The 266,850-nt window shown below is 40.8% G+C and overlaps 15 protein-coding genes across 20 annotated transcripts; all 15 read left to right on the forward strand.

Annotated features, from left to right (window-relative positions):
- The first annotated feature begins 78,524 nt into the window (after positions 1 to 78,524).
- LOC131939186 (sestrin-1) lies at positions 78,525 to 90,837 on the forward strand. Of its 5 annotated transcripts, none has more exons than XM_059297374.1 (10): positions 78,525 to 78,617; positions 84,994 to 85,023; positions 87,717 to 87,887; positions 88,166 to 88,348; positions 88,468 to 88,695; positions 88,807 to 88,948; positions 89,072 to 89,312; positions 89,463 to 89,568; positions 89,806 to 89,925; positions 90,208 to 90,837. In XM_059297374.1, exons 1-10 carry the CDS (start codon positions 78,540 to 78,542, stop codon positions 90,292 to 90,294), a joined length of 1,386 nt encoding a protein of 461 aa, XP_059153357.1. In that variant the 5' UTR covers positions 78,525 to 78,539; the 3' UTR covers positions 90,295 to 90,837. The 5 variants fall into 5 exon arrangements, with proteins under 5 accessions (XP_059153357.1, XP_059153355.1, XP_059153356.1 ...); XM_059297372.1 differs by lacking the exon at positions 78,525 to 78,617 and adding an exon at positions 82,248 to 82,833; XM_059297373.1 differs by lacking the exon at positions 78,525 to 78,617 and adding an exon at positions 82,248 to 82,833 and having other exon boundaries at positions 88,810 to 88,948.
- Positions 90,838 to 110,851: 20,014 nt separating this feature from the next.
- Positions 110,852 to 135,492, forward strand: LOC131939205 (tyrosine 3-monooxygenase-like). The gene is made up of 11 exons (XM_059297398.1): positions 110,852 to 111,182; positions 112,745 to 112,981; positions 128,666 to 128,849; positions 129,447 to 129,535; positions 130,095 to 130,162; positions 130,789 to 130,839; positions 131,159 to 131,304; positions 132,423 to 132,558; positions 133,275 to 133,401; positions 134,023 to 134,252; positions 135,073 to 135,492. The coding sequence occupies exons 1-11, from the start codon at positions 111,111 to 111,113 to the stop codon at positions 135,239 to 135,241; spliced, it is 1,509 nt and encodes a 502-aa protein (XP_059153381.1). The 5' UTR covers positions 110,852 to 111,110; the 3' UTR covers positions 135,242 to 135,492.
- Positions 135,493 to 142,447: 6,955 nt separating this feature from the next.
- Positions 142,448 to 144,348, forward strand: LOC131939200 (temptin). Its single transcript, XM_059297390.1, has 3 exons — positions 142,448 to 142,626; positions 143,586 to 143,739; positions 144,245 to 144,348. Exons 1-3 carry the CDS (start codon positions 142,453 to 142,455, stop codon positions 144,310 to 144,312), a joined length of 396 nt encoding a protein of 131 aa, XP_059153373.1. The 5' UTR covers positions 142,448 to 142,452; the 3' UTR covers positions 144,313 to 144,348.
- A 2,405-nt stretch (positions 144,349 to 146,753) lies between these two features.
- Positions 146,754 to 150,411, forward strand: LOC131939204 (temptin-like). Its single transcript, XM_059297397.1, has 4 exons — positions 146,754 to 146,831; positions 146,921 to 147,099; positions 149,696 to 149,849; positions 150,268 to 150,411. The coding sequence occupies exons 2-4, from the start codon at positions 146,926 to 146,928 to the stop codon at positions 150,324 to 150,326; spliced, it is 387 nt and encodes a 128-aa protein (XP_059153380.1). The 5' UTR covers positions 146,754 to 146,831; positions 146,921 to 146,925; the 3' UTR covers positions 150,327 to 150,411.
- A 4,447-nt stretch (positions 150,412 to 154,858) lies between these two features.
- On the forward strand, positions 154,859 to 161,883 carry LOC131939198 (temptin-like). Its single transcript, XM_059297386.1, has 4 exons — positions 154,859 to 154,996; positions 155,159 to 155,339; positions 155,880 to 156,033; positions 161,779 to 161,883. Exons 2-4 carry the CDS (start codon positions 155,166 to 155,168, stop codon positions 161,844 to 161,846), a joined length of 396 nt encoding a protein of 131 aa, XP_059153369.1. The 5' UTR covers positions 154,859 to 154,996; positions 155,159 to 155,165; the 3' UTR covers positions 161,847 to 161,883.
- A 1,514-nt stretch (positions 161,884 to 163,397) lies between these two features.
- LOC131939201 (temptin-like) lies at positions 163,398 to 164,618 on the forward strand. Its single transcript, XM_059297391.1, has 4 exons — positions 163,398 to 163,412; positions 163,504 to 163,682; positions 163,945 to 164,098; positions 164,353 to 164,618. Exons 2-4 carry the CDS (start codon positions 163,509 to 163,511, stop codon positions 164,418 to 164,420), a joined length of 396 nt encoding a protein of 131 aa, XP_059153374.1. The 5' UTR covers positions 163,398 to 163,412; positions 163,504 to 163,508; the 3' UTR covers positions 164,421 to 164,618.
- Positions 164,619 to 166,248: 1,630 nt separating this feature from the next.
- On the forward strand, positions 166,249 to 174,460 carry LOC131939196 (temptin-like). Its single transcript, XM_059297384.1, has 4 exons — positions 166,249 to 166,409; positions 169,497 to 169,674; positions 171,297 to 171,450; positions 174,354 to 174,460. The coding sequence occupies exons 2-4, from the start codon at positions 169,501 to 169,503 to the stop codon at positions 174,407 to 174,409; spliced, it is 384 nt and encodes a 127-aa protein (XP_059153367.1). The 5' UTR covers positions 166,249 to 166,409; positions 169,497 to 169,500; the 3' UTR covers positions 174,410 to 174,460.
- Positions 174,461 to 176,538: 2,078 nt separating this feature from the next.
- Positions 176,539 to 177,291, forward strand: LOC131939188 (temptin-like). The gene is made up of 2 exons (XM_059297377.1): positions 176,539 to 176,712; positions 177,130 to 177,291. The coding sequence occupies exons 1-2, from the start codon at positions 176,539 to 176,541 to the stop codon at positions 177,289 to 177,291; spliced, it is 336 nt and encodes a 111-aa protein (XP_059153360.1).
- A 2,958-nt stretch (positions 177,292 to 180,249) lies between these two features.
- On the forward strand, positions 180,250 to 181,994 carry LOC131939202 (temptin-like). Its single transcript, XM_059297392.1, has 3 exons — positions 180,250 to 180,478; positions 180,977 to 181,130; positions 181,859 to 181,994. Exons 1-3 carry the CDS (start codon positions 180,305 to 180,307, stop codon positions 181,915 to 181,917), a joined length of 387 nt encoding a protein of 128 aa, XP_059153375.1. The 5' UTR covers positions 180,250 to 180,304; the 3' UTR covers positions 181,918 to 181,994.
- A 9,645-nt stretch (positions 181,995 to 191,639) lies between these two features.
- LOC131939197 (temptin) lies at positions 191,640 to 194,478 on the forward strand. The gene is made up of 4 exons (XM_059297385.1): positions 191,640 to 191,727; positions 192,157 to 192,344; positions 192,790 to 192,943; positions 194,374 to 194,478. Exons 2-4 carry the CDS (start codon positions 192,168 to 192,170, stop codon positions 194,427 to 194,429), a joined length of 387 nt encoding a protein of 128 aa, XP_059153368.1. The 5' UTR covers positions 191,640 to 191,727; positions 192,157 to 192,167; the 3' UTR covers positions 194,430 to 194,478.
- Positions 194,479 to 207,054: 12,576 nt separating this feature from the next.
- Positions 207,055 to 212,834, forward strand: LOC131939194 (uncharacterized). The gene is made up of 2 exons (XM_059297383.1): positions 207,055 to 207,238; positions 211,037 to 212,834. Exon 2 carries the CDS (start codon positions 211,109 to 211,111, stop codon positions 212,609 to 212,611), a length of 1,503 nt encoding a protein of 500 aa, XP_059153366.1. The 5' UTR covers positions 207,055 to 207,238; positions 211,037 to 211,108; the 3' UTR covers positions 212,612 to 212,834.
- Positions 212,835 to 215,820: 2,986 nt separating this feature from the next.
- LOC131939199 (putative insulin-like peptide 7) lies at positions 215,821 to 229,020 on the forward strand. Of its 2 annotated transcripts, none has more exons than XM_059297388.1 (5): positions 215,821 to 215,920; positions 219,570 to 219,699; positions 224,809 to 224,925; positions 228,358 to 228,494; positions 228,655 to 229,020. In XM_059297388.1, exons 1-5 carry the CDS (start codon positions 215,908 to 215,910, stop codon positions 228,858 to 228,860), a joined length of 603 nt encoding a protein of 200 aa, XP_059153371.1. In that variant the 5' UTR covers positions 215,821 to 215,907; the 3' UTR covers positions 228,861 to 229,020. The 2 variants fall into 2 exon arrangements, with proteins under 2 accessions (XP_059153371.1, XP_059153372.1); XM_059297389.1 differs by lacking the exon at positions 215,821 to 215,920 and adding an exon at positions 215,926 to 216,078.
- A 1,921-nt stretch (positions 229,021 to 230,941) lies between these two features.
- On the forward strand, positions 230,942 to 232,060 carry LOC131939189 (FMRFamide receptor-like). The gene has a single exon (XM_059297378.1). The coding sequence runs from the start codon at positions 230,942 to 230,944 to the stop codon at positions 232,058 to 232,060; it is 1,119 nt and encodes a 372-aa protein (XP_059153361.1).
- A 10,331-nt stretch (positions 232,061 to 242,391) lies between these two features.
- Positions 242,392 to 243,453, forward strand: LOC131939190 (FMRFamide peptide receptor frpr-18-like). Its single transcript, XM_059297379.1, has one exon. It carries the CDS (start codon positions 242,392 to 242,394, stop codon positions 243,451 to 243,453), a length of 1,062 nt encoding a protein of 353 aa, XP_059153362.1.
- A 9,712-nt stretch (positions 243,454 to 253,165) lies between these two features.
- Positions 253,166 to 254,254, forward strand: LOC131939191 (FMRFamide receptor-like). The gene has a single exon (XM_059297380.1). The coding sequence runs from the start codon at positions 253,166 to 253,168 to the stop codon at positions 254,252 to 254,254; it is 1,089 nt and encodes a 362-aa protein (XP_059153363.1).
- Positions 254,255 to 266,850: the final 12,596 nt, after the last annotated feature.

Genomic DNA, 266,850 nt, shown 5'->3' on the forward strand with positions numbered 1-266,850 from the left:
TAGTTTTTTTAGGCATATCTTCGGAAATAGAATATATTTAGAAAATATATAATTTAACCTGTGTTCGCCCCCCCCCCCCCTCCTCCGAAAGGGCTTTGCCGGACACATTTTACTTCGTACTCAGAAGGCTGTTAGTTTTCGGAGGCTGCAGGTAATATTATCATCTAGATTTGGCTAACATCAACAGTAGCCTCTACATTCAGCTAACATCATCCGTTTAACATCAACAGTAGCCTCTAGATTTGTTTAACATCAACAGTAGCCTACACTCGGCTAACATCATCAGTAGCCTCTAGATTTGTTTAACATCAACAGTAGCCTCTAGATTTGTTTAACATCAACAGTAGCCTACACTCGGCTAACATCATCAGTAGCCTCTAGATTTGTTTAACATCAACAGTAGCCTCTAGATTTGTTTAACATCAACAGTAGCCTACACTCGGCTAACATCATCAGTAGCCTCTAGATTTGTCTAACATCCCCAGTCAGACCCCCCCCCCCCCCACCCCCATACATACATTCTATCCGCGCGTGTCCCATTTCCTTTGATTTAGAAAATAAACACCAAAATTCCATCTGTTGAGGTGAGACAGATAAGCCGCCATATTCCCACCTCCCATATATAGTGAGCAGAGCTGATGGTGGGGTCAAGTCAGGTTTGTGTTGGTAGGTCGGCGTCTAGTTAGGTTGTGTTGGTAGGTCGGCGTCTAGTTGTGTTGGTAGGTCGGCGTCTAGTTAGGTTGTGTTGGTAGGTCGGCGTCTAGTCAGGTTGTGTTGGTAGGTCGGCGTCTAGTTAGGTTGTGTTGGTAATTGGCGTCTAGTCAGGTTGTGTTGGTAGGTCGGCGTCTAGTTGTGTTGGTAGGTCGGCGTCTAGTTAGGTTGTGTTGGTAATTGGCGTCTAGTTAGGTTGTGTTGGTAGGTCGGCGTCTAGTTAGGTTGTGTTGGTAGGTCGGCGTCTAGTTAGGTTGTGTTGGTAATTGGCGTCTAGTTAGGTTGTGTTGGTAGGTCGGCGTCTAGTTAGGTTGTGTTGGTAATTGGCGTCTAGTTAGGTTGTGTTGGTAGGTCGGCGTCTAGTTAGGTTGTGTTGGTAGGTCGGCGTGTAGTTAGGTTGTGTTGGTAGGTCGGCGTCTAGTTAGGTTGTGTTGGTAGGTCGGCGTCTAGTTAGGTTGTGTTGGTAGGTCGGCGTGTAGTTAGGTTGTGTTGGTAGGTCGGCGTCTAGTTAGGTTGTGTTGGTAGGTCGGCGTCTAGTTAGGTTGTGTTGGTAGGTCGGCGTCTAGTTGTGTTGGTAGGTCGGCGTCTAGTTAGGTTGTGTTGGTAGGTCAGCGTCTAGTTAGGTTGTGTTGGTAGGTCGGCGTCTAGTTGTGTTGGTAGGTCGGCGTCTAGTTAGGTTGTGTTGGTAGGTCGGCGTCTAGTTAGGTTGTGTTGGTAGGTCGGCGTCTAGTTAGGTTGTGTTGGTAGGTCGGCGTCTAGTTGTGTTGGTAGGTCGGCGTCTAGTTAGGTTGTGTTGGTAGGTCGGCGTCTAGTTGTGTTGGTAGGTCGGCGTCTAGTTAGGTTGTGTTGGTAGGTCGGCGTCTAGTTAGGTTGTGTTGGTAGGTCGGCGTCTAGTTAGGTTGTGTTGGTAATTGGCGTCTAGTTAGGTTGTGTTGGTAGGTCGGCGTCTAGTTAGGTTGTGTTGGTAATTGGCGTCTAGTTAGGTTGTGTTGGTAGGTCGGCGTCTAGTTAGGTTGTGTTGGTAGGTCGGCGTGTAGTTAGGTTGTGTTGGTAGGTCGGCGTCTAGTTAGGTTGTGTTGGTAGGTCGGCGTCTAGTTAGGTTGTGTTGGTAGGTCGGCGTGTAGTTAGGTTGTGTTGGTAGGTCGGCGTCTAGTTAGGTTGTGTTGGTAGGTCGGCGTCTAGTTAGGTTGTGTTGGTAGGTCGGCGTCTAGTTGTGTTGGTAGGTCGGCGTCTAGTTAGGTTGTGTTGGTAGGTCAGCGTCTAGTTAGGTTGTGTTGGTAGGTCGGCGTCTAGTTGTGTTGGTAGGTCGGCGTCTAGTTAGGTTGTGTTGGTAGGTCGGCGTCTAGTTAGGTTGTGTTGGTAGGTCGGCGTCTAGTTAGGTTGTGTTGGTAGGTCGGCGTCTAGTTGTGTTGGTAGGTCGGCGTCTAGTTAGGTTGTGTTGGTAGGTCGGCGTCTAGTTGTGTTGGTAGGTCGGCGTCTAGTTAGGTTGTGTTGGTAGGTCGGCGTCTAGTTAGGTTGTGTTGGTAGGTCGGCGTCTAGTTAGGTTGTGTTGGTAGGTCGGCGTCTAGTTGTGTTGGTAGGTCGGCACCTTAACAAATATTGTCGCCAACTTCTGTTGGTTTCAGCAGATGAGGGTCACTCTGACCCCTGGCACGCCCCCTTCCCCATGTAATTTATCAAATTGATAAAATATGCACATAATAATCCGCCCTAGTCTACCGAGATCGATTACTAATTACTTTAAGTTTTTTGCTTCATCCAATTTTCAGGAGCTGATACTGTTAACGTGCACTCAGGTCCGTACATTGAAGTGAAAGAATTTCAAATGACGTTCTCATACTATTTCCTCCATCCATCTGTCTGTAACATTTAACCTTTCCGTGTCAGTCTGCGAGTGGAAAAAAAAACAATTTGACATTTTTGCTTATACTGTTCATGCCTAGTTCATATTCTTATGCAAGTACTCCATAATCTATTTGACCCAGTACACCATAATGTGTACACCCGTCTGGTCCAGTACACCATAATGTGTACATCTGTCTGGTCCAGTACACCATAATGTGTACATCTGTCTGGTCCAGTACACCATAACGTGTACACCCCCTGACCCAGTACACCATAATGTGTACATCTGTCTGGTCCAGTACACCATAACGTGTACACCCCCTGACCCAGTACACCATAATGTGTACATCTGCCTACCTGGTCCAGTACACCATAATGTGTACATCTGTCTGGTCCAGTACACCATTATGATAACGTGTACACATGTCTGGTCCAGTACTCAGTGAATAACCCTGACAGTTAAAAGAGAAAATAAACTGGAAACACGATGAGTCGATAAGATAAAAGGTCGGCACATTTGTTTACTTATAGACCAGGGGTCTCCAAACTACGGCCCGCGGGCCGGATGCGGCCCGCGAGGTCATTTCATCCGGCCCGCGACGATCTTTTTGTCCACTGAATAAATGTTTGTTGGAGGTGGCTGAGGAGCTTTGCACAGAAAATTCAAAACAATTTGAAAATGTAGCTTAGTGTGCAAATACAATTGCCGCCGTGTTGCAGACATTGGTGAAAATATCGTAACTCAAATAGCGAAAAATGCAAGCAAGCTTCGCCATTTTTCATTTGCAATGGATGAGTCGCGGGGCTGCTATTCCACCTCTCAACTTCTTGTGTTCATTAGAGGTGTGGATGAAGACCTGAACATAACACAAGAGCAGGCTTCACTACATATAATGTATGGCACTGTTACCGGAGAGAATATCTTACCATATATAGTTCAGAGACAAACACAAAATCGCAAGATTGATCATATTTCACATCAGTAAGATGGCTCATTTTGCGAGAACGTTCTGAGCAGAATATTTAAATTAAGAAAAAAATAGGTGACTTCCTGGAAGTAAAGGCAAGCCACAGCCGCTATTGTCTGATGAAGATTGAACAACTTGACACACTATCAGCAGTGCAAGGTCTTTACGGCTGAAGCAACCACTGAGTTCGCCACGTCATTTACATACGAGATCATCATAGACCCCAGCTGCTGTTTCAGTAGCGGTTCTCTTACTTGGATTCAAAGGCAGAAGAAGTGAGATTGTTTCAAAACCCATTTGAAACAAATGTGGCCAGTTGCAAAGATGAACTGCAGCGGGAGGTCATTGAATAGCAAGAAAATGACTTCCTTAGAGACACGTTCAAAGAAGAGCGGATGGGTTTTCATAAGTTTTTGCACAAGGAAGACTTTCCTAATATTAAAACTTCTGCATCAAAGTACCTTTTAAATTTTGGAACAACATACCTGTGAGAACAAACATTTTCAAGAATGAAATACGTTAAGAATAATTTGAGAGCAGAGATAACTTGGACCTCCAGTGTGTTGTCGACCCCCGAAAGTGTTTCTTCCAGACTTTTTACTACGGTGGGGGGGGGGGGGGGGGGGAGAGATGGGAGTGTACACTTAAAAATATATATATTTCTATATAAATTATATTTTGTTGGGGGGGGGGGGCGCCACCACCCCGAAGAGATGCCTTAAAGAAACTCTGGCCCCCGAACTGATATTTGATAGTTAATGCGGCCCTCGGGCTGAAAAGTTTGGAGACCCCTGTTATAGACAAAGGGAAGTAAACAGAGCTGCCTACTTCCTTTAAATCCACTGTACGTATAATGGCCATCGCACTGTTTGAATAACTTCTTGCACAAGTTTCCCACATCAGCAAGCCCAGTGTACATCATAAACTTGTACATTTTTTTTGAACCGTTAATAGAAGCTACAATTGTGTTGCAGTTTTGTTAAATAAATTATGAAAGAACGTGAGATTGTTTAAATTATAGGGTGAGACATGTCGGACTGTTAAACTTTAGTCGTACGGACATGTAGCCCTGTATAGACATGTAGCCCTGTATAGACATGTAGCCCTGTATAGCCGTGTAGCCCTGTATAGACATGTAGCCCTGTATAGACATGTAGCCCTGTATAGACATGTAGCCCTGTATAGACATGTAGCCCCGTATAGACATGTAGCCCTGTATAGACATGTAGCCCTGTATAGACATGTAGCCATGTATAGACATGTAGCCCTGTATAGCCGTGTAGCCCTGTATAGACATGTAGCCCTGTATAGCCATGTAGCCTTGTATACTCATGTAGCCCTGTATAGACATGTAGCCATGTATAGCCGTGTAGCCCTGTATAGACATGTAGCCCTGTATAGACATGTAGCCCTGTATAGCCATGTAGCCTTGTATACTCATGTAGCCCTGTATAGACATGTAGCCCTGTATAGACATGTAGCCCTGTATAGCCGTGTAGCCCTGTATAGACATGTAGCCCTGTATAGCCATGTAGCCTTGTATAGCCGTGTAGCCCTGTATAGACATGTAGCCCTGTATAGCCGTGTAGCCCTGTATAGACATGTAGCCCTGTATAGACATGTAGCCCTGTATAGCCATGTAGCCTTGTATACTCATGTAGCCCTGTATAGACATGTAGCCCTGTATAGCCGTGTAGCCCTGTATAGACATGTAGCCCTGTATAGACATGTAGCCCTGTATAGCCATGTAGCCTTGTATAGACATGTAGCCCCGTATAGACATGTAGCCCTGTATAGACATGTAGCCCTGTATAGCCGTGTAGCCCTGTATAGACATGTAGCCCTGTATAGACATGTAGCCATGTATAGACATGTAGCCCTGTATAGACATGTAGCCCTGTATAGACATGTAGCCTTGTATACTCATGTAGCCCTGTATAGACATGTAGCCTTGTATACTCATGTAGCCCTGTATAGACATGTAGCCTTGTATACTCATGTAGCCATGTATAGACATGTAGCCCTGTATAGCCATGTAGCCTTGTATACTCATGTAGCCCTGTATAGACATGTAGCCCTGTATAGACATGTAGCCTTGTATACTCATGTAGCCCTGTATAGACATGTAGCCTTGTATAGACATGTAGCCCTGTATAGACATGTAGCCCTGTATAGACATGTAGCCCTGTATAGACATGTAGCCCTGTATAGACATGTAGCCTTGTATAGCCATGTAGCTCTACAGATATGCAGCCAGTTCCCAGAAATATGAACAGCATAGATTCCTCTTTTTGACCACCGCTTCGATAAAAAAATAAGCTGTTACCATATTGTCACCCAATGCTGCACCACACGCTATGTTTGTGATGGGCAGTAGACCCCTCACACAAGCCTCCAATGTTTGTGATGGGCAGTAGACCCCTCACACAAGCCTCCAATGTTTGTGATGGGCAGTAGACCCCTCACACAAGCCTCCAATGTTTGTGATGGGCAGTAGACCCCTCACACAAGCCTCCAATGTTTGTGATGGGCAGTAGACCCCTCACACAAGCCTCTGTTTGTGATGGGCAGTAGACCCCTCACACAAGCCTCTGTTTGTGATGGGCAGTAGACCCCTCACACAAGCCTCTGTTTGTGATGGGCAGTAGACCCCTCACACAAGCCTCCAATGTTTGTGATGGGCAGTAGACCCCTCACACAAGCCTCCAATGTTTGTGATGGGCAGTAGACCCCTCACACAAGCCTCTGTTTGTGATGGGCAGTAGACCCCTCACACAAGCCTCCAATGTTTGTGATGGGCAGTAGACCCCTCACACAAGCCTCCAATGTTTGTGATGGGCAGTAGACCCCTCACACGAGCCTCCAATGTTTGTGATGGGCAGTAGACCCCTCACACAAGTCTCCAATGTTTGTGATGGGCAGTAGACCCCTCACACAAGCCTCCATAGTCTATGGAGGCTCTCAAAAGGTCACATAAAAAGCAACACATTTTGTAAGCTGGGGCGGGGTGGGGGTTCACATGTGTGGGATGGGGATGGCGTCATGTGACATAGAGGATTGCTACAAGATTGTATTGTACCCAGGTCTACTTAAAGGGTTGCCACAAGTTGTTGATGAAATAGTCGGAAATTTCCAGCACATGACGAGAACTGGCTGTTTACTGTTGATGGTGGATGTGTTGACAGTTGATGAGTACTGTTGATGGTGGATGTGTTGACAGTTGATGACTACTGTTGATGGTGGATGTGTTGACAGTTGATGAGTACTGTTGATGGTGGATGTGTTGACAGTTGTTGAGTACTGTTGATGGTGGATGTGTTGACAGTTGATGAGTACTGTTGATGGTGGATGTGTTGACAATTGTTGAGTACTGTTGATGGTGGATGTGTTGACAGTTGATAAATACTGTTGATGGTGGATGTGTTGACAGTTGATAAATACTGTTGATGGTGGATATGTTGACAGTTGATGAGTACTGTTGATGGTGGATTTGTTGACAGTTGATGAGTACTGTTGATGGTGGATTTGTTGACAGTTGATAAATACTGTTGATGGTGGATTTGTTGACAGTTGATAAATACTGTTGATGGTGGATTTGTTGACAGTTGATGAGTACTGTTGATGGTGGATTTGTTGACAGTTGATAAATACTGTTGATGGTGGATTTGTTGACAGTTGATAAATACTGTTGATGGTGGATTTGTTGACAGTTGATGAGTACTGTTGATGGTGGATTTGTTGACAGTTGATAAATACTGTTGATGGTGGATTTGTTGACAGTTGATGAGTACTGTTGATGGTGGATTTGTTGACAGTTGATGAGTACTGTTGATGGTGGATGTGTTGACAGTTGTTGAGTAGGTGGATCTCCATCATTTAGACCGCCATCTTATAGCCGGTGTTTAAACTAGGTCGCCGTGACCGTGTAGCCGGTGGTTAAACTAGGTCGCCGTGACCGTGTTGCCGGCAAGATGTTTATCCTGTTCACAACACATACAGCATCACGTGAAGCACATCTTGACATCGTTTGCATTTATCTCATGAGGTACATGTGTGAACATGCTGTGTACGTGCTGTACTGAACACACTTGTATTCGACCCTTACATGTGTGTACATGCTGTGTGTCAGTACGTGCTGTACTGAACACACTTGTATTCGACCCTTACATGTGTGTACTCGGCCCTTCAACAACAGTGAAAACAATTTTACAGTCGTTTATTGGAGAAAAAATGGTTCAAGGCTGAGCGTGTTTTTGTGTGGGCCGTGACACGTGACGTAAACAAAGTTGGAAGGTTGCATTTATTAATAGAGGGACAAAACACCGGCCATTATCTGGTCACCGGGGTGGGGGGGGGGGGGGTTAAAACAGTCACCACATCAGTCACCACATTGGTGATCAACAGTCACCACATCAGTCACCACATTGGTGACCCAACAGTTATTCATTGGTGACCATATTGGTGACCCAACAGTTACCACAGGGTCGTTCTTTTGATCAAGTAATAAGGAAAAACATGTATATATCAGTGTTTATCTCTTGGGAATTAATTGTAACTGATAAACTGAGACTGATAGCTTTATGTGGAGCCACGAAGCGTGTCATTATATCAAATCAGCCGGTTGTATCGTTCGTGTGGGCTAACAATAACATTCTTTACAGTCATTTCGATCAATCAATGCGATGCAGGCCGTGATTAGTTCCGGTCAGCCAACAAACAAGAACGACAACTCCGTCAGTTCAGCAAATGTCAATTTTAGTTGGTTACTTCCCTTGGTATTAAGTTATTTAATACTTTTCTCAGGGTATGAAGTCGTTCTTTCAATTCAATTCAATTTTTCTTCTACGTCTTAAATTTTCTCATGGTTTATTAGAAATGAGTTTTAAAAATGTATACATGAAATAAAATTGCATAAGCAATGAGTTCTGTCTTATGTAGTGTGTTACGTGTCGCCAATATTTTATTTACATTCAAGTTAATTATCCCAACACCTGCACGTTTTTTAAAAAAATTCACCGTATTAAAGAAAAAGAAAAACCTGAGTAAAGAAAAAAGTGAATAAACTGCTGGTGTTAGCTGCGTTTCCCCTCCAAGCCGACAGTTTTAAACGGGAGGGAGCGAGGCGTGCACATTTCGCTGGACTTCACGAAAAAAATGCCAGTTGGTTGAGACGTTGCAGCGAGCTAAAAATAGCCGGCCTTGAACCCGGTGATTGCATTCTGAGCGCTTTTTCTCGTGGTTGACCCCGCCACTATGCACATGTCGGCCTTGAGAGCTGCAAATGACCAGCCTTCTTAGTGGATGTAACTGACCCCTACACGGTTAGAATGTCAAGATTATTCCAACCTTAGTTACAATCTGTAAATACTACCCCCCTCCCCCTCAAACACAGAATTTTCTGTCCAATGTAGGTGTATAGGCCTAACTCAAGTTTTCATTTGCCTACCATCCACTGTGGTGTAAGGGCTAGGCCTACCACCCACTGTGATATAAAGGCTAGGCCTACCGTCCACAATGATATAAGGCTAAGGCTACCATCCACTGTAGTGTAAGAAGTCTAGAGCTACCATCCACTGTGGTGTATGCGCTAAGGCTACCATTCACTGAGGTGAAAGAGCTAGGGCTACCATCCACTGTGCTGTAAGAAGGCTAGGCCTACCATCCACTGTGGTGTAAGGTGAGGTGTAAGGGCTAGAGCTACCATCCACTGTGGTGTAAGAAGGCTATGGCTACCATCAACTGTGGTGTAAGGGCTAGGGCTACCATCCACTGTGGTGTAGGGGCTAGGGCTACCATCCACTGGGGTGTAAGGGCTAGGGCTACCATCCACTGTGGTGTAAGGGCTAGGGCTACCATCCACTGTGGTGTAGGGGCTAGGGCTACCATACACTGTGTTATAAAGGCTAAAGCTACCATCCACTGTGGTGTAAGGGCTAGGCCTACCATCAAATGTGATATAAAGGCTAAGGCTACCATCCACTGAAGTGTAAGAAGGCTAGAGCTACCATCTCCACTGTGGTGTATGCGCTAAGGCTACCATCCACTGAGGTGAAAGGGCTAAGGCTACCATCCACTGTGCTGTAAGAAGGCTAAGGCTACCATCCACTGTGCTGTAAGAAGGCTAGGCCTACCATCCAAAGCGGTGTATGCGCTAAGGCTACCATCCACTGTGGTGTAAGGTGAGGTGTAAGGGTTAGAGCTACCATCCACTGTGGTGTAAGGGCTAGGCATACCATCCATTGTGGTGTAAAAAGGCTAGAGCTACCATCCATTGTGGTGTAAGGGCTAAGGCTACCATCCACTGTGGTGTAAGGGCTAAGGCTACCATCCACTGTGTTGTAAGGGCTAAGGCTACCATCCACTGTGGTGTAAGGGCTAGGGCTACCATCCACTGTGGTGTAAGGGCTAAGGCTACCATCCACTGTGGTGTAAGGGCTAAGGCTACCATCCACTGTGGTGTAAGCGCTAAGGCTACCATCCACCAAGAAAACTCCCCGTACAAACAAGTTGAAGCAAGTCTTAGCCGACGTCAGCCATTTATTTTCACGTTTCAAGGACCGTGTGCCCGCCCCACCGCCCGGGACATTTGCCGCCCCTCCCTACGCTATTAATGGCTTCCATTGTGTTCGCCCGACCCGACGTCCTTGACCGGAGCTAGCCAGGAACTTACCTACAACGGCTATATTTAGACATGAGGTAATGCTCCCTGCATAGAGGCTGGTCTCTGTGTCTGGTCTTGAATGGTAGTTGGATGGGACAGTTAACATTACAAACTTAACATTACAAACTTAACATTACAAACTTAACATTACAAACTTAACATTACAAACTTAACATTACACACTTAACATTACACACTTTACATTACAAACTTAACATTACAAACTTAACATTAAACACTTAACATTACACACTTAACATTACAAACTTATTACATTACAAACTCATTACATTACAAACTTATTACATTACAAACTTATTACATTACAAACTTATTACATTACAAACTTATTACATTACAAACTTACCATTGCCAATTATTGAAAATGTTTGCAAACTTATTTGATTAAAAGTTACCAAGTTAATGGGACGGTCCATTTTTGGAATACCGTTAGCTAATAAATGCCCGTAAACCATTTGATTACGCGTATGCCTAACGTAGAATCTGTTTGCGAATGTTTTGGCCGAGTTCACTCCCTTGCCCCTAAAGAAAAACTTAATGTACATTTTTTTTTGGCAGACGTATTGCACGTGCCTTTACCTGAGAGTTATCACAACTTGGCCTGATGCACGCGCTAGGCTAAAATTAGACACGTGCGTACATCAGGTTTACAATGGTTGGCTTCAAGTGCCTCACGTGGATTATTTCCCTTAGTCCCCTGATGAACACACTTGTTACAGAGGATTTTGTTATCGCCTTTAAAACTTTAAGCACCAAACATTTTACCCTCATTTATTTACTGCTTTGTTGAAATAAATTCTTTAAGGTTTTAGAAGATACGCAGACGGGAGGGTGGGTGGTGGTCGAGTGGTCAGCTGCATAACCAGCAAACCTCCACTACAGCAGTGCCAGATACCTAAAGATGCGCCTAGTCTATCCCACGTGTTTCCTTACTATCTGTTTGACCAACTAGACCGTCAGCTGATTTTAAACATCCGGTAAGATGGTGAATCTAATCGTGCGGCGTCAATTCGGCCAATGACGAAACGGCCCCGTCAAAACGACCCCGACAAAACGGCCCCGTCAAAACGACCCCGTCAAATCGGCCCCGTCAAAAGGGCCAGCGACATATGGACCCCGTCATATAGGCTCCCGACAAATAGGCTCCCGTCATTTAGGCTACCGACAAATAGGCTCCCGTTATATAGGCTCCCGACAAAAGGGCTCCAGTCAATAAGGCTCCTGACAAATAGGCTCCCGTCATTTTGGCTCCCGACATATAGTCTCCCGTCATTTAGTTTTTTCCACAAAACGGCCCCCGTCATTACGACTCCCGACAAATAGGCTCCCGCCATTTAGTTTCTCCACAAAACGGCCCCCGTCATTACGACTCCCGACAAATAGGCTAGCGTCATTTTGGCTCCCGACAAAAAGGCTCCTGTCAATTTGGCTCCAGACAAAAGGACCACTGACACAGTGGCGTAGCTACCGTAAAGCTAGCGTAAGCAAGGCATGGGGGCCCAAGGCACATAGGGGCCCTTTTCCCTCATAAAAAATTAAAACTTTTACAATGGAATTTTAATATTTGTTACATATAAATAATTTTAAAAAAGAAATAGGTTAAAAGTTCCAAAAAGCCCCCCCCCCCACCGTTTCGGCAGTGGGATTCAGTGTTTGTGGGTCAAACAGAGCCCAATCGTTATAATAACACTACAGGCTATATCACTTTGTCGTGCAAGACATTGAGAGAATCAGCCTATAAATAAACTTTTTAGCAGTAGTAGGCAAGCATAATAATACAGTATAAATACAAAATCAGGACATATAAAATACAAAATGTTGCCTTCAGAATATTTATATATTAAAAAATATCCATCGTAAGTAGAAGTTGATCTCTTCGTTTAACTCCTCTGTAGCCTAACGCAGAGGCGTAGCGAAGGCGAGGCGGGGGGTGCGGACAGCACCGGGTGACACCATTTAGGGGGGGGGGGGTGACACCAAGGCAAAAAATAGCAAAATATATAGAGAAAAAGTTGAGGGGGTGGGGGTGCAAATCGAAAGTTTGGGGGGGGGGGGGGTGCAAATCGAAAACTTGAAAGTTTGTCCCCGGGGGTGACACCCGACCTCGCTACGCCACTGTGCTTGTAGGTTATCAAAACAAAATGCTGTTATCATGTTAACATCATGTATATCATACATTTACACTTCTGTGCTCGCTTTTAAGCAACAGATCTTTTCTGTTGTAAATTAAACATTATCAAAACTTTAGAATTGGTGGAATTTAGCTGTTAAGGGCTCGATTTGTTTGTGAATTAATGTTGGTTCATGAATAAATAATTTCATTCGGGCATTAAAAAGAGGTTATGGTGGTATTGGAGGTAGGACACAATGGTTACTTTTATGCCAATAGTGGTCATATCATTCATTTTTCTGGAGCCAATATGTCGGGAGTCATTTTGTCAAAAGCCAATATGTCGGGAGCCCAATTGCCGGGAGCCAATATGTCGGGAGCCCATTTGTCGGTAGCCAAAATGTCGTGAGCCCATTTGCCGGGAGCCCATTTGTCTTGAGCCCTTATGTCGGGAGCCAATCTGTCGGGAGCCGCTTTGTCGGGAGCCAATATGTCCTGAGCCTATTTGTCAGGGGTTAATAAGTCGGGAGTCCATTTGTCGGGAGCCTAAATATCGGGAGCCCATTTGTCGGGAGCCTATATGTCGCAAGTCAATATGACGGGAGCCCATTTGACGGGAGCCAATAAGTCGGGGCCCTTTTGACGGGGCTATTTTGACGGGGTCGGTTTGTCGGGAGTCGATTTGACGGGGTCGTATTGACGGGGCCGTTTTGACGGGGCCGATTTGTCCCGGGCCGTTTTGACAGGGCACCGAATCTAATACTTGATTCTTTTTTGTGAACATTCATAAGAGAGGTAGAGAGAGAGGGGTGGGGGTGGGGGGAATAAAGAACTTATTTTCTCGCAGATTAATGTTGGTTCTCGTTCAGCTCTAGGAGACACCTTAAGAGTCTCTCATGAGACACCCACACATATGACTGGCCTCACACCCCACACATATGACTGCCCCCCCCCCCCCCACTCATACAACTACCCCCTGTCCGTGCTATACTTAAAACATGTATTTAGTGTCGAGTTACCTCCCATACCAGGTTTGTGTTTGTCACTCTACCAACATAAGCCACCCAGCAGACGACAACATTACGTCACCATCTCCAAACGAGGCTAATTTGTGTAGGCCGTGTGTTGACGTGGCAACGATGTAGACAAGCGACGCCTTATATGGCTGACTTGTGTTCAAACATCCAATCTGAGCAATCTGTCTGACCCCTGACCTCTGAGAGTTGAGATTTGTTCATCGCTGACCTTTGGGAGGACGGCGTGTGACGTCACCAGGTCACGCGACCCGGCGATTTGGGTTATCCACCCAGTGGTGGGTTCGTGTCCTGGCTGATAATATTGTTGGGTCATCTTGTCGTCTGCCCCCCCCCCCCCCCCACCTGTACCACCGACGTGTCCTGGCTCGTATTGTTGGGTCATCTTGTCGTCTGGCCCATGCCCCCCCCCCCCCCCCCACTACCTGTACCACCGATGTGACGGAGAGCGTGACACTCACCAGGTGTTGTAGGTTGAAACACAATTATCCCATGACTTATCTACCTGTCCACATACTTCCTACATGGGACATTTAAAAAGCCATGTCTAATGAAATATGCACCGGAGCTAAATGATTTCACCTGCACCGGAGCTTAGTACGTGATTAGAGCTCAATGATTTCACGCTCCACCAGCTTCTGTGTATTCCAGCGTGGAGCTGTGCTTAAGTTGTCACGCTAGAGTTGCTTTTTGGTTTTAAAAATGTCGAACATTGGAAACGTGATTGCTTGCATGACAATGTATGATAAACAGTAGTTAATAGGGGGGGGGGGGGGGAATGTTACTGGTCAACCAATTCTAGAGACATTGCTGTAGCTTTTAGTAGCCAGCTCTACGGACATCACTGGTAGCACTTTGGTACCTCTGGCTAGCGACATCACTGGTAGCACTTTGGTACATCTGGCTAGCGACATCACTGGTAGCACTTTGGTACATCTGGCTAGCGACATCACTGGTAGCACTTTGGTACATCTGGCTAGCGACATCACTGGTAGCACTTTGGTACATCTGGCTAGCGACATCACTGGTAGCACTTTGGTACATCTGGCTAGCGACATCACTGGTAGCACTTTGGTACATCTGGCTAGCGACATCACTGGTAGCACTTTGGTACATCTGGCTAGCGACATCACTGGTAGCACTTTGGTACATCTGGCTAGCGACATCACTGGTAGCACTTTGGTACCCTTGGCTAGCGACATCACTGGTAGCACTTTGGTACCCCTGGCTAGCGACATCACTGGTAGCACTTTGGTACCCTTGGCTAGCGACATCACGTATATACTACTCAGCCACAAGAAATGAAAGCAAGAATATTCCCATCTCGCAATGTTCCTCCATCGATTCTCTAATTCGCCAAATACCTCATGGGTAATACAAACAAGTCTCAGGCAAAATAAAGGGGCTCTACTCCATTTATCGATGACGTCAGCACACCGAGGCCAGGCGAGAACTGTACAGATTGATTTGTTTAGAGTTCTCTCTCCTGATTTATTTAGATCAAACGCCCCTTTGATAGAATTTACTAACACTCCCCCCCCCCCCCCCCCCCCCACCAACCCATGGCCCTGAGCCCATTTGTTTTGTGTAAAACAAAAGTGCTAAAAACAAAATTCTCTATTGCCTGCAGTGGCTGCATTCATTCATTACATTTAAATTTCGTTGATTAAATAGCTGCAATTATCTAATACGTAGATTCTATATGCCAAAAATTTCAGAAATTTAGGCCAGCTTTAATTTTGTGACTTTCTGTTTCAACACAACAAGCTACAAGTTCTCTCCCCTGATACTTTTTACAGATAAGGTTCTCTCCCCTGATACTTTTTACAGATAAGGTTCTCTCCCCTGATTATTTTTTACAGATAAGGTTCTCCTGATACTTTCTACAGATAAGGTTCTCTCCCCTGATACTTTCTACATATAAGGTTCTCTCCCCTGATACTTTCTACATATAAGGCTCTCTCCCCTGATACTTTCTACAGATAAGGCTCTCCTGATACTTTCTACAGATAAGGTTCTCTCCCCTGATACTTTTTACAGATAAGGCTCTCTCCCCTGATACTTTTTACAGATAAGGTTCTCTCCCCTGATACTTTCTACAGTTAATGTTCTCTCCCCTGATACTTTCTCCAGATAAGGTTCTCTCCCCTGATACTTTCTACAGATAAGGCTCTCTCCCCTGATACTTTCTACAGATAAGGCTCTCCTGATACTTTCTCCAGATAAGGTTCTCTCCCCTGATACTTTCTACATATAAGGCTCTCTCCCCTGATACTTTCTACAGATAAGGCTCTCCTGATACTTTCTACAGATAAGGTTCTCTCCCCTGATACTTTCTACAGTTAATGTTCTCTCCCCTGATACTTTCTCCAGATACGGTTCTCTCCCCTGATACTTTCTCCAGATACGGTTCTCTCCCCTGATACTTTCTACAGTTAAGGTTCTCTCCCCTGATACTTTCTACAGTTAAGGTTCTCTCCCCTGATACTTTTTACAGATAAGGCTCTCTCCCCTGATACTTTCTACAGATAAGGCTCTCCTGATACTTTCTACAGATAAGGTTCTCTCCCCTGATACTTTCTACAGTTAATGTTCTCTCCCCTGATACTTTCTCCAGATACGGTTCTCTCCCCTGATACTTTCTACAGTTAAGGTTCTCTCCCCTGATACTTTCTACAGTTAATGTTCTCTCCCCTGATACTTTCTCCAGATACGGTTCTCTCCCCTGATACTTTCTACAGTTAAGGTTCTCTCCCCTGATACTTTCTACAGTTAAGGTTCTCTCCCCTGATACTTTTTACAGATAAGGCTCTCTCCCCTGATACTTTTTACAGATAAGGCTCTCTCCTGTATTTTAGACCACCCCCTCCCCGTGCTACACATACCAGTTTTGTCTCCTGTTTTTGTTTAGTTGAATATCTCGGGCAATAGAGACCAGAGTTCTCTCTCTTGATTTGTACTTTATCAAAACGTGAGGTGTTTGATTGCGTCAGTGACTTCCCGTCCTGTCACTTTGAGACTCGCACTTTAGATCTGGCTCACTTGATGGACGATTGGTATTGCCAGATGGTTTATCCATTATAGGCACAATTCTTTTTGCATGAGCCGAGGTATATAAAACTTGACTTTACAGTCATATGGCATCACCCATGTCAACGTTTTGGCTTCTTGTTGACTTCACTACATAAAAACACCCGTCTGTTGTATGAGGTTTGAGCTTTGTATTTAACGTGTATTTGGCATCGTGTAGCGAGTTGAAAGAAATCTGGCCAACTCTTTCTGGAGATTAGAGCATGATTGCAAGGCCAAGAGTTTTTTCACCTTTTTTTTTTACCTGTGGAATTTTACCCATTTTCCCACGAAACATGACAGGTATAGGTAAAAATAATTCTAAAGGTGGAATAAAAAAAATAGAGGTAGGCTTGTGTGAGTGTGTGTATGAGTGATAAGGGGAGAGAACGTGAAATACACACGTCAGGTAAACTGATTGGCTGAGGCGAGCCTGTCCAGAATTCTCGCAATAAAATAACTGCTCATCCTCTTTGTCTGAGGATTCCACTCTTCTCTTGTAAGAAACTTTCTAGTTCGTCCCAAAAAGTGCCATTTCAAGCTTTATAATTTGTCCTGTCAGGTCCTCTAGTTTGTCATATTAAGTCCTATCTTATAGCTGTATGGCTGGAGATACATTAGACAAGATGGTCAACTTATGGCTGTATGGCTAGAGCTATCGAACACCCGGACAAGTTTAATGACGTCATTAGCACGACCTTGTTCAGGATTCGACTCCTGAGATTTTGTTTTTAAACATAGTTGTCCTGTTTCTCTCACAACTAAGTTGTTGTTTTTAAACATAGTTGTCCTGTTTCTCTCACAACTAAGTTGTTGTTTTTAAACATAGTTGTCCTGTTTCTCTCACAACTAAGTTGTTGTTTTTAAACATAGTTGTCCTGTTTCTCTCACAACTAAGTTGTTGTTTTTATTTGTAAAATCGTGACAGCAACCTTCTAATCTAAATCGTTGATTCCTAAAGTGCGAGGTATTTGGCGCCAGACTTGTCAGCATCGAGTCTCTGTCACAACTTCTGTCTTGGCAGTGTCTGACTGTCATAGCAGCATGATTGGCACATGCAACACTGTGTCAGTCTGTCAGCTTAACATTACACATTGTGTTTAGTAGACGAATGGGATTGACAAAGTTAACATTACACACTTGGTGAAACTTGAGAAAAATTTCCCATACTTCATAAGGCAAGACTAGCTTAACACTTTCATTTCGGGTCATTATACATGTCAGATTGAGAAGTTTTTGTTAGGATTAGGGCCAGTGTTAACAATATAATGTTAAATCTGTTACCAATAACTGCATACCTTTTTGAAATAAGGAATCTATTATAAAGCATCGCCATAGAAACTTCTAGTAACAAGAAATTTGTCCGCATATTTGGACTCAATTTGAATACACGTCATTTTAAAACTGTGTCGATGTATCCCTAGTTCCCGCATGATGCAAGGACACAGAGTAGCTCACTGTGTAGTGGTTCAAGTCTTCTTGTTGTAAAGGAGGGGGTGGGGAGAGTTGAGTAGTGACATTGATTTTATAGTTGTAAACAGCTGCATGTGCTAAACTAAGGCCACAGTCAAGTTACATCAATGGAGATGTAGTGTGTGGGGAAAATTATGTGTGTACTAGCGTTTGTGTGTAAAGTGTGTGTGCACTAGTGTTTGTGTGTAAAGTGTGTGTGCACCAGTGTATGTGTGTGAAGTGTGTGTGCGCTAGTGTTTGTGTGTAAAGTGTGTGTGCACCAGTGTTTGTGTGTAAAGTGTGTGTGCACCAGTGTTTGTGTGTAAAGTGTGTGTGCACCAGTGTTTGTGTGTAAAGTGTGTGTGCACCAGTGTTTGTGTGTAAAGTGTGTGTGCACCCGTGTTTGTGTGTAAAGTGTGTGTGCACCAGTGTTTGTGTGTAAAGTGTGTGTGCACCAGTGTTTGTGTGTAAAGTGTGTGTGCACACCAGTGTTTGTGTGTAAAGTGTGTGTGCACCAGTGTTTGTGTGTAAAGTGTGTGTGCACCAGTGTTTGTGTGTAAAGTGTGTGTGCACTAGTGTTTGTGTGTAAAGTGTGTGTGCACTAGTGTTTGTGTGTAAAGTGTGTGTGCACCAGTGTTTGTGTGTAAAGTGTGTGTGCACCAGTGTTTGTGTGTAAAGTGTGTGTGCACCAGTGTTTGTGTGTAAAGTGTGTGTGCACCAGTGTTTGTGTGTAAAGTGTGTGTGCACCAGTGTTTGTGTGTAAAGTGTGTGTGCACCAGTGTTTGTGTGTAAAGTGTGTGTGCACCAGTGTTTGTGTGTAAAGTGTGTGTGCACCAGTGTTTGTGTGTAAAGTGTGTGTGCACCAGTGTTTGTGTGTAAAGTGTGTGTGCACCCGTGTTTGTGTGTAAAGTGTGTGTGCACCAGTGTTTGTGTGTAAAGTGTGTGTGCACCAGTGTTTGTGTGTAAAAGAACGTCTTAGAACTTGTGCATGTTGTACAACGTAGATTGTTGGACCTCACATAAACATCTGCTGAATCCGATCCTCACGGCATTTCCTACAATGTGAAACTTTTTGTGTGGGCTCAATCCTCCCTCTGTTATCTATAAAACTTAATGACACATACAAACTCTTGACAATTCCCCCCCCCCAATCTCAAGTGACAAGCATTGTTGTTGTCTTCAAAGATTGTGCACTTGAATATGACGCAATTCACTCCACGTATTCAACAACATAAATAAGTGTTCGATTTTTAGGTGTCCGATTTTTAGGTGTTCGATTTTTAATTATTTTTTTGGGGTCAAGATTGATAAGTTGGTCAAGTGGCGTTAAGCATGTGAAAAATTGTGTGTCGCCCTGACACAGGCGAATGTGTTATTTTAAGCTGGACTTGTCCGGCGTGTGTCGCCCTCAGAGTTTCTTCCAGGCATCCCTTAGAATGAAATGGAATTTATATAGAAAATATATACTTTGACCTGTCCGCCCCCCCCCCCCCCCCCTGGAATATTTACTCCGCTCCCCCTCGAAAATATCAAATGCGTGCCCCTCCCCCAGAGAAAAAAGTCTGAAAGAAACACTGGTCGCCCCACATAGATACCGGTGTGGTACTGTGTGGTGCCACGCCGCATATAGTGTACAGTGTGTGTCATCTCTGTTTGAGTGTCGGGCGTGTTGATATATGTCACCCTCTCAACTGTTGCCTGTGTTTGAACATAACCCTAACACAAACTTTACCCCTCCACTCCCACCCCAACCTGCGTGTCCCAGGACACCGAGACCTAGGGACCTGATGAATGTCTGTCTGGCATCTGCACCCCAGTCTTACCCGCCCCTAACCCTGTCTGGCTGCCAGCTTTGTTTGTTTGTTTCTTTGTTTATTTGTGTGCAACTAATGAGACAATCACAGGATTATTCCATCTCTACCTTGTCTCATTTACCTATTGTTTATTTCACAAACCTCCGCTCACGTTTTACATACACCAACATCCCAAACAAACGAAAAATAACAACTTCCTATGACGTACGCGCCCGGCTCTGATTTTTGTTTGCTGTATGTCAACCCCTCGCCTACCTGTGCATTGTGTAACACTCACGACCCCCCCCCCTCCCTCCGACAACTACATACATGTACCTTTACACTCACGATCCCCCACTCCCCCCCCCCCTAGACAACTACATACACATACCTTTAAACTCCTGATGTTCCTCTACAACCCCCATCGATTACAATAATGTACCGTGTCAAGTTGGTCATCACTGGTCAGTATTAGGGTCATGTTGATGGTCAGAGGTCACTAGTCATGGTCAGGGTCATGTTGTTGGTCAGTTTTCACTTTTCCTTGATTACGTGTCCTCTGTCTACAAGATAATATAAGATTATAACCCATGTGCAAGTTTTTATGCACCGTGTCTGTTAATCGGTTTAAATTTTGTTTAGTATGAACTTTGCCCTAGAATCTATAAATAGCCCGTGAGGTATTTTTGTTGTTGTTTTGTTGATCGTATTTTGTGTGGAAAAGTTAACCGAGTTTGCTTGAGTTTACACGGAGTTGCCTTTCCCTGACTGCTGTTCCTGATAGGCGAGACCTATCTTTGTTCGCTCAAATAAAGGTCACGGGGAGTTTAAAATAAAGGTCATGGTCATTTCATATAATGCGCATGTCACTTTTGTCACCCCCCCTCCAGTATACATACTTACCTTACAAATCTCTGTGCACGAAAATTCTAGTGACGCCAGTGGTCTGACTCCGCTGGCCGCATTCTTGACTCCACTACAACAGCCGGTGGAGGGGACTCGTCCACCGGCCCAGCGTCAACAGTGGATATCTGTATCCAGCGTCAACAGTGGATATCTGTATCCAGGCGGCCGGCCACATTTTTAACCGACATAAAAACAACTGGGTGAGGTATGGTGAGCGGTTTGGGGCGGCTGTCAGTCTAATTTACATGGGAAGTGGGTTTTTGAATAGGATGGTAATTGTGCGTTGGTGTAGATTCGTGGTGTTGTTGATGTGCTGCATTTAGTGCTGGTGTAGTCACAGGTCTGTATGAACTCACGTTCTGTTGTCATTGGTCAGTCTGGCAGCGGTCCTCCAGGTCCTATCTACCAGCGGTCCTCCATGTCCTACCTACCAGCGGTCCTCCATGTCCTACCTACCAGCGGTCCTCTAGGTACTATCTACCAGCGGTCCTCCATGTCCTATCTACCAGCGGTCCTCCATGTCCTATCTACCAGCGGTCCTCTAGGTCCTATCTGCCAGCGGTCCTCTAGGTCCTATCTACCAGCGGTCCTCCATGTCCTATCTACCAGCGGTCCTCCATGTCCTATCTTCCAGCGGTCCTCTAGGTCCTATCTACCAGCGGTCCTCCATGTCCTATCTACCAGCGGTCCTCCATGTCCTATCTTCCAGCGGTCCTCTAGGTCCTATCTACCAGCGGTCCTCCATGTCCTATCTACCAGCGGTCCTCCATGTCCTATCTACCAGCGGTCCTCTAGGTTCTACCATCGGTCCTCCATGTCTTACCAGCGGTCCTCCATGTCCTATCTACCAGCGGTCCTCCATGTCCTATCTACCAGCGGTCCTCCATGTCTTACCAGCGGTCCTCCATGTCCTATCTACCAGCGGTCCTCCATGTCCTATCTACCAGCGGTCCTCCATGTCCTATCTACCAGCGGTCCTCCATGTCCTATCTACCAGCGGTCGTCCATGTCCTATCTACCAGCGGTCCTCTAGGTCCTATCTACCAGCGGTCCTCCATGTCCTATCAACCAGCGGTCCTCTAGGTCCTATCTACCAGCGGTCCTCCAACGTCCTTCAAGTTTTATCCTGCCTGTACAATTCTCTCTTCCTGTAGCCTGAACGGCCTTGACATACACGTGCGATTTCCCAGCGAAATGAAGACGAGTTATCGAACGTTATTTTCATTAGCAAATTCTATTTGCCGTCCCTAGGCGGGGTTAGCCCAGTTCTACACCGCGAGCAGAGGCGGAGTTGTGGGGGTGGCTTCAAATCAAAGTGGATGGGGCGGGTCAAGCGCTGGTCCTAGATAGTCACATGATGTGTCAGCTAATTAACTGATAACAATTAATCCTTTCCTCAAAATGTACTTTATACAATATTTCAAGCCATATTCCATCTTAAAAGTTCCCCAAAATAACCAATCCAGCAGTTTTCCCCGACTCTCAAATCCGCATTAGTTTTGTCCTACAAACTTAACAGAAAATCCGGGACAAATTATTGCTGCGGTAGTGCTTCAGATCCCAGTGGCACTCAGCGAGTCGCAAGACGAGATTTTGCTTTTTATCTGATGGACCATTGTCTGCAGTAAATCGGTCAGCCCCTCCCTCACACCCCCATCCCCATACCATGGTGCTGGAGCTGGTAGCTCCAGCCCCCCCCCCCACTCTCCACCCCATTCCCCATTAGTACCCACCCGTTTCCTTGCCATGGTAATTTATTTCCTATCTTCAATAGAGCGCTTTATTTGGTTAATTTCCGGTACACTATTGATTTCCTTACTGACATTGATTGATTCTCTCTTTTTGCTGACGTTTCTAACCCCTGCTGTTGGTATGAAGAAATGTTTGAGAGTTTCTTCCCCTTCGCAGTGCTGTGCTTCAGACACTGAAAGTGGAATGAAACTGGTAAATATAAACCTGATCTATTTGATCTGTAGAGCTAAGTTTTATGTAAGACCACATTATCTACCTCCTGGAACTATAGGACACAGCGACAACTAAGAGAATTTATCTCGTCTATATCATTAGCGATTCTCTAGTGTAGTGACAAAACAGAATTTTAACTTGTTTGGTACGGTTTACTTGATTCTGTTCATCAGTTTTTTTTACAGTGACCAGCATTTCCCTGAAGGGGTTCAAACGTTTTTTCCCCCGTAATCATCATTTATCTGAAGTTATTTTAAAGACACGATGTGGTTTGTCTTTGGTTTAGCACCTTTTTAATTTTCTGGAGAGTTCCAGCCACCGTTGACCTTTGATCCCGACAGTTATGTGCTAAAACTTAACCACATCTGTCGTAATTTGGTTATAAAGGTCTTTAGGATTTAGTGCTCTAACCCCAGTCATGGCTAGCTGAAAGTCAACTCAGGCTATACAATTATGTTCTATCTAGGCTAATAGATGTCGGTTAACACACGCGTCTACATGAACGTGATTAGGTCCTTGTGATGTATCTACATGAACCTGATTAGGTCCTTGTGATGTATCTACATGAACCTGATTAGGTCCTTGTGATGTATCTACATGAACCTGATTAGGTCCTTGTGATGTATCTACATGAACCTGATTAGGTCCTTGTGATGTATCTACATGAACCTGATTAGGTCCTTGTGATGTATCTACATGAACCTGATTAGGTCCTTGTGATGTATCTACATGAACCTGATTAGGTCCTTGAGCAGATTTTATCTGTACACGCGTGTGTTAACCTTGCCTTGACCTTGCTGGATGTGCAACTACATTATTAGGCTAGTGCACAGTGCACCGAGGCTAGTGTGTGTATAGTGCATCTAGGCTAGTGTATAGTGCACCTAGTGTACTTGTATAGTGCACCTAGAGTACGTGTATAGTGCATTTAGGCTAGTGTATAGTGCATCTAGGCTAGTGCAGGTGTATAGCGCACCTAGGCTAGTGCAGGTGTATAGCGCACCTAGGCTAGTGCAGGTGTATAGCGCACCTAGGCTAGTGCAGGTGTATAGCGCACCTAGGCTAGTGCAGGTGTATAGCGCACCTAGGCTAGTGCAGGTGTATAGCTCACCTAGGCTAGTGCAGGTGTATAGCGCACCTAGGCTAGTGCAGGTGTATAGCGCACCTAGGCTAGTGCAGGTGTATAGCACACCTAGACAGTCTGGCAACTGTCGCTGTCTGAAAACATTCCCAGAGTTCCCTGCTCACATTTCCCAACCTGACATTGACCCAGCTAGGTCACCGTGACACCTGGCATGTCTAGTGTTGTACCAGGTCCTGTAGGACACGGACACCCGCTGGACGTGAAGGTATGTCCCCAGCTTTAGGACTTTATTTATAGTTGACGACACGCGGCGGTGTAAACATTGTCTGTTGGGGGGGGGGGGGCGAGTCACGTGACTTGATGTTGTGGTTACGGCTGGTCTGGCAGAAAAATTTATGCCGGCATTTTGTTTTATTGCACTGGCATGTATCAAGTGACCGGCACAGACGTGTATAGAACCGGCACTTGTTTGGGGGGGGGGGGGGGGGCGTAGTTATCGGTGCTGGATCTTATCTGCGGTTCTTCGATGTATAGATTCGACGTCTCCCTGGCCCAAACTGTTCTAGCACATGGCCTTGACCCTAACGGTTCCAAATGTGACCTTGATCCTGCTGTAGAGCACATAAGGTAACCCTATTTGAGCATGTCCAGTTAGTTACCATAAGTTGGCCGCATAAAGTAACCTTCTCACCTTAGAATGTCCAGTTAGTTCACCATAAGTTGGCCGCATAAAGTAACCCTCTCACCTGAGCATGTCCAGTTAGTGCACCGTGAGTTGGGCACGTAAAGTAACCTTCTCACCTGAGCATGTCCAGTTTGACCATGAGTTGGCCACTTAAAGTAACCTTCTCACCTGAGCATGTCCAGTTAGTTCACCGTGAGTTGGGCACGTAAAGTAACCTTCTCACCTGAGCATGTCCAGTTTGACCATGAGTTGGCCACTTAAAGTAACCTTCTCACCTGAGCATGTCCAGTTAGTTCACCATGAGTTGGCCACGTAAAGTAACCTTCTCACCTGAGCATGTCCAGTTTGACCATGAGTTGGCCACTTAAAGTAACCTTCTCACCTGAGCATGTCCAGTTAGTTCACCATAAGTTGGCCACGTAACCTTCTCACCTGAGCATGTCCAGTTAGTGCACCATGAGTTGGCCACGTAAAGTAACCTTCTCACCTGAGCATGTCCAGTTTGACCATGAGTTGGCCACTTAAAGTAACCTTCTCACCTGAGCATGTCCAGTTTGACCATAAGTTGGCCACGAAACCTTCTCACCTGAGCATGTCCAGTTTGACCATATGTTGGCCACGTAAAGTAACCTTCTCACCTGAGCATGTCCAGTTAGTTCACCATAAGTTGGGCACGTAAAGAGACCTTCTCACCTGAGCATGTCCAGTTTGACCATAAGTTGGCCACGAAACCTTCTCACCTGAACATGTCCAGTTTGACCATGAGTTGTGAATCAAATTGTGTGCTACAGTGCGGACGTGCGAGGATCTTAGCCCAGAAAAGACGCAACAGAAAGAGCTACCTGTGAACTCCCAGAATTACCTGTTGGACAAACCAAAGTACGGCCCGTTATCTTTGTTTATGGCTGACATTTCAGATTGTAAGCACTTTCTTTTTGGACGGCAACCTCGTCTTTTGGACCGCAAGGCTCTGTTTTTTGGACGGCATTCCTCTTTTTTTTGGACGGCCACGTTCTTCATTTTGGACGGCCAGGCTCTTCATATTGGACAGTTTGGTAAACGTTGTTGGACGGCCATGTTTTATTTGTTGAACGTCTATGTTGGGTTTATTGGACGGCCTGGTTTTGATAATTGGACGGCCTGGTTCTGTCATGTGTTAGACGGTCATGTTCTGTCATGTTAGACGGCCAGGTTCTGTCATGTTAGACGGTCATGTTCTGTCATGTTAGACGGCCAGGTTCTGTCATGTTAGACGGCCAGGTTCTGTCATGTTAGACGGCCAGGTTCTGTCATGTGATAGACGGCCAGGTTCTGTCATGTTAGACGGCCAGGTTCTGTCATGTTAGACGGCCAGGTTCTGTCATGTTAGACGGCCAGGTTCTGTCATGTGGTAGACGGCCAGGTTCTGTCATGTTAGACGGCCAGGTTCTGTCATGTGATAGACGGCCAGGCTCTGTCAGGTTAGACGGCCAGGTTCTGTCATGTTAGACGGCCAGGTTCTGTCATGTTAGACGGCCAGGTTCTGTCATGTTAGACGGTCATGTTCTGTCATGTTAGACGGCCAGGTTCTGTTAGACGGCCAGGTTCTGTCATGTTAGACGGCCAGGTTCTGTCATGTGGTAGACGGCCAGGTTCTGTCATGTGATAGACGGCCAGGTTCTGTCATGTTAGACGGCCAGGTTCTGTCATGTTAGACGGCCAGGTTCTGTCATGTTAGACGGCCAGGCTCTGTCAGGTTAGACGGCCAGGTTCTGTCATGTTAGACGGCCAGGTTCTGTCATGTTAGACGGCCAGGCTCTGTCAGGTTAGACGGCCAGGTTCTGTCATGTTAGACGGCCGACGTCTGGATGTCGGACGTCTCTTACCGCTGGCCTAGTTCCTAAACAGCTCACACAACAGCACATATAACAGCACATATAACAGCACATATAACAGCACATATAACAGCACATATAACAGCACATACAACATTACGTACAACTGCGCATACAACAAAAGATACAATAGCTCGGACGACAGCACATAAATACTTTGTGAAGCTGCTGTCTAAAGGAAATCGAAGTAAAATATTGTATGGGAACATTAAAATAATATCCTGAGTGAAAGAGAACCCACTTAAAAACGTGTATACATATGTATTTATCCATCTGCCTGTATTTACACAACTCACTCACAGCCCAAGTTCCACAACTCACTCACATCCCAAGTTCCACAACTCACTCACAGCCCAAGTTCCACAACTCACTCACAGCCCAAGTTCCACAACTCACTCACAGCCCAAGTTCCACAACTCACTCACAGCCCAAGTTCCACAACTCACTCACAGCCCAAGTTACACAACTCACTCACAGCCCAAGTTCCACAACTCACTCACAGCCCAAGTTCCACAACTCACTCACAGCCCAAGTTCCACAACTCACTCACTGCCCAAGTACCACAACTCACTCACAGCCCAAGTTCCACAACTCACTCACAGCCCAAGTTCCACAACTCACTCACTGCCCAAGTACCACAACTCACTCACAGCCCAAGTTCCACAACTCACTCACAGCCCAAGTTCCACAACTCACTCACTGCCCAAGTTCCACAACTCACTCACAGCCCAAGTTCCACAACTCACTCACAGCAAAGTTCCACAACTCACTCACAGTCAAAGTACCACAACTCACTCACAGCCCAAGTTCCACAACTCACTCACAGCCCAAGTTCCACAACTCACTCACAGCCCAAGTTCCACAACTCACTCACAGCCCAAGTTCCACAACTCACTCACAGTCAAAGTACCACAACTCACATCCAATTTCTACAACTCACATCCAATTTCCACAACTCACTGACAACTTACTCACAGTCCAAGTTCCACAACTCACATTTAGTTTTCTGTTGAGTTCGCATTACAAGACCATAAATCCTCAGTTTTTTTAGATCAGACCTTAAAAATCAATTAAGCGATTAAAAACGTGCATTAAGGTCGGCCATGAAACAATGGACGATGATTGATGATTTGGATCATATTCAAACTTAAAAAACATTTTATCGAATTTCCTATGATGAAAGGCTTTTCTAGAGCTGAAAAAAGATGTACTACGATTGAGTTACTAAATTTGAGTTAACTCCAATTTGAATCTCTCCAATTGGTTTTGTTTAATTGTTGTTTTGCTGGACTAAAGATTAGATGGTGAGTTGTACAGCTCGTAACAAACGAGAACACATCCGCTGATGCATTTTGCCGGCTATTAGCCAACTTTGCCGGCTATTAGCCAAGTTTTCCGGCTAATACCCAAGTTTTCCGGCTAATACCCAAGTTTTCCGGCTAATACCCAAGTTTTCCGGCTAATACCCAAGTTTTCCGGCTAATACCCAAGTTTTCCGGCTAATAGTAAAGCTTGCCGGCTAGCCGAATCACTGAAATGTACCGCGTCAACACAGAATGTTGGCCTGGTAATTTAATTGCTGGACGTAACAAGTTTTCTCATTTAGCTGCTCACTCTTGCATGGATTGGTGATTAGCGGGGGCGGTGGTGGAAGAACATTCCCCCCCCCCCCCCCCGACAAACTGCCGTGGCCGCTCCTGCTCATGGCCGGCCATTACTTTGCTCCCCCTAGTGTACAACAATTGAGTGGCCCCTACCTACCCGACAACCCGCTCTCTGTTGAATGTGTTGCTTGATGGAAAACTGATGTCAGACATGGCCCCTACCATACCCGTCAACCCGCTCTCTGTTGAATGTGTTGCTTGATGGAAAACTGATGTCAGACATGGCCCCTACCATACCCGACAACCCGCTCTCTGTTGAATGTGTTGCTTGATGGAAAACTGATGTCAGACATGGCCCCTACCATACCCGACAACCCGCTCTCTGTTGAATGTGTTGCTTGATGGAAAACTGATGTCAGACATGGCCCCTACCACACCGTCAACCCGCTCTCTGTTGAATGTGTTGCTTGATGGAAAACTGATGTCAGACATGGCCCCTACCATACCCGACAACCCGCTCTCTGTTGAATGTGTTGCTTGATGGAAAACTGATGTCAGACATGGTCCCTACCATACCGTCAACCCGCTCTCTGTTGAATGTGTTGCTTGATGGAAAACTGATGTCAGACATGGCCCCTACCATACCCGACAACCCGCTCTCTGTTGAATGTGTTGCTTGATGGAAAACTGATGTCAGACATGGCCCCTACCATACCCGTCAACCCGCTCTCTGTTGAATGTGTTGCTTGATGGAAAACTGATGTCAGACATGGCCCCTACCACACCGTCAACCCGCTCTCTGTTGAATGTGTTGCTTGATGGAAAACTGATGTCAGACATGGCCCCTACCATACCCGTCAACCCGCTCTCTGTTGAATGTGTTGCTTGATGGAAAACTGGTGTCAGACATGGCCCCTACCATACCCGTCAACCCGCTCTCTGTTGAATGTGTTGCTTGATGGAAAACTGATGTCAGACACCTAGCCGTGTGTCCCCTGGCGGCACATGACGTCACGGGTTGTCGATGGGGTTGGCCGTGCCAATAGAACTCGGGTGCTTTCTGACGTCACTGCAGTGTCGTCAAGCTTCACCAACACCGGGAGGGAACGACTGAACGTCTACTAGAAGGAGTAAGTGAGAGAGATGGGGGGGGGGGGGGGGGGGGGGATCTGATGTCGGGATGTGGGTCACGTGACTTTATTTAACTGAATTTTCCCCCGCTCGACCCAACTGACAAGTGACGTCACGAGACACACATCACCAGACCTGGCACATATGTGTGTGATTTCAGTGCGCTCGTCCCCCTTCACGGCATTTCTCCTGCCACAAAAACTAAAAATAGTCCAAGTACTGACCGAGATTTTTGTGCTGTCCATGCTAAAAAGCAACCAAAATAAAAACCACCACCTCCCCCCCTAAAAACAACACATTTCTCAAATTTTGGATAACATTTAAAATAATAAAAAAAAAAAAACAAACCATAATTTATTGCTAACGCCATGCAAAACTTCACTCTATCACTTACTTTTTAAAAAATTTACCTCACTACCTCGTATTAAAAAAAATACAATGTCGTCATTGCCTGAGTTCTTTGAAATCTCACGTCATTACCGCACTTATCATGCGATACATGAGCTTGGTTCAACAGAAATTACCTCAGCCATTTGTCTGAGAAAAATCTCGCACACCGTGTGGATGGCGTGTCGGGTCGTTAGACGCCTACATCGTTTCTACAGTGACTACTTGTGATGAATTGTTTGCACACTCCACTGGTTCTAAATCTGGCAAGGTGGCCCCTGTCTTGTGGGTCGTGGTGATATTCAGTAGACCGGTTCCTTGGTGGTGTAACATCTTCAGATCAACTGGGTTACCTACAGGTACAGGGGGTGTAGTAGGGTTGGGCAGGGGGCGGGGGATGAAAAACGTTCGGGTAATATCTTTTTAAAATATGGCATTGCACCAATGGTTGGTTTTCAGTATGTAGTCTCGTTATATCGGTTAAAACTGTAAAAAAAAAAACAAAACAAACAAACAAAAAAAACCGTTTGCTGCTCTGCTATGATCTCGCTAAACTTGGATCTAGTTCTCACCTTACCTTAGAACAACAGACAGACGACCGTGAGCAGATCTCTCCCACGATCAGGTAGAGTGACATGTATAACTAATCACATGCTCTACTCCACCTACACACATCAAGTCAGCTGCACCCGTGGCGTCATTCAATTGTTTTTTCCCCTCCAACCCGTGGCGTCATTCAATTGTTTTTTCCCCTCCAACCCGTGGCGTCATTCAATTGTTTTTTCCCCTCCAACCCGTGGCGTCATTCAATTGTTTTTTCCCCTCCAACCCGTGGCGTCATTCAATTGTTTTTTCCCCTCCAGCCCATGGCGTCATTCAATTGTTTTTCCCCTCCAACCCGTGGCGTCATTCAATTGTTTTTTCCCCTCCAACCCGTGGCGTCATTCAATTGTTTTTTCCCCTCCAACCCGTGGCGTCATTCAATTGTTCCCTCCCCCCCCTTCCAACTAGTGGCGTCATTAAATGTTCCCCCCCCCTCCACCGCTGGTGATTTGTACGGCACATTTTGGCATGGTTCACAGTCTCTAACAGCTTAACGTTGTGTTGCGACATTGCTGCCTGTCAGAGTGCCTTGCATGTTGGCGTTAACTGGGGTTTTGATGCTCCGTCATCTCTTCATACCTCGGGGCTACAAGAGTTGCATTGTGTTTCATTAGGGGGAGGGATTGTGTGTGTAAAGGGGGGGGGGGGTGGTTAACACAAAAAAATTGCCAAATTTGCAAAGGAAGAAAAATGCTATTGAAAATTAAAGGCTGATGTTTTTGTTGGCCGTAGTTTGCTTTAGATCATTGGGCTAGTTTTGGCGACAGGCCAGAAAAATGTCTGGCAAATTTGGCCAACGTGGCATGTCACAGTTGTGGTCGCTGGGTCAAGATTATGGTAGCAGCTCGACGTCATGACAAACGCATATTGTTTGTGTCTGTGACCGGAAACATGGGCGGTAACTGGGGACCGGGCGGCTCACTAAAGGAGGTAACTGGGGACCGGGCGGCTCACTAAAGGAGGTAACTCGGGACCGGGCGGCTCACTAAAGGAGGTAACTGGGGACCGGGCGGCTCACTAAAGGAGGTAACTGGGGACCGGGCGGCTCACTAAAGGAGGTAACTGGGGACCGGGCGGCTCACTAAAGGAGGTAACTCATCCCCCTGCCTACACCATTTTTAACTACCAGAAAATAAACTATATAAAAAACTTTTTTAAAAACCACGTTTTTCATGTGTAGCAACGGACTAAAAAGGAGAAAATAAAATACTTAAAAAAAACTTTTTAAAAAACCACGTTTTTCTTGTGGACTAAAAAGTAGAAAATAACTATTTACATACATTTGATGACAGAAAACGTGGGTACGTTCACCATCAAATTTCCCGACCCATCTGCCCGACCCACGTTTTTTGTCATCAAATGTATGTAAATAGTTATTTTCTACTTTTTAGTCCACAAGAAAAACGTGGTTTTTTAAAAAGTTTTTTTTAAGTATTTTATTTTCTCCTTTTTAGTCCGTTGCTACACATGAAAAACGTGGTTTTTAAAAAAGTTTTTTATATAGTTTATTTTCTACTTTATCTTATGACTTGATTAAGTATGACTTGACTAAGTGTTTATAAATACACGGACTAAAAATCTTGAGCGACCAGGATTCGAACCTGGGTTGTCGCGGCCACAACGCGAAGTACTAACCACTATACGATCACGGCCAGCGCGCTCACATCGATTGGGGCCGAAGTAACTGTGTCAATAGGCCTCCAGTCTTGTCGGTATCTTTAGAAATCATGTCCTCAATTTTATGGTCCTTGGGGCGTAATTAAATTAAGCTAATTACGGTCTCTAATTGCTAGTTTTTATGATTGCATCTGAAATTGTTAGGCGAAAGTAGCCTGCATGCCAAATTTCAGATCTATAGAGCAATCAGAAGTGGGCTAATTTTCGATGTCAATTTTAACAACAAACACACGCGAAGCTGAGTTAATAAAAACGTGTTAAAAAGAGAAGGTAACGTGGAGTCCCGTGGTGTTTCCCTGCCTAGTCTGGTGAACAGAAGCCTCGCCAGCTTGTTGACATTTCGCCCAGTCTTCCCGCGGCTTGGGAACAATCAACAAAAATAAGTCGCCCCCCCCCCGACCTCCGCCCCTGCCTGAGCGAGTTCTCAATGAAGTGGCGTACGTGAAGAGGGAGCGGCTCCCGAGGGTCGAAAAATAGGCTGTGACGTCAGCACCGACCTTGATAGGTGGCTCCAGGATCCCTGGTGTAGCTACAGGTGTCTTGTGGGTTTAATGTCAGGGGGTGGGGCAGGTAGGTGCTCCAATGTCTTGCAGCGTATCGGTACCGTCAGATGGTTGAATGGGTCGGTATCGTCATGTGGACGAATAGATCGGTATCGTCACGTGGACGAATAGATCGGTATCGTCACGTGGACGAATAGATCGGTATCGTCACGTGGACGAATAGATCGGTATCGTCAGGTGGTCGAATATATCGGTATCGTCAGGTGGTCGAATATATCGGTATCGTCAGGTGGTCGAATAGATCGGTTTCGTCAGGTGGTCGTATAGATCGGTATCGTCATGTGGACGAATAGATCGGTATCGTCAGGTGGTCGAATATATCGGTATCGTCAGGTGGTCGTATAGATCGGTATCGTCAGGTGCTCGAATATATCGGTATCGTCAGGTGGTCGAATATATCGGTATCGTCAGGTGGTCGAATATATCGGTATCGTCAGGTGGTCGAATAGATCGGTATCGTCAGGTGGACGAATAGATCGGTATCGTCAGGTGGTCGAATAGATCGGTATCGTCAGGTGGTCGAATAGATCGGTATCGTCAGGTGGTCGAATAGATCGGTATCGTCAGGTGGTCGAATAGATCGGTATCGTTAGGTGGTCGAATAGATCGGTATCGTCAGATGGTCGAATATATCGGTATCGAATGATGGAGCTAGTCTCCGTCACCACGCAACCAAGTATCGCCATGTGGTATACAGGCTGAGTATCAATCGATACGAGACCGTCTCACCAGATGGTCCAACTAATCGGTATCACCAATGATTGTCCAAAGACTTAGTATCGCCATACTCGTCAAAGAATCGGTCTCGCCACTTTCCCAAGAAACGCATCGCTTTCTATCTAGCGGTATCACCAGATGGTACCCCCACATAGCTGGTTCGGCGTGACCTTTGTGTCCATGACCTTTGCACGCGCGAGCAAACAATTGCGTAAGATATGTACTGATGTAAGACGTCTGAACTGCCTGTCCTGGCCTGGGTCACCATTATCGTCGTACCGAACATCGCACTGGGAAAGTTGGGAGACCTGCGACTACAATGTCCACATTCTCTGTAGAGGCTTTAGTCGTAGTTTTCAGTCGAGTGAGTTGTACCCGAGCTTGACAAATTTCGGCTAAACCGACCGTGAATAGTGCTGGCCAGACGCCCGTTCTCCCTCTAGCAGATTCCACTACAGCCACCCCATTTTCTTACCTGCCTTTTACCTCCCCGGACTTAAAGCCGTTTGTATGCCAGAAAAAAACTCGTCACATTTTTATGTTAAAAAAGTTGCACACATCTACTTGTGGTGCCTTGCCAGACGTGTTATTTATACTTGAAGATTTTTTGTTTGCTTGTCTTTAGCTACTCACTTTCACGAAGATGCCGTTTTATTCCATGCCCCATATCCCAGACTTCCTACTGGATGGAAGATTTATCCCCTGCATGCGCTGCCATTTATTATTATTATTTTTTTGACGCTGCAAAGTTTTGCAGGGTTGGCCAAACTTCGGAGTTATTTTGTTGTGTTGTGCCATCACTTTCTGGCTGGTTTTTTTTTTGTTGGGAGTTTCTTGTTGCAAGTTTTCTTGGGAAGGTCTTAACATGTCCTACAATGTCCTGTACACTGACTACACTGACCATTCGCATACAGGACAGCGCTAAAAGCAGGCACAAATGTAGAGGTCAAAGTTGAGAGTTGTTTGCTACTGATGTTGACCATGCCGATTGTGTTGACCTTTGACTGGAAAAATCCAGTGGAAATTTCACGAGGCGACGGCTTGTGTGACTCCGCCCACTTAGGCACCTATGTACGTACCTGGGACTTTGTCATGTCACAACAACATTGGTTAAACAACACTGGCTCAAGATTTTAATGACATTTTTACTGGCATTGATCCACACACAGCCATATAGCTGACTACCATTGATCCACACACAGCCATATAGCTGGCTGCCATTGATCCACACACAGCCATATAGCTGACTACCATTGATCCACACACAGCCATATAGCTGGCTGCCATTGATCCACACACAGCCATATAGCTGACTACCATTGATCCACACACAGCCATACAACTGGCTGCCATTGATCCACACACAGCCATATAGCTGACTACCATTGATCCACACACAGCCATACAGCTGGCTGCCATTGATCACCACACAGCCATACAACTGGCTACCATTGATCACCACACATCCCACACACCCCATATTACCACACAGGTTTCCATTGAACCGATCTATCTGATCCAACTGTCCCTGGCCATCTAGCGATGATTTAACACGATGTTTTCCCTTTTCAAGTATCCGCCCAGCCTAGCCTACCCTACACTAGCCTAGCCTAGCATACCCTAGCCTAGCATACCCTAGCCTAGCATACCTAGCCTAGTCTAGTCGTCTAGCCTAGCCTAGCCTAGCCTAGCCTAGCCTAGCCTATCCTAACCCTCACTCAGTGCCGCCCACAGAACCATTTCTTGTCAGATCTGTATCCTCCTGAACAGAAACAATCCGAAATTATTTCTAGCACAGCGCCCGTGGTCGGCCCTAATAAAGGCGGATTAATTAGCTCACCCGCGCGAGATTAGCGTGACAAAGGTGTCATGACACTTGTCACCGCCGGACGGCGCGTGCTTCCGCTGGACGCTCACGTGACATGACGTCACGGCGTTCGTGAGCTCAAAAAACTGCTGACATCAGCGGAAGATGGTTGGTACATGGGTGGTGGGGGGAATGTGTGATTGGGGGGGGGGGGTGGTTAATAGATGGGTGGGGGTGGGGCGGCGTGGGTGGATGGGGGGAGTGTGGGCGTGTGTTGGTGGGCCGCCGTGTGTTGGTGGGCCGCCGTGTGTAGATGTATAGGAACATTCGGCCATGTGTAAAAAAAACCCACATGTCTGACGTCACTAATTAGACAGTCTCTAAAGCCAGAGTTTAAAATCAACATTTTTGTTTCATCGACTGTGTTTACGCAATGAGTAATTGGTTTTATTTAATTAGGTATGTTAGGGTTTAGGTGTTAATTAAAGTGGCAGGTTTGACAGAAAAATCTATTTTAGTAGGACATAATTAGGTAAACTGGCTTAGAAGAGATAAATAGTGTAGCTGTGAGAAAACTGCTGAGTTTTTAGTTTCGATTTAGCCTTGAGACGTCTTGTCTTTGATAAATCCCAGTTGAATGTCGTCTGGCGAGAAGTTAACTATCTGGTACTAGGTGGGTACTGTCATACAGCCTGCTGATACATGGCTTGTGGGTCTATCTGTCTGGTGGGTCTGGTGGGTCTGGTGGGTCTAGCTGTCTGGTGGGTCTAGCTGTCTGGTGGGTCTATCTGTCTGGTGGGTCTGGTGGGTCTGGTGGGTCTAGCTGTCTGGTGGGTCTAGCTGTCTGGTGGGTCTATCTGTCTGGTGGGTCTGGTGGGTCTGGTGGGTCTAGCTGTCTGGTGGGTCTGGTGGGTCTGGTGGGTCTAGCTGTCTGGTGGGTCTGGTGGGTCTAGCTGTCTGGTGGGTCTGGTGGGTCTAGCTGTCTGGTGGGTCTAGCTGTCTGGTGGGTCTAGCTGTCTGGTGGGTCTAGCTGTCTGGTGGGTCTAGCTGTCTGGTGGGTCTAGCTGTCTGGTGCTTTTATCGTGCCTTACTCTCGTGACCTACGGGATTAACATTTAATACGTGCTGGAATTGAATCAGCTGATAAGGTGTACTGGTTGAACGGATTAGTGCCAGTCTGGTCACGTGATCTAGGCTATACAAGGAGGGAGTAGAGTTATTCAGCTGTAGATGCAGCTCTGTAAGTGTACACGCTAAATGTGTACAGATCGTATATAAACGTGTAAAGATCTTGTTTATAAATAGAACTAAGCATATTGTGTATAATAATATACACGTTTATTTCAATAGAATTCGCTGAGACATTTAGAAACTGAGTTTTTAAAAATGTCTTCCCATTTAATAAAGTGGTTTTATCTGCTAAATAGCAGCAGCAGGCTGTAAGCTTACAGAAGTATAGCAGCAACCTGTAAGCTTACAGAAGTATAAAGCAGCAGGCTGTAAGCTTACAGAAGTATAGCAGTAACAGGCTGTAACCTTACAGAAGTATAGCAGCAGGCTGTAAGTTTACAGAAGTATAAAGCAGCAGGCTGTAAGCTTACAGAAGTATAAAGCAGCAGGCTGTAAGCTTACAGAAGTATAAAGCAGCAGGCTGTAAGCTTACAGAAGTATAAAGCAGCAGGCTGTAAGCTTACAGAAGTATAGCAGTAACAGGCTGTAAGCTTACAGAAGTATAGCAGCAGCAGGCTGTAAGCTTACAGAAGTATAAAGCAGCATGCTGTAAGCTTACAGAAGTATAAAGCAGCAGGCTGTAAGCTTACAGAAGTATAGCAGTAACAGGCTGTAAGCTTACAGAAGTATAAAGCAGCAGGCTGTAAGTTTACAGAAGTATAACGTAGCAGGCTGTAATCTTACAGAAGTATAGCAGCAGGCTGTAAGTTAACAGAAGTATAAAGCAGCAGGCTGTAAGCTTACAGAAGTATAAAGCAGCAGTCTGTAAGCTTACAGAAGTATAAAGCAGCAGGCTGTAAGCTTACAGAAGTATAGCAGCAGGCTGTAAGCTTACAGAAGTATAGCAGCAGCAGGCTGTAAGCTTACAGAAGTATAAAGCAGTAGGCTGTAAGTTTACAGAAGTATCATGTTCTTTAATCCTTACCGCAGCAGGTTTCTGAGCGTTGTCTGATCCTTGCATTTTTAATACATTTTCTTTTAAGCACACGAGTTGTAGCCCTTGTTTGATATAGTATCAGACAAATTAAAGTTAAAAACCGTTTGTAAAGGAGAGGGGGGGGGGGTTGTAGCCGTGCTGAGGGGAATCACATAGAAAGGTATCTAAGTGAGAGTTGTCTATTCGCTTAGATTACCTCCCCTGGCAGTTTTCTCCCTTCGCCAGCCTAGCGCTTAGTCAGCGGTATAAACCTGGTGCTGTCGTCATGCGATCGATCGGGGCGTCTATTTTTAGACATGACATCACAACCCCGGCGCAGCGCCCCCGAGCTGGGGTTTCAGCCGCCGAGGAAGCTGAGTTTAGATGCTGACCGCACACCAGTCGGCTGGTAATGACGTTGTGTTGATCACCAGCCGTTCATTTCCGTTAGCTGAGCACCTCTCGCGGTTATCTCGGTATGAAATATTGCCGGCTTGTGTGACGTCACGCCCGGCGGGTCGGGTACCGGAAGGTTGACTCCACAACTCTTATCTGCCCTTTGATTCCTGCATGACTTACTGGCACCACGTTATGCCACACAACTCTTATATGCCCCACAACTCTTATATGCCCCACAACTCTTATATGCCCCACAACTCTTATATGCCCCACAAGTCTTATATGCCCCACAACTCTTATATGCCCCACAACTCTTATATGCCCCACAACTCTTATATGCCCCACAACTCTTATATGCCCCACAACTCTTATATGCCCCACAACTCTTATATGCCCCACAACTCTTATATGCCCCACAACTCTTATATGCCCCACAACTCTTATATGCCCCACAACTCTTATATGCCCCACAACTCTTATATGCCCCCAACTCTTATCTGCCCTTTAATTCCTGCATTACTTACTGCCACCACGATGTGCTCCATACATTGATAGTGATATTTATGCTGTCTTGTAAATAGCTTTTTTTTTTACATTGAAACGCTGTCTCAGCTGAAATGATGTTCCTACGATGTATGCGTATTGATTTCTACGCAAGAGTGCAAGCTTTTAAGAATAAATCTAAATGATCTTATCAATGTGGTACGGCCGCAGGAACATGTGTATTGTATAACTTGACGATTCTTTGGGGCATTAGAGCATAGACCTAAGACTTTACCTTGTGTTCTTTGTGATATTTTGTGTTGATTTTGGGTAGCCCACCCAACCCCGCTTACTATATACGCCTGTGAAATTTGTAGTAATTAGACAAAACACGGAATTCACTGACCGTTACCTCACCTAATTAACTGACCGTTATTTAACCTAATTAACTGACCGTTACCTCATCGAATTCACTGACCGTTTCTTCACGGAATTGAGTGACCGCTACCTCACCTCCGCAACTGACCGTTCCCACTCCTCTTTGTTGAGCTCCTGAGGACGCCCCGCCCCTCTTTACAACATCAGCAGAACTCGCTGACCTGGGCGGTTCAGTGTGACATCCCTCCCCCTCACCCAGACCCTCCCTCTCGGGACGTGTCTGATCAAGATAATTTGGCTTGAGCGGCTCAGCAAATTTCAGTTTAGGTTCAGACCTGGTGTAGGTTCTGGAGTAGGTTCAGACCTGGTGTAGGTTCAGACCTGGTGTAGGTTCTGGAGTAGGTTCAGATCTGGTGTAGGTTCTGGAGTAGGCTCAGATCTGGTGTAGGTTCTGGTGTAGGTTCAACCTGGAGTAGATTTAGACGACCCTGTGTCATTCAGACATGATGTGTCAGACATCACGTGTCAGCTGTCCTGTGTCAGCCACACATGGACGTGCGACTGAACCCAAATGTTTTGATATTTCAAGACATTGTTTACAGGACATGGCAGTGTGTACCCGTCACAGTGTCGTCAACTCATTGGAAAACATATAATTTTATTACCAGACTTTATCAATTGACGACTCGTTGCACATTTAGCACAATATGCAGATGTTTTTAGACCACACAGGCAACGCACTTCATGTGCAGATGTCTTTAGGTCAGACAAGTTATGCACTTAGTGTGCATATATCTTTAGGTCAGACAAGTTATGCAGATATCTTTAGGTCATACAAGTCATGCACTTAGTGTGCATATATCTTTAGGTCAGACAAGTTATGCACTTAGTGTGCATATATCTTTAGGTCAGACAAGTCATGCACTTAGTGTGCAGATATCTTAGGTCAGACAAGTTATGCAGATATCTTTAGGTCAGACAAGTTATGCACTTAGTGTGCATATATCTTTAGGTCAGACAAGTTATGCAGATATCTTTAGGTCATACAAGTCATGCACTTAGTGTGCAGATGTCGCAGTGTGTGCAGGTTAGACCTACTGTACTTAGCCAGCCCGCGCCATCTTGCCCCAATTCTTTCTGAACCAGTTAGTTGACCCGTGTGTTACCTCGCCTGAGTTGAATGACAAAATTTCTTTGTTACCGACACTAAGTTGTATTGATTGTGTTTTAGTGTGTTGTTTAACCACCAACTGCCTGCCTGGATGCCTGGGTACCGTGGCCAGAAACATCTAGCATCACATTCCAACAGCACGCATGTGCAGCAGGTCTTGGCTGTGATGCAGGATCGTATAGCTTATATCGTGTTCATGTATCTTCGCATGCTCTCTCTAATAAATAACACAACTAAATGATCTTGTTCATGTATCTTCGCATGCTCTCTCTAATAAATAACACAACTAAATGATCTTGTTCATGTATCTTCGCATGCTCTCTCTAATAAATAACACAACTAAATGATCTTGTTCATGTATCTTCGCATGCTCTCTCTAATAAACACAACTAAATGATCTTGTTCATGTATCTTCGCATGCTCTCTCTAATAAATAACACAACTAAATGATCTTGTTCATTTATCTTCGCATTTGTTCATTTATCTTCGCACGCTCTCTCTAATAAATAACACAACTAAATGATCTTGTTCATGTATCTTCGCATGCTCTCTCTAATAAATAACACAACTAAATGATCTTGTTCATGTATCTTCGCATGCTCTCTCTAATAAATAACACAACTAAATGATCTTGTTCATGTATCTTCGCATGCTCTCTCTAATAAATAACACAACTAAATGATCTTGTTCATTTATCTTCGCATTTGTTCATTTATCTTCGCACGCTCTCTCTAATAAATAACACAACTAAATGATCTTGTTCATGTATCTTCGCATGCTCTCTCTAATAAATAACACAACTAAATGATCTTGTTCATTTATCTTCGCATGCTCTTGTCACGTGATGTTTGGGGCATAACGAACTTGTCACGTGATGTTTGGGGCATAACGAACTTGTCACGTGATGTTTGGGGCATAACGGACTTGTCACGTGATGTTTGGGGCATAACGAACTTGTCACGTGATGTTTGGGGCATAACGGACTTGTCACGTGATGTTTGGGGCATAACGAACTTGTCACGTGATGTTTGGACATAACGAACTTGTCACGTGATGTTTGGGCATAACAAAGTTAAACGAACTGACCACTTGATGTGTGGGGCACAACAAACTGACCACAGTATTCAGTATACTGTAATATATCGGCCTATCGTGTTTGGGTGTTATCTTTGACACAGATGTTCCTATCATTAATTACGCCGGGCACATGTGGGTATGTGGTGTGTTCACATATATGTGTATTTTCTATTGTTAATTCTCTGTGTGTTCCCATATATGTGGTTGTGTTGTTCATTCTCTGTGTGTTGTGTTCGTACTACTTATTGCGTCTGCTCACATGTCGAGATTCAGTTTAAAAAGTTGTAAGTCTCTAATAACGTGTGCGACTTTTGATAATGTGTCTCCGTTGAATGTGTCTCCCTAGAATGTGTCGCCTTGAATGTGTGTCGCCCCAAAGTTTAGCCTAAGGTCAGCTAAAGCAGTGATTGTTTTTGACGTTAGGTAAATATCACGACCAGCTCTTGAAAACTTTAAGAAACAATGCGATCTCGGAGAAGATCTGACTGACTTATTTTAATTGTTGCATAGGTGGACAGTCTAGTCTAGATTGGGCAGTCTAGTTCAGATTGGACCTGCTTTGTTGCTGAGTTCAGCAGTCTAGTCTAGATTGGGTAGTCTAGTCTAGATTGGGCAGTCTAGTTCAGCTTGGGCAGTCTAGTCTATATTGGGCAGTCTAGTCCACATTGGGCAGTCTAGTCCACATTGGGCAGTCTAGTCTAGATTGGGTAGTCTAGTCTATATTGGGCAATCCAGTCTAGATTAGGCAGTCTAGTCCAGATTGGGTAGTCTAGTCCAGATTGGGCAATCCAGTCTAGATTGGGCAGTCTAGTTCAGCTTGGGCAGGCTAGTCTAGATTGGGCAGTCTAGTCCAGATTGGGCAGTCTAGTCTAGATAGGGCAGTCTAGTCCACATTGGGCAGTCTAGTCCACATTGGGCAGTCTAGTCTAGATTGGGTAGTCTAGTCCAGATTGGGCAGTCTAGTCCACATTGGGCAGTCTAGTCCACATTGGGCAGTCTAGTCCACATTGGGCAGTCTAGTCCACATTGGGCAGTCTAGTCCACATTGGGCAGTCTAGTCCACATTGGGCAGTCTAGTCTAGATTGGGCAGTCTAGTCCAGATTGGGCAGTCTAGTCTAGATTGGGCAGTCTAGTCCACATTGGGCAGTCTAGTCCACATTGGGCAGTCTAGTCTAGATTGGGTAGTCTAGTCCAGATTGGGCAGTCTAGTCTAGATTGGGTAGTCTAGTCCAGATTGGGTAGTCTAGTCCAGATTGGGTAGTCTAGTCCAGATTGAGTAGTCTAGTCCAGATTGGACCTGCGTTGACCCCCCCCCCCCCCATCTTTGTAGATTTTTAGTTAATGAAATTCTCCGCTGCTGCCCGACAAAGGATCTGAATGGAGATGGGGTGTGTGTGTGTGTGGGGGAGGGGTGTGGCTGATAGGCCATCTTGATAGGGTGTCGATCAGTGTGTGTGTGGGGGGGGGGGGCGATCATCTATCTTTGATTCTCTCGGCGTCTCCCTGTTAGATGGCACTGTGCCCGAACTCATGACGTCGCTAACCTTTCCTGTTTTTCGGCCTTGAAACTGAATAGTCTTTCACAAGTATCTCTGGGGTGGGGACATGGGGTGGGTCGGCTTGCCCTCGCAGATAACATGTACAGCTGGTCGGGATATGCCGAGCCAGCACGTTTTTTCTTTGTCTTTTTTATCAGCCATGGTTTGGTACGGTGTTTGTCATTGGTTGGGTGTTGGTTTGTGGGTCTCAGTCAGTTTGTGACAGGACTGACATGCCTCTGTATGTTGATGTTTGTGACAGGCTCCTGTATGTTGATGTTTGTGACATGCCTCTGTATGTTGATGTTTGTGACAGGCTCCTGTATGTTGATGTTTGTGACATGCCTCTGTATATTGATGTTTGTGACATGCCTCTGTATGTTGATGTTTGTGACATGCCTCTGTATGTTGATGTTTGTGATATGCCTCTGTATGTTGATGTTTGTGACGTGCCTCTGTATGTTGATGTTTGTGACATGCCTCTGTATGTTGATGCTTGTGACAGGCTCCTGTATGTTGATCTTTGTGACATGCCTCTGTATGTTGATGTTTGTGACATGCCTCTGTATGTTGATGCTTGTGACAGGCTCCTGTATGTTGATCTTTGTGACATGCCTCTGTATGTTGATCTTTTTGACATGCCTCTGTATGTTGTGTGTGACAGGCTCCTGTATGTTGATGCTTGTGACAAGCCCCTGCATGTTGATATTTATGATTAGCCAGTGTATGTTGATACCTTAGTATTGTCTGTAACAATGCTGCACCTCTCATAATTTCTAATTTAAAAACATGCATTAGACACAACGGATCAGTTCCACGCATAAAATATGGTTTCATTTGGTCTACAGCTGCCTAATACATTCTGGTTTCATATGGTTGTACATCTGCCTAATACATTCTGCCGTCTGGTTTCATATGGTCTACATCTGCCTAATACATTCTGCCGTCTGGTTTCATATGGTCTACATCTGCCTAATACATTCTGCCGTCTGGTTTCATATGGTCTACATCTGCCTAATACATTCTGCCGTCTGGTTTCATATGGTCTACATCTGCCTAATACATTCTGCCGTCTGGTTTCATATGGTCTACATCTGCCTAATACATTCTGCCGTCTGGTTTCATATGGTCTACATCTGCCTAATACATTCTGCCGTCTGGTTTCATATGGTCTACATCTGCCTAATACATTCTGCCGTCTGGTTTCATATGGTCTACATCTGCCTAATACATTCTGCCGTCTGGTTTCATATGGTCTACATCTGCCTAATACATTCTGCCGTCTGGTTTCATATGGTCTACATCTGCCTAATACATTCTGCCGTCTGGTTTCATATGGTCTACATCTGCCTAATACATTCTGCCGTCTGGTTTCATATGGTCTACATCTGCCTAATACATTCTGCCGTCTGGTTTCATATGGTCTACATCTGCCTAATACATTCTGCCGTCTGGTTTCATATGGTCTACATCTGCCTAATACATTCTGCCGTCTGGTTACCATGGGCTGATCTGGCAGGTCAAAAATTGTCCTGGCCATGCAGACCAAATATCCAAATGTGGTGACACTCATGCTGGTACAAGAATTATAGCTCTCTGTTGTTAGAATAATTTTAAATGCTGTAGGATTACTGACACATGTCATCTGGCACATGTCACTCGAGAAATGTCAACTGACCCATGTCCCTGACAAACAACATACACCAGACGTATCAAATGCCATTTAAAACAGCTAGAAAAAAAATTCGGCTGCCACATCATTAGACCTAAATAGCACAACATGCTCAGATGATATTTCTTTTAGAAAGATGAGTGAAATGACATTCCATTAAAAGAAAAGCTTCACTCGGCATCTTATTTAGAAAGATGAGTTGTGAAATGACATCCCATTTAAAAAGAAAAGCCCCAAATGACATCCCGTTTAAAAAGAAAAGCCTCAAATGACATCCCATTTAAAAAGAAAACCCCCAAATGACATCTCATTTAAGAAGAAAAGCCCCAAAATGATGTCCCATTGAAAAAGAAAAGCCCCAAATGACATCTCATTTAAAAAGAAAAGCCCCAAAATGATGTCCCATTGAAAAAGAAAAGCCCCAAATGACTTCTCATTTAGAAAGATGAGCTGCGGCCTCCCTAGAGAAGCTCTCGCCTTTAGGAGATGATTTTATTTTATCAATAGAATTAAAAGTAATTGGTTGCCATGGTAACACCTATTTATAGCCGGTGATCGATGCGGTTATTTGTGTGTGATTATGTCTTGAAATGCTGGCCATCTTGGTCTAACAGATGTCGCTAACGACTTGGTTAAGGGGGGGGGGGCAAGATTTTAGGTTTGTTAAGTGAAGACTAGAGCTCTGTATTCAAGATGGCAGCCAGTTCTTGAACTTCCGTTTGGCCAACTCGTTAGCAGCTCCTATTCGGTGATTCGCAGCTGGCGTTGGTTCGAATCCAAATAATCCTCCCGTTTCTCGGTCGCCTTAAATTGTTTTCTTCACCAGTGCAATAGAAGTTGAACTCTAGATCTGCTAACGTAACCTTTGGCACCAAGTGCTTGTATTGTCTCCACCGGCTTAAGATAGAAGAAGATTTATTTAGTGCAGGTCGAGTCCCCGCCTGTTGGCAGGTTTTCAGGTGCGATAGACAGGTCCCCACAAACTGATTGAGAAAATCAATTTCCCGTAATGATAAAACGATGTTGATTCTCTTGGAAAGCAGCGAGTGTGCGAGTAGTTTACACGCCCTAAGATTAGCTGAGATTTTAAAACGTGAGCCGTTCGGTCAATACATATGTTGGAGGGGGTGCAATAGTCAGCTGTTAACGTAAGGTTTAGCCATTCAATCCCGAGCTTCTGGTCAAGGGGCGAAACACTGTATATTTCAAGGTGAGGGGTTGACTCTACCCCCCCCCCCCCTGTCCCAGGGTCGCCTATGACGTCAGGCGATTCTGACCCCAATCTAAGAGAACTAGGCCAGGTAAATGAGCCAGAAACTCCAGGCAAATTTATTCCATCGATCGTCTGCTCTGATTGGTCAGCCGCTGGTCACGTGTAGCTGAGGTATGTCCTCAGAGACGGGCCACTTTTGTTTGAGAAAGGAGCGTCAAAGAGATCGATAATTGTAAGCTATTGATCTGTCAACTTTTCCCCCACTGGCGACGTCAAATGCTGGATCAACCAGTCAGCTAAAGCTGTGATTGGCCACGGCCGGGCATGTGACCTGTTCGTTGTATGACGTCACTTCCAGTTTCAGGACAAAGACAATGTTGTGGTGGTGCGTTCAGGCGCGACGCAAAGCCATGAAGGTGATTTAAGCTTTTCTGTTACCCTCACGCTAATCCAGATCGCAACCCTTGTCGCCCCACACAAGATCTCAACCCTCGCCCCACACCAGACCTAAACCTAGTGACGCCCCACACCAGATCTCACCCCCCTGTGACGCCCCACACCAGATCTCACCCCCCCATGTGACGCCCCACACCAGATCTCACCCCCATGTGTCGCCCCACACCAGATCTCACCCCCAATTGACGCCCCACACCAGATCTCACCCCCAATTGACGCCCCACACCAGATCTCACCCCCAATTGACGCCCCACACCAGATCTCACCCCCCTGTGACGCCCCACACCAGATCTCACCCCCCATGTGACGCCCCACACCAGATCTCACCCCCCCTGTGACGCCCCACACCAGATCTCACCCCCATGTGACGCCCCACACCAGATCTCACCCCCCTGTGACGCCCCACACCAGATCTCACCCCCATTTGACGCCCCACTCCAGATCTCACCCCCCATGTGACGCCCCACACCATATCTCACCCCCATGTGTCGCCCCACACAAGATCTCACCCCCATGTGACGCCCCACACCAGATCTCAACCCCATGTGACGCCCCACACAAGATCTCACCCCCAATTGACGCCCCACACCAGATCTCAACCCCATGTGTCGCCCCACACAAGATCTCACCCCCAATTGACGCCCCACACCAGATCTCAACCCCATTTGACGCCCCACTCCAGATCTCACCCCCCATGTGACGCCCCACACCAGATCTCACCCCCATGTGTCGCCCCACACCAGATCTCACCCTCATGTGTCGCCCCACACCAGATCTCACCCCCATGTGACGCCCCACACCAGATCTCACCCCCATTTGACGCCCCACTCCAGATCTCACCCCCCATGTGACGCCCCACACCAGATCTCACCCCCATGTGACGCCCCACACCAGATCTCACCCCCAATTGACGCCCCACACCAGATCTCACCCCCATGTGACGCCCCACACCAGATCTCACCCCCATTTGACGCCCCACTCCAGATCTCACCCCCCATGTGACGCCCCACACCATATCTCACCCCCATGTGACGCCCCACACCAGATCTCACCCCCATGTGACGCCCCACACAAGATCTCACCCCCAATTGACGCCCCACACCAGATCTCAACCCCATGTGTCGCCCCACACAAGATCTCAACCCCATGTGACGCCCCACACCAGATCTCACCCCCCATGTGACGCCCCACTCCAGATCTCACCCCCATGTGACGCCCCACACCAGATCTCACCCCCTATGTGACGCCCCAGTCATGTTAGTTCCTCGCCTACATCAGCCTAATTGCCCTTTATTAGTCCTTCAATTTTTGTCAAAGTTTAGTTAAAAATAGATATGTTGCGTCATAATTCAATTAGGTGGGGACAGATAAGCTGATTTAGTGGCGGCACTATGGTAATTAGATGGGGTGGGGGGGGGGGGGGGGGTGACACAGTGTTCATGAGGCCCTAGCTGCGGTTACTTAAAGGGGGGGGGGTGGAAACAGTTGATAGTAGATATTTGTTACAAGTCTGTTTCAATTAGATCTCTATCTGGATACAGCAAGTTTAAATACATTTCTCTTTGTCCACTTGTCCTTGCCTCCATGAACTCAGTCGATTGCTTATGGAACTACTTACCGTTTGGTCATTATATAACGAATGGACACAGCTATAACCAGTGGTGTTTGGGTGCACTTTATTATTGTAATTAACGGATAGAGTGGTCATTTTGTGGGGTTCGAATCGTTGAAGGTGGTCTGTTGATTAAGTAAGATGCTCTACGTTAGCTTGAGCTCAGCGCTACAACTACTCTTAGCGTAGGACCAACATTTAGCGTCGGACGCATAGTGTAGGACCAACGCTTAGCTTAGGACCAACACTTAGCACAGCGCTTCATGTACACTTAGAATAGGACCTACACACTTCCAACTCGAGTCCTTATCAAGTGGAATAGCCATTGTAAACAAACCCATCACAGTTAATTGCCCATGAAATGAAGTGCCGTATCATTGTATGACTAAGTGTATCAAAGAATAAGCTACGGTCGGTACTGTTGAAGTGTATAGCCACCACCGCTTCTTGTGTGTTGGTACTCCGTGTTTGCCGTATAATTAGTGTACATTGCTGGGGGAGTGTGTGTGTGTGTGTGTGTGGGAGTGTAGGTGTGTGTGTGTGGGGGGGGTCTATTGCTCGACCAACTTGTGTTCCGAACAAGATGATCTGGTCAGCGGGGAGAGTCAATCGTGTCACAGTAGCTGACCGTGTCATTGGTTCGACACGGCTCCGCTACGTCATCGCAGCCGCTGGCTAGTAGTTAGACTGTACTACTTGAACTACCGCTCTACCACTGGCCAGCTAGACTGTACTACTTGAACTACCGCTCTACCACTGGCCAGCTAGACTGTACTACTTGAACTACCGCTCTACCACTGGCCAGCTAGACTGTACTACTTGAACTACCGCTCTACCACTGGCCAGCTAGACTGTACTCCTTGAACTACCGCTCTACCACTGGCCAGCTAGACTGTACTACTTGAACTACCGCTCTACCACTGGCCAGCTAGACTGTACTACTTGAACTACCGCTCTACCACTGGCCAGCTAGACTGTACTACTTGAACTACCGCTCTACCACTGGCCAGCTAGACTGTACTACTTGAACTACCGCTCTACCACTGGCCAGCTAGACTGTACTACTTGAACTACCGCTCTACCACTGGCCAGCTAGACTGTACTACTTGAACTACCGCTCTACCACTGGCCAGCTAGACTGTACTACTTGAACTACCGCTCTACCACTGGCCAGCTAGACTGTACTACTTGAACTACCGCTCTACCACTGGCCAGCTAGACTGTACTACTTGAACTACCGCTCTACCACTGGCCAGCTAGACTGTACTACTTGAACTACCGCTCTACCACTGGCCAGCTAGACTGTACTCCTTGAACTACCGCTCTACCACTGGCCAGCTAGACTGTACTACTTGAACTACCGCTCTACCACTGGCCAGCTAGACTGTACTACTTGAACTACCGCTCTACCACTGGCCAGCTAGACTGTACTACTTGAACTACCGTCCTACCACTAGTCAGCTAGACTAGACCAGTGGCCAGCTAGACTGGACCACTGGCCAGCTAGACTAGACTACTGGCCAGCTAGACTGGACCACTTGAACTACCGTCCATGTACCTGCACACAGCCTGAAGACGTGTTCCAACTTGCTTCGGTGGTGTGTGTGTGGGGGGGGGGGGGAAGTTGGAGGTGAGAGCCGGTGTATCTAGGTCAAACGTGTAAGTTACCAAATGTCTTGACCTAGAAACGAACAGGCCAGTCGAGGAAAGAGACAGGTCTGACCTACAGCTCCAACTTGAGGTATGAAAAAGGGAAAATCTTGAGGTACGGGGTGTATGAAGATTGTCTCATAGAAAATCTTGAGGTACGGGTGTATGAAGATAGTCTCATAGAAAATCTTGAGGTACGGGTTGTATGAAGATTGTCTCAGAAAATCTTGAGGTACGGGTGTATGAAGATAGTCTCATAGAAAATCTTGAGGTACGGGTTGTAAGAAGATTGTCTCAGAAAATCTTGAGGTACGGGTGTATGAAGATTGTCTCATAGAAAATCTTGAGGTACGGGTTGTAAGAAGATTGTCGCAGGAAAAAAACGAGGTAAAGTTTGGGACTTGTCTGAAGCTTATACATTTTTGTGTGGTTGTTTTTCTGTGACGTTTTCCATGCGATTTAAAAAAAAATCTTCCGCAGATTTTTTTCCGTTATTTATTTTCTCGAACCTGTTAGCATTTCATCTAATGCTTGTGTGCATGCATTTCGTGAGCACGGTGTTCTGAAACCACTCACTTCAGGCTATCTGTGTTTGATGACCTTACGTCAGGTTTACGACTCCGCGCCATGGTCACGAGGCGGCCTCGCAAAATAGAAGCAACAAGCACCTGCACCCTTCTATGAGAAACAACAAGCACCTGCACCCTTCTATGAGAAACAACAAGCACCTGCACTCATCTACGAGAAGCAACAAGCACCTGCACCCATCTATAAAGAAACAACAAGCACCTGCACCCATCTGTTGGCACGCCCGATGGTAGTCCGTCCCTCGGGCTTGTGCTCAAGTTTTTATTAAAGGAACCAGTTTTACATTTCGCCGTCCATTCAAAGAGAACGAACATTTGCCTTGTAATGTATCCTTGTCACGTGATAAGTATGGCACGGGGTGAATGAGAGCACACCTGAGCCGTCAGACCCGGGGGCAGGTCCACCAGACTTACTGGCATGCCAAGGTACCACCGCTTAGCCCATACGCGCCATCAGTGTAGGAGATAGCCGGAACAACAGCAAAACTTGGGGGGGGGGGGGGGGGGGGGAGTAAACTAAACCTTAAATTAGTGATGGGTCAGAAATAACGCTAGTCGGCGTGTTTTTTTTTTTCGGGTGTAGGAGGGGGGTGGGGGCGCTTTGGAGAAACTGAGCTTGCAGGTGGGGTAAGTTTGGGGGTGGGGATGCGTCGTATATCACCATTTAACGGCGACACGTAGTACGTGTGACAGAGGACAATTATAGTGTCACTATTGTGGTGAGCCATTAGCGCTGTGTCACCATTGTGGTGAGCCATTAGCGCTGTCACCATTGTGGTGAGCCATTAGCACTGTGTCACCATTGTGGTGAGCCATTAGCACTGTGCCACCATTGTGGTGAGCCATTAGCGCTGTGTCACCATTGTGGTGAGCCATTAGCACTGTGTCACCATTGTGGTGAGCCATTAGCACCGTGTCACCATTGTGGTGAGCCATTAGCACCGTGTCACCATTGTGGTGAGCCATTAGCGCTGTGTCACCATTGTGGTGAGCCATTAGCGCTGTCACCATTGTGGTGAGCCATTAGCACTGTGTCACCATTGTGGTGAGCCATTAGCGCTGTGTCACCATTGTGGTGAGCCATTAGCGCTGTGTCACCATTGTGGTGAGCCATTAGCGCTGTGTCACCATTGTGGTGAGCCATTAGCACTGTGTCACCATTGTGATGCCATTAGCACTGTGTCACCATTGTGGTGAGCCATTAGCACTGTGTCGTTAGTCTCGGGGCCTAGCAGTGTGAGGACGTGCAGGTCTCCGTGGGGGTGGGGGGTAGGTCTACCGACTGCCCCAGGTAGGTTACCTGATCCCACCTTTTGTTGTCAGATAATTGCCGTATCCCACACGAACTTTATTGCCGCTGTCCCGGAGGACCGATGGAGATTTTTTGTGTATGGTGTGCCATTGGGAGGAGGGTGGAAGGTGGTTGTGGCCTGGTTGGGGGGTGGTTGTGGCCATGGGAGGAGGTTGTGGCCATGGGAGGAGGGTGGTTGTGGCCTGGTTGGGGGGTGGTTGTGGCCATGGGAGGAGGTTGTGGCCATGGGAGGAGGGTGGTTGTGGCCTGGTTGGGGGTGGTTGTGGCCATGGGAGGAGGGTGGAAGGTGGTTGTGGTCATGGGAGGAGGGTGGTTGTGGCCTGGTTGGGGGGTGGTTGTGGCCATGGGAGGAGGTTGTGGCCATGGGAGGAGGGTGGTTGTGGCCTGGTTGGGGGTGGTTGTGGCCATGGGAGGAGGGTGGAAGGTGGTTGTGGTCATGGGAGGAGGGTGGTTGTGGCCATGGGAGGAGGGTGGTTGTGGCCATGGGAGGAGGGTGGTTGTGGCCATGGGAGGAGGGTGGCGAAAGCTAGAGCTAGATGTCAAGTTTACATTCCAATGATCGATCATCTGTTGGGCGTGTTACACTCTTGTACAGAGGGGCGGGGCGAGTAAGTGGCGCGTGCAGTTTAAAGTACACGATCAATGTATGCCAACAAACTTAAAAGTGCATGTTGGTTCTTCCAGAGTCACACTTAGAACCAGGTCAATCAAACCTTATCTAGCCATTGTGGGCTTTTACTGAACACAGTGTACACTGAACACCTGAACACAATGTCCACTGATTACTATGTCCACTGAACACAATGTCCACTGAACACAATGTCCACTGAACACAGTTCACTGAACACAGTGTCAATGGAACACCTGAACACAATGTCCACTGAACACAATGTCAACTGAACACAATGTCCACTGAACACAATGTCCACTGAACACAGTTCACTGAACACAGTGTCAATTGAACACCTGAACACAATGTCCACTGAACACAATGTCAACTGAACACAATGTCCACTGAACACAATGTCCACTGAACACAATGTCCACTGAACACAATGTCCATTGAACACAGTGTACCCAGTGTCCAGTAATCAGACTATCAACTGAAGTGAAACAATGTATGAGATAAACATACCTACCTATCGTGTGACTCACCAAAGTTTGGTCTAGCCAGGAATCTCACCCAGTCCTTTGTTCTGTAATAATCTGGTGATAAACCCTCAGTTTGCGCTACAGGTCGTTGACCCCATCAGATGTTCCCTTATAGCTGGGTCAATAGTAATGATGATGTACAGGGCGTGATGGACGGCCACAGCTGGATAGAATGGACGGCCATAACAAAATGTGGGACGGTCACATAATGACATGATGGACGGCCACACCAGGATATGTCATTCCGTGTAAAACATACAACCAGCCTCAATATTTTTTATCGCTGATCAAAAGATCGAGGTGGCCATGACGTCATGTGACCGACAGTACATTGGGGTCACGTGGTACAGGTTGGGAGTGACCTGGTCGTCTGCTCGTTTACTGCACCTTGTAGCCTGTACATGGTATTGTACACGATGTTGTACACGATGTTGGATGTTTGTACACGATGTTGTACACGATGTTGTACTAATGTACACGGTGTTGTACACGGTGTTGTACAAGATGTTGTACTAATGTTACAATGTACACAGTGTTGTACACGGTGTTGTACAAGATGTTGTACACAATGTTGGATGTTGTACACGATGTTGGATGTTGTACACGATGTTGTACACGATGTTGGATGTTGTACACGATGTTGGATGTTGTACACGATGTTGTACACGATGTTGTACATGATGTTGTACACAATGTTGTACACGGTGTTGTACACGATTTTGTACACAATGTTGGATGTTGTACACGGTGTTGTACACGATGTTGTAATAATGTACACAATGTTTTACACAATGTTGTACACAATGTTTTACACGATGTTGGATGTTGTACACAATGTTGGATGTTGTACACAATGTTTTACACAATGTTGGACACAATGTTGGACACGATGTTGGATGTTGTACACGATGTTGGATGTTGTACACAATGTTTTACACAATGTTGGACACAATGTTGGACACGATGTTGTACACGATGTTGGATGTTGTACACCTTGTTGTACACGATGTTGGATGTTGTACACAATGTTGTACACGATGTTGTACACGGTGTTGTACACGATGTTGTACACGGTGTTGGATGTTGTACACGATGTTGTACACGATGTTGTACACGGTGTTGGATGTTGTACACGATGTTGGATGTTGTACACCTTGTTGTACACGATGTTGGATGTTGTACACAATGTTGTACACGATGTTGTACACGGTGTTGTACACGATGTTGTACACGGTGTTGGATGTTGTACACGATGTTGTACACGGTGTTGTACACGATGTTGTACACGATGTTGTACACGATGTTGTACACGATGTTGTACACGATGTTGTACACGGTGTTGTACACGATGTTGTACACGATGTTGTACACGATGTTGTACACGGTGTTGTACACGATGTTGTACACGATGTTGTACACGATGTTGTACACGATGTTGTACACGATGTTGTACACGATGTTGTACACGATGTTGTACACGGTGTTGTACACGATGTTGTACACGATGTTGTACACGATGTTGTACACGGTGTTGTACACGATGTTGTACACGATGTTGTACACGATGTTGTACACGATGTTGTACACGATGTTGTACACGATGTTGGATGTTGTACATGATGTTGTTCACGATGTTGTACACGATGTTGTAATAATTTACACGATGTTGTACACGATGTTGTACACGATGTTGGATGTTGTACATGATGTTGTTCACGATGTTGTACACGATGTTGTAATAATTTACACGATGTTGTACACGATGTTGTACACGATGTTGGATGTTGTACATGATGTTGTTCACGATGTTGTACACGATGTTGTAATAATTTACACGATGTTGTACACGATGTTGTACACGATGTTGGATGTTGTACATGATGTTGTTCACGATGTTGTACACGATGTTGGACACGATGTTGGACACGATGTTGTAATAATTTACACGGTGTTGTACACGATGTTGTACACGGTGTTGTACACGATGTTGGATGTTGTACACGATGTTGTACACGATGTTGTAATAATTTACACGATGTTGTACACGATGTTGGATGTTGTACACAGTGTATTGTACACATGTACATAAGATCACTCTCTGATCAATTGAATTGGCTAATTTATTGATGGTTTAACGCTTACATTATCTTAACTTCAGGAGGGGGGGGGGGGGGAGATTTCCTACTGAACTCCTTTGGGAGATCTATTGTAACAATGTGACTTTCTTCTGTCAGGTTTTGTCTAGGTTCTGTGGTCAGTTAAAATCTCTCTATTTAAATTATCACTTCAGAAAGGAGATAGTGTAGCCTAACTGGCCTATATGGTATTTAATGATCTCCGCCATATTGAAGGTTACATAAGTTTAGTAGCTCCGCCATATTGAAGGTTACATAAGTTTAGTAGCTCCGCCATATTGAAGGTTACATAAGTTTAGTAGCTCCGCCATATTGAAGGTTACATAAGTTTAGTAGCTCCGCCATATTGAAGGTTACATAAGTTTAGTAGCTCCGCCATATTGAAGGTTACATAAGTGTGGGCTATCTCTTGTCCACCATTGATAGATGACGTCACTGTATTGACACAACCGTGTCAGCAGGTGAACATTGACCAGTCTGTTGACTTACATACTTAGCACTGACCTTTATCTTACTGACCGGTGTCTAATTACCAGGCCAAACACACACACACAACTTTTAAGCCCTATATTGTACATACATGTACACATTGTGGATTCAGTTAGTTAGGGGAGTGGGTGTCATGTGACGTATTATAACTGTTGTGTAAAATCTCTAATAATCAGATGTACGTAAATGAGGATAAGTAAAATCTCTAACATAGTTTGGTATACGTAAATTCTCTAACAATCAGATGTACATAGTTTAGGATGATAGAATCTGAAAAAAATAATCTATACTTTAAGTACCGTGGCTAAACCTCAGTGATGGCTAGTGTCAATGGTGTTGGTGTTGACAATATCGTGAGTGGATTTTGTAAATGGACAACTTAGATCTTGTGTCAGCATCATTTCGTTAGAGAATGTCACCTTGTCAGCATCATTTCGTTAGAGAATGTCACCTAGTCAGCATCATTTCGTTAGAGAATGTCACCTAGTCAGCATCATTTCGTTAGAGAATGTCACCTTGTCAGCATCATTTCGTTAGAGAATGTCAATTAGTCAGTATCATTTCGTTAGATAATGTCACATAGTCAGTATCATTTCGTTAGAGAATGTCACCTAGTCAGTATCATTTCGTTAGAGAATGTCACCTAGTCAGTATCATTTCGTTAGAGAATGTCAATTAGTCAGTATCATTTCGTTAGAGAATGTCACATAGTCAGTATCATTTCGTTAGAGAATGTCACCTAGTCAGTATCATTTCGTTAGATAATGTCACCTAGTCAGCATCATTTCGTTAGAGAATGTCACCTAGCCAGCATCATTTCGTTAGAGAATGTCACCTAGTCAGCATCATTTCGTTAGAGAATGTCACCTAGTCAGCATCATTTCGTTAGAGAATGTCACCTAGTCAGCATCATTTCGTTAGAGAATGTCACCTAGTCAGCATCATTTCGTTAGAGAATGTCACCTAGTCAGCATCATTTCGTTAGAGAATGTCACCTAGTCAGTATCATTTCGTTAGATAATGTCACCTAGTCAGCATCATTTCGTTAGAGAATGTCACCTAGTCAGTATCATTTCGTTAGAGAATGTCACCTAGTCAGTATCATTTCGTTAGAGAATGTCACCTAGTCAGTATCATTTCGTTAGAGAATGTCACCTTGTCAGCATCATTTCGTTAGAGAATGTCACCTAGTCAGCATCGTTTCGTTAGAGAATGTCACCTAGTCAGTATCATTTCGTTAGAGAATGTCACCTAGTCAGCATCATTTCGTTAGAGAATGTCACCTAGTCAGCATAATTTCGTTAGAGAATGTCACCTAGTCAGCATCATTTCGTTAGAAAATGTCACCTAGTCAGCATCATTTCGTTAGAGAATGTCACCTAGTCAGCATCATTTCGTTAGAGAATGTCACCTAGTCAGCATCATTTCGTTAGAGAATGTCACCTAGTCAGCATCATTTCGTTAGAGAATGTCACCTAGTCAGCATCATTTCGTTAGAGAATGTCACATAGTCAGCATCATTTCGTTAGATAATGTCACCTAGTCAGCATCATTTCGTTAGAGAATGTCACCTAGTCAGCATCGTTTCGTTAGAGAATGTCACCTAGTCAGCATCATTTCGTTAGAAAATGTCACCTAGTCAGCATCATTTCGTTAGAGAATGTCACCTAGTCAGCATCATTTCGTTAGAGAATGTCACCTTGTCAGCATCATTTCGTTAGAGAATGTCACCTAGTCAGCATCATTCCGTTAGAGAATGTCACCTAGTCAGCATCATTTCGTTAGAGAATGTCACCTATTCAGCATCATTTCGTTAGAGAATGTCACCTAGTCAGCATCATTTCGTTAGAGAATGTCACCTAGTCAGCATTGCCCTACCCTCGCTTAGCGTACTCCCCCCCCCCCCCCCCCCCGTGGTGTCAATACATTGTTAGCCTGCCACAACTTTGTGTTGTAGCAGCCAATATCTCCTGTCAATCCCAGACTGGTAGACTTGGCCCGTTTTATCACACAGCTGTTAGATTTGCCGTTGTTCTGCTTCAAACAATGTGTACTTTAACTCCCCCCCCCCCCTTAAAAAGTTGTCAATAAAAAAAGTCTAACCAGCCCCACCCAGGTGAAAAGAGCTCGGATATGTCGTCACTTCCGGCATGATAAGACCGCCATTTGCCTGAAGTTGTCAGGAGTACCAAGACAACAGAGATATTCCTGCTCTTTTGACAGATGTTCACAGATCTCATGGTGGGGTGGGGGGAGAGGTGACAAAAAAGGTTAGCTGTTGAAAGTGCTTACCCCAATAAATAAAATGACATTATTTAAAAAAAGGTAAATTGTTGAAAGTGCTTACCCCAATAAATAAGATGACTTTATTATGAATAAAGTTTGATGTTGTAATGGAAAAAATACTCAGGGTTGTCGATCACCCCCCCCCCCCCCCCATGCACTGGAAGTTAGATACGTAGTATCTAACAGCCTATAACTGGCAATGCGATATTACTAAACTCAACGTATCGCTCTAAGAATCCATTAGGGTTGGTTTCACGTGTGTTCAGTTACTAATGTTTTGAAACATTCCTTGTCGTCTTCATGTAATTGAACTATCAGGAAAGTATCTCAGTGTTTAGTTTCCCTATCGTCCTACCGTACATTTCAGTCTCAGAATACGGTCTTCCCCATCTAGCTTTCTGTTGAACATCTAAGTTAAAGGAAGAAGTTGTTTCAGCAGAATGCCCAGACTTTTGGGATTGTAGGAAAAAAAGTCACAGGAAAAAAAAACACAGGAAAAAAAAACACAGAAAAAAAGTCACAGGAAAAAAAGTCACAGGAAAAAAAGTCACAGGAAAAAAAGTCACAAATATATATTTGCATGATATTTGTTAATACTTTTATGTATTAAATATTTAGAGAGTGCAAATTAACTTAGGATTAACTAAAATAATGTAATGTGTGTAGGCTGTATTTTTTTTAAGTATTTTATTTTCTACTTTTTAGTCCACAAGAAAAACGTGGTTTTTTAAAAAGTTTTTTTTAAAGTATTTTATTTTCTACTTTTTAGTCCACAAGAAAAACGTGGTTTTTTAAAAAGTTTTTTTTAAGTATTTTATTTTTCCTGGTTTGTTTGTCACCATTAAACAACATGTACGAACCCCTTTGAATTATCTTACGTGAACACTTGTAATAAATTTTTGCCCCCCCCCCCCCCCCAAAAAAAAATCTCCACTGTGACCCGCCCCCATCTAAGCACGCGACTTGAACACACCAATACCACCCGCCCCAGCTCGACCGCAGACATTAAAATTTTTGTTTACTTACACAGGCTATAATCCATAACAAACAGCCCCACCCCTTTTCTTCCTTTTGTTTTTGGTCTGTTTACACAGGCTATAGCTCATGACCAGAGAATAGCCTATGGCAAAATTTGCCTAAATTTCTTTTATAATTAACTTTTCTACCGCGTATTTAACTAAATACGTAACAAGTTGAGATTGTTGTGTAAATTATCTTAGAGTATTTTTACTTACAATTGTTATAAATCATAATGCTTTCAACGTCTATAAATAATTTATGCTATCAAAAAATACAACCCACAACAATAAACATACAAAATTTTACAATTCTTAACAAATTAATAAAAATATTTCTAAAAAGATTTTTGTGACTTTTTTTCTGTGACTTTTTTTCTGTGACTTTTTTTCCGATAAAATTTTTCCACTGTGACTTTTTTTCTGTGACTTTTTTTCCTAGCAAAAACTGTGACTTTTTTTCTGTGTTTTTTTTTTCCTGTGACTTTTTTTCCGTTTACCACTTTTGGCACCCTGGGTTCATTGGTTAAGGAACTTAAAGTTTTGTTCATTGTGAACTGGGCGTTGTGTTTGAATTGGAGCCTGGAGGTTGTGGTGTATTAGAGTGTGGGGTCGATTGTGGTGTATTAGAGTGTGGGGTCGGTTGTGGTGTATTAGAGTGGGGGTCGGTTGTGGTGTGTTAGAGTGGGGGTCGGTTGTGGTGTATTAGAGTGTGGAGTCGATTGTGGTGTGTTAGAGTGGGGGTCGATTGTGGTGTAATAGTGTGGGGTCGATTGTGGTGTATTAGAGTGGGGGTCGATTGTGGTGTGGCTGAAAATTATTGATGAAAGTGTGGATCAGTGAGTAAAGATGTTGTAGACCGGAGAGTTACGGTGTGGTGACTTATTGTGTGGAGTTGAAATACGGTGTTGTAGAGTTGAGCAGTTGACGCGATTGCCGAGTCTATAGTAGACGCACTCTGCGTATGATCAAAATACAATCGATCATGTTGATCTAGTTTGAGACGCATCCCTTCACCCCTACAAATCAAAGAACAGGCGCCATGTTTGGTTATCTGGAAGCACTCCGATGATTGGTCACGGCCATACCACGTGATGCCGAATGTTTGCATTGGCTGGTCTAAGATCTCGAGATTACTGCGGCTCTGGTGAGATGGAATGGGATCACCACTCTCTAGGCCCTTCCTTCTCTTTACATTTTGATGGCCCTAACGTCACCAATTTCTTGACTCTTTGATGGCCCTAACGTCACCAATTTCTTGACTCTTTGATGGCCCTAACGTCACCAATTTCTTGACTCTTTGATGGCCCTAACGTCACCAATTTCTTGACTTTTTGATAGCCCTAACGTCACCAATTTCTTGACTTTTTGATGGCCCTAACGTCACCAATTTCTTGACTTTTTGGTGGCCCTAACGTCACCAATTTCTTGACCCCTTGATGGCCCTAACGTCACCAATTTCTTGACTCAACGTTTGATGGCCCTAACGTCACCAATTTCTTGACTCTTTGATGGCCCTAACGTCACCAATTTCTTGACTCAACGTTTGATGGCCCTAACGTCACCAATTTCTTGACTCAACGTTTGATGGCCCTAACGTCACCAATTTTTTGACTCTTTGATGGCCCTAACGTCACCAATTTCTTGACTTTTTGATGGATCTAACGTCACCAATTTCTTGACTCTAGACTTGATGGCCCTAAAATCACCTTTTTCATTTTCCACTTTTGTACTTCAACATTTCCTTATCAACATTGAAAGGACAAGTGCTGGTTAATCCCGGCAACAACACAAACACGACACGTTTTTTACTTCTCAGTTTTGGGAATTAAATTTTATTTAGACTTCCGCTTATTATCGTTTAATACCGCACTGCTTGTAGCTAAAGATTGCGAAACAAATCCTGACTCGGGGAAAAAAAGTAGCCTACACATTTTCCCCTTATACTGGGATTTGTCGGGTTGTGGCCTGTCTTGTGTAGGGTTGTGGCCTGTCTTGTGTAGGGTTGTGGCCTGTCTTGTGTAGGGTTGTGGCCTGTCTTGTGTAGGGTTGTGGCTTGTCTTGTGTAGGGTTGTCTTGTGTAGGGTTGTGGCTTGTGTAGGGTTGTTGCCTGTCTTGATTAGGGTTGTGTCATGTTTATAGCTAAATGGTCCATTTGGCCAACATGCGAAACTTTGTTGGGCCTGCACAGTTTCTCCAGACCTTTGTAACTGCTCTCTTGTCCAGCTTGACAGCTGAACTTTCAGCCTGATGGGATAGTCAGCTCTTGTTTCGCTGAGTTTGGTGCTCAGCTCTTGATGACGTCAGACAAACCTGGAAGTCGGCCAAAAATATGCCTCCCTAGCCCGGCCAAAAATATGCCTCCCTAGCCCGGCCAAAAATATGCCTCCCTAGCCCGGCCAAAAATATGCCTCCCTAGCCCGGCCAAAAATATGCCTCCCTAGCCCGGCCAAAAATATGCCTCCCTAGCCCGGCCAAAAATATGCCTCCCTAGCCCGGCCAAAAATATGCCTCCCTAGCTCCGCCAAACAAATACAATTCAAGGTCTCTTTACAACAAAGCGTTTGTCAGCTGCGTCAGACGGTGACTCTCTGCGAACTGCTGCGTCAAATGGTGACTCTCTGATATGTTGCGTCACACGGTGACCTATGACTCTCGATTCACGACTGCAGCTTCCCAAGGCTCCCATTAAAAGTAAATAGCAGACGGAGTCTTTTTATTGGCTGCGGCGGTCCACGCTATTTAAATAGTTTGAAAATGGCAGAAAGAGAAACCGCTTAAAAGTAATTTGCTTGTTTTTGTGTGTGGTTGTTTGGAATGTTAGATGAATGGCATGGGAACCTAGAACACCATGAGAGTAACACTGGTGTAGGGGGAAGGGAGTTGGAGCAGACAAATAGTCCACATCATGCGCTTTTTTAACACTTGGCCAAAGATCGGCTTCAAACTGTGGTTTGGGAAGGTGTGTACAAGAGAAGTGTGTAGCAGCAAGGTGTGTAGAAGTAAAGTGTGTAAAAGCAAAGCGTAGAAGAAAAACGTTAAAAAAAGTAGTTTGAATGGCGTGCTAGCCTGTGGAAACGTGTGTCGGACGGCGAATTGAAAGTCTTTTTGGAATAATGTGGCTACTAAAAACTGCAGTTGGGAGACTGGGGTTGTTTTGTGCAGGTCCACTTCCGCTTGACCACTAGACGACCCACTTCCGCTTGACCACCAGACGGCCCACTTCCGCCTGACCACAAGACGGCCCACAAGGCGCCCACTTCCGACCGGCCAACAATTGTCTCGTCACTCGCCGTAATGAGCCTTTGTCCGGCCTTTACCGGTCCTCTGCCGGCAGATTTAGCAGTTGTTCGTGTGGCGTGTGGACATAAAGGACAATTATAAACAGGTCCTTAAAGCAACCATTGTCTGTGTGGGGAGGGAGACGGAAAGAATTGGACTCATTCAATGTAATCGTCTCAACGTCTGAGTGGACCTTTGGTTGGGGATGAGGATAAATGTGACCTTCAGTTGTGGGCATTAGTGACCTTCAGTTGTGGGCATCAGTGACCTTCAGTTGTGGGCATCAGTGACCTTCAGTTGTGGGCATTAGTGACCTTCAGTTGTGGGCATCAGTGACCTTCAGTTGTGGGCATCAGTGACCTTCAGTTGTGGGCATCAGTGACCTTCAGTTGTGGGCATAGTTGACCTTCAGTTGTGGGCATCAGTGACCTTCAGTTGTAGGCATCAGTGACCTTCAGTTGTGGGCATCAGTGACCTTCAGTTGTGGGCATAGTTGACCTTCAGTTGTGGGCATCAGTGACCTTCAGTTGTGGGCATCAGTGACCTCCAGTTGTGGGCATCAGTGACCTTCAGTTGTGGGCATCAGTGACCTTCAGTTGTGGGCATCAGTGACCTTCAGTTGTGGGCATCAGTGACCTTCAGTTGTGGGCATAGTTGACCTTCAGTTGTGGGCATCAGTGACCTTCAGTTGTGGGCATCAGTGACCTTCAGTTGTGGGCATCAGTGACCTTCAGTTGTGGGCATCAGTGACCTTCAGTTGTGGGCATAGTTGACCTTCAGTTGTGGGCATCAGTGACCTTCAGTTGTGGGCATCAGTGACCTCCAGTTGTGGGCATCAGTGACCTTCAGTTGTGGGCATAGTTGACCTTCAGTTGTGGGCATAGTTGACCTTCAGTTGTGGGCATCAGTGACCTTCAGTTGTGGGCATCAGTGACCTTCAGTTGTGGGCATAGTTGACCTTCAGTTGTGGGCATAGTTGACCTTCAGTTTTGGGCATTAGTGACCTTCAGTTGTGGGCGTCAGTGACCTTCAGTTGTCCAGTTATGCTGTGGAAAAACGTAATGAATCTGTAATGGACCTGCTGGCGATGTGAAAAGTCTGCAGAAAATCACAGATGTAGGTTCACGTCATGGGGGCGATGCGCGCGCACATTTCGACCGCCGCCCCCAATTTCATCGATCATCATGCGCCTGAGGGTTACCAAGGGCGTTAATTCAGGAATAGCCGCAGCACTGTAGTCGTTACAACGACACCTATGGGACCCGATATATTCCCCCCCCCCCCCCCGTAATGATTATTTCTGATATCGCCTCAGCTTTTGTGCAGGGTGTAACATTTCTGATGATCTCAGCTTTTGTGGAGCATAATGTACGCGCAGTATTAATGCTTGGTGCGCTACCTGAAACTAAATCTGCGCAAAATAGTGCCAAAAAGAGCAAGAAAACAAACGTAAAAATAAAAACAACAAAACAACGACGCACATCATTGTGAGCTGACGCCGATAGTTATCGCCGGTATGGCTGTCATCAGTATGATGACGTACCACTGTTGTTGTTACGCCACTTTTGTTATGGGTTGTGAAACAACAACAAAGCCCCCCCCCCCCTCTTAAGCTATAGTGTGCTTTTCTGAAGGCCAGAAGTATGGTGAGGCCTGATTAGTCAACTTGTGGGCGGATTTTTAAAACATTTTATGGACGTCATCAATAGGTAAACCCCTGGGTAAGGTAACACTGATCGAAACGACACATCTGATTGTCGCACACCCCCCCCCCCTCTCCAAAATATCCTTTCCTCCTGTTGACACCTGAGCGTAGCAGGTGAACATTAAGATGGCGATCTCATCTGTCACGTGATTTCCTTCCTCCCCAGGCAGTTTAACACTGTCGTCAACTTCTTACACCCCCCTCCCTTCCCACTTGAGCCCCACCCCAACACAATCAGGCAGGATCTACCTTACAGTGACCTGTAAACGATTGGTTTGTTGGCACAGGTTGGTTACCGGCTGCTGAACTTTTATTTGTTTCAAGCATAAACAAGTCGCACTCCTACTAGCCCCACAATCTAAACAAGCCCCAATATGCCAGTTCAACAAGCCCCAATATGCCAGTTAAACAAGCCCAATATGCCAGTTAAACAAGCCCCAATATGCCAGTTAAACAAGCCCCAATATGCCAGTTAAACAAGCCCCCAATATGCCGGTTAAACAGGCCCCAATATGCTAGTTCAACAAGCCCCAATATGCCAGTTAAACAAGCCCCAATATGCAAGTTAAACAAGCCCAATATGCCAGTTAAACAAGCCCCAATATGCCAGTTAAACAAGCCCCAATATGCCAGTTAAACAAGCCCTACTGTAGCCACTAAATCTGTTGTCTAAAACCAACCGGCGCCACCTCTAAGGTTTCATCTTGGTGTCTGTCGCCAGCGGGTTTCACTCTTACCCTCCCAATCCTCCCCAGCGAGCTGGGCACTAAAAACCTCCCTCCCTCCCCTCCCCCATTTTCTGGTCTTTCTGTGAGTTGGTCCACCCCCGCCCCGCCTCTCCCCTCCCCCCCGGCCCTCTGCTGACTCGAGAAATTTCTGCTGATGTCGCATCTCCTGTCACCTCTCCTTGTCTGCACACCTTTACGTTTTTTCTTTGTCGCCCCGTGGCTTGGTCGCACAAAAACTTTTCAGGGGGTGGGGACGGCCCGGGGGTGGGGACCTATGGACAAAGGCTAAATTTGTCCTGCACTTTAGGACCATGACTGCAGTATTGAGAGCTGCCAGGTTTGGTGTGTGGTTCTGTGGTTGGTGTGTGGGTCTGTGGTTGGTGTGTGGGTCTGTGGTTGGTGTGTGGGTCTGTGGTTGGTGTGTGGGTCTGTGGTTGGTGTGTGGGTCTATGGTTGGTGTGTGGGTTTGTGGTTGGTGTGTGGGTTTATGGTTGGTGTGTGGGTTTATGGTTGGTGTGTGGGTCTGTGGTTGGTGTGTGGGTTTGTGGTTGGTGTGTGGGTTTGTGGTTGGTGTGTGGGTCTGTGGTTGGTGTGTGGGTCTGTGGTTGGTGTGTGGGTTTGTGGTTGGTGTGTGGGTTTATGGTTGGTGTGTGGGTTTATGGTTGGTGTGTGGGTCTGTGGTTGGTGTGTGGGTTTATGGTTGGTGTGTGGGTCTGTGGTTGGTGTGTGGGTTTGTGGTTGGTGTGTGGGTTTGTGGTTGGTGTGTGGGTCTGTGGTTGGTGTCTGGGTTTGTGGTTGGTGTGTGGGTTTGTGGTTGGTGTGTGGGTCTGTGGTTGGTGTGTGGGTTTGTGGTCTGTGTGTGGTCTGCTGCTGGTATGGAGAGAGCAGATGGGGTATGCTACATATGTGGATCTCTGTAATCTAACTTCACAGCGAACGCGATGACCCACTTCCATTATTTAAAAGTATCACACGATAACCCAATTAGAAATGAAGCCAAAAGCCTTGAACTTTGACCTCCCCCTGGTGTAATTATCACTCAGCCATTGGTTTTTAACGAACGTGTCATAGCTATTTATAGCTGCCCCTCTATTTGACCGCTCCATGTCATGACTTGTCAACTTAGGTTAACCGTTAACCTCTCGATTGTTGAGTTAACCACTTAATCGCCTCAATTCATACACTATGTGGTGATTTTAACTGAACACTACACGCCCGTGCCCCATACTCTGCTGTTGGGTAATTCAAATTTTGTATTAAGACATTAAAGTTTATTGTTTTAAAAATGACAGACTGTATTTAGACGTTGGTCTTAAGTTGATGTTTTCTGATCTATCCTTGATCTGATGTATTGTTCCCTTGGTCTAAAGTTGATGTTTTCTGATCTATCCTTGATCTGATGTATTGTTCCGTTGGTCTAAAGTTGATATTTTCTGATCCAGCCTTGATTTGATGTATTGTTCCGTTGGTCTAAAGTTGATGTTTTCTGATCCAGCCTTGATCTGATGTATTGTTCCGTTGGTCTAAAGTTGATGTTTTCTGATCTATCCTTGATCTGATGTATTGTTCCGTTGGTCTAAAGTTGATGTTTTCTGATCCAGCCTTGATCTGATGTATTGTTGCGTTGGTCTAAAGTTGTTTTCGGCTGCCAAGGGAAACAATCAAATGCTAGTTATTTATAGCCCTCTACAGCTGACTACCAAGAACATGAAATTGATATATCACTTCCCTCCCCTCCACGATCTTAAAACAAATGAACTTCGAATATCGATTTCAATTTTTGTTTGCATGTGGTTTGAACTCTTGACTTGAATACGGTTGGCATGTTGCAGGAGGGGGAGGGGGTTATTGTAACTAGGACCGATCCTTAAGTGACTAGGGCCGATTTCTTAAGTGACTAGGACCCATTCCTTAAATGACCAGGACCTTAAGTGACTAGGACCTTAAGTGACTAGGACCCATTCCTTAAATGACCAGGACCTTAAGTGACTAGGACCTTAAGTAACTAGGACCCATTCCTTAAGTGACTAGGACCCATTCCTTAAGTGACTAGGACCCATTCCTTAAGTGACTAGGACCCATTCCTTAAGTGACTAGGACCTTAAGTGACTAGGACCTTAAGTGACTAGGACCTTAAGTGACTAGGACCCATTCCTTAAGTGACTAGGACCTTAAGTGACTAGGACCTTAAGTGACTAGGACCTTAAGTGACTAGGACCCATTCCTTAAGTGACTAGGACCTTAAGTGACTAGGACCTTAAGTGACTAGGACCTTAAGTGACTAGGACCCATTCCTTAAGTGACTAGGACCCATTCCTTAAGTGACTAGGACCCATTCCTTAAGTGACTAGGACCCATTCCTTAAGTGACTAGGACCTTAAGTGACTAGGACCTTAAGTGACTAGGACCTTAAGTGACTAGGACCTTAAGTGACTAGGACCCATTCCTTAAGTGACTAGGACCCATTCCTTAAGTGACTAGGACCCATTCCTTAAGTGACTATACCCATCGCCCAGTAACGGGGGATCAAACGTTTGGGACGTGAAAATCGAATTTCTAGTACTCACGGCCAGTGTTGAGATGGGATTTGGGGATCTCTTAGGGTCATGGTCAGCACGAAAAGGTCAAGGTTTATCCGATTCGGTTCTATTTTAAGAAATATTGAACTTGAATCGGATGCCTGGCATACAGACCTGAAGGTTTAGGAGGAAGAGACTGGTGAAGGGCTGTTGTATGTTGGGGTTGTTTCAATGAGGGTTTAGTAGGAAGGGACTGGTGATGGGCTGTTGTATGTTGGGAAGGGACTGGTGATGGGCTGTTGTATGTTGGGGTTGTTTCAATGAGGGTTTAGTAGGAAGGGACTGGTGATGGGCTGTTGTATGTTGGGGTTGTTTCAATGAGGGTTTAGTAGGAAGGGACTGGTGATGGGCTGTTGTATGTTGGGGTTGTTTCAATGAGGGTTTAGTAGGAAGGGACTGGTGATGGGCTGTTGTATGTTGGGAAGGGACTGGTGATGGGCTGTTGTATGTTGGGGTTGTACAAATCGGGTGGGTGGTTATGTGTGTTATAGCGAGAGAGGGCGTTGGTTAAGTGGATAGAATCTAAAGTATGAGTGCGCCCAGTGCATGGATTTCTGCAGTTTCAACGCTCGATTTTTTTGGGTCTGATTAAGATATATTTATAAAGTTGTCTAGCCAAAGACACGAGACTTGTATAAAAGTTGTCTAGCTAAAGATCTGAGACTTGTTTTAACGTCTAACCAAAGAGCCGTGAGAGACTTGTATAAAAGTTGTCTTGATTAAACCCAGCTGTAAAAAGAATATTTGATGAATCAGTTGAACCAGACCACCTCATCAATTATGTGCCAGGCTTGTGGCGGCTCAAGTAGTTTCCATCTGGCAAGTCTGATGTGGCTAGTCGGATGTGGCTAGTCTGGTGTGGCTAGCCTGATGTGGCTAGTCTGATGTGGCTAGTCGGATGTGGCTAGCCTGATGTGGCTAGTCTGGTGTGGCTAGTCTGGTGTGGCTAGTCTGATGTGGCTAGTCTGATGTGGCTAGTCTGGTGTATCCCCATTTGAAACCATTTTTATTAGATACAATTGAACATGTGTCCGTTAAGATGTCACCGTTCAATATATCTACTGAGTGTATGGAGGCCTAATGTGTCTGACCCAATATTCCTGTGTTGTGTCTGACCCAATCTTCCTGTGTTGTGTCTGACCCAATCTTCCTGTGTTGGTATGTGTCTGACCCAATCTTCCTGTGTTGGTATGTGTCTGGCCCAATCTTCCTGTGTTGGTATGTGTCTGACCCAATCTTCCTGTGTTGGTATGTGTGTGACCCAATCTTCCTGTGTTGGTATGTGTGTGACCCAATCTTCCTGTGTTGTGTCTGACCCAATCTTCCTGTGTTGTGTCTGACCCAATCTTCCTGTGTTGGTATGTGTCTGACCCAATCTTCCTGTGTTGTGTCTGACCCAATCTTCCTGTGTTGTGTCTGACCCAATCTTCCTGTGTTGGTATGTGTCTGACCCAATCTTCCTGTGTTGTGTCTGACACGATCTTCCTGTGTTTTGTCTGACCCAATCTTCCTGTGTTGGTATGTGTCTGGTCCGTTTTGATATGTTGGCCAAATGTTGCCCACATCTTTTACATAACTCTGTTGTTAATCATCGCTAGTCAGGTCCTTTGTTCGTAGCGTAGGGGAAGGTCCGGATTTATCAGTTCATGACATTAGTCAATGTTGAGTTGTATGTTCATGACATTAGTCAATGTTGAGGTGTCTGTTCATGACATTAGTCAATGTTGAGTTGTATGTTCATGTCTGTAGTCAATGTCAAGGTTTTTTTGTTCATGTCATTATAGTTGCTTTTTTCCATGCTAGTAAAATTATATTACAACACTCAGATATATTCATTTTTTTTGCTCCTCGTGAATTCATGCCGTTATTTTTACATGTAAAATGTGGCTTTGTAGGAAACTTCCCTAATGAATAATTAGTGCCATTAGTGGCTGGCATGATTAAGTGTGCAAGTGTCACCGTGTGTCCACAAGTAGCACGTGTGTTAGGTCAGGGGGTGATGTATGACTTACCTGGTACACACCTGTAGAACTGATGACTCGGCAGGTATTCTACACTGTGCTGGCTAGCTGCATGAGATCACAGGGATAGCCGTGTTTCACGTGTTGCACTGTGTATACCCTGACATTGTCACAGTGGCAGATATAATATTGTCACATATCAGTGTAAGTCGTAAACATTTTTTTTTCAGTATTTCAATATATGTAGAACTTTTTTTCTCCTAAACCACATTGGTTTTGTTTAAACATTGCGTGTAAGCTTTTATTTGACACAGTGGTATGTGTATCTAATAACTACACAACAAACTCGTGTATGTTGCTGAAGCTGATTTACTGTCCTCTTTGAGGCTGAGGCTTGGGTAAACGGAAAAAAAGTCACAGGAAAAAAAAAACACAGAAAAAAGTCACAGTTTTTGCTAGGAAAAAAAGTCACAGAAAAAAAGTCACAATGGAAAAATTTTATCGGAAAAAAAGTCACAGAAATAAAGGCACAGAAAAAAAGTCACAAAATCTTTTCAGAAATATTTTGATTTATTTGTTGAAAAGTGTTAAATTGTGTATGTTTATTGTTATGGGTTGTATTTTTTATAGCATATATTAACCATAGACGTTAAAAGCTTTATGGTTTATAACAATTGTAAGTAAAAAAAAAACACTTTAAGATAATTTACACAACAATCTCAACTTTTGATACGTATTTAGTTGAATACGCGGTAGAAAAGTTGATTATAAAAGAAATTTAGGCACATTATTGTGTTTTGCATATGTTTTGCCGTAGGCTAATCTCTGGTCGGCCTCTCCTCAGTCTGCCTTGACCGAACATATTGTGTGTTGTTTGACGTTTTGTGTCTATGACAGCCTTTGAAATTTGTCGGCTTTCTGTTTTGATCCTATGCTTTGTAATGTAATGAGCGTGATAAATATGGACAGTAAAGGTGGTTGAACTTATCGTAACTATTGTTGCGATGAGTTGAGACCAGCAAGTCAGATTAACTTCCATTTCACGGTAATTAATGTTAGTATTTAAAAAAAAAACACAATGAAAACCGAGGACGTTGGAACATTCTATAAAATGCTATTAGTATTATGTTTAACATAATTACAATCTACATACTTCATACTAATTATTTTTAGATGAATTATAAAAATGACCATGCATATACAACCTACACACATTACTCATTGCATTGCATTTTATTAATCATAAGCTAATTTGCACTCTCTGAATATATCATTTATAAAAGTATTAACCAATTCCATGCAAATATATATTTGTGACTTTTTTTCCTGTGACTTTTTTTCCTGTGACTTTTTTTCCTGTGACTTTTTTTCCTGTGACTTTTTTTCCTGTGACTTTTTTTCTGTTTTTTTTTTCGTTTTTTTTTCCTGTGACTTTTTTTCCTATAATCGAGGCTTGATTAGTGCGGACCTTCGTCAGTTCTATCCTTGGTCAGTTCTATCCTTGGTCAGTTCTATCCTTGGTCAGTTCTGTCCTTGGTCAGTTCTGTCCTTGGTCAGTTCTGTCCGTGGTCAGTTTGGTCATTGGTCAGTTCTGTCCTTGGTCAGTTTGGTCCGTGGTCAGTTTGGTCATTGGTCAGTTCTGTCCTTGGTCAGTTTGGTCCGTGGTCAGTTTGGTCCTTGGTCAGTTCTGTTCTTGGTCAGTTCTGTCCTTGGTCAGTTCTATCCTTGGTCAGTTCTGTCCTTGGCCAGTTCTAGCCTTGGTCAGTTCTGTCCTTGGTCAGTTCTGTCCTTGGCCAGTTCTAGCCTTGGTCAGTTCTGTCCTTGGTCAGTTCTGTCCTTGGCCAGTTCTAGCCTTGGTCAGTTCTGTCCTTGGTCAGTTCTGTCCTTGGTCAGTTCTGTACTTGGTCAGTTCTGTACTTGGTCAGTTGTGTCCTTCGTACACCTTCAGAATGGGCAGCTAGGTGGAGATGTGAAGTCCCCTTGGTTGCGACAGCTCCTCTAGTGTGGGTAATTAAAAGCTTGGTTGTAGGGGCGAACAGGTAGATTAATTAAACACAACCATTTGATAATTAGTTCTTTTGCAGTTAAATAAACACCCCATCTGCTAATTAGTGTTGATGTCATTATTAGACTTGACACCGTCATTAGCTAATTAGTTAGTGTCGACATCTCCTGTCGTTTACCCCTGTACAAAATTAAAATGAAACTCGAATGTGTGTGATCAACGCCTCATGTGAAGGCTAGAGTATCTGCTTCAAATCTATAGCACCTGCTTTGTTACGTTATATGTTGATGGCCCACTTTATAACCCCATTATATGTTGATGGCCCACTTTATAACCCCACTATATGTTCATGGCCCACTTTATAACCTCACTATATGTTGATGGCCCACTTTATAACCTCACTATATGTTGATGGCCCACTTTATAACCCCATTATATGTTGATGGCCCACTTTATAACCCCACTATATGTTCATGGCCCGCTTTATAACCTCACTATATGTTGATGGCCCACTTTATAACCTCACTATATGTTGATGGCCCACTTTATAACCTCACTATATGTTCATGGCCCACTTTATAACCCCACTATATGTTGATGGCCCACTTTATAACCCCACTATATGTTGATGGCCCACTTTATAACCCCACTATATGTTGATGGCCCACTTTATAACCCCACTTATTATGTTGATGGCCCACTTTATAACCCCACTATATGTTGCTGGCCCACTTTATAACTCCACTATGTTGATGGCCCACTTTATAACCCCACTATATGTTGATGGCCCACTTTATAACCCCTCTATATGTTGATGGCCCACTTTATAACCCCACTATATGTTGATGGCCCACTTTATAACCCCTCTATATGTTGATGGCCCACTTTATAACCCCACTATATGTTGATGGCCCACTTCATAACCCCTCTATATTGATGGCCAAATTTATAACCCCTGTATGAGGATGTTATGTTGATGCTGTTGTTCTCTTTACCCGTTTCTGTTGATACTGTTGTGTGCTCATATAAAACATGAAATTGTATTGCTAATGGCATTATTTGTCCCGTGCAAGTCTACAATTCTTTGGTTTTCCCCCCGTGCTTCATACAGGTACCCAGCGACATGAGGAGGGGGGTTTGAAATATTGATGATCTTTGCTGATTAAATGGGCGATTGACAAACGAATTTTCAAGGCGACCGGACAGAGTTGATAGCCCAGCATAGGCCGCAAGCAAAGTATTCTCATTCAAACGTTTTAGATCGCTCAAACAAATTGTGTGTTGGGTAAGGGACCCCCCCCCCTGCGTTAAGTGAAGTTTCCTGTCACGTGATGTTGGGACATTAGTAATATCTGGTCACATGATGTAAATCTAATGGTGTAGATTTGTCGCCTGGATGTGATCACGTGATGTTGCCTGGGAGGTTAACGACCCCGTTGTAAAGCCGGTACTTAGTCTAATGGGTGGTTGTACCTCAGGGTTGTCATCAAGCCAGTCTATAAACTTTATTTCTGTGACGGTTGCACCCCAGGGTTATAAAGCCAACCACATGAACTTATTTCTCTGATGGTTGTACCTCAGGGTTGTGGCCCCAACAGTCACCCATACCAACCCATAACCTGAGTTGTATGACTGTATTCGCTGAGCGGCAAGTTAGATCGTCGTGATACCAACCCATAACCTGAGTTGTATGACTGTGTTCACTTGATATTTTCTGGGGGGGGGGGGGGCGGACACTGTTAAAAGTATGTTTTCTATATAAATTCCATTTCGTTCAGGGGTGGGGGGGGGGGGGGGGGGGGGGCGGTAGAGATGGGAAGCGATGCCTGGAAGAAACTGCTGATGCCATTCTCGCTGAGGTCCTTCTTACTGAAGTTTTTTTTTTCTTCTATTGAGGCTGATGCCTTTATAGTTTCGTTTTAATTGTCTTGTTTTGAGTAAACTGCGACTATCTTGACGTTGATCTGATGTAGTAGTGATGACGGTGATGTTTAAATGACGAAACTGTGTCCACTGTTATGATGACATGGTGTAATTTTATGAATCTCATGTTGACATTGTGTAATTTTGTTGAATGTCATGTTGATTTGATATAATTGTTACGACTGTGATGTTGACAGGATGTAATTGTTACGACTGTGATGTTGACAGGATGTAATTGTTACGACTGTGATGTTGACAGGATGTAATTGTTACGACTGTGATGTTGACATTGTGGATTGGTCGACTTACCAGATCAATATCTGAGACCCCTGGCCTTGATTAGTTCTGTACTTTTCCCAGTAGATTTCCCTTGACCTCACCTTGCTTCTTCCCGAGCCACCCCTGAACGCCCCACCCCTCCACCTGTTGTCGCCCCCCCCCCCCACCTGTTGTCGCCATTACGTCTCGACACACCCCTTTAGCTTTAAACTTGTAAACAAACTTGTCATCAATAGCTCTCTGAAGATTTCCACTCACCAACACAATTTTTTCCACAAATACGTCAGATGTGTATATTACATAACAGCACGCCAGCCGTGTATTTGATGCATCATAGAACACGACAGCCGTGTATATGATGTAACATGATGTAACACAGCACGCCAGCCGTGTGTATGATGTAACACACTACACAGCCGTGTATATGATGTAACATGATGTAACACAGCACGCCAGCCGTGTGTATGATGTAACACACTACACAGCCGTGTGTATGATGTAACATATGATGTAACATTTAGCACGCCCAGCCGTGTATATGATGTAACACACTACACAGCCGTGTATATGACGCAACATATGATGTAACACAGCACGCCAGCCGTGTGTATGATGTAACACAGCGCGCCAGCCGTGTATATGATGTAACACACTACACAGCCGTGTATATGATGTAACATATGATGTAACACAGCACGCCAGCCGTGTGTATGATGTAACATGATGTAACACAGCACGCCAGCCGTGTATACGATGTAACATTGTGCACGCCCAGCAGTGTATATGATGTAACACACTACACAGCCGTGTATATGATGTAACACACTACACAGCCGTGTATATGATGTAACATATGATGTAACACAGCACGCCAGCCGTGTGTATGATGTAACACACTACACAGCCGTGTATATGATGTAACATATGATGTAACACAGCACGCCAGCCGTGTGTATGATGTAACATATGATGTAACACAGCACGCCAGCCGTGTGTATGATGTAACAAATGATGTAACACAGCGCGCCAGCCGTGTATATGATGTAACATATGATGTAACACAGCACACCAACATCATGAGCCTACACGCCGTGACCTATAAAAAGCTACACACGCCGACACCGAGTGAGTTATCCCGTGGCTTTAACCTGCACATAGACAGCTAATTATCTCTAACCTTTTGTCATTTCTAGGTCACGTGGCTTCTCTCGCATGTTTCCTGCGTGGTTTCGTTCCTGATATGTGAGTGGCGGGCTGAACTAGGCTTAGATAACTGGTTTGGTGAGGGATGACTTAGATAACTCGCGTTTAATAACAGTGTAACAGCGAGGCTGTAGGTTGTGTTTGTCTAGACTAGACTACAACATTGATCATATGACCTGCGTTTCTTAGCGAAACTGTCGCAGATATCAATACACAGAAACAATAGCACAAATTGACATTAAACCTCACGGGTCTAAAATTACTAGAACTTTATTTATTTAAAATTAGCCCATAAGATTTTTTTTTCTTGAAGCAAAAATCGTAAAATTAAAAGATACTAACATACAATTAAGTTCATTGTATAATTATGTTTTCATTTGTGTTGAAAAATTAAGTTACCGACAGATCAAATAATGTACCTTATGTAAATCATGCACTTGAACCGTGCTTAGTGATGTGATGGTGTTTGCTAGTTAGATGGTGTTTGCAAGTTAGAACTTTTTATACTTTACAACACTCAACAAGTAGGTTACTTTGACTTTCAGTGTTTTTTTGGGTAAAATTTTGAGCTTGTCCCCCCCTCCCATTATCTGTGGCTGGTAATTTGATGCTTTGAGAGTTGAAATGCGAACAATTGTTTTAAGTAGGTCAGTAGATTCCCGCCATTATCTGCTGCTGGTTTACTGGGTCAGTGGAGCGTATAGTGCTCACCTACACGTGAGATACGACACTCACCTAGAGGTTTGTTGTACCTATCAGATACGACACTAGTGACTGTAGCCACATGGCTAGTGACTTTAGCCACAATACTAGTGACTGTAGCCACAATACTAGTGACTGTAGCCACAAGACTAGTGACTGTAGCCACAAGACTAGTGACTGTAGCCACAATACTAGTGACTGTAGCCACAAGACTAGTGACTTTAGCCACAATACTAGTGACTGTAGCCACAAGACTAGTGACTGTAGCCACAAGACTAGTGACTTTAGCCACAATACTAGTGACTGTAGCCACAAGACTAGTGACTGTAGCCACAAGACTAGTGACTTTAGCCACAATACTAGTGACTGTAGCCACAAGACTAGTGACTTTAGCCACAATACTAGTGACTGTAGCCACAAGACTAGTGACTGTAGCCACAAGACTAGTGACTGTAGCCACAAGACTAGTGACTTTAGCCACAATACTAGTGACTGTAGCCACAAGACTAGTGACTGTAGCCACAAGACTAGTGACTGTAGCCACAAGACTAGTGACTGTAGCCACAATACTACCTGTAGCCACAATACTAGTGACTGTAGCCACAATACTAGTGACTGTAGCCACAATACTAGTGACTATAGCCACAATACTAGTGACTGTAGCCACAAGACTAGTGACTATAGCCACAATGCTAGTGACTGTAGCCACAATACTACCTGTAGCCACAATACTAGTGACTGTAGCCACATGGCTAGTGACTGTAGCCACAATACTACCTGTAGCCACAATACTAAATATTACCTGTAGCCACAATACTAGTGACTGTAGCCACAATACTAGTGACTATAGCCACAATACTAGTGACTGTAGCCACAAGACTAGTGACTATAGCCACAATACTAGTGACTGTAGCCACAAGACTAGTGACTGTAGCCACAATACTAGTGACTATAGCCACAATACTAGTGACTGTAGCCACAAGACTAGTGACTATAGCCACAATGCTAGTGACTGTAGCCACAATACTACCTGTAGCCACAATACTAGTGACTGTAGCCACATGGCTAGTGACTGTAGCCACAATACTACCTGTAGCCACAATACTAAATATTACCTGTAGCCACAATACTAGTGACTGTAGCCACAATACTAGTGACTATAGCCACAATACTAGTGACTGTAGCCACAAGACTAGTGACTATAGCCACAATACTAGTGACTGTAGCCACAAGACTAGTGACTGTAGCCACAATACTAGTGACTATAGCCACAATACTAGTGACTGTAGCCACAAGACTAGTGACTATAGCCACAATACTAGTGACTGTAGCCACAAGACTAGTGACTATAGCCACAATGCTAGTGACTGTAGCCACAAGACTAGCATTGACCCTTGGCGTGACTGCATAAGTCCAGCATTGACCCTTGGGTCTAGCCAGTGCCAACACTGCCTCACTAGAGAGTGTAAAATGCTGACATAGAACCTAGTCTCCAGCACCAAGTCAGCTAAGTGTGACGGCCGTTGTAGTGGAGAAACGAAGTTTGGAACTGTAGCCACTCGCTTGTGACGCCCTAGATCTTTGATCTAGCGGAGAGACCAGTCGATTAAATGACTTCACACCAAGTCTTTAACCGCTGTGTCGTGTACTGAAGCACTAAAACTTGTCATTGTACTTTAAAATACTTTACCACAATTGTTGTGGAGGAAATAGTACATTGGTGTCTTTGTAGTTACCGACACGCCTGATTGAACTTGTTGGGTGGCAAATTATTGTGTTGTCATTTGATAGCACAGTGTTGTCATGTCATCAGTGTTGTCATTTGATAGCACAGTGTTGTCATGTCATCAGTGTTGTCATTTGATAGCACAGTGTTGTCATGTCATCAGTGTTGTCATTTGATAGCACAGTGTTGTCATGTCATCACACAGAGTTGTCATTTGATGTCACGTGCTTGTCAGATCGTCATCAACTTGAGCTCATGGTGTCTGACGCTCATATGGTCATTGTTGACGTCACTGACATTATCACTTGACGTCACTGACATTATCACTTGATGTCACTGACATTATCACTTGATGTCACTGACATTATCACTTGATGTCACTGTCATTATCACTTGATATCGTCTTTTGTCACCATTGACATGGAACGGACGTCACCCATGACATTGCAATAGATTCCACTTCAACACAAACAGTGTTACAATTGTATAGATCTAACTAGCCTAGAGGACCTAACTCTAACTAGCCTAGAGGACCTAACTAGCCTAGAGCACTTAACCCTAACAAACTTGGATAGTGCTAAAATGTTAAGATTTTTAAAACTTGGTTTCTTGTCGCTATGATGGTTTAGGATAGATATGTTGTGCAATATTTATCATGTGTGTCAAATATAGCGTGTAGTTGTATAAGGCATGGAATAAGTAGTGGGTAGTGTATTTCATGTTTATGATCTTGAGTATGTGTGTGACGTATAGTATGTGTATTGTGTAGTTGCTCATGGCGTGTAGTATGTATCGTGTGTATCATCTGTAGTATGTGTGGCGTGTAGTAAGCGTATGTGCTGTGCATGGTTGTGTGTGTAGTGTATGGTGTGTGTGTGTAGTGTATGGTGTGTGTGTAGTGTATGGTGTGTGTGTAGTGTATGGTGTGTGTGTATGGTGTGTGTGTAGTGTATGGTGTGTGTGTAGTGTATGGTATGTGTGTGTAGTGTATGGTGTGTGTGTAGTGTATGGTGTGTGTGTAGTGTATGGTGTGTGTGTATGGTGTGTGTGTAGTGTATGGTGTGTGTGTAGTGTATGGTGTGTGTGTAGTGTATGGTGTGTGTGTAGTGTATGGTGTGTGTGTATGGTGTGTGTTTAGTGTATGGTGTGTGTGTAGTGTATGGTGTGTGTGTAGTGTATGGTGTGTGTGTAGTGTATGGTGTATGTGTAGTGTATGGTGTGTGTGTAGTGTATGGTGTGTGTGTGTGTGTGTGTAGTGTATGGTGTGTGTGTGGGTACCAGCTTCTCTTTGGTGACGTTCCAAATGACCGTACCACGTGACCTAATCTAATTACGGTGTGGCAGTCCTTTGTCGTCTGTAACATGAATTTTCGTGTCTATGAGAACAAAGCCCCTCTGTTCTAAATATTTAGTTCACAACATGCTACTAAACACTGTACCCCCCGTCCCCCACCCATAAGGTACACAGACCTGTCGGGTAACGGTGACTCGACGGGCAAGATTGCCAAATGTGATATCAGGTGGGACCTTATTTTCTAATGAATGTTCGACATAGAATTTAAATAAATAGCTTTTGATCGTTAGGAAATGCAATGTCATGTTTTCTTCTAAAAATAAAAATGTTGATAGTAGGTCATACAATGTCAGGCTTGTTTACTGTTGTCCATAGTGTCATTTAATTATTTGATTAGCGATGTAAGCGTTGACAGTTTTCCAATGTGTCTTGTGTATATTGTCTTGTATACTGTCTTATATACAGAGGGTATCTTGTATAGAGTCTTGTGTCTGTGCCACACGTGTAGTGTGTCATATATACTGTGTCTTGAATAATGTGTCTTGTATAGTGTGTCTTGAATATTATCTCTTCTATAGTATGTCTTTTATAGTTTGACTACTGTCCAGCCATCTTTAACATAGTGTCCGACCAGCCTTATGTTTAACCACTGTCCAACTGACCACTGCCATGTTTAGCCACTGTCCAACTGACAACTGCCATTTTCATCCACTGTCCAACTGACCGCTGCCATGTTTAACCACTGTCTAACTGACCACTGCCATGTTTAACCACTGTCCAACTGACCACTGCCATGTTTAACCACTGTCCGACTGACCACTGCCATGTTTAACCACTGTCCAACTGACCGCTGCCATGTTTAACCACTGTCCAACTGACCACTGCCATGTTTAACCACTGTCCAACTGACCACTGTCCACCCATGTCAATAAGTTGATTCTCCTAAGGCAAATGTAGGCCTACGTGTTTGTGTTGAGGTCTTATGGTCCAGCTAGCCGTAAGCCTAAGCGTGTAATGTTTTATTTACTCATCTAAATTTAGATATTGTAAGACCTGGGCTATTTAAAGGACACGACGATTACATTTCTTTAGCGTGTACTTTTCTGGACTTTACCTTCAAGGTCATGTTCACCATGTAAACACTAGACTCCCCCCCCCGCCCCCTCAGACCCCTCCTCGCACACACCATTAGGGTCTTATTGACTCTAGTCCCGCCTCCCACGACCTCCCCTTCACGCCTCCATTCAAATGTCGGTACGGTCAGTTTATTCCATCAGCTGACCACCACTGACCACCTCCCTCATAATTACCCTCCCCCTTTCGACCAAGTCTTTGTCTTTATTTCCACCTCCCCCTCCCCTTCTTTCACTGTGCCCTCTTTCCTGCACTCTAACCCCTGCCCCCTCACCCCTGCCCCCTCACCCCTGCCCTCTCCAGCCACCGGGCAACCCAGTTTACCTGCCCAGCTGAGCGCTGCTGACTCTGCGTTTAATGCCTAAGTAGCCAATAGTCAGGGCGATGGCCACCATCCGTTTGATATCAGTGGCCTGTAACATTACGCCACAAGTGGGTAGAAATCGCTCGACACTCGGACCGTCCACTCATTAGTCCACTGGTCCTCTGGAGTCGAAGGTTGCCTATTATCAGTTGTACTGACCCAGTCGAAAGTTTCTCTCGTCCGTTCACCACTCCATTAGAACACCATAGCAAGGATGGATCCTATACCGTGTGTGCTGAAAAATATCAAACTGACCATAGCTCTGGCCACTGACCACGGCCGACACCTTACAGTAAGTACATGTGAGCAGCTGCTCGTGTTTCTTCCCTTGTTACCACCTAATCGCTGGATCTTGGCATACGGTTTGTCTTGTTATTCAGTGTAATTATATTTTAACTCACCGCATTCTGTCCAGTCATTCAGCACAATTATTGTCTAGCCATTTAGTCCTGAAGATATTCCCAGATTTATTGACCAGCTAGGTCTATTTAGTCTTAAAGATATTCCGTTTCTTAGGTCTATAGCTAGTTAGTCCTGATATAGGCATTATACTTAGGCCCTATAGGTCTATTCCTACATTTAGGCTATGGTCCATCTATTTTGTCTTTAAAAATATAGTCTAGACCTATTGGTTCTTATAAGAGTCTTAACATTGTTTATACAGTTGTTTAATCTTGGTTGAGCCTTACCAACGTTATTTTACTTTAAGGCAAACTGATGTCATATGTCTAAAAAAAACTTGGTTTAATGTACGCTTATATTAAAATGAAATTAAAAAAAAAAAACCCAACTCAGTAGGGCCTACAGTACTGTACCATCGTGAAAAAACCCAACTCACTAGGGCCTATAGTACTGTACCATCGTTTGATCCGTCAATTAATGATCTACTTCGCGCGGCCTTTGATTGTTGACCAGTGAATCAGCTGACATGCCCAACAGATTTATGACCTGACCGAGACCATCGTTTGCCTAACTGATGAGATAAACTATGCATCTAGGCCATTCTAGGCCATGGATTCCTTAAGCGAGTTGAACTTTATCAAGTCTATTGGAATACAGGTTAAATGAGGACCACCATTCGCTCTAAAATTAAATAAACTTAAACGAAGATACGTTGAAGTGACTCATCTGTCTTGTTGCCGTGGTCTGTGGCAGTCATCACCAGAAAACTGATGTCAGCTTATAACAAAACATGGGCCATCATGGTCAAAATGACAGACCCTTATATTTAGGGCAACGCTTGGGCCAAGTACTGATATTTTCAAATGTAACTTGACCCACCTACATAATTAAACACCAATTTAAATTTTAAATGCATAGTTTAAAGGACGAGGGGACACAATCACGTGACCAACATTAGGTTCCTCTGTTGATCTTGGACGGTTTCACTTCTCAAGTGGGTGATGTCTTTCTCCTCCAGTAGTGGGTGTTGTAAACACATGTTAATATTCAGTCTTGCCAGTCTGTAGTAATTTTAGCTCCCTAATGTCAACGCTATACCTATTCCGACCCCAAGTTCTACTTTAGCCGCAATCCAAATTTCTTACCCTAACATTAAAACCCCAACATAATAACATCACAATACTTAAATAAAGGTTTCGCCTCGTTACCATTGAATGAGTTCGTTACCAGTGTGCTATAAAATGGACGCGTCCATTACCAGCGTGCTATAAAAATGGACGAATCCATTACCAGCGTGCTATAAAAAGCACAGTGTTGCTGTAAACATTGCTTACACTCACCACACAAGACACGAGAGTAAGTCACGTGTCGTCACGTGCAAGTCACAGCCGATGGCTGGTCAATATCTGCATATAGGTCACAGATTAACCAACAACAAAGACGCGTGTCAACCTGTGTCCAACAAACTTCAGTGTGTCCTTGATAACCGCATCACAGGTGGGACGTCATTTCGATGTCTCCTTCCTGGTCCTTAACTGTCCTCTTTGTGTCCTATTTATTTTCATGTCTCTTAAGGTCATATACATCTTGATGTCCCATCTTTCTTCATGTCCCATCTTTCTTCATGTCCCATCTTTCTTCATGTCCCATCTTTCTTCATGTCCCATCTTTCTTGATGTCCCATCTTTCTTGATGTCCCATCTTTCTTGATGTCCCATCTTTCTTGATGTCCCATCTTTCTTGATGTCCCATCTTTCTTGATGTCCCATCTTTCTTCATGTCCCATCTTTCTTCATGTCCCATCTTTCTTCATGTCCCATCTTTCTTCATGTCCCATCTTTCTTCATGTCCCATCTTTCTTCATGTCCCATCTTTCTTCATGTCCCATCTTTCTTCATGTCCCATCTTTCTTCATGTCCCATCTTTCTTCATGTCCCATCTTTCTTCATGTCCCATCTTTCTTCATGTCCCATCTTTCTTCATGTCCCATCTTTCTTCATGTCCCATCTTTCTTCATGTCCCATCTTTCTTCATGTCCCATCTTTCTTCATGTCCCATCTTTCTTCATGTCCCATTTTTCTTCATGTCCCATCTTTCTTCATGTCCCATCTTTCTTCATGTCCCATCTTTCTTCATGTCCCATCTTTCTTCATGTCCCATCTTTCTTCATGTCCCATCTTTCTTCATGTCCCATCTTTCTTCATGTCCCATCTTTCTTCATGTCCCATCTTTCTTCATGTCCCATCTTTCTTCATGTCCCATCTTTCTTCATGTCCTATCCCAGTTGATAACCTTAGCTTCGCCCCCCCCCCCCTCCAACTTCAAAATTTCCCCTCCTTACCTTAGTATACTTCGTATGAGTCACAACTTGACATCATGTTTATTTTTACATATCACCTGGCTCTGCTTTCTTATCGATCTCTATCTCAGCACAATTTCAACCATTTCAACAATTTCCTCTGTCAAATCTGGGTTAGTTTTCTTTGTTTAATGAATGCAGCACTTGGATGTGACTAATAGATCACCAGCTGGTAGAGGCCAGTTCACCGTTTTAAACTGCTGGTAAATAATGATAATATTGTTGATACATTGAATCTTACCCCCGGTACACGTTCATATTTCTGTAGAACTCAATACCGTCCATAGCTTATATTATAGACCCAAGTATAATGTACCTACTGTAACGTGATATAACACGATATAACGAAGCTCTGACTAGCTGTAGTGTTACAGAACTTGGTACAATAAACGGCCTAAATATAGGACTTGTTATTGGACTAGTTATTACAACTCTCGACCGACTTGCCAAGATCACAATGTTTATTTACCAGTACTAGAGCACTGCTTGACTAGGATTCGATGCTAGCACCGTGACCACTGGTAGAGCTCGATTCTACTGACAACAAATACAAACTTCCTCTATGTTGTCCCAGTAAGTTGACAATGCTTTACTTAGCCTGTGTCTTGGTCAAGGTCTTCTCTCTATCTGCGCATCTCACGACCGTGTGACGTTTCACCTATACTTGCATACAGTACATAATGCATGATTTATTTTTGTGCCGGTGTACTTTATCTATAGTGCAGTACGTAATGATTGTTTTCTTAGGTAATTCCGATGTCACCAACCCTTTGCTGTGTATAAGCGCTTACTCACACTGTTCTATTTCGATTACGATTCCGTTTTAGTGGGATTAAAAAACCACCTTTTATTTTTAAATTTGAGTTTTTCTAGGCCAAGTATTTATTTAATCTACCCCCTGTTTTCCTGTGACAATGACCACTTGATAACGCAGGGTATTCGATGTTAACGAGGCTGCTCTTCTCTTAGTGTTTTAAAAATAAATCGGTCACCTCGCGCGATATCTGTAAAAAGAAAATAGCTTGGTGACTGCTGCTGTAATGCTTTTGTCGGCGCGAGCCAAGGTCGACCAATGAAAAAAAAGCTGTGCGCACACACCCCACATTTTAGCCAATGAGAACGCGTGTTAAAGGTCGAAGGGCTCCAGAGTGCTATAATAATGCATTTGCTTATGCACGTAGGAAAAACATCGGAAACTTTTTGCCATTGATAGCCGGTGTATTTTTGTTTGAGCAGTGAAACTTGTTGTGATTTAAGGTTTCTTTCCGTTGTTGTTGATGGAATATTTATTTCACCTTTGTGATATTTAACCACCTCGACACTGGAGTCGATACATTACCAAAGTTCATTTATGCAAAATTCAAGTCAAACGAATTGTACCTCTACACAACTTCGGTGTTCTATTCACAAAGCTAACAGTGTTGTGCACAAATACAGGACCGGTGTTGAGGAAATAACGAACGGTGTTGTGCAGTTACAGACGCCATCGTCTGCTCGCTTGACGTCCCATTCTAACTCGGTATCATCTCGCGATTCAGAAATGCGTGTGTTGAAAGACGTGCATTTAGACAATAGCGTTTTTCACTGCCCCAAAGCCGTGGCCCTGCCACACTACGAATACTCGCATTGCTTCTATGAGCTTGAAGACAGCGATAACGATGTATTTGATGATGAATTTGGATTTAACGATGACGAAGAAATGCACGTAGATAGCGGTCATTTACATTGTATGTCACATAAATATGAGGTAACCATACTTTTATATAGCCCACATGTCTGTTTACCCATTGTTACATCTTAAAATTCAGGGACACATCGAGTTCCGAATATTGTTTAGGTTAACTTACACTCTTCGCTTCATTATAATAAAGTTAGATCTACCACTATTAGCTGTATTAGGCTCAAACTTATCGTACCAAAACTCTAAATACAAAATGTACTTAAAAATAGAACAAACATCAGCCTAACGTACTGATGCCTTCTCTTGCTTAATAACTAATTTATACGAACTGTTGATGTTGTACCAGAGGCGTAGCGGGGGGGGGGGGGGACATATGTCCCCGGGCGCCGACCTTAGGGGGGGCGCCAAATTGAAAGTTTGAGGGGGGGGGGGTGCAAATGAAAAGTTCGAGGGGGGGGGGGTGCAAATGAAAAGTTCGGGGGGGGGGGGGGGGGGGGTGCAAATCGAAAATTTGCTCCCGAGGGGGGCGCCAAATTGAAAGTATGTCCCCGGGCGCCGGGAAGGGTCGCTACGCCTCTGTGTTGTACATGATTTAATCAAGCCAAGATGCATGAAGTGAACGATGATGTCAGCAGTTACTTTCTGTATATATATATATATATATATATATATATATATATATATATATATATATATATATATATATATATATATATATATATATATATATATATAATGCATTTTCTTCTTCTTAATGTTCATAATATTGATTGACATCGATCTTCAAAATTACATTATAGCATGGTGGACGAGTATGTCGTTTAAAAAAAGCCCGATACCTTCTTAACTGCTAGAAATACACATTCATCAACAGTTTTTAAATAACATAAATAACGACGTTCTGTTTATCATTCTGCTAAAGTCTTAAAACCTTGATGATACCGAAGCAGAAAAGTTTCCTACAAAATCGCTCGATTTATCCACCCCCCCCCCCCCAACAGCCCTCGCCGTTTTTCTTTCAGGTTTTTTAAAAGCGTTAGTAGTGTCACTGGAAAATTCCTTCCCTTTCCTCTCTGTTTTCTGTTTTAATAACTGTACCGTTATACATGAAATACAATTAACGCATAAGAATGCTTATGACCTACATTTAGCATTACATACAACTTGTTAATTTTATTTTTGTCTACGAATAAAGGTCATAACTTTAAAAAATCTCCAATGGATTTTTTTTCAATTCCGTCAGCTGGTGACGGCATAGGTCAAGGTTATTTTCTTTCTCAGCTGTGCTGATAGGCTAGAGCGGAAATAGGCTGCGCACGCATTGCTCATTAGTATTCATGGGCCGGAGGTCAATCCCTAGTCAGCTGTTTGCAACAAAGATTCGTTCCGCGATCGTTATTTCAACTTTCATTCGCCTACCGGATAGCAAACGATAGAAACCTGCATTTTAAACTTCTTAAAGTTAATGTCGAATTATGAGTATATTGTAAACATGGTGATTACTTTAGACATCTTACATAACAGTGAACAATTTTTTGTAAGTAGACTATTTTAAAAACAGATTTTTAATAATAATATAATCTAAATTCTAAAGTCTAACTAAAGTATTCTAAAAGTAAAGACTAGGCCAGGCGTAAGCCTAGAGTCTAGAGTCTAGACAGTAGACACGTTTAAAAAAAAAATTATAAAAAGGTCAGAAGACATTAGACTACTTCCTACTGAGTACCTCCTAAACCAAAAGTGTCATAAATCACTGTTGAAAATTTAGATATAGATTATAGATAGCCTACATTATTTAATAGTTAGTAGAACCTGCTAGATTCATATCTTAATTTATTAATTATTCTAAATCTATACCAATTATAGAATCTAAGGAAATTTCTACATACTTTATAGTATACTTTATGGTTTTCTCTAGGCTAATTAATAATTATAAAAGTTATCAAACACGGGTAGGATCTAGATCTATATCTAGCAATTTATAAGAAATCCACCCAAAGATGCAAGTATTTAGAATCTAGAATAAAATGCATTGAATGGCAGCAGATCTGGTCAAATTTCCAAACCTACCAAATGTTAATAAAATGCATTGCAATTTTGGTTATAATATTTTTCTTTCATTTACTTAAATATAGATTATTTAGTAGTCGTTAAATATAGATATTTAGTAGCTGTAGCTTACCAAGTCAATAAATTAACAAAAGATCTTTGTTTTTATCTCTACAGATTACCCCTGCTGATACCACAGAAGAACAGGTTCGTACAGTTTATTTTTGTTTGTCTAAATCTAGTCTATCTGGTACCTCTCTTCAGACAGCTATCTACATACACTTGTTTTATGTTAGACTTAAGGTTTGGGCAGGCAGATTCGGTTATCATCAGTTAAATGATGCATACTTTTTAATAATTTTATTTTCAACTAGCAAAAAATGAGAAACCAGACAAGCTTCTGTAGTTAGAGGGTGAGGGATGTAAACATCCATATCTACAAGTGGAGTGCCATTAGTAATATCCTAGGCTCAAATCCACATTGGAGAGCCATTAGTAATATCCTAGGCTCAAATCCACATTGGAGTGCCATTAGTAATATCCTAGGCTCAAATCCACATTGGAGTGCCATTATAGCAGTATCTTAGGCTCACATCCACATGTGTAATGCCATTATAGCAATATTCTAGACTCACATCCACATTTGGAGTGCCATTATAGCAATATCCTAGGCTCACATCCGCATTTGGAGTGCCATTATAGCAATATCCTAGGCTCACATCCACATTTGGAGTGCCATTATAGCAATATCCTAGGCTCACATCCACATTTGGAGTGCCATTATAGCAATATCCTAGGCTCACATCCACATTTGAAGTGCCATTATAGCAATATCCTAGGCTCACATCCACATTTTGAGTGCCATTATAGCAATATCCTAGGCTCACATCCACATTTGGAGTGCCATTATAGCAATAGCCTAGACACATCCACATTTGGAGTGCCATTATACTATATAGCAATATCCTAGGCTCACCCAATCCTCATCCTAAATTAAAATAATTTATAAATAAAATAAAATACAAACATAAATATAAAAATATATTACTGTCCTTACTATTACCTCTTAATGTTAGTGCACTGTACATTTCACCCAACCACTGTTTTAATTTTACATTTCATGATAAAATTTTTGATGGGCCAATTATAGATATGGGTATTGCCATAAGCACTTTTTTTTTACTTGATCTAGATATATATCTAGATAGACTAGAGATCTAGATTAGATCTAGTTTGAGATTATAGTTTTGCCAACCTAGCCCGGCCTAATTATTAGTAATTAACTAATCTGCAACACCATACCCAGCCCAAAGTTTATGGGCCCTAGACAATACAAATACATCATCTAGATTCTAGTAAAAAAAATCTAGTAGAGGTGATGTTTTATTACAGCTTATAATTTAAAAAAATAAAGCTGCTTATAATACATTATTGCAAAAGTTAAGTAGATCTAGATCTAGATTCTAGATTAGATGTAGGATGTCTCTACTGTCTAGATCTAGATTCCTAGATCTACGATCTTTTTGTCAGTAACTAGATCTAACCTAGATTCTAGATCAAGCTAGATCTAGATCTAGAATCTAGATCTAGATTTCTAGATCTCGATCTATTCTAGACGTCTAGGATTTTTTTTTTTTTTTTTTTTTGAGTTGGCTTATTTCATTAACACGGTTCAAATTAAACTTTAACAAACGTTTACACGGTGTAGAGATATTAGATCTAGTCTAGTTTGTTTTGCCATACCCAGTGTGGGTCTATGTGTTGAAGGGGATATAGTTTATTTAAAAAAAAAACATCAGCTGATGCAATCTTGTTTACAAGTAACCAATCGGATTCATAACCGGGTTGGGTCGCACGCCTTGACTGTGTGTAGACCCACATTCCGCTAGACTAGCCTATGAATGACGAGCACACATTCAATAACACGTCGTTAGAGAGACGGCTGATGCAAGCTCGTGGTAACTGTAGTGGTATAAATGTGACCGGGCCGGGCATAACCCCGCCATTCCACTCTCAACAAAGTCAAAATAACAGTTTCAATTTCTCTGTCATCATAATGATGAAAATCGCCACTAATTTCTTCAAGTCAGCGGTCAGTGTTTCTCAGGAGATTGTTGGTGCTAGTGAGGGCTTGCTCGACATACAACTTTTACCGCCGTCACGGATACGAGAAAAGTCGTGAAGCACAACAATGGAGTTGTAGCCGGGCTACCGTTTAGCCATTTTATAAAAAATTTAGTATGGGTGATTCTTAGCGCAGAACACCAGTAGTTTTCTTCAAGTAGAATCTATTATTTGCATCTTAATTTGCTTCACTTTTCTCAAGTACCATTTTGCACTACTTGCATTACTTTCTGCTGTTTAACAAAGACGCCTGTCTGTTTTTTTTATATCATCGCAAAAATTTGGCACTGAAGAAAAATCACATTCACAGTCGATCTAGTACATCTAGATCTAGAATATCTATATTGCTTGAATATTAAGGATACTGTTGGATTTGGCGATCTATTTACGATTTGGCAAGTTACGTTTTGGAAAATGGGAAAATTGATGAATACAAGCTACTTTAATAAGCTTTGGGACAGCTTTCCTCCTGAGGTATGTTACATCTAGAGATCTAGATCTAGATCTGGATGTTGATATAGAAAATTTAGAGATCTAGGCTAAGAAAAAGAAAATTTTAGAATGTAGATCTAGATCTTCATTGTATACTGGCTTTTGAGTTAGAAAAAAACTCTTGGTCTAGTGTCCAGTAGAATCGTGGAAATGAAATAAGCCATCACTTCTAAGTAAAGTGCTTACTTTAATAAATCTCATTTTATAAACATAACTAACAGTGAATTGTATGTAGATCTATGTATACAGTATACATGTATTATAATTATTTTTCTTTTGTTTAGGCCCACAGTGTCTTTATGGATGCCTTCATACAGAATAATCGCCTTGATCATGTTAGCCAAGTGATGGGCTATCACCCAGATTATTTACGAAACTTTCTCACCACACAGAATTATTTACTAAGAGAGGATGGGCCCCTACCATATGATTACCGACATTACATAGCCATCATTGTAAGTGTTCAGGGATGTTGTAATATGTCTAATTTTTTGACTTTCTCATGTCTTAGCAATTTCAATCACAACCTTCTAAACTTTTCATTAATGACATGGCAGTTTTATAAATAGCATTTACTAGCCCAAGTACAAAAAATTGGCCATCAGTTTACTATCACAGGTTAAGATAAGATAGGGCAACTTGAGTGTAAATGTCATCAGAGGGACAGTCTCATGAAATGCTAACAATAACAGAAGAGATGGCTTAAGTACTAATTCACTTTTAATTTCAACAGGCAGCAGCACGCCACCATTGTACATATCTAGTAAAATTACATGAACAAGATTTTCTGCTTCATAATGGAAACCCTGAGTGGTTAAAAGGTATACAACATGCCCCACGCAAGATCCAAGACTTGTATGAGATCAACAAAATTCTTGCACACAGACCATGGCTGATAACTAAAGAACATTTAGTGGTAGGACTTCAAATATTATTGTTGTCTTAGTCATTTTAGTTTCTTTTTCTTGGATTTAAGCTGAAGTATTTTACACAGCAAATTAAAAAAAAATGTTAAACTGAGATAATTTTCAACAGAAACTGTTGAAAAGTTCGGAGCCCTGGTCCCTGTCAGAGCTGATGCATGCCATCATCCTACTCACCCACTTCCACTCCCTGTGTTCATTTGTCTACGGCTGTGGGATCAGTGCTGAGCTGGACATCGATGGCTTCACCTACAGCAGGTCTGGCAGCTCTGGGAGTGACTCAGATTCCAACAGTGACACCAACAGCGAGACAGGGGAGACCACTATCAACCACGTCCTGGTGAGAAACTTTTATATTTGTTGTTGTCTGTGTTTCCTGAAATATTAATTTAAATAATTTGATTTTAAAGTTTTTTACTTCTTGAGTTGAATGTTTTGTTTTCTGTATCAGCAGCTGTTGCAGGACGATGCCAGTGTGGGTCTGGAAGCTCTGATGGAGAAGATGAGGAAATTAAATGAAAACAACTCAGAAGAGACGAGTCCAGAAGAACTTCTCAAGAGATTCCAGTCAGTTGAGCACCAGAGTGCTGAAAGTAAGGCATCTAAATTCTTCTAATGATGTTAACAGCATTCCATGTAATTTTAAGTTTAAAAGACATTTGAATAGACCATTTCTGAATGACAGCAGCAATAAAAATATGAACCTTGCTTTACAGTTGCAGTACCATCCACAAAGAAATCCCCACCCAAATCAGAAATCTTGAGGTATGTGATAGATGAAGAGTACACGTACACAGACTTTGTCACCCAAGACAAGGTCAGTGAGGTCCCCACCTTCAGGGCCTGCGACTACTCATGGGATGACCACGGTTTCCCACTGGCCAACAGGCTGTACACAGATATTGGCAATCTGCTGGATGACAAATACTCAATGGCTGCTAACCTAACTTACTACACGTGAGTTGCACATTTTTATCCTGTTCATCGGGCTACTATTAGAGAATTATTAGTAGGCAGAGTAGTTGTACTACTAGATCCAATATTTTTATTTCTGTACCTGCACTGCTTATCCAGTTGATCCAACATTTTCAACATTTATTTCTACAGAATGGGTGACAACCGTGAAGTGGATACAACTTCATTTCGCCGGGCCATCTGGAACTACATCCACTGCATGTATGGAATCCGTCATGATGATTATGATTATTCAGAAGTAAGTTTGGTTAAAACATTGACTGTAGAAATAAATGTACATTGTTTTGTCTGTCATTGTTTTAACTTTGTTTTCTCTGTTGAAATTTTCTGTTTAAACTCTGTTTCTGTTTGTTAAAACTTTGTTTAAACTTTCTCTGTTTCTGTTTGTTAAAACTTTGTTTATACTTTCTGTGTTTCTGTTTGTAAAAACTTGTCTGTTTTCTTGGTTAAATTTGATTTTGTTTTGCTTGAAAAGGTGAACCAGCTCCTGGAGAGAAACCTGAAGGCCTACATCAAAACTCTGACCTGCTACCCTGAGAGGCTACAAAAGAAGGATTATGATGGTGTGATGAGAGAATTCAAGCACTCAGAAAAGGTAGGTTAAACAAGCAAATGATCCAACCCAAACTTTAAACACAAACATGTTTCTCTGGTTAATAGTAGTGTTTAGACACATTTACGGTGGCTTCTTATTCTGTTAGGTCCATCTGTCTGTTATTCTGTTAGGTCTATGTCCATCTGTCTGTTTCATCTGATGTTATTCTGTTAGGTCTATGTCAGTCTGATGTTGATGTTACTCTTGTATTTCCATGTCAGTCTGATGTTGAGGTTACTCTTGTATTTCCATGTCAGTCTGATATTGATGTTATTCTTTTAGGTCCATGTCAATCTGATGTTGATGGAGGCTCGCCAACAAGCAGAATTACTGTACGCATTGCGAGCTTTGAACAGATACATGACATAGTTAATCTGACTGCCAGGAAGTCTCCCCATCATCTGCTTCACCCCATGGGCTTGCAGTGGTTGTCAGTCTTCAGGACGGAGCTTGGAACAAAACATCAATTCCTTTCAAGGGGGCCGCATTGTCTTTAAACTGTTGCAAGTATTGAAAGACTGGTTCAAAGCCACTGATTGGGTTTTACAAAATGGCATATATATCTCAGCATTTGTTCTACATGACAACAGAATACTGAATGTTGTCGTTATAAATCTACAAGTATGTGATTTCTCATCTTGAACCATTTTTGGGTGATGTAAAATATAACTTGGAGTTGCTCTAAGCAACATTGTATTAATATTGTCAATTTTCTTTCCTATTTTAAATATGATTGTAGGTTTAATTAAGGAAGTCTTACTTTCAGTGTTCAGACTATTTTTCATGAATGCTAGGCTTTTTTTTTATCAGGCTTGTTTATTTGTAAGTTCATTTTTTTAAAGTTTACAATTTTACTACAGTTTTTGTTAAGGTTATTCAAAAGGTATTCTACCAATAAACAAGTAACTATTCTATGAATTGTTGTATATATTGCCTTCCTATATGTTGCTTGAAGCCAGTACTCAGTTCCTGTATGGTTGTAGAAATCATAGTCACATGACTAGTCACATGACCAGCTGCAGGATGATACATAAACAAAGCTGTCCTGTGTCCAGTACTTAACAACCAGACTGAGATGTATAGCTGTACAACTTCTTTGTATTGAAGATCTCCCTGCTGTTTAATGGCATTATTTTTGGTGAATTTAACATGTAACAACTTGAAACTACTGTCCAGAATTTTTTCATAACACTGGGTCATAGTGGACGATACTAAATGTGTAAATAGAACTAAAAGGTTATAAACTGGTTTCCTGCAATCAATGTGTAACCAATCTGACCCAATATCGTCAGATGTGACTAAATACTCAAAACATTTATGGCTAAATCTGTTTGCAACAAATCTTACAAACAGTAAACCAGTTAACTTCTAATTATCTTTTATGTGTAACGCAAACTTTCAAAACAAAAATCTGTGATAAACACATGATTGATTCAATGTACAAAAACATGACTAAAACAATATGAACACATTTTGTATCGCGGGCTACTTAAAATTTTTAAATTCCTGCTACCAGGGCTAATGGTGCCAAGAAAAGCAATAAATTTTTTTGCCACTCTAAATCTACTGCTAATATAAAGTTGTCTGCCTGTTGTTATATTCAAATTAACTTCCAGATAAGTTTCCACTGCTTCCAGGTCTTGCTCCCATTTTAAAACAAATCTGCATTCTATTTGAATAATTAAGTTTTTTTGTTTAGATCAGTCTACTTCTAAAGTTAAAAATTGTCGTAATGGGGTTAAAAAAAAAATTATCTAGTGATGGCTAGTTTTTATTTTCCCTGTACATGATGTAAATTAAAAAGCGAAATATTTCAATGTAAATGCTTGGCTCTAAATGATGAATATTTTTGATACAGCAGTTTGATACTATTGCAGCTAAAAATAGTAAAGAATGGGATTTCCCAGAATTTATTGGGTTTTCCCTAAGGTTGTAGCTAATGATGGCAGAGTTAGGCTTGCACCCAAAGTCTTTCAAGTGATGCAGTGGTGCTTACAAACCATCTGATATTCTATATTGATTGTACTATTGAATGTTAGAATCTGTGTGAATGGGCAGTCTTTTTCTACACAAAACCTGATATAACAATTTAAAACTTAAGAAAAATTAATTTAGAATTGTAGGGCATTATTACTGTACACTATTAGGATTGTGTTGTTTCCTAGGGTTATAAAGTTGTGTGGGTTATAAAGTTGTGTAGAAGTAAGTAAATTGTGTGAAATTTTCTGCTAAAAGTTCACTGTATTGTTTGTCAGCCTGATGTGTTTTTGGTCGTCTTAATATACTGCACTTGTTGCTAGATCTTGCACAATCTTTGCATTGCTTGCACGCTGCAACTGCTCTCAGGGGTACGAGCTGTTTTCTACCCTAGCAGGGTATATGATGCCCACTCTTACATCAAATGTAAGTGTAGGCCCAACAATTGTTGCTGCATCAAGTGTTGTGTAACCTAGCTTTCTGCAGGCAGGCCAATGACATAGGATAAATTAGCTGGCATTTACTCACTAACCAGGTTTTCTTTACAATATTTTGAAAGAAATATGGCACCATAGAAATGTAATAAAGCTGTATGTACAGTACATGTTGTTTCTTATACAACTTTTGACATAATTTATATTTTTTTTTGAAAATGAGATATATATTACACAGAATTAAATTTTTAAAGTATCTCATGGTGTACAATAGGTAACTAGGTACACAAAGTGAATTGTAACTTCGACAGTGGATAATCGGTAGATACAAATTAATAAAGTCATCTGGAGCAATTGTTCCATGACTTGGCTGCTGTGTAAGGTCATGGTCAGTCTTGACCAGCAGCTGTGGGGTCATGGGCTAATTCAGATTGTCTTGTAGCTAGAGTCTTTGTGTTACTAGTCAGAAAACTTTGACTGCATTTAGTTTCTTGAGTTTTTTATGTCAATATTTTCTTTTCTGTATTTAACACTGAATGTGTGGTTTGAAATGGTCAACTTGGAACAGGGGGAGAGAGCGCAGTATTACAGTTCCATGTTGGGTGTGATTGTCTACCTTGCTCTAATACAAATATTGTCATAATGACTGGAGAATTGTTGTTTCATTATTGTCTTTTTAATTATTTTTGTAAAATTTTCTATGACAAAGGTCAAGGTTGCTTTAAAATGTTTTTAAAACAATAAAAAAAAATTGTATAATACAATTTAGTGTTTCTATTTTTGGTACTTGTGTTGCTTTGATCAGTTTTGTCAATATCTAGATCTATATAATGTATTGTTTTGTCAGTGTCCATATTGTATTTTGTGGCTGTGTCCGTGCTACTATTGTCTAGTCACAATTTCTTCCGTCAATCATTATGAACACACATACAATTTTAGCAGTGAATGACAAAGCTGAATTGTCATTTACATGTCATTACCAACATACATACCCTTTTAGCAGTGAATCAAGTCATCAGGTCATTAAAGCTGAATTGTCATGTTTCTACCCAGCTGTTAAAAATTCTCCCAACTGATCAGAATGAGACCTACTTTAAAGATACCTTCCAATTAAGGTTTTTTAGATTAGCCAATCTTATCTGGTGACAAAATTATCTGGGTCAGGGTGACCCAATGGAAACAGATTAGCCTTTGCTATGTGCCTAACATCACATGGTACAGTAGTCTTAGCTATGTGCCTAACATCACATGGTACAGTAGCCTTAGCTATGTGCCTAACATCACATGGTACAGTAGTCTTAGCTATGTGCCTGATATCACATGGTACAGTAGCCTTAGCTATGTGCCTAATATCACATGGTACAGTAGTCTTAGCTATGTGCCTGATATCACATGGTACAGTAGCCTTAGCTATGTGCCTGATATCACATGGTACAGTAGCCTTAGCTATGTGCCTGATATCACATGGTACAGTAGCCTTAGCTATGTGCCTGATATCACATGGTACAGTAGCCTTAGCTATGTGCCTAATATCACATGGTACAGTAGTCTTAGCTATGTGCCTGATATCACATGGTACAGTAGCCTTAGCTATGTGCCTGATATCACATGGTACAGTAGCCTTAGATATGTGCCTGATATCACATGGTACAGTAGCCTTAGCTATGTGCCTGATATCACATGGTACAGTAGCCTTAGCTATGTGCCTGATATCACATGGTACAGTAGCCTTAGCTATGTGCCTGATATCACATGGTACAGTAGTCTAGTCTTAGCTATGTGCCTGATATCACATGGTACAGTAGTCTAGTCTTAGCTATGTGCCTGATATCACATGGTACAGTAGCCTTAGCTATGTGCCTGATATCACATGGTACAGTAGCCTTAGATATGTGCCTGATATCACATGGTACAGTAGCCTTAGCTATGTGCCTGATATCACATGGTACAGTAGCCTTAGCTATGTGCCTGGCATCACATGGTACAGTAGCCTTAGCTATGTGCCTAATATCACATGGTACAGTAGTCTTAGCTATGTGCCTGATATCACATGGTACAGTAGCCTTAGCTATGTGCCTGATATCACATGGTACAGTAGTCTTAGCTATGTGCCTGATATCACATGGTACAGTAGCCTTAGCTATGTGCCTGATATCACATGGTACAGTAGCCTTAGCTATGTGCCTGATAGCACATGGTCCAGTAGGTGCTACATTATTTATATGCTGACTGGCAAAGTACTAATTTCTTTATATCATGTACTGACTGATAAGCTACATAATTATTTATAAACAGTGATATGGTACTGCATTACTAATATCAGTCACATAGTCATAGTGTTATTTATAATATATTTTGCCTGTCTAAATTTATATAGGCCTACTGATTGTGTAGGTGCTAATCTATATAGGCCAACTGAGTGTGTAGGTATTAAATTCATATACCGACTGTATTTTGGTGCTGAGCTATTTATTTACTAAGTTAAATTATGCCATACTCTGACCTAATGTACTACACTCAAATATTTAAATAATATTGACTGATAGGTGAAATATTTGCTGACTCCTATACTAGGTTTGGACTGAGTGGGAATATCCCACCAAACACTGATATTTCTACCCACTGTCAATTCCATGCACTAAAACATTAAACTAAAGCAATTATGTTGTGACAATGGGTTTGGTTGTCAACTAATGCAAGTCTTTAGTGTGAACTCATTCATGCAGCTTGGCAAATTAGGACATACTAATTTAAAACAAACAGCATTTAAAACATTGGATTTGGTGCTTCATATAATACAATATAGGCTAAAAAAAGAAACGTTCTTGATGTGGATTAATATGCTCATGTTCATAGGAACTGCGGTATTAATCAGGATTCACAACGATATTCAATGAACACATTTTAAAATCAAAGTATTTGCGTTCCAAGGGACATAACTCGCTTAAATTAAATGCTTTTTTTTCCGATGCGCATCTTTCTTGTCACCAAATTAAATGTATTAAAAACTATTTAGAAACTGTTTATAATTTATTAAATTGAGCATTGATTTTTTTTAGTGACATCGAAAACAACCCATGTAACATTTCGTCTCTTCTCCTATTCCAATCAGAACTGTTAAAAAAAAACAACAAGAAAAAAACAAGTCAGTGTTAATAATATAGCAAAACCTATTGTGATTTCATCACTTGTTCAATACCTATTTTCAGCTAAAATCGTCTCATTCATATAAAAAAAAAAATCACCGACAAAAAAACCTAAATAACATTATCACCCAGATTCTACATCCATTAGTAAATACATGTTTGCCTACATGTACTTCAATCTTGAGTAAGAATATTAAGTGTTTAACACTAATCGTTAATGCAAGGGATTTAACAATGTTAATTATCGTCCGTATTATTTTTTGAGTTGTCTTTTCTTTAAAATGTCCGGATTGTGCCGACTATGGGCTTGTTTGCAGGCATTTTCAGGGGGAAGAGGAGGAAGAAAGTCGCAGGGGATGGGGATGGGGCGGGGTTGGATGGGTTCGGGCATATGTCATTTGATTCTTACGGAGTGGGCGTAGGGCGGACCCCGATAAAGGATATATTTTCTATATAAATTATTCACTAGCAAAATGTATTCCCCACTCCACCCACAGCATATATCCCATCCCCGCTTACTTCCCCTCACTTCCCCCCCCCCACCAACATATACCCTTCACCCCCCCATCAGCATATACACAACTTACCCCCACCAACATATACCCATCACTCCCCCACCCCCACCAACATTTCCCCCCCCCCCCCCACTCCCACCAACATATACCCCTCACCCCCACCTGAATATATCCCGTCACACTCACCTGCAAATATCCCCCCCCCCCACCAGCCTATACCCCCGTCATCCCCAGCCATATTGCAGATCACGATCCGTTCAGCCAAACCACACAGCTCCCAAATCCCTCATTCCTTCAACAATCACACAAACCCTCGCTAATCCCTCAAGGGCCGTAACCGTTTGGCGAGCTGATGACTTGCAAACAAAAGCACACGACCCACATTTTTTATTTGGCTAAAAAACTAAATCAGAAACACTGGATATGGTGCTTTTTTTTCTGGCCATCAGGCGCCCAGTTTTTCTGGTCATCGGGCGTCCAGTTTTTCTTTTTCTGACCACAGAAAGAATTTCTCATCCCCCCCCCGACACCCCCCCCCCACTGTAGCTCACTTCCTAGCTAGAGTAAAATTATAAATAGAGTAAAATTATAAAACATAAAAGGTTCTACGTCATCAAGTCATCAATCATCAAGTCGTCAAGTCAAGTCATCAAGTCAAGTCATCAAGTCATCGTCATCAAGTCAAGTCATCAAGTCATCGTCATCAAGTCATCAAGTCATCAAGTCGTCAAGTCATCAAGTCATCAAGTCATCAAGTCATCAAGTCATCAAGTCATCAAGTCATCAAGTCATCAAGTCATCAAGTCATCAAGTCATCAAGTCATCAAATCATCAAGTCATCAAGTCATCAAGTCATCAAGTCATCAAGTCATCAAGTCATCAAGTCATCAAGTCATCAAGTCATGTGCATAGCAATCAGGTCAAGTTAATCACAACCAACCTGATTAAATGACATAGCATTAGCAGCCAACCCGGTCAAGTGACGTAGCCAACCCGGTCAAATGACGTAGCCAACCCGGTCAATTGACTGGACAACTAAGTCCGGCATGATAAGCCAGCATCAACCAGATTTAGTGACGTCACCTTGGTAGAACGTGTGCAGATCATTCCACTGATATATGATACAAGCAAATATCGGCAGGACATTTGATATAAGCAAACATTTGGCAGGACATTTGATATAAGCAAACATTTGGCTGGACATTTTATGTTAGCAAATATATGATGCGATTACAATTGAACAGCGGCTTGAAATACATCAAACTATCAACAGTCAACAGTAAAAACATCAAACTATCAACAGTCAACTGTAAAAACATCAAACTATCAACAGTCAACTGTAAAAACATCAAACTATCAACAGTCAACTGTAAAAACATCAAACTATCAACAGTCAACTGTAAAAACATCAAACTATCAACAGTCAACTGTAAAAACATCAAACTATCAACAGTCAACTGTAAAAACATCAAACTATCAAGAGTCAACAGTAAAAACATCAAACTATCAACAGTCAACTGTAAAAACATCAAACTATCAACAGTCAACTGTAAAAACATCAAATGATTAACAGTCGACTGTAAAAACATCAAACTATCAACAGTCAACTGTAGAAACATCAAACTATCAACAGTCAACTGTAAAAACATCAAACTATCAACAGTCAACAGTAAAACATCAAACTATCAACAGTCAACTGTAAAAACATCAAACTATCAACAGTCAACTGTAAAAACATCAAACTATCAACAGTCAACTGTAAAAACATCAAACTATCAACAGTCAACTGTAAAAACATAAAACTATCAACAGTCAACTGTAAAAACATAAAACTATCAACAGTCAACTGTAAAAACATCAAACTATCAACAGTCAACTGTAAAAACATCAAACTATCAACAGTCAACTGTAAAAACATCAAACTATCAACAGTCAAATGTAAAAACATCAAACTATCAACAGTCAACTGTAAAAACATCAAACTATCAACAGTCAACAGTAAAAACATCAAACTATCAACAGTCAACTGTAAAAACATCAAACTATCAACAGTCAACTGTAAAAACATCAAACTATCAACAGTCAACTGTAAAAACATCAAACTATCAACAGTCAAATGTAAAAACATCAAACTATCAACAGTCAACTGTAAAAACATCAAACTATCAACAGTCAACTGTAAAAACATCAAACTATCAACAGTCAAATGTAAAAACATCAAACTATCAACAGTCAACTGTAAAAACATCAAACTATCAACAGTCAACTGTAAAAACATCAAACTATCAACAGTCAAATGTAAAAACATCAAACTATCAACAGTCAACTGTAAAAACATCAAACTATCAACAGTCAACTGTAAAAACATCAAACTATCAACAGTCAACTGTAAAAACATCAAACTATCAACAGTCAACTGTAAAAACATCAAACTATCAAGAGTCAACAGTAAAAACATCAAACTATCAACAGTCAACTGTAAAAACATCAAACTATCAACAGTCAAATGTAAAAACATCAAACTATCAACAGTCAACTGTAAAAACATCAAACTATCAACAGTCAACTGTAAAAACATCAAACTATCAACAGTCAACTGTAAAAACATCAAACTATCAACAGTCAACTGTAAAAACATCAAACTATCAACAGTCAAATGTAAAAACATCAAACTATCAACAGTCAAATGTAAAAACATCAAACTATCAACAGTCAACTGTAAAAACATCAAACTATCAACAGTCAACTGTAAAAACATAAAACTATCAACAGTCAACTGTAAAAACATAAAACTATCAACAGTCAACTGTAAAAACATCAAACTATCAACAGTCAACTGTAAAAACATCAAACTATCAACAGTCAACTGTAAAAACATCAAACTATCAACAGTCAACTGTAAAAACATCAAACTATCAACAGTCAACTGTAAAAACATCAAACTATCAACAGTCAACTGTAAAAACATCAAACTATCAACAGTCAACTGTAAAAACATCAAACTATCAACAGTCAACTGTAAAAACATCAAACTATCAACAGTCAAATGTAAAAACATCAAACTATCAACAGTCAAATGTAAAAACATCAAACTATCAACAGAGTTAAGAGTTGTATACTGTTTGAGTTACCTCTCTTGAGCTCCATAACTTGCAGTTACTAAACTTTTGAAATCGGGGCTTCAAGAAAAGCAATGTTGACCATGCCGGACTTTCTGACAACAGAATTCTGTTGACACTATTGATGTTAATTTACAAGATCTGCTGACATTATTGATGTTAACTTACAGTGTTGACACTATTGATGTTAACTTACAAGACCGGCTGACATTATTGATGTTAACTTACAATGTTGACACTATTGATGTTAACTTACAAGATCTGTTGACACTATTGATCTTAACTTATAAAATCTTTTGACACTATTGATGTTAATTTACAAGATCTGCTGACATTATTGATGTTAACTTACAGTGTTGACACTATTGATGTTAACTTACAAGACCGGCTGACATTATTGATGTTAACTTACAATGTTGACACTATTGATATTAACTTACAAGATCTGTTGACACTATTGATCTTAACTTATAAAATCTTTTGACACTATTGATGTTAACTTACAAGATCTGTTGCCCCTATTGATGTTAATTTACAAGATCTGTTGCCCCTATTGATGTTAACTTACAAGATCTGCTGACACTATTGATGTTAACTTACAAGATCTGTTGACACTATTGATGTTAACTTACAAGATCTGCTGACACTATTGATGTTAACTTACAAGATCTGCTGACACTATTGATGTTAACTTACAAGATCTGTTGACACTATTGATGTTAACTTACAAGATCTGTTGACACTATTGATGTTAACTTACAAGATCTGTTGCCCCTATTGATGTTAACTTACAAGATCTGTTGCCCCTATTGATGTTAACTTACAAGATCTGCTGACACTATTGATGTTAACTTACAAGATCTGTTGACACTATTGATGTTAACTTACAAGATCTGTTGCCCCTATTGATGTTAACTTACAAGATCTGTTGCCCCTATTGATGTTAATTTACAAGATCTGTTGCCCCTATTGATGTTAACTTACAAGATCTGTTGAGACTATTGATGTTAACTTACAAGATCTGCTGACACTATTGATGTTAACTTACAAGATCTGTTGCCCCTATTGATGTTAACTTACAAGATCTGTTGCCCCTATTGATGTTAACTTACAAGATCTGCTGACACTATTGATGTTAACTTACAAGATCTGCTGACACTATTGATGTTAACTTACAAGATCTGTTGCCCCTATTGATGTTAACTTACAAGATCTGTTGACACTATTGATGTTAACTTACAATGTTGACACTATTGATGTTAACTTACAATGTTGACACTATTGATGTTAACTTACAATGTTGACACTATTGATGTTAACTTACAATGTTGACACTATTGATGTTAACTTACAATGTTGACACTATTGATGTTAACTTACAAGATCTGCTGACACTATTGATGTTAACTTACAAGATCTGTTGCCCCTATTGATGTTAACTTACAAGATCTGCTGACACTATTGATGTTAACTTACAATGTTGACACTATTGATGTTAACTTACAAGATCTGCTGACACTATTGATGTTAACTTACAAGATCTGTTGACACTATTGATGTTAACTTACAAGATCTGCTGACACTATTGATGTTAACTTACAAGATCTGCTGACACTATTGATGTTAACTTACAAGATCTGTTGACACTATTGATGTTAACTTACAAGATCTGCTGACACTATTGATGTTAACTTACAAGATCTGTTGACACTATTGATGTTAACTTACAAGATCTGCTGACACTATTGATGTTAACTTACAAGATCTGCTGACACTATTGATGTTAACTTACAAGATCTGCTGACACTATTGATGTTAACTTACAAGATCTGCTGACACTATTGATGTTAACTTACAAGATCTGTTGACACTATTGATGTTAAACTTACAGCAGGTATTCTTGTTTACCGTTTAACTCAAATGTTGCTCTCATGTCTCCATTCTCTAAGCCAGAGTACCATTTAGAAATGTGCTAGGATGGGTGATGGGTGATGGGTGATGGGTGATGGGTGATGGGTGATGGGTGATGGGTGATGGGTGATGGGCGATGGGTGAGGATTTTAAAAATGAATCTTTACTAATAATCCTGAGCCTATCCTAAAACCTAATCCCCTGTTCCCAAGTCTAGCTAGTCGATACCAATATTTTAATAAAATTAACAGCTTACTGTTGTAAAGTTTGAACACTTGTTTTATATTGTAACATCAATTGACAAAAGTGATTATTGTTTATTTGGTCAAGGCGTTTCCTAAAAAGCTACTGTTGTAAGTAAATAAAAAAAAAATTCTAGATGTGTCTGAATTATTTTGGGAACCACGGGATTGAGAGGAGGTGGAAAAAAAAAGAAAGTAGAGGAGATAGCCCATACAGTGGCCGGAAGTTGCACAAATGGGTTGCCTCCTCTTAGGATTTTCTCCCTTTAAAAGTTCCTGAAAACCTCAGCTTTCGTTAGATTCACTTGAGATTTTTCCTGACTTGTTCTAAATATGTATGGCGAGGACTGTATGTGTGTGCCCATCAGGCAGTATGTATGTATATTTGGGTCAGACAGCATGTATGTATGCATGTATGAATGTTTGGGTCAGGCAGTATGTATATTTGTATGTATGTATGCATGTATGTATGTTTGGATCAGGCAGTATGTTAAATATGTGTGTACGGTTTTAACGGTATATATGTATGGGTTTGATAGCACCATGCAATAGGGGTGGGGAGAAATATGGAAAAAAGAATAGCTTTAATGGACAACTAAATGTGTATTATCCCCAATGACATTCAATTTGTGTACAAAGCAGACACACTCATATATATATATATATATATATATATATATATATATATATATATATATATATATATATATATATATATATATATATATATATATATATATATACATATGAATAGATTTTCCATTTTCCCACCACCAAAAATAAACGATGCATTAAAAAAAATTTCCATTGTTCTATCTAAACACTATTTCGTGTCGGTTCATTCAACACAATCGCTGCTATAAGATCGACAAAATGCATTTTCCCAAGCCATTCTTGTTCGTGAGACTAAACAAAAGAATCGATCAGCAATGATCGAACGGGTCGATCATAAACAACGGCCATCTTTGTTCCACCACCACTTACCGTGCTGGGTAGCCTTAAGTAGCCACACCCTATCGGAATATTCTAGAAAAGCCCACAACAACCATGCTGAATGCGGATCGTACAGTCGTGAGTGGTGGGGTGGGCTGTGGGGAGGCTGTGGGGTGGACTGTGGGCTGGGCTGTGGGGAGGCTGTGGGGTGAGTGGTCAGTGTCACCCTTGTCGGCAAGTATTAAAGTTGGGCGTCAACCACGAGAAGGCTTGACGTCACACAGACCAGATGCTTTAGTAACTCTAATGGGTACCTGACTCGAGGCATGGAGAGTATAGGTGGAGTAGAGCTGACCACACTGTTCTTCTCACACGCATAGGTCACAAAAATATCTGACCTTTACCCTTTTTGTCACGGTGACTTTTGTCCAACAAAGTATATCTTTTTATTTTACAAAGCATCACGTCCATTAAATATATGACGAGATGGTCGAGGTGCTAATAGAATTACTGAGTGAGAAGGTTGAATGAGGTATGGGATTAGTTGATAATGGGGGTGAGGTGGGTGGAGTGCGGTTGGGGGTGGGGGTAGGGTCGTGAGTTAAAGTAGACGAAAGCTGTTGCCAGGTGAAGGAATGTGGGTCTTTGGGCTAAGCTCTGGCGGGTGTAACACAAAAAGCCGACATCCAAATGGCCGACAGGACAAAAGACCGACATAAACAAAAGATCCGGCATAAAAAAAGGCCGACGACATAAGACCGACAAACTATAAGACCGACAGATAAATTCTCGCATTCTAAGTCTAAAATATCGCTATAATATTTCGTTCTCAAATATTTCTATAAAATTTCTCTCCCAAACTTCTGCGTATATATTGCTTATTTGCCCTATAACAGGGCTGTCAACCTTACGAATGTTTTAATTATTTCACGAAATCAATGTCGGAGCTCGTTCAAGGAAAGATAAAAACATATAACAACCAAACTCTCTACTCTCAAAAATGTAAGAACAAACTCTCAACTCTCAAAAATGTAAGAACAAACTCTCAACTCTCAAAAATGTAACAACAAACTCTCAACTCTCAAAAATGTAACAACAAACTCTCAACTCTCAAAAATGTAAGAACAAACTCTCAACTCTCAAAAATGTAACAACAAACTCTCAACTCTCAAAAATGTAACAAAAAACTCTCAACTCTCAAAAATGTAACAACAAACTCTCAACTCTCAAAAATGTAAGAACAAACTCTCAACTCTCAAAAATGTAACAACAAACTCTCAACTCTCAAAAATGTAACAACAAACTCTCAACTCTCAAAAATGTAACAACAAACTCTCAACTCTCAAAAATGTAACAACAAACTCTCAACTCTCAAAAATGTAACAACAAACTCTCAACTCTCAAAAATGTAACAACAAACTCTCAACTCTCAAAAATGTAACAACAAACTCTCAACTCTCAAAAATGTAACAACAAACTCTCAACTCTCAAAAATGTAACAACAAACTCTCAACTCTCAAAAATGTAACAACAAACTCTCAACTCTCAAAAATGTAACAACCGACTCTCAACTGAACTTCTCTGCGAGCCATCGTTGTTTTTGTTACAGTTTGCAGCCTGTCACGGGCCCACGCAGCAACAGTAGGACCCTAGGTCATCACCGTCATTGAACATTCATTGACTATTGTAATATTGTCCGAGCCGACTGGTTTAAAAAAAAAAAGTAAACTTCAAAGTTTTGAGCACTTCACCAAGTCGGCAGAGATTAACGAAGCTTGCTAATTTCTCAATGGTTGGCTATTCCACACATACGACCGTCTGTTTTTTTTCCCATTCATAACTCGAGTTGGGGGACCGCTCGATACGTTCACTATTTGGAGTTGGACTAAATTAAAGCCGGCTGCCATCGCCACAAACGAAGCCGGAAACCGGAAGCGGGATGAATAGCAAATGCGCATGCTCGCCTAATGGCGCTATTGACGAGGCGGTGACTAGAGTTATTCACGGCGACAGCGATTGGACAGAAAAATTGAATTTTCTATGAGCGGGGAGTGAGGGGAAATACGAGTGGTCAAATGGGGGATGGTAGAGGGTTAAATAACGAGGGTTGGTAGAGGGTTAAATAATGGGGGCTGGTAGAGGGTTAAATAATGGGGTTGGTAGAGGGTTAAATAATGGGGTTGGTAGAGGGTTAAATAATGGGGGCTAGTAGAGGGTTAAATGACGAGGGTTGGTAGAGGGTTAAATAATGGGGGTTGGTAGAGGGTTAAATAATGGGGGTTGGTAGAGGGTTAAATAATGGGGTTGGTAGAGGGTTAAATAATGGGGGTTGGTAGAGGGTTAAATAATGGGGGCTGGTAGAGGGTTAAATAATGGGGGTTGGTAGAGGGTTAAATAATGGGGTTGGTAGCGGGTTAAATGACGAGGGTTCGTAGAGGGTTAAATAATGATGGTTGGTAGAGGGTTAAATAATGGGGGCTGGTAGAGGGTTAAATAACGAGGGTTCGTAGAGGTAAAAATAATGGGGGTTGGTAGAGGGTTAAATGACGAGGGTTGGTAGAGGGTTAAATAATGGGGGTTGGTAGAGGGTTAAATGACGAGGGTTGGTAGAGGGTTAAATAATGGGGGCTGGTAGAGGGTTAAATGACGAGGGTTGGTAGAGGGTTAAATAATGGGGGTTGGTAGAGGGTTAAATAATGGGGGCTGGTAGAGGATTAAATAATGGGGGCTGGTAGAGGGTTAAATAACGAGGGTTCGTAGAGGTAAAAATAATGGGGGTTGGTAGAGGGTTAAATGACGAGGGTTGGTAGAGGGTTAAATAATGGGGGTTGGTAGAGGGTTAAATAATGGGGGTTGGTAGAGGGCTAAATAACGGGGGTTGGTAGAGGGTTAAATAATGGGGGTTGGTAGAGGGTTAAATGACGAGGGTTGGTAGAGGGTTAAATAATGGGGGTTGGTAGAGGGCTAAATAATTGGGGCTTGTAGAGGGTTAAATAATGGGGGTTGGTAGAGGGTTAAATGACGAGGGTTGGTAGAGGGTTAAATAATGGGGGTTGGTAGCGGGTTAAATGACGAGGGTTCGTAGAGGGTTAAATAATGATGGTTGGTAGAGGGTTAAATAATGGGGGCTGGTAGAGGGTTAAATAACGAGGTTTCGTAGAGGTAAAAATAATGGGGGTTGGTAGAGGGTTAAATGACGAGGGTTGGTAGAGGGTTAAATAATGGGGGCTAGTAGAGGGTTAAATGACGAGGGTTGGTAGAGGGTTAAATAATGATGGTTGGTAGAGGGTTAAATAATGGGGGCTGGTAGAGGGTTAAATAACGAGGGTTCGTAGAGGTAAAAATAATGGGGGTTGGTAGAGGGTTAAATGACGAGGGTTGGTAGAGGGTTAAATAATGGGGGTTGGTAGAGGGTTAAATAATGGGGGTTGGTAGAGGGCTAAATAACGGGGGTTGGTAGAGGGTTAAATAATGGGGGTTGGTAGAGGGTTAAATGACGAGGGTTGGTAGAGGGTTAAATAATGGGGGTTGGTAGAGGGCTAAATAATTGGGGCTGGTAGAGGGTTAAATAATGGGGGTTGGTAGAGGGTTAAATAATGGGGGCTGGTAGAGGGTTAAATAATGGGGGTTGGTAGAGGGTTAAATAACGGGGGTTAGTAGAGGGTTAAATAACGGGGGTTGGTAGAGGGCTAAATAACGGGGGTTGGTAGAGGGTTAAATAATGGGGGTTGGTAGAGGGTTAAATAACGGGGGTTAGTAGAGGGTTAAATAATGGGGGCTGGTAGAGGGTTAAATGACGAGGGTTAGTAGAGGGTTAAATAATGGGGGCTGGTAGAGGGTTAAATAATGGGGGTTGGTAGAGGGTTAAATAACGGGGGTTAGTAGAGGGTTAAATAACGGGGGTTAGTAGAGGGTTAAATAATGGGGGTTGGTAGAGGGTTAAATAATGGGGGTTGGTAGAGGGTTAAATAATGGGGGTTGGTAGAGGGTTAAATAATGGGGGTTGGTAGAGGGTTAAATAATGGGGGCTGGTAGAAGGTTAAATGATGGGGGCTGGTAAAGGGTTAAATAATGGGGTTGGTAGAGGGTTAAATAACGAGGGTTGGTAGAGCGTTAAATGATGGGGTTGGTAGAGGGTTAAATAATGGGGGCTGGTAGAGGGTTAAATAATGGGGGCTGGTAGAGGGTTAAATAATGGGGGCTGGTAGAGGGTTAAATAATGGGGGCTGGTAGAGGGTTAAATAATGGGGTTGGTAGCGGGTTAAATGACGAGGGTTCGTAGAGGGTTAAATAATGATGGTTGGTAGAGGGTTAAATAATGGGGGCTGGTAGAGGGTTAAATAACGAGGGTTCGTAGAGGTAAAAATAATGGGGGTTGGTAGAGGGTTAAATGACGAGGGTTGGTAGAGGGTTAAATAATGGGGGTTGGTAGAGGGTTAAATAATGGGGGTTGGTAGAGGGCTAAATAACGGGGGTTGGTAGAGGGTTAAATAATGGGGGTTGGTAGAGGGTTAAATGACGAGGGTTGGTAGCGGGTTAAATAATGGGGGTTGGTAGAGGGCTAAATAATTGGGGCTGGTAGAGGGTTAAATAATGGGGGTTGGTAGAGGGTTAAATAATGGGGGCTGGTAGAGGGTTAAATAATGGGGGCTGGTAGAGGGTTAAATAATGGGGGTTGGTAGAGGGTTAAATAACGGGGGTTAGTAGAGGGTTAAATAATGGGGGTTAGTAGAGGGTTAAATAATGGGGGTTGGTAGAGGGTTAAATAATGGGGGTTGGTAGAGGGTTAAATAATGGGGGTTGGTAGAGGGTTAAATAATGGGGGTTGGTAGAGGGTTAAATAATGGGGGCTGGTAGAAGGTTAAATAATGGGGTTGGTAGAGGGTTAAATAACGAGGGTTGGTAGAGCGTTAAATGATGTGGTTGGTAGAGGGTTAAATAATGGGGGCTGGTAGAGGGTTAAATAATGGCGGCTGGTAGAGGGTTAAATAATGGGGTTGGTAGAGGGTTAAATAACGAGGATTGGTAGAGGATTAAATAATGGGGGTTAATAGAGTGACTTCTTTCTCCGGGGAGGGGGGGGGAAAGATGCCTCAAACAAACTCTGGCGTCCACAAAAGTCGTTTTTTTCGGACCCCCCCCCCCTCCCGGGTCGGCGTGGTCGAGTCGGTAAAGCTCATGGTTGCTAAACCGAAAAGTCTCGAGTTCGAACCCTCGGGCAGATGAGACAACTCCAAAATTAAACAACTGCTGCCTTGTAGTTTGTTCTTGATTGGACAAAGGCTATGGAAGCAAATCCAAAAAGAAAAGCAGGCTGAAATCGGAGTCAATGGCCTCAATGGCTCATAACCAGTTGACACGTAACGCTTGTGTTGGAGGCGTGGTCGAGTCGTCAAAAAGCTCATCATTGATAAATTCGAACAAAGTCTCGAGTTCAAACGCACTGGCAGATAAATCTCGATCCCCTTCAACACTAATAATTAAGAACGAAGAAGAAGAAGAAAAGAATGACCCCCCCTCCACGTGTTGACGTCATAAATGGATGAGCATTAACTGTGATCAGCTGGTTATACCCTTAGGTTCAATTAGAAAACACCGTGTCGAAGATTTGATCATGACCCAAACCTGTCCTTTTGATGATAAGCTAATATTTTAGCGTCCTGTGTGTCACTTTTTTCCTGTGCTGTGTATGTGTATGGCCTGCCTATGTGTTTACTGAAACACAATTCGTTTGGTAATACTTTTTAGCGCAATTTCCATACTGGCAATTGCGTTTAATAATTCGTCATTTCTGGATGGATGGATGGATGGATGTATGGATGTGTGTCCGCAGCTTTAAGTCGTATCTCCTCCTCAACGAAGCAATATCGAGGACTAGTTACAAAAGAAAATATGTTAAGCAAGTTCTGAGGATGATTGTGGGCCAAAAAAATTCCCGGAATTCTTTCCTGGATTTCCCGGAAAAGCCAAAAAACCTCGAAAATTGCAGTTTTTGGCCCATATCTCGGCAACCAGACCACTTAGCGACTTAAAACATTTACCAATCGATTCCTGCCATAATTTAGAACAATATTGCCAAAGAAAGTTTTCAAAAATATCCTTTCGTTCGGTCACAAATTGTTTTTAAAAATTACATAAACACCTACAAACCGATCGTTCTCCTAGCTTGAACGCACCCCAGCATTATACGTCTTGTGTTTTGTCCCCGTGTGTGCTTTACGCTACGACAGAGCTGCGGGTTATGAACATAATACACTACAGTACTATATAGCAATATATAGATATAGATCTATGGGGAAAGGGATGTGTCAAAATAATCTATTTTTCGCTGTCTTTTAGATCTTGCTATAAGTTTATTTTTTACTTATTAATTCAAACGTTATTTTTGTACCCTATTAATTAATTTATAATTTATATGAGAGTGATAGGGAGTTACAATTACAAGGTTTTGTTTCGCTAGGCCTAATCATTTTTTTCACATTTAAAAAAAACAAACTTGATCACTATCTATTTTTAGATAACATAAGGAAATTGCGCTTAAATTGTCACTAGACTTTTTATTAACTTGTTTAATTCGCGTGGTCGATTCACGGGTTATTAACAAAGACTATCCTCCTAGAATCACACAACATGTTGCCGCTCTTTTTTAATCCTGAATTATACTCGAAGTCCTCTTTTTGCAGTATCACCGATGTGTAAATTAATTTAGTTATTCGCGTTACGAACCGGGATAGTTCTAAATCCCGAACATAATTTTCTTCAATGCAAGATACGCATGCGATACGCATGCGCAATGGAGAGAAACTACGACTTGCCTTAGCGGCGATGTTTTCGATGGTACTGCGCATGCGTGTGTTTACAACCGCAGAACCCTAACAGCAACCCTAATCCTATCCTTAACCCTATCCCTAATCCTAACCCTAACCCTAGCCCTAATCCTATCCCTAATCCTATCCCTAACCCTAGCCCTAATCCTATCCCTAACCCTATCCCTAATCCTACCCCTAACCCTCATTCTAGCCCTAACCCTAGCCATAGGTCACTGCGCATGCGTAGAGCTATCTATTGCCGACTAAGTGGAAACGTTGGGGAGAAAAATCTTCTTCCGAGTAGACACTTCGTTTTTATTATTACCAAGATTGTTAATATTAAAATTGTTCCTTTTGATAAGTAAAATAAATCTGTTTAGTAGGTTTGTGTAAATTTGGCTGCTAATTATTCACGTGATGTTTGCGACCAATCCCTGAGCGCCGAGTTCCTAACCTCCGTATACCTCAAAGTCGGTGTAAATCTAGCTAGGTTCTATACGGGGGGGGGGGGGGGGGGGGGGGGGGGGAGGGGGGGGGGGAAGTTGCTGGGGTCCCGGTAAAAAGCTGACAGATCATGGACCAGTTGAGATAGTCCATCTATTGCTGTGACCTTCCTGTGAAGGGTTTCTTTCAGATTTTTTCCCCGCGATTGCTGACGGACGCTGGTAAAAAGTCTTTCGTATAATATCCTATAAAACTATGTTTTCATTTCGGAGGGGGGGGGGGGAGAATCGGGAAACACTACCACTCGAGACCTCGAGACCCACGGGCTAGCAGGCACCACCCCACCCCACCCCCTCCAAGAGATGTTCGAAGGTAATTCTTTGCGGTGCGGTTAGCACCATGTCCAGCTATGCCCAGCTATGTCCAGCTATGTCCAGCCGCCTTCACGTGCGTCATGTGAGCCATCAGAACATTCTGGACGCAAGGGCGTGCTACAGACTCAAGCCAGGGATCCGAACCCGTGTCATCTGGGTTAGCAGTTTACTAACCACGCCGTCCCACTCCAGGTATGGTGGGATGAAACACAGATCCGAACCCGTGTCATCTGGGTTAGCAGTTTGCTAACCACGCCGTCCCACTCCAGGTATGGCGTGATGAGACACAGGACTGTAATATGGTGTATCTCATAACACATAAGCCATACACATCTATGAGCTTTGTTATGGGGAAACTGCTGGGAACGGAAATTTTTAAATATTTATTTGGGAACACAAAGGTTATTGCTTTTTAATTAATTCATTTAGTTAGTTGAATGTTTTTGTTAAGGCTCTGTTTTGGGGTAGTAATAAGTTTGATTCAAATTAATTTTGGAAGATTTATGTAAAGTGTAATGTTTATGTAGGGTTAGGCTGGTTCATTAGGTGCTCTAGCAATCACTTTCACTCATCGAATGATTGGACGCTTTGCTCAAATGTGGTGTCACCCCAATATTTAATTCTTATCAGTAAAAAATACATTGTTTACATGTCGCGATTAGTTCCAACCCCCTCTTTTTGTGAAGGCGTATATTTGTAAATATTTTTATATTAATCCACCTGGATGAGGCATCGTCTTCTTAGACCGTTTATACTTAAAAGAGCACTTAAATCTTATTAATCATTACATAAAAAAAAAAAGAAAAAGCGTTTTTCTTTATATTTTGCAATTTTTTCGCCTTGGCGTCGCCCCTTAAAATGGTGTCAACCGGTGCGATTCGCACCCCTCGCACCCCTCTAGTGACGCCACCACCCACCCCCTTCCCACGCTTGTGCAATGACGTCGTACTGATGTGTATGTGGGTATGTATGGGCAGCTCACGAGGCGCACAAATCAGCAGAGGCTATCGCTTGTGTCGGCGATTCCATATAGACCCCCGAGTAGACGGGAGCGATTCCATACAGACGACTATTAATTACTTCATGAAAAACATTTTTAACACCAAGTGTAAGGTTGCTGTTGTTATGGATTTTATGTACGTTGTGTGCACGTGAGGTTTCGGTGCAAGAAGTATCAGCGGCGTTTTCTGAGTGAGCACATTCAAAAATCTATCAATATTAAGTGTTCGTTGAGGTTTGAACTGTGATTAAAATCTAACGAGTCAAACCGCAGACGACAAAATGAATGCGAGAACTGACGTCAACGAGACCGCGAAAAGGCGGTTCGCCTTCCAGAAAGCTTTCAGTCAAGAGGTAGGTTTAAAATTTGTTCAAAAATTTGTTTTATTCAAGAAGTAAGTTCAAACTTTCTTTTAAAGTTATTGCATTTTTATCGAACTTAATACCGAAATAATAAAATAAAAGGTGTTACGTTTCTAACTTGTTTTGTTCCTCGTGAATTTTAACATTTTAAGTTTATGTTTACATTGTACTGTTGGATTCAAATTTTCTATGAAACATTTGAAATATTCGCCGACATGTTTCCACTGATAGTTCGAGCAGTATAATTCAGATGTCATGGATCATAAAACCTGGGACACCACAACACAGTTGGATCACAAATTCTTTCTAGTATCTTCCCTTAATATATTACCGATTCAATAAGTTTAAGCTTTATTGTCTAAAACCACATCTGTGTATTATTACAAGTGAGGATTAAACCTGTCAATAATTAAAAGTTTATTGTTTAATTTAGATTTAAAAAATACCCACACTCCACCAAAAAAAATAAAAAAAAAGTAATATGATTCCATAAACAATTTTAAAAAATCAAAATATTTAGTTAATATTAAATATCGATTGAAAATACGTCAAACATGAAAATAAATAAGAATGCATTAAAAAAGGGATATTTTTCTGACTTTGGTGTGTGTATAACCATTATAAGTAACAGTTAATAAAAAATAAATAAATTACATGTCTATACCTTTGTAAATTAAATCAGAGACGTATTAAATTAGAATGGGGCCCCTTGCCAAAAAAATTCAGGGACGCTGCTACTGTTACGACACTTGAACAGTTGTAGCAGCTAGTCAGTTATGGGCAGTGACGTCACAAGGTCGGGTGTCGATCGGCGCGGTAACTCAGAGTGTCATCCCCCCCCCCCCCCCCCCCCCTCCTCGAAAAAGTTTACATTTTCGATATGTTTTTTCCTCCCTTCAATATCTATTCAATTATTTTACACGATAAACCATTATTTTGAAGGTAAATATTCAGATTTTACAGAATAAACCATTGATTTGTAGGTAAATATTCAATTGTTTTTACAGGATAAATCATTATTTTGTAGGCAAATGTTCACATATTGCTTTTTCTATTACATAAAAACATTCAACAATAAATATTACTTACGCTTTCCAGATAGCCTATTTACATACATCTATACAGTCAATGTGGAATCAAGCAGATATTTGGTCAATTCTGTCACACGCAAATATTTGGTCCAATTTGATTACAATAACACTTTTTATGCTTGTATTAATCTACCACATTGTGAGGCTGGTGTTTTTTACAAACTGTCCCGTTTCTGTTTGACTCTAGCAGATGGCGCTAGCTGCAGTTTATTACAAAATGTCCTGTTTATGTTTGACTCTAGCATATAGCGCTAGATATTGTTTGTTACAAAATGACCTGTTTATGTTTGACTCTAGCAGATGTTGCTAGATAGTGTTTGTTACAAACTGTCCTGTTTATGTTTGACTCTAGCATATAGCGCTAGATATTGTTTGTTACAAAATGACCTGTTTATGTTTGACTCTAGCAGATGTTGCTAGATAGTGTTTGTTACAAACTGACCTGTTTATGTTTGACTCTAGCACGGCGGGTGGCGAAAGAAAAGTCTGATCGCTGACGCCAAGTTTGAGACCGCGGCCAACAAGGAGTTCAAGAAACAGGAGCGGCGCCTGAGCAAAACAGACTCCATCGGGGACGAGGAAGGTTTCGCCCCTGGACTTCTACCTGACGCGTTCCCAGACGACTTCGCGGCCTTCAACTTGCTGGTGACGTTACGGGAGGGGACGGTCAGCCTAGCCAAGGTCATCCGGTGTTTTGAGGTAGATTTTTTTTTTAAAGTCCAATGTTAATGTGTGACAGGCGAGAGAAGAACTTTTCAATCCCTTTTGCCACAGTCATTTCCTGTGGGGCATTGAGGGGTGGGGGTGGGGATTAAGGGACGGGCTGGCCAGGCAGCAGTCGGGGGCCCTAAAACGTCAAGTCATTTGAGCTGATTTTCTGCTGTATATTAATTTTGATTATATATTATATCATACAGATTGACATAAATTGTACTCACACCTACACTACCTAACGTTATTAACTAATATCCACAAAGACCACACCACAAGTTATACAAGATTTCCATGTATACATATATTTAAATATATAAGGATGGCGAAGTCGTAAGCTGGTATTATATTTGCATAAAGTACTTAGATTACTCCAAGGTAAGGTAGAAACCTAAACTAGGTTAAGAAAAATACTTTTACCCACACATCATTTATACTGTGAAATTTTGTTGAGCCTTATTGCGAGGAGCCCAAATGTCGGATCTCTACCATCCGATGTAAAGAGCCTCTGTGTTGTTTCAGTGTTACACCATGTGCCTGTGAAAACGATTAAATATTAACTTTGAACATCGTTGTCAGCAGCAGTGGAGGCTATGACAAACACATTGTGTGTAGATCATCAACTTTGTGTGAAAAGGTGTGTTCGTCTGTGGTTCTGTAGAGTTCTAGAACAATAATGTGTGTGTGTGTGTGTGTGGGGGGGGGGGTGATGGAATCAGAGTGGGAAGGGGGAGGGTGGGGTAATCCAGAATCTCCGTTAAAATGCAGGTTGACATGACACCATTAGTCAGCTATGTTGGAACCGTTTCATCCCATGGCGTAGGAATTCCAATAATTACAGCCGAAAATAGAACTCATCCGACCAGTAAAATAGTGCGGTTAATTGTTTTATTCATTAGAAACAATCGTTAATCAACGTGGTCAATAAGGCCAAGTATTTAATTAGAGTTTAGGTATGCTTGGGTGATGGAGGTTCGGTGTCTGTTGAAATGAGGTAATCTCTTGCGTCATTAGCATAAGCACAGCAGGGGTTAACAGGGTCTGTTTGCGCTGCTATAGAGGTGGGTAGTAAGGGGTTAATAGCAGCACAGAGGTGCCCGGGGGAGGGGTGTCTCATGGGGTGTGTATATAAGGGGGGATTGGAGTTGGCGGGATGCATTGCATGATTGTGGTGAGGTTATGGTATTCGTGTGCTTATGTTAAAGTTATTGAAGTTTAATGATTGTGATCATTGCGTTATTGTGGTTGTGGATTTTTGTCAAAGTGATTGGGGTCGTATGGTTGTGATTGGATTGTTATGCTTGTGAAGTAAGCGGTCCTGGAAATTTTCCAGAGGAAGGGCGTGGGATCGGAAAGTTGCAAGGTGAAATTGAATTAAAAATGAAATCAACGAAACAATCGCTTGAGTTGAAGCATTGCCCCTGCAATCAGCGAGAGTTAAATATATAGGGACTTGTTCGACAGACAACTGGCTGGATTATTGAAACAAAAATATATTTACAAAGGCGTCAAACTTTTGTTGGATTGGGCCAACACACTCATAGATTTGATGAATGAATGGATGACTGAATGAATGATTTACTCGTGGTATCAGTAATCGAACTTCTACCCTGTCGCAGAGGATCGATACTTCTCCCGTCAAGCGCGCCAGTATTGATACAGGCTGTAAGCGTTAAAATATTGAAATATTTTATAAAATCAAGGTAAACACATGACGATCGATGAGAAATCGATTACATGGATCGCTCTGTTCAAAAACATCAATCGACGTTTAAGTACAATATTTAGTTTGGAAGAGAGACATGATTGATCAGTGTTTTAATCACAAGTCATAGTGACTGATATAATCACAAGTCACAGTGACTGATATAATCACAAGTCATAGTGACTGATATAATCTCAAGTCATAGTGACTGATATAATCACAAGTCACAGTGACTGATATAATCACAAGTCATAGTGACTGATATAATAACAAGTCATAGTGACTGATATAATAACAAGTCATAGTGACTGATATAATCACAAGTCACAGTGACTGATATAATCACAAGTCATAGTGACTGATATAATAACAAGTCATAGTGACTGATATAATCACAAGTCACAGTGACTGATATAATCGCAAGTCACAGCGACTGATATAATCACAAGTCACAGTGACTGATATAATCACAAGTCACATTGACTGATATAATCACAAGTCACATTGACTGATATTTATGAACAGTCATACATGCAATGTCAGTCAATTCAGCACTGGTAAATCAGTGCTCCACTGGTCAGTTAATTCGGTGACTTAAATTACTTGACTTAGTCCTCGTTGCTAAACGTAGAGCGTAGGTCCTCACCATTACGTTCTATTGCGTGTATTTTTCCCTCTCCAAAGACAACAATGCGATCTTTAGTTCTCCGAGAATACTCAGCCTCCAGGTCTGTCTAGGGCGTCCTCTCTTTCTCCTTCCATGTGGGTTCCACTCAAACGCCTGACGTGGACAATTTCTCCAAACATTTCGCAAGCCGAAAATTGCAATCATAGAAAAATGTGAATGTTGCAAACAGAAAAACACGCAAAGACTAATGTTTGCACGAAGAAAAATTCGAACATAAAATACATATCATACACAGATAGCTCAACATAGAGAACTTTGGCAAATATGTGTTTGAAAGACAAATATAAACTTAATAGTAATGTGCGCATTTTTCTGTGTGCAGTTTGTTTTTCGCTTTGCGCATTTTCTGTGTGCACAGTTTTCTCTTTGCGCATTTTTCTTTGTGCCCTCATCTCTTTTTTTTTTTTTTGCATTTTTTGTGTTCCCGAATTTCTGAGCTCATACTTTCTGTTGCGCAATATTTATGGTGCGCATTTTTCCGTTGCGCATTTTTCTGGGACCCACCCCTCCAATTGTCGAGTGGTTTCAACCAAACCACACACTGTAACACTGTAGATCAGCTATGATGATTGTCCATACCAATTTGTTTGGTTACCTACAATCTATCTGGGCACTTATAGAATCAGTGTTAGCTTCACATGTGTCTCATTTAATCTAATGGTGTTAAATTGGTTTGGTTGAGTGGAGTGTCTTTTAAAAATATAACGTCATGCTTACTATAAAAATAAACACGTACTTTTTGCTAGTTACCAATAAGAGAGTATTTGTAAGAATCAATTTTATACGAACAATGCTTATGACGTCATCAGTTTATGAGCACAGTGTCTTGGGGTATACACCTATACACTGAGAAGTTTCCACAAGGACTGAGACCACTGTAGGTCATGTGTTGTTTAACGTCATCGTTTGAACCTTCGCTACCAAATGTAAACTCACGGCTTTTAGCAGCCACGTGTCAGTCACATGGCTGTCACTTGACAGTCACGTGACACTAACGCTGACGTCTGCCTAGTGTTGTCGGGTCACCCACTAACACGGCGAGTACCGTCTGCTGTGTTACAGTTATATGAACAGCTTAGACCGAACACCCACTTCCATCTCAATGTGTTGAAATATGTGTTAGTTTTCATGTAGGACATTTTTATATTGAAAAACAAAACGTCAAAAACAAAAATGGACAACTTTTAAAACCCAGTAAACATGGAATTGTGACCTAGGCTAAACAAAATTTAAGGTCGACCTTAAACTGACATGGCACACGACCTTGACCTTTAACCTTTTCTCCATAATCTTCTTTCAATTGGTTAGCTGAAACCAATTCTATTTTTATTTAAAAAAAAACAAACAACGAATACAATTTTTTCCGAATCAAACCAATTTTTATTGACCTCGGTTGATTTGTTACTCCTGTCTCAGGAAGCTGGCCAATTGATCCTCTTCCTAGTTTTTATTTTACAAACAGAAATTAAAAAAAAAGTTTCCGCCATTAGTTTTGTGTTTGGTTTTGTGAAGCGACGAATGAATCGCTCACTCATAGCGCTACACAGTCGTGACGTCACGGAAACAAATCGCCGTCCGATCGTTTCTGCGAGCGTTAATTAAATTAATTAAATTAATTAAATTAATGATGAATTATGTTGACCCCGGGCGTTAAATACCCGCCATTATCTCAGTCCTATTTATAGCATGCGCTATAATCACCTTTTCAAGTCTGCCGTCTGCTAATGTGAGATTTTTCTGGTAATTGTTGAACTTCTGCAGCGTTAAAATAGAACAAATTAACGCGGTAATTAACTGAACAATGTGATATATTTTTAACAATTTTTTGTGTGAAGAGTTCTCTAAGAAGGTCAGACCATGGTTTATCCCCCTTCCCCCGTCTATTGGACAGTGGGGAATACATCACAGCAGGTGGGACAACTCTGTGTCGCAGACATGAGCAATTATACGTAGATCGTTGCTAAGGAACAGAAAATATTTACATAGATCTGGGCAATAGAACAATAATACACACACATCTTTACTGTGCTATAGACCAGTTACAGATCATTACTAAAACAAAAATCTAGAGATGGTTCTTAGAAGAATTTTGTGACGTTGTTAAGGCACAATTTTAGAAAATTGGCCAAACAAATATTATAAACAGCTGAAAATAATAGCATGGAACGTGAATTACATGCAAGTCAAGTTTAAAGTCACAACACGTTTATAAGAATCTTAATAACAACAAGCTTTCGAATTCGCTCTAAATAGTAATGTATACGTATATTTTACTGGGCAATAATTTTCAAGGGTGATTCGCTAAACATTGATTGCTCAGGTAACGCTGTTAATGTAAAGAGAATGTACGTGAATTTAAAAAATTCAGTCTATTTTAAAGCCAGTTTAAAAAAAGAAACATATTTCTGTTCGCCTTTAAAATACTTTTTCTATCCAGATGTTGTAAAGAGTGAGACAATAATTACATTTTGAAAACACTTTTTTGCCACAGTGCATTTGTTCTTTCCAAAAATCGTTGTCGAGTCGACCCCCTTGTGACTAAAACAAAATTCCAGACCATCCAATTCTAGTCTAAGGGTTTCGTTTTTCAACTTTACGATGCGAGTTTTTTTCTACAAATTTTATCATGCCGTTTTTTTCCTGCTAATTTTATCATGCCGGTTTATAGGGGAAGTCGATAAAAGAACCAGCCGGCAATTAAAGCCGGTCTTTAATTGAACATGAAATGGAAAACAAGACAAAGCACTAACGAGGGCAGCTCAAAGTTAACTAAAGTAAACAGGCAACAAGCCGACACTCCATAGTTACAATCATTAGCCGGCACTCCATAGTTACAATCATTAGCCGACAAGCATTGCCGACTATTATTTAATGACCAGTATTAGGCAACAATCGTGTTTCGACAATTATTGAATAAGGGTTCATGATTAAAAAACATGAGCCAACAATCTTTTGCCGATAATTATTATATAACAATCATCGAACAGAATTTTTATCCAAGAATTATATTTAGCAAACAAGCATTGACTATAAAACATTATTCACCAATCATTATTCACCAATCATTATTCACCAATCATTATTCACTAATCATTATTTACCAATCATTAGTTAACATTCCTTAGTCAACAATCATTAGTCAACAATCATTAGTCAACAATCATTAGTCAACAATCGCTTCCCAATTACAATACGTCAACCATATCTAGTGACCTTGTCACTTCCATGACCTTATCTGCTGTCATGTCAGTCAGTGACCTTTAGCTCTGGATGTGACATGTCACACGAGTGTCATGTAGTCTAGTCTGTGACAGAAATAAAACAATGTTCCCCATCGTCTGTGTTCCCATTCGAAAATGTCGGACATTTTAAGTCTAATAGTATCGAATGTTGCATGAATTAGAAGATTTAGTCCTTAAAAGTATGATTGTAATCAAGATATAGTTGAAGAAATTAAGGAGCGGAGGGCCGCGTTTCTTTTAATCGGAATCCATCAGGATACCACGTCTAGGTCTAGCTGTTGTAAATCTATCAGGATACCTCGTCTAGGTCTAGTTGTTGTAAATCTATCAGGTTACCTCGTCTCTAGCTGTTGTAAATCCATCAGGTTACCTCGTCTAGGTCTAGTTGTTGTAAATCTAGGTTACCTCGTCTAGGTCTAGTTGTTGTAAATCTAGGATACCTCGTCTAGGTCTAGCTGTTGTGAGCATGAATTAATGAAGGAAGGATTTCTTCGTCTGCTACTTCTGTCATCGGTCTAGCAGACGACACGTTAGCTTCTGTCATCTGTCTAGCATTAGTCCAGCAGACGATATCAGTTTCACTTCAAGAACCGTAAGCCACAAGCAAGGGGACATAAGCCAGGACTAAAGACAGACGGAGAAACAAACACAGAGAGGATTTACGTGACTATTTTTTAGCTTCTAGGAATTGGCGGGTAAGGGCCGGAAGTGGACTCCGTACGTCTGCGAGTGAGGAGTTGTGTAGCTCTTCAGCCTAATGAATTTACAATCGTCGTCTGAGGAGGAGTGAGAGAGCTATGCCGGCCCTCTTTTAACTGGGAAATAATTTTCGTTTGATTTTTGCTGTCGGATTTATTTTTGGCGCGTCGAGTGGCCTGTGGCGTAGAATAAAAATAAAAACAAACGCTCCTGCTGTAATTACTATTCATTCATGCAGATATTTAAATTTTTAAAAGGGCTTCAATCCCACTTCAGTTATCAATAAACGTCTGCCTGCATTTAGTGAAATAAATTTTCAGGGAGGGGGAGGTGTCTTTGGCTCGTGTATTGAACTGATGGTCAAATAAACTGGACACTGTGTAGCGATTTAGTCTTGACAGGGAGCTGAGGTACCGGCACGAATACTTTGTTGTTCTACGGCGAAGGTGGACATATTTTGGACATGGGCAAATTGCGTGAGACGTTATTGGTATAGGACGATTACTTTATCAGAACGTGCTTTGTTAGGTCCCTAGCTCAAGGTCCCTAACACAAGGTCCCATCACTAAGATTACTAATTGTCTTAGGTCCCTAAGTCAAGGTCCCATCACTAAGATAACTAATTGTCTTAGGTCCCATCACTAAGATAACTAATTGCGTGAGGTCCCATCAATGAGATAACTTGCTGTCTTAGGTCCCTAACACAAGGTCCCATCAGTGGGATAACTAATTGCGTTAGGTCCCATCACTGAGATAACTAATTGCGTTAGGTCCCATCACTTAGATAACTTTCTGTCTTAGGTTCCGAACTCAAGGTCCCATCAGTGAGATAACTTGCTGTCTTAGGTCCCTAACACAAGGTCCCATCACTGACATAACTAATTGCGTTAGGTCCCATCACTAAGATAACTAATTGCGTTAGGTCCCTAACTCAAGGTCCCATCAGTGGGATAACTTATTGTATTAGGTCCCTAACTCAAGGTCCCATCACTGAGATAACTAATTGTCTTAGGTCCCTAACTCAAGGTCCCATCAGTGGGATAACTTATTGTATTAGGTCCCTAACTCAAGGTCCCATCAGTGGGATAACTAATGGTCTTAGGTCCTTAGGTCCCTAACACAAGGTCCCATCAGTGAGATAACTAATGCCGTAATCTTAGACTTCTTTACGTTCAGATTTTCTTTTCCTCGAGTGACGAAATACTGCAGCGAATACCGGAACAGGAAGTTGGTAAACCAGTGACGTGTCACGCTGAGGTCACGTTAAAAATTGCTCGTGTACAGTCACGTTAGGGTGTTAGAAATGTGTCACGCTACAGTCACGTGATCGTCACGTTTAGCTGTAGGGTTTATGTACCGAGTGAGTGATGTCAACATGTAGTTTAAGCCAGTAATTTCTTTTGGTGGACGTCTTTAGGCTTGTGCTGTCTGGGAGGTTTAACGTGGGTGAGGGGGGGGGGGGTGAGGCAGGGGTACAGACATCTACTTGGTGGAGACCATCAGACTGTTGCTGTCAGGGAGTTTTAACGTGGGGTGAGGGGGGTGGGGGGGTGAGGCTGGGGTACAGACATCTACTTGGTGGAGACCATCAGACTGTTGCTGTCAGGGAGTTTTAACGTGGGGTGAGGGGGGTGGGGGGGTGAGGCTGGGGTACAGACATCTACTTGGTGGAGACCATCAGACTGTTGCTGGGCTACCTACACAACTTCATTGAACCGTGACTTCATCTTTCTGTCTCTCATACAGTAGCTGCTTCATAACCCCCACCCCCCTTCTCTTTGACAATATCAGTAGACAACTGACTTTTATGCTTGCTAACAGCCTCTTCAATAATCCTATGTGATATTTTAAATATAAAGATCAATCAATTACTTGCTTTCCTTAATTATAATAGATCGTTAATTATATAAGTAAAAAGCTTAGTTATTGATAATTATACTTTTTTTAAACAAATTGATTAAAAGATTTGCCCTAATTCTATTTCTTGTCAAAAACACCATCAAGCTTTCGATTTCAGATGATTTTCTAAAATTTTCCGAAGGCTGGGAATAAATTTTTGCACTTTCTAAATAGCGTAAGAAAGTTTATATTTTCTACCCATGAAATATCTTGAACTTACAGGTCTAAAAATAACTCCCAAAATTGGAAATCTACAAGAACAGGATATTGCACGTTATCGTCCGGTGAACTGATCTTAGACGGCATCGATTGGTGCAGGGAGGGGGGGGGGGGGGTTGAAAATTAGACTTTTGCACCTCTAAAACTTACTCTACTTGAAGTAAAATTGAACATATCAAAAGTTAGGTGCTGTATTGAAATAAAATAAAGTTGTAAATAAAAATACACGAGGACGTGTAACTTAAAATCGCCTCCAGAACATGACCCATCTCCTCCACAGAATGGCAAGGTTTTCATCACTCACATCTTGTCCACAGAATGGCAAGGTTTTCATCATCTTGTCCACAGAATGGCAAGGTTTTCATCACTCACATCTTGTCCACAGAATGGCAAGGTTTTCATCACTCACATCTTGTCCACAGAATGGCAAGGTTTTCATCACTCACATCTTGTCCACAGAATGGCAAGGTTTTCATCACTCACATCTTGTCCACAGAATGGCAAGGTTTTCATCATCTTGTCCACAGAATGGCAAGGTTTTCATCACTCACATCTTGTCCACAGAATGGCAAGGTTTTCATCACTCACATCTTGTCCACAGAATGGCAAGGTTTTCATCACTCACATCTTGTCCACAGAATGGGAAGGTTTTCATCACTCACATCTTGTCCACAGAATGGCAAGGTTTTCATCACTCACATCTTGTCCACAGAATGGGAAGGTTTTCATCACTCACATCTCCTCCACAGAATGGCAAAGTTTTCATCACTCACATCTTGTCCACAGAATGGGAAGGTTTTCATCACTCACATCTTGTCCACAGAATGGGAAGGTTTTCATCACTCACATCTTGTCCACAGAATGGCAAGGTTTTCATCACTCACATCTTGTCCACAGAATGGCAAGGTTTTCATCACTCACATCTTGTCCACAGAATGGCAAGGTTTTCATCACTCACATCTTGTCCACAGAATGGCAAGGTTTTCATCACCCACATCTTGTCCACAGAATGGGAAGGTTTTCATCACTCACATCTTGTCCACAGAATGGCAAGGTTTTCATCACTGTGATGACGCAAGATTACGTCAGACATGTTTAGCAGATATAGGTTAGCAGAAACAGACTATAGGCCTAGTTGGTTGGGTAGAGAGGCCAATGGGCGCACAGGGCTGACCGGTCACGTGGGACGGTCAGCTGACCACTGAGGCGTGGGGCAGTAGAGCGATAGGCCAGGAGTTGATAGGTAGATAGCGAGGAGTAGAGAAGGTGTTAGGAAGCGGTCAGAGACGGTCGTAATATGTAGAGCTAGAGAACAGTTAGAATGTAGTTAGTGTTAGGATTGGTCATGGGAGTGCGTAGTAGTAGGTAGCATGTGGTATGAACAGTCAGTAGTAGAAGTAAATAGTACAGTGTAGATCAGTTAGGTAGAAACTTGAACATATATATCATTTTAATAAAGAACGTTATAGTTGAACTTGAACGGTGTGTTATTGGATTCATTCGTTCCGCCTTCTTAAAAATCCCCACCCTCACAACTGGTGGAGCGCGGGTCGAGTACAGGAAAGACTGTGTATATCGGGTTACTCATGACGGAGTACATTTGGTGTACAGCTTTCTTCAACTCAACACAACAGCGGGTTTCTTCAACCGGAACGAGTTTGGATTAACAACACAAGGAAACAGTCAACATGTCCAAAAAGATAAGTACCTTCCGAAAATTTTTTTAAACGCTTGGGTTTAAACTCGTGCTGGATATTTGGTACCAGCGGTTTTTCTGCCTCTTTCTTATCTATTTCTTCAACCACACTACCCTTAAAAATGCCTCCATTGTACGAAGTGGTCCCTAAAACTGAGCCCAAGTCAAGCCTAGAAGAGTCAGGTAGAATTGATAACTCGTGACTAGATATAAATGTTCAGAATACAGTCAAAGTGAAAAGCAATTCAAGAACTATTGAGGATCCAGATATTCTGGATGAATTGATTATTAGGCTTGGACAATACACGACAACAGAAAATCGAGACTGGTTATTAACTGTTAAAGAATTTGACGTAAAAACTCTAGATGATCCAGATGCTATGGAAGATTTGATCAATAGAATTGTAGATTACAAGGTAACCGGAGATCCAGATTCCTTGTTGACTGAAGAAGAATATGATGCAAAGAAAGATGCCGAGTTAGCAGAGAAACAAAGAGAAGCAGAAACATATATTGCCGGAATTAAAGAAGAAACAGAAAGAATTCGTAAAGAAATAGAAAAAATGAGAGAACTTCGCCAAGCCAAACAAGAAATGGTGCAAAGTTTAGATAAAAATAAAAACAACCAGATAGCCCAAACAACATTTTACTATTCCTACGACTCAGATTCAGATGACACGTTCAGTGAAGCAAGCGAAATACCTACTACAAAAAGTGAAACACCACATACACTCCAAAAACATAATAGCGCAAATCACAACATTCAGATTAACTACAGTCAACAAAAACACAATTACAGTGTCAGATGCTACTATTGTAATAGAACAGGCCACAAACAAATAAATTGCAGAATACGATATTATGATATACGCCAACAAGATGCACAACGCAACAGAACACAATATAGACAAATTAATAGAATAGCATTCATGTCATCGTTTACAGAAGCCAGTAGAAGAACAGACATATTTACATCAAAAGTCAATAACAGATACGCCACATCTATTATGGATACACTATGCTCCACAGTGGCAGTACGTAACACATTCGTGCAACACCATCAATACACAGGCAGAACACAACGTGTTCACAGTTCAAGAGGCAGCACATATGATTGGCCAACAGCTATAGTCACCATAGCCACACCCTCAGCGTGTAAAACAGTTGAAGCAGTGGTTTTCAAAAACGGGCCATACGATATGATACTAGGCAACATTACAGGAGTGAAGCAATTTAATGTAGAATTTATGAACTACAAGCGACAAGTAAACAAGCAGCCCAGTATTCGAGACAACGAAAAAGTAGACGAATTGCAATTCAAAACGGACAAGTTGATAGAAAAAGTTAACGAGGTTATTGAGGATCATTCTATAAAGATTACCGAGATTGGTGCAGATGTTCTTAACTTAAGACTGCAGAACGACACAGTCAGTAATAGATTGCTGAGATTGGAGAAATCGGTAAACAATAAATCAGAGGAATATGTAACAAGGAATTTGATAGCAGACAGAGAGCACGGTTACTCCTGGTCAGCCTTAAACCAGATGACCCCATCAACACACCTACACAAACACAAGTATAGTAATCATAGACCATGTGAAGGCTCGCAACACTTTTGTCCACACCGAGCCCCGCCCTATCGGTCCTAGTGTGGTATATTAATGCCTGGATATAATTTGACCCGGACCGCCCCCATGAATGATTTTGAACGCCTGACAAAAGTGAAGTCAAGTCGAGTGTTTTTTTGTTAATCTAAGTAGTCGAGGAAATCGACGTGAAGTCGTACAGTCAGAAGTCAGTGTAGTCAAAATCTGAAGTCAATAGTGTTATTGAAGTCAGTGAAGTATTAGTCAGAACTGAAGTCAAAGAAGTTATTTGAAGTCAGTCAATAAGTTGTTGAAGTCGTAGTTGAGGTCATAGTGACGTAGTTGAAGTCATGTTGCAGTCAAATAAAAGTCGTTGAAGTTGTAAAGTCGTTGAGGTCATAGTGAAGAAGTGAAATCGTCGAAGTTATAGTGAAGTCTTGGAAATCAAAGTGATGTCGTTGAAATCTTTGAAGTCAAAGTTAAAGTCTTTGAAGTTGAAGTAAGGTTACTCTAAGTCAGTCGTTGAAGTAATATTGAAGTCGTTGAAGTCATAGTGAAGTCTTTGAAGTCATATTGAAGTTGTTGAAGTCAAAGAGAAGTCGAAGCCAGTCAGAGGTCTATGAAGTCAGTCGATTTAGTTGTCAAAGTGAAGTTAGTCGTCAAGTTGAAGTAATTGAAGTCGTCAAAGTGGAATCAGTCGTTAAATTGAAGTCAGTCACGTTACTGAAGTCAAAGTGAAATAAGTGAAATTACTGAAGTCAGTCAAAGTGAAATAAGTCACGTTACTGAAGTCATAAGTGAAGTCAGTCATTAAGTCAACCAGCCAGTTTAAGTCAAGTCAGAAGTCAGATAGTGAGAGCTGCTCCACTATATGATTACGCATTCAAATGTTGATTTGAAACGGCACTATAGTATTGATATACACTTACATGTCTATTCTTTTTGTGAAGCTATTTCTATGCTCTAGTAGTGTTTACGTCTATTGTGTTTATTATAGGCTTTACAGATTGTTGTTAGATTAGAGTGTACTGATTTTTTTATTTGGTTATGTTGTAATGTTATATTTGTAACGTTATTTTTATATCTTGTTATGCCGCCAGACAAATGTTCAGCACGTATAAATTTGGGATTGAGGTTTTTTTTAATGGAAGGTACCTCTGTCTGAATACTTGTCTGCGCGGGCACTAAATTGGTCACATAAAACCATTGCTCATCGTCTCGTAATACAATTTTCAGACCCACTACGATTATCCAGAATGAGACGAGATGAGGGACACACTTCAAAGAGTGCCGCCACCAAAAGCCCTGATTACGTTGAATTACCTGGACAGCGAACAGCCTGCTGGACAGTGAATTGCCCTTGTCAAGACAGCGGACGCATCGCCACCGCTTCGCCCCCGCACTGGGATTGAATAACAGACCGCCAGCTACGTACACCTGCGTCAGCACATACAAAGGGTAGACGACCCATCGTCCAAGTTCCCAGCGTCGGAATGTTACGTCATTGTTCGCCACGCATCAGACAGCTCCAGTTCATCGTATAACCACTCCACGTGGACGTCTCAACCAGCGTTGAGATTGTTGCGTCATCACATTGACCAACGAAGTTACGCCTACACCCGCCTCACGGGAATTTACATCAAAACTCGCCACAACCCACCCACCTCAGAGGAACGCCAACAATTACATAACACTTACACAAACACTTACACTGCTCGCTGAGCCGTTCAACCAGTTACACATTCTACTAACTAAGATTAGCTCAAGGCCAGTACACGACAACCTAGCCAGAACTGAGTTGCACATGATTGGATTCACACATACCATAACATAGACATACATTATCAAGCAGAGACACCACAGACGTCTAGATACTTACACAAGAACTAGAACAATGACATTTTTTAAATTCAGGAACACAGACACAAGATTTTATGTTTTTGTAAACTGTGCTGTCCCATTTTGTATTTGATTTACATGATTGATGTTAGGGATAGAATAGAGTAGTAAGATAGATAGTTGTTGATGTATTAGATTAGTAGTAGACGCTGAAAAATATAATTTGTCAGCTACAGAAAGGGAGGGAGATATGTGATGACGCAAGATTACGTCAGACATGTTTAGCAGATATAGGTTAGCAGAAACAGACTATAGGCCTAGTTGGTTGGGTAGAGAGGCCAATGGGCGCACAGGGCTGACCGGTCACGTGGGACGGTCAGCTGACCACTGAGGCGTGGGGCAGTAGAGCGATAGGCCAGGAGTTGATAGGTAGATAGCGAGGAGTAGAGAAGGTGTTAGGAAGCGGTCAGAGACGGTCGTAATATGTAGAGCTAGAGAACAGTTAGAATGTAGTTAGTGTTAGGATTGGTCATGGGAGTGCGTAGTAGTAGGTAGCATGTGGTATGAACAGTCAGTAGTAGAAGTAAATAGTACAGTGTAGATCAGTTAGGTAGAAACTTGAACATATATATCATTTTAATAAAGAACGTTATAGTTGAACTTGAACGGTGTGTTATTGGATTCATTCGTTCCGCCTTCATAAAAATCCCCACCCTCACAATCACTCACATCTTGTCCACAGAATGGCAAGGTTTTCATCACTCACATCTTGTCCACAGAATGGCAAGGTTTTCATCACTCACATCTTGTCCACAGAATGGCAAGGTTTTCATCACTCACATCTTGTCCACAGAATGGCAAGGTTTTCATTACTCACATCTTCTCCACAGAATGGCAAGGTTTTCATCACTCACATCTTGTCCACAGAATGGGAAGGTTTTCATCACTCACATCTTGTCCACAGAATGGCAAAGTTTTCATCACTCACATCTTGTCCACAGAATGGCAAGGTTTTCATCATCTTGTCCACAGAATGGCAAGGTTTTCATCACTCACATCTTGTCCACAGAATGGCAAGGTTTTCATCACTCACATCTTGTCCACAGAATGGCAAGGTTTTCATCACTCACATCTTGTCCACAGAATGGCAAGGTTTTCATCACTCACATCTTGTCCACAGAATGGCAAGGTTTTCATCACTCACATCTTGTCCACAGAATGGCAATGTTTTCATCACTCACATCTTGTCCACAGAATGGGAAGGTTTTCATCACTCACATCGAGTCCACAGAATGGCAAGGTTTTCATCATCTTGTCCACAGAATGGCAAGGTTTTCATCACTCACATCTTGTTCACAGAATGGCAAGGTTTTCATCACTCACATCTTGTCCACAGAATGGCAAGGTTTTCATCACTCACATCTTGTCCACAGAATGGCAAGGTTTTCATCACTCACATCTTGTTCACAGAATGGCAAGGTTTTCATCACTCACATCGAGTCCACAGAATGGCAAGGTTTTCATCACTCACATCTTGTTCACAGAATGGCAAGGTTTTCATCACTCACATCTTGTCCACAGAATGGCAAAGTTTTCATCACTCACATCTTGTCCACAGAATGGCAAGGTTTTCATCACTCACATCGAGTCCACAGAATGGCAAGGTTTTCATCACTCACATCTTGTCCACAGAATGGCAAGGTTTTCATCACTCACATCTTGTCCACAGAATGGCAAAGTTTTCATCACTCACATCTTGTCCACAGAATGGCAAGGTTTTCATCACTCACATCTTGTCCACAGAATGGCAAGGTTTTCATCACTCACATCTCCTCCACAGAATGGGAAGGTTTTCATCACTCACATCTTGTCCACAGAATGGCAAGGTTTTCATCACTCACATCTTGTCCACAGAATGGCAAGGTTTTCATCACTCACATCTTGTCCACAGAATGGCAAGGTTTTCATCACTCACATCTTGTCCACAGAATGGCAAGGTTTTCATCACTCACATCTTGTTCACAGAATGGCAAGGTTTTCATCACTCACATCTTGTCCACAGAATGGGAAGGTTTTCATCACTCACATCTTGTCCACAGAATGGCAAGGTTTTCATCACTCACATCGAGTCCCGTAAGTCGCCCTCTGACCTCAAGCAGTACCAGCTCTTCCTGCAGCTGGTCTGTGCACACGACACGTTCGACAACGTCTGCTCGTCTGCCAAACAGAGCCCGCTCATCCTTGACCTCAAGTTGTTGGAGGAGAAGGAACCCGAGAAAAAAGGTCCAAATTATTCTGGTCCATTTTTGTGTTTTAAATCATCCATATTTCAGCTTCATCGTCTATTTTTTTAATTGCTGAAATTCATGTTTGCATTGATGCAGATATTTGTCTCTAGATTCTATGTAGATAATGTTTATATGGCTACAATTAATATCTGCCATATCGCAGCTAATAATCGTATGGCTGAAGTTATCTTGTATTGTTGTAGCAAATTTCTGTATCGTCTCAACGATGGTTATGCTGCTGCAAATACATGCTAGTGTTTGTGTTGCTTTAACTTATATAGGGGAGCTGCTGTCCGTGTCTGTATTGCTACAGCTAACGTCTGTATTGCTGCAGCTAACGTCTGTATTGCTGCAGCTAATGTCTGTATTGCTGCAGCTAACGTCTGTATCGCTGCAGCTAACGTCTGTATTGCTGCAGCTAACGTCTGTATTGCTGCAGCTAACGTCTGTATTGCTGCAGCTAACGTCTGTATTGCTGCAGCTAACGTCTGTATTGCTGCAGCTAACGTCTGTATTGCTGCAGCTAACGTCTGTATTGCTGCAGCTAATGTCTGTATTGCTGCAGCTAACGTCTGATCTACTTCACCCCCAGACGCCTGGTTCCCCAAGCACATCTCTGAACTGGACCAGTGCACGCACCTGATCACAAAGTTTGAGCCTGACCTGGACTACACACACCCTGTGAGTGATGACCACACACCATCCCACAAACAACACCCCACACCACCCCACACACCACCCCACACACCACCCCACACCACCCCACACACCACCCCACACACCACCCCACACACCACCCCACACCCCGTGAGTGATGACCACACCACACCATACCACACACCACCCAACACAACCGGAGTGATGACCACACACCACACTACACACCACCCCACACACCACCACAGACAACCGGGAGTTCTGATCACACACCGTCCCACCAGAGTTTCTTCCAGGCATCTCTTCGGGGGGAGGGGGGGGCTCTGCTACACATCAACTAGAACACCAACCCACACACCCCGCGATGGCTGACCACAAACCATCCCACACACCAACCTGAAAGTATCGAACATCTCAACCACAACATAACCCCACAAACCAAATACCAACTACAACACCATTCCACCTTTAAACCCTTGCTCACAGGGATACTATTAATTAAGTCATGTATCTAGAAACTAAAAAATTCTAGTACATGTTTGTATACATATCAATGACATCTATGAATTCACTTGTTGGACAGGGTTTTGCTGACAAGAACTACCGACTACGTAGAAAAGAGATCGCCGACATAGCTTTTGGTTACAGATAGTAAGTAATGCTTACATTTTTAGCGTGCGTTAAACTGTTGCAAAACGCTTAAAACTTAATAGCTTTCAGAGGTAATCAATCTCTTTCTATTTCAATTTCGTATGGAGTAACCGGCCCTGAAATCTATTACTCGCAGCTATATTGCACGTGGCATGACCTGTTTTCGATAATCGAGTCAGGACGCGAAGATGCAATTTTAAGACTTTATTTAACAATGGGGTTATGTCAATAAATCTTGAAGAAATAAAGGCACTCGTTAATCTCAAGGCGGAGTTGCCGCTTCGTACGCCGAGGGCGCGTATTGATTTTGCTTCGAGGAATTTAGCAATAGAAATATTGTACCACTTTACCTGAGTAAAAATAGTTGCAAATATTGGTTTAATGATCTGAATGTTCAAAAATATAATATGGAAATGATAATTGTTAAAATTAAGTTTTTTCTTTCAAATACTTTAATAAAAATTGATAGTGTATATTTGAAAAATATTGTGAAATTCGTAATAATATTTAATTTTTTAAAAATTGTGTACATTTGTAATAGATCTAGATCTAGATTTTAAAATGATTGAATAAAAAGTGCCAAATAAGATTTGTGAAAACTAACCCGAGGTTATTTTTGTGTTCAGCGGGCAGGAGATCCCGAGAGTAGAGTACACGACAGAAGAAAACGCCACGTGGTAGGTTCAGGGTTTCATTCGGACATTTGGGGGAGGGGGGGGGGGCAGGGGACACTTGAAGATGATGAGGGGGTGGGGGGGGGGCTCGAAATTTCCGGCGGGGCAGACAGAAATTAATATTTAAAATATATTCTTCTAAATTTCTTTTTTAAAAATTCGTTTTTGGGGTGTGGTGCGGAGGTGTAGGTGTTCCAGATGAGGGTGGGGGTGAAAGAAACCCTGGGGTTGGTGTGCGGGTGTTTGTGTGGGTGAATCTTTGTGCACACGTCTGAGCGAGTACAACAGACCTTCCCCACCTGACGTGTCACGTGACCCGCAGGGCGCACGTGTACCGGAACCTGAAGAACCTGTTCCCCACCCACGCCTGCCAGGAACACATCAACGTCTTCAGGCTGCTGGAGGCGGAGGGCGGGTTCTGTGAGGAGAAGATACCACAGCTGGAGGACGTCTCAAACTTTCTTAAACGTGAGTACTCTTTGTTAACATTCTGGGGGTACTGTTTGTTAACATTCTGTGGGTACTCTTTGTTAACAATCTGTGAGTACTCTTTGTTAACATTCTAGGGGTACTCTTTGTTAACATTCTGTGAGTACTGTTTGTTAACATTCTGTTGTTGCTGTTTGTTAACATTCTGTGGGTACTCTTTGTTAACATTATGTGGGTACTCTTTGTTAACATGTGAGTACTCTTTGTTAACATTCTGTGGGTACTCTTTGTTAACATTATGTGGGTACTCTTTGTTAACATTATGTGGGTACTGTTTGTTAACATTTTGTGGGTACTCTTTGTTAACAATCTGTGGGTACTTTTTGTTAACATTCTGTGAGCGCTGTTTTTGTTAACATTCTGTGGGGACTGTTTGTTAACATTCTGTGGGGGACTGTTTGTTAACATTCTGTGGGGACTGTTTGTTAACATTCTGTGGGGACTGTTTGTTAACATTCTGTGGGTACTCTTTGTTAACATTCTGTGGGTACTCTTTGTTAACATTCTGTGGGTACTCTTTGTTAACATTCTGTGGGTACTCTTTGTTAACATTCTGTGGGTACTCTATGTTAACATTTTGTGATTACTCTTTGTTAACCTTTTGTGATTACTGTTTGTTAACATTCTGGGGGTACTGTTTGTTAACATTCTGTTATTACTGTTTGTTAACATTCTGGGGGTACGGTTTGTTAACATTCTGGGGGTACAGTTTGTTAACATTCTGGGGGTACTGTTTGTTAACATTCTGTAAGTACTGTTTTTTAACATTCTGTGGGTACTGTTTTTGTTAACATTCTGTAGGTAATGTTTGTTAACATTCTGTGGGTACTCTTTGTTAACATTCTGTGGCTACAGTTCTTTTTAACATTATGTGTGTACGTTTTTTTTTTAACATTCTGTGAGTACTGTTTGTTAACTTTTTGTGTCAGATTTAGTGTTAAGTCCGTGTGTGAGGTAAGCATTAGTGCTTGGCTAGGCTGTTGATATTACCTTTACTAACTTTATACCTTCACATTACCATAGACTTACACACGTGACTCATTAGGATTAGACCTGTTGTCATGACAACTCTAAGCCTCTCCTCACAATTTAAACAGGTAAAACCGGTTTTCAGCTGCGACCGGTTGCCGGCTTGTTGTCGGCACGTGACTTCCTGGCGTCCTTGGCCTTCAGAACTTTCCAGTGTACCCAGTACGTGAGGCACGGAGCCAAGCCTGACCACTCTCCAGAGCCGTGAGTACACATTGGCCATCATTGGTCATCTGGGCCATCCATGACCATCATTGGTAATCTGGGCAAACTTTGGTCATCTGGGCCAACTTTGGCCACCTGGGCCAACTTTGGTCATCTGGGCCAACTTTGGTCACCTGGGCCAACTTTGGCCACCTGGGCCAACTTTGGCCACCTGGGCCATCTTTGGTTCGGTGAATATGGCCTCGGTTAGTTTACAACGGGCCACTGTTATTTAACACTAGGCCATGAGATGGCCCAGATATATTGGTCCAACTCATCCCGCGATATTTGTTCTGTTTAATATTAGACATCCTATTATGTCTGTAAACTTACAGCACCAACTTAATGACATCCTATTATGTCTGTAAACTTACAGCACCAACTTAAAATAACCCAATGGACCTTAGCGGTCGGTACAGATTTGAGATGAATGTTGACAACAGCCAGTAATCAAACTGTACCAGGCTCAACTATTAGGGAAATATTTGAAGTTCTCTACACATGAAAACTTAAATATTTTCTTGCTAGTTGTCGGGCCCATTTCATGACGTATCAACACAATATTTCTGTACTGTTTCACTTCCACTTGAGCATTATTTATTTTGAATAACGTTTTATAATGGCCAGTTTGTTGAGCATGAGAGTGCCAATATTTCTGTTGAGTGCTGTTTTAAAACCGCCACTTGTGTGTGTCTCAAACTCACGTCCGTCCCCAGGGACTGCATACACGAGCTGCTAGGTCACGTGCCGATGCTGGCTGACCCCAAGTTCGCCCAGTTCGCCCAGGAGCTCGGCCTCGCGTCACTTGGCGTGTCTGACGAGGACATTGAGAAGTTCGCCACGGTGAGTGAACTATGTGTGAACGGATAGTGTGCTCAGCATTATGCTCAGCCCTGCCGCCTTTTTTTTGCCCAACGTACGTCAGGTACCTATTAGGGCTGGGTGGACTCTAGGAAGTCCTATAGTCACAAGTCCGAACCAAGATCCGAATTCGAGATCTTCGGGCTAGCAGCTAAATGCTCTACCATTCAACCACGCCGTCCCTTCATGTGTCTAGTGAGTGTCTACTGTGTCCCCAGTGTGTAAAGTACACTCTGTAATACACGTGTGTAGTGTGTGCATTGTGTCACCAAGACATGTGTAGTGTGTAGTGTGTCCCCTAGCTCCATATGAAGTGTGTACTGTGTCCCCTACCCCACATGAAGTGTGTAGTGTGTCCCCTAGCCCCATATGAAGTGTGTACTGTGTCCCCTAGCCCCATATGAAGTGTGTACTGTGTCCCCTAGCCCCATATGAAGTGTGTACTGTGTCCCCTAGCCCCACATAAAGTGTGTACTGTGTTCCCTAGCCCCACATAAAGTGTGTACTGTGTTCCCTAGCCCCACATGAAGTATGTCCCCTAGCCCCACATGAAGTGTGTAGTGTGTCCCCTAGCCCCATATGAAGTGTGTACTGTGTCCCCAGCTGTTCTGGTTTACCGTGGAGTTCGGCCTGTGCAAACAAAACGGAGAGCTCCGGGCCTACGGGGCTGGGATGCTCTCGTCCTACGGGGAGCTACAGAACAGCCTGAGTGGGGCGCCGGACGTCCGGCAGTTTGACCCGGCCGTCACAGCCGTGCAGGAGTACACGGACGACGACTTCCAGCCCATCTTGTTCGTTGTGGACTCCTTCGATGACATGATGATGAAGATGAGGTGACTGTAGTCTTCTTGGTTTAGTGTATTTAGGTGGCTGTTGCCTTCTTGTGTAGTGTATTTAGGTGGCTGTTGCCTTCTTGTGTAGTGTAGTTATGTGTCTGTTGCCTTCTTGTGTAGTGTATTTAGGTGGCTGTTGCCTTCTTGTGTAGTGTATTTAGGTGGATGTTGCCTTCTTGTGTAGTGTAGTTATGTTTCTGTTGCCTTCTTGTGTAGTGTATTTAGGTGGCTGTTGCCTTCTTGTGTAGTGTATTTAGGTGGATGTTGCCTTCTTGTGTAGTGTAGTTATGTTTCTGTTGCCTTCTTGTGTAGTGTATTTAGGTGGCTGTTGCCTTCTTGTGTAGTGTATTTAGGTGGCTGTTGCCTTCTTGTGTAGTGTAGTTATGTTTCTGTTGCCTTCTTGTGTAGTGTATTTAGGTGGCTGTTGCCTTCTTGTGTAGTGTATTTAGGTGGATGTTGCCTTCTTGTGTAGTGTATTTAGGTGGCTGTTAACATCTTGTGTAGTTTAGTTAGGTGGCTGTTTTATTTCTGGCTAGTTATGTGTCTGTTGACTTCTTGTGTAGTGTTGACTTCTTGTGTAGTTAAAAATAAGTCAAAGTTCATAAGGTGGCATAAAATTAGACACTCGAGTTAGAAAATTAGTACTGCCACCGTGGGCACCTTACTCAAATCTAACCCCGTTCTGAAATAACTGTTGCCGAATCAATTTTTCACCTGCCATCTATAAATATATAAACCTAGATCATTTCACAGTAGCATACATTTTTTTGTCTGAGCCACATAAAATGTCCTTGACCCGTGTGACCTTTGACCTCCCCAGGCAGTACGCCGCCACCATTGAGCGCAGGTTTGACCTGCGATATGACCCCTACACCCAGTCGGTCAGGATCCTGGACCACACCACGGCGCTGGCGGCGGTCGCTGAAGGTCTGCAGCAGGATGTGGACATGCTGGTCCACGTCATGGACCGATTCAACCGACCAGTCTAACTGACCGGTCCATCATCGACCCTCCCAACCGACCAGTGTGAGAGAATGGTCGAAACCTGTGAACTGCTGAAATTGGTCTTGTGATGAAGCGTGAATAGTCTTTATGTGTGAATAGTCTCTATGTGTGAATAGTCTTTATCTGTGAATAGTCTCTATGTGTGACTAGTATAGTGTGTGCTAGTGTGTTCTGTGTTAAAATGATCGGGAAAGCTTGCCTGTTATTTATTTACTAGGCATGCTGCCCAGCTTTGCTTAGGCTTTCGAAAACATTGAGAATTTGAATGCTTAATTAATTCGCCCGAGGGTCGGTCTACGACCTCAGGAGTTATGAAGAGGTTCCTCCGTGGACATTTTTTTTCGATTTATAGCTCATATAAGGCGCCGGTCAGTCGAGGTCAGTTTTGACCCCATCATCGTAGACTTTTCGGCCAACCGGCCACCGTGTTCTGTCGCCCCAAGGCAAGATCCTGCCAAATTTGAAACGCCTGCGGCGCCGGGAAGTGCCCTGTCGGGCACCCGACAACTTTGCTTTATATATTATAGAGATTAGCAAATTGCATAGATAAACAAAGATTTCAATAAAGTAATTAAGGCCTGAAATACTTTAGTATAGAAATGTATTATTTGAATAGATGAATCTAGAATATCTAGATCTAGAATCCAAATAAATAAAATAAATTTTATGAGTTTAGGCCGGAAAAATTGTATTGTATAGGCTACATTTCATAGTGTACGTAGATCTAAATCAAATTTGAATGAAATAGTTCATTTCTTTTCATTCTAAACACGGCAGATGACGTCATTAGTTAATGTATAAGCAATAGTGACGACACAGTTTTATGCGTTCTTTTTCACATATATTAATGCTTTTCCGGTTGCATAAATAATACTGTTTCTCTACATTCGAATACGCCTTAAATTTTTATTTTTCTTCTTTAACTAAAATTGTGGTTATACATTTAAAACATCTAACATATTATTTTCAACAAAAGTCCGTAAAAAGTTCTCGATATATCGCTGCCGATTCTGACGTGATGTCCGGCGAAAATTTTTTGCGGACAGAGAAAGAGAGAGAGAGAGAGATGTGCGAACGTGGGGATTTATATATTAGGATGCTGTGCTAAACGTACCTAGCGAGTAGAAGTTAAGTAGATCTAAATCTTTTGTTTTTTACAGAGTGCTGACAAAGTTGACAAGACAGTTAATCTGTGACTGTTTGTCTATATTTGTGGTAAAATTGAACGTCTGAATTCAGAAAAAAGGAAATTTGATCAATATTCACTTATTTACCTTCGAACTGATTTTAAAGCATATAAATGTGTAGAAAATGACAATGGTTTGCTTTAGATGATGTCACTAACTTCTCTCGTCTTCGTTCTTAATTTAGTATATGATTAAGGATTTAAACAATAAACCCAACTTCGTGTACTGGACTGTGGTCTCCAGATCAGCGGGTGCCCATATAGTTTTTCCCTGAGTGGGGTCAGCAGGGGCCAGTGTTTGGCTCGCGCCTGGCTATATAATGAACATTCTTGAAGGACACGCTCCGTATTCTCCGTTGCCTTGCCACAAGGGCAAATTTCGCCACAGCCAATTTTTATTTGTTTATGCATGTGCTGTTTTAGTCGGTTGTGGCCTGTTCTGAGTCTACAGATTATTTATGGTTGTTTTCGTGTCAAATTGTAGTATCCATCGTCTTTTTTGAAGTGTGGGTGTGTATCAGACCACATTTGTGTTTGTTTGTTTTTTATGATTCTTTTGATTTCTTTTGGATGTAGCGAGATTTCTGGGTTTTTTTTCTTTCCCCCAATTTTTGCCAGCTGGTCCGCGATCTCATTTCCTTGTATCTGGCAGTGGCCCGGGATCCACTGCAGCACAATCTTGCTTCAGGTATTGGTAGCCATTCAAGGGCTGTCCTGAGTGATTGAGTATAGGATCCTGGATTTTTTTAGGGATTGCAGGACAGAATTTGCATCTGTAAGAAAGACTATCTGACTATTTGGAGATTTTAGGTAGTACCCTCACCCCCCCCCCCCCCCCCCCCAGACTTTGGATCGTACCATCACCCCTAACCCCACAGACCGCCCAGCCTAAAAAGTGAAATCCTTTGTATTGTAAACACATTTTATTTGTGTAGATTTTATTCTAAAGCGATTACCGCTGGCACGCGTTTATAAACTTCGGTTCTCTTTATCTGCAGACTACAACACATGTAACGTAATGTTGTAGACGAGTTGTTTAGCAGATCTATTTATTAATTCTTGCTGTAGATGAAAATCTAATTGTCTTAAGCTTTTAACGACGTGAAGCACACTTAATTCATCGACCGGTTTTAGTTTAATCCCACGGATAGGATTTCTGTTTGAAACGATGGCAAAATGCTATCGAGCACTTTACAAATCTCACGCTTGAGTTGGCCCTAAACAGTCAGCTAGGAGGGCCACAAATCCAGGCCTAATCTTGAACACGAGGGAGAGGCTGAGTCACGTGACAGACGACAACCAATGTTTGGGGGTGGGGTTTAAGACACGTCACCTGTCACAACACGTGGGGTGGTGATGGTATTTCAATCACACCGTGGATGGTGATGGTATTTAGAAAAATGTATCGCCATTTTCTGCAGTTGTCGAAAAAATCATATTAATAAAAGAGAGAAGTTATTAGTGAACTTACAGACCATACAAAACATGAATGAAGTTTTAAGTGACGTGATCGAATGATCAGACATAGGGAGGTGACAGAGACAGGTGACAGACAAATGTGACCATAGGGAGGTGACAGACAGACAAATGTGACGTGTCGATAAGTAGCCCAGACGATATGTGAAATCTGTGTGTGTGGTTGTGTATGTATGTGTATGTGTGCAACGATTCTTCAGATGCTAACTTTTTGGTTGTGTTAAAATAGAGCTCAATAAATGTTTCAACTCCCACGGATATTTTTATTTCTTTCCTAACTGGCAGGGTACCCGCTTGTGTGATAACTGGCAGGGTACCCACTTGTGTGATAACTGGCAGGGTACCCGCTTGTGTGATAACTGGCAGGGTACCCACTTGTGTGATAACTGGCAGGGTACCCACTTGTGTGATAACTGGCAGGGTACCCGCTTGTGTGATAACTGGCAGGGTACCCACTTGTGTGATAACTGGCAGGGTAACCGCTTGTGTGATAACTGGCAGGGTACCCACTTGTGTGATAACTGGCAGTGTACCCACTTGTATGATAACTGGCAGGGTACCCACTTGTGTGATAACTGGCAGGGTAACCGCTTGTATGATAACTGGCAGGGTAACCGCTTGTGTGATAACTGGCAGGTTACCCACTTGTGTGATAACTGGCAGGTTACCCACTTGTGTGATAAATGGCAGGTTACCCACTTGTGTGATAACTGGCAGTGTACCCACGTGTGTGATAACTGGCAGTGCACCCACTTGTGTGATAACTGGCAGGGTACCCACTTGTGTGATAACTGGCAGGGTACCCACTTATGTGATAACTGGCAGGGTACCAACTTGTGTGATAACTGGCAGATACCCACTTGTGTGATAACTGGCAGGGTAGCGACTTTAATTACACCACCAATATACAACTGGTGTAGGTGGATGGACGGGGGGCCCAGACCTGGGTCAATCACACATGGGTCATTTAGCCATGAGTCACTCACACATGGGTCACTCACACATGGGTCATTTAGCCACGAGTCACCCACCACATGCCTCAGAGACCTAAGTAAATTTATTAACCAAGTTCACACATGAACTCTACTTCAGCTGCCCATACAGCCACCACAGCAATCAGTCCTGCACCTACCAAGTGGTGTCCTCACAAAGAAGAAATCAGCCCGATCTAAATTGTTGTCAGACAACTTCGCCAGATGCAGGTCAAGGTCATATGCTGACCAATCACAGTCCAGGTTTGCCTCACGTGTTGACCTGGTTGTGAAACAGGCGTGTGTCAACCAGCGTGGGCGGGTTGACGGGTTGACGGGTTGACGGGTTGACGGGTTGACGGGTTGACGGGTTGACGGGTTGACGGGTTGACGGGTTGACGGGTTCAGTGAAGTTGGAATTGTGAGGTTTTGAACCCGCGCCTTGACACATCGAAGAGGTAGCAACAAGTCTAGGAAAATGAAAGTCACGTGATGACCACTGTATCAGGCTGACCGCTACACATGTGCTGTTTACACGGGTCACACGTTGACAACTGTGTCAAGCACAGATCAAACATTGACCACTGTGTCAAGCTGACCGCTACTCATGTGCTGTTTACACGGGTCACACGTTGACTTTATGTCAAGCACAGGTCAAACGTTGACCACTGTGTCAAGCTTACCTCTACACTCTACACTTATGCTGACAACAAGCCGACTTGGAGCAAAAAAAAAAAAAACACCACTTCATTAATTTCTCACTGTAATCAAACAGCAATTTGGTTTTCGGACATTTCATGAAGAAAAGAAAAAACGGCAACAGTTTTGGTTATCTCCAACAAAAACAAAACAAGCGCAACATGAACTTCCCTGTTCGGCAATATTGCATTTTCATGTTCAGTTTTTTTTTAATGTTGTTCAACCAGGTCTTTCATACAATCAGCTGCATGCAGCACGGTCTTCCATACAAGCGATATCGTGTTACACCGCCTTCCGTACAAACAATATTATGTTACACGGCCTTCCATACAAGTTGATTGAATAGTTCCTGTTACACAAAGGGGATAAAGCTACCCTAAACAAAGGATTGAAACGGTTTTTTAAATTACATCCCATTAGATCTCTGAACAACGGAAGCTGTGTGTTTTTGACAGTACAGTGTCATGTAGAGATTGTATTTAAGTTTCCACCCGATAGAAATGTCCGACTGTTGGCCCCTACACCAGATAGAAATGTCCGACTGTTGGCCCCTACACCAGATAGAAATGTCCGAATGTTGGCCCCTACCGACTGTTGGCCCCTACCGACTGTTGGCCCCTACACCAGATAGAAATGTCCGAATGTTGGCCCCTACACCAGATAGATATGTCCGACTGTTGGCCCCTAGACCAGATAGAAATGTCCGACTGTTGGCCCCTACACCAGATAGAAATGTCCGAATGTTGGCCCCTACACCAGATAGATATGTCCGACTGTTGGCCCCTAGACCAGATAGAAATGTCCGACTGTTGGCCCCTACACCAGATAGAAATGTCCGACTGTTGGCCCCTACACCAGATAGAAATGTCCGACTGTTGGCCCCTACACCAGATAGAAATGTCCGGCTGTTGGCCCCTACACCAGATAGAAATGTCCGCTGTTGGCCCCTACACCAGATAGAAATGTCCGACTGTTAGCCCCTACACCAGATAGAAATGTCCGGCTGTTAGCCCCTACACCAGATAGAAATGTCCGACTATTTTGTCATTTTGTTTTCCATACCATGTTAACCAACCAGAGGCGTAGCGACCCTTCCCGGCGCCCGGGGACAAACTTTTCGATTTGCACCCCCCATCAACATTTCGATTTGCACCCCCCCTCAAACTTTTGATTTGCACCCCCCTCAACCTTTCAATTTATTTTTCCAACCCATATGTCCCCCCCCCCCCTCGCTACGCTACTGTAGCAAAATTATTGTTTATCTACCAGATAAGGTAAAATATTTTCTAATTAAATTAAATAACTAAACTTAAGTTTCTCTCCACGCCTTGATTTAGTTTAATGACCCTGCTATGTTTTAGGGCCCACAAACCCACATTGAAAAGTTTTATGGCCAAACTAAGGTTCAATACATTACACAAATAATTTTCATTTTAAACAAGGCGGAGCTCTACACTAGAGAGGCTTCAAGGTATAATCATTTTGTTCAAGGCTGGAATACCGTCTGCTAACACCCTTTACATTCTTTACACACCATTTACACACCATTTACACACCATTTACACACCCGTAACACACCTTTAAACTATTCTTAAAGAAAACAACAATATTATATTGTTAAACATAAAAATATCTTTTAAAAAAACTATCTTTTTAAACTTAAAAAAAATATTTACATAAAAAATCAAAATTCCCTAGCTATAATAAAAAATAATTTCGACGTGCCTAAGCCTACACCGATATGCTAGTTTATGCAGTGTTTCTTCCAGACTTTTTTCTCCGGGGGGGGGGGGGGGGGGGGGGGGGGAGGGGGACTTGTTAAAAGTATATGTTTTCTATATAAATTCAATTTCGTTCGACCCCCCCCCCCCCTCCCCCCCCCCCCCCCCCCCCCGAAGAGTTGCCAGGAAGAAACTCTGGGTTTATGGCTGTATAAATATACGAGCCGACCCGCGCCGTAACCATACACCGCTATTTAGTTGTTTATTTTCTACTTTTCAGTAATTTGTGAATTCAACACTACCAATACTACGACAGAAAATATTTTGCTTTAAAACACTATCAGTAACCCGTAAAAGACGATTATTCTCTCCCGGCTCTACGATTGAAAACATTCGGCTTGAACCACAGCTCACCAGACTGGTGGTGGTGGGGATGGTAGCGATATGCCTAGAGAGCGAGGGATGGAGCGATTCGGCGTGCTTACGTGGTGTCCCGCATGGTCCCTCTTATATATATATAGATTCCGGTTGATGTCCCGCCCCCTCCTCCCCCCTCCCCCCATTAATAATTGTGAACACCAAGTAAACTGAGTGATTGAGTGATCGCTTCTACTAAGTTATTTCCCTTTTTGTTTCCTACCAAAAAAAATAAATAAATACAGTCTCATGCTACTGGTAGAGTGGGGCGCCCCCCCCCCAATCCCCGCCACTGCCTTACAGACAAAGGTAAGCTGTTCGACTAAAATATGTACTTATAGTAGAAGTGTTAAAAAATTAACGAAAACAGCAGATGATAGATAAATCTCAAAGATAAGAAAGATATATTCATTTTACACGTTATCTCTTGTCCAATCTTAGACACATTGACAAACTTCTTTCACTTTTTTAAAAGTCAGGTAACCAAAAGGTAGGTCTCATAAAATTTATATATATATATATATATATATATATATATATATATATATATATATATATATATATATATATATATATATATATATAATAGTATATAATATATAATATATAGAGAGTATATATGCTTGCTATTGTTATAATCTGAATTATTTTAGATACGTCTATAATTATTTCCCTACAGGGGCGTGAACAATAAATAAAATAAACCCTTTTTTCTCACAGCCAATATGCTGAGAGCCGCCATCTTGCTCGTTACATTGGGTCTATCGTCTGCTTTCATACAGTACCAGAACGCCATCCCTAACGGCTACCTGGTTCCAAATCCATGCCGGATAGGCTACTGGGGAGGCGTGGGTCACTTTCTTGCTGATGGCTCTGGTCCTCGTAACGAGTTTGGTGTAGTAAGTTGTTGTATCTAATTATATACTCAATTTTGTTGTATTTAATTGTTTAACCAATGTTGTATTTAATGATTTAACCAATGTTGTATGTAACGATCTAACCAACGTTGTATCTAGTAATCTAACCAATGTTGTATTTCTTGATCGAACCAATGTTGGATCAACTTATCTAAACCATTCTGTTATATCTAATCTTGCGTGGGCCCGTAGTGAGTTTGTAATTTATTCAATGTACCTCACATAACTGAAGACTACATTTTTTTTTGGCAACAGTTTTTTTATTTTAAAATTACCTTTATAGCACGTGTTTTCAAATGGGTCGAAAATGGAAATCTGTTCAGCTGTTAAAGAATTAATAATATACTAATGAAGAGAGAATACTTTTCTAACATATGTTTCAGAGCACAAAATGCTTGGAACAAAATAAAAATATGTCATGGGTCTGTTATCAAGAAGTTACACTACCATCAATGTTTAATATAACACTGCCATGAATGTTTAAAGGGGTCATCCATAAATGACGTCACGCTTTTTGACGATTTTTACCTTCCCCCCTCCCCTCCGTCACACGTCGTCATAAAAAGCCAGACCCCCCCACCTAAAATGACGTCACACCTCAACCTACAACCCCCCTCAAAATTGCAGTTGAATTTTTTTAAAACATCGATATTTTTCTAAAATCTTGTCTAAACTATTACAATTTATTAAAACAGTTATCTAAAACGCGGAATAACGTCTAAATTTCGTTTTCTAACATTGCTTTTTTATAATGCAAAAGTGTGACGTCACAACATCTGAACCCCCCCCCCCCCTCCCCTCCCCCTCATCACACATCATCACAAAATTACGGACCCCCCTCCCCACTACGAGTGTGACGTCATTTATGGATGACCCCCAAAAGAGTGATATATAAGACATCTGACAACACCCCACGTGATCAATTAATTGATTTATTCCAGGACTTTGCTGCCGCTGGCCACACCTGGACTCTAGCCTTGTGCCAGAAAGATTCAGACCTTGACGGGCTGACCAATGGTCAAGAGCTCGGTGACCCCAACTGCAGGTGGACGCCAGACCGTCCTGGTAACATCGTGGCACCACAGACCCATCCAGGTAATACTTTTACAGACCCAGGTAATACATTCACAGACCCAGGAAATACATTCACAGACCCAGGTAATACATTCACAGACCCAGGTAATACATTCACAGACCCAGGTAATACATTCACAGACCCAGGTAATACATTCACAGACCCAGGTAATACATTCACAGACCCATCCAGGTAATACATTTACAGACCCAGGTAATACATTTACAGACCCAGGTAATACATTTACAGACCCAGGTAATACATTCACAGACCCAGGTAATACATTCACAGACCCAGGTAATACATTCACAGACCCAGGTAATACATTTACAGACCCAGGTAATACATTTACAGACCCAGGTAAAATACTATATGACCCTCCTAGATAACAAATCCACCCATTCAGACAATTTATTCTTAGATCAGACTACATGCCACTTTCTATTATATTGAGACCTTGACTATAACGTAAACTATAGTCATCATTTCACGAGTCCTAAACTATTTTTATCTTTTATCTGACAGGTATCTGCGAACCAATTGGAAGTTCTAAGTGTGCCTTTCAGGGCATAGTCTGCCCAGAGCCCCTGTAACCACAAAACTGATGTATTGATTGATGTATCTGATAGAAAACTATGAATAAAATATATTCTTAACAATAATTGATTCAAAAACATTATTTCATTTATGTGCTTGAGTTATTCACAGCTATGTTGTGTTGCTGACCTAAAAGGGTTGCTATTTTGTTGTAGTTAAGTTGGCATTAAGTGTTTTGTAAGTTGTGTGTTTTGAGCTATGTAAGCTGGCGGCGTTGTGTATCTTTGGTGAGTCTGGTGTCCTCCTGGACATGACTGCATGGACGGCGGACACTGGTAAACTTTGCACGCCCAATCTACTTTCCCCAGATATTTAGGTAGCCGCAAGAAAACTCGTGTCGTTCTACAGCACTCAACTTTCAGCAGAATTTCAAATATCTCTACTAACTTTTTTTATGGTCAAAGGGAAATAACCAAGTTTATTTTGTTAACAGAACAATCTAAGCGTGGTTAACTCCTCTGAGAAGACAAAAGAATTATTCCTTATTTAATAAAGTAGAGATATATAGAAGATACGAGAAACGAATTTATACAGTTGCTCACAATTAAAGGGGTGGGGGGAGTGAAACCTAATATATATATATATATATATATATATATATATATATATATATATATATATATATATATATATATATATATATATATATATATATTTGAACATTGTTATCAAAATTGTTATTAACTAAAGTTATTATATTTAAACATAATAATGCCTAAATACGGCGATCATGTTTCTTCACTAACAGTTTAATTAAGATTTTTAAATTAAACCTGTACTGATCTGTGTGCTGGTCAAAATGTGCGGGTCCACATGTACTGGTCAACATGTACTGGTCAACATGTAGTGGTCAACATGTACCGGTTAACATGTGCTGGTCAACATGTACTGGTTAACATGTACTGGTCAACATGTACTGGTCAACATGTACTTGTCAACATGCGCTGGTCAACATGTACTTTTCAACATGCGCTGGTCAACATGTACTGGTCAACATGTGCTGGTCAACATGTACTGGTCAACATGTAGTGGTCAACATGTACCGGTTAACATGTGCTGGTCAACATGTACTGGTCAACATGTACTTGTCAACATGCGCTGGTCAACATGTACTGGTCAACATGCGCTGGTCAACATGTACTGGTCAACATGTGCTGGTCAACATGTACTGGTCAACATGTAGTGGTCAACATGTACCGGTTAACATGTGCTGGTCAACATGTACTGGTTAACATGTACTGGTCAACATGTACTGGTCAACATGTACTTGTCAACATGCGCTGGTCAACATGTACTGGTCAACATGCGCTGGTCAACATGTACTGGTCAACATGTGCTGGTCAACATGTACTGGTTAACATGTACTGGTCAACATGTGATGTGGTCAACATGTACTGGTCATCATGTACTGGTCAACATGTACTGGTCAACATGTGATGTGGTCAACATGTACTGGTCAACATGCGCTGGTCTACATGTACTGGTCAACATGTGCTGGTCAACATGTACTGGTTAACATGTACTGGTCAACATGTACTGGTCAACATGTGATGTGGTCAACATGTACTGGTCAACATGTACTGTGGTCAACATGTACTGGTCAACATGTACTGGTCATCATGTACTGGTCAACATGTACTGGTCAACATGTACTGGACAACATGTACTGGTTAACATGTACTGGTCAACATGTACTGGTCAACATGTACTTGTCAACATGTACTGGTCATCATGTACTGGTCAACATGTACTGGTCATCATGTACTGGTCAACATGTACTGGTCAACATGTACTGGACAACATGTACTGGTCAACATGTACTGGTCAACATGTACTTGTCAACATGTACTGGTCATCATGTACTGGTCAACATATTCTGGTCAACATGTACTGGTCATCATGTACTGGTCAACATGTACTGGTCAACATGTACTGGTCAACATGTACTGGTCATCATATGCTGTGGTCAACATGTGCTGGTCAACATGTGCTCTGGTCAACCTGTGCTTTGGTCAACATGTGCTTTGGTCAACATGTGGTGGTTAACATGTACTGGTCATCATGAACCATCAACTGACCATCCAAACTTAAAGCCTGAAATGCTTCACCATCAGGAATTTTCCGTTGCCCTACAATGTTACGACAATTAAGCTTGACATCAGGATGACATTTGGACATGTATCACTCGCAGTCTGCCATGAACTGACCGACACAAACTGGGATGTCCAACAATTTGAACTTGTGCTAGTTTTTGTACAAGAAAAATTGGTCCAGCCACACGCACTGTCACAACCTTAAAACAAAATTTATTTATAGCTCTAAAAAAGAGCTTACAACACGACTAGACCATGTTGTCTGCACGTTTTATGTCAGTAGGTCACCATTAAATTGTCTAAGATAAGCAATAAAAAAATCTTTTGCGCACGTTCTAACATTACCTCACACGAAAGCCTCCATCTGGATCTTTTCAGAACAAACATAGCTTGAAGAGCGCCGTACTCCATTCTCTCAAAAGGTTTGTTTGTTTTAGTTTTAAAAACTTCACATTTTACTCAGGTTATATCGCAGAGCTCAGAGCGCTGAAATTGTTTTGTTCTTCCCCAGACATCATGCTGCGACTCGTCCTATCCCTCGCTTGTCTGGGTCTGGCCTCAGCTTTCATCCGGTACCAGAACGCCATCCCCAACGGTGACTTTGTGCCCAACCCTTGTCTCATTGGTCTCTGGCCCGGGGTGGGGCATTACACGTCTCACGGTACGGGAGCCAGAAACGAATTTGGCATCGTAAGAAGTTTAATAATATCTTTTGTCTTCTCAGTCTAAAACGGCAGTTAGTTTATAATATAATCAATCTTAAATATACATAAATATATATATATATATATATATATATATATATATATATATATATATATATATATATATATATATATATATATATATGATAGAAGGTCTGTATGTCTGGGTGGCGCAGGGTGCAATTTGGTGTACATAATTCACCAGCGGCTATCAAAGCACCTGGCGTTTGTTGATTGGGTGTTCAGAACAGGGAGTCAGGGGTTTACCTCATGAAACGGTCAAACTGCCCCCGGCGTATCAGCCCCCCTCCCCCCCCCCCCCCTCCGGTGTTTGGGTGATCTTGAGCACTTGGAGCTTCTCTGGTAGCATTATGGCGCCTACGCTAATTATAAAGAATGCAATACACTATGAATATGATGGACAACTAAAATCGTTCACTAAATTGAATCGGGCGATCTCTCCCGGCTCCCCCATGAACACTATGGCGACTACATTGGTTTGGAAGAGCTCCCTACACTACAAACACATTAGACCCCATATTCAATGACTGAACAGTACCAGGAATCCCAGTGGCTCCCGAGCGCGCCCCGTGCTGCATCTGACTATCAGGCATTTGGTTTATCTTTAATGGATTACTACAACTTTCATCCGATAGCTATGAAACATTACAAACTTTTATGGGAGTACACATAGAAAAGTTTCTATATAAAAAACCATTTCGGTACTTATTTTTTTCCCTTTGTCCATGAAAATTTCTTGAATATAAAATCTAAATTAATGTGAAATGGGCAAGATACACTAGAAAGATAACTGCGCATGGAATATTTAAAAAAAAATATTAACTTGGTTTTTTTCCCGTAGTCCATGAACATTTCATGAATAATAAAATCTGTGGAAAGGGCTAAAAAAAATAGAAAGATAACTGCGCATGGAATATTTTGCAAAAATATTAACTTGGTTTTTTTTCCTTTGTCCATGAACATTTCTTGAATAATAAAATCTAAATGTGGAATGGGCAAGAAAAAATAAAAAGATTACTGCGCATGAAATATTTTGCAAAAAATATTAACTTGGTTTTTTCCCTTTGTCCATGAAAATTTCATGAATAATAAAATCAAATTTTGGAATGGGCTAGAAAAAAAAATAGAAAGATAACTGCGCATGGAATATTTTGCAAAAAATATTAACTTGGTTTTTTCCCTTTGTCCATGAAAATTTCATGGATAATAAAATCTAACTTTGGAATAGGCTCGAAAAAAATAGAAAGATAACTGCGCATGGAATATTTTGCAAAAAATATTAACTTGTTTTTTTTCCCCTTTGTCTATGAAAATTTCATGAATAATAAAATCTAAATGTGGAATGGGCTAGAAAAATTAGAAAGATAACTGCGCATGGAATAATCTGCAAAAATATTAACTTGGTTTTTTCCCTTTGTCCATGAAAATTTCATGAATAATAAAATCAAACTTTTGAATAGGCTAGAAAAAAATAGACAGTTAACTGCGCATGGAATATTTTGCAAAAATATTAACTTGGTTTTTTTTTCCTTTGTCCATGAACATTTCTTGAATAATAAAATCTAAATGTGGAATGGGCAAGAAAAAATAAAAAGATTACTGCGCATGAAATATTTTGCAAAAAATATTAACTTGGTTTTTTTCCCTTTGTCCATGAAAATTTCATGAATAATAAAATCAAATTTTGGAATGGGCTAGAAAAAAAATAGAAAGATAACTGCGCATGGAGTATTTTGCAAAAATATTAACTTGGTTTTTTTCCCGTTGTCTATGAAAATTTCATGAATAATAAAATCTAAATGTGGAACGGGCTAGAAAAAATAGAAAGATAACTGGGCATGAAAATTTCATGAATAATAAAATCTAACCTTGGCATAGGCTGGAAAAAAATAGAAAGATAACTGCGCATGGAATATTTTACAAAAATATTAACTTGTTTTTTTCCCTTTGTCCATGAAAATTTCTTGAATAATAAAACCTAAGTGTGGAGTAGGCTAGATACACCTTTTGAATTAATAACTAGTAATATGTTAAGGAATCCCTCATTTGAGGTTCGTCAGACATAACACACTTAAAATTAGTCTGATACACGTAAAGCCCAGAGTTTCCCAAAAATTTGGCACCTAAAATCTGTCGAGAGAGCTTTATACACAGGGAGTCAGGAGTACTTCTAGATTCAAAGACAGAACTACATTAGATGGATAAGATGGCGCCTCGGTGGTCGGGTGACCAGGAGCACCCATATATATATATATATATATATATATATATATATATATATATATATATATATATATATATATATATATATATATGATTTTTAATTGAGTTAGATAACCACTTAGCTTATCAATGACTAGCTTTGTATTGCTTTAAAGGTCAACATAGTTTCCGGTGTATTAAATAAATGGTACCACAGGAACAAAGCTGGTTATTTTAGCAAGCAAATATTGTTGATAAATCTAGCTTGGCGTCTAATCTCGTCCTACACAGGACATAACATGACCTTTAATTTTGTCCTCCCCATTACTTATCATGACCCCTATTCTTGTCCTACCCAGGACTTTGCTGCCGCTGGTCACGTGTGGACCCCCGCCCTGTGTAACATGGACTCAGACAAGGACGGACGCACCAACGGCCAGGAGCTGGGGGACCGCAACTGTAGGTGGACGCCCACCAACGGGGCCACCCTGGACGCCCCCATGACACACCCAGGTGACGTATTTTATCCCTCACACATGTTCTACCACACATGTTCTCCCACATATTCTCTCCCACACACTTTCACTAACATACACTCTCTCACACGCATTATTTCCCACACACGTTCTCCCTCACACATTCTCTTACAAATCTAGCGCACTCTCTTGTTTTTTAAAATATAAGCTGTAGTACCATCTTGATGGTCTGTCTTAGGGCATTGACTGCCTTCCTCGGCCTACCCTCCCACGATAATTATTAACCCCCCAAATAAAACAGTAAAACATGATCGATAATCTAGATCATCTTATTAAAAGCTGATATATGTCACCAATAATATAAACATTTCCCTAGTGTTGATTCGTTTATCTACGTCATAAAACAGTGTTAGAACTGTAAAAAAAAACAACGATAAAATAATTTTCTCTTGCAGGTATCTGTGAACCTATCGGAAGTGCTCAGTGCGCATGGCAGGCGTTTTCATGTGCTTGAAACAAGATGGACGAACTTGTGTTAATGTGCCTACAGTTTCATGTAGGCAGGGATGGATTGTTACAATAAAATCATGCATTTATCTTGTACATGTGTGTTTCAATATTTCATCTATTCTTTTTTGTACATTGAACATTTTGCTCTACTTTCTGGGGTACATTAGATCTACTTATCGTTGTACTGTTGATTTATTCCATGCTTTACATTGAACATTTTGTTCTAGTTTCTGGTGTACTGTTGATTTATTCCTAGGTAGTACATTTAATTTTCTACCTGAAGATCAGACACGCACGTTGTTGTAGAAACAATTTTATGATATTATAATTTTGAACTAAAATAAGTAACAAGTCTAAGTTTGAATTACATATTCATTCATTTAATCTATATATCAGGAGCTATGTAAAAAAAGTAAAAAAAAAAAAACCGGGAGTGATCTCCCCTAAACTTTCTTGTATATTCTTATGTAACACTACGCGGGATATAGACATGATTTTTAATCCATTTTTAATTACTTAAACTTTTAAAAATAGAATAGAATCTCGTAGACCAAAGTTAACGCCAAACAAAAAGTGTATAATAGTTCGGAATATTATTAGTACTTTATAAATTCACATGCGTTTTTTGAGAAATCGGAAACAGCGTAAATTACTACTTCCGGTCAGCGGAAATTACTCAAAATTTGAAAGAAGGCAGAAAATTAGATCTTTTACTTACTTGTGAAATTTTGTTCTTCTATCTGAAGCAATACTCAAGTTATAGGCTTTGGAAAAATTGAAAGTAGTTACTGGAAATCGCTGAAAAGTTGATACATAACAACAAATTTGATATAATACTTATATATGAAATTTCATCAACCTACCTGTAACTGGACTCAAGTTATCGTGTTTTTCCGATTCAGGGAGGTGTAAAACGTCGAGATTTGCAAAAATCTCTATTTTTTATATGCCCGATTACAATACGTTCTCTATACTTCGTATACGAGAAAGTAAAAGATAAAACACGCTCCGTACCATTCGATAAAATTCAGATCTAATGTGTAGCCAGCCTGACCCATCTCACCTGTATCACGATTTAACACAACAATAAACTGACCAGGGTCAGCCTGGTCAGCCCGTGGGGTCCAGTTGTTTGAGGGACTGCAGCACTGCATGGCTAGGTTACTATGTTTATGGGACGGAGTGGTCTAGCGGTAGAGGGCTGGACTACTAAACCGTAAGTCTCGAGTTCGATTCCGGGTTCAAGTCAGTAGACCGTCCCTGAGTCCACCCAACTCTGATGGGTACCTAACTGACGTTAGGGAAAGTAAAGGCGGCTGGGCATAGTGCTGACCACACTATCTCTTCATATGCCGTGGTCACAGAAACAAGTGAACTCTACCGTCGGGTTTGAAAAAGGAACTTTTACTTTTAAACTAACTGAACATTTTAAATCCCACGATTCCCATAATGTGTTTTTTCCTAGCCCAAGGCTGGTAAATAGTACTCAGATATTAAAATTATTTTCATTTAACAGCTGTTTACAAATGTTCCTGCAAATAAAAATATCGCTTTGGATTATCTTGTATCAAGTGTCGGCGTGGATTAGTAGAAAGTAACGGCAGCTATCAATGAAGTTAAGGGCTCGGGACTGAAGATAACTATAGTGATTGTTTTTTTAGCGCAATTTCCATTCTGGAGAATTGCGTTTATTAACTCGTCTTTTCTGGGAATGGATGAATGGATGGATGGATGTGTGTCCGCAGCTTTAAGTCGTATCTCCTCCTCAACGAAGCAATATCGAGGACTAGTTCCAAAGCAAATATCTTAAGCAAGTTACCAGGATGAACATAGGCCAAAAAAATTTCGAGTTTCTTTCATGGATTTCCCGGAAAAGCAAAAAAAAAAACCTCGAAAAAATGCAATTTTTGGCCCATATCTCGGCAACCAGACCACTTAGCGGCTTGAAACATGTACCAATCGATTCCTGCCATAATTTAGAACAATATTGCCGAAGAAAGTTTTCAAAAATATCCTTTCGTTCGGTCACAAATTTTTTTTGAATTAATTAAAATTTGGACCGAATTAGTAGGCATTTTATCCAACCACACCACACTCGTCATCACGTTCAATAGCTGCGCCATCACGTTCAATGGCTGCGTCATCACGTTCAGTAGCTAGGCGCGCAATGGTTTTTAGTCATGTAACTCTATATATATAATTCTCTTCTTCGAGCCGTTAGAAAACAAGCTGCAACCTCGCCTTACAGTCCCCTCTCTTCCTCTATATCAATATCACAACCACCCCCACCCCGCCCCCACATTGTCTGGTGAGTTGTGTTCACTCTGTTTACATTTTACAATCACAGAGACCGGTTTGGTAACGGCTATTAGGGGCAGATAATTTAGTTTGAAACGATTTTAAACTTAGAGGAGGTAACTAAGAGGAGGCTGCTTTCACGTGGGGGGGGGGGGGGTAGTGTTTTTAAGCAAATATTTTCAATGGCAGCATTGGTACTGTCGAATTCGCAAATTATAAATTACTGAAAAGTAGAAAAAAAAACAACTAAATAGCGGCGTATGATACGCAGCGGGTCGGCTCGTTGTAAATAAAACATGTATTTTAACCAATGGTTTTACTAACCCTGCTCTTGATTTACGCTACGACAGAGCTATTTTTAGATAACATAAGGAAATTGCGCTTAAATGTCACTAGGATTTTTAATTAACTTGTTTTAATGCAAAATGCTTACAAAAAGTAAGTCTTTAATGATTTATATTTAAATAAGAGCTAGTGTAATGCGTTAAGGGTAGCTTTAGCGTTAGGGTTAGTCTATGAAAATAATGATTATTATTAAAGCGAAGAATAGAGTTTGAAGCGAATTTCCATCTTTTGTAGCATAGGGCTACTTACAGTGCACGTGTTTATATTTTTACCTCAGACAATTTCTATTTGTTGTTTCTTTGGGTAGAGGATATAAGCATCAATGATAAGAAAACCTTACAGAGAGTCAAGACTGATATTGTCAATTACATGTCCATTACATCTCAATTACATGTTAATTACATGTCCATTACATGTCAATTACATGTGTGATAAACAAAAAAGAGTAGAAAAAAAAACTTATTTGTTATAGTTAGGTCAAATCTGAAAGTTTTTAAAATCTTGAAATTTTATTCTTTTAGCTCCGTCAAGTTTTATTCTTTTAACTCCGGCGATTGATACGAATGTTAGATAAATATAACATCTTTGAGGTCAAATGCCTTTATTTATATTTATAGCTGTGTCATTCTAATCACTGGGCACACGAACACGCCAAAAAAAAAAAAAAAAGAAGAAGGCAAAAACTAAAAAAAGAACAACATTTTTAGTGCATATAAAAAAAAAATCTTGACATACATGATTTTATTTTTTATTTTTTAAGTTTTAAATCGTTAACTCAAAAATTTAAGTTATCTGTTTTAACTAGTATAAAAATAGTATTGCCCCTATTAAATCTTGTTAAGAATTCGCCTGGGAGTGACGGACCCCAACCAGTGGCGGAACTAGAAAAAAGGGGCCACCCCGCAAAAAATTTTTTTAGGCCCCCCCATTTAAATATATAGACCTATATATGTATATATATATATATATATGTATATGTATATATATATATATATATATATATATATATATATATATATATATATATATATATATATATATATATATATACTCAAACACAACATACGAACACAGGATACTTATTCATGTTGGCCTGTTCGTGTTATGAGAAATACGTGGGTATTTTCTTAATTAAAACAAATTACATTCACTAGTGTAAGTGCATTAGTCTGTTTTGTGAAAATCAGTTTTATATTAACTTTGCCGTAAGACATTTAACCACTCATCGGTCAAAAGAATATAAAACATGAAAGCTTTCTGTAAATAATGGTGTCTCGTGTCATGTTTATTTTTAAGGTTTTTTGTATTTATTTTATTAATTTTAAATACATTTTCTTTTTATACAGTGTCATTCTTTAGTAAGTAATTTATAAACAAATAATAATAAAGAGAAGTAATTGCTTTTTAATTTGTTTAGTACAACTCTATTAAAAAGAGGCTTATGAGCATCACTATTTGACTAAAAAAAGGGAAATAAGTCATGGAAGTGGTTTGAACGTTTGCTTATCTTTGATAAGTTTCATTGTAGGAGAAAGATGACTCGGCTTTCACAGTGGTTTAAAAACGAAGGAAAAATTAGCGTGGGGTGGTGTCTATAGAATAAAGATAATCCAACCGCAGCTACGGTAATCTTTTTTTACAAAACGAACATTAAGCCAAAAATGCAAGAACATTTTTTTTAACTATAACAATTTTTTTTATGGTCGGCCGTGGGCCCCTAAATGGCGTGGCCCCCCCCCCCCGCATTGCGGGGTCTGGCGGCACTGTAGTTCCGCCCCTGACCCCAACACACCCTCTCGCTGCGCCACACAGTAACACTAACCTAGTTGCAGCATCAGTTAACACGACAACACAGCAAGATAAGCTTTGACGGTACAGACAAACTAAACCAAACGTGTGCACACACTAGAGGCTACCCGTAGGCCAGTCACATTACTGAAGATAAGGATTGAAATTTATTAGGTCATTTCCTTTTTTTAGGTTTATCTTCAACCAGTTGCCAGCATTCTCATTTCTTTTTGGTCCAAAAAGGTTGGTCTCATCCAATGGATATATATATATATATATATATATATATATATATATATATATATATATATATATATATATATATATATATATATGAGTGTGTGTGTGTGTGTGTGTGTGTGTGTAGATGCGTACATGATATTTTTCAAATTTAATTTTCCTTAGAGTCAAGATGTTGACAGCCGCCATCTTGCTCGCTACCCTGAGCCTATCGTCTGCTTTCTTACAGTACCAGAACGCCATCCCTAACGGTCACCTGGTTCCTCATCCTTGCCTGATTGGCTACTGGGCAGGTGTGGGCCACTTTCTTGCAGATGGCTCTGGTCCTCGTAACGAGTTCGGCCTTGTAAGTTGTTGTATTTAGTCATCTAACTAATGTTGTATCTAGTGATTTGATCAATGTTGTTGTAATCTGATTATGCAATAAATGATGCTGTATAAACTTATCTAACCGATGCTGTTGTATCTAGTGTTTAACCAATTTTGTTATATGTAATGATCTAATCAATAATATGTATCTAAATATCTAATCGATGCTGATGTATCAACTTATCTAACCGTTGGTGTTGTATTTAATTATCTAACCAATGTTGTTGCGTATAAAGTCATTAATTTTATACTACAATATTAAATTCTTCATAGTTCTTAAATATAACATTGGAAAAAATCAAACAACTATTGAGGGTCATCCAGCCATAACATTTGAAACAAATTTAACCAGTTATCCAATGGCTCATAAACAGTCTGCATCTGCTGGTAAACAGTGCAGTGTTGTGGTGTATGTTGGTGTATTTTGGTGTATGTTAATTATTATATGGTGCCGCCATACACAGGTATATGTGACTAAAACCTACTCTCATTTGACGTCTTTATTGATTAATTCCAGGACTTTGCTGCCGCTGGTCACACCTGGACACTAGCCTTGTGCCTGAAGGATTCAGACCTTGACGGGCTGTCCAATGGTCAAGAGCTTGGTGACCCCAACTGCAGGTGGACGCCAGACCGTCCTGGTAACATCGTGGCACCACAGACCCATCCAGGTAATACATTCACAGACCCAGGTAATACATTCACAGACCCAGGTAATACATTCATAGACCCAGGTGATACATTCACAGACCCAGGTAATACATTCATAGACCCAGGGAATACATTCACAGACCCAGGTAATACATTCACAGACCCAGGTAATACATTCACAGACCCAGGTAATACATTCACAGACCCAGGTAATACCTTCACAGACCCAGGTAATACATTCACAGACCCAGGTAATACATTCACAGACCCAGGTAATACATTCACAGACACATCCAGGTAATACATTCACAGACCCAGGTAATACATTCATAGACCCAGGTAATACATTCACAGAACCAGGTAATACATTCACAGACCCAGGTAATACATTCACAGATCCAGGTAATACATTCACAGACCCAGGTAATACATTCACAGACCCAAGTTATACATTCACAGACCCAGGTAATACATTCACAGACCCCGGTAATACATTCACAGACACATCCAGGTAATACATTCACAGACACATCCAGGTAATACATTCACAGACCCAAGTAATACATTCACAGACCCAGGTAATACATTCACAGACCCAGGTAATACATTCACAGACCCAGGTAATACATTCACAGACCCAGGTAATACATTCACAGACCCAGGTAATACATTCACAGACCCAGGTAATACATTCACAGACCCAGGTAATACAATCACAGACCCAGGTAATAAATTCACAGACTCAGGTAATACATTCACAGACTCAGGTAATACATTCACAGACCCAGGTAATACATTCACAGACCCAGGTAATACATTCACAGACCCAGGTAATAAATTCACAAACCCAGGTAATACAATCACAGACTCAGGTGATACATTCACAGACCCAGGTAATACATTCATAGACCCAGGGAATACATTCACAGACCCAGGTAATACATTCACAGACCCAGGTAATACATTCACAGACCCAGGTAATACATTCACAGACCCAGGTAATACCTTCACAGACCCAGGTAATACATTCACAGACCCAGGTAATACATTCACAGACCCAGGTAATACATTCACAGACACATCCAGGTAATACATTCACAGACCCAGGTAATACATTCATAGACCCAGGTAATACATTCACAGAACCAGGTAATACATTCACAGACCCAGGTAATACATTCACAGATCCAGGTAATACATTCACAGACCCAGGTAATACATTCACAGACCCAAGTTATACATTCACAGACCCAGGTAATACATTCACAGACCCCGGTAATACATTCACAGACACATCCAGGTAATACATTCACAGACACATCCAGGTAATACATTCACAGACCCAAGTAATACATTCACAGACCCAGGTAATACATTCACAGACCCAGGTAATACATTCACAGACCCAGGTAATACATTCACAGACCCAGGTAATACATTCACAGACCCAGGTAATACATTCACAGACCCAGGTAATACATTCACAGACCCAGGTAATACAATCACAGACCCAGGTAATAAATTCACAGACTCAGGTAATACATTCACAGACTCAGGTAATACATTCACAGACCCAGGTAATACATTCACAGACCCAGGTAATACATTCACAGACCCAGGTAATAAATTCACAAACCCAGGTAATACAATCACAGACTCAGGTAATACATTCACAGACCCAGGTAATACATTCACAGACCCAGGTAATACATTCACAGACCCAGGTAATACATTCACAGACCCAGGTAATACATTCACAGACCCAGGTAGTACAATCACAGTCCCAGGTAACACATTCACAGACCCAGGTAATACATTCACAGAAACAGGTAATACATTCACAGACCCAGGTAATAGATTCACAGACCCAGGTAATACAATCATAGACCCAGGTAATACATTCACAGACCCAGGTAATACATTCACAGACCCAGGTAATACATTCACAGACCCATCCAGGTAATACATTCATAGACCCAGGTAAAACATTTACAGACCCAAGTAATACATTCACAGACCCATCCAGGTAATACATTCACAGACCCAGGTAATACATTCACAGACCCAGGTAATACATTCACAGACCCAGGTAATACATTCACAGACCCAGGTAATACATTCACAGACCCAGGTAATACATTCACAGACCCAGGTAATACATTCACAGACCCAGGTAATACATTCACAGACCCAGGTAATACATTCACAGACCCAGGTAATACATTCACAGACCCAGGTAATACATTCACATACCCAGGTAATACATTCACAGACCAAGGTAATACATTCACAGACCCAGGTAATACATTCACAGACCCAGGTAATACATTCACAGACCCAGGTAATACATTCACAGACCCAGGTAATACATTCACAGACCCAGGTAATACCTTCACAGACCCAGGTAATACATTCACAGACCCAGGTAATACATTCACAGACCCAGGTAATACATTCACAGACACATCCAGGTAATACATTCACAGACCCAGGTAATACATTCACAGACCCAGGTAATACATTCATAGACCCAGGTGATACATTCACAGACCCAGGTAATACATTCATAGACCCAGGGAATACATTCACAGACCCAGGTAATACATTCACAGACCCAGGTAATACATTCACAGACCCAGGTAATACATTCACAGACCCAGGTAATACCTTCACAGACCCAGGTAATACATTCACAGACCCAGGTAATACATTCACAGACCCAGGTAATACATTCACAGACACATCCAGGTAATACATTCACAGACCCAGGTAATACATTCATAGACCCAGGTAATACATTCACAGAACCAGGTAATACATTCACAGACCCAGGTAATACATTCACAGATCCAGGTAATACATTCACAGACCCAGGTAATACATTCACAGACCCAAGTTATACATTCACAGACCCAGGTAATACATTCACAGACCCCGGTAATACATTCACAGACACATCCAGGTAATACATTCACAGACACATCCAGGTAATACATTCACAGACCCAAGTAATACATTCACAGACCCAGGTAATACATTCACAGACCCAGGTAATACATTCACAGACCCAGGTAATACATTCACAGACCCAGGTAATACATTCACAGACCCAGGTAATACATTCACAGACCCAGGTAATACATTCACAGACCCAGGTAATACAATCACAGACCCAGGTAATAAATTCACAGACTCAGGTAATACATTCACAGACTCAGGTAATACATTCACAGACCCAGGTAATACATTCACAGACCCAGGTAATACATTCACAGACCCAGGTAATAAATTCACAAACCCAGGTAATACAATCACAGACTCAGGTAATACATTCACAGACCCAGGTAATACATTCACAGACCCAGGTAATACATTCACAGACCCAGGTAATACATTCACAGACCCAGGTAATACATTCACAGACCCAGGTAGTACAATCACAGTCCCAGGTAACACATTCACAGACCCAGGTAATACATTCACAGAAACAGGTAATACATTCACAGACCCAGGTAATAGATTCACAGACCCAGGTAATACAATCATAGACCCAGGTAATACATTCACAGACCCAGGTAATACATTCACAGACCCAGGTAATACATTCACAGACCCATCCAGGTAATACATTCATAGACCCAGGTAAAACATTTACAGACCCAAGTAATACATTCACAGACCCATCCAGGTAATACATTCACAGACCCAGGTAATACATTCACAGACCCAGGTAATACATTCACAGACCCAGGTAATACATTCACAGACCCAGGTAATACATTCACAGACCCAGGTAATACATTCACAGACCCAGGTAATACATTCACAGACCCAGGTAATACATTCACAGACCCAGGTAATACATTCACAGACCCAGGTAATACATTCACAGACCCAGGTAATACATTCACATACCCAGGTAATACATTCACAGACCAAGGTAATACATTCACAGACCCAGGTAATACATTCACAGACCCAGGTAATACATTCACAGACCCAGGTAATACATTCACAGACCCAGGTAATACATTCATAGACCCAGGTAATACATTCACAGACCCAGGTAATACAATCACAGTCCCAGGTAACACATTCACAGACCTAGGTAATACATTCACAGACCCAGGTAATACATTCACAGACCCAGGTAATACATTCACAGACCCAGGTAATACATTCACAGACCCAGGTAATACAATCACAGACCCAGGTAATACATTCACAAACCCAGGTAATACAATCACAGACTCAGGTAATACATTCACAGACCCAGGTAATACATTCACAGACCCAGGTAATACATTCACAGACCCATCCAGGTAATACATTCACAGACCCAGTTAAAACATTCACAGACCCAGGTAGTACAATCACAGTCCCAGGTAACACATTCACAGACCCAGGTAATACATTCACAGAAACAGGTAATACATTCACAGACCCAGGTAATAGATTCACAGACCCAGGTAATACAATCATAGACCCAGGTAATACATTCACAGACCCAGGTAATACATTCACAGACCCAGGTAATACATTCACAGACCCATCCAGGTAATACATTCACAGACCCAGGTAAAACATTCACAGACCCAAGTAATACATTCACAGACCCATCCAGGTAATACATTCACAGACCCAGGTAATACATTCACAGACCCAGGTAATACATTCACAGACCCAGGTAATACATTCACAGACCCAGGTAATACATTCACAGACCCAGGTAATACATTCACAGACCCAGGTAATACATTCACAGACCCAGGTAATACATTCACAGACCCAGGTAATACATTCACAGACCCAGGTAATACATTCACATACCCAGGTAATACATTCACAGACCAAGGTAATACATTCACAGACCCAGGTAATACATTCACAGACCCAGGTAATAGATTCACAGACCCAGGTAATACATTCTCAGACCCAGGTAATACATTCACAGACCCAGGTAATACATTCACAGACCCAGGTAATACATTCACAGACCAAGGTAATACATTCACAGACCCAGGTAATACATTCACAGACCCAGGTAATACATTCACAGACCCAGGTAATACAATCACAGACCCAGGTAATACATTCACAGACCCAGGTAATACATTCACAGACCCAGGTAATACATTCACAGACCCAGGTAATACATTCACAGACCCACAAACACCCCTCACACACCCCTTTCACAAAACGCAAGGCCCTCATTACAGATGTTGTAGTTCTTTGGGTTACCACTGTAATTCAGAATGTGTTAACTTTTACGGTGTAATACAGCTGTTCTATAATCGTATCTCATTGACACACTCAGAAAAGATTGTAAAAATTAGAACACTATCATTATTGTAACAACGCTTACTGCTAGAAACAGAAACATTTATTATTTTTTAAATTCATCGCAAACTTTTTTCGTCCGTTCCTAAGGCCCACGGAGCAGATGAAGTAGAGTTCATCTGTTTTAACGACCTCGACTTATGAAGGAACAGCGTGGTCACTACTATGACTAGCCGTCTGTGTTTCCATAACGATAATCAGGTACCCAATCTTGATGAGATTTCCATAACGATAATCAGGTACCCAATCTTGATGAGAGCTGGGTGCACTCAAAAACATGCAGTCACGAGTCGCACCGAGATCCGAACTCGAGACCTTCGGGCCAAACTCGCTAACATTTCAATACACCGTCCCATCATGTATTCACTAGACAGTCAATGCGTCAGGTTTTCCCTGTAATTCACCTAACACTTTCTTCTGTGCAGGTGTATGTGAACCTATCGGCAGCCCCAGGTGTGCATGGCAGGGTTTCGAGTGTGTTGCACCGTTGTAGATCTCCTCCAAGATTCCATTAAACGTTTACAATTGTACCATCACTTTTTCTGTTTTTATTTCTGGAGCGTGGAAAAATAATTTTATCTGATGATTTACTGCACTATTCTAAACCTATGAAGTTGTTGCGAGGGAGGTTAACTGTCTCTGGACCGTAACTTCGTCAAATTATGAGTCGATGGTAAAGTCTATATTTTCTTTACAAGTTTTTCTATTTTGTGTTTGGGGAAAGGTGTGGCGTGCTACGGGGTGGGAGGGGGGGGGGGGCGTGGGAAGCTCTGATTATAAGATATGCTGTGATATATATTTAAGTGATAAAAGTTTTAAAAGTTATGAACCAAATAAAATGCTGCTGATTTTGTACTATGTAGCAATGTAGTAGTAATTATCTGTTTCCTGTTTGTTGTGTATATGTATCATAGACGTCTCGTGCGGTGAAAAAAATCAAAACTATAAATCTTGAGGGGTGGGTGGTGGGGGTGGGTGGTGGGTGGGTGGGAAGGGGGGTACATAAGACGTCTCATACACATTTAGTTTATGTGGGCTATGTCCTGATATGTTGGTGTGGTCGGCACTATGCACAGTCGTCTTTACTTGAGTCAGGTACCCATTTGAATTGGGTGACTTATGACGTGAGTCAGGTACCCATTTGAATTGGGTGACTTATGACGTGAGTCAGGTACCCATTTGAATTGGGTGACTTATGACGTGAGTCATGTACCCATTTGAATTGGGTGACTTATGACGTGAGTTAGGTACCCATTTAAATTGGGTGACTTATGACGTGAGTTAGGTACCCATTTAAATTGGGTGACTTATGACGTGAGTTAGGTACCCATTTAAATTGGGTGACTTATGACGTGAGTTAGGTACCCATTTAAATTGGGTGACTTATGACGTGAGTTAGGTACCCATTTAAATTGGGTGACTTATGACGTGAGTTAGGTACCCATTTAAATTGGGTGACTTATGACGTGAGTTAGGTACCCATTTAAATTGGGTGACTTATGACGTGAGTTAGGTACCCATTTAAATTGGGTGACTTATGATGTGAGTTAGGTACCCATTTAAATTGGGTGACTTATGATGTGAGTTAGGTACCCATTTAAATTGGGTGACTTATGACGTGAGTTAGGTACCCATTTAAATTGGGTGACTTATGATGTGAGTTAGGTACCCATTTAAATTGGGTGACTTATGGATGCCTAAAATTTGTGCAAGATCCGAACTCGAGACTTCTATGTAAACATTGCGCTTGCCCAGAAACAGTTTGTTCTAAATCTAGTTTTGAAAATTTTCGAAACAAGACAAACAAAAAAATGGACTATGGACAATCAGACCGCAAAAAATGGCGCTCAGACACACTAACTGAAACTTTTTTTCTAGAGATGGTAGGTTAGTAGGTCAACTTTTGATCATGAAAGATAGCCTTATTAAAAGTGATATGCTACGAATTATCTTTACAACCTAAGCTTCCATCGAAAACAAACGTTACGAATTATCTTTACACGCTGCCACCGTCAAGAATTTTTTTTTCAAATTCTACCTGACATCCCGACAAACTCAGGTAACTTTGTATTATCTACTACATCATTCAACGTGTTTTTACTTGATTATTGTTCACCACTGCAAACAGTTGTTCTGTTTTCATTGGACAGAAGTCATGTTGGGTAGCGTCGTGTTCCTGGCTTGTCTAAGTCTGGCCACAGCTTTCATCCGGTACCAGGACGCCATCCCTAACGGTGACCTGGTGCCCCACCCTTGTTTGATTGGCTACTGGCCGGGGGTGGGGCACTACCTGGCTGAGGGGTCAGGAGCGAGGAACGAATTCGGCACTGTAAGAAAACACAGACTTCTTTACATACTGCTTTTATATCTAGCATAGGGCATAAAATAATCATTATAAAGCAACTATTACATACATTATTAAAAAATAAATAACTGAATGATTAAATGATAAATAAATGCTCCCCCCCCCTCCTCTAACTGAGGAGGTTTAAGAGGGATGTAAGAGTATTAAGTATGAAAAGGTTCAAGCAAACATTTAAAGATAAAACCAAAGAGTTCACCAAACTTGACCCCCCCCCCCCCCACCCCAGGACTTTGCTGCCGCTGGTCACGTGTGGACCCCCGCCCTGTGTCACCTTGACTCAGACAGGGACGGGCGCACCAACGGTGAGGAGCTCGGTGACCCCCAGTGCAGGTGGACGCCCGAGCACCCTGGTAACACAGTGGCGCCCCAAACACATCCAGGTGAGTCCCTCAAAGTTCCCACCTAGTAACATTCTTCAGGGGCAATCATCCAGGTAAGTTTGTTTAAGTTGTCCCCAGGTAACTTTGTTCAAGCTTAATTACTTTTAGTTTTTAGGCACTTACGGTCGTCCTTCTAAAAGCTCTATGCACATAATTAGATATATTACGGAGGAGTTTATTATTTTTGACTAACAGTTTAAATGTTAAAACCATGTAACTAAATTGATTTTCTCTCCCCCCCCCCTCCCGTACAGGAATCTGTGAACCAATCGGAAGTCCCCGCTGCGCGTGGCAAGCCTTTGCATGTGCTGGCCCATTATAAGCCACAAGTGGAATCTTGTTAGCGTGGAAATTCTTTTTTTTAGCGTGGAACTTCTTTTTAGCGAGGAGCTTCTTTTTTAGAGTGGAACTTCTTTTTAGCGTGGATGTGTGTTAGCGTGGAGTCTGTTTAGCGTACATGTGTGTTAGCGTAGAACTTCTTATTTTAGCGTGGATGTGTGTAAGCGTGGAATTTGTTAGGGTGAATGTGTGCTAACTAGCATTTCGATTGTTTTGTTTTAGTATATAATGCATTGCATAAAAAAAATAAAAATTGATGAACTTCAAATTCAAGTACTTTGTGTGGGTCGGACTTGAACTATTTAGCTCATTACTTTGATAAGAATGTCATTAAATATTTGCTCCAGCCTTGGCTTCTCACGTTAATGAAATGTGTAGAGACGCTCGTTAAACAACGACCCCCCCCCATCTTACCCGTGGATTCAAATTTAAATTCTTGCGCCCGAAGCTAAAACAACTAAAACAAAAGGCCCCCAGTAACAAAACCCATTTGTAACTAGGCTAGAGACATCACTATGAACAACATAATGGTTTTAGATTAAAAAAATAGCTTGTTTGAATGAATATATCATCATCGTTTTTTCCGCCGTGCCCAAGACACATAGGGCAGATAAAGTAGAGTTTATATAAAGTGATGAGGTGGTCAGAACTATGCCCAGCGCCTTAATTTTTTCCCTAACTTGAGTTAGGTACCCATTAGAGCTGGGTGGACTCAGGAACTGTAGACTTCCGGGTTAGCAGTCTAGCGCCGTACCTTTAGCCCACGTCGTCTCATGAATGAACAGATTATTAACACTGACAGTAAACAGTAGATGATGCATGGGACTTATAACAAATGAACACTAAAAGTAAATAGTAGATGAAGCATGGGACTATTAAAACTGACAGTAAACAGTAGATGATGCATGGGATAAACAGGAACGACAACCTTGAAGCATTACATGAACTTACTATTACGTCACACGATTAGCATTGGACAAAACCATTGGAGTGTGGGATTAACATATTGTCATAATACAGGATTAAGGAGAAAATATGATTAACATATTGTCATAATACAGGATTAAGGAGAAAATATGATTAACATATTGTCATAATACAGGATTAAGGAGAAAATATGATTAACATATTGTCATAATACAGGATTAAGGAGAAAATATGATTAACATATCTTGGGCCACACTGGGTAACATAATGAAATATTTATACAAGAATTGAGAATCTTGTCTTTAAAAAACTACCAATATTTGCGAGTAAATTCAGATCAGGCTTGATGCAACCAGTCCTGCCCGTCCTATATGTCCTACCAGTTATATCAGTCATTGTCCTACCTGTTATATCAGTCAAACATTGTCCTACCAGTTGTATCAGTCAATGTCCTACCAGTTACATTAGTCAAACAATGTCCTACCAGTTGTATCAGCCAAACATTATCCTACCTGTTATATCAGTCAAACAATGTCCTACCATTTATATCAGTCATTGCCCTACCAGTTACATTAGTCAAACATGGTCCTACCACTTATATCCCACACATCCCACCTATCATAAACTACCCACCCCCATGTATCCCAAATATCCCACCTCTCCCACCTATCATAAACTACCCACCCACCATCTATCCCGAATATCCCACCTCTCCCACCTATCATAAACTACCCACCTCCCGATCTATCCCAAATATCCCTCGCCCATATAACCTACGTGTCCTGCCTCCCTATCCTACCAGCATGTCGAGCTAGACCATAACGTGAGAACTCCCACTGATGGGCTTACATTACAACTAGACATTTTTTAAAATTCCCCGAAGTTTTCAGTGGCCAAAGATCGCGACAACTTCACTTGTCTGTAGTCACGTTCTCAGCCGGCGTCATGTGCTGAGTCAGAATTCAGGAGCACCGTCTGCTATAAATAGCGACACATGCAGGTGGTGCTACCATTTTCAGGAACGTCCATTTCTTGAAACTACCAGGTAAAGTTTATTAAACCAAACTCTCCTAACTGTAACAGGTTCTGATAAGTTTATCTGTATACACAAAAAAGGAAATGTCACTCATTTTAAACGGATTTAAAAAAAATGTAATAAACTTTTTTGACAATATAATTTAATGTAGAAAGCAGTAAGAAATGATCTAACTAGGCATATTTGTGAAATCTTAATTTATGAAAAATATTTTTACACGATGATGAATAATCGCAAAAAAACAACAACCAAACTTTAAGTGTCCAAAGTTAAAATAGAAAATAAATTGTTTGCTGGAGGCTGGGATGAAAGTTTCATGTCGGACGGGAAAGTTCTAAAAGAAAGGAAGAACAGCTTGCTCATCAATGCTTGACGCTGTTGGCGACATTTTGATCATCGCATCCAGGCGACTTTCTGTTATCTTCACAGATGTCAGATGTCAATGTTGACTTTATGTGTCATCTATACATATGTCAATCTTTTAGCCATAGAACACTGCTACTTTCTGTTTCATCTAAACATATGTCATGTCAATCTTTTAGCCATAGAACACTGCTACTTTCTGTTTCATCTATACACAATTCAATTATTTTATTGACAACACGATGCTACTTTCATCTATACAGTTGTCAATTCTAATTTCTGTGTCTTATTTACCGACATTAATGTTTTTATCCACAGAAAGATGCTACTTCCATTTCTCTCTCTTTCTGTATATATATATATATATATATATATATATATATATATATATATATATATATATATATATATATATATATGTATGTATATATATATATATATGTATGTATATATTTATATATAAATTTTTCACCCCCAGAACGATGCTACTTCCATCTATACATATGACAATCTTTCACCCCCAGAACGATGCTACTTCCATCTATACATATGTCAATGTTTCACCCTAGAACGATGCTACTTCCATCTATACATATGTCAATCTTTCACCCACACAAAGATGCTACTTCCATCTATACATATGTCAATCTTTCACCCACAGAACGATGCTACTTCCATCTATACATATGTCAATCTTTCACCCCCAGAACGATGCTGCTTCCATCTATCCATATGTCAATTTTTCACCCACAGAACGATGCTACTTCCATCTATACATATGTCCTTGTGTTCATCCACAGAACGATGCTACTTCCATCTATACATATGTCAATCCTTCACCCACAGAACGATGCTACTTCCATCTATACATATGTCAATCTTTCACCCGCAGAACGATGCTACTTCCATCTATACATATGTCAATCTTCCACCCCCAGAACGATGCTACTTCCATCTATACATATGTCAATCTTTCACCCGCAGAACGATGCTACTTCCATTTATACATATGTCAGTCTTTCACCCACAGAACGATGCTACTTCCATCTATACATATGTCAATCTTTCACCCACAGAACGATGCTACTTCCATCTATACATATGTCAATCTTTCAACCCCAGAACGATGTTACTTCTATCTATACATATGTCAATCTTCCACCCCCAGAACGATGCTACTTCCATCTATACATATGTCAATCTTCCACCCCCAGAACGATGCTACTTCCATCTATACATATGTCAATCTTCCACCCCCAGAACGATGCTACTTCCATCTATACATTTGTCAATCTTCCAACCCCCGAACGATGCTACTTCCATCTATACATATGTCAATCTTCCACCCCCAGAACGATGCTACTTCCATCTATACATATGTCAATCTTCCACCCCCAGAACGATGCTACTTCCATCTATACATATGTCAATCTTCCACCCCCAGAACGATGCTACTTCCATCTATACATATGTCAATCTTTCACCCCCAGAACGATGCTGCTTCCATCTATACATATGTCAATCTTTCACCCCCAGAACGATGCTACTTCCATCTATACATATGTCAATCTTTCACCCACAGAACGATGCTACTTCCATCTATACATACGTCAACCTTTCATCCACAGAACGATGCTACTTCCATCTATACATATGTCAATCTTTCAACCCTAGAACGATGCTACTTCCATCTATACATATGTCAATCTTTCACCCCCAGAAAAATGTTACTTCCATCTATACATATGTCAATCTTTCACCCCCAGAAAAATGTTACTTCCATCTATACATATGTCAATCTTTCACCCCCAGAACGATGCTACTTCCATCTATACATATGTCAATCTTTCACCCGCAGAACGATGCTACTTCCATCTATACATATGTCAATCTTTCACCCGCAGAACGATGCTACTTCTATCTATACATATGTCAATCTTTCACCCACAGAACGATGCTACTTCCATCTATACATATGTCAATCTTTCACCCACAGAACGATGCTACTTCCATCTATACATATGTCCTTGTGTTCATCCACAGAACAATGCTACTTCCATCTATACATATGTCAATCTTTCACCCGCAGAACGATGCTACTTCCATCTATACATATGTCAATCTTTCACCCGCAGAACGATGCTACATCCATCTATACATATGTCAATCTTCCACCCCCAGAACGATGCTACTTCCATCTATACATATGTCAATCTTTCACCCCCAGAACGATGCTACTTCCATCTATACATATGTCAATCTTTCACCCCCAGAACGATGCTACTTCTATCTATACATATGTCAATCTTCCACCCCCAGAACGATGCTACTTCCATCTATACATATGTCAATCTTTCACCCCCAGAACGATGCTACTTCCATCTATACATATGTCAATCTTTCACCTGCAGAACGATGCTACTTTCATCTATACATATGTCAATCTTTCATCCACAGAACGATGCTACTTCCATCTATACATATGTCAATCTTTCATCCACAGAACGATGCTACTTCCATCTATACATATGTCAATCTTCCACCCACAGAACGATGCTACTTCCATCTATACATATGTCAATCTTTCATCCACAGAACGATGCTACTTCCATCTATACATATGTCAATCTTTCATCCACAGAACGATGCTACTTCCATCTATACATATGTCAATCTTTTATTCACAGAACGATGCTACTTCCATCTATACACATGTTAAACTTTCACCCACAGAACGATGCTTCTCTCTGTGTGTGTTCTCGCTTGTCTTGGAGCTGCCTCAGCTTTCCTCTCCTACCAGTCCCAGATCCCCAACGGCAATTCCGTCATCAGCCCCTGCCTCATCGGCTACTGGTCAGGCGTTGGTCACCTCAACTCACATGGGTCCGGACCGCTCAACGCATTCGGTGTTGTAAGTCTTTCGTCAAGTCTGCTTCAATGTTAGCTTCCTTCTGCAGTCGGTAAAGCTCATGGTTGCTAAACCGAAAAGTCTCGAGTTCGAACCCTCGGGCATATGAGGCTCGTTAGCTGGGGACAGCCACTCTTCTAGGAGAGACAACTCCAAAATCAAACAACTGCTGCCTTGTAGTTTGTTCTTGTTTGGACAAAGGCTATGGAAGCAAATCCAAAAAGAAAAGCAGGCTGAAATCGGAGTCAATGGCCTCAATGGCGCAAAACCAGTTGACACGTAATCCCTAATTGTGATGGAAGCATGGTCGAGTCGGCAAAGCTCATGGTTAAATTCGAAAAAAGTCTTGAGTTCAAACCCTCTGGCAGATAAGGCTCGATCCCTCCCAACACTAAAAATTAAGAACGAAGAAGAAGAATGAAGTATGATTTATTAACGTTTAGATTATGTAATAATCTATTTTCTAAATTAAAAAAAAAATTAACTGTATTTTTGTGTTGTTAAAAGAAGCTCCACGTAGATTAGTAGAGATAACCGTTTTCAAGATCTACATGATTAGAAGCTACCAACATATGTGATTGTTCCATAAATGATCACGAAGTCAGATTAGTAAACAAAACATATGGCAGATCTCAGTAAAAAACTCAGTTATAAAAATTCGCTGTTCGTGCGCTCAAGAGATAGATTGTACACCGTCAGCTTCAAATCATGAAGCTTCTTATCTTAGCGCTAGCGTACAGCTATGCTGCAGCATTCATCTCGTACCAGGCACAGATTCCACGGGGGACAAGTGTACCTAACCCCTGCGCTATAGGCACGTGGGCATGGGTGGGGCACCTGATCCCCAGGGGCACAGGGGCTCTCAACCCGTTTGGCGCGGTAAAACTCTTGTTTTAAGCTCGTAAAATCCCCATGATATGTTAGATGTTTTAACATTTTTAAAAACTCTCGACCTTCATTAAGCTCCGAACGAAAAAGAAGCTCCGATAATCTTTGAATTCGACGTAACGGTTTACTTAACTCACGATTAGTTTTAAATTCTCAACATTTATTTAACTCCTACTGACATAAAGCTTTCACAATTTTACAGACACTCACTGTGCATTAAGCTCTCACAGCTTAACAAACACTCGCTGTGCATTAAGCTCCGGGAACTCTTGGTTACTTCTAAATTTGGAGCTCATGTCATAGTTTAAGCTCTCACTATTTACCAAGCTCATGACTTTGGATTAAGCTCCCGACTTAAATAAAGTGCCAAGCCACATAACGTCATTAAACATTGCAAGTAAAGTTCCATTTTCGAGCCTTACGGTCTACGGGGCAAGTGAAGTAGAGTTCACCTGTTTCTGTGACCTCGGGATGTGAGGAGATAGTGCGGCGAGCACTATGCCCAGCCGCCTTTACTTTCCCTAGCGTGTTAGCTACCCATCAAAGCTGGTGGACTCAGGAACGGTCGACTGACTTGAACCCTGATTCGAACTTGAGACTTTCGGGTTAGCATTTTAGCGCTCTACCACTAGGCCACGCCGTCCCATAAATATAGTAACCTAGACATGCAGTGCTGCAGTCCCTCAAACAACTGGACCCCCCGGCCTGATCAAGCTGACCCATCTTGTCTTGTCCAGGACTTTGCCGCGGCTGGTCACATCTGGACCCAGGAGCTGTGTAGGGCGGACTCCGACAGGGACGGCAAGTCCAACGGTGAGGAGCTGGGTGACCCCAACTGTCACTTTACCACAGCTCACCCCAGCAACCTGGGACCAGCCACCAGCCATCCAGGTAGGTTGTCACAGCCATGTAGGTAGGTTGTCACAGCCATCCAGGTAGGTTGTCACAGCCATCCAGGTAGGTTGTCACAGCCATCCAGGTAGGTTGTCACAGCCATCCAGGTAGGTTGTCACAGCCATCCAGGTAGGTTGTCACAGCCATGTAGGTAGGTTGTCACAGCCATCCAGGTAGGTTGTCACAGCCATGTAGGTAGGTTGTCACAGCCATCCAGGTAGGTTGTCACAGCCATCCAGGTAGGTTGTCACAGCCATCCAGGTAGGTTGTCACAGCCATCCAGGTAGGTTGTCACAGCCATCCAGGTAGGTTGTCACAGCCATCCAGGTAGGTTGTCACAGCCATGTAGGTAGGTTGTCACAGCCATCCAGGTAGGTTGTCACAGCCATCCAGGTAGGTTGTCACAGCCATCCAGGTAGGTTGTCAGCCACTAGCCATGTAGGTAGGTTGTCACAGCCATCCAGGTAGGTTGTCACAGCCATCCAGGTAGGTTGTCAGCCACTAGCCATGTAGGTAGGTTGTCACATCCATCCAGGTAGGTTGTCACAGCCATCCAGGTAGGTTGTCAGCCACTAGCCATGTAGGTAGGTTGTCACAGCCATCCAGGTAGGTTGTCAGCCACTAGCCATGTAGGTAGGTTGTCACAGCCATCCAGGTAGGTTGTCAGCCACTAGCCATGTAGGTAGGTTGTCTCAGCCATCCAGTTAGGTTGTCACAGCCATGTAGGTAGGTTGTCACAGCCATCCAGGTAGGTTGTCACAGCCATCCAGGTAGGTTGTCACAGCCATCCAGGTAGGTTGTCAGCCACTAGCCATCCAGGTAGGTTGTCAGCCACTAGCCATGTAGGTAGGTTGTCAGCCACTAGCCATGTAGGTAGGTTGTCTCAGCCATCCAGTTAGGTTGTCACAGCCATGTAGGTAGGTTGTCACAGCCATCCAGGTAGGTTGTCACAGCCATCCAGGTAGGTTGTCAGCCACTAGCCATGTAGGTAGGTTGTCTCAGCCATCCAGGTAGGTTGTCACAGCCATGTAGGTAGGTTGTCACAGCCATCCAGGTAGGTTGTCACAGCCATCCAGGTAGGTTGTCACAGCCATCCAGGTAGGTTGTCAGCCACTAGCCATGTAGGTAGGTTGTCTCAGCCATCCAGTTAGGTTGTCACAGCCATGTAGGTAGGTTGTCACAGCCATCCAGGTAGGTTGTCAGCCACTAGCCATGTAGGTAGGTTGTCTCAGCCATGTAGGTAGGTTGTCACAGCCATCCAGGTAGGTTGTCACAGCCATCCAGGTAGGTTGTCAGCCACTAGCCATGTAGGTAGGTTGTCTCAGCCATCCAGTTAGGTTGTCACAGCCATGTAGGTAGGTTGTCACAGCCATCCAGGTAGGTTGTCACAGCCATCCAGGTAGGTTGTCACAGCCATCCAGGTAGGTTGTCAGCCACTAGCCATGTAGGTAGGTTGTCAGCCACTAGCCATGTAGGTAGGTTGTCATGTCTCAGTCCATCAAGGTAGGTTTTGACAGCCAGTGGTCAAGCAGGTTGTGCTTCACTTCACGACTGTAGTTTGACACAAATGAAAGCTCACGGCCATGATGGGCAATACAGACATTTTGGTTTTCTTATATAGAAATGTGACTGAATAACTTTAAAACCTAATCCCATGCTTGACAGTCTCAAGAATTATTACATTGTTGGTAAAGTACCGTAACTCGTGACAGCTTGATAGAACATTGATTTATGCTTTAACCTCCCTTGGCTATAGAACTATAAAAAACAGTGCTTTATTAGGATGGAGAGTAACATATCAAAGACATCACATTACTACATTACAACAGCTTTACATTACAACAGCTTTACATTTCTACAACTTCACGTTACTACAGCTGTACATTTCTACAGCTTTCCATTACTACGGGTTCTTGAAAAAAGTGGTTAGTTGTGTAGACGTGGAAATAGTTTGCCAACTTCTAAAACATTTTTTAAAGTCCCTGACAAAATTATTCTCAGTGACAAGAGATTCTATAACGCCTTTCGCGTTCCTACAAGGATGTTCTCTCTAAACATTGCCAGTTTCCTCTTCGGGCCCAAGGAACACGAGGCAGATAAAGTAGAGTGCATCTGTTTCAATGACCTCAGCATATGAACGGATAGTTTGGTCAACATTGCCTTGTAGTTTGTTCTTGGTTGTACAAAGGCTATGGAAGCAAATACAAAAAGAAAAGCAGGCTGAAATTGGTGTCAATGGCCTATGGCGCATTACCAGTTGACACGTATCCTTAATTGTGATGGAAGCGTGGTCGAGTCGGCAAAAGCTCGATCCCTTCCAACACTAAAAATTAAGAACGAAGAAGAAGAAGAAGAAGGTCAGCACTAAACTCCTTAACGTGATTCATGTAGCAGCCTGAGAAAAGAGCTGAGTGGACTCAGGGACGTCCTACAGACTCGAACCCGGGATCCGAACTCGGGATTCTCGGGTTAGCAGTCTAGCGCTCTATCGCTAGGCCACGCCGTAATTCCACTCATAGGTATCTGTTTATAGAATGCTTTAATTCATTACATCCGCTAGGTATCTGTAAAATGTTTTCATTAATTTCCACTAGGTATCTGTAAAATGTTTTCATTAATTTCCGCTAGGTATCGGTAAAATGTTTTCATTAATTTCCACTAGGTATCTGTAAAATGTTTTCATTAATTTCCACTAGGTATCTGTAAAATGTTTTCATTAATTTCCACTAGGTATCTGTAAAATGTTTTCATTAATTTCCACTAGGTATCTGTAAAATGTTTTCATTAATTTCCACTAGGTATCTGTAAAATGTTTTCATTAATTTCCGCTAGGTATCTGTAAAATGTTTTCATTAATTTCCACTAGGTATCTGTAAAATGTTTTCATTAATTTCCACCAGGTATCTGTGAGCCAGTAGGAAGTGCCGGTTGCGCATGGCAAGGCTTCAGTTGCTAGGTTACATCTGCTGCTGTACAACTTGTGATTAGATCAAATTAAACTCAAAACTCAAAATTTGTTGTGTTTGAAAATTGTTATTGCAGTTAGCGTTTAGGGTAAATTATTGCAGTTAGCGTTTAGGGTAAATCGTGTTTTAAAAAAAACTATTTAAATATTAGATGGAATAAAACTACTTTGACGCTAAACTTGATAAATCAGATCAAAGGGGAACCCACACAATCAGTCAAGTCAGTGGGGGACCCACACAATCTTTAAAGTCAGTGGGGGACCCACACAATCAGTCAAGTCAGTGGGGGACCCACACAATCAGTCAAGGCAATGAAGAACCCACACATTCATCGATCCCACGTATACATCAAGACGAACTTTAACATCTAGTGTACATAAATCACCACACACAGTTAACAAGCTAGACAGCCAATAACTGTCCAGTCTAGTGAAAACAGTTTGTAGACAAAGCTTCCCCAATAGGACTGGTAAGTAGGTCACCAACCAGTTCTATGGCTCATGCTGATTTTATTGAGCCGTAGAACTGGTTGGTGAAATACTTACCAGCCGTATTGTGACTAGGAACGCTCAGTTTACACACACGTTTCCAGCAAATACTAGAGGTATTACAATTGCTGGAGATCCTAACAAAAAGTCTTTCAATCCTAGATTGGGGACCAACTTTTTTCATCAGCCTACAGCTTTCTGTTGGACCGTCAGATTTAAAGAGGTATATTTTTCTTGCACTACCATGAGAGGTAATTGAACAAAATACATAACAACATGGAAGAGAAATACAATGACACACTTCCTCTCATCGTAACGAGTATGGAGTGTTCTGTTTGACTAAAGCGCTAACAACGTTAAACAATGTAAAGCAAAATAACAAGGGCTGATTATTGAAAATAAATCCATTGCACATTAGGGGTAAAAGTACTCATTGTATACGTGTTTTTGCGTCAGTTGAGGTTTGCACAAACTAAGTAAAACAATGGGACTAAAAAAATAACAAACATGGAAATCTAGTGAATCAAGTGGAACAATTAAAGCCTGTTTTTTTATATACGCAAACTGAACACTTTTCGTATGCGCTGCCTGTGTATTACATGGGATGACCGTGTCACCAACTAAATCATCTTGTAACAAGCCAATTCCTTTAGTGCTCAGGGAATATTAACTCAGAGAAGACCGGCTAGGTCGTGTCTGTCGCATGCATGAAGGCCGAATACCCAACACACATCCTCTATGCAGATCTTACCAATGGTACAAGACCCCAGGGAAACCACGTGCTGAATTACTGAGGTGTCTGCAATAGGACCTATCACAAGCAGACTTGAAGGAACACATGCGGGTCCTATCAATAGGACCTATCACAAGCAGACTTGAAGAAACACATGCGGGTCCTATCAATAGGACCTACCACAAGCAGACTTGAAGGAACACATGCGGGTCCTATCAATAGGACCTATCACAAGCAGACTTGAAGAAACACATGTGGGACCTATCAATAGGACCTATCACAAGCAGACTTGAAGGAACACATGTAGGGGTCAGTGTGTTTCGTTGTGATGGTCATGTTGTAACTAAAATTACAAATTACAGAAAACAGCGAATCTTGTGACAAACACACACACAGTTTTATACCATATACATGCAACACGGTGAACCACATACCACATACATGTAACACTGTGAACCACATTAGCTATTTCCCCATATTCTACATATATGTTATGTAACACACTGTGTATTTATCATACGTCAACCAGAAACCTACAAAAAATGGCTACGATAGGACTTGATTAATTAATTTAATTAAGGTTCACGTTCCGTCAACACCATTTCCTGTTTTACAAACTGCCTCTCAACTCTGCTTGGTACAGCAAAAAAATGTTTCTGTGGCATGTCTTGTTTCAAGATCTAAAACTGTTGGCTGCAAATAAAGTAATGTTATGTGACTATTCAAGGTTGAATTTAGTTTGAAAAAGCAGTTGTCCAGGTCACGTAATCTAAGATTGTCACGTGCTTAAGTTTTTAAAGCCAATGAGATCGCCAGTAATCACGAGCTGCTAGAAGTACATGATATTTAAACCGCGACTTGCCACTGTTGTTGGACTTTCGTTAGCCGACCAGACACCATGTTTTCTATCGTGTACCTGGCATGTTCTCTGGCCGCTGTGACAGCCTTTCAGGCATATCAGGCATACATCCCTAATGGCGACCAGGTGCCGAATGTCTGTGCAATTGGTACCTGGCCAGGTGTTGGTCACATCGCCAGTTTAGGGGCTGGAGTCTTGAACGACTTTGGGCGGGTAAGTTCAGCCCTCGCTTTCAGAGATCTAAAAAACCCAATGCTTGCAGTAAATTACTGAGATAGAGTTGTGGAATTGATACTCCTTGGGTCAAGGTACGGCGTGGTCGTGTGGTATAGCACTCGACTGATAGCCCGAAGATATCGAGTTCGGATCTCGGTTTGAGACTATATCACATCCCTGAGTCCATCCAGCTCTGAATGAGTACCTGGCTCACGTCAGGGAAAGTAAAGACAACTGGGAATAGTGCTAACTATATCCCTTAAAATGCCGCGGCTAAAAAACATGTGGACTTTATTACATCTGCTTTATGGATCGTTATGCCGAAAGGCCAACTTTACTTAATCATTGTGTCTTATGTATCGGTGAAGTAGAGTTGACCTGTCAAGCCAAACCAATTTTTATCTTCCCACCCAGGACTTCGCGGACGCTGGTCACGTCTGGACTGAGGAGCTGTGTCACAGAGATTCTGACCTGGACGGCAAAACCAACGGCGAGGAACTAGGTGACCCCCACTGCCACTTCACACCCTCCAAACCAGGTCACCTACTGGAGGCCACCGGGCATCCGGGTATTTAATTATCTATGTCATGCTCTAATTAGTCCAATCGCTAATACTGGTCTGTCTCTTCAATAGCTAGAGAAGTCCTTTTGCAAAGCGTACTTTGTCACTTTACTAGCTAGAGAAGTCCTCTTTCAAAAATTTACCTTTTTTTCACTTCAGATTGAGGGTTAGGAAAATGGTTTAAAAATTTTGTTATCTCACTTAAGATGTTCAATTTTTCAGAAGTTAAGCTTTGACTTTAAATTAGATCTATTGAAAGAACACGTTGCGAACTACTGTAGATGGACTCTTTATGAACCAGCTTATACGAATCTCATTCCCCCCCCCTCCCAAAAAAAAAGAAGATGGACGGTGTAGGTTTGCAATTGGGTTCAATACTTTTAACATTTCATTAAGTAATTTTCTCAATATTAAATTGAACCTAGTCTAATGATTGTAATATTAATATTGTAAAATTAGTTTAGAACTTTTAAAAAATTCGATTGTTTGATTTAATTAGGTATTTGTGAGCCAATTGGAAGCCTACAGTGCGCATGGCAAGGTTTTACTTGCTAAAGTGGTCAAGCTAATTCGTCGTCGTACACAACATTGATGAACGTATGTTTTAAAAATAAAGATCTACTTTTATATTGAGACTTTAGAAATGTATTGCATATCTTGTCTCTGTGTTACTTATTGTCTCTGTCCTTAACAAGAGTGAAATCAGAATACAAATAACAGTACCAATGCGAAGAGCAATGTTTTTGCTGATTGTAATGCCGGATGGAGAATTCGTTCTTCAACGGCATTTTTTGAAACTGCTAAAACAAAAGGATTCATTTCAAACCGTATTTTCTATTATTTTGAAAAATATTGTGCTTTTAAAATTACATGATGTGTTTAAAGTGCTTTACGTTTCTGAATAAAAGTTTTAAAAAAAATAACATTCAGCTATTTCGGATAAAATTCATTGTTTTTACTATTCATTTAATTTTCGTTATTTTAAATTGATTAAATTTCAAAATACAATTCTACATATTAAAAATGATAATTTTTTAATTAAATAAGCTAATTCAAGATCTGTATTTTACATCAAGTGTATATTAGACGAAATTTCAAGTTAACTAATGTTACCCAGGAGTCATTCAGTAAAAGCCCTAAACATTACCTTAATCTGCGAGTTTTCCATTAGTTTGAATGAAGTTACTGATCATATTAGACCAGGATACCTGGAGAGGTCTCACCCGACGGCCATTAATATCTGGACTTTTCGCGTTTGTTTGGATGTCCTCCACGTGTCTGCTGAAAACTTCACGTTGGTGATTATTGGGGCACTTCTGTGGCGAGTAACAATCTCATAATAGGTCAATCTAGAGTTTGAGATCCAGGCCTTTCCCTTGTAAATATGTCCACAATTAGTGAAGTCTGTCTGCCAGTAATTGACTTCAAGTGAATCTGTTGGCTGTTGATGAGGGAGTGCTGGTTCGTCTGCATAGCGTCGTCAACAAGATGGTCCTGGAAAAACTTCAAATATTGGTGCCTGGTCTGTTTTAAGGTTGTTAGGTAATATTTGTGCTTAGACCGTGTCAATATTATCATTTTGTATTTGTGCTTAGACCGTGTCAATATTATCATTTTGTATTTGTGCTTAGACCGTGTCAATATTATCATTTTGTATTTGTGCTTAGACCGTGTCAATATTATCATTTTGTATTTGTGCCTAGACCGTGTCAAGATTAGCATCTTGTCTTTGTGCCTAGACCGTGTCAAGATTAGCATCTTGTACTTGTGTCTGTAATGTGTCAAGATTATCATCTTGTATTTGTGTCTACTTTACGTCAAAAATCTTGTAATATTTAAGACTACGTAGAAATGTACAGTACAAAGTTTATAATATTTCAATCGCGGGGAAACACAATTGGAAACATTACATACACTGGTGTTAAACATATACGTAGGAGCTTAAGACGTCACAAATGGAATATAAAGTCATGTTTGATTTTAACGTTTTAGAAGACAGTATTATGTTACTCCAATGCTTCTATATACAGTCATTTATGTGACTCCACTGACTCTATATATAGTCATGTATGTGACTCCAGTGTCTCTATATATAGTCATGTATGTGAGCCTCTATATATATTCGTGTATGTGACTCAACTGCCTCTATATATAGTCATGTATGTGACTCCACTGCCTCTATATATAGTCATGTATGTGACTCGACTGACTCTATATATAGTCATGTATGTGACCCCACTGACTATATAGTTATGTATGTGACTCCACTGTCTCTATATATAGTCATGTATGTGACTCCACTGTCTCTATATATAGTCATGTATGTGACTCCAGTGTCTCTTTATATAGTCATATATGTGAGCCTCTATATATATTCGTGTATGTGACTCAACTGCCTCTATATATAGTCATGTATGTGACTCCACTGTCTCTATATGTAGTCGTGTATGTGACTCCACTGCCTCTACATATAGTCATGTATGTCACTCCACTGACTCTATATCAAGTCGTGTATGTGACCCCACTGACTATATATAGTCGTGTATGTGACTCGACTGCCACAATATATAGTCATGTATGTGAGCCTCTATATATAGTCATGTTTGTGACTCCACTGCCTCTATATATAGTCGTATGTGAATCCACTGCCTCTATATATAGTCGTATGTGACTCCACTACCTCTATATATAGTCTAGTATGTGACTCCACTGCCTCTATATATAGTCGTATGTGACTCCACTGCCTCTATATACAGCCCCGCGTGTGACTCTGCCTCTCGCCAAACGTGCATGCCATGGATAAAGAAACAATGTTCTGTCGTCACGAGTTCAAATCGTGCTGTTAGATGTCCGTGTTTTAAAACTTTATCTAGCAGCCAGCAACCCCAGCGTGTCATAGATCCATGTTTTAAAACTTTATCTAACGGTGCCAGTCACGAGCCGACCTATGACTTAACCCTGCGGACTTTAAATGGCCAGCTGACTTGTCCGTGACTGAAAGATTGTTTTGGTCGACCACTGGACAACATGTTCTCATTGGTGTACCTGGCATGTTCGCTGGCCGCTGTGGTAGCCTTCCAGGCATATCAGGCCTACATCCCCAACGGTGACCAGGTGCCGAATGTCTGTGCTATTGGCACCTGGCCAGGTGTTGGTCATAAGGCACCTCTAGGTGCTGGGACCTTGAACGCATTTGGAAGGGTAAGTGGCAAATATTAGGAGTGGAAGGGTAAGTGGTAAACATTAGGACCTAAAGAGTAAGTGGTAAAAATTATGAACTAAAGGGTAAGTGGTAAATATTAGGATCTAAAGGGTAAATGGTAAACATTAGGACCTAAAGGGTAAGTGGTAAACATAAGGATTAGAAAGGTAATTTGTAAACAGGATGAACAAAAGGGGGGTAGGTTATAAACATGATGGATTGAAGGGTACATTTATAAACTATAAACACAGAGGACTGAATACTTAAAAATGTAAACATACACTGATATAGACGTAATATGTTTGCGATGAAACTTCATTTAACATTTAACATTAATTTTTTTTACATTCAATCAAAGGTATAATTTTTTGAAAAAGGACGACTCTATGTTTTAAGAATGTACATTTATTTTACTGTCCGATGTCGAGTAGAAAATGTAGCTGTCAAATTGAGACATTTTTGTTTCAACTAAAACGTGTCCGTTTTTCTAATTCCAGGACTTCGCGGACGCTGGTCACGTCTGGACTGATGCGCTGTGTCGCAGAGATTCTGACCTAGACGGGGTCAGCAACGGCGAGGAACTAGGTGACCCCCACTGCCACTTCACGCCAACTAAACCAGGTCACCTTCTGGAGGCCACAGGTCACCCAGGTAAGGGGTAACACAGGTGTTTAGATGTTTAGTAGATCACATTCTTTAGATGTTTAGTAGATCACATTCTTTAGATGTTTAGTACATCACATTCGATGTGTCAGGAAGGTTTAGCTAAAAATGCAATGGATATATCAGGATATAAAGCATCAACCTGAACTAGAGGCGTACTATCTTTTACCATGTCTTCCATTTGTAGACTATTAAAGGGAATTAAACAGAATATCTATTAGAACAAAAGTTTGACACATTTGTCGCCCTTGTATTTAGTCTTCTCCGACGGCGTGTGTTACTGCAGATGGACTGAAAATCATATGTATGCAGAGTTTCTTACAGGCATCTCCCCCTCCCCCCCCCCCCCCCCGAATTAATCAAGTGCATCCCACCATAAAAAAGTATGAAAGAAACACTGCTTGTATGGCAGTGATAAAGAGTTATTTTTAAAGAAAATAAAGGCAGATGGGCATTGTATTTGTGGGATACTAAAAACAGACATTATGTTTCATGTTCTGTAAAGGAGATAATTTCTCATCTAAAAATAGAAGAGACATTCATTTATGTATTTTTAATTATAACGGTCACACCACGATTTTTTTTAAACGTACGCCAGTTTCGACAGAAAATATGATTAAGTTTCAACAATGATATACCCTTTCTTTACTTGAGCTTAAGGTTTTTAACCTCACAATGGTTTCAAACGTATTCTTACAGTAATTTTCCTCCTCCAGGTATTTGCGAGCCAATAGGAAGCCTAGCATGTGCTTGGCAAAACTTCACCTGTTTCTAAACGAACGATGCCATTAACCGTTCCAACCAAGCCAGCTCTCGTCACCAGTTGAACATAACTCTCTGATTTGTATTAAACACTTGATGCCTCAGTAAACAAAGCAGGTGTTTGTTGAATGTCTACATCATTCAATTCGCAGTGTCAGTCCCACATGACAGATGGCAGACTGTCATCCTTTTTATGATGTTCACAAAAAGGATTCCCCCTCCCTCCCAACGCACATACCTGTCTACAAAAATTTAATAGAACTTGCAAAATTTACTTGCAATATATTAAATCAATACTGTATATTGTTAGTGTGCTTCGCGATGCTAATAATTGATGAAGTGCTGTATTGTTATTTTCTTATCTTAGTTATTATATTTTAGAAGTAGAGTCTAGGTCACATTAAGAGTAAAACAAATAATAACATATTTATAATTTTAAGCTTTAAAATACACAACAACAAGAAAACAAACTTGCTAGTGTAGAAGCATTGATTGCTAACAAAATGTGTAGGCGATTTCACGAGCGATCAAAGCTTTTATTCAAGGATGTAAATTAAAAAAAAAATTCAGCGCATTAAAAGCTAATTTTTATTCATGTTTTTTTTTTTAAACTCCTTTTATTTTATACTTTTTGAAATTTGTAAGTTGATAATTAGTTTTTTTAAACATTCAGTATTTTATTTTAGAAACCCGACAATTTGCTGCCCGGTATAACTCTATACGTGGTCGTCTCTCTAGCGTGAAAACAGTCACAACTGTTCATCTAGCTCAGGGGTCTCCAAACTTTTCAGCCCGAGGGCCGCATTAACTATAAAATATCAGTTCGGGGGCCAGAGTTTCTTTAAGGCATCTCTTCAGGGTCGTGTGCGCCCCCCCCCCCCCGAAGAACGTCTACCGCCCCCCCCCCCCCCAACGAAATATAATTTATATAGAAATATATACGAATTTCAAGTGTCCACCCCCCTCCCCCCAACCCGAGGTCCACGTTTGCTCTCAAATTGTTCTTCACGTATTTCATTCTTGAAAATGTTTGTTCACACAGGTATGTCGTTCAAAAATTTGAAAGGTACTTTGATGCAAAAGTTTTAATGTTAGGAAAGTCTTCCTTGTGCAAAAACTTATGAAATCCCATCCGCCCTTCTTTGAACGTGTCTCTAAGGAAGTCATTTTCTTGCAATTCAGTGACCTCCAGCTGCAGTTCATCTTTGCAACTGACCACATTTGCTTCAAATGAGCTTTAAAACAGTCTTACTTCTTCTGCCTTTGAATCCAAGTCAGAAAATCGCTACTGAAACTGCAGCTGGAGGTCTTTAATGATCTCGTATGTAGATGACGTGGGGAACTCAGTGGTTGCTTCAGTCGTAAAGACCTTGCACTGCTGAAAGTGTGTCAAGTTGTTAGCCTGTACTTGTTCCAAAAATATGACAAGTTTGTATCTGAAGGCCGTTAGGTGGGTGTATCGATCAGAAACTAGATTTCACTCTCTTGCCGTTTTAGGTGCAGAAAATTTAAATGACTAGTTATGTCTGCAGCAGAGGCCAATTTCTATACCCACTCTTCATCAGACAATAATGGCTGTGACTTGCCTTTACTATCAGGAAGTCACCTATTTCTTTTCTTAGATACTCTGCTCAGAATTTTCTCGCAAAATTAACAATCTTACTGATGTGAAATATGGTAAATCTTGCGATTTTGTGTTTGTCTCTGAACTATCTAAGGTTAGATATTCTCTCCGGTAACTGTGTCATACATTATATGTAGGGAAGCCAGCTCTTGTGTTATGTTCATGTCTTCATCCACACCTCTTATGAACACAAGCAGTTGAGGGGGAACAGCTGTCCAGGGACTCATCCATTGCAATTGAAAAATGGCGAAACTTGCTTGAATTTTTCGCTATTTGAGTCGCAATGGTTTCACCAATGTCTGCAACACGGCGAGTAATTGTATTTGCATCCAAAGCTACATTTTCAAATTGTTTTGAATTTTCTGTGCAAAGCTCCTCAGCCACCTCCAACAATCATTTATTCAGTGGACAAAAAGATCGTCGCGGGCCGGATAAAATGACCTCGCGGGCCGGCCCGCAGGCCGTATTTTGGAGACCCCTGATCTAGCTAATTGTGTAATCGCCGGTAGCTTCCTAATTCTGTAATCTCCGTTCTTAATATTCGTTTAAGATTTTATTTATTTTGCAACGTCTGTTTGTTGATGGCGAATCTTCTAACTTAATTTTCACCCACTTCTAATGCAGCGATTTCTTTCTTTCTCATACATTCGTCTCCGATTACAATGCAAAAATCTCTGTTTCCAATCTAGATTAGAAATCTTTAGATTAGATATTATAATTTAAATTAATAAATGACTACAATAACAAAAGGTGAGATAATAAAAGGGGAGATAACAAGATTAATTTTAGTACTAGCGATCGCTCTATCAACTGCCAGTGAACCGAGAAGGAGCAGACAATTGTCTTTTAGAGATTGCAAGCTACTGATTGGATGTCAACACACATATTCTTAGTCAGGCAGTGCCAACAATATTAAGAACGTATGACTAAAAAGTGGAAACATTTTCTTCTTGTTCTCGTCGTTTTTATTATTATTTATATCCGAGGGGCCACACAACAAGTCAAACGTCACAGACGAACTGGAGGGTGGTCTCCAGATCTGCCGGCATCCCATTCCGTTTTTCTCTGACTGGGGTGTAGTGGGACCTGAGTCTAGACCGCGCCTGGTTGTATTATGTTTTGTTCACAGAAAATGTAAATATTCATGACATAACTAGGTATTGTGGTTTACCCAAATGTAATTTTATCAAAAACGTGTATCCTCAAAGTTTTGAGTACAAATGACTATGAAGTGGGGTTTTCAGAACATTGATCATGAAATTTCTATAAAGCTAATCATGGCTTATTTTACGAACGTGAAACTCCAGGTTATAATTTAGGCTTGCTGAAAATAAATAGAAATGTAGCCTTAAACACAGACAAATATTTTACAGTTCCTTTTGTAAATTTTACATCTCTGATTCTTAAAATATGAAATTAAAAAAAATAAGCTTAATATTTTATAATTTTTTTTTTTCATTTTTATAGTCTTTATTATTAAGTTTCTTTTTATATTTGCTTTATTATTCTGTTTATAAAGAAAAGTAAAATATTATTTTGCAATTGTACAAATAAAATTAGCTTGGATGATGATTTGATTTTTGGTTAGGTTCGAGTGGTTAAACAGATGTATTGGTGAATAGTTTGGTTGGATGGTCTGATTGGATGGTGCTGTTGTTTAATTGAGTTGAATGGATGATGTGGTTGGCGATGTAGCTGAATGCAGTTGTAGGATGTTGTTTGAGTGGTGATAGCGGTGGCTGCTACAGCTAGAGTGACCGGCTCTACCCACAGGCAACAGGTGGTCAGTGTAGGGACGCTTGAACTCGATGCCCACAGCACCTGTGTTCGCATCTGTTGAGGTCGTCTGGGTTATCCCCCTTATCAAATAACAAAAGAGTTGGGAGAATAAATTGTCGGTACGCCAGCACAGATGTTGATGGATTAAATCAATACAGGATGTCGTAACGTGCTTGTTTAAACCACAAGTGAGTAGTCCATCTTAAATTAGATCAAGACAGGATGTCGTAACGGTCTTGTTTAAACCACACATGAGCTGTTCATCTAAAATTGTGTCACAACAGTCAAGTTCTAACTGACATTCTACACCAAGGAAGGTTTGTAGTGAGTAACGCTAACTAGGTTAGACCAGTCACGACATGCCGATAAGATAAGGGAACCTTTTTCTTGTTTAGGTTTTTTTAATCCAAGTTTCCTATTGTCTATAGACAACACTAATCCCACATCATGTTTACTTTTGTTATAACGCTTCAATGGCCGGCTGATAATTTTAGTCTTGCCGGCTAGACTCATCAATGGCCGGCTGATAATTTTAGTCTTGCCGGCTAGACTCATCAATGGCCGGCTGATAATTTTAGTCTTGCCGGCTAGACTCATCAATGGCCGGCTGATAATTTTAGTCTTGCCGGCTAGACTCATCAATGGCCGGCTGATAATTTTAGTCTTGCCGGCTAAACTGATCAATGGCCGGCTGATAATTTTAGTCTTGCCGGCTAGACTCATCAATGGCCGGCTGATAATTTTAGTCTTGCCGGATAGACTCATCAATGGCCGGCTGATAATTTTAGTCTTGCCGCCTAGACTCATCAATGGCCGGCTGATAATTTTAGTCTTGCCGGCTAGACTCATCAATGGCCGGCTGATAATTTTAGTCTTGCCGCCTAGACTCATCAATGGCCGGCTGATAATTTTAGTCTTGCCGGATAGACTCATCAATGGCCGGCTGATAATTTTAGTCTTGCCGCCTAGACTCATCAATGGCCGGCTGATAATTTTAGTCTTGCCGGCTAGACTCATCAATGGCCGGCTGATAATTTTAGTCTTGCCGGCTAGACTCATCAATGGCCGGCTGATAATTTTAGTCCTGCCGGCTAGACTCATCAATGGCCGGCTGATAATTTTAGTCTTGCCGGCTAGACTCATCAATGGCCGGCTGATAATTTTAGTCTTGCCGGCTAAACTCATCAATGGCCGGCTGATAATTTAAGTCTTGCCGGCTAGACTCATCAATGGCCGGCTGATAATTTAAGTCTTGCCGGCTAGACTCATCAAATGGCCGGCTGATAATTTTAGTCTTGCCGGCTAGACTCATCAATGGCCGGCTGATAATTTAAGTCTTGCCGGCTAGACTCATCAATGGCCGGCTGATAATTTAAGTCTTGCCGGCTAGACTCATCAAATGGCCGGCTGATAATTTTAGTCTTGCCGGCTAGACTCATCAATGGCCGGCTGATAATTTAAGTCTTGCCGGCTAGACTCATCAATGGCCGGCTGATAATTTAAGTCTTGCCGGCTAGACTCATCAATGGCCGGCTGATAATTTTAGTCTTGCCGGCTAGACTCATCAAATGGCCGGCTGATCGTTTTTGTCTTGCCGGCTAGACTGACGGCTGATAAAACAAGTTTTACAACCACTTTCTAAGCTTTGAGATAATTAAGATGTACTCAAGTATGAAACATTACTTTTCTTCGGCTACAGTAGTAATTGCTTTTGTTACCAACGCTTTATAATATATATATAGAACTGATTGGTGACCTACTTACCAGCCCTATTAAGTCTGCAGTGATTAAAGCTTATCCACATTCATGTACGTGTATGTGGCATATATTTAAATTATAGGCCTAACACACATCCACACATACACACACACACTATATATATATATATATATATATATATATATATATATATATATATATATATATATATATATATATATATATATATATATATATATATATATATATATATATAATATTTTTAGGGGGTGGGGATAACATAACGAAGTGTTGCACTGGGCGTCACCCGATCTAGCGATGCCACTGCTTTTTACTGACATAAAAGGGAAATAATAAAAGGGAAATAATAAGTCTTATTATTTAACCAAAACTGAAAGCTCAGTTTTATCCCTTAGAATATCTTGCTCTATTTCTTCATGGTGTTTTTTTTTTTCTGTTAAAATTGAGTTTAACACAGGGATTTTAAAAATAATTTACCTGATACTTTAAGTCATTAAACATTGGTGCTTATTACAAGCTTTATTTAACTTGATTCCTCTGTAAGTTGTCCGAAACGGGCGAGCGAAATTTCGACCACTTCTAACTGACCGATCCGTTTCAAACTTGGATCGTGAGTCAACACACGACGAGAATGCAATCTGACATCACAGTTTACTTAATTGGATGCTTAATTAATTTTTTTATGAATTAATTAATATTTTATTAAATTAGTAGGCTGTTCTACTACTATTCCGCAAAATTATATGCTCATTATAATGTTCATTCGGTGCTCAATAGTTTTAAGTCATGAAACTCCATTGTATTAAAACTTTTAAAGTAATGAAAAAAATGCATAAAAACGTTTTAATAATAAGTGTTTAAGTAATAATGCACTAAAAAGAAGAAAATAAATTGATTTTCTTTAAATATATGATAATACACTATTATTGAAATACTTATAAAGAAAAGCGTTGGTCTCTTTCTAATGTTAGTAAATGTATCTAACAGATAAAATAGTGACCCACGCTTTTCTTTATATTTATTTAAATAGTAGTGTATTATTATATATTTAAAGAAAATCATTAATTTTCTCCTTCTTAGTACATTATTACATAAAAGCTTTTTATTAAAACTTATTTTGCATTTTTGAAATCTGTATACACTTTAACATTTGACTGACTGTGAAGTATCCGCTAATATCGGTTTAACTTTCCTCACTAGACGTCAGGTTGTGTTGAAAACTTAACCAATTTTTGGTTTTTCTGCAAATTTTAAAAAAGGTCACTTTAGGTGTGTGAGATTGATAAAAAAAAAACAACCCGCTTAAGTGCTGAGCTGTATATAAAAGATAAGGAGAGCAAACCATCTGATTATAGGACTTACTTTTCTTCCTTAAAACTCCTGAAAGATTTTCCAAGCACATATAGCACACATATACGTTATATGTAATCATTTTTTACTGTGAATATAATTACAGATGTGAATATCTGTTGTTTTTGTCAGTTTAATGAAACATTTTGAAAGTAGTATCAAATAATTTAGAGAAGATAGAAGAAAATATTTAGTCTGTTGGACGTGTATAGGGTATGTGTGTTGGACTTGTGTAGGTCATGTGTGATGGACGTGTATAGGGTGTGTGTGTTGGACGTGTGTAGGGTATGTGTGTTGGACTTGTGTAGGTCATGTGTGATGGACGTGTATAGGGTATGTGTGTTGGACGTGTATAGGGTATGTGTGTTGGACGTGTGTTGGACGTGTGTGTTGGACGTGTGTAGGCCATGTGTGTTGGACGTGTGTTGGACGTGTGTGTTGGACGTGTGTAGGCCATGTGTGTTGGACGTGTGTTGGACGTGTGTAGGCCATGTGTGTTGGACGTGTGTAGGGTATGTGTGTTGGACGTGTTTAGGCAATGTGTGTTGGACGTGTGTATGGCACGTGTGTTGGACGTGTGTAGGCCATGTGTGTAGGGTATGTGATTTGGACGTGTGTTGGACGTTTGTTAGACGTGTGTTGGACGTGTGTTGGACGTGTGTAGGCCATGTGTGTAGGCCATGTGTGTTGGACGTGTGTTGGACGTGTGTAGGCCATGTGTGTTGGACGTGTGTTGGACGTGTGTAGGCCATGTGTGTAGGCCATGTGTGTTGGACGTGTGTTGGACGTGTGTAGGCCATGTGTGTTGGACGTGTGTTGGACGTGTGTAGGCCATGTGTGTTGGACGTGTGTAGGCCATGTGTGTTGGACGTGTGTTGGACGTGTGTAGGCCATGTGTGTAGGCCATGTGTGTTGGACGTGTGTTGGACGTGTGTAGGCCATGTGTGTAGGCCATGTGTGTAAGGCCATGTGTGTTGGACGAGTGTAAGCCAAGTAGGTTAATTGATTAAGGTGTGCAGAGATAATATTCGATGGGGTCAGAAAAAGTACAGACACATTTTTGTCTGTGTGGCAGTTGACAGAGTTCAATCTGTTGTAAAAAAAGTAAATTGTGGTTAGTGCAACTAGGATTCGATTCAGTATTTTATGATGAACTACGCAGATAAAGACGTCTATAAGACTACATACAATTTTTTATTTATAGGCCAGTTCAATAGATGAAAGAAAATATGAGTCACGTCATTTTTTAGTTGATTAGAATTTTAATTTTTGTGAAACTACGTACTTCCAGGAAACAAAACTACAAGCCTGACAACGACGATAAAAAACACAATAGAGCCAACAATTAGATCAAACATAGCAACAGACGTGAAAACACCACAGCAACCATCACAGAAAGCATTACAACAACCATCACAACAACCATCACAACAACCACCACAACGACCATCTCAACCACTATCACAACCAGCCACCATAACCACCATCACAACCAGCCAACCACACCTTACGTACACGCAGCTGTCCCGTGTTCTCAGTGCGGTGGTCGCCCTTATCTCCGTGCCATGACTTTGTTCAGGGGTCGGAGACAACTGGTCTCCGTACTTACATCAAGATTTACATCAAATGGTATCAGTATTTACATCAAGATTTACATTAAATGGTCTCAGTATTTACACCAAGATTTACATTAAATGGTCTCATTATTTACACCAAGATTTACATTAAATGGTTTCAGTATTTATATCAAGATTTACATTAAATGGTCTCATTATTTACACCAAGATTTACATTAAATGATCTCAGTATTTACACCAAGATTTACATTAAATGGTCTCATTATTTACACCAAGATTTACACTACGATCAGTATTTACAAGATATTTCCTTTGGCCATCACTAAGCAGAAACTAATTGTAAACAGTAGTTTTCTTCTTTCTCAGAACTTTTTGATCTTTGCTGATTTCTGTGAAGCAGTCAACGTAGCACTTTTCGAAGAACAGAAATCTTTCAATAGCCAACATTCCACTTAACCCTTAAATGCATACCGATGCAGGGCTGCAACGTATCAGTTACCTTCCCATAAAATATTAGCCTAAACATGTTTGATTCTGTGCATCGCGTTGTTTGACTGCTACAATGTTAACCCACAGCCTGCGCATGTCTAAGTGACCTAGATTTTTACTACAGCCAAGCCGATTTTAATTTATTCTTTCAATAGCCAATGCCCTACTATCTAAAGAAACAAAATCTTTCAATAGGCAAATGTTCCACGTTTAAAGGAACCAAACCTTGCATGCATTAGTTGACGTCTGCTTAATGTAAAGGATCAGACGATGTTTCCAGACCAGGCCACTGGCCATCTGTTGGTGAGACAGCTTCGTGTCAAGGTTCTTCCAGTACAAGACTAACACTCCCCGTCCCCTGACTCTATTAACGTTACTTATCTGCCGGGGTTAAGGGCCGTCCTTTTTGGAAAACTCGTTTCTCCTGATTAATTTGGGACAAAAAATTTAAATTTTAAAAGTTGAATAAAAAACTAGGAGTAGCACGCTTTAAACTGGATGACGTAGCAAGTATCTATTATCTGTTAGGAAAAAAAGGTAAAGATTCCTCTTTAGACCTAGAGATCCATTAGGCAGATGAAGTAGAGTTCATGTTTTTTGACCTTGGCATATACAGGTATGGTGTGGTCAGTAGTATGCCTAGCCGCCTTTACTTTCCCTGGGTGGAGTCAAGTCCAAACCGAGATCCGAACCCGTGACCTTCGAATAGCAATCATAGGCTCTATCATTTAACCACCCCGTAACATAAGATATTTAAGTATGTTCTTACAATCTGTTTTATAACTGTCGTCTCTATCATATTACAAACACCTAAACACGTTGGTTTTCCCGAAGAAAATCTTGACTGACTTCTTTACACGCATGTAACTTATAGCATATGGTTAAGGGGTACCATGTTTCAGCTGTGTATAAGATCTCACACTATACCCTACGGATTAGAAAAAAAGCCCAAAACCTTTGTCTAAAACAGTACCGGCAGACATGAACTCTACACCACCTAGACATGATTCCAATTGCCCAGGGTCTAGTCAGGAATTATTGAGTCAAACAGCTGCGGTCACTCACGGATGGACTGTATGACGTAATCACATGACACTGTGACGTAATCACATGGCAAGAGAACCCACCATCTGTCATGTTACACATTAAACCACACATTTAAAAAACAAAACTAAACTGTCCCAAAGTATGACTAACTAGTATCCACGTATATAAAGCAAGTCTAAAGACTTTTCCGTATTCGTTTTGTTGAACAAATAGAATCGTAAGTAAAAATAGTTTGTTTTCTCTTTTCATTTAGAGCGTCCCCTGGATTACGTTTCAATTAACCTTTTTTTTAACAATTATTCACCTCAATCATTTCAAACCATTAAACACTGTATAAAGGGACGGAGCCAGACTACTAACCCGTAAGTCTAGAGTTCGAATCCGGGTTCAAGTCAGTAGACCGTCCCTGAGTCCATCCAGCTCTGATAGGTACCTAACTTACGTTAGGGAAAGTAAAGGCAGCTGGGCATAGTGCTGACCACATTATCCCTTCATATGCCATGGTCACGGAAACAGGTGAACTCTACTTGCCCCATAGACGGTTAGGTTTGGCAGGGAAACTTCAAACACTGTATACGTGAATTATGCTTAGTTAGTGCATTATGCGTAGTTTTCAAGACGTATGTTGTATCCACCCATTGAACAGATACAGCCAGGATGCTGAAGATTGTGATTGTTGCTGCTCTGGCCACGGCCATATTTGGCTTCCCCAGCTTCAGAGACCGTTTCCCTAACGGCTACGCTGTGCCCAACCCCTGCCCCGAGGGCGGCAACTGGACAGCGGCCGGTCACTTTAACGAGTCAGGTGGTGGTCCCGCTAACCCCTTTGGTGTGGTGAGTAGATCTTAAGTTGTGGGTGTTTGGTGTGGTGTGTCTTAAGTTGTGGGTGTTTGATATTTAAAAAAAAACAACCTTTTATGTGAATTCTTTAGTAAAAAGTCAGAGGGTATTACATAACTACATATAATTACATGATTAAAAAAGTAACGAAAAAAATAATTCTTATATGTTAAATTGCCGCAGTGTTTCCTATAAATGTATAAACACGTCCGCCCAGTTAACGAATGCTTGAAAGAGATCATAACACATTGACCCATGCTAGTATTTATGCACCTACTCCATTACTCACCCATGGCAGTAAGTCCCTTCTCCATTACTCACCCATATCAGTATTTATGCACCTTCTCCATTACTCACCATGGCAGTAAGCCCCTTCTCCATTACTCACCGTGGCAGTAAGCCCCTTCTCCATTACTCACCATCTTGACCCATATCACAGGACTTCCTGACTGAAGGCTTCCAATGGACCGTGAAACTGTGCAACCTCGACTCTGATCAAGACGGCAAGTCTAACGGAGAGGAGCTGGGCGACCCCACCTGTGCCTGGACCCCCTCCAACGGTTTCAAGGTGTCTGCCCCCACAGGCCACCCAGGTGAGAAGCATCCATTGGTGGTTCTATTTGTGGTTCTATTTGTGGTTCTATTTGTGGTTCTATTTGTGGTTCTATTTGTGGTTCTATTTGTGGTTCTATTTGTGGTTCTATTTGTGGTTCTATTTGTGGTTCTATTTGTGGTTCCATTTGTGTTCTATTTGTGGTTCTATTTGTGGTTCCATTTGTGTTCTATTTGTGGTTCTATTTGTGGTTCTATTTGTGGTTCTATTTGTGGTTCTATTTGTGGTTCTATTTGTGGTTCTATTTGTGGTTCTATTTGTGGTTCTATTTGTGGTTCCATTTGTGGTTCTATTTATGGTTCCATTTGTGTTCTATTTGTGGTTCTATTTGTGGTTCCATTTGTGTTCTATTTGTGGTTCTATTTGTGGTTGTATTTGTGGTTCTATTTGTGGTTCTATTTGTGGTTCTATTTGTGGTTGTATTTGTGGTTCTATTTGTGGTTCCATTTGTGGTTCTATTTGTGGTTCTATTTGTGGTTCCATTTGTGGTTCTATTTGTGGTTCTATTTGTGGTTCTATTTGTGGTTCTATTTGTGGTTCCATTTGTGGTTCTATTTGTGGTTCTATTTGTGGTTCTATTTGTGGTTCTATTTGTGGTTACATTTGTTGTTCTATTTGTGGTTCTATTTGTGGTTCTATTTGTGGTTCTATTTATGGTTCTATTTGTGGTTCTATTTGTGGTTCTATGCGTGGTTCTATTTGTGGTTCTATTTGTGGTTCTATTTGTGGTTCTATTCGTGGTTCTATTTGTGGTTCTATTTGTGGTTCTATTTGTGGTTCTATTTGTGGTTCTATTTGTGGTTCTATTTGTGGTTCTATTTGTGGTTCTATTTGTGGTTCTATTTGTGGTTCTATTTGTGGTTCTATTTGTGGTTCTATTTGTGTTTCTATTTGTGGTTCTATTTGTTGTTCTATTTGTGGTTCCATTTGTGGTTTCAATTCGTGGTTCTGGTGGTTGTGGGTGATAAAAGGTGAGGGTGGGGGGGGGGTACATTTGGTTGGGGTGAGGGAAGTGTTGTTTAGGATACGGGATTGCTGTTAGGGGTGGGGAGTGTTGTGTTGGGTGAGGGACAGTTGTTTGGGGTGGGGGAGCTGTTGTTAGGGGTGGGGGAGTATTGTTTGGGGTGATCAGGGACGGGGGATGTACTTCGTGGATACAGGAGTGTCATTTGGGGTGGGGGAGTGTTGATTTTGGGTAGATGAAACAGAGTAGTTCGGTCTGTTTCCTTTCGCACTCTGATATATATCAGGAGACCATTATATTATTTCTAAATAGAGAAAACCTCAAGTATATTAAGAATTAGGCATTAGCAATACAGCTAAGTCTCCAGTTTTATAAAATTGAAACTGTAGATCTATAAATACATGCAGAAGATTGACGTTAACGCCTCCCATTGTGTTTATCCCCAGGCATCTGCGAACCACTAGACGCCCCCGCCTGTGTAAACCAACAAAAAGTTTGCTAGCTATAATTATCTAATTAAATTTTATAATGTAATAAACACTTGACTATCATTGAGTGAACTGTTTTCATTAATATACACTGTTTGTGAAAGCTTGTGTCCGTGGTTTGGTTGTGTACGTCCGTACGTCCGTCGTTTGGTTGTGTATGTCAGTACGTCCGTACGTCCGTGGTTTGGTTGTGTTTGTCAGTACGTCCGTGGTTTGGTTGTGTATGTCAGTACGTCCGTGGTTTGGTTGTGTATGTCAGTACGTCCGTGGTTTGGTTGTGTATGTCTGTACGTCCGTGGTTTGGTTGTGTATGTCCGTACGTCCGTGGTTTGGTTGTGTATGTCAGTACGTCCGTGGTTTGGTTGTGTATATCAGGTACGTCCGTGGTTTGGTTGTGTATGTCAGGTACGTCCGTACGTCCGTGGTTTGGTTGTGTACGTCTGTGACTGACCAACTCTCACCTTAGCCAGAGGCCGAACGTGTTGTGGTCAACTCTCACCTTAGCCAGAGGCCCATCATGTGCGTGCTAACTCTCACCTTAGCTAGAAATACGAGCTAGAATCGTGACGAAATGACAGGTGGTTTAACATAAAAAATGTGTGAGCACAGTTGATCGTTTTCTAAAACTGATGATATTCTCTCGTAAAAACATCTCATAAATTGGTTTCAGATTCGTTTGAAATAAGATTTATTTTGCGGAATTAAATCAATATCGTTTGGGTTTATTACTTTCGAGATTTAGTTTCATCGGGTGCAGCTTGAAGCAGTTCTGGTTTCTTGTCATCTCTTTACACGTCTCCATTGTCGGGAGATTAACATTCAACGCAATTGTTTGCAGCTATCGGAACATCTCGTTCAATTCTCGAACTCTCTCGCGCGCGTGGGCGAGAGCGAGAGGTCAGGTGGGAAAGATTAGAGTCAACGTTGTCAGAAGAAATGTTACATTCTCGACCTAACTGGTCCGAGACCTTGACCCTTGGCCTGGTTTAAGAGATTGGGTTTTAGCAAGTCATTTTAGTGGCCGTGTAACAATTCTACGTGTAACGTTGTGCTGGTGTGTAACATTTGTAGGTCAACCAGAATTTTTAAAAACAAGTTTAGATAACTTTACTTCTATTGGGTTTGTTTAAAATTGGAGTAGGCCGATTTAATTTTTTTTTCAAGGCTAGACTGGTCATACTCTGCTACAATTTTTCTAGTTTTAGTATTCGACTACCACTAATTGTCCACAAAAACCTTAAGTGGCCAAACAACTGTCACTACTATTGTCAAACAATTGTCGCTTTATTGGCCATGCACATAGATCAGTACATAGATCAGTACACAAGTCATTCTGAAGCTATACGGTTTAACATATTGAAGCTACACCTGATAAAAACAAGTGTAGTCCTCCTGCTAACATCCATATCATAGTTGTAACACTTGTTAAATATACTGACGTCATTGCCGTCGATTAGTTACCCATCTTGTAGGTAACCAACTTGTATGTAATATTAGAACACCCTTAAGTAAATAATAGGAATTTAATGCACATTAATACCAGGGTCGGTAACTCGGCCAAAAAACTTCCTAAAATTACATAAAATCTGTTTGTTTAAAAACAAATAAGCTAAAATACTGAATATTCTCCTAGCGTCAGATATCATCTGGTAACTATGAACATAGCTGATTTTGTGGACATTGAAACACGGCACTTTTGGAGTGAAGCGCCCACTAGAGAATACACAGACCCGTCAAAAGACGAAAACAAGAGAGAGTTGCTGACCTACTTAATAATAGAATGAACTTGTTTTTAGGTAACTCTTCATGGGAAGTAATTCGCTTGTACTCAGTGATGGGGGATAACTCCATACATCAACTTGTGGTTGTGGGCATGAGACGGTACTTTAGTCATACAATTTATACTTGTGTAGTGTTCGGTATTTATTAGCATGTCCCAGAAGGCTCCAGAAATAACTTATTATGTTTTAATTAACAAGAATAGAAAAAGACAAAGTATTCGTTCTCAGTTTACTATTGTGTGTTTCATTTACAATTGATAGGGACATAACGACATTTTATAGCAGTGTATAAAATATGTTCGCTTCGGTACATTTTACTTTGTAACCTTTGTATCTGTTATGAAGTCGGCACTAACTAATATTTTAGAGTTAATATTTACGTGACGTCTTCTTGTGAGCTGACATTTCTCTAAAACACGTCTGTTTTACAACAATCAAACCAGATACACAGTGGTGGTGAGGCTCCAGGCTGATGACAGTACGTGTCTACCTCACCCCCCCCAACCCGTGGTCACACCCCGTCATGACAGTACGTGCCTACCTCACCCCCCCCCTAACCCGTGGTCACACCCCGTCATGACAGTACGTGCCTACCTCACCCCCCCCCTAACCCGTGGTCACACCCCGTCATGACAGTACGTGCCTACCTCACCCCCCCCCCCTAACCCGTGGTCACACCCCGTCATGACAGTACGTGCCTACCTCACCCCCCCCCCCCTACCCCGAGATCACACCCCGTCATGGCAGTACGTGCCTACCTCACCCCCCCTACCCCGAGATCACACCCCGTCATGACAGTACGTGCCTACCTCACCCCCCCCCCTAACCCGTGGTCACACCCCGTCATGACAGTACGTGCCTACCACCCCCCCCCCCTTTCTACCCCGAGGTCACACCCCGTCATGACAGTACGTGCCTACCCCCCCCCCCCCCCCCCCTTTCTACCCCGAGGTCACACCCCGTCATGACAGTACGTGCCTACCACCCCCCCCCCTTTCTACCCAGAGGTCACACCCCGTCATGACAGTACGTGCCTACCTCTAATCCCCCCCCCCCCCTACCCCGAGGTCACACCCCGTCATGACAGTACGGGCCTACCCCCCCCCCTACCTTCCCCCTACCCAGGGAGCCCACCCAATACTGCCGGTACTTATGGTAACAACATTACCCACCCACGTGCACCAAACAATGAAGTTACCTTTGATGACGTATTTAGCGGGAAAATCCAGTGAGTCATCCCACGTGGTCTGTTTAAAAAAATCAGGCCATTATCTTCGACGGTAAACTAGTTGGTCTGCGAGAACAACAATCAGCATTTTAAAGGAAGTTACAAACGCGTATATAAAAAACAAACCAAACTACCATTGGGACCTAGAGTTGCCACCAGCCATTCGTAAAAAAAACATTTGATTAAAAACTTAACCAGAGTCTATCATAACATTACAGTTATTTTACGTTATGAACTTTGTGACGCAATGTTCCGATGACGTCATATCGTCAAAGTATCCCAAAGCGACTTATTTGAATAAAGATTGTCGCCGACAGCACCGCTGGTGTCTTGTTTGTTCAAACCATCGGGCCGTTATCCCCCCCCCCCCCCCCCATACCACAGGGCCGATGTCCCGTCCCCGTAGCTAGTTGTTTATTCATCGTCTGACCTTTGAATTAAAGCTCCCCATGGAGGTGGCGAGTCTTAGAGAATGTTCTCGACGATGCGGTGTTGCCTGAGCCCAGGTCAGCAGAAATTTGAGCCCAGCCGACCAGATCAGACCGGACGACGGGGAACGTTAACCGGGACATTTTTTTAGAGGCTTTAAATATTCAGAGCGTGGGCGGGAGAGATGTGACGATCGTATTCGGTTGGAGAGTTCTTAAAATAATTACTTCAATGTTTTTTATAGTGGGGGGTAGTGTTAGCGTGCATCCCACGCGAGTGTGGATGCTTGTGTGTGTGAGGGGGGGGGGGGGTGTGAGGCTGCTCTAGTGACCAGAAGGTCAATGGCATCTGGAAGAAGTAGTACTGTGTAGATGAGCAGTATAGTTGCACTTGTACGAGGGTGTAGACGAGCAGTCTAGTTGCACTTGTACGAGGGTGTAGACGAGCAGTCTAGTTGCACTTGTACGAGGGTGTAGACGAGCAGTCTAGCTGCACTTGTACGAGGGTGTAGATGAGCAGTCTAGCTGCACTTGTACGAGGGTGTAGATGAGCAGTCTAGCTGCACTTGTACGAGGGTGTAGATGAGCAGTCTAGTTGTACTTGTACGAGGGTGTAGATGAGCAGTCTAGTTGCACTTGTACGAGGGTGTAGATGAGCAGTCTAGTTGCACTTGTACGAGGGTGTAGATGAGCAGTCTAGTTGCACTTGTACGAGGGTGTAGATGAGCAGTCTAGTTGCACTCGTACGAGGGTGTAGATGAGCAATCTAGTTGCACTTGTACGAGGGTGTAGATGAGCAGTCTAGTTGCACTTGTACGAGGGTGTAGATGAGCAGTCTAGTTGCACTCGTACGAGGGTGTAGATGAGCAGTCTAGTTGCACTTGTACGAGGGTGTAGATGAGCAGTCTAGTTGCACTTGTGCGAGGGTGTAGATGAGCAGTCTAGTTGCACTTGTACGTGGGTGTAGATGAGCAGTCTAGTTGTACTTGTACGAGGGTGTAGATGAGCAGTCTAGTTGCACTTGTGCGAGGGTGTAGATGAGCAGTCTAGTTGCACTTGTACGAGGGTGTAGATGAGCAGTCTAGTTGGTCTCGTACGAGGGTGTAGATGAGCAATCTAGTTGCACTTGTACGAGGGTGTAGATGAGCAGTCTAGTTGCACTCGTACTGTGTAGATGAGCAGTCTAGTTGCACTTGTACGAGGGTGTAGATGAGCAGTCTAGTTGCACTAGTACGAGGGTGTAGATGAGCAGTCTAGTTGCACTTGTACGAGGGTGTAGATGAGCAGTCTAGTTGCACTCGTACGAGGGTGTAGATGAGCAGTCTAGTTGCACTTGTACGAGGGTGTAGATGAGCAGTCTAGTTGCACTTGTACGAGGGTGTAGATGAGCAGTGTAGTTGCACTTGTACGAGGGTGTAGATGAGCAGTCTAGTTGCACTCGTACGAGGGTGTAGATGAGCAGTCTAGTTGCACTCGTACGAGGGTGTAGATGAGCAGTCTAGTTGCACTTGTACGAGGGTGTAGATGAGCAGTCTAGTTGCACTTGTACGAGGGTGTAGATGAGCAGTCTAGTTGCACTTGTACGAGGGTGTAGATGAGCAGTATAGTTGTACTTGTACGAGGGTGTAGATGAGCAGTATAGTTGCACTTGTACGAGGGTGTAGATGAGTAGTCTACTTGTACTTGTACGAGGGTGTAGATGAGCAGTATAGCTGCACTTGTACGAGGGTGTAGATGAGCAGTCTAGTTGCACTTGTACGAGGGTGTAGATGAGCAGTCTAGTTGCACTTGTACGAGGGTGTAGATGAGCAGTCTAGTAGTACTTGTACGAGGGTGTAGATGAGCAGTCTAGTTGTACTTGTACGAGGGTGTAGATGAGCAGTCTAGTTGCACTTGTACGAGGGTGTAGATGAGCAGTCTAGTTGCACTTGTACGAGGGTATAGATGAGCAGTCTAGTTGCACTCGTACGAGGGTGTAGATGAGCAGTCTAGTTGCACTTGTAGGAGGGTGTAGATGAGCAGTCTAGTTGCACTTGTACGAGGGTGTAGATGAGCAGTCTAGTTGCACTCGTACGAGGGTGTAGATGAGCAATCTAGTTGCACTTGTACGAGGGTGTAGATGAGCAGTATAGTTGCACTTGTACGAGGGTGTAGATGAGCAGTCTAGTTGCACTAGTACGAGGGTGTAGATGAGCTGTCTAGTTGCACTAGTACGAGGGTGTAGATGAGCAGTCTAGTTGCACTTGTACGAGGGTGTAGATGAGCAGTCTAGTTGCACTTGTACGAGGGTGTAGATGAGCAGTCTAGTTGCACTCGTACGAGGGTGTAGATGAGCAGTCTAGTTGCACTTGTACGAGGGTGTAGATGAGCAGTCTAGTTGCACTTGTACGAGGGTGTAGATGAGCAGTCTATTTGCACTCGTACGAGGGTGTAGATGAGCAGTCTAGTTGCACTCGTACGAGGGTGTAGATGAGCAGTCTAGTTGCACTCGTACGAGGGTGTAGATGAGCAGTCTAGTTGCACTTGTACGTGGGTGTAGATGAGCAGTCTAGTTGCACTTGTACGAGGGTGTAGATGAGCAGTCTAGTTGCACTTGTACGAGGGTGTAGATGAGCAGTCTAGTTGCACTTGTACGAGGGTGTAGATGAGCAGTCTAGTTGCACTTGTACGAGGGTGTAGATGAACAGTCTAGTTGCACTCGTACGAGGGTGTAGATGAGCAGTCTAGTTGCACTTGTACGAGGGTGTAGATGAGCAGTCTAGTTGTTCTTGTACGAGGGTGTAGATGAGCAGTCTAGTAGTACTTGTACGAGGGTGTAGATGAGCAGTCTAGTTGCACTCGTACGAGGGTGTAGATGAGCAGTCTAGTTGCACTTGTACGAGGGTGTAGATGAGCAGTATAGCTGCACTTGTACGAGGGTGTAGATGAGCAGTCTAGTTGCACTTGTACGAGGGTGTAGATGAGCAGTCTAGTTGCACTTGTACGAGGGTGTAGATGAGCAGTCTAGTTGCACTCGTACGCGGGTGTAGATGAGCAGTCTAGTTGCACTTGTACGAGGGTGTAGATGAGCAGTCTATTTGCACTTGTACGAGGGTGTAGATGAGCAGTCTAGTTGCACTTGTACGAGGGTGTAGATGAGCAGTATAGTTGTACTTGTACGAGGGTGTAGATGAGCAGTCTAGTTGTACTTGTACGAGGGTGAAGATGAGCAGTATAGTTGTACTTGTACGAGGGTGTAGATGAGCAGTCTAGTTGCACTTGTAGGAGGGTGTAGATGAGCAGTATAGTTGTACTTGTACGAGGGTGTAGATGAGCAGTATAGTTGCACTTGTACGAGGGCGTAGATGAGCAGTCTAGTTGTACTTGTACGAGGGTGTAGATGAGCAGTATAGCTGCACTTGTACGAGGGTGTAGATGAGCAGTCTAGTTGCACTTGTACGAGGGTGTAGATGAGCAGTCTAGTTGCACTTGTACGAGGGTGTAGATGAGCAGTCTAGTTGCACTTGTACGAGGGTGTAGATGAGCAGTCTAGTTGCACTTGTACGAGGGTGTAGATGAGCAGTCTAGTTGCACTCGTACGAGGGTGTAGATGAGCAGTCTAGTTGCACTTGTACGAGGGTGTAGATGAGCAGTCTAGTTGCACTTGTACGAGGGTGTAGATGAGCAGTCTAGTTGCACTTGTACGAGGGTGTAGATGAGCAGTCTAGTTGCACTTGTACGAGGGTGTAGATGAGCAGTCTAGTTGCACTTGTACGAGGGTGTAGATGAGCAGTATAGTTGTACTTGTACGAGGGTGTAGATGAGCAGTCTAGTTGCACTCATACTGTGTAGATGAGCAGTCTAGTTGCACTTGTACGAGGGTGTAGATGAGCAGTCTAGTTGACCTTGTACGAGGGTGTAGATGAGCAGTATAGCTGCACTTGTACGAGGGTGTAGATGAGCAGTCTAGTTGCACTTGTACGAGGGTGTAGATGAGCAGTCTAGTTGCACTTGTACGAGGGTGTAGATGAGCAGTCTAGTTGCACTTGTACGAGGGTGTAGATGAGCAGTCTAGTTGCACTCGTACGAGGGTGTAGATGAGCAGTCTAGTTGCACTTGTACGAGGGTGTAGATGAGCAGTCTAGTTGTACTTGTACGAGGGTGTAGATGAGCAGTCTAGTAGTACTTGTACGAGGGTGTAGATGAGCAGTCTAGTTGCACTCGTACGAGGGTGTAGATGAGCAGTCTAGTTGCACTTGTACGAGGGTGTAGATGAGCAGTATAGCTGCACTTGTACGAGGGTGTAAATGAGCAGTCTAGTTGCACTTGTACGAGGGTGTAGATGAGCAGTCTAGTTGCACTTGTACGAGGGTGTAGATGAGCAGTCTAGTTGCACTCGTACGAGGGTGTAGATGAGCAGTCTAGTTGCACTTGTACGAGGGTGTAGATGAGCAGTCTAGTTGCACTTGTACGAGGGTGTAGATGAGCAGTCTAGTTGCACTTGTACGAGGGTGTAGATGAGCAGTATAGTTGTACTTGTACGAGGGTGTAGATGAGCAGTCTAGTTGTACTTGTACGAGGGTGTAGATGAGCAGTCTAGTTGCACTTGTACGAGGTTGTAGATGAGTTGTCTAGTTGCACTCGTACGAGGGTGTAGATGAGCAGTCTAGTTGCACTTGTACGAGGGTGTAGATGAGCAGTCTAGTTGCACTTGTACGAGGGTGTAGATGAGCAGTATAGTTGCACTTGTACGAGGGTGTAGATGAGCAGTCTAGTTGCACTTGTACGAGGGTGTAGATGAGCAGTATAGTTGTACTTGTACGAGGGTGTAGATGAGCAGTCTAGTTGCACTTGTACGAGGGTGTAGATGAGCAGTATAGCTTTACTTGTACGAGGGTGTAGATGAGCAGTCTAGTTGCACTTGTACGAGGGTGTAGATGAGCAGTATAGTTGCACTTGTACGAGGGTGTAGATGAGCAGTCTAGTTGCACTTGTACGAGGTTGTAGATGAGCAGTCTAGTTGCACTTGTACGAGGGTGTAGATGAGCAGTCTAGTTGCACTTGTACGAGGGTGTAGATGAGCAGTCTAGTTGCACTCGTACTGTGTAGATGAGCAGTCTAGTTGCACTTGTACGAGGGTGTAGATGAGCAGTCTAGTACCACGTGTACGAGGTTGTAGATGAGCGGTCTAGTTGCACTTGTACGAGGGTGTAGATGAGCAGTCTAGTTGTACTTGTACGAGGGTGTAGATGAGCAGTATAGCTGCACTTGTACGAGGGTGTAGACGAGCAGTCTAGTTGCATATGTACGAGGGTGTAGATGAGCAGTCTAATTGCACTTGTACGAGGGTGTAGACGAGCAGTCTAGTTGCATATGTACGAGGGTGTAGATGAGCAGTCTAGTTGCACTTGTACGAGGGTGTAGATGAGCAGTCTAGTTGCACTTGTACGAGGGTGTAGATGAGCAGTCTTGTTGCACTTGTACGAGGGTGTAGATGAGCAGTCTAGTTGCACTTGTACGAGGGTGTAGATGAGCAGTCTAGTTGCACTTGTACGAGGGTGTAGATGAGCAGTCTAGTTGTACTTGTACGAGGGTGTAGATGAGCAGTATAGTTGCACTTGTACGAGGGTGTAGATGAGTAGTCTAGTTGCACTTGTACGAGGGTGTAGATGAGCAGTCTAGTTGCACTTGTACGAGGGTGTAGATGAGCAGTCTAGTTGCACTCGTACGAGGGTGTAGATGAGCAGTGTAGTTGTACTTGTACGAGGGTGTAGATGAACAGTCTAGTTGCACTTGTACGAGGGTGTAGATGAGCAGTCTAGTTGCACTTGTACGAGGGTGTAGATGAGCAGTATAGTTGTACTTGTACGAGGGTGTAGATGAGCAGTATAGTTGCACTTGTACGAGGGTGTAGATGAGCAGTCTAGTTGCACTCGTACGAGGGTGTAGATGAGCAGTCTAGTTGCACTTGTACGAGGGTGTAGATGAGCAGTATAGCTGCACTTGTACGAGGGTGTAGATGAGCAGTCTAGTTGCACTTGTACGAGGGTGTAGATGAGCAGTCTAGTTGCACTTGTACGAGGGTGTAGATGAGCAGTCTAGTTGCACTTGTACGAGGGTGTAGATGAGCAGTCTAGTTGCACTTGTACGAGGGTGTAGATGAGCAGTCTAGTTGCACTTGTACGAGGGTGTAGATGAGCAGTCTAGTTGTACTTGTACGAGGGTGTAGATGAGCAGTATAGTTGTACTTGTACGAGGGTGTAGATGAGCAGTCTAGTTGCACTTGTGCGAGGGTGTAGATGAGCAGTCTAGTTGCACTTGTACGAGGGTGTAGATGTGCAGTATAGCTGCACTTGTACGAGGGTGTAGATGAGCAGTCTAGTTGCACTTGTACGAGGGTGTAGATGAACAGTCTAGTTGCACTTGTGCGAGGGTGTAGATGAGCAGTCTAGTTGCACTTGTACGAGGGTGTAGATGAGCAGTATAGCTGCACTTGTACGAGGGTGTAGATGAGCAGTCTAGTTGCACTTGTACGAGGGTGTAGATGAGCAGTCTAGTTGTACTTGTACGAGGGTGTAGATGAACAGTCTAGTTGCACTTGTACGAGGGTGTAGATGAACAGTCTAGTTGCACTTGTACGAGGGTGTAGATGAGCAGTCTAGTTGCACTTGTACGAGGGGACTGAAGCTGGCATCACCATAAAGCCGTACCGACCATAAACTAAGTCGTAGAAAGGCTTATATGCGTTTATGAAACCTTTATATATAAAATAAGAAAACTATCTTTAAGTCAACACAACAAGATCGTAGTTACTGTCATAAAGTATTGGAGCCACCAACCACTAAATTATATCAGCCAAAATCCGTACTCAGCAGGTCTTAGAAAAACAATCTTTTTTAGTTCAACAATTGGTGACTAATCCAATGCTAAGTTTCAAAAATTCTATTATTTAGATTTTCAACCTGCCTATGGAAGCTTATTACCAGTTAATTAGACCGTTTTAACTTGATTGATTTTGTGGATGACGTGAAAATAAATTAACGTTTAATCGCATTAGAGCTTTGGGTCTAGTGTGACCCACTTTGGGGTCCCGTCTGACCCACGCCAACCAGTTCGGGCCTCACAAGAGAGAAGCTTCTGGAATAATAGCGTATGTAGGTGTTATCTCAAAGGTTTAAGAAAAGGCTATAAATACGTCTTACCAGAGGCGTCGCGGGGCGGGGGTTTGGGGGTGCGGACCGCACCGAGTGACACCATTTAGGGGGTGACACCATGTCGAAAAATTTCAAAATATATAGAAGAAATATGGTTTTTGCAAATTAAATTAATGATTAATAAGAGTTAATCCACCTGTATTAATAACCATGAGGTCACGCACCGGGTGACACCCGACCTCGCGACGCCACCGCGTCCTATATTTTATGAGATAACTGAGTTTTTTTAAAGGCTTATACAGAAGTTTGTAATGTAAGCAACAGTTGGTACATGTTCATGCTAACACACTTCCATTTTGTTTTCTGCATTCTGTTTCTACGGAATGCAAATGAACTTTTATTATCCAAGGGAGGTAAATAAAATATGGGTATTTTCCGCGTTAAGGATAACTCTCCCATATTAAGTTATACATTTAAAAAAAATGTACGTGTTGTGAACTAGTGCACAGTGACATAAAAAGGCCCACCAGTAACATACATAGTTAATTAGGGGGTGGGGGGGTGGGACTTCTATATCACCATTGTTACAAGACATAGCAGTCCAATCACAGAAACTAGATTTAGTTGCCTGACTTACAATGGCTAACTTTGGCCTCCCATTGAGAGCGAAGATATAGAGATTGTCTCCCATTCATAGATCACAATTAAAGAACACACCAAAAACAGACACAACACACGTTAACATTACATTTTTATAACAACACACATCTCACTTCAACACAAACAGCACACAGTTCAACACACACTACACAGTTCAATATATAAGAGACACATCAACACACACTACACAGTTCAATAAACACAAGACACGTGAACATACACTACACAGTTCAATAAACACAAGACACATCAACATACACTACACAGTTTAGTAAACACAAGACACATCAACATACGCTACACACGTCATTACACATTACCACGCTCTTCATACGTCAACACACATACAACACACATATAACACACATACAGCACACATACAACACACTCCAACAGGCTGGAACACATACACCACCAATCAAATAACAAAACATAACAAATCACACACCACCTCAACACCACTCCGTTCATGACGTCATCACGGCCGAGTTCAGCACCGACATCAAAAGAAAGCCCATTCTCCATCTCATCTGACTGAGTAAAAAATGGGAATAATCAAAACTACTACTATGATGAAAAGAAACCAATCAATGTATACATAGTTTAGTCCATATTTTATATATGTAAAATAACTGTAGCATTAAATGTGGTTACCTCACACAGACCACCATCTAAACTTTTAATGTATTGCTTCACAAATGTTAAATCAGAAATATGGAGGCAGTTTAATATTTTCACACAAAAAGTATAGGCTCGGTACAATTTTTTTTTCCACTTGACATAAACTGTTCATTTTGGTGGGATTTTTTTCCACTTGACATAAACTGCTCATTTTGGTGGGATTTTTTTTCCACTTGACATAAACTGTTCATTTTGGCGGGATTTCTGATGTGGTGACACCGAATGTTGTTACTGGGGTCTAGCAGGTCTAAACAACGTTCAGTGTTCAGTAATGGTCTAAAATTAGAAAGTAAAAAAATACACTGAGAACAACAGTGTACATGGCCTGTAACAAACTTGAGCATCATCTGCTGACCCACCCACCTAAATCAATAGCTACCAGTAAACGGATTACCCGAATTACCCGAATTACCCGAATTACCCGAATCACCCCAGCCTGACGCTAACAGTCCCACTGATCACAAGACTACCGCTCCGTGCATTCAAATGTTAATTCAACGTAGCCGACACACAGTTTTCAAACGGGAACGTAAATTTCTTGGCGTACGTCGAACAACTTTATTAGGCCTACCCCCCTCCCCCTGCCCCCATTGTCTTGTCGGGTAGGGCCCCTGCAGGTATAGAACACCTCGCGACGTCGAGATCACCTGTAGCCAGACAATGAATGGTGCTGGTGGTTACATTCAACACCGTGTGCTAACGCTAAAAAAGACAGTCCAGTCATAGCTGTCCCAACTATGCCCGATGTACCTTGAAGGTTGGTGGATTAGTGTAAAATTTGTTTCCGCTAAGACACTTGAGATAGTTGAGAAGGGGACCATTTAGAGGTTTCATTATTTGAATGGTGATGAGATTTTAATTTACAGGGGCTGAAGGACATGAGTGGATGATGTATCATGTCAACTAAAGCAGGTTAGTGTCGTGTTGTTGGTTCAGTCCGTGTGTTAGTTACTACACATTATGTGTAGGGCTGAGGGTTTACATAGTTAATATGTTGCACGGCTGAGTAGTCTAAACATTGAGTTAAAAGATTCAATAATAGTCATAAACCTTTGATCGAATTTTAGATACGTCACGTGTCCAATTTCTGTCAAACCGTTTTGACCTAAACTATAAATAAACTTAAGCCAAACCCATTTCATAACAATGTTATGTTGTTATATTGGACAGAGTGGCCTAGCGGTAGAGAGCAAGACTGCTAACCGTGAGTCTTAAGATTGAATCTGGCTTGAAGTCAGTAGACCGTCCCTGAGTCAACCCAGCTCATATATGGTACCTAACTCGCGTCAGGGAAAGTAAAGGCGACTGGGCATAGTACTGACCAAAGTATCCCTTAATATACAGAGGCAACAGAAACAGGTGAACTCTACTTCACTTGCCCCATAGACCGTCAGGTTTGGAAGGGGAACTTCACTTTTACTTTATATACATTAGCCCAAGCACTTGTATTAGTCTTCTTAGTACATCTTTCATATGTTGAAGGCTTTAGAATCATAGAATTTATAATTTCTCTAATTTTACTTTACCATTTATACATATTTACGTTCCTCAAAATCCCACGCGCTTTAAATATCTAAATAATCAAATTCCACTCACATACTATTTCTCTCTGATTTAAAGTTCCCTAAAATCCAGTTCCCCTAACTTCTAGTTACACTAACTTCCAGGCCACCATAACAATGTGATTGATCTATGAATTCAATAGCGCGGAAGTCTTAGAAGTCTGTGATTTAACTACAGGCCATCAAGAGTATGACAACACAGCACTGTGTTCCAGCTCATTAAAACGATACCATCAAGTAGCCGACTAATGAGCCACCGTTAATCCACGCATACAGGTGTATTCCGCACCTAATCGATATATTCTATCAAATCAATACAGCCAATACTTAATGTGTTATAAAACTATTTAACTGAGGTCACGGCTGATTAACGGTAGGCTAGCCCACGTGATCAGAGATCGATGATATATTTGGATTTAATTAATGGGTAGCATGACGCCAAACAATGGAGTCTCCGTTACCTGTGTGTTCTGGTTGTGTTTGTCTCCACACGGCACCATGTGCTACACCCCCACACTGGGTGATACAACACAACCCCCGCACCGTGTGATACCCCCCGCACGATTTTCTACCCCCGCACCGCGTGCTACACCCCCACACTGGGTGATACAACACAACCCCCGCACCGTGTGATACACCCCGCACGATTTGCTACCCCCCGCACCGCGTGCTACACCCCCACACCATATTCTACACCCCCTGTCTATGTGTTGTGTTACACCTCCCCCTCCGCACCAAATGCTACACCCCCTAACCCCCGCACCGTGTATACATCACCGCATGATTCGCTCCCCATCCACGCACGTTGTGTTACACCCCCTGTACTATGTATTACACCCCGCACCATGTGCTACACCACCCCCCCCCCCCCGCACTACTCTACGTGTAAAACAATAATCTATGTGTTACAACCACGCAGCCTGAAACACTTCTCTACTATATGCGTTGCACACCAACCGTCTGTGCTATATCCTTATACTCCGTGTGCTATACCCCGAACTCTGTGAACCTCACCCCGCTTGTTACACCCCCCCCCCCCAAGCTGCCTTAAACTCCCCACTACGTGTGTTACACAACGTATTTATCCCTACACCCTTACTACTTTAAACTACTTTTTATTGTTTAATTAAGTTTGGTCAATTTTCTTTAATGTACTTTCTATTTTTCAATTGTGTTTTGCTTATATAGACCTCAATGCGGTGATTTTTATCCAGTAGATTTATTGCGGTTGGGGTGTAGATTATGTCAATGGTTTAAAATTCTGGGGGGGGGGGCATTAATCTGAATTTTGGGCTCGGGATCGGTGAAGTCTGGCAGTCCCTCAGTACCTAGCTGTACCTGACTAACACGTCAGTGATGTAGACAGGGAGGTGTTCGGGCGGGGGGGGGGGGGGTGGGTGGGGGATGGGGGGATACTAGTACTCCCTTCCTCAAAAGAGCCCCAAAATGACAATTCTCTAACACCGAGTTACAGCTATACCAGCCTTTTAGCTGCGTGACGTCCGTGGACTTGGTGGACTAGTCTGGTCCCCAGAGAATCTCAAGTGATAATTTTTAACGCTACTTTAACATAAAGCGTTTTAGAATTATTGAAACAGCGCCAGTGAAAAAAGCGTCTCTTCTCACCGGCCGAACTGATCTTAGCAGTCACTTCCGCCTTGTGCTGAGTATTTCCTCGGTAGATCACGTGGTATCAGGACCAGAAGTCTCACGTTGCTTCCCTCGCAGGCTCCACCGGCCGTGTTAGAGCTATGTTGTCTGGTGTGTTGAGTGACGTACGAAGTTTCAACTAAAGATTGACCGAAGTCTCTAACAGCAGTCACAATATCCGACTGAAGTATGTTAGTGCATTTTGGTATCCGTTAAGAGAACTTTACTTAGGTGCTGAACTGAGTATTGACTGAAAATACAACAATCTTGTGTAGACTCATCAAGAAATTTGTTTCCCCAACCATTTGTCATACAGTCGTTGACTGGTCAAGTCGACTCGCAATTTAAAAGATTAAATTTGGCAAGCTGATATGTGTGAGAGTGAGTGGGTGTTTGTCTATTTTTAAATCACACGATATTCTGTTTGATTTGAACAAAATGGAACATTACACCGGCATATCAAAACACTTTCATGCATAATTAAAGCTATCCCTTAGTTAAAACAAAGTGCTACATTCAAATCATTTCGATACAAATGGCAGTTAGCACAGTAATAAAGTTAACACAATAATAAATTAGTCATTAGTGTTTAATTAGTGTGTTATAACAGCTAATAATTATGACAAACTGCCGATTGCATTAGTTTGTTGTAATAGCTTTCTTCTAAAAACAACAATAGTCGACAATTTTTCTCATTTAGTTTTTTTTCCATGAGCTAGCTAATCCAGTATTTAATTCTAACCTGAAAAAAAAAACAACAACGGTGTAGATTTTCTTCGATATCTATCACAATCCTTTCAAAGATTGCACTGTAGACTTCAACAGATATCGTTTTAAAACTTTTATGACAATTCAACATATATATTTTAAAAATGTGTGTTGCCTCCCTTGAAACCATTAGTTATTTCCCTTGAGCGTATTCATATTCATTAGAAAGCGTGAAGTATTCATCTTGTTTTATAAAACTAACAGTTCACTGAACTACTTGGATAGTAGAAACATAATGCTTTAAGTAGCCGGGGTATGCGATGGTGATGTCGTCATATTATGTTTCTTGACTTAAATGAAATTCTGTCGATGACTAAAAATTGTTGTATGGAGCTGTGGCTGATATTGTAGACTTAATGCTTGATGGTTTTTCTAAACGCTTGATGGTTTTTCTAAACGCTTGATGGTTTTTCTAAATGATTGGTGGATTTTCTCTGTGCTTGATGGTTTTTCTAAATGCTTGATGGTATTGTCCTATATTTAGTTTTGTTGTCCTACATTTGATGTCCTACTTTAGCAGGCCCTATCCTACAAGTAATAGGATTAAAATATCCCAACCCGTTTCATGCATTCTTCTTTTAGTCACCGTTTAAAATATTACCGAGTTTTAGTTTGTGAATAGTTTAATAACATGAAATGTAAAACAAAAAACCAAATTGTTTAATCTTTAATGTAAAATAATTTATATGGTGTGTCAGTGCTAACAGTATTTTGAACATTTTGTCTTCAGGATGTCGCTCACGCAAGACCGAAACTAGGAAATAACATTCAACATGGCGGCGCCGTCCACGTGAGAAACAAAATGGCGACCAGAGCTATCGACAAACTGCGGGTCCAGGGCCGGGGCACCCCCCGAGTTGAGAACAGACCCTTGAAACTTTTTCAGGCGTCGATAGAACAAGCAAACAACGGTACCCAGGTGGGGTGGCAGTCTAAAAAACTGAGCGGCACAGGCGAAACAATTCCTGGCTCCGATATAAATGGCGAGTTATCAAACAAAATCACAGGTCTAAGTTCAACCAATGAATCGAATGGTGTTTACGATGAATATCCAAACAGTCAGTTTTCTGATTCCAGAACTTTCCTGGTCAGGGGTAAGAACGTCGGCACTGAAAACGAGCTGCCTGTGTTCTACCAATCAGCTCGCTTGTCTAAGACAACAGGCGAGTCGAACGGCTCCAGAGCCGACCGACAGGTGCACTCGGAGTACACACTCCGCCACTACTCCACCCAGATGTCAGAGAGGGAGGGGGAGGGTGGCTACCTCGCTACCAGCGGCTCGATGAACAATCTCAGCACCACCTCAGAAGATTCCAGAACAAAGGAACCGTCAGCGAATGTTAACTCACGTTCCCAGAAGCCCTTCTACAGAGCCGCCCATTTGCGGCACTCGTTCCACGACCTTGAAAGTTTGACCTTGAGAGGTCGGACAATGAAACAGGCAACAACGAGCCCAGGTGCATACAATACTGACCTAGATTACCTGGTGGATAAAGAAATCCAAAACGAATGGGCGTCACCAAGGATGACGTCATTCGCCTCAGCGCAAGCGGCCAATCGCCGTCGTAAATCAAAACCCAAGACGAACGTGGACGATTCGATCAAGCAGAACGAACAGTCAGTTCTGCGAGAATGTCTTGTGGTCAAGCCTTCAAGCCAGACGTGGCCAGAGACTCACTCGACGACCAACGAAAACCTAAAGCTCAAGTTCTTCACGCAGTTCGTCAAGAAGGAAGTCCCAGCCTCCAGCTCTGAGAGGAACACCAAGGCAGAAAAACCCTCGCCCAGTGGGTACCAGTTTAACTCGATCAACAGCTACATCAACTTCTGTCAAGGCTTCCCAAAACTGGACACTTTCCCCCCGTCCAGAATGAGCGTCAAGAACGGGCTAGTGGCTAAAATAGGAGACGCGACCCTGCCGAACAAGTTCCAGAAAGAAGCGCTGGGTGAGATGAGGGTGTTGGGCAGCTCCACAGCCAGGGAGCCGAGGGTGAGCGGGACACACAGACAGACGACTGGCAGAAACCCACGCGCTACTAAACAGTCATCACGTGTCAACCGTAGCGTGAAATCTATAAATAACCACGAGGGCAGCGATGCCCAGGAGTCTGAGAAAGATTCTGAGGAGGGAGACAACTCGGTCCCTGATAACTCTATCCAAGCCGGGAGTTCCGACACGATTCCAGATGACGTCACAAAACCACGTTTTGATGGCCCCTCTGAAGAGCTGGGCCATTTTGAGTCGATTCTTGGCCGACCTGGCCAAGCTAAAAGCGACAGCTATTTAAATTCAAACATAGACTGAGCCCGTTTTGATCGGCTGCGTCACTGTCCCACAATGTTTCGAACCCCGACTAAGCTGGTGATGGTGTGGTCCACCACGCTTTATATTGTTATATGGGAAATGTTGTACATTATCTTTATGTTACCAGTTTTTGTACATAGTCGACCGATACAAGTATTATTAATTATTATTATTAATTAACATTTTACAATTCAGTTGCTGTGTTAACAAATTATGGCACATTTTAAACACATAAATTATGTTCTGAAATAAAAAGTAATTTATATGCTTTAGTGTTGGTTAAAATCCTCCTTTAAAAAAGAGCGTTGTTTACTGTCTATTATAATCAAGTGTACACAATTGTTTAAAAAAAACAGACTGTGTTCTACAATTTAAATTCCAGTTCAGCACTAAATCACACTGCTCTGGTACAGTGAGCCCCACCTATAGAGACCTAAATTAAATAATCTGTTATGTAAACCATTTCCATAACCCCGTTTTTTAATATACCGAATAACTCACTACATATCATCAACATAACCGATCCATTAAACCTGGTTATAACCGTTCAACCATCTCCTAACAACCTGGTTATAACCGGTCCACCCAGTTCAACCATCTCCTAACAACCTGGTTATAACCGGTCCACCCAGTTCAACCATCTCCTAACAACCTGGTTATAACCGGTCCACCCAGTTCAACCATCTCCTCACAAGTCTGAACCAGATGATTGTATGAAAAAAAAAATATTTTAAGCTGGAGGACATTCATCTTCATGGCCCAAGTAGACCGGAGGACATTCATCTTCATGGCCCAAGTAGGACGGAGGACATTCATCTTCATGGCCCAAGTAGACCGGAGGACATTCATCTTCATGGCCCAAGTAGGCCGGAGGACATTCATCTTCATGGCCCAAGTAGACCGGAGGACATTCATCTTCATGGCCCAAGTAGGCCAGACAGGAGCAGACGACATGCTGACGTCATTCATTATTGAGCTTATTAATTGCACTGCCAATATCTGTAGTCATTTATTCCATTAACCTAAAATTACTGTGTATGCCTTCAGGACAATCCAGATGGTTAAAACCACGCCATATCACATATAACTCACATAATTTATATGTAGGACCTGCTGAGCTGTACACTGATAAAACACCATCTCCAAATACATGGTATAATTAGACTAATTAGATAATTAGCTGCATTAGATTATCTGACTTTTGACGTGGAGTTACAACATTCACAATGCATGAAAAACTCTTTTATTCAGAGAAATAAACATTAATATTTGAAATATAGTGTTTTCAAAAAGTAAAGCAACGTAAAAAAAATGGGTATTTAATACCAAGAATCAGACTAGTCGCCTCATTGTGCAATAATATCTCATTATGAAAACACCAATCAAAATACTGGCTAAACCCATTCTTAAAATATAATTGCAGTGAATAAATGGCAAATTTTGCTTAATGTATAAAACTGTATTGCGAAATCGCAGAAATATTCCCTTTTATATTACAAACATACCCTATAGTGTTCCCCCCCCCCATACCATCGGCATGTTTATGGGTGGCCCCTGGGTGGTATGGGAGCGCTGGTCAATTAATGCTAGTCCAGGGACCCCCCGCATACAGATGGCGGGGTTCTGATGCGTCACACCACTGTGTCGAACTTAATTCCAGACCGGCGTCATGACGTCATTGGGGTTTTGTTTCAGAACTTCTCAAGGGAGGCAATCAGACGGTACTAAAATGACTTATGTTTTAGTTTGTAGGGAAGGTAAAAAAAGTGATGGATTAAATAATCATAGTAATTGTATAATTCAGATGACCATTAAGGAGTTAATCAGACTATCAAGAAGTTTTTTTTAAATACTGCTATGACTATTCACTGCTGTCGACAATCCACCGATGATTAGCACGTCACACAGTTTCTCATTTTTAAAAATTAAACAGTGAATTCTATAGTGGTCTCAGAAAACATTTTTTTAATTGACTTAAAACACTTAACAAAAAACGATTATGTCTGAAAAGTTTGAACAAAATTTTTGAGCGCAGTTGATCAAAAATTGATTTACAAGTTTTGCTATAAACCTCCAAACAGATGTGGCGACCGAATTAAGAGCCTATCATGATATACATGTAAAAACTGCAGTACACTTTAATTTACAATAATATTAATCATGCAGTAGCTTTATAGACATAGAAAATCATTTTCCCCTTTTAATGCATAGAAAGTATTTCCCTTAAAGGTTTCTATAAACAAATATTTTCAACGTTTTAGTATCTAGGGTTTATTTTACAGTAGACTCGAATTAAAAAAAAATATACTGCGCTCATATTTCTAAATTACTGTTAACATTGTGGAAATTATCCTAATTAAATTTGTCCGCATTCGTCCACAAGAAAGAAAAACATGTGATATGTAGTTATCTTTAAAATTATGCTGGAAAACCATTTTGAAAACTTCGTGACTGATCTGATTAAAATGTATAGACTAGTGTATTGTTATCTGATATCACTTACGTGCTAAGTAAAACATAAAAAAACACAATTCAGGACACGTAGGTAATAAAACAGATTGACTTTTACTTAACATGACAAAAGAGTCGCGTATAAAAAAAAACCTTGTCGAATAAAGCGGGAATCATCTCCCCTTTCTCGAATATTCTTATATTCTTATATTATACTACGGAAGATGGCAACTCGGGATATAGACATGATTTTAAATCAATTTTTAATTACTTAAGCTTTATTAAAAAACATGTATATATATATATATATATATATATATATATATATATATATATATATATATATATATATATATATATATATATATATATATATATATATAAAGAGAGAGATTTAAGATGTATAATTGACATGTTACTCTATATTTATGTACACATATCCACTCAGCTATTGTTGTACTTTGTATCGCGTCGATAGCCTATGCCTCTACGTCGTCGTTAAATATCTCTTAATCTCAGACTAATTTTATGGGCATCACGTGACCGGTATCTTCCTGTCGTTAGATACTGGACTTTCCATCCCCGCCCAGGCTATATCTGACGTCACATCCCCCCAGGGGTGACGATCCCCTCGCACAAATAAACGCGGCGGGGGTGGGGGTGGGGGTGTGCCAGTAAAACAATGTCATTATCGACGACGTATCTACTTTTTATAGACCGCCGGGCTGGCTTTTGAAGATAGCGAATGAAGAGTTTAGAACGAGAAGCTCGACTCAATATTTGATAAGCTGTGCAGCTCGGACTCACTCACGCTCTGGTATAAAGCCGCTCACCCCAAGCTTACGATGAGCAGTTTCGGTAAGCCGCAGGAAAGTGTCGGGCATTCAACTAACGGATGGCCTTAACATCTGAAAATATTCTTTTGTTATAAGTTTGGTTGTAACTGGACTAGAAATAAGTTTTTTGTTAAATATTTTAAAAAAAAATTAAAGTGACTATATATTTCTAAACTTTAGGTAAGTCTCAGAAATGTGGTTGAAATTTTGTAATTAATCGTGAAATTTTAAGATGTAGTTTTAAAATTTTGATTAAGATACTTATCAAAGAACAATCTGGTGAAGACACATGCGTAAGATTTTGTTTTAGATTGATACACTAAAACAAACGATTTCATTATAGTTGCTAAAGCTGTGTGAATTAATTGAACCGATCTGTTTTTCTGTATGCCGAATGCGCACATGAGAATCACAACATACATTTTTTTCGTCCGTTAAATGGAGATTTAACGAAACTGTTATTTTTCTCCGGGGAGGGGGGCGGAACTGAAAATTCCGGCGGGGGGGAAGGGGGGTGGGTGGAACGACGACATTTTGTTTATAAAGTATATTAGTTCGGGGTGGGGTGGGGGGTGGGAGAGGTAGACGAGCCCCCCCCCCATAGATGCCTGAAAAAACTATGCTTACCAGAAAGTTTTGAGTACGATTCCGGGTTAAAGTTCGTAGAAAGTCCCTGAGTCTATCCAGCTCTGATGGGTACCTGACTCACGTTAATGAAAGTAAAGGCATTTAGGCATTATGCTGACCACACAATCACGAGGTCAAAGAAACAGACGAACTACACTTAAACTGCCATATAGACCGTCATGCTCAACAGGGAAGATTTAGCACGATATCTTTCTGCGATTAGTGAATTTAAAAAAAAATAATTTAATTTTTGTTTCACTTGCCACATAGACCGTCAGGTTTGAAAGGGAAACATTACTTTACTTGTAGGATTTTCATGGAGCTCCTGATTGGATATTTAGAGAAACTACTTCAGTACCAAACTAAAAATATGTCTCAAATCAACTGATTATTTAATATCGAACCATTCTTTTTTCTACTTATTCCACCCAATCATAATATATAATCATAATATATAAAAGCTCATGTGGCACTTCTTTCTCTTTCTCTGTCCGCAAGTTTTTTTTTTTAGGCTATGTGATCAGTATGTTCAGCCATATATGGAGAACTTAAAGATACGGAATTTTGTTGAAAATAATAGGTTGGATGTTTTAAATGTATAAACTAAATTTTTTTAAAGAAGAAAAATAAAGGTGAAGGCATATTCAAATGTAGAAACACTGTTTTAATTATGCAACCGGAAAAGCATTTATTGTTGTGAAAAGACGATAATCAATGTCGACACATGTCACATGTTTAAACTACGGAAAGTACACAAAACTAATGGCGTCATCTTACAATTTTAGAATAAGAAGAAATTAACTATTTTATTAATGTGATTTAGGTCAATAGATCTTCTTATCAAGACTTACAATTATCTCGGCCAAAAGTAAGACAAATTACTTTAAAAAGCAACGTAAATATCATTGAACAGCCGGGTTTTTAATGGAATCATTTAAGTCTCTTATTCAGTGTGCGCAATAACTATGGTGTTGTGTTGACTAGTAATATATATAGTTTGGTTTTTCTAATATGTATTGGTAGCCTATATAATTTTAAATGTATCGGACATTTAGCTATTTAGTTATTTCTTTGCTTTGTCACTGATATCGTTCAACGTGTGGTAAAGCACATTGCTTTTATGACCAATAACTATTTTTATAAAATACTTTTCACAAACAAGTGTAACGTTAAATTATACAGGCCTATAATTCACGTGTAACGGGTACCGACGGCTAGTTTAAAGTAAAGCGGGAGTAATCTCCAATATAATTTATCGTTTATTAAACAGTAACGGGGGTGGCACGTTCAGTGCAATGGTGTAATAGAAGTGTTTTTTATTATTTAAAAAAAAAACTTAATTAAATAAACCGAGAGTTATCTCCGCTAAACTTTCTCGAATATTCTTATATAACACTACGGCGAATGGCAACTCGGGTTACAGACATGACTTTTAATCAATTTTTAAGTACTAAAACTTTTTTAGAATATAATAAAATCTCGTAGAAAAAAGAATTGCGCACCAAGTGAACGCCAACAATATGTGTATAGTAGTGCGAAATATTATTAGTAGCGTAAATTACTTTTTCCGGTCAACGGAAATTACTCAAAATTTGACTGAAGGCAGAGAATTTGATCTTATACTTATATGTAAAATTTCATTAATCTATCTGAAACAATACCAGTGTTTCTTCCAGACTTTTTTCTCCGGGGGGCACTTGAAATCTTCGGGGGGGGGGGGGGCGGTAAACTTTCTTCGGAGGGGCGGACACTGTTAAAAGTATATATTTTCTATATAAATTATATAAATTTAATTTCGTTCGGGGAGGGGGCGGTAAAAAATTTTCGGGGGGGGGCTTTTTCCCCCCCGAAGAGATGCCTGGAAGAAACTCTGAACAATACTCAAGCTAAAGGCTTTAGAAAAATTGAAAATTACTGGAAATCGCTGAAAAGTTGATACGGATCTACAAATTTGATTAAATACTTATATAGGACATTTCATCAACCTAGCTGTAACGGTACTCAAGTTACGGACAAAATTGCAAAACTATGTTTTTCCGACTCAGCGAGGTGCAAAACCTCGAGATTTGTTAAAATCTCGATTTGTTTTTCACAATTACAATACTTCCTTTATACTACGTATACGAGAAAGTAAAAATAGAATAGTAAAAAAATAATTGCGCAACAAAATGAACGTAAACAATGAATGCATAACAGAGGAGAATATTAGTACTTTATAAACGAAACCATTTATACTTTTTAATATGTTAATTAAACACCTAATTAAGTCACATTTTATGTCACAGTTCATCGTGAAAAGTTTGAAATAAATCCGTCCAGTAGTAGTGATATCTTTTGGGAAACCCGAAACAGCGTAAAGTAATACTTTCGGTCTCCTGAAATCACTCAAAATTTAACAGTAACAAGGTTATAGCATCTTATACCTATTTTTATGTATACAAGTTTGATAACCTAAGTGAACCGGTACTTACGTTACCATTATTTTAGAAACCGGAAGTATAGTAAAGTACCACTTCCTGTTATTGGAGGTCACTTTTTAAAGAAATCTAAATATAAGATCTTATACTTATACATGATTTTTTTTACCTACCTGAAACAGTACTCAAGTTAAGGTATTCACACGGAATTAGAGTAAAACAACACATCCGGTTGCCGAAAATCATTCAAAAGTTGATAGAATACGGCACGTACAATTTAGTACATATGTATGAACTTATGTCAACCGAACTTAAACATTGCTCTAGCTATTGGCTTTTGAGAAACCGAAACTAAATTATGAACCACTGCCGAAAATCCCCCAAAAGCTTAGACAGAACTACAAATTCGGTATAATACTTATATATGAAATTTCATCAACCTAGCTGTAACGGTACTCAAATTGTCGTGTCCACACACAAACACACAAAACACAGACAAACATACAGACACACAAACATACAGACACAATTTCAAACTCAGTTTATCCGACTCAAGGATGTGCAAAACCGATTTTTAAAAAAAAAATGTACAAATGTTAAAGTTTTTAATTACACAACCTTTTGCAGGTATGTCAGGGTCCAAAAAATCAACGGTGTTTTTACTGCAGTGGGTGCTCGTATTCCTGGTACATCTGGTGCCAGTCGCCACTGTTTCACCTGAGGAGGAGGAACGGTTTTACACCAACGCTAGACACAGGTAGGTCAATCTCTCAGGTATTACTTTTGTGATACCAGTAACATTGATACCTAATTTTGTGACATCTCTAACATTGTTACCTAATTTTGTGACAAATGCAACAATAATACCTTAATTTTGATTGCGGGTACTACAACATTAAATCTTTATTATTTTAAATTAAGTCCATAAAAATAGTTGAAAGTATCGGAGAATACAAATTATTAATTGCTAGAACTGTACAAATACAGCTGATCGGTAATTTTGCCAGGAAATATTTGAGTAACCAGTTGAAACAAGGAAGAGCAGACATTTGACAGAGTTTGATAAAAATACTCACTGCACCAAAACATAGTTCCATCTTGCTACCTGACCTCAATGAGAGGTCACCCTCTAGATATGAGTGTTGTTAAACGCGACGTATAGCGAAACCTGTGTTGAAATAAGTATTAGCCTAACAATACATAACCAGCCATGTACGTGATTATTGCCACATCTTTTAACCCTTGCTAATCCCCCCAGTTGACAATAGGTCATAAATATCTGATGTGATAAACTATGTCTTTTGCTCACACTAATCGCGGAGCTTAATATAAGTGTTTTTATATTTATAGAAAGCATGATTTCTGTGTATAAGTTTAAGAGTGTTATAACACATGTGTTTGCTTTATATATTTCCATTTTTATTTATAGTTTATATAACTTTTGTTTGTTGTTGTATTATGTTTTTGTGTATCGTGTTGTGTAGTGTCATGTTTTATGGTGTTATTTTATGTGGTGTTATGTTTCGTGGTGTTATGTTTTGTGGTGTCATGCCTTGTGGTGTTATGTTTTGCGGTTTTATGTTATGTAGTATCATGCCTTGTAATGTTATGTTTTGTAGTGTTTGTTTTCTAATGTCTATATTTTGTAGTTAGTTTTTCGTATACTTTTTGTATTTTGTGTTATGTATGTCATTTATGGTTCATAATTAATCGAAACGAATAAGTTCCCTTTTCGAACCCCATGATACATGGAACAAGTAGAGTTCACCTGTTTCTGTGACTCGGCATATGAAAGGATAGTGTGGTCAGTACTATGTTCAGCCGTATTTACTTTCCCTAACGTTGACTCAAGGACGTTCTTAAACTCGTGACATTCTGGTTAGGAGACTGACGCTCTACTGCTAGGCGATGGTTGCGGCGAATGACTTGTAGTAATTATGTTTTGGTGCTAGAATTTATGAATGCATGGTTTGATCTTTCAAGGTAAAAAACACATGTTCTGTAAGTCGTTAAGTCAAGGTTTTTTAAAAATAATAATTCAAGTTTAAAATTCACTATATTGCTGCCACATAGTTTTGTAAGACAATCTGTATCTAATTTAAAACAATACTAGACTATCAGTATCTCCCCTCAGTTTTGTAAGACAATCAGTATCCCCCCCCCCCTCACGTTTGTTAGAAAATATATGCCCCCACAGTTTTGTTCTAAATAAAAACAGAAATAAACTGTTGTTTAACATATATAAGTATTTATATCCTAAAAACTTGTTCGATCATTATGTATGATTAAATAATTAAAGGCTTATTGAAGAATTGAATCTTGATTATTTTATTATTAAGTAGAAACTCTACTGTTCAAATTATGACGTTATTAGAGCCACTTTGCCACACAAATCTTGCAAGGATTTTTACTTCTCTTTATAGTTTAAAACTCTGAAAATAGCGTCAAACAGTTTAATCTTTCAAGGATTGTAATCACAATTTTCCCGAACCAAATTAAAATGTTTTATTTTCATCAACGGCGAAGCTTCTGTTCGCTGCCGTCGTGTAGGATTTCAAGAAACCAATTTTATTTTAGGAAACAGTTTCTATTCGCAGTCGTGGCAGAACGTTTGACTTGGCCTCTGGTGCTCTTTTTATGACCGTCATACACCATTTTTGTGTGCTAATAATTTAATAAGCAGTTAATTATTAAGCTGTTGATTAGTTACAATGCCTGGTGGCTTAGGGATTCTAGAAATAGCAACGATTTATTATTCTTTATTTGTTTTACTTAATGCAATGACTGGAAATATGCAATGGTAATTGAGTTAGTTATCTGGTACGGTAAATGTGGTTCTGGTATTAATTTGTGGTCCAATGGACTCTTTTGTGGGAGGTGGGATTAGTGCCCTCCACCAGGGTAGGATTAGCACATAGGGTAATGTCCCATTAATGTCAACTGTAGACCTAGAGGGCTAGTTCAGTTCACCAGTTGCATCCAATGATAGGTCAGTGCTCCTGTTACATACCATGATAGGTCAGTGCACCAGTTAAATACTATGATAGGTCAGTGCAACAGTTACATCCCATGATAGGTCAGTGCAACAGTTACATCCCATGATAGGTCAGTGCACCAGTTACATCCCATGATAGTTCAGTGCACCAGTTACATCTCATGATAGGTCAGTGCACCAGCTACATACCATGATAGGTCAGTGCGCCAATTGCATCCCATGATAGGTCAGTGCACCAATTGCATCCCATGATAGGTCAGTGCACCAATTGCATCCAATGATAGGTCAGTGCACCTGTGATATCCAATGCTAATTAAGCGTTCATAAAACGTGCCATTTTTTATTTATAGATAATAAATGTCTGATAAACATAAAACTATGATATATATATATATATATATATATATATATATATATATATATATATATATATATATATATATATATATGGATCGTTTTATGCAATAATAAATGCATGAAGACTAAAAAGTTTTAAACAGTTGTATTTTTTTGACAATTAAAACCAGATTTATTATGAAAGGTGTATGTTTGCCATCCTTGCAGTTTTAGGAAAAAAACATTTAAAACTGTGATTCCTTTTAAACCTAGTACTCCCTTCTTTAAACCTGATATTCCCTGTCGTTAAACCTACTATTATCCGTACTTAAACCTACTATTCCCCCTCTTCAAACCTACAATTACCAACATTTAAACGTTTGAGAGAGTCACAAATACAATCTCTAGCGAACACAAAAATGGAGCTAACAAGGCAAAGATTTAAAAAATAAATAACCGAGTTATATCCCTTTAACCTAGAACTTATTTCTGAACTACCAAACGTAAATATTTTTCACATCTAAAATAGGCCGGATTTCAATTTAATAGAGGCTATTTTTACAAACTTTATTTTTTACTTCAGGTTAAAAAAACAAGGTAAATAAATCAATCGTTGGTAGCTCACTCAGCTGAACAATTTAAAATAAAAATTAAAAATTAGTTGAGAAGAGCGTAATGTTTGGTCACATTAGTTTCGTGATTTTAGAAATGTTTACTTTTTTGGACAAAAAAGTATCAAAATAAAATTAAATATTAAATATTTGTAATTCGAATGCTCGCTGTGGTTTTGAGTTTTTTATTCCGCCGTAAAGAAATGAGATTAACGCGAAATTTAACACGTTAATATGTCCCGGGGGTGCGTCCGTAATTAGCCTAGGTGTTAGATTACCTTTGTAGAAGTGTAAACATTGCAAAGTCTAATTGAAACTTGCGACATAGAAATAAACAAAGCAGCCATATTGAAAGTCAAGTAACAGCAATGCGGTTTCTACTTGTAGGTCAGTGTGTTTGTGATTTATATCAGTTGGTCAGTGTGTTTGTGTGATTTATATCTGTTGATCAGCGTGTTTGTGTTTTATGTCTGTTGGTCAGTGTTTGCTTATGATTTATATCTGTTGGTCAGTGTATGTTTATGATTTATATCTGTTGGTCAGTGTGTTTGTGATTTCTGTCTATTGGTCAGTGTTTGTTTGCGATTTATATCTGTTGGTCAATGTCTGCTTGTGATTTATATTTGTATTCTTCCATGTAAGGTGTGTGAATGTGGTTTTCCATTAATGACGTCACATCTCTAAGATAAGGTTGCTGGAGGATTTGAGGGAGGGTGGTGAGGAGGAGGAGGCAGTATAAGAAATTGTTGCGTCACAGTTTTGGATTTAAAGAGTAATTTTAAAAAATTCAACAGCTCTTTCACTAGTTAAAAAAAAACGTTTTTTCTTTAAACATAAAGTGAATTGATTTATACACATAACCTATGCCGACCCACCTGTGTAAGCGTCACATTGATCTATGCACATAACCTATGCCGACCCACCTGTGTAAACGTCACATTGATCTATGCACATAACCTACGCCGACCCACCTGTGTAAACGTCACATTGATCTATGCACATAACCTATGCCGACCCACCTGTGTAAACGTCACATTGATCTATGCACATAACCTACGCCGACCCACCTGTGTAAACGTCACATTGATCTATGCACATAACCTATGCCGACCCACCTGTTTTAGCGTTAGAGAAAGGAATATCTGTTTTAAAACAGTCAGTGAACGGCATGTGTGGGTGGGGGTGGGGAAGGTTGGTGGTAGGGGTGGGGGGAGTAAATAATCAACATTTTTCTGACATTGGTGACGTTTGAGGTAAACAGCCTCATAATGTGACCTCAATAATTGACAAGTCATACGTGATCTGTGATGTTTAGATTACATTTAATAAATTAAGCGGTTATTTATTAATTTTGCTTTACATTAATTTTTTTTAAAGTAATACACCGTTTGAATGTAGTAAGCAAAATAGACATTTTAATTTTTCCTATTAAGATGTGTTCGGTAAAAGCGTTTATAAAGCAGATGGGGTTCGGTACCTCCAACAACTGTTCTAAGACAAGCGCTGTACCGGAGATTTGAGAAGTTAACGGGACGATTAACAGCCCAATAATTCCATTTATCTTTTGCAACAAGGGGGGGGGATAGAGGAAAGGGGTGGAGCGGAATGGTATCACGTTATAAATAGACGACCCTAAAATATCAAACTGCTATCAGTCGATCAGGCAAACAAAAAATCTCAGGAAAGCTCAACACTGGTTTGGCATTACATCTAACATGACAGACAGCCGTAAAAAACAGAACGGCTACAAATGACTTACTTCGAGACCCGATTGACCAAAATAAAACCAAACCGTCTACACACGTCCTACTTCGTGACCCGATTGACCAAAATAAAACCAAACCGTCTAAAAATGACCTACTTCGTGACCAGATTGACCAAAATAAAACCAAAACCGTCTACACATGTCCTACTTCCTCCCCAGATTCGCCACGTCATCACCAGCAATAGTCCTGGAGATCTGGCACAGAGACTGCCACAGGAGATGTTTTGCGCAGCTACTTCCCCAAGTTGAGATAGCTTGTCAATTCGATCCTTACAGGTTCGCTTTTTACCAATTTTAATTGCTTCCTCTATGCTTAATATCTTTTACTTGGGCGTGGATTGACAGGGGTGAGCGATATTTCGACTACTTCTGACAGAACAACTACTTTCAAGCTTGGCGCGTGCTTTGGGATTTTTTAACAAAATTATTTCAAGTAATTGGATACTTGGTTCGTTTTTGAGAATTAAAAATTTCCTTTAGAAAGTCCTACTTTCCGCACTATTATACGCACATTGTTTGAGTTCATTAAGTGCGCAGTCTTTTTACTTTCTCATATATACGAAGTATAGAGAAAGTCTTGTAATCGTGCAAAAAAATAAATCGAGATTTTTACAAATCTCGACGTTTTACATCTCACTGATACGGAAAAACATAATTTTGCAATCTTGTCCGTATGTCTGTGTGTGTGTGTGTGTGTGTGTGTGTGTGTGTGTCCGTGTGTAAACACGATAACTTGAGTACCTTTACAGCTAGGTTGATGAAATTTCATATATAAGTATTTTATCAAAATCGTAGATCCGTAGCAACTTTTGAGCGATTTCCGATAACCGGAAGTAGTACCTTTTCTACTTTGAATTTTTCAAAAGCCTATAACTTGAGTACTATTTCAGATAGATAAATGAAATTTGATATGTAAGTAAAAGATCTAATTCTCTAACTTCTGTCAAATGTTGAGTAATTTCCGTTTACCGGAAGTACTTATTCACGCTATTTCCGATTTCTCAAAAAAAAACGCATGTAAATTTATAAAGTACTAATAATATTGCGCACTATTATGCACATCTTTATTTAGCGTTCACTTGGTGTGCATTTCTTTTTTCTACGAGATTATATTCTATTTTAAATAAACCGGGAGTGATCTCCCCTAAACTTTCTCGAATATTCTTATATAAAATAACAGGGGATGGGAACTCGGGCTATAGACATGATTTTTAATCCATTTTAAATACTTAAAGTTTTAAAAATAGAATAAAATGTCGTAGACAAATTAATTGCACACCAAGTGAACGCCGAATAAAAAAGCGCATAATAGTGCGCAATAATATTATTACTTTTAAAATTTACATTAGTTTTTTGAGAAATTGGAAGTAGCGTAAAGTACTACTTCCAGTCAACGGAAATGACTCAAAATTTAATAGAAGGTAGAGAATTAGATCTTTTACTTACGTATGAAATTTCATTTATCTATCTGAAATAGTAGTCAAGTTATAGGCTTTTGAAAAATTCAAAGTAGGAAAAGTACCACTTCCGGTTATCGGAAATCGCTTAAAAGTTGATACGGATCTACGATTTCGATAAAATACTTATATATGAAATTTCATCAACCTAGCTGTAACGGTACTCAAGTTTTCGTGTTTACACACGGACAGACAGACAGACAGACACACACACACAGACACACAGACATACGGACAAGATTGCAAAATTATGTTTTTCCGTATCAGTGAGGTGTGAAACGTCGAGATTTGTAAAAATCTCGATTTTTTTTTTGCACGATTACAAGACTTTCTCTATACTTCGTATATACGAGAAAGTAAAAATTTGAGTATTTAAAATGGATTAAAAATCATGTCTAGAAGTCTATATCCCGAGTTGCCATCCCCCGTGGTGTTGTATTAGAATATTCGAGAAAGTTTAGGGGAGATCACTCCCGGTTTATTAGTTATATTATTCTATTGTACTAAAACTTTAAGAGCATTAAATTTTTTTTCAAACTAACAGAAATCGGCTAGGCTATGCTCCAGCCATCTATAATCAAGTGTAAATTTTAATGTTAACGCAGATATATATGTTTGAAGAAAAATTAAAAGCATTACATAAGGTTACGCTTAAAATGGTAATACATAAAATTTTCGAGATTTTAAAAATACCATCATCTGCCATTCCTTGATAACAGTTCATTACAATAGTAATTTAGAATTTTTATATCTAATCATCATTTAAAAAAAAATCTAATCACAATTATAACTTGCAACTTAGACACAAATCTTAACTGAATTTACTACTTTAAAATTGGTTTAAATGAAATCTTAAACTTGAGCATAAAATAATAAGGCACGATAAATTACTTTATTTTAATTTTTGTTTGTTTGACAAACAATATGAAAATTTCCTTGGATGTATCGTTAAAGATTTAGGCGCAATATGATAAAGCTTCGGAACACTTTTCAATCGGCTACTATCTGTTTTTAATAGGACGTCACATTTTTCATTATATTTCATTCTTTTATACATTTGGGCGGAAAATTAGTACTTTATAAAGAAATTTTAATTAGTTTTTTATGTTAATGAAACATTTTATACTTAATATTTTATTTCGCCACACCTTATGTCACAGTGCATTGTCACTGAGTCTTCACCTACGTGAACAATTTGAAACAAATAGGACGGTAGAAGAATATTTTTGAAAAATACTGAATAATACTACTTTTGGTAATCGCAAATCACTCAAGATCTGGACAAACTCAAGAGAATAATATTTGACACCTATTTGTAAAATTTCCTTTGTCTAACTGATACGGCACTTATCTAAATTGTATAAACTTGAACTAGAGTAAAGTAGCACTTCCGGATATTGGAGCTCAATTAAAATTTTGAAACAAAGTACGGTGTCTCATACTTACCTTTTACCCAACTTAAATAGTAATAAAGTTATCGTGTTTCGAAGGGAAAAGAATATACTTCTTTTCGTTCAAAAGTTGAAATGAGTCTTTGCATACAATCTGATACTTATAATTGTATCTAACTTACTTTAATAATGGTACTAAAGTTATCAGCTTTTGAGATACCAAAGTAGAGTATGTATTACTTCCGTTTACCAGAATTGTTGTAACGTTGACGGAAAACCTAAAAATTTCATACAATAATTCTATATGAAATTTGGTAAACAACTGAAATGGTACTCAAGTTATAGTGTTTACAGACACACAGACGGACAGGATGATAAAACAATTTCAACAGAAATGTATCAAAATTTGTCAGAATCGAGCTTTAAGTGTCTACACGATTACAATGCATACTTTATATTTGGTACACGATTCAGCAGACTTTGTCAAGAACAAATCTTCTGCCATTATCTGCAAACATCCGCTCTAATTGGTGTAATAATCCGAGAGACATTCTTCACTTTGTTCTTATAGATATTGGTGCACTAAAAATAGAGAAAAAAACATTTTTTTTAAAATATTTATAAACGAACCAATAATAAAATAACAAAAAAGAAAAACATTATCGATTTAGTAGACCTAATGTATTTTATACACAGTATAGTGAACCTTCCTTTTGTTTCATGTTATTTTACTAGCGGTTCATAATTATACACAAACATCGTTTAGATACTTTATGATTTATACACGATCACAGAATACTGTCCTCAAGTATTTGACACTATTTGACACTGGGCATTTTAAACGGCTTCCTTTTTTCTAGGGCCCCATATCCCACCAGATCAAGGCGACAGGTCAGCAGAGTGCCAAAAATAGATCAAGGTCAGATGGTGTTACCAGGCAACAGTTCAAGCTTGATTTCGCAATTAAGAACAGGGAGCAAACGGACAGAAGAAAAAGGTTAGCGATTCTGAAAATATTAGTTGTCCCGTTTCATAGTATATACATTTGTATATATATATATATATATATATATATATATATATATATATATATATATATATATATATATCCTACACAATGAAACTAATTTTGTAACAATAAACCATTCTTCCTCTAGCATCAGACGGGTCCCCATTTTTGGACAAACGTTCGGCCGCGACGTTTTTTAGAAAGAGAGCCGGTTCACTTTCCAGAGTCAAGAGGTCAGGCATCATGGACGAGTGCTGCTACCGGAAGGCGTGCGCATGGGAGGAGTACGCCGAATACTGCCACCGGCACCCGCGCGTGCCCCACTCCCGCCAGTCTGTCTGTACTTACAGCTAACTGCTGTCTCTTCACACCGTCGACTGGTGGAGCCAACCTGGAGATTATTATTTTACTAAGATATATCAGATAGATTTATAACATATCGTGGCTTTTCTTTCTTAAAAAAGTATGGGATTTAGGCATGACGATACACATATTTTAGTTATATACATTCTCCGATCCAAGTAAAAAAAATCTCTAAGATATATATATATATATATATATATATATATATATATATATATATATATATATATATATATATATATATATATATATATATATATATATATATATATATTAATGATAAAAGATTTACGATACTTAAAGTTAAAGGATAAGTTATATTATATTTTATTTAAGACGCATCACTGTAAAAGACCTAATTTTATCTTTGTTTGATGAGATACGCTGTTCTTGTCTGAATGGATGATAGATGCTACTGTAAGAGAACACAAAAATCTAAATTTAAAATAAAAACAATTTCTGTTTTTCAAACATCAAGTCATCGTTCTGTAATTTGTTTGGTTTGTGTGTGTTTATTTTAGTGCTAAATAATCAAACTTAATTTCCTTGCCAATTCTTAAAATACTGATAACATAAGTAACTTTTCAGTTCATTAGCATTATCTTTCCTGTTGACGCTTTCTGGAGCAGAGTTTCTTCCAGGCATCTCTTCGGGGGAAAGTCTACCGCCCCCCCCCCCGAACGAAATGGAATTTATTTAGAAAATATATACTTTTATTAGTGTCAGACCCCCTGGAAATTTTAGTCCGACCCTCCCTGAAAAATTCATGTTCCTCCCGGAGAAAAAAGTCTGGAAGAAACACTGTTTTTGAGTAAAAATACACAACTACACCGCTCCGTCGTACTCTGTTCTGTAAGATTCCCCCAAGTACGACCCACGACATTTCGGCTGGTTCAACTTCACTGACAGCTGCCCGTTCAGTTATGTGGACAACATGGAACAGAAATGATAAGATAGTTTATGTATGCTCCTAGTAATGTTTGGCATCCTGAAGTAGTATTTACAATGGACATGATACATTTAGTAATGTAATATATGTAATTTTGACGATATTTCATTAGAACTATTAGATCCTACAAGTAGGCTTCCATCGATATTTAACGGATTTCCGGTAACCGAAAACGGTACTTTATTTCCTATTCCTTTAAAACCGTTAATGTATGATCATTTTATATAACATCTTCATCCAATAGATTATTTTAAAAACTTTTTGTCTCTATGGCTTACGGAAAAGGACGGTTTACGGAAGATTGTTCTAGTTTTATAAAAATAATACGCAACAGTTTGCTAACACAAATATACATAACTATTTGCTCTTTATGAATAAGATGCTAACAAAATAAAATAAAGTACGATTCATTCATTTTGTTTGCTTCATTGGTATGTCATCAAATATTGGTTCCAGTTTTTTTTTATTCCACGCACATGTAAATTGAAGAGCTATGAAAATATTCAGCCTATAATTCTATTAATCACACACATAAAAAACAAATGGAACAACTCAAGCAGTATCCAAGTTATCTATGATGTAGGAACATTATCAAAAACTTCGTGATCATGAATCAATATTAAGCACAACAATTACATTGTAGTTACACGTGAATGGTACATCATAATTAATTTTAGTTGAATCCAATGACAGTCTTTTGCATCTTTTGCTAATTGAGTTAAATTTTAAAAACAATAATTACTATAATTACAATAGGTAGGAATATTAATCGTCCGTAATTAAAACTAAATACCAATTAGTTATACAAATGTCTATCTGTAAAACAGATTGTCTGCCTTTTAAATGGGAAGTCTTTGAGTTTCAAATTTTATAATCAATAAACATAAACATTAAATAGCAGTAATTTCGTCCACATCGTGCTTGTAGGCCTATTATATTTTGTAATTTACAATGTTTATGAAGAGCATGTATGCTGAAGCCCTGTCAATTTTACCACACGTTATTCAGAATAAAATGTGAAGCTTATGAAGCTTTAAAATTAAAGTCAGTGTGAGAATGATGAGTCAGGCTCTAGATATTATGAATCTATTAAAACTTTGACATTAAAATGAGTGAAATGATAATGAATCAGACGGTACATGGGAACTGGTTTGACCAGGCGACTCACAGTAGAGCTGAGGACATCTCCAGTCCTATAGAGGACCAGGACATGTTACCACCTGATGTTGACGAGGCTACCCGGCGTATCGTGATGAGGGTGCTGATGTTTGCCGTCACCCCAGGGATCGGTGTGCTGGGGGTCGTGGGGAACGTGCTGAGTACCTTGATCCTGCTGAGACACGGCCTCAAGAAATGCTCCAACATCCTCTTGTTCAGCTTGGCCTTGGCTGACATCGTCTATCTCGTCTCCTTCAACAGCATCCCCAAAATTTTATACGAAACTACCGACATGCACGGCTTTGTTGGTTTCTCTGAATACAGTTCGAGAGTACTCATGGCATTTTATTCAGTGTTTATGACGCTTGACTTTTCATCTAGTTTCGTTTCTTTAAGAATGCCAATGCTAATAACAATTGAAAGGCTTATCGTCATTTTCTTTCCCCTTAGTGCACATCGCATTATCACTCCCAAGCGTACCTGGTGTGCGGTGACTTTTATCGTTTTGTATTCCATTGGCTTATTTGCATACACAGGATTCTGGTTTGAATCGTCATACGAGTGGGACCCAGTTCGTAATATGTCAGTGGGGTACAGAGTGTTGATCCCTCAGGACGCGAGGGACGCCGTGGCCATGAGTGTCATTGAGGACATGAGCGTCTATTCCCTGGTAGTGGACGCCCCCCTCATCACAGTCGCGGGCTGCATCGTCATCTCCATCAAAATAAAGCTAGTCTCCAGGAACCGGAAGAAGATGACCTCTAAGGAAATGTCCAGCAACCGGACCACGAAAATGCTTCTGGCGGTTTGTGCTGTCTACACTGTGACGTGTATTATAATGGTCAGCGCAATAAACTTGCCGTCTATATTTGGCCGTCCATTCTCCGGGAACCGTCCAACAGGCCTGTCTGTGATATGCTACCAAGTCTTGAACATTTTCATCTGCATCAACAGCTCCTGCAACTTTATTATTTACATTGGGCTGAACAAGAACTTCAGGAAAACATATCTTCAGCTCTGTTCATCGAAAGCAAATAAAAGGAATGTTAAATACTTTGGTAGCCAATCCATAGAAACAACTTAAAATGGAAAGGACTTACATTATACACGAAACATCAAATAATCTAGTAATATAAGGACAGCGTTTAAGAGGACATTTAAGGGGGCAGTATCACCCAGAAATTTTAAAATTGACGAAAAAATTTGCCAAAAAAAAACTATTAAACATACACACATAAATCTTTTACCAAAATAGTAAATAGCAAGGAGCTATAAAACAGCACATAAAAGAAAGTTAACGTATGATGCAAACATTTTTAAAAAATAATTTTACCAAAAAATGTTTACTAAGTAATTTTTGGCTGCGGTTTTCCAACATTTAGGCCCTTCCTTCTGAAAATACTCTCGCAGATGCACAACAGGGTTGCCTATGTCCGGGGCTAGGAGATATCCATTGTGACAAATTTTGAAAATTTTAGAATTTTTCAAAGTCAGACCAAAATTATTGAACTTTGAAATTTTTTTTTTTTTTTTTTTTTTTTTTTTCCCCGATACTTTATTTATACATAAACATTTACAAAAACGTCTAAAATACCTATTTACCCTGGTTTCTCTTTCAAAAACCGACGAGTGACTTCGAGGAGCGAGTCCTCACATGGTGTACCTTTGTATGCTCCTTCATGCCCTCTAATGGGAGGGATACGGTACAATCTCGGCAGTCATACAGTGTTACTTCTTGATGATTTTCTGCAAAGTGCGCGTATATGTCTGTGTGGTACCCTTTGTCTACACAAAGATCACACCGTAAGAATCTATAGTGCATTCTATGTTCGTGCTTTTCCGTTTCCTCAGCTGTTCTATTTTGTTCTGGGCAGAACCTACAGCGTTTGTTGTCATGAGTAAATTTTTTACTTTTTATTATTTTTTTCTCCTCTGTGGGGCTATCTTCCTTCTTCCTTTTGAAGCTTGCAAGAGTGGTGTCCATGTCTGAGAAAAAGAACGGAGCGTTCAATGTTAGAGCTCTTGACGTAGCTGGTTTGTCTGACTTCGACCTTGCTGCAGTTGCTTGTTTGCTTGGTGTTGATGGTGTACTTGCCGGCCTGGATGGGTTGATCGGTTTTTTGATCGTTGCTTGTTGTTTGCTTGGTGATGGTGTTGTCTGGGCGGGTGTTGCTTCTAGCTGGCTGCTTGTTGTTGGAGGTGGCTTGGCGATTGGAGTTATTTGCTGGCTGCTTGGTGTTGTTGCTGGTTGGTCGGGTGGCGCTGGTTGTTGTGCTGGGGGCTGTTTTTTGGGCGGTGTTTTCGGGTTCGGTGCTGCGTCTTCGGTTGAGGAGTGTTGCTGATTACTTGGCATGGGGCCTTGTAGAGCGGATGGAGCTGTAGATTGTGCTGGTATTTGATCATTGGGCGTTGATTCTAGGTTGAGAGTTTGACAGCGGTTGGTCCAGTGTGAAGTTGACGAGCAGGTTTGGCAGGCTTGTTTTCTGTCGTTGATGGCTATTAGGATGTTGTGTGACTTGTTTCTGTAGTTTAATTGGATGTAGTGGGGGATGTTTGCTGGATTGTCAGTGTGTATGGAGAAGCTACGGTTGGTGGTGAGAGGGATTGTGTATATGGAAGGTTCTTTGTTACTGTAGGGTTGTAGTGCTTTAATGAGTGTGCGATCGCTTAGTGTAGGTGGGACCCATCTAAGGGTTCCGTTGACTCTGTTCTTTTCGTGTAAAGTGAAGAATAGTGTGTAGGGACCGTGTGTTTTGTGTGTGTTGTGTAGGGTGGTGACGTCGAAGGCATTTGATGTGAAGAACCACGTGTCTGCACGACCATAATTGAGGAGGAAGATCTGTTGGTTGCTTATTAGTTGTCGAAGGATGTGACCTCTTAGATTGGGTTGACCTCCTGAGTTGATTGTGACTTGAATGGTGGGTGAGTCAGCCGGGAAGAGTTCTGGACAGTCCTCATCAGGTAGATCGAGTATGGCGGTGGTGGCTGAAAGGGGTTGGGCCCTGGATTTCATTAAGCCCCCCGGACCGTAGTCCGGGAGGCTCCTCCCCAAGCCTCTCGGCCCAGGGGGAACATCCGACGGCGCAGCCCCTCTGTGAACGTTGACTATATTTGCATATGTCGTTGAGCTAGGCTGTGACATCGTAGGGAGCGTAGAACTTTGAAATTTCCTAAAAAATTTATCTCTCAATAGAATACTATTATCTTAGTCCCGGACGTAACCAATAACGCAAGGAAGGTTTATACCAAATTTTATGTACTTTACGTATGGTTTCGAGAAAATGTTTACAAAAAATTAAAAATGTGATAAAATATTAACAAAATAATTTTTTGACAATTTATTGCCAGACATATACCCTACAATTTATATACTGTATTATAGCAGAAGAAACGTTACAATTGCTGTAAAAATTTGACATGTGTATGTCAAATAGTTTTTTTTTGGTGATAGTTTTTGTTTCCCTCCCTTAGTCTGGGTGATACTGCCCCCTTAAGAAGACGTAAGAACAAAGCCGAATTGAACTTTGAACTTAGGTCATGTGTTAGATCACTGTACGAGCCTGAGAATCTTTAAAATAAAGAGGGCTGTCGAATGTCGTATCACTTGCAATGTTTAATGCGTTACAATTCATTATTAAATTTGAGCTACCGTTTTAATGATATAACTTTGTTGTTTCTATTAGGTTCCAACACTTTTATCAATAATATAAACTTTCTTTTTCTTCTTATTCGTTCTTAATTTTAGTGTAATCCTATATATAATCCTAATAATATAATCTCTCTCTCTCTCTCGCTCTCTCTCTCTCTCATCCCTCTCTCTCTCTATCTGTCCGCAAAATATTTTCGCAGGATATCACATCAGAATCTTCAGCGATATATGGAGAACTTGATACGGACTTTTGTTGAAAATAATATGTTAGATGTTTTAAATGTATTAACACAATTTTATTCAAAGAAGAAAAATAAAAAATAAAGGCGTAATCGAATGTAGAAAAACATATTTAATTATGCAACCGGAAAAGTGTTTATAGTTGGGACAAGAACGCATTTAACAATGACGTCACATAATGTTTACACTAAGGAAAGAGCACGAAACTAATGACGTCATCTTCCGAATTTAGAATAAAATAAAGAAATGAAATATTTCATTCAAATATGATTTAGAGCTAAGTACGCTATGAAACTATGAAATGTATACAATACGATTTTCCCGGCCTAAACTTATAAAACGTACTTAATCTATTTGGATTCTAGATCTAGAGATTCTAGATCTAGACTAGATTTACGCAAAAACTAGACTTAGACGCTAAGATCTAGATTTAAACTCTAGAATCTATTCCAATAATAAATTTCTATATTAAACTATTTCAGGCCTTAATTATTTTATAGAAATCTTTGTTTGTTTAAGCTATGGAACTGGCTAATTTGGGATAAAAAAAAATTATTTGAAAGAATAGGTCTATTCGCTTAATTTTAGTTTCTTAACTACGTCTGTTATTTTTCATGTCGCATGAGGTGCCTCAATAGCTGAGATGATAGTGTACTCGATACAAGGCGGGTGATACGAGTACGAGACACACGAAGCCAAACTGAATTCTTTTTTTTACGTGAATCTTCCGATTTCAGAATAATAAGAAAGGAACTACTTCATTTAACTTTGATTTAGATATAGATCTATAGATCTACTTATCAAGACGTACGCTATGAAATATATACAATTTTATCGGTCAAACTAATACAAATTACTTTAAAAAAAAACACATAATGACCATTGAATAGCTAGATTTTTATCGGAATCATTTAAGTCTCTTAATCCGTGTGTGCATTTAATATGGTATTCTGTTGACTAATAATATATATAATTTGGTTTTAATTTTTCGAATACGTATTGGTAGTTATTTTAAATGTGTCGGATTTTTAACTATTTAGTTATATCTTTGCATGGTCACGAATATTGTTCAACATGTAGTAAAGCACATTGCGTTTTAACCAATAACTATTTTATAAAAAATTTGAATATTGGTAGCCTTTGTTTATTTAAATGTGCCGGATTTTTAGCTATTTGGTTATTTCTTTGTTTTGTCACTAATATCTCAACGTGTAGTGTTGCATTTTAATCAATAACTATTTTATAACTTATTATTTCCAAATATGTATAACATTAAAAATACATACGCCTATAATAATTCAAGTGTAACGGGTACCGATGGCTAGTTCGAGAATAAAAGGTCTGTCGGAGAAACTCTTTTCTTGATTCTAAGATAGTATGCTAAATAATACAAAATATTGCAATCGATGATAGCGCATTACCTAATTACTCTGTTGGCATTGGGTTTGTCAATTTGTTTTATTCTAATGATCACATTCAGAAAGTGGACAAATGGAAATCTCAACGCACGCGAATGGCTCTAAATCAATATTTTTGACGCTTTGCTTAATGATTTATTTATTATTAATATGAGTCAGAGTTTCTTCCAAGCATCTCTTCGGGGGTGCAATTTTCGCGCCCTGTGTTATCCTGTGAGCGCTGTGGTGCATACTTCCGTTTTGAAGCTGTGGGTAAAAAGGATTACCATAGACGTTCTCTAAATCAAAACCAGGGCGTCCCTATGCGCCCCGACAGGGTGCTATTTGGCGCTCTGGGCCTTCCCGTGAGCGCTATGGCGGCTATGTTCAATTTAAACAGTTCGATAGACTATGGATTAGAAGGCTTACTATAGTATTTCACTAAATCGAATCCAGGGCGTTATCAGGCGCCCCAACATAGTGCTATTTGGCGCTCCGGGCCTTCCCGTGAGCACTTTGGCGCCAGCTCCAAATACGTGAGTGCAATAGACTATGGATAGGTTAGGGTATGATAGTAGTTTACTCAGTTGAATCAGGTGGGTCCGACAGGGTAAGTTTTGGCACCCCGGGCTAGACTGTGAGCAACATGCGTTTATGTTTGCTTTTAAATTTGTGTTTATATTTGCACTATTTTATGAGTTATGTTAACATTTAGGTTTGCGTTTGTGTTTGCGCTTTTATGTGTATTTGTATTTTTGTTTGCGTTTGTGTTTGTTTTTGTGTTTATGTCTGCGTTTGCAATTGTATTTGCGTTTGCAGCTGAGTTTGCTTTTGTGTTTGGGTTACGGTTTGTGTTTTGTTTGGTTTGGGTTTAGGTTAGGGTTTGCGTTTGCTTTTGTGTTTGCGTTTGGGTTTTTGTTTGTGTATTTGTTTGCAATTGTGTTAGCGTTTGTTTTTGAGTTTGTGTTTTGGTTTTGGTTGATTGTGGTTAGTGTTGAGTTTAAAGTAGGAGTTAGGTTAAGGGTTATGTGGTCTTTTGTGAAACGTCCAAAACCTGGTATATGCTGCCTTATAAACACACAAGTGATGGTCATTTACAGATAGGTTTTTCTCAGAAGCCTGGGCGGGACGACCAGTATTATATCTTTAAAGAAAGTCATTTATTACAAGCTTCTATTTAACTTATTGTTCTGTTGTCAGTCTGTTGACTTGGATCGAAACGTGGGAGCGAAATTCCGGGGACTTCTTACAGACTCGTTTCAAAGTTGGCACGAGGGTCAAGGCTTCTATACAATGCAATTTGACACTAACTTGACTGAATTGGATTCCTAATTATTTTTTATGAATTATTTAACATTTCTGAAATTAATAGGCAGTTTTATCTCATTATTCCGCCCTATTATACGCGCGTTATCATGTTCATTAGTTGCGCAATATTTTTTAGTCTTGCAACTCTATTGTATTTAAAATTTTTAAAGTACTGAACCCCCCCCCCCCCCCTATGAATAACGTTTTAATGGACTTAAAAGGATAAAATAAATGATTTTCTTTAAATATATATTATAATACTCTACTATTTAAATAACTATAAAGAAAAGCGTCGGTCGCGTTCATACATTTTAATTACAGTATCCAATACATAACATAGCGACCCACGCTTTTCTTTATAGTTATTTGAATAATAGAGTATTATAATATACTAGACTACCCGTTATTCTTGAATTACTGTGTGTTTCAAGGATCATTCATAAATGACGCCATGTTTATTTTATAATTTTTATCTTTCTCCCTCCCTACCACTGTCAAAAATCTTCACAAAAAACCAGACCCAATATTCAAAAAGACATCACACCTCAGGCAACGTGTTATTGTCTTTTAAAAAAACCTATTTCGACCGAGCATGGATCTGAACAAACTTTGCCTTGACGTCACAAGTAAACTCTACTTCTGCCCAACTCTACATCACCTGCCCAGGCAGTATATTTTTATTGTTTAAAATCACCGATTTCGGTTTAGAATTGGTCTGACAACATTATCCCTTCATATGCTGAGGACACAGAAACAGTTGAACGCAACTTTATCTGCCCCGTGTCTCGATAGGCAATTTTATCTTTCACATAAAAAAAAATAAACAGTGGCTTGATGTGTCTCGAACCGGTTCCGCCCGCATGGTATCTATTACACTATCATCTCAGCTATCTAGGTACTTCCGATTAGGTGCAGAATTAGTGGGGTACTTTACTTAGATCTAGAGTCAGCGTAAGAAACTTGAGTTAGGCGAATAGGCCCTATTATTTCTGTAACAGTCAAATGTAGGGTGAATGCATGTTTCGAGTGGAGGTGTAAAAAGGCGATATAAATCTAAAATATATTGTGGGTGGGCGCATGCGCAAAAGAAAGTGGAAGTAGAGAGGAAGAGGGGAGAAAAATGGCGTTGTTTTGGTAGAGAAGCTTCTGTATCTATGAACCAATAAAATTATGAAAATTACCAGAACAAGGGTTGTTTAGTGTTATCCATCATGCTTTAATATGCAATAACACAACAGTGATGCGGTTGGTATTTGTCTTGAGTTTGCGCCATGAAGTTGACAGTACAAAAAGGCCGTGACAATTTCAAATTTAATTTTATCCCAAATTAGCCAATTCCTTAGCTAAACAAACAAAGATTTATATAAAAAAATTAAGGCCTGAAATAGTTTAGTGTAGGAACTCATTATTGGCATAGATTCTGGATCTTGACAGAGATAACTCTCGATTCTTTTCTATTTTCAATTTTATCAAAAAGTCTGTTTTTAAAAAGCGTTTCTATTGTACGATTGCACTGAAAGTGCCACCCTCTTTACTTTAAGAATAAACGTTAAAGTGTTGTGGCGATCACACTCGATTTGTTCAAAATTATACAGTCATACGAAAGTCGTTTAGTTTGTAACACTTTCTCATTTGTACTCGTTTTTTGTCGATTACACTGTACGGTGCAAGCTTATGCTTCGATGACAATTGATGTTTTCCAATTTTTCGGTACTCTAATCATAATCCTGTCGTATGATGTTGTTTGTTGGCTTAGGCAACGTTAGCCAATTCCAAACCCATTTGCATCTTATATTTCTTTGACTATAAGTTTTATCCGGTTCTTTTCCCAAGGTCCAGCGTTTGACTGCTAACCTCAAAGCCTCAAACTCAGATGTCGGACTCAAATCTGTAGGAATGTAAATGTCTCAAAATAGGGAAACAAAAGCGGCTGGGCATTCTGCTGACCACAATACGCCCTTGTACGCTGAGGTAATTAAAAAAGATAACCCCACTTTATCTGCACCATCTTTCATGGGCACGTAATGATGATGACGAATGTTCTCCGGCGACATGCTCTTCAATATGTTACGCAGCCATGCGTTAAAGAAGTTCTTACGATAATAGCTGTTAGTTTGGGCTACTCTCAAAGTCTGAAAACTATAGAGGACCAATGATTTTACATTCATGCTATGTAGTCATATCGTGGAAAACGTAGACAGTGCTCTATGTGACCAAAAAATGCGGAGGATGTAAAATGCTTATCTAATCCTGCTGTAGCAGTTTAGAAAGGTTCATCGTCAACTTTCTAGACATATGAAACCCTAACCCTTACAACAGAGCTTCTTTTTGTTTTTAACTCACACCAGCTCTGATTTATTCACTAATAGTGAAGCCTTTTTTACAGCTTCTCCTGGGAGATGGCTAGGCTTGGACTGGACATGTTGTTGTCGATGTGAGAGGAGGCTGTTGCTGTAAGAAAAATCATTCTCCGCAAGCTGTTTAGTGGGTCTAATAGATTCAAACGTTTAGGTCTGGCTTATTCTTCTTTTCTAATCAGTCACTATACAAAAGACAACTAGAGAAAGTATGCTACTTCGTCGCAGATTTCACTAAAAAGTTCTTGGAGTCTTTGTAGAGATGTTAAATGATGTTGAAGAAATTCTGAGGGACCCCATAGTAATTCGCCGATTTCTAAACGACATCTCTTTCCACACAATCGCAATCAATGAAGGTTATTTATAGAGTGGATCGCCACTCGACTGGCTGTCCAATATGTAGATAATATATTTTGGCGAAAGCCTGCCAGATGCAGACTTAGTTTCTCGTCGATACCTCTTTAAGCCCTTTAAACATAATTCTTTTGAGGATCTTGGTAGGGAGAGATAACAACGATTCCTCTTCAATTTTTGCATTGAGTATGGTCAGCTTTCTTTGGTAGCTTAACTAGGTATCCCAGTTTCCAATTTGCATGAACTTATTCTCGTTCACACATTTTCATCAACAGTGGCTGCATCATTCCTGATGTCGTAGATTGGTCTGTATATAGTGCCTCTGGTGGGTCCAGCTGACTTTATTTTTTTGATGTCTGTAATGACTTCAGCATCAGTCGAAGTGTTCTTCTGGAGCAGTTATAACGCTGGTGTATATCAGTAATATTCGGTGGCGTTGAATTTACATCGAAGTGTGGGACAGTATGTGATAAAATATCATGATTGATTATGAACTATGATACTTCAACAACAAAAATACTTGGACCCAATAGTTCGTCTGTTCTGCTTCAATTGTTTTCACATGATAGTACTTTGCATGTCTAATTGGCCTGGTATCCTTTCCTAACAAGGATCGTGTCATTTCCTACTAGCTTCTCAAGTTTTTATTACAGTTTCCATTATCCATCTGTCATTTTAGAAATAATACATTTCTTGTCAACTCTTGCTCTTCCATTTATGTTGTGATTGGTCTTCCAACATCATAATAAGGACTTCTTCTCCTTGGTTAATTATTGCTTACATTGTCCATTTGCTGCCAGATGAGTCCATACAGCTAGTGTCATCCACTTTTTTCTTTCTTGTTTTTCTTCGTGGCCAGAATAATTGATTGTATCTCCCGAAGATAGAGTGGTGACCACTTCCATTCACATTGGGTTTAAATTGGGCGAGAATTAAGATGGTGTATATCATTTCCTCGCTACTTTGGTAAATGTTCCCCTTTTATATAAAGTTCAAACGTTCCAGATCTTTAATATATTTTTTTATTTCGGTCGTCAGAAGATTTGTCAGCACATTCGCTACTCCAAGGCTTTCACCGGCCTAAGCTCAGCAAGAAATGAAGGCTATATCACTGTCCTCATTGGTGTATTGTGTTTGTGCTTTCTCTAGCAGGCTGTTGTTTAAAGGAGTATAGTTGCTATCCCTACGCCCCCCCACTCCTATCCGCTCTTGGAACTGGCAAGAGTTCGATAAATCATTTAGCCCCAGAGCTTTGATCTCCACAGAAAGAAAAAACGATTCTCCGATAATAAGATAATGTCAACAGATCATACCTAATAGAAATCAGAGAAAAAGTGTTTCAACCACAGAAGCCTTGTAAAAATCTCGGATGAAACTAATCAGATTAAAAATTAAACAAAGTTAACCAATTAAATAATGGGGACACGAAATACACAATAATAGCTGTTTATAATTTTCTAGCAAACGAAATAAAAAATTCTTCAATCGAATCTTTAAATTGTTTCTTGGTTTAGATAATAGTTTGACGGGATATGGTAATAGAAATAGAGGTTATTAAACTGATCACGAATTCTTTTTGTGGATGTTTGTAAAACAAAAAAAAATCGTTGGTCTTTATTTTCTTTTCGGTAAACGTTTTTCTGATTGCCTCGGGCTATCGCGTGTGGCTTGAAAAAAACAATGATTTAAAGACAGAATTCAGACAGGAAACGTAATCGCTGGGTCAACAAGACAAGTCGATAAACAGTCGCACCTTACAAGGAGCGACTTGATACACAGCCGCACCTTACAAAGGGAGACGACGCACCTTACAAGGGGAAAGATAGACAGTCGTACATTACAAAGGGAAGAGGTAGACAGTCGTACATTGCAAGGCAAGGCGAAAAACAGCCGCCGGGGTTGACGACACGAGAAAATAGAGAGCCGGGGTTGACAGGAGAAAATATACGGCCAGGGTTGACGACACGAGAAAATAGAGAGCCGGGGTTGACAGGAGAAAATATACGGCCAGGGTTGACGACAGGAGAAAATAGAGAGCCGGGGTTGACAGGAGAAAATACACGGCCAGTGTTGACAGGAGAAAATACACGACCAAGGTTGAGGAGCGAAGATGAACAAGACTCGAGATGAAAACTGGCTTCTGTTTGTCTCCTCAGAACATGTGGAGACCACATTGTTTGAACTGACAGACCAGGAGAGTATGCCATTGGCTCTTAACGAGGACACTAGGCGTATCGTGATGAAGGTGCTGATGTTTGCCGTCACCCCAGGTATCGGTGTGCTGGGGGTTGTGGGGAACGTGCTGAGTACCTTGATCCTGCTGAGACACGGCCTCAAGAAATGCTCCAACATCCTCTTGTTCAGCTTGGCGTTGGCTGACATCGTCTATCTCGTCTCCTTCAACAGCATCCCCAAAATTTTATACGAAACTACCGACATGCACGGCTTTGTTGGTTTCTCTGAATACAGCTCACAAATACTTGTGGTATTTTATTCAGTGTTTATGACGCTTGACTTCTCATCTAGTTTCGTTTCCTTAAGAATGCCAATGCTAATAACAATTGAAAGGCTTATCGTCATTTTCTTTCCTCTAAGTGCACATCGCATTATCACACCCAAGCGTACCTGGTGTGCAGTGACTTTTATCGTTTTGTATTCCATTGGCTTATTTGCATACACGGGATTCTGGTTTGAGCTGGTTTACAAGTGGGACCCAATTCACAACATTTCAGTGGGTTACAGAGAGTTCATTCCCCTAGAAGCGAGGGACGCCGTGGCCATGAGTGTCATTGAGGACATGAGCGTCTACTCCCTGGTAGTGGACGCCCCCCTCATCACAGTCGCGGGCTGCATCGTCATCTCCATCAAAATAAAGCTCGTCTCCAGGAACAGGAAGAAGATGACCTCTAAGGAAATGTCCAGCAACCGGACCACGAAAATGCTTCTGGCGGTGTGTGCTGTCTACACTGTGACGTGTATTATAATGGTCAGCGCAATAAACTTGCCGTCCATATTTGGCCGTCCATTCTCCGGGAACCGTCCAACAGGTCTCTCAGTAATATGCTACCAAGTCTTGAACATTTTCATCTGCATCAACAGTTCCTGCAACTTTATTATTTACATCGGGCTGAACAAGAACTTCAGGAATACTTATTTCGAGTTGTTTTCGTGAAAACAAATACAATAAGGCTCTCTAAGAATACTATTCTTCCACAGAAAAAAAATAATTCTAAAAGCTGTAAATAATGTCATGTAGTTTGTAGCTTTAAATGCCAGATTATAAATTAGTTGCAGGTTAATAACAACGTTAGAAATCAATTAAACAAGGCACCAAATGGATAAAGAGGTTTTCATTCTAACTTGAATAGGTGCTAGAAATATTTTTTGGTAACTGCGATTTACTCCGTTATCTATAATATTCTTTATGTTCTCTTAAATTTGTAAATATTTTATGTTGTGTACAATATATTTAGCTAGACTGCTAACACAAAATTCTCATGTTCGACTCCGGGTTCAAGTCAGTTGGTCCACCCAGCTCTGTTGGGTACCTCACGATAAGGAAACTAAAGGAGACTTGGCATAGTGGTACAACACTATCCCTTCACATGTTGAGGTCATAGAAATGGGTGAACATGACTAATTACATTATCTTAAAATCATTTATGTAACTTTGCACAAAAAAATGAAATTTTACCATGTATAAGAATACAAGTTTTGAAATAAAATTATGTAATTGGTAAAGACGTTCAGACAAAGTAGTTTGTATTTTTTTCCCCTTCCATTTAATGTTTTGTATCAGTTAGTTTATTTAACAGCCGCATCGATTATAAAAAAATTTCATTTAAATATTATATTGTAAAAAAAGAACAAATATGAGTTAAAAAAATGAGAATAATTGACGTTTTATTCAGTATTGATGCCTTGTCGTCTGTGCACATGGTAATCAAACGCTTTTTATTATTTTAAAATAATTTTGTCTATATCGGTTTTCAGTCAATTTAAACGAGCTTTTGAGAAGGAAGTTGACTCCTATCTTTTAGAGAGTAAACCTATGCTGTAGTAAATATTTGACCTCTGAAATTTGCCATAAAAAGTAGGGGCAAAAAATTAATTAAAAATTAATAAGCATCCAATTAAGTCAAATTTAATTTCAGATTGTATTGTCTTCATGTCTTGTCCCACGTGCCGAATCTGTCAGTTAGAAGTGTCAGAGTTTTCGCTCGAGCGTTTCGATCAAGACCGACTGACGACTGACGACAGACAGAGGAAGTGAGTTAAATAAAAGCTTGTAAAAAATTTCATAAAAAAACGTTTTAATAACAAGCTTTTATGTACTAATGCACTAAAAAGTAGAAAATAAATTATAGACTACTATTTAAGTAACTATAAAGAAAAGCGTGGGTCACTTTAGTACCTATTGGATACCGTTACTAATGTTTAGGAAGAGACCCACGCTTTTCTTTATAGTTATTTAAATCTAATATATAAAGTTCAATTCTGTATTCATGCTTGTAAAATGTTTGTCGTGGATTACAAAGGGATATAAGAAAAACGATACTTCCATGGATTCAAGTGTTAGATTTTTAAAGTGCTCATGGTCTAAATTTATGAGTTAAAAAATTAATATTGAAAGTTTTTAAAAACAGTTTTCATTATACATACTTAGAATAACAATTTTCAATTAAGAACATTACATAAAATTAAAAAAAAAAGTGTATCAACGTATATAAAATTTCTAATTGTGTCTGAAATATATTTGCATTTAGGAAACAATAATTACATAATTAGCAGGGATTAATTAAGTGCAATGTTGTTTGTATTTTTAATACTGCGTTTTATTTATTCCATACATTGAACGTACTGTTTTCTTATTATGATTTTTAATCAAAGACAGGTGAAGTAACAAAAGACATCTTTGTTCGGGAACGGGAATTCCCGCAGGATATTTTTTGTGTCTTTTTTGGGGGAATTTGTTTTTGTCTGTCTTTTTATGCGCACTAAGGGGGATTTTTTTACCTCACGATAGTGTGTACCTTTTTTTAAGCAGACGTTTTAACAGTACATTTAGCAGTGTAAAGTTTTACTACATTCTCGATTGTAAAGGCAAGATCGAAGAAACAATTTCTTTTAAGAGCTATGTTTATGTTTTAAAGCTTCACAGATTCCACCAGATGAACACAAACATTTAAAAAAAATCAATAACAGTTTAGAAGTTTACTTTGTGTTTGTCGTTGGGTTTGTCTTTGCTTTTGATTTTGTGTTTTCGTTTATGTTTGTATTTGTGTTTGTGTTATGTTCGCGGTTTTTTGTGGTTGGTTGTGGTTAGGGTGGGCAATGCCGGGTATTTGCTGATTACTAAACACACAAGTAATGGTCGTTTGCAGATAGTTTTTCAGAGATGCCAGTGCAGGGCCTGGCCGGGACGGCTAGTAGTAGTCTATAATTTATTATCTACTTTTTAGTGCATTATTACATAAAAGCTTGTTATTAAAATGTTTTTTATGAATTTTTTTTTTAGTACTTTACATGTTTTTTTATTTACAATAGAGTTTCATGACTAAAAACCATTGCGCACCTATTGAACTTGATGATGCGCTATTGAACGTGATGACACGTGTGGTGTGGTTGGATAAAAATGCCTCCTAATTTGGTCAAAATTTTAATTAATTCATAAAAAAATTAATTAGGCATCCAATTAAGTCAAATTTAATTTCAAATTGCATTGTTTTCATGTCTTGACCCACGTACCAATTACGAACCGTATCTGTCAGTTAGAAGTGTCCAATTTTTGCTCCGGCGTTTCGATCTAGACTGACGACAGACTGACGAGGAAGTGAGTTAAATAAAAGCTTGTAAAAAAAAGGAAATCTTTAAAAATATTCCGTGCGATGCAATTATAGTTACATTTTAAAAATTAAAGCCGTTTGGGAACCATCGATTAAACTAATTTCATATATAGCCAAGTAGTTTATTTACATTAAATAACATAACATTTGATAACATGCCCTATTAACACAACACACTGACTTTACTAATCCAAATATAAAAATAAAAGGGTATTCTAAGTTACAGTTCTTTGTTTAAAATATTCTAATCTTAATTAAACCGGAAGTCATTTTGTACTTCTTTCTCAAATGTTATCAAATATTCAATTTAGGTTGAAAAATTTGCGTTCTGGCAACAACCATTTTGTACCATTTGAAACAAGTTTTTCAAAGCCTATCGAACAACATGAAAGTTTAAATTTATTTGAAGCAATCTTCGTAGTTTACTAGAGACAAAAATTTCAATTATGTTTTGTGCCTAAAAAGGAGAACAAAGTAATTACAATACTGGGTTCCAATAGCACCACTAGTGAAGCAAAAACTTACTAAAGAGTAATGTTTAGAACTAATGTATTTCTTCATTTAAACTTGCTGGTCGAAAATGTTTAGTTCTACAGATATGGTCTTCGAATTCAATTTGACTTCCGCTCTTTCAAATATTGGCCTATTACATATCTTTAGCTTAAGTACATCTTTTTCTGGATCAAGACATAAAATTAAGACTATAACCATGCTATGTCAGAACGCTTGAGAAATTGAGGCTTGAGATAAGGCCCTACCAATAGGCTCAGCCTAAATCTACCTCAATGGAGGGTGTCTTTATTTTATGAATATAGAAAAGTTGACATAATTTTGACAACACTTATTTAAGTTTTTTGATAGTATGTGGCAAGTTTTGTTTCGGAGACTGAAATATTTGCTCCTAACTGTATACAAAAATCCTTTAATTATTCATTAAGGCAAAACATTTCATTTATGTTCTTTATTACATGTAGTTGTCGTTTTTCTGAAAGCAAAGTTAGAAAAGTCATATTGAGTTAGAAAAATGTGTGCATCAAATTACAAATAGCCTCACAAAATTGTGTATACAAGAAGAACAAAAATAAAATAAAATAAACCGGGAGTGATCTCCCCTAAACTTTCTCGAATATTCTTATATAGCTTGGAATATAGACATGATTTTTAATTACTTAAACTTTAAAAAAAATTCATAAAAAAACGTTTTAATAACAAGCTTTTATGTACTCATGCACTAAAAAGTAGAAAATAAATTATAGACTACTATTTAAATAACTATAAAGAAAAGCGTGGGCCACTTTAGTATCTATTGGATACCTTTACTAATGTTTAGGAAGAGACCCACGCTTTTCTTTCTTCTTATTTAAATAGTAGTGTATAATTTATGTTCTACATTTTAGTGCAGTGGTTCCCAACCTTTTTCGAGTGGCGACCCCCTTTTATAAAAAGTAAGTGACCCGCGACCCCCATAAAATTAAAAAGCCGAATTTAGTATGGAAATTAATAAGCACTAAAATAAGATTTTCTAGAAGACTTTAAATATGAACTACTCTTGATAACTGTTTTAATACGATGAGTAAAATTGCATGCTATTTACCAAACATTCGAGGTTAAGTTATTGTTAACGCCAACCTATGTCATTATCAACATTCAATTTATTTCTTATTTTAGTTTTTAATCGGAGAATAGTGTTGAAAGGCTATTCTCGAAAAGTCGATCAATTTTACGTTTGGGTATGAATGATGAATAATACACCAAAATTGTGTGAGCAGTTTTTCATATTAGGCGGAATCATTCTGCAAATCAAAGAATTCATCTTGTAATTCATCGGGAATGCTGGCAACACCATGGGAAGTAGAGAATGGGTAATGCGTCAATGCAGATTCTTCTTCTTTCAGCTCCGAGAAATAGCGCCGCAGTTCGTTTTCAAGAGATTCAAGATGCCCAGAAATCGCTTCTTTCAAAATTTTAATTATTTCACAATCAGGTTCATCTACCACACTGCAGAGTTTCTCAAATGTACAACATTTCCAAGATTTATTTTCTTCGCCAATTTTGCAGCTTTGATAAAAATGCCCCGAGATTATTATGGGAAGTAATAATCCTCATTCATTTTCCCTAAAGCTTCAGGTTAAGCTTACGTTGATAATCGAATATATCTGCTAGGTATGATACTCTCTCCAACCACTCTATGTCGTTTAAAGTATACCAAAAGGTCTTTTTTCCTTTGCACTTCCAAGAACAAGATCTCCTGGTCCAGTGTGGACCCTGGATCTCCTGGACCAGTGTGGACCCTAGATATCCTGGTCCAGTGTGGACCCTAGATATCCTGGACCAGTGTGGACCCTAGATATTCTGGACCAGTTTGGACCCTGGATCTCCTGGTCCAGTGTGGACCATAGATATCCTGGACCAGTGTGGACCCTAGATATCCTGGTCCAGTGTGGACCCTAGATATCTTGGACCAGTGTGGACCATAGATATCCAGGACCAGTGTGGACCCTAGATATCCTGGACCAGTGTGGACCCTGGATCTCCTGGACCAGTGTGGACCCTAGATATCCTGGACCAGTGTGGACCCTAGATATCCTGGACCAGTGTGGACCCTGGATCTCCTGGACCAGTGTGGACCCTAGATATCCTGGACCAGTGTGGACCCTAGATATCCTGGACCAGTGTGGACCCTGGATCTCCTGGACCAGTGTGGACCCTAAATATCCTGGACCAGTGTGGACCATAGATATCCTGGACCAGTGTGGACCCTGGATCTCCTGGTCCAGTGTGGATCCTAGAAATCCTGGACCAGTGTGGACCCTAGATATCCTAGACCAGTGTGGACCCTAGATATCCTGGACCAGTGTGGACCCTAGATATCCTGGACCAGTGTAGACCCTGGATCTCCTGGACCAGTGTGGACAATAAGTCTCGTGGAATAGTGCTATGACAGGTGCAAATTTATTCAAACTCAAACAGTTTGCCACAAGTGCAACATTTATCTTTGTTGTAACAATATCAATTCAAAAACACGATTCACAACAATTCGTTCGACAGCCAGCGTACTGCAGTGTAGAACAGCAGAACCTCGTGATCTATATTAATGTCTTTGCTCTAGATTAAATATAGAGTACGCCTGTTACTAGCAATGGAGTCTTGATGACGAGGGCGTACTGGTAAATCACGCAGTGGTTAGGGAGATAAATCTTTTCTGTTTTCTGAATGCCCGATTTTGACCTAAACCTGGATAGCGCACCATCCGTACAAACCCCCACAGCCAACTTTAATCTTCCAGTTTAAAAAAAAAAATTTATTTATTTTCTCCATGCTATCTTCACAAAACAGCAACTTCTTTGCTATCAACTGAATGAATATAGACAAAGATCACCAACTGCGAACACGAACTCACGTCTGTTGATTTATCAACTTGAAAAGCAAACAATGGTGAACGCTTGATTTCATTAAAAATTTGTTATTTAATATCTACGGACACGTCGGCTATAAGCCGCTGAGTAGTATATTAGGCAGAGATATTTGTTGCATCGTTACTGCACTGGAATTCCCAAGAATTAACTTCACCATCTTCAACATGCAGCGTTTGGTGAGATTTTCTTCTATTGTGTGTTTTTTTTTTTTTGCTTGGCATTTTCTATCGCGACTTCATTTGATGCTTGCGCTAATGCTGTATTTCCTTGGTGAAAACTTCCTGTTCGATCAAGTCTCTGACGTACGTTTGCAACTAGCTTCATGCCGACGAAAGAACACGATATCTTTTTTGGTGTGTTCCGAATGACTCGTCTCAAATGACGTTTTAGTTTTGAAGATTTTATAAACTCGTGACTGAGAACAACTTTGCACAGTAGGCCTACGCTTTGCTTCTTCTCTATTTGAACTCCAGTGATGTTAGTAAAGCCGAGCTTCAGATATTCTTCTAAATATTTATGTTTTTGTTTCTCATTACTTAGGTTTAGTATACCAGTTGGCGACCCCCCAGAAAGCCCTTGGCGACCCCCAGGGGGGTCGCGACCCCCAGGTTGGGAACCCGTGTTTTAGTGCATTAGTACATAAAAGCTTGTTATTAAAACGTTTTATATGAATTTTTTTTAGTACTTTACATGTTTTTATTTACACTAGAGTTACATGACTAAAAACCATTGCGCGCCTATTGAAACGTGATGGCGCAGCTATTGAACGTGGTGACCCGTGTGGTGTGGTTGGATAGACATGCCTACTAATTCAGTCCAAATTTTAATTAACTCATAAAAAATTAATTAGGCATCCAATTAAGTCAACTTTAATGTCACTATGCATTGTCTTTATGTCTTGACCCACGTGCTAACTGTGAATCGTATCGGTCAAGTAAAAGTGTCCGAATTTTACTCCTGCGTTTCGATCTAGACTGACGACATACTGTCGACAGACAGAGGAAGTGAGTTAAAAAAAATTCATAAAAAACGTTTTAATAAGAAGCTTTTATGTAATAATGCACTAAAAAGTAGAAAATAAATTATAGACTACTATTTAAATAACTATAAAGAAAAGCTGGGTCACTTTAGTATCTATTGGATGCCTATACTAATGTTAGGGAAGAAACCCACGCTTTTCTTTATAGTTATTTAAATAGTAGTCTATAATATATTTTCTACTTTTTCAATAGACGCGCAATGGTTTTTAGTCATGTGACACTATTGTAAATAAAACATGTAAAGTACTGAAAAAAAATTCATAAAAAAACTTTTAATAACAAGCTTTTATATACTAATGCACTAAATAGTAGAAAATAAATTATACACTACTATTTAAATTAATGTAAAGAAAAGCATGGGTCTCTTCTCAAATATTAGTAAAGGTATCCAAAGCACTAAATGTACTAAAGCACTAAAGCGACCCAGAATCGGTACTTTAATTTATACAAAATATAGTCATAGGCATATCCCTAAACCATGCACATAATCTTATTCATGACAAAAGTCGCATTTAGAGGTTCTTTCAGGCAACTCTACTTGGGAGGAGGGGGCTCCGCCCACCCCCCACCCCCACACACACCCCAAAACATGTCTACCGTCCCATTCAACGAAACATAATTATATACTTTTTCCAGTGCCCGCCCTCTCCCAGAAAATTCTACCCCCGCCCCCGAAAATTTCAAGTACCCCCACCCCTCTCCGGGGAGGAAAAAGTCTTAAAGAAACACTGGTCGCATTTGTAGATCATACAAACTAAAGGAAGAACCTGGGCGGGGCTTCGCCCCTACCGGGAGAGATGCATGAAAAAAATTGTGCACGCTAAACACTTTTTAGATTAGAAAAAGTTCCTCTCTCCGGGGAGGAAAAAGTCTGAAAGAAACACTGGTGTCGCGCTTAGCCACTACCCGAAGAATTGCATGAAAGAAACTCTTTACGCAAACCACTTTCAAGATTAGACAAAATTGGCTTTTAATTCAATGTTTACTCGAGAATCAATGACGTCATATTACAGTGTGCACTCTCCGGCTTGAGATTATTTTCTACTATATGCTCCAATGTGACGTCATATTTAGTTTCCGTCTTACTATGAAAGTTTTTAATTTGCTTGTGTTTTCTCTAGAGCGGTTTTGTCAGATACATACACAGACAGCGAAACTAAACTATTAGTATCAATATATATATATATATATATATATATATATATATATATATATATATATATATATATATATATATATATATATATATATATATATATATATATGTATATATATATATATATATATATATATATATATATATATATATATATATATATATATATATATATATATATATATATATATATATATAAACATATACATTAACTTTGTTTATGAAAGTGACACCACCAGACACTTAACTTTATACCTTGGTATGTTTTATTTATTTTTAATCAACATAAAAAAATAATTATAGTAGGAAGGATAAAAAAATCACTATGATGAATGCTTTAAAAACTTAGTTAGCTGTAAAAATTGAATTGAAATTTTCTCAATATCTCTTATGGCGAAGCTACATAAAAAATAAATTTATACTCAGACTGAAACGTAAAGCTCAATATAAAATGCACAAAACTAGTGCAATCGCACACCTGTGTAATGTATCATCGGACAAGAGCAACACTGGGTTTGTTTTCACAATCTGACGATGTACAGTATGACGTCGATATGTAGGCTAAATGTCTAGGGTGGTATCTGGTAATGTTAGGAGTAACAACACTAATGCTATAGGGAAACATCTAGGTTGTGGCAAGTCAGCCTGCAGGCTAAATCTTTCATCATCTTGAAGATGTTGGCCGGATAATGAGGTAATAGCAATAAATTGAATCAATTTGAAATCATACAGAGAAATTATAATTATTTTACAGTAAAGTAGTCAAAATTTTAGCCTCAAGAAAATCAGAGATGCTGAACATCATCAAGTTAACAAAAAAAAAAAAAAACTACAGAAACGAAAAAAACTAATTAAATAATAGTGGCAATTATGTCTCGTGGTTCCCTACGACGATGTATTGTTTCAATGCAATTATAAGTCCTAATATTTCCGATGTAATACGAGTTAAATGTAAACAAATCATGTAATAGCTGCTTTTAAATTCCATCACAAACGGCAGTCACAACTCTAAAAGTCGATTGTTTCAATTAACCCGCGGCTGAGACTATCGATCGATATAATTGGGTTATAGAGATAAAGTCTTAAAATGTTTGCAATTCATGGCTGTGATTGTATGTTTGACAACAGACACTGGACTTTTGTTTATGTTTAATAATTGTTTCGTCTCTTTACCTGGGGTTGTTTCGAATCTAATTACCTACAACACACCTAAAGTAGCAAGAGAAGATTTGATACACAACCCGTGTTGAGGAGAACCGATTTGATACACGACCAGGGTTGGCCAGAGAAAATACACGGCCAGGGTTGACAGGAGAAAATACACGACCAGGGTTGACAGGAGAAAATACACGACCAGGGTTGACAAGAGAAAATACACGGCCAGGGTTGACAAGAGAAAATACACGGCCAGGGTTGAAAAGCTAAGATGAACAAGACGCGAGATGAAAACTGGCTGCTGTTTGTCTCATCAGAACACGAGGAGACAACGTTGTTTGAACTGACGGACCAGAGTATTCGATTTGCTGTTGACGAGGACACGAGGCGTATCGTGATGAGGGTGCTGATGTTTGCCGTCACCCCAGGGATCGGTGTGCTGGGGGTCGTGGGGAACGTGCTGAGTACCTTGATCCTGCTGAGACACGGCCTTAAAAAATGCTCCAACATCCTCTTGTTCAGCTTGGCGTTGGCTGACATCGTCTATCTCGTCTCCTTCAACAGCATCCCCAAAATTATGTACGAAACTACCGACATGCACGGCTTTGTTGGTTTCTCTGAATACAGCTCACAAATACTTGTGGTATTTTATTCAGTGTTCATGACGCTTGACTTTTCATCTAGTTTCGTTTCTTTAAGAATGCCAATGCTAATAACAATTGAAAGGCTTATCGTCATTTTCTTTCCCCTTAGTGCACATCGCATTATCACACCCAAGCGTACCTGGTGTGTGGTCACTATTACCGTATTGTATTCTATTGGCCTGTTCGCTTACATGGGATTCTGGTTTGAACTATCATACGAGTGGGACCCAGTTCGTAATATGTCAGTGGGGTACAGAGTGTTGATCCCTGAGGATGCGAGGGACGCCGTGGCCATGAGTGTCATTGAGGACATGAGCGTCTACTCCCTGGTAGTGGACGCCCCCCTCATCACAGTCGCGGGCTGCATCGTCATCTCCATCAAAATAAAGCTCGTCTCCAGGAACCGGAAGAAGATGACCTCTAAGGAAATGTCCAGCAACCGGACCACGAAAATGCTTCTGGCGGTTTGTGCTGTCTACACGGTGACGTGTGTACTAATGATCACGGTCATCAACTTACCTTCTATCGCGGGGCCACTGTTCTCTACACCAACAGGTCTAACGGTGATCATCTACCAGGTTCTTAACATTTTCATCTGCATCAACAGCTCCTGCAACTTTATTATTTACATTGGGCTGAACAAAAGCTTCAGAAAAACATACTTTCTGATGTTTTTTTCTCATAAAAAAATAAGCAGAAAACCACAATTGGAGTAAAATCTCCAAATAGAACAAGGTACAGTGTTATGCGAGTTTTTTTCTAGCAACAACTTGTTGGATAAGATGCTGGAATAAATATCATCAGCTCACCTTAGATAGCTAACACTGCACGGTTTGAACACATCTAGCAAGATATATGGCTCTTCTTGTGAGCACACGGACACACCTTGACAGGTGATCCAGTGCGTCGCGCAACATAGAAGAAGAACAACCACAAACGGGTTACAAAGCAAGAGCAAATTAAACAAAAACTGGTTAACACTAAAAAGAGTTTGATACTATCTACACCATCTACACAAATATTAGCATAAGCTAGTACACAAACTAAGATGCAGTGGCTATCTAAAAAAGGGACGAACGAGACAGGGTACAAAGTACAAACATTCACCCCTATTCACCCTTTTACTCATTCGCTACACTCTACAAATTAATTCTGCAGCGGTACCACTTTCAAATTTGCAATTGTTTTAAAACATTTGAATTCAAACAATACATTGTTAAAACATCTATGAAATGCTAAAGATTCTGTTATGACAAACTAATCATACGGAAAGAAATAGGTGTTTTTTTTACTTGGGGGGTGGGGGTGGGGGGTTCTTTTTTTAAAGAATTTCACATATGTATTGCTGTTTGTATAAATTTCAAGCTCTATTTATAGGAATATATGTCCCACTTTTATTTTCTCGTATGTTTACTGTTTGGAATTTTTTAGTATTACACCTAAGGTTAATTCAATCGCAAATATGACAAAAGAAAATTAACCAATTAACTAAATGCACATTAATAACAAGCATTACACTCTTCAATGTCAAATATTATACGTTTTTTTAGACGCAGCTAATTGTTGATAAAAAAATACACATACAAGGGGAAAGAAAAATTTACCGATTAAAATTTTTTTTAAATTTGTTATGGGAGGGGAGATAGTTTTAAATGAAATAACTTTTGAGCAAACTTGTTTTTTAAATTTGCCTCCATTTATTTTTTTCTTCTTTTAAGATCCTAGGTTACTGAGATTAAGCTATATTTATTATCTTCCGATAAGCCTGTGCTGATTTTTATGGTAACTAATATTTTATAGATAAACGTATTTAAAAAAATAGTTTTGCCGATTTTGATGTTAGTTTTAGCGCGATGGTTAAATCATAATTAACTACACCACCCATTATCCTTTGGATAAGTATTACTTCAGGGGTGTCATTAATAAATGACGTAATGCTTGTTTGAATAATTTTTTTATACACCCCCTTTCCCCCATTCCCAACTGTAACACATCGTCATAAAAAGTTAGATCAGGATATCTTTAAATACTTCACACCTCAGCTAACATCTTATTGTGTTTAAAAAAGTACTTATTTCGGCTGAGGATGGTGCTGACCACACTATCGCTTCATATGCTGAGATCTCTGGTGAAATCTACTTCATCTGCCTAGTGGCCCATCAGGTCCTAAAGGTAAATAAACTATACATATCTAATAGACGTCATATTATTTTACAAACAATTTTTGAAGATAATCCACTCATAACCATAAAGTAAAATTACGCTATATATTATTTTAAATTAAATTATATCTTATTTATTCCATTACTAAGAAAACAAGATTTATATGAAGTATTTTAGTCCTTAAATAGTTCATTTGAAAAACAATTATGTTGTGTTTTAATACTTGTTTTTGTATATAACTAAGTGATATTGGTTTTGCCTATATTCCAGATCAACCTTCTCTCCGATAGAGCTAAAAATGGTTCAAATTAGTTTATCGGTAGATTTATATAAATTTACTGTATTCTCGAATTAGATACTATGTGAAGCGTATCCCGTTGAACATTGATAATGGTTGGGAACCTTATAAACAGACATATCGTTAAAGCTATAGCCGACAGCTTTATAATGCATGAAACTTTACAATCGGCAACTTAGTCTAATTTCCATGAAAGCAATAATGTGAAAATAAAGTATTTGCTATCACCTTGTACAATTTAAAGTGTTTTTCTGCATATGAATATATTATTAGTTTATTTTAAATCTGTATTTAGCATATTTTGAAAAAGAAAATTTATGAAAAAGTTTTTGATAACGATTTTTAAATTGTTATACACTATAAGGAGAAAATAAATAATTTTATTTAAAATATAAATATACAAGACTGTATAAGTAGCGATATTCGTTGTAATTGTGACCCACGCATTTCTTTTAGGTTTCAGTCTACGGCCTTAGTTTATGACTTCAATCTACGGCCCTAGATTGTGACTTCAGTCTACGGCATAAGTTTATGACTTCAGTCGCTTAGTTTATGGTTTCATCTTAATCTCGACTTATGGTCTCATGGTCTCATGTTCTCTTAAAGACAGGGTTACTGTTTTCACCGTCGTCAAGCGCAGGTCGATGCCAGTAGCTAAATGCTTATAATCGAACCTGATCGATGGCCGTTCACCATGTCCGTGGGAAAATGAATTACCAGAGGCCGCTCCGTTTGGCCGGCGTGTTGGTAGTCCTGTTGCTGACAAATAGGATGGGAGAGAGGAAGTTGGTTTCTAAGGAAAGAGGAAATCTTTTTTCTAGGGAAAGAGAAATATTTTCTAGGGAAATAGGAAATTGTTTTCTAGGGAAAGAAGGAAATAATTTCTAGGGAAAGAGGGAAATATTTACTAGAAATTGTTGACTGTTTAGTTTACTCCAATTCCCCCTGAAACTGTTGTTCTAGGTAAATACAAGACCGTACCAAGAGCGTATTTGTAAATTATATGCACTCAGTTCCAGTAAACTTGGGCCAGTACTTGGTATTCTAGGACTTGTTTATATTTGTATAACTCTCATAGTTTACCAGATTTACATCCAACCTACTTCCTAGAGGACCTATACAGTAGCCTAGGCTTGACCTGCGCCTAAATAATGGCAAGTTCTTTAAAATTGTATCAATAGTAGACTCGATGTCATTTGTGTATTTTCGTCATCTCATTTTTACACTTGATTATAGGCCTACTTGATAACACATGTAATGGATATATCAATACTCAGTTTACCAACTGCGATGTTCAAAACTAAAGCATTGGTTTCAACATTTTTATGACAAGATCAGCTTCATAACAAAGAACTAATATTTTATAATTTAACTAACTGACCGAATACACATTAAAATTAAAAGGTGTCGATCATTCACTTTGATGTAACATTACAGAGTTCCGTAAATTGCAACAATTGAAAAATAAATTTCAAATTTAGGAATAATTTTACAAAAAAAAAAAAAAATAGAATAAACAAACAAAATAAAAAGTTAGCAAGAGCTGTCAAAAATGTTTCTACACAGTGGCTGAAATGTAACATTATTTACCCCTACGTTTTGAGAACTAACTTTTTAAAAAGGCGCTAACCCTTTTGTCAGACTACTAAGCTATCAATCTACTTTAATTTGTAAACCACTGGACGGCCCTAAACTTAACTGGCCAATCGCTGGACGGCCCTAACCTCAACTGGCCAACCACTGGACGGCCAACCGGTGGGTCCCCCTCACCTGCCCTAAATGGGTTTTGTTGTTAGGGAATGTGCCATAATATTTAAGGTATCGATCACCACAGCTATCGAACTCATTAAGTCAATAAAAAAAATCAAATGTATTTTTTTCTCGAGCAAATGTCTTGGTCACGATGTTTACGGGACGAAACAGTAGGCACACGATGTGAGTGTAGAACTAACATCGTGATTGATGATCGAGCTAAAGTCGTGAGTGATGGTCGAACTAACGTCGTGAGTGATGGTCGAACTAACGTTGTGAGTGATGGTCGAACTAACGTCGTGAGTGTTTTATGAATTAACCACTTGAGAGACTTATGAACAAACTAAGATACGACAAAATGTGAACACACTATACAAGCTGAAGTATTACTTGTGTGTAAAGGCGAATTTTCTCAAGGATTTAATCTTTAGAAAATACTACGAAAGGTAGTTATTAAAATGTGTAACACAATGAACAGATTACTCTGAAGACAACTCTATTTATTCATATTCGTACGCAATCACAATGGACGAATTTTGTAAAGTAGTCGGACATTTCAATTGTTCAATACATTTTTTGTGCTGCTCATCATGTAGCTGTGAGTAGATTCCATTCAATTATAACTATGTAGGAGACCTGTTAATCTGTGTCACTAATGTCGTGCACCTGACCAGGTTCTACACGTGCATAGATAAGAATCAACTCACACAAGGAGTTTACTCACACCGTGAGTTCTACAATGCACGAAGACCAGGTTGTGAGTAGACTCCGTGTAAAATCCAACTTACACTCTGGTATCGCCATCTACAGCGGCATCACGCAGACCACCGTCTTTAGCCCGTCAGGAATCGTGGCGTTGCCGGCAGTTACTGGTTCAATAGAACAGACGTCAAAAGATGTTTCACGTGATACCTCTGGTGGGGATCACGTGACCAACAGTCCACGTGATAACTGTGGTGGGGATCACGTGACCAACAGCTCACGTAATAACTGTGGTCACGACCGGGATGACAACTTAGACAAAATGGAAGCAGTCGGCGAAAATGTTTCAGGGGACGTAACTGATTCTGACCAGCCAACCGAGGCAGGTAAGAAAAAGCTTCGGCCCAGTACTGTCCCTTTGTTGAATTTAGAGAAACGGTCGGGACATCGGTCTGGGCATGTAGACCATCAAGAGTCGGTTAAACTGACGAAATTCTCCATGTTTGGTAGCTCCATGCCAGCCCCACGGCCACAGACGGCAGCGCCTAGAGTGGTGGTGCCACCTAAACACACTTGCCCGTCTGGACTTACCTCACGTGACGTCATCATTGGTCATAAACTGACCAACCCGAGCAATACCGGGCAGTCACGTGACGTTGATGACACGAGTAGCTCGCTGCTACACAGCAGACAGTCGATGGACACGGGCCGCTCGGTCAAGCAAAGAAAACCATTCAAGCATGACACTCACTCTTTCAGTTACGGCTCTGTGGCCACGCGCTCACAAAGTGCCGCAGGGTCAAGGCCGTTCATCCATCTGGAGCTGACCATTGTGTCCATAGACCCGCGCCGGGCGACCAACGCATGCAGGGAAAACCCTGCCAGCACAGCCGCCTGTCCCAGCACTGACCCCCTGCCGGACTTTAAACAAAACTACCGTCGTGTCCAGTCCGCTCCGGCCGTTTTAAGACTGCCCAACGGGCCGTACACCCCACATGTCTCAAGACAGGAACACACCCCACATGTCTCAAGACAGGAACACATTCCACTACTAAAGACAAGCGCGGAGAAGAAACAATTCTCCAACGTGTACTGGCGAGCAAGGTCCTCCTACCACCGCAAGCAGCAAGACAAAAGCTCTGAAGGGAGCAGTGAGGCTGATGTGTCCCCGCCCACCAAAGGCTCGCTGCTCCGCCCCCTGATGTACCACGAGCAGGCGGGGCTCATGAAGCACAGCGCTGGCTGCCCGTACAAGTGCAAGGAGTGCTTCAAGGCCTGCCTGGTGTCCGAGGACTACATGAAGGAATCCACCCAACTCCCCCGACCGCCCAGCATCAACGCCCGCAGCCGACCCTCGGTCAGCAAGCCCGACCCCCTGGCTATCGTGCGGCGAGCGCTGGGCCGGAGCCAGCCGCTTTACAAGACAGTGTACGGTGAGGACAGTGGGGGTAAGGTTTGTCCCTGGCCGACATATGCCTGGGTCGACATAAAATCTAACGGTCAGAAGACTATTTAAAACTACACAGGGGCGTAGCGAGGGGGGGGGGGGGGGGCGGGGGGTGCGGACCGCACCGGGTGACACCATTTAGGGGGGGTGACACCAAGGCAAAAAATAGGAAAATATATAGAGAAAAACTTGAGCGGGGGTGCAAATCGAAAACTTGAGAGGGGGGGGGGTGCAAATCGAAAGTTTGAGGGGGGAGTGCAAATCGAAAATTTGAAAGTTTGTCCCCGGGAAGGGTCGCTACGCCTCTGGGGGGGGGGGGGGGGGTGACACCATTAAGTGCCGCACCGGGTGACACCCGACCTCGCTACGCCACTGAAACTACAGCCTCGGTCGACATTAAAAATAACGGACAGAAGACTATTTAAAACATGCGTGTTGAGTAGTTAAGAGTTTGATAACCCAAATATACGTACTTGAGTGATAGATAATCGAAATTTAATGTACGCTTGAAAACAATCTTGTTTTAGTCCGTTAATTGGAAAAAAGGTAAAAAAGAATGAATAGTTTGTAGCAGTTTTTTACGCTGAAAGTCTATTCTATGGTGTAGATATACCGTATCACTGTATGTTTGAGCTTTTTCTTATTGTAATTATCTTTGTACAAGATATTGTGTTTCAATCCTTAGAGTGTAGTGTGCTGAGATGTGATAGGGTTGATGTCCGCTCGATAATTAGATACTTTACGGTAAATCTAAAAGTGAACGTGTCTAAACCACAGAACCGACATTTTGCTGTTGATGTTTTGTACTCACATCTAGTACTGGTAAACACCTGACAAATCTTTTGTGCGTCATCGTGAGAGTTGATTATACTAAAACATTTCTCCACCAGTCCCTTTAGGTCAAATATCCTCATAGGAAAATATTTAGGGTACTTTACACAATGAACTGCGCTTAGAGTGTTCTAAATATAGCAAATTAATTATGAATTACATTGATATATTTTAAAGGTTGACAAAGGACATTAGCAGAAATAGATGAGTCATGTATATTATTACTTTTTTTGTTGTTGTAAAATCAGTTTGTATTACATTTGTGCTTTGTATATTTTAATATTTTGAATGAACTTTATATGCCGTGTAATGCAGAATTTAATCGGATATTAAACTGTTGCTTAGTTTCTAGAGTTGTTGGATTTCTTTGTTCTTAAAGCACACAAAAGCACAATTTTAAAACTTCAGCACTGAAGATCTCCACTGTTCGCCTAAAGCAACATAAGGTACATCTACTACGATGGATTTAGGAAAACAATTTTCCTAAGAGTTTTGAGCCCAAGGCGGATCACTCGCAATTAAATCCCCCACTACGCAGCTAAATATGGATAGCGTCCCTTAGGTATTTCGCTCGTTTCAAACGAGAAACAAAACAGTGAATTAATAATGAAAGATTCATTCACAGATTAATAGCAGGGGTTAAAGGTGGCGTCCCTTTATTCTAATAATATCTATAACGAGTATGTTTATCTTGGCAAAAGAACCTTAAAAAACTAAAGCAGACAGCAGTTGCGAAATAACAGTTCATAGTTTTAAAAGAAACAAAACTGTCTGATTTACCATGCCGAATTATATATATATATATATATATATATATATATATATATATATATATATATATATATATATATATATATATATATATATATATATATATATATAAATGAAAATATTAATATTATTTAGTCCAAATTTAAAATCTAAAAATGTGTCGTGCCTTGCGGATCGTAAACTATTTGTTTTGTTTACTAAAAAAAAATTAATGAGAGATAGATAATTGAGTTACATCCTCTAGAAATAAAAACGATCTTTAGAGGCGACACCTGAAATATCGCAAGATCGCTAGTACATTACTTAAGGCGCAAGGTTGGCCATTGACATTGTCATATCTGTTCCACTGTAATGGATGTCATGTTAGTTACACCAATTTCATTTTTACAGTTAATTATCAATTCATCTCTTGTAAAAGTTTCATAATTATGTGCGGGCTTTGAAAACAGTCAACTAAAAAGAAAACATTTTAAAGGTAAATTAATACACTTCATCATCACAAAACCCACGGATTTGGATAAAAGTTAAAAAACCTCACTTATTGTTGAAACCCGAGGCGAATGATTGCATTAGTTCAAGTAATCCGAGGTTCTCACAATCTTGAACCTTGCAGCGAATGATTGCATTAGTTCAAGTATAGAGAGGTTCCCACAATCTTGAACCTTGCAGCGAATGATTGCATTAGTTCAAGTATAGAGAGGTTCCCACAATCTTGAACCTTGCAGCGAATGATTGCATTAGTTCAAGTATAGAGAGGTTCCCACAATCTTGAACCTTGCAGCGAATGATTGCATTAGTTCAAATATACCGAGGTTCTCACAATCTTGAACCTTGCAGCGAATGATTGCATTAGTTCAAATATACCGAGGTTCTCACAATCTTGAACCTTGCAGCGAATGATTGCATTAGTTCAAATATACCGAGGTTCTCACAATCTTGAACCTTGCAGCGAATGATTGCATTAGTTCAAGTAATCCGAGGTTCTCACAATCTTGAACCTTGCAGCAAGGAACGTTTAGAGTAGATGGTTGTACTAGAACACTGACCAGTGGTCTGTACCTGCCGATACTGCAGTCTTATCTACATAAACCATTGGTGTATGTTTACATATCGTTACATATTCTATTACGACCTTGTTACATTTGTTGTGTCCTTCTTATGTGTGTTGTGTGTTGTGTAATATGCGATGTGATATTGTGATGTGCGTTGTGATATTGTAATATGCGTTGTAATATTGTGAGGTGATTTGTGATATTGTGATGTGCGTTATGATATTGTTACCAATACGTTATACTTTTCATACACTTGATTTGTTTGATATATGTATATATATATATATATATATATATATATATATATATATATATATATATATATATACATGTGTGTGTGTATGTGTGTGTGTGCATATATGTGTGTGTGTAATTGGCGCTATGTGTAAGGATAGACACAAAAATACTTTACAATATCATGTCCCTAATAATGTCTACATTTTAAAGTCTTGTCAATGATACGGTACACATTTCATTTTAATCAAGAGACAGATGTTATTCAAGCTACACAAATGTGTAGGGTTAAAAAGATTTCTCTGCCACATTCTCTTGGTTTCTCTCGGTCGACCATCATCTGATGTCGCTGAACTCGAGATTCTCATCTCTGCACTGGGCAATAAAAAAAACTCAAGTTTTATAATCAATTGTTAATTAAATACGATTTTATTTGATTTAAAAAATCCCCTGTCAAATCCACTATTTCAGTCCTCATCGTATGGATGTAACTAAGAGCGTGTCAATGCTGTTGATGCTTAAACCTGACGTTACCTCCCTTGACTCTTGATCCCCATCCACACACTTGTACAGTGGAAAATCCCTTAATCTTTTAAAAATAATCAGCTTTGTTCATAAATAGGATTTTTGTATTAAAATTAAAAGCTGGGTCTCTGTAGATTAAATCCCACTTTAGAATTTTCAATGATCTGCTTTTTCAGATGCAATGGGCGAAATCAAAATAAAAATTCTTCGTTGTAGCCGCCAGTAGATGTTTAAAAAAAAGAATTAATCATCATTTTAATCTATATCCAGCACAATAAGTTTTTTTTTGATTGCGATCTATCGCAAAGCAAATTAATTGTGTATTCGCGTTGTTGTTGAATAAAAATGCGTTTCATTTCAACTCTGTCACAATTTCAGTTAGCACACGGCTATGCTGGGTATCACCTTACAGCAGGAAGAAATTGAATATTTCTCATCATGGCGAACATTTGTTCATTTTTACAAGTCTAGCATTCATCAATTTTATGTTTACTGTCAGTTGTTTTTAGCAATGAAACGTCTAAATTTAGTTAACCCGAACTTTTAAATTCATCAATCTTACGTTTACTGTCAGTAGTTACGAAATATCTACCAAATGTGGAAATTAAGTGGGGAATCTAAGCTTTTTCAGACAGTGGAAGGTTCCAGACTGGTCATAGGTGATCTAGTATCAAGTTACACAGACAGGTGAAATCCTTCAGATTAGCTTCCTGTTTATAGGTTTAAGGTAAAAGTCCATTGTTAAACGTTTAAGGCAAACTTCCTTGTTAAAGGTTTCAGGTAAACTTTCATATTAAGTTTCAGGTAAATTTCCATATTAAAAGTTTCAGGTAAATTTCCATATTAAAAGTTTCAGGTAAATTTCCATATTAAAAGTTTCAGGTAAATTTACATATTAAAAGTTTCAGGTAAATTTCTATATTAAAAGTTTCAGGTAAATTTCCATAATAAAAGTTTTAGGTAAATTTCCAGGATTAAAAAAAAGTTTACATTTAAAGTTCCAGTTAAACTTCCTTGCTAAAAGTTTCAACAAACTTACATGATTCTCGAAGAAATTCGAAACCAAACATTTAATAGTCACCCAATGTGACTCTCGCCTCCACATTATATTCAGTAAACTGATCTAGTTTAATCTTATTTTGAAATCAAAAGTAAAGGAAACTTGCATATTTTGGGTAACTAAATATTCCAGGATTTTTTAAACTGCCGGCCCAAAAACTATTTCTGCCGCGAACGTACTTCTGGCACCTTGAGGTTTAATTCCTGCATCAGAGTACGCTTAGCATGTATCTTTTGTTCCTCAGTATCATTTTTCATAAGTCGTTACACTCATTTTTAAAATGTGTTCATTTAAGGATACATTTCTAACAAAACGTGAAAAACAATACTTTTGTATTTTGACCCGGATCTGTCTTGAATCCAATAAAGTATATAGATATTTCCAGAAGTCATTCTATTACCGTGAAATTTATAAAATGTCATTTCATTAAATTTACTTAGCTTCAAACAAAATTGTGCTTTTTATTTTGAATGTTGAATATATTACAGTTGGCCATCAGTGTGGTAACTATAGCAACGGTCACACAAAAACTGTGAACTCTGTTCTCTATTTAGTGTACTAGTCTGTAACAAGCTGCAGAGTCTGTTGAAAGACAGGACGATAAAAAGTTGTTTAGTTAGATATTCAGGTGTCTAGGTAAGGATGTACGGATGCCATAACATGGTAATCTAATAACGTTCTTGTAAGGATGCCATTACATGGTAATCTCAGAAAGTTATTATCATAAGTTGTTTCACAATGTTGCTTTCTAATATTACCGCAGCACTGGTAAACAAATGACCTTTAACCTTTAACATTTAAGAGTTTATTGTATTAGATGCCACCGAGAAGGACGATGTCTAAAGACAAATCGCGGTAACGCTTCGCGATTGTTTCCCTTTAAAAGCCCGAGATAAATTTTTATATGTTCAGCGCATTTGCAATATATAAATATATAGCTAATGTTATCAAAATTAATTGGTTTATATAATAGCGTTCTAAACTAAGATCTATTTAAAATGTTCGAGCTCCTTACTAACATATAACACCCAAATAAGCTAATTATCGTGTAGGATTTATGGTTTAAATTATCGACTATTTAAATAATAAAACTCCGCCGTTCTTATCGTACTTTTAGTAAAAATGTGAGGTATAAAATGTTGATTTGTTGATTTACTTTAAATAAAAAGAATACTTTGTGCACTACGTTCTAATATTTACATTTAAAAAAAAACAAGACAATGGTTTAGTGTTTGAAGGGAGGTAACTGGATTTTTATTATTTTTGGGAGTCATTATTGTCACGTCCCTTTATTTTTACCTCGATGAAGGTGTTGGTGTAACGAAGATGGTAAGTTGTATTTCGATAGGTGTAGTAGCATATGGCATATACATATACCTAGTTAGGTGTCGTGGAATCATCTAAATTAGCAGGATCTGTTTTAAAATCCATCGCAAAGTTCTAGCATACTCCGCTCACATCATCACTGAAAACAAAACTGCAAGCAATGAACTGCTTCGACAAAACGTCTTCGTCAGATCGCTACATAAATCTTGAACATCATTTGTTGGATTCTGAGGTGTACCATCTTATAAATGATTAATTTACAGGACATCGTCTTTACAAGTAGGTTTAGGCATTAATGTAAACTCCCTCTCTGATATGATACATTAGTGAACACTGATCTACACTGGTTCGTTTCTTTATTTTCTTTAGCAAAATATTCACATGACAATGTATTATGTTATGTTTTAAATCAAGCTGAGATAGGTTCATGAGTGGCAAGCATACAATAATTACACTGAAATTTAGTTTACACACACAACCATCAATTCCATCATTTTCATCTAAACACCACCATCATTTTCATCTAATCACCACCACTATTTATATCTAAACACCAACATCGTTTTCAACAAACTATAACATTAAACACATACACGCAATCCACACTTTGAACTCAACACATTCATTTTTGAAAGACCTGCTTGTTGAAAATTGTGGACATTTGATACTTTAGAACAATGTTCTGTGTCAGTTCTTCAAACAAGAATGAATAAATTATTCGGTGTTAACGACGAAATGTTAAAGAATGAGAAATTCAGTAAGCGATAAAAATGAAAGTAAACGAAACCGAATTTTCCGTTTGATCAAATCTTCCTTCTTTTAAAGCAATGTGTATCAAGCGGTCTAAATCGTGGAGCCCAAAATAAATAAATAAATTTAAAAATCACGACACTTGTATACTGCAGCAAAAGAGGTAGATGATAAAAATGTATTGCCTTTTACGGTCACGATGTGTTCCGACGTGTTTGGTGTGTATTTAGGTCTGTGTTATAGGCTCTGATGTGTTGCGATATCTCCAGCAAGTTTTTTTTATGATTGAAAGATTGCTCTAGTCACCTGTCGCATCTTTGCATAGCAAGATTGTATGATTGAATTGACTGTTTAGACTTAATGGTTTCTGTAAGCATTTGTTGTTTAGTATTGAATAAGAC

This window comes from Physella acuta, unplaced genomic scaffold (genome assembly GCF_028476545.2).
Source record: "Physella acuta isolate Inbredline_101_S28 unplaced genomic scaffold, ASM2847654v3 ptg000267l, whole genome shotgun sequence".
Classification (NCBI taxonomy): Eukaryota; Metazoa; Mollusca; class Gastropoda; family Physidae; genus Physella; species Physella acuta.

Coding starts and splice junctions, on each gene's coding strand:
- LOC131939202 (XM_059297392.1), top strand. CDS start 180,305: ATGTTCTCATTGGTGTACCTGGCATGTTCGCTGGCCGCTGTGGTAGCC. Junction 180,479..180,976: donor CCTTGAACGCATTTGGAAGG/GTAAGTGGCAAA, acceptor TTCTAATTCCAG/GACTTCGCGGACGCTGGTCA. Junction 181,131..181,858: donor GGAGGCCACAGGTCACCCAG/GTAAGGGGTAAC, acceptor TTCCTCCTCCAG/GTATTTGCGAGCCAATAGGA.
- LOC131939186 (XM_059297372.1), top strand. CDS start 82,438: ATGCAAAATTCAAGTCAAACGAATTGTACCTCTACACAACTTCGGTGT. Junction 88,349..88,467: donor TAACTAAAGAACATTTAGTG/GTAGGACTTCAA, acceptor AATTTTCAACAG/AAACTGTTGAAAAGTTCGGA. Junction 89,569..89,805: donor ATGATTATGATTATTCAGAA/GTAAGTTTGGTT, acceptor TTGCTTGAAAAG/GTGAACCAGCTCCTGGAGAG.
- LOC131939188 (XM_059297377.1), top strand. CDS start 176,539: ATGTTTTCTATCGTGTACCTGGCATGTTCTCTGGCCGCTGTGACAGCC. Junction 176,713..177,129: donor TCTTGAACGACTTTGGGCGG/GTAAGTTCAGCC, acceptor CTTCCCACCCAG/GACTTCGCGGACGCTGGTCA.
- LOC131939204 (XM_059297397.1), top strand. CDS start 146,926: ATGCTGCGACTCGTCCTATCCCTCGCTTGTCTGGGTCTGGCCTCAGCT. Junction 147,100..149,695: donor CCAGAAACGAATTTGGCATC/GTAAGAAGTTTA, acceptor TGTCCTACCCAG/GACTTTGCTGCCGCTGGTCA. Junction 149,850..150,267: donor CGCCCCCATGACACACCCAG/GTGACGTATTTT, acceptor TTTCTCTTGCAG/GTATCTGTGAACCTATCGGA.
- LOC131939197 (XM_059297385.1), top strand. CDS start 192,168: ATGCTGAAGATTGTGATTGTTGCTGCTCTGGCCACGGCCATATTTGGC. Junction 192,345..192,789: donor CCGCTAACCCCTTTGGTGTG/GTGAGTAGATCT, acceptor CCCATATCACAG/GACTTCCTGACTGAAGGCTT. Junction 192,944..194,373: donor TGCCCCCACAGGCCACCCAG/GTGAGAAGCATC, acceptor GTTTATCCCCAG/GCATCTGCGAACCACTAGAC.
- LOC131939205 (XM_059297398.1), top strand. CDS start 111,111: ATGAATGCGAGAACTGACGTCAACGAGACCGCGAAAAGGCGGTTCGCC. Junction 111,183..112,744: donor AGAAAGCTTTCAGTCAAGAG/GTAGGTTTAAAA, acceptor GTTTGACTCTAG/CACGGCGGGTGGCGAAAGAA. Junction 112,982..128,665: donor AGGTCATCCGGTGTTTTGAG/GTAGATTTTTTT, acceptor TCTTGTCCACAG/AATGGCAAGGTTTTCATCAC.
- LOC131939190 (XM_059297379.1), top strand. CDS start 242,392: ATGAACAAGACTCGAGATGAAAACTGGCTTCTGTTTGTCTCCTCAGAA.
- LOC131939200 (XM_059297390.1), top strand. CDS start 142,453: ATGCTGAGAGCCGCCATCTTGCTCGTTACATTGGGTCTATCGTCTGCT. Junction 142,627..143,585: donor CTCGTAACGAGTTTGGTGTA/GTAAGTTGTTGT, acceptor GATTTATTCCAG/GACTTTGCTGCCGCTGGCCA. Junction 143,740..144,244: donor GGCACCACAGACCCATCCAG/GTAATACTTTTA, acceptor TTTATCTGACAG/GTATCTGCGAACCAATTGGA.
- LOC131939199 (XM_059297388.1), top strand. Junction 219,700..224,808: donor TACACCAACGCTAGACACAG/GTAGGTCAATCT, acceptor CTTCCTCCCCAG/ATTCGCCACGTCATCACCAG. Junction 228,495..228,654: donor CAAACGGACAGAAGAAAAAG/GTTAGCGATTCT, acceptor TTCTTCCTCTAG/CATCAGACGGGTCCCCATTT.
- LOC131939194 (XM_059297383.1), top strand. CDS start 211,109: ATGGCGACCAGAGCTATCGACAAACTGCGGGTCCAGGGCCGGGGCACC.
- LOC131939198 (XM_059297386.1), top strand. CDS start 155,166: ATGTTGACAGCCGCCATCTTGCTCGCTACCCTGAGCCTATCGTCTGCT. Junction 155,340..155,879: donor CTCGTAACGAGTTCGGCCTT/GTAAGTTGTTGT, acceptor GATTAATTCCAG/GACTTTGCTGCCGCTGGTCA. Junction 156,034..161,778: donor GGCACCACAGACCCATCCAG/GTAATACATTCA, acceptor TCTTCTGTGCAG/GTGTATGTGAACCTATCGGC.
- LOC131939196 (XM_059297384.1), top strand. CDS start 169,501: ATGCTTCTCTCTGTGTGTGTTCTCGCTTGTCTTGGAGCTGCCTCAGCT. Junction 169,675..171,296: donor CGCTCAACGCATTCGGTGTT/GTAAGTCTTTCG, acceptor TGTCTTGTCCAG/GACTTTGCCGCGGCTGGTCA. Junction 171,451..174,353: donor ACCAGCCACCAGCCATCCAG/GTAGGTTGTCAC, acceptor AATTTCCACCAG/GTATCTGTGAGCCAGTAGGA.
- LOC131939201 (XM_059297391.1), top strand. CDS start 163,509: ATGTTGGGTAGCGTCGTGTTCCTGGCTTGTCTAAGTCTGGCCACAGCT. Junction 163,683..163,944: donor CGAGGAACGAATTCGGCACT/GTAAGAAAACAC, acceptor CCCCCACCCCAG/GACTTTGCTGCCGCTGGTCA. Junction 164,099..164,352: donor GGCGCCCCAAACACATCCAG/GTGAGTCCCTCA, acceptor CCTCCCGTACAG/GAATCTGTGAACCAATCGGA.
- LOC131939189 (XM_059297378.1), top strand. CDS start 230,942: ATGAATCAGACGGTACATGGGAACTGGTTTGACCAGGCGACTCACAGT.
- LOC131939191 (XM_059297380.1), top strand. CDS start 253,166: ATGAACAAGACGCGAGATGAAAACTGGCTGCTGTTTGTCTCATCAGAA.